The following is a 243517-nucleotide window of genomic DNA, read 5'->3' as shown; positions in this document are numbered from 1 at the left end:
GAGCAGCAGTGTAGAAACCAGAGCCGGGCTCTGTCTGCCGTCTAAGCCCGCCCCCCCCGGCCCCAACCTGGCTGTCCCTCTTGGTGGCTTCGGTCCCCCGGCCTTTGAGCCCCACCATCAGCCCTGTGGCTTCTCCTCTGACCCCGCCACTCTGCCCTCCCTGCTCTGTGGCCTCCCCTCACAACCCTCATAGTAATTAAGTCGGTTTCTTTCCTGAAACCCTCATCCCATCTTACAGGAATGCAGGGTACCCACAGCCTCTCCCGGCCTGGGACTTCTTACCTCATTTGGTTCTTTTGACCGAGTTGTGCATGAATCTCAGAAGAACATTCCTAAATATTTTTTGGCGGGAGCAAAGGTAGGCAAGAGGGGAGCAGGTACGGTTCAGAGTGAGAACTTAAAATGTTGGCATTTCCCTCCTTTAAATTAAGCAGATAAATGAATGTGGTTTAACCTTATTTTGAAAAGCTGTTTCGGTCTTTAGCAAGTGAATGTCACCATGATAGATTATTGTCATGCTGTCAATGGCCTTCAACTCCTGGGGACAAGGACGTGGCCTGCACAGACTCTGTGGCCACCTCAGAACCCAGGTAGCTCCCTGGCTTTCTAAGGCGGTAGCTACCTGTGGCCGTAACACTCAGTGGCCCCTCTTTGCTTCTGCCTTCCCTCCATCCCTGCCAGCCTAACCTTCTGGTTTGTTCTGTGGAAGCAGGTAGTAGATGAAGAATGCTTTGTCTTAGCCCAGCCAAGATGCAGCTGGGGACAACAGGTGGGAAGAGGAGAGCTTGTGGGCCTGACCTCCATCTCCCACCCAACTCCTTGCCAAGCACAGGGATGCTGGACAGCTGGCCTCCCTGGGACAGCCCAGAGGGCTCTTTTTAGGGTAATTATAATGCCTGCCATTTAGAAAGCATTTATGTGTGGGATGTCACCCACGGTGTCACTGCACGTAGCCCTAGGTAGGTGTCCCTACCCCTGGGGCTCTGATTTGTCACCTTTGGCTATTTTTTTACTGAAGACCAAGCAAATGACCTGCGGATTCCAATCAAGTTCCTAGGAGAAAACTAAAGTCATTCCATTTTGGCCTGAGGTGAGGTTACTCAGGCGACTGCACATGTGCCAGGCTTTGCTTGCAGATGGCTCTGAGCCTCAGGTGGGATGAAGGGCACAGTGGCCAAGTGTGACTGTCCAGCAGTCAGGGTAATAGCCAGTGGTCAGGGGGAGCTGGTTCGGGGGAGACATGGGTGTGTGCGGTGGCTGTGCGGAATGGGGGCCTGGGGAAGGACTAAGGGCTGGCCAGAGTGGGCCTATGGCTTCAGAATTCTACACCATTTACTGTGTCCACATTTTCTTTTCATTTCAGATGTTTTTAAGTCAGCAAACATTTACTGAGCACCTACTACATACAAGGTATGTTCTGGGTGCTCGGGAGAGCGGGTGTGAGGAAGACATGGGAATGAATCATACCACATTTGCTGCTTTATGGGAAGCTGACGTAACAGGGAGACAGACACGGGGCTGGTCAAGCGTTCCAAATGGCCATGTGACTTACCCAGTAAAGACAGCATGAAGGCCTCCTGACTCCCCTTGGGGCCCAGGGAAATCTTCCAAGACGAGGAGACACTTGCACTTGGCTCTGAAGGTTAAGTCACATTTTGCTGGGGTGGGAAGTGAGGAAGGTGATCCCGGGAGATGTGTGAGGGGGTGTACCATACCCTTTGGCTTAGTCAGATTCACCGGCCCACAGGCCTGGGCTTCTGGAAGGAGAGTTTGGCTGCTGGTGTGTTAGCCCCAGCTCCTGGCTATCCCTTCAGGAACTCTGAGTTGGCCTGTCCCCCCAAGTGTGGCGCTGCCCGTCCAAGCACAGGCCCAGAAGGTCCCGGGGATGGACTCTCCCTCCTGTAAAGGCAGGCCCACCCCCCCTGCCCTCTGTGTGACTCTGGCCACCAGGCTAGCTCTTAGACCAGAGGGAAGCTGTGTGGGGTGGGGGTGTGCTGCCATCTGGTGGTCTGACTGGCCGAGTCCTGGCCTTCCCTGTGCATCCTCAAGCGAGGCAAAGGGCATTAGTCCACCTTGCTGTTCAGTGTGTACCGGCCCAGAGGCATTTAGAGAAACAGTCATTTCAGCTGCTGGAAGGAGCCAAAGAGAAATAGTCCCCTTTCTCCTGGGTGCTCGCTCCTCCCCAGCCAGGAAGGTCAGGCAGGGGGAGATGGTTCGGGGTCTCCAGGCTTGGCCCCAGCTTGCCAGGGGGCAGGGGCCGGATCCCAGGTCTGAGCACTCCCACTTCCTGTTTCCCTGAACGAAAGCTAAGGGGGCCTCTCTGACACTTGCATTTGGGCCTCGGGGCAGAGGTGACTAATTCTAGCAGAATCAGCATGTGTTCTCATCGCCTGGCCCCAGCCTGATATTGTTACCAGATGAGAACATGTCTTACTGGGTTTAACTCTGATGGCTGTGGAGACAGAGCATTTTGAGTAACAGGCAGCCACACTGTGTCCTGAATAAACCCTGGACCCTCCTACTTTGTCCTGGCTGCAGAGCTTCCTCCGGGTCTTGGAGACCAGCACTCCGCTGCTCCCCGGCTTTGTCTTGCGAGAGCGCTGGGCTCCCTTGGGGAGTAGCAGAGGGATGGCTTCATGTCCTACCCTCTCTACCCCCCTCCTGAAAACTGGCTGCAGGCATGGGGCTCTGGGCTCCCGCCCCTGCCTGCTCAGCTAGTGACGCGCTCTCCTCTTGTCCCCCTGGAGATGAGCGTCTGCAACAAGCCCCCCAACAAGACCGCCCCCGAGAAGAGTGTGTGGACAGCGCCCGTGCAGGCCAGCGGGCCCTCCCCAGAGCTGCAGGGCCAGCGGTCCCGCCGGAACGGGTGGAGCTGGCCCCCTCACCCCCTCCAGATCGTGGCCTGGCTACTGTACCTCTTCTTTGCTGTGATCGGCTTTGGGGTCCTCGTTCCCCTCTTGCCTCATCACTGGGTGCCTGCTGGCTATGCTGTATCCTTGAGAAAGTGTGGGGCTGGTGTGTGGGAGGGTTGGGGCAACGGTTGGGGGACATGGCAGAGGCCTGAAGCTGGGCCCCAGAGCCCCAGAGCGCACAGGCGGGCGTGTCTTTGCCTTGAGGGACCGGTAGCCTCCTGTCTGGCCTGCAGCCCCTAGTCATCCCCTCGCCCGATGGGGTGCGTGGACAGACTTAAAGTGCCTTGGAGCATTTAAAGCCCACACAGACAGGATGGGAATCTCATCAACTGAGGTTCTGCAAGAGCGATTCTGTTAGAAGAGAGCCCGAACGGTCCCTTTAAGCTAATTGTGTCCAGAACTAGATGAGGGATAAATTAGAGAGTAATTACTCCATTTATGAAAGAATTTTTCACTTTTCGAAGAGAGTCATGGTAGAATTCTCTTACACAGTAATTTTCCTGGTACATTTAAAATGTGGTTTTATTTATGGATGGATGATTATGCTGTAACCAGGGCTGTTTAGGAGCTCATTTATTTTGTAAATCTGACTCTTTTGGGGTGAGCTTGAATTGACGAGAGATGGGATAAAGATGCCCTGGAGGCTTCTGGAAACAGGGACAGACACAAACTTGCCCGAGCCTCGTGGTGTGACTGCTCCAGCCCTGGCCACGACTCCCAGGAGCAGAGGATGTGACTGCAAGGCTGGGGCTTGGGGTGCAGCAGGCAGCTCTGTGCTCTGTTAGGGGCTGCCCATGAGTGTGCAGCCTAGTCTGTGTGTTTCATGGCGATGATTCCTTGGGCCTCCGGGGGCAGTAGGGACAGGAAGAGCTAAGGGAGGTCGGCAGGGATGAGCTGAAAGGCTGAGCCATAGAACCAGCAGCTGAGCTGGATCTGGCGCAGCCCTCTGAGGGCTGCACAAAGCTGAGCAACTTCTGCCAGTTCCCCGGGTCTCGGTCTCCTCTGCCTGCTTCCCAGGGTGGGGACAGGAGCACATAAGGAGGTGTGTGAGCACCAGAATGCATGAGCCCTAAGTGAGCATGGTGTCTTGGGAAACCACAGAGCCCCGAACTGGTGAGTGACCAGGCAGGTGTGTGGAAAAGCACCCGAGACGAGGTTGTCCTCAGGTGCCAGCAGTGCCACTGGGGGGCTTCCTGGTGCACTGGCGTCTAGTCATCAGCTCGTAAGTAGGAAACTAAACTTTACCTCAGGTGACCAACAGCCTTGCTATTAAGTAAAATGCTTCATGGAACATTCTTCCTATGATCTGGATTGGGCACACCCTTCACTCAGAGTCAGCACGACCTGACTTTCTGCCTTGAGGGTACCTGGGAAATTAAATTAAAACTACATGGTTTGGAGCAAGTAGAATCTGAGCAAATAACAGTCAATGAGAGTAACTAGCATTTGTGGAGTACTGGTGTGTGCCAGGCGCTGTGCCCACTACTGTGCCTGGATTATCTCAGTTGATCCTTATGTTGAGGCATTTTCGCCACTTCACTAATGAAGAAAGAGGGGGCTCAGGGCAATAAATGGCTTCCCGAGCCACACGGCGGGTACCCAGTAAGGCCAGAAGGACTGCTGAATATCTGAAACTGTGAAGCCGTAGGGTAGTTTGAGGATTTTTTCCTCTGCACACTCCTTGCCTTGGGAGATGTGGGGGCGCACAGAGCTGCCCAACTGGCAGCTGACAGATCCGGTTTTCAGACCTCTATGGTCTTTCTTTCTATCAAACTTCTCTTCTTTCTGAAGGCTGCCTCAGGGCCCTTGAGGAATGAGGTAGGGCCATGCCAAGTACCCACTGTGGGCCTGGAACTGACCTGGGCCCAGCGATTGCAAAGATGAGTTAAGACAGGGCCCAGGCTTGGGGTGCTAAGCCTCCAGTTGGAGGAAAGCCTTGGCGATCGGAAATTGTTTCATGTTATAGAGGGGGTAGGCGCTTCCACGGCAGACTGTGGACACAGGAGGACATTCTACACCAGTATCCCCAGGGCCCGAATGCACACTGCTGCTCCCAGCGCCCCTGCCGGCCCCTTTCCATCATCACCTGAACCCAGTGAGTCATCGGCTCCTGTTGATTTTACCTCCTAAATAGCTGCTGAATTCGCTCTCTTCCCGCCCCACTAGTCTGTCTGTCTTATCTGAATGCCATTTCGTTTCTAAACAGGTTCCAACACTCACACACACACGCACACACGCACGCACACGCGGTCTTTCCCCTCCCCGGCAGCTCGAGTGCTCTTTAAGAAAACCAAATCTGATAAAGTGGCTCCCCAGCTTAACACTCTCTAATGGCTTCTTCCTGCCTTGAGGAATGAGGTTCAGGTCCTTATATGGCCTCAAGGCTCTCCACCTTCTGGACTCTGCCCATCTGCCCAACCTCTTCTTGTATTATTTCCTTTGTTGTTCTCTGTTGCCACAACACTGGCCTCGCCTGGAAGCCCCCAGCCTCTCTCCACCCAGACACTCGGCTAAGTCAGAAGTTAAGAACTATCAGCCCAAGGGCCAGGGTGGCCAACCTTTTTTTTTTTTTTTAAATTGAACTCACAGAATGAGCAGATCTTAAGTGTTTTTTTCTGCAGGTACATTTAAAAAATTGTTTCCTTGGCAGCATTTAAAAAATGAGTGGCCTCCATGAAAATCCAGGTTTCTGGTTCCTTTTGGAAGGTCAGCATTTGGCCACATGGACCTCTGTTCTTGACGGCACCCCTCTGGTTGGAGCCCTGCCACAGTCCCGCCAGGCCCCCTTCCTCTTTGCCTTTATAGGGTCCACTGGCAGGGACTCCTGCCAGGCCCGTGCTGTCCATTCCTCTCCAAGTCTCAGCTGAGATGATGCTTCAGGGACGCTTTCCGAATCCCCTCACACTAGACAAAGCCACCCAGCTACACCTCACGCAGGCCCATGAGCTTACTTCTTTGTAGTCCACCCATGACTTGATTAACGTCTGCGTTTCCCACCAGGCTGTGGGCTCCTTGGGGCTAGGCACCAAGTCTGCCTTGCTCTTGCCCTAACCCTCAGTGCCTGGCTAGAGACGACTTCAGTAAACAGTGGAATGAAGGAGCAGTGTGGGAGTCAGTAGGAAATGAAACATTTGCTCATGTTCAGCATGTCTGGAGAGAGGCCTGGATGGTAAGGAGTAGAGGTTGGTGATGCCAGAGAGGCCTGAGAGGAGCCCCGGCCTTCACACTGAGCTGAAGAGTAACCCTTAGTGTGAGCCATTGGAGGCTTTTAAATCTGCGAGGCTTTAGGTCATTGACACTTTTCAAAGCTCCTTCTGGAACCACGTGAAGGGCCGCCTCCAGGGGACCCGGACAGGAAGGGCCACCTTGGGAGACTGAGGGCCTGACCTCCAGCAGGGACGAGAAGTTGCGATGGGTGCAGGGTCGTCTCCTAGCTGTGGCACAGCTTGTGAGGACGGAGCCCGGCTCACGCAGGGAAGCTTCACTGCTGGGAGGAGCAGGAAGGGAGGAAACTAGGTGGGGTAACTGGGCTCTAGGGGGGTGGCCGGAGGGATGATAGTGCTGGGTGGCAAAAGGATGAATAAGTAAAAGGGAATGACTGCCCAGGCAGAAGCTTTTGGTGAATTTTTACACATTCAGACATTGCAGTAAGTTAACGGCATTTGGCCCAATCACCGAGCAGATGGGTTCTAGAAGAGCTGACTCTCAGCTCCAGGAATTAGGCTTGCCCTCCCTGGACAGGCCCTGCATGCATCGGCCATCCCAGGTGCTCCACCCCAGGGTTCTAAGTACCTGGACTCCAGGCTGGGGGGAGGTGGTGCGCATATGAACCTCCCACAGGTACGAGTCTGTCTGGCTCTTGAGAGGGGATGGGTGCTTCCCTCCTGGAATCGTCTTCCTGTGAAAGCAAGATACATAAATTCAAACTTACACTTGGGGTCCTTCAACCTTGCAGGAGGATCTCTCTTAAACTCGCCTCACCGTTGAGGAACCAGGTCAGATCAGCAAGGGCCGGACCGAGGTCTAGAGCAGTGACACTGGGGCCCTGTGATTGGCCTCCGAGGCGGCAGCAGCCGGCAGTGCTGGCTGGTGAGCTCTGTTCCCGCACAGGCCCTCTCCTCTTCCCGCTGGGGCAGAGGTGTACTGAAGAGGTCTGATGCGGAGGCTCTCAGGAGACTGGAAGTAGGTGGTGGCATAGACAGAGCCATTGGAGGGCAGTTCTCTGGCCACAGGAAGCGGGGTGGGGGGGTATGGGGGGCTCCCAGCTGGCAAAGTGTGGAGTGAGTCTTTAACCTGCTGGGCCAGTGCATGGGCGCCATCTTTGCCGGTCACCTCGTGGTGCATCTGACCGCGGTCTCCATCGATCCAGCAGATGCCAACGTGCGGGACAAGAGCTATGCAGGGCCCCTGCCCATCTTCAATCGCAGCCAGCACGCACATGTCATTGAAGACCTGCACTGCAATTTGTGCGACGTGGATGTGTGAGTGAGATGGTTGCGGTGTGTGTGTCTGTGCCAGCAGGAGCTCCAGGCACACGGGAGCATGCCCAGGGCTCTACAGTCACCCCAATGCCTCAGAACCCTTGTGTTTACACAGTGAAGACTTTTGGGTAAAGGAGAAAGAGGGGCGGGATTAGAGACAGAAAATGAAGAACTAGCATCTCCAGCAGTTGCGGCAGGAAACACTTGGCCCCGGCACAAAGATTTCTAATGACCGGCTCTGTCAGTGTCTCTTGCAAACTTTCCCGTTGGGGGAGGGGGATTCACGCTGCGGTACTGCTGCCGGGCGGGGTCCTCGTGGTAGGGAGCATCTTTCTCATTGCACGAAGGGGAGCCCCGGCTCAGGAAGGCTGAGGGGCCTGCCTGAATTCAAACAGCAGAGCCAGACTCACAGCTGGCCCCAGAGCTGATGGTTGTTCTCACTTGTGGAGGAGGAATCCGAGGCCCAAGAAGCCAGGGGACTTGGCCCAGGCCGCAGTTCTAGTGGGTGAGAAGTCAGAGCCCCTCCCCGGGGCTGCCCCCACTGCCTGCGGAGGGCGCCTTCCCACCCTCCCGGGGCCTCCCAGCCTTTAGCCTCAGGAAGGGGCTCCAGGACGCGGTGTGGTCAAGGCGACCCTACATTTCTGAAGACCCGGGCAGCTTGTTGGAGAAGGAGTCCGGGACATTAAAGTGCTGGGAACTGGATGGCATCAGAGCGTGCAGTCAGCGCGCTGCTGCTCACAGGGTGCTCCTGCAGTTGCTGCCTATGCAGTGACCCCCTCCCGAGGCAGGGGAGGGTGTCGCACCCCACTCTCAAACACCCCCTCGGGGCTCCCCTGGTCCTCCCTGGGCTGTCTCCTGTGCGTTCCTGCTGTGGCCCCCCCTCCTCTCCTCATGCTGCGAACTGCCCCACCTGCTCCCTGGGAGTCAGCCTGCCCTTCTCCTGGGGCTCCCTTGGGTGAGCCCAGGGGTTTCCCGGACCAATGCCAGCAAAATGCCAGAGACTGCAGGGAAACAGGGGCTCAAAAACAGGCCAGGAAGATCAGGGCAAGCCCTGGTCCTCGCGGCCCTGCTCCGACCTGCCCCCCGGCCTCTGCGCGGGTCCGTTTCCTCGTCACGCCGCCCGCACCGCGTGCGCAGAACAGAGTGGGCCCCCCGCGCCCCCCCGCGCTCCCACCTCGCGGGACCCACGACGCCGCGGCAGCGCCGCCTCCGGCCGCCCCTCCCGGGAGAGCCGCCAGGGGGCGCGCGCGCTCCCTGTGCCCGCGCTCCGCGGCGGGGTGGCGGCCGGGGAGGGGGGGGGGGGCCTGAGCCCCGAGCTGGTCCTGCGGGTCTCCCCGGGCCCGCCGAGCAGGGGGAGTGGGCGGGTTGGGCGCGACGGGCGGGAGGAGGGGCTGACCGCGCTGCGCCCTCGCCCCCTGCAGGAGCGCTCGCTCCAAGCACTGCAGCGCCTGCAACAAGTGCGTGTGCGGCTTCGACCACCACTGCAAGTGGCTCAACAACTGCGTGGGCGAGAGGAACTACCGGTGAGCGCCGCGGCCGGCCCGCGCGTGCCCCGGGGGGGCGCCGGCCCCGCGAGCCTGCAGGGGGCGGGCCGGGGCGGCGCGGGGCGGGCTGCGGGTGGAGCGCGCAGGGGTGTGCGGCCGGCGGGAGCGGGGTGTGCCTGGCGCCCGCTGTCTCAGCATGACGGGGCAGGTGTGGGGTCCTTCTCCTGAGGGCCCAGGGAGCTTGTTGGGGGGCTGTCCAGCTTCACCTTGGCCGTGAGGCGAGGTTTTCTGAGGAGACGCAGAGGGACTGTGGGGTCAGAGGCCGCGCTCCCCATCCCAGCCACGGGCCCTGCTGAGCTCTGGGCCCTCATCCAGCTGGAGCACCTGGTGCTGACAGCTGCCCTCGGCTGGGCCCAGGCTCTTTCTACACAGCGTGGCGTCGGCCTTGTTGGGTGTCCTGCTCCTTGTGCTGGTGGCCACGTATGTCTTTGTGGAGTTCTTTGTCAACCCCATGCGACTGCGCACCAACCACCATTTTGAAGGTCAGTCTGGGCTCCAGGCCCGCGCCCGCCCCCTAACTCTGGACCTGTTCTGGTCACCGGTCACAGCCTGCCTGTGCCTTGCAGTCCTGAAGAATCACACAGATGTGTGGTTTGTGTTCCTGCCGGCCGCCCCCGTGGAGACCCAGGCTCCTGCCATCCTAGCCCTGGCAGCCCTCCTCATCCTTCTGGGCCTGCTCTCCACCGCCCTGCTCGGCCACCTGCTCTGCTTCCACATTTACCTCAGTAAGTCCCCTCTCCCCGTCCACCCCCCCACACACACACACATCTGCCTCGCAGGGGCCAAGGGCTGAGGCGGGAGGGAGGTGCCCAGCTGGGCTGTCGAGCTCTGTGGCCATGCCCCTCCTGGGGCCGGCTCTGTGGCCCGTGTCCTTCCCACCACGGCTTAGTGTATATGGGGGCAGCAGGGCCCTCCCCACGACAGTGCGCCCTCTCCTCGCTCCTCAGTGTGGCACAAGCTCACCACCTACGAGTACATCGTGCAGCATCGCCCACCACAGGAGGCAAAGGGGACCCACAGGGAGCTGGAGTCGTGTCCCCCCAAGATGCGGCCCATTCAGGTAGGGCTGAGAGGGCGTGGGAGGAGCGTGGGCTGTTCAGCGAGCAGCCGATGAGGAGACGGGCCGAAGGAAGCCGGCCCGGAACAGCAGCTCGGCGGGGGTGCTGGGGGCAGCTGGGGTGAGCCAGGTCCCCGGACTGAGCACACGCCTGCCGGCCCTAGTGTGGGCGTGGCAGAGGGAGCCCTCCGTGTCCCCGGCCTGAAGCACTGGCCGTCCTGGCCAAGCACGGGCAGCGCGGCGCGGAGCGTGGGCGCCTGGAAGCGGGCGGGTTGGGGCCGCAGGCGGGGCGAGGACCGGGCCTGCCACTGGGTCACAAGGATGAAGCTCTTTGTTCTTCGTGCCTAGAACCCTGAGCCCATACACCCACCACCCCGCGTAGCCCTTAAGGTAGCCCCCGGGCAGGTAGTGTTAGCGCTCGTGTTGGGGCCTGGAAGGGTCACGCAGCAGCCGGGCCCGGGCCGAGTTCAGGTCTTGTGCTCTTCAGCGGGAACCGTCTGGCCCAGGCCAGCTGCTGACCAGCCTGTCCATATTCCCACGCCCCGTGGCTTCCTGAGGTCAGCAGCTGGGGTGGGGGTGATTAGTCCCCCCCCTCCCCTAGGGACTGGGAAGGCAGGGGGCCCAGGCAGGCCTTGCTGGGAAGGCTGAGCCCTGGATCCCAAGTCCTCATGGCAACTGGACACAAACACAGGCTGGTGGGCGGGCTGGGGCGGGGCTGAGGACCCCGCCTCTCCTGCTCCCAGGGCCAGGGGTGCACCAGGCTGCCAGACCAGGGGGAGTTCTGGCTGCTGGTGGAAAGCCCCCCGCTCTACCACCGTACACCTGCCCTGGGCCTAGCACTGAACCCAGGCAAGTGTAGTGGCAGCCACGGGGGAGTGGGCCTCACCCTCCTCCCTGCCTCGTGGAGGAGGCTGGCTCCGGGAGTCGGCAGGGGACCTGGTCAGGTTTCACGGTGCTCACTGGGGCCACGCTGGCTCTGGGGTGCTCAGATAGGAGCATCTGCGCCCCTGCCCTGGGGTCGCTGCCTGCCTAGGCTCTGGGGCCAGATGTCCTGGCAGCAAGGACATTTAACATCCCTGCCCGCAGGGAGGATAGGTGTTTGCGCGCTGAGCAGAGGAGAGCGCGGAGGTGGAGAGGTGCCACGTGCCGGCCAGGAATGCACAGCTTTCAGGTCTCTGCGGGAGGGTCCTAGGGGTAGCTGTGACAAGGGGCGAGGGGTTTGAGAGGGGACACTCCGGTGACACCCTCAGATCTCCCCAGTTGGCTAGGAACTGACTCCGGTTCCTTCCTGACCCCTTAGGCCGCTAGGAATGTCCTTTATTGCTCCCCCCACACACCCCTTTTCTGGAGCTCAGGGGCGTCAGGATAGGCCTTGCCCTTGTCTGCTGGGGCCTTGGAGCTGAGTCCACGATAGGGAAGAGGAGAGATGTGGGGGAAGATTCCCTTGAGGTTCCAGTCCTTGTGACTGGCCTCTGACCCCTTCCTCTTTCCCAGAGCTCCTCTGCTCAGGCTGGCAGCCCCGCGCTCCTCCCCAAGGGTCAGCACAGGCAGAGAACGGGCCTGGGGCTTGCCAGGTGCTTCAGTCTCTGCACAGCCAGACCTTGGCAGGCTGGGCTCTGTCCCCCAGATCTCCCAGGGCCCCAGAGGCAGCCTCCCTACCCCCGTCCTATGCAGGAATGCGGGAGGGGCCCCACTCTGGAGCCGTTGCCCCCAAACATAGGCTTGTTTTAGAGACGGCGGCCCGGCCGGCAGCGTTGCTGTTACAGTGTCATCTGCATTAGTCAGGACGCCTGAGTCTCCATGGAAACGGCTGCCGAGCAGGCGACAGCTGTCCTAGTGCCCGCGGTGCACACACACACACCCCCCCCCCCCGCCTATTGGGCGGGGCCTCACCGTCCTGGCTCCACCCATGTGCCCTCCGCACCACGCCCTTCCCGGGCGGCTCTTTCCTGCCTTTTGTCTCCTCACCTGCAGTCCCGGCCCAACGAGGGCAGGGCCCTGGTGCTGGGAGGCAGGCCTAGGCCTTGCCTGCGACCTCCAGACCTCTGGCCTCTTGGCTGTCAGAGTTTGGGTCTCCCGTTTCCAGTTTGCTCTGAGCGTCAGTGACTACACAAGGCACTGAGTTCTGCCACAATCTTACATGCGGTTCAGGATGTAAGGGTGTACCCTGCCCCACCTGCCTGCCAACACAGATGCACAGCAGCGGAGATCGCAGCTGGTACTCACGGTGCATGAAGGGTGTGCCCAGGCCCCCGTTCCTAGGGAGCCATCAATCTGCACACAGTCTCGGGTGTACACCCTGACCTATGGCCTGTGAACAGCTGCTTTGTCTCCCAGGCGGGGGAAAAAAATGCTTCAGAGGCTGGAGCCCTGGGAGGGGTCAGGAACAGGAGAGAGCAGCTCTGAGTGCCTCTTCTCACTGTCCAGAACAGTCCAGAACAACCCTATATTGCGCACACTGGACCCATGGGGCGGTGGCTTCCTGGAGGAGGTGGAGTTTGACTTCATGAAGTGAGGGTGACTGTGGGGAGGGGGTGGGGTCCAGACATAGATGTTTTAAGTCTCACCTTGCATAGGGGTTCTCCCAGCAGAGCAGGGAACCCTGGAGGGGCAGATTTCTAGACCTCTCTTCCTAGTCCTCTCACAGTGTCCGGGATTGTGGGGCTGGTGGGGGGTGTGTGTCGCAGGACCCAGAGGCCCTGGGTCCACCCACACCTGACCTTCCAGCCTCTTTTCCCACCACCTTCCCCAGGAGATGGAGTTCTACATGCGGACCTTCAGCCATGTGCGCTCAGGGGCCTCTGGCCAGGTCAGGCCCGCCACAGCGAATGCCAAGTGAGTGCCACATGAGCATCTCCTGTTGTCGTGGCCACCTGAGATGGGAGAGGGGTAGGCCAAGGCCCAGCTCTGGTCCAGCCCAGCTGGACTTTGAAGCATGACCTTGACCAGATATGTTCAAGCATGACCTTGAACAGAGCAATGCCCCTTTCTGCCTCTCCGCCAGGACAGATGATTTGTCTGACATGGCGGCCGTGCGTGGGTGGTGTGGGGAAGGGATGAGGGAACAGTAATTCAGTTCTTCCCCTCCTGCTTCCCCCCAGTCCCTCTGGGTTCCTCGCCACCAGTGGCCACGTGGAGCCTCCACCACCGTCCTCCCCAGAGACTCTGGCTCTGCCCCCCAGGATGCGACCCCAGGTAGGGGGGACCAGTCCTGGGCCCCAAGCCCAGGGCGCAGGGGATGGAAAGGAACCTTTACTTGCCCCACTCCGCTGCTTTTGGCAATGCGGCGTCTGGGGACGGGCACTCAGGCTCCCCTTGTCTCTGCAGAAGAAGAGGAAGAGGCGCGTGTATAAGGCACAGACCTCCGGGGCCGCGGAGCCCGGGCCGCCGCCGCCCAGGCAGCCGGGTGAGCGGCCCTGAGCGTCCGGAGCCCGCGGGGAGCCCCGAGGGACGGAAAGGTGGGCTCGCGTCACACACAACCTGGCTCACGTCCCCTTCCCCCCGCGCAGGGCCCGGCGCCCGGGGGAGCCGCTCCAGCTCGTCCTCGGAGTCCGCGGGCGCCAGCCCGGTGCGCGCCGGCCCCGCGGGCTCCTGCCGCTCGGCCTCCGCCGAGTCCATGGACGAGATTCCCGTGGCGCAGACGCGCCTGGGCAGCGCCGCCCTCGCCGCCCCCGGGGGCAGGGCCCGGGAGCCCCGAGTGGCTCTGCCGCCGCGGGCGCCCGCCGTCTTCGTGAGCCCGAGCAGCGGCGAGCCCGGGGCGCGCGGCGGCGGCGAGGCCGGGCTCTCCCGGCCGGGCTGAGCGGCAGGAGGGCCGGGGAGCGGCGGCCGGCCCGACTCTATGCAACACCCTCACCCTCGCGGAACCGAGTGCACTTTAGGGGTCCCTGCGGCCGGCGGGATCGGCCCCCCACCCCCAACTCAGCAATACCCACCCTCCCCGTCGTGATGCGCCAATAAACCTTTTTTATGCTTTTGCGGACTTCACGCGCGCTTGCTTGGCGCCGGGGACCGCGGGCCCCCCTGGAGTCGGGCCGCGGCCGGGCAGCCCAGCCCCCGCCCGTGGGTGCCCGCCCCGTCGTCACAGGGCGGTACACGGGGACCCGAGACGCTCGAGCGCGCGGCTCCCGCCCAGGCGAGGTCCTGGAAGGCGGCCTGGAGGAGGCGTTCTTGAGGACGGGGTTTGCGCTCGGAGACAGAAGCAGAGTTTGGCCCCGGCGGCTGCGCGAGGGCAGAGCCGGGGATGCCAACCCCAGGCGGGCTGGGAGGGGAGCACGCGCGCCCGAGCGACCCAGGAGGCCGTCCCGGGGGCAGGAGCGCGTGGGCGCCCCAGGACCCCGAGCTGGGCCCGGGATTTGCTCCTCGCACCCTCCTGTCCCCCGCGCTCCGGGCTCCGCATCCTGCCCTGGAGGAAGGGGGGCCGTGACCGGGGAGAGTTCCCTGTTATCTTGTCCGCGCCACACGCCGGGCACCGAGCGCAAGGACCCTCGCGCTCCCCCGCACCCCAGCCCGCACCCCCCGCCCGCACCCCCCGCGCTCCCCACCTTCCCGCCCCCGCCCCCGCGCGCTCGGGCTGCAGCTCTGGGAAACTGATCTTCCAGACGGCGGCAACCCGCTTTGAACTTTGGGCGGAACCCAAGAGCGATGGGGGCCGCCCTCCCGTCACCCGGCCCCCCGCGGAAGCCCGGCGCGCGGAGGCCGGTCCCCCCGCGCGAGGCCGAGGCCGCGCCCCGCCCCCGGGAGCGCCGGCGCCGGGAGGGCGGTGTCCGGGGGCGGAGCCAGCGTGACCTTGGTCACTCGCGCCGAGACGGCCCCGGGGGTGGGGCTCCGTCTCCATGGAGACCGAGAAACAGGGGATAATACGGCGGAGCCGCCCGGGCTGCAGTCCCGCCCCGGAGCCGGCAGGGAGCAGAGCAGCGGAGCCGCCTGGTCCCCCGCGTCCGTCAGTCCACGCTCACGTCCTTCTGTCCGCCGAGCGCGCGCTGCAGCAGCAGTCACGAGACAGAAGCCGGTAGGACACCCGGGCGCCCGCCACCCTCGTCCGTGTCCTGCACGATGAGGAAGGGGCGCGGTGGGAGCGGCCTGGGAGGGGTCCCGCTCCGCATGGAACGGAGCTGGACGCCCGCGGAGGGCCCTGCTCCGGACCCCACGTTCCCCCACCCCCTCCCCCGCCCGGTGATTGATGACCGCAGCTGTCCCAGTGGGCGCGAGCGGACAGCCCCAGCTCATGGGTGTGGCCGCCATCCCCGGCCGGCAACCCCCTGGGACCCGGGCCTGCGCCCTGCGCCACCTGACCAGCCCGAGGATTACCAAGACTCCATCTTCCCACAGACAGGAGCACTGGATGCGGGATCCTGCCAGTTCCCCGGGACAAGCATCCTGGGGCACGCGAACTCCCCCAGACTTTACCCTTGGTGAATCAAGCTTCAGGTCTCTGGGTGCCCGGCGGGAGGCTGTAGGAGAGGGAACGGGGGTGCAGTGTGGACCAGGATTGTGGGCCCCCAGAGTCCCTGCAGCGGAGCAGCTGTGGGTGCTACCAGTTTCAGAAACTGCAACTTCGGGGTGAGCTAGTGTGGCCCCTGGGAGAGGGTTTTCAATGTTAAGGCCAGTGGCGGTAGAAGGGGGCTAGTCTGGCAGGGGTCCAGGCTGTGCTGGGTGGAAGCTCTCGCAGGAAAGGCCTTACCAGTAGAAGCTGGGCTCTGAGGACTCGCTGAGGGTGTGGTCAGGCAACTGCAATGGGGGTGGGGTGAAGTCAGGGAGCCTCAACACAGGGGGTTCTCACAATAGTACCTGAGACTGTGGAAATGGACGTCTGTGGGTGTGGACACTGCGGGGGGGGGGTGCGAGGCTGTGTCTCAGGGGCTTCAGGTATGTGGAGAAGGGGCAAGGGGCGAGGCTCTGGTTGGGATGTAAGGCTGTGGGGGTGCAGACAGGGGCCTCCGTCCCGGGGCCTCAGCGGCAATGCAGGCAAAGGGTGTGGTCAGGGAGGCCTCAGTCCTGGGCTGTGTGGGTTACACGGGGCACTTCCAGTACAGGGCTGCAGGTGTGGCCAGGCGACTGCCGCGGGGGCTGTGGAGGTGTGGGGAAACACTCCAGAGCAGGGCTGAGGATATGAGGGGGGCTCAGTACAGGGCTCTTAGTGTGTGGGGGGACAGATGCTGAGGGAATGGTCCAGGCTCCCATGCCAGGGCTGTGGGAGTGTGGATGGAGGCAGCTGCAGTGCAGGGCGGCAAGTGTGATCAGGGGTCCGCAGTGGGGCCTACCGGGGAGCACATCAGTGCGGGGCTGGGGGTATGGGCAGGGAGGTGTCCGCACTAGGTGAAGGGTGTGGTCAAGGGGAACAGGCCCAGGGTGGAGAGCCCGGGCTGAGCACACAAGGGCTGTGGCAGTGTGGACGGGCATGGCGGTGCTCAGGGTGTGGCCGGGAGGCCGCATGGAGGGCTGATGGTGTAGACATAGGGGAAGCGTGCTCTGGTCCAGGCCATAGGTGTGAGGATCACAGGGCCAAGGCCACAGTCGCACTCGCCATCATTGCTTCTGGGGGCTCATAACTCTGCAACCCCCACTAAAACTAGCCCCCCAATCTCCTGTTCCTCCTAAAACTCCACAGATTGGGAGTTTACAGCCCCAATGGGTGGCAAGGGGCCAGGAAGCCACGGTTGTGCCCCAGGCACTGGGAGTGCTGGGGCGCCCCACCCGTGGGCCCCTGCTCCCCAGCCCAGCCCAGCCCAGCAGCGCTGGGAGCTTCTCCCTGAGCCGCCCTGACACCATGCTGCCCTTAGCAACATTCTCCAAGCAGCACCACCCTCCCTTAGCAACTGTCTCCAGGCTTCACAAACTGTGGCCAGGCCAGCCCCAAGCTCCGGCTCCCCTCATGTTTTTGTTTAACAGCAAATAGTAACAAGGTCCCGGCTGGGCCAGCTGCACCCCTGCCTAGGGCATGCACCCCTGATTGTGTTCTGGCTTCCTTCTCAGCCTGGGCTGAGTCTTGCTGGGACCTCATGACCTGACAGAGACACTTTCCTCACTAAATACCTGCCCAACCAGCAGCCTGGCATGGCCTTCACCCAGCTTGGCATGGGACTCCCAGGGAGGGGGGCCTGCTCTGCCACCCTCACTTCCCCCCCAAGCAGGCTTTGTTCCAGGGCCAGACAAAGCCATGGCCCCAGCTGCTGCCCTCACAGTCTTTCTGGACAGTGCTACTCTGTTCCCAGCCTGGTGTGGGCATCATGATTTCATCTTCTGAACCCCACTCAGATGCCAAGGCTGGCGTTGAGCAACAGGACCTTTCCTCTTGGGGTTCTGGGGCCCAGGGAGACACTAAGTGCTGGCCCCTTTTCCCAGGCAACCCCAGCTCCAACTGGCAGGGTACTTGGCAGAAGTGCCCACAACTCACTTTGCAGCTTTTGAAGGGGCGGCCTTTACGTTCTGTGCCTTGGGGTGCGGCAGCTCGGCTGGGAGATGACTGAGGTGGGTCTCTGCAGGGTGGCATGGCAGCGAGCACAGATGTGGCCGGGCTGGAAGAGAGCTTCCGCAAGTTTGCCATCCATGGCGACCCCAAGGCCAGTGGGCAAGAGATGAATGGCAAGAACTGGGCCAAGCTGTGCAAGGACTGCAAGGTGGCTGATGGAAAGGCCGTGACAGGGACCGACGTTGACATTGTCTTCTCCAAAGTCAAGTGAGCCTCTGAGAGTCCCTGCTTCTGATGTCCCCAGAGGTTGGGAGTCGGGGGGCTGGAACTCGGGAGGGAAGGGCGGAAACTCACGGTGCCACATACATGACAGGGCAAAGTCTGCTCGGGTCATCAACTATGAGGAGTTCAAGAAGGCCCTGGAAGAGCTGGCGAGCAAGCGGTTCAAGGGGAAGAGCAAGGAGGAGGCCTTCGATGCCATATGCCAGCTGGTGGCAGGCAAGGAACCGGCCAATGTGGGCGTCACCGTAAGTGTCCTGCTGGGTTTGGGTGGGCACTGAGGGAGTTGTGGGGGCTCTCGACTGGAGTGGGAGGGCTGGGCTCCCTAATCAAGTGTCCCTGGGGGAACTCTGTCAACACAGAAAGCAAAAACAGGGGGTGCTGTGGAACGGCTGACTGACACCAGCAAGTACACGGGCTCCCACAAGGAGCGCTTCGATGAGAGTGGCAAGGGCAAGGGCATTGCTGGGCGGCAGGACATCCTGGACGACAGTGGCTACGTGAGTGCCTACAAGAACGCAGGCACCTATGATGCCAAGGTGAAGAAGTAAAGCCTCGGGAGGCCCCCAGCACAGCTGCCCCCACCAGAGGCTCAGGTCTGGGCCTAAGGGGCATGTGGAGCAAGAGAGCCCGGTCTCCCTGCTGGACCTGCCACCCAGCGCTTACTGCCCAGCCTCATGGAGCCAGCCCACCAGACCTCTGACCCAGACTGCTCTGCGCCTCCTTCCCTTTCCTCGTCCCTCCCTATCCTCTGTCCACCTGGGGAGAATCTGTGCCTATAGCCTCACCGCCCTAACCTAGCCCTGGGCATGGCTGACCCCTGCCTGCTTGCCTCATATTTAAGCTGCTGCTCTGGCCAAGTGCCTGAATCTTACCCAGACCTCAATAAAGACACCTTTTGTACCAATATGGACTGGTTGGGTATATGCTGACGAGGGTAACGACATTCATACCTACTGAACTCTCACGTCACATGTGTGTCACACCCTGCTGATGCTGCCACAAGCAGCCGTACCCAGAAAGACACACTAGGTCCTGTCCATGAGCACAGACACAGACTACCGAGGATGTGCCTTAGGGAAACCTACAGCCTTTACCTCAGCCCTGACCCAGAGTTCTAACATCACAGCTTGCTTTTTCCAGTTAGGACCTCAGTCTCAGCCTCTTCACTTTCGTAACAGGAAGAGGGATGAGACAGCCGACTTGGCTTGGGTCAAACATTGGCAGAAGCCCAGTGCCAGGCCTCAGGTCTAGACCCCCACCCAAGGGAGGCACCAAGGCAAGCCATTTTGGGGTCCAGCTCAGAATATCTGAAAATGCAGGGCCAGGAAGAATAAACAACTCCTCCCTACCTTATAGCTGAGGAAACAGGTCTAGAGCGTGGCAGGGCCTCTGCAGAATAAGGCTGGAACCAGGCTTCTTGCCTCCCAGGCCAGGCTCTTTCTCACTTAGCAAGCCCCACTGATTTCCAAAATGGCATCTAGATGTCCAGTGACAGAGCTTGGCACCCAACACCAGCCTTTGGCAGGGCACAGGGTACCGAACAGTGAAGGGACTTCCTCTGGTTGATTCCTTCTCATTTGTTCAGCGTCCCAGGTTGGGAGGAAGGTGGGAGCCTCTCTGGTCCTGAGGAATCCTTGGAGTCTCTGGATCAAACTTTTCTCCTCTCTGAGACTCTGGGTATTAGGTCAGAGCTATTCCAAAGCCTGAGGCTGTGGGGCCAACTCTCCTTCCCTTCCTGCAGTGACAAGCGGGCTGGATGGGACTTAGGGCCTGCCCAGGCGAGGCAGCTCCCGAGGGTGTTAGAAAAGGCTTAAAAGCACATGCTCGCAAATACCTCCTTTCCTGAGCCAGGTAACAAGGCAAAGCCGAGCAACTGTTTATTTCCTCATCCCACAGGCTGTTCTAGGGTGTTTCTGCCCCAGGTGAGCCCAACTTCACTTGGGAGTGGGGGTGTGGAGGAATACCATGGCTCCAGACGGGGACACCAGGAAGGTGAGGTGGGAATTAAAAGGCAGCAATCAGCACTGGCCCTGGCAGAGCCTTGCCTGAAACTGACAGCTGTGGGCTCCTCTTGACTCACTGCCCACATTGCCTTGAACTGTCTACAGAAGAGTTTCAGAGAACTCTAACTTTCCTACCGGCAAGTATTAGGAAGAACAATTCCTCTAGTCTTTGAATGTGAAAGCTTACTTAAATGAGCATTATAGAAGTGAAACCCAAATCCATCCAGCTCTCACTAAAGTATCCTCACAGTAAAGGGAATTTAACTGTATTTCAAACTGAACAAGACTCCCAGCCATTAACCTGAAGGCGAATGTAGCATCTAATATGTATGGGAGCAGGGATGTGCCCCTCCTGTGACTGGCAGTGTGACTTAAGGAACTCATAAGGAGAACCGACAGCCCCCTCAAATTTTACCTTCAAGGACAACAGCCTCCTCTTCTTCTTGTCAAGTCGTCAAGGAACCTGGAGGAAATGACTAGGTTCTTGGGCTGGTGATGCTCATGGGGAAGGAGGTAAGGGTTGGAATTGCAGAATTACTTTTCCCCAGATGTTCTGTCCAGTAGGTTGGTCTGTGCATTGGGCTGGGACCTTGAAATATGACAACTTAGAGTTGGAAGGTACTGACTGAAGCTGTCCTCACTCTACGGTAAGGTTTAACCTTGGAGGACAGACCCAGGAAAGTGGTAGGGTTGGGGGTCATTCTTACTAACATTTCCAGTGTACAAGCTCACTCTTTCCTCAGGCGCACGCAGTTCAAAGAATCGCATGACTCCTTGATACAGTCTCCTTATGTGAATCCATATAAAATCCAGAGGTGGGTGAATTTTATTTATAACTTAGAAATGTGTGATCTTGGTTATGATCTCAGGTCTCATTATTATGGCAATCCATACTTGTCCCCTGCACAGCACCCGGGTCAGGGGAGCAAATGAGTGTCTAATCTTTCCGCCTACTTTCTCTGACATGACCTTGAAGATGAAGAGCGGTGTAACATGGCATCAGGTCGACAGTCCTTTGCCTTCTATACACCCTCTGGCAACAATAGCTGTCTGGGTGACCACTGAAGCAGAACCATTCTTAGAAACACTTCCATTATCTTTCCCCATTGATTTTTAAAATGCCCAATTAGGATTAAAAGAAAGATTGTACCTTGTGTCTGAAATACAAGGTACTTGTGTGTAAAGAGCAAGCTGAGCCCAAAGCTAATGTTCAGAAGCCTCATCTCTGGGCTAGACTGTACCAGCTTTCTCTCTCATCCCTCGCTGCTCTCTTATCCCTCGCTCCTCTCTCTCATCCCTCGCTTGCTCCTTCCCCTCAACCCCACTCTACACACCAACAATCCGTTCTTACAGAGAAAGCTTCTCAAACTCGAGTCTGCCGCTCCTCTCTCTTCGACTTCTAAAATCCTCAAGGATCTGCGCAACCTCACTCCTGCTTATCTCCTCATCTCCTCTCAGTCCCTCGGTTCCCTGAATAGATCATGTTCCTTCCCATTCCGTGGCCTTTGCATAAGCTGTTTCTCTCTGCAGCTCTCCCACTGCCTGTGGCCCTGGCCCTATGCTTTGGCTAGTAACCTTCCATTCATTCTACTGGTCTCAGCTGAAAGATCGGTCCTTTACTGCACACTGTCCTGACACTGTACCTCACAGTCTAGGACAGTTCCCCTGTCCTCTCAAGGCCTCATGAGCCACAGCTTCCCTCGGGGGTGTCCAGAATCCAACTCTAGGTGGGAGGCTCTGCATCCCTGTCTACTCAACACGTCTCATTGACACCTTCTCCATTCCCCAGAGGAGGAGTAACTCACATCTCTCTCTTTCCAGGGCATCTTTAGGCTTTTGTTTAGACCTGTTTGGTACCAATGCCAAGCGCGGAATTCCATCACAGGATTTTTTGCTTTTCTTCCTGATTAAATGTTGGCTGCTTCAGGGCAGACACAAGACTGTATCATCTTTTCACTATAGTCAGAGGAAACTTAAAACATGTTTGATGAACCAATAAACATGGATTCTAAAATCCATATTTAAAATTTCTTCTAAAAAGAAACATATCTAACCAAGGATGTTACTTTTTAACCTGTGTAGCCTATTATACAGTTTCCAGTGACAGTGAAGAAAAAGGTCTGGTGTTTGTTTTTTTTTTTTCTTTTTGTCACTTTCAGCCAAATTATTTCTTTTTTTTTTTCAGCCAAATATTTCTATGTGACACAATGACTAGGACAAAGTGCCAACTATTTCTGTAGGCAGAAGGAAAAAATGACTCCATGGGAGGAGACAGAATGAGAAATAAAAAGAAGGACCAATACAATGTAATCAGAATAAGTTTTTTTTTCTTAAGCTTGTAGTAAAAACCACTGTCCTAGTGGCAATGGGACTTGGAGGCCCTGAAGCTAAGACGGAAGCTGCAGGAAAGGTGTTCAGTACTAGTTCCATAAACTTGGCTCTGGGACAGAGTCTGAGACATTCTGTATTAGATACTGACCCGTGTCATGTGCCACTGGTGAGGAGGAAGACAGAGAGCTTTTCCCAAAGGGTGACGATCTCCCCAAATGGTGGCTCTTCTCAGGTGGGAGGAGTGCTTTCCCGGAATAACCTTTTTGCTCTTTATTCAGCTGCTGCAGCAGGTACTCATTAGTTACCACCAGGGACCTGAGGCACAGGGGAAAGGCAGCATTGAAGTCATAAAAGCAAAGTAGATGCCATTCAGACCTGAAATATTTACTAAAGACAAATGTAAAATGAAGTAATATCTTTAAATAGAAAGAACTGCCGATTTATGAGTGGGTTATTTTAGAAGCAGGCTGACAGTTTCTTCATTACAGTTCTATTTGATTATGTTCCAGACTGACTACAGCAATAACATATTTCACATTTTATATTGTAATTGTTCTATTCTTTCCAAAGTACTTTCATGATGAGGTAAGTAGAAGCACTGGGAGGATGGGCTCCTGACCAGACCTCCAATTTCTACCCTCAAATCTGAACTTCTATGTCTTCTCATCTATCCGGCCTCTACAATTAACTAATGATGACTATTTTTTAAAAAATATTTATTTATTTATGCATACAAGAACTGGGGTATAGGCCAGAGGTGTGTGTGTGGCGGGGAGGTAAAATGATTCACCAGAGACAGAGTGGGGCACAGAACAGGTGGATCTACTGAAATACACTGCTGAGGGGAGCAGAGGGTGAGACAGGAGAGGTCTGCTGCGCCATGTGGGTCAGCTCCCTGGCTGGGGATGGAACTTGTGCTGCAGTGACTGCGGATAGTCTCATAGTGTTGAGACTTAACTTCTTGTGCTGGGATTTGTCTGAATTTATTGTATTTTGTAGATTTGACTTTGGGATCATGTAAATGTTGTATGTAATTACAAAAAAAACATTAAATCAAAATAATTTAAAAATTGTCTACAAAGGGAAAGTGAAACTAATTGAACCTATATGTTGAATTGATTGTTTAACAATACACAGAAGAAAACATAGCAATTTGACACTATATTATTAAAAAGATACACCCTAATATTCTCGAAGTGTGGCACCTAGACCAGTTGCAAGGGCACTAGCTACAAACTTATTAGAGATGCAAGTTCTCAGTTCCCAGACCAGACCTTCTGCATCAGAAACTTGGGGAGGAGGGTAGGCAAGATGCATTTCAAAGTTTTTCAGGTGATTCTGATGCATACCTCAGCTTGAGAAGCATTAACTTTATGCTACCTGTGTTTGAAATAATTATAACAAGAAAGATACATTTAAGTAATCCAGAATGGGTCTGAATACGAACATGCTATTCCAAGGAAAACTAGGAAGTAAAATCTGGGGCTAAAGGTCTGGGTTCTCATATTCAGACTTTATTGAAAGTTCTAGTAAAGGTGTCCAGCAAATCAAAATGTCAAGGGAGTCTCTAAATGTATCAACAGTGCTGAGGCCGCCCCTGTCGTTTTGTCTACCATGCATATTGAGGATCGTACTTTGAAAAGGCTGATGCTATTGAGCTCCTCTGACAAGAACACATACATTGGATCCTCTCCCTATCTCTCTGCATACTCTTGATAGTTCTTTTATAACCAATATGAGGCAGATATTTCCCAGAAGAGCCAGATGACTTATTTTAGGGATACATAATGTCCAAGAAAAGCTGACGGACACAAACAATTCTCTCCCTAGATCTAGTGAGAAACTATCATTGAGGTGTTATAACTCACCAATGGCAGCAAAGACATTTAGCACCTAATGTGTTTTGGAAAGCAGTACTTTGATCACTGAGCTAATTATCCTATATAGAGGAGCTTTAGACACACAATGTAGTTAATTTAAAAAGTATGTAGATATTAACTTGTCAAGTAAAACAAAGAGATAAAGGGCAATAGACATCTGTTTCCAGAGTCAGTTAACCCTTTCCTACCTCTGACTTTCATGGAGAAGGGCCACTGTCTCCTCCAGTTTTTTCAGCTGGGCAAGTTCCTGGTTCAGGCAAGCTACCTGCATGTTCAGCTGTTGGTTTTTCCGCAGAAGATCATCTACAAAAGGTATAGTAGCCAAGGGTGAGCAGGATTCCAAGCTGCAAGTCTTTGAGCAGAGCTTGAGTTGTGAAGTGGACATCCTGAAAAACTGGGAGCCCCTCTGCACCCATTCCTACATTCCATTCATGTTCTCAGAGATAGCAGACATGGTGGCGAGACCATGGGGTTTAGCAACAGACAGCTCTGAATTAAAATTCAACTGCTTGCTGTTTTACATGCTAGTTCATTTTTCTGAGTTTCACTGGAGATAATAGCCCTATCCCACAACACTGTTGTGAGGGTTAATGAGATACCAGCTTAGCATAGGCAATAAGTAATCAGGCCACCCTGTCTGTAGTCTCTATTTTAGTTCATAAATGTAAAAACATCTGGAACTGTGTGAGGCAATAAGTGCTCACAAAAACTGAATTTGTGATCAAGACATTCATACCTAACTAACTAAACATGTCACCACTGCCTGTAACAGTAAGGTTGGTAAAAGTACAAGAACTATGGTTATAAAAAAATCAGTGTTCTGGAACAGTACTTCAGACTTTAATGTGCTTACAAATCACCTGCGGATCTTGTTAAAATCAGACTCTGATTTCAGTTGGTCTAAGGTAAGAATCAATATTCTACATGTCTAACAAGTTTCAAGGTAATGCTTTCACTGCCGATTCACTACTCATACTTTGAGTAGCAAGGTCTACTGGAAAACAGGGCTGCAATAGCTTCATTTATCACCAACCAGTGAGCCAAATACTGTATGGGGCCTCATGGTTGATTGAAAATAGGTACCTGGTGAACAAACACCTACTTATTTTCAGAGTAGGTTAGTGAAGATGCCTTAATTATTCAGGTTTATGAGAATCAGACAGTGAGGGCTCAATTCTGGAAATTCAATGCTGACTTCACATTGTTTCTCATGGAAATCCAAAGGATTATAATGTTTACTATGGGTAATGAACTAACTAGAAGTATAACGTCAAGAGTAGACTTTATCTGAAATACTGGCCCAAGCCACGCTAACAATAAAGTAGCACAAATCAAGGCTTCAGTGGGATATTATTGTTCACTGACAAAGGCAATATATATTTTTTAAATACCCAGTGTTAGCAAGAATGGAGTGAGCAGGAAATTCAAATATACTCACTGCTCAAGTGAGTACAGACAAAAACAGTCTTTCTTGGGAGTGATTAGGCAATGTGTAACAAAAACATCAGAAGTGATTACATCTTTTGACCCATTAATTCTATCTAGGAATGTCTCCTAGGATAAGTTTTAAATGTACATGAAGATTTATATACACAGATATTAAGGGCCATCTTATTTATTATAGTATAAGGACTCTCAGTTCCATCAGAAGGGGAAAAAGACAATCTCCGAGAAGCATTTTTACTCTAGGGTCTTTCATTTCAGATCTTTTGACTGTTTGAAAAAATTTTTTTTTTAATTTAATGTTCTTTTTTTTTTTTTTTTAAAGATTTATTTATTTATTTATACAAGCACTGGGTACAGTCAGAAGCGCGGGAGGGTGAGAGAATTCACCAGAGCCAGAGCAGGGAGCAGAACAGGCAGATGGACGAAGTGCACTGCTGAGGGGAGCAGCGGGCGGCAGGAGAGGTCTGCGCGCCATGTGGAACCCTCACCCCGTGGCCAGGGATTGAACCGGCGCTGCAGAGGCTGCGGGCAGCTTCGCAACCCCGCGCTCAACTGCTGCGCCACTGGGGAGGCCCTGAAAATTCTTTAGAATTACTTTATAGTATAAATAATGGCAACTTTATAATAGCTAACATTAAAAACAACTATTTAGAGTACTAGATAAATATGGTATATTATGTGGTATTATAGGAAATGCCCATACTATTAAGTTAGTAACAACAGGATGCAGAAATCAGATTGGTAATTGCCTAGGGTGGAGAGTAGGGGAAACTGCACTATGGTCTGAGAGAACATTCTGGAGTAAAGAAGGATTCTGTATTTGGGGATGGATTTAATGAGTGTGTATGTGTTGTGTGTGTGTACATTATGTGTGTATATTTGTGTGTATGTGTGTGTGTGTATATATATATATTCGTCCAAACTCATCAAATTTAAAATGTGTGCATTTTGTTGTATATAATTATTTTTAAAACTAAAGACAATTTTTAATTTTGAATTATGCTGGGAGAAAATATAACAAAAACACTAAGGGTGGTTATGGCTGAATAGTGAGGTTATAGTTTCCCAACTTTTTCTATAAAGCATATGTTCTGCTAGAATCAGAAAAAAAAAAACCCAGGTGTCATACTCAAAATTAATGACAACAATAACAACATTTGTACTTGCTTTACACTGACAAAGAGCTTCATCTGGTAACTCCAGACACCTGCATTACAGGTGGGAGCCAAGTGAGCTCTTGATGAAGCAGCTTCTTAGATGGGTCATCAACAGACAAACAGCTGTTTTGGGACACACCACACTTTGCTTTCCTGAACTTACCATAAGTATGGGGTTGGGGCCCACTCACAACTGAGGTGGCAGCACCTTCTTCCAACTGCTGGATTTTTTCTGACAAAATCAGGTTTTCTTCCAGCACTCTGACCAGTTTTTGCTTCAAACTTTCCTTGAGATAAGAAAACAAAATCCAAATAGACTAAGAATCTGAAATTCTGAGGAGTGCTTTTTTGACAACTAAAACAATTTTCCCTCTGCTAGTGATAAACCAAATGGAGGACAGCCTCTCTATGACTTTCTCATTTAATTCACTGGTAAACAGCTCAAGAATTGCAATATTTCCTATGAGTTATCTACTACTCTGTGGAACAAGTGGTTGTATTGACATTGTATTGACATTCTGAGTCACTTATCTGAAGTTTCTAAAACCTGAACTTGGTGTCTGAAAGTTCTCTAATGTTGAGGGGTAAAATACTTAAGGATATGAGTCCCTTCTTCACATGAGTCCCAGAGGCAGCAAGCCTGATGCTCTAGAAATGGTCCCCTAGTTTAGGACTCTCAGTTCCATCCAAGGGGAGGAAAAGACAATCCCAGAGGTATCCAACTTCCCTCATCAGAATCAAGCCAAAACCTTCAAGAACATGATCCCGAACATTTTCATTCTAGGGTCTTTTGTTTTCCTTTTCCATTTCAAATGTTTGCTTAGAATTTTGGTATTAGGACTAAGATTCGGGAGTTATCCCTACAGTGATGTCCATGTTGTCCTTGTCATAGCAAGTTTTGTGTTCTAGATTTGTCCAGACTAACTTTTCCATATTTTGGTTCATGGTGATGATTTTTATGGCACAGAGCTGTTTTAGTCTTGCTGCTCTGCCCTCTTCTAATAAAGGAAGAGCAGGAGAGGAAGATGAGAGAGGTATACCGTATCATTAGGGACCAGATGCCCAGCCTCCTTCAGTTCCATTTCCCTCCTGCGGAATGTTTTTGATGTGTCTTCAGGATATGAGCGACACCACTGCTGAGAAGGAGCAGGGACTACCAAAGTCAGAAGCAAATCTCGGGCAGGACCTGCCAAAAATTCAGGTTGGGCACACGGGCCAATCTTAAAAGCTAAAGCACAGAATTTCTAGTCAATAACTACTAGCTCAGCAGGACAAACAGGGTAGTTTAATAGCTCCTTTTTAATAAGAATTTACTAAGTGGCTGTAAGAGGTGTTTAATGATAGACAAGAAATTATATCCCACATCCTCTATGGAGACACAACAGCAGACCCTCATGAGTGCATGTTCTGTGTTATTTCTGAGTCACTGAGGTGTGGCTCCAGGAGAAAATATCCTACAAAATTAGAGCAAAGGGTCAATGTGAGGAAGAAAGTAATGGCAGGGGTGGGGGTGGGGTGGATGGGGGACTAGGAGGACCAGAGGGGGAATGGGGAGGAGGAAGGGGAGGAGAACAAGGATTTTTCCTCCTGTATTACCCTTGGAAATTAAAAAAAAACAACAGTAACAACAAACTAATCCAGGGCCTCCCTGGTGGCACAAGGGGTTCAGCACCACACTATGAAGCAATTGCAGCCTCTGCAAGCATAAGTTTGATCCCCGACCAGCCAGGGAGCTACCCACATGGCATGGCAGACCTCTCCTGTCTCCCTGCTGCTCCCCTCAGCAGATATTTCGTCAGTCTGCCTGTTCTGTTCCCCACTCTGTCTCTGGTGAATCCTCTCACCCCCCATACCTCTTGCCTGCACCCCAGCTCTTGTATGCATAAATAAATCTAATATTTAAAAGAAAAAAAAAAAACAAACTAAGCCAAACAACTTAGAACTAAAATTTCTGGTTTTTAAATGTTCACACTTTTACACTCCCAAAAGTGCCCTAAATTATTCTTTCATTAAACAACCAATAAACACATGGGGCTAACTTTTTTTTTTTTTTTAAAGATTTTTTTTTTTTAGAGGCATGTTTATTTATTTATTATATTTGTTTGTTTGTTTTGTTTATACATGCACTGGGTACAGTCAGAAGCGCGGGAGGGTGAGAGAATTCACCAGAGCCAGAGCGGGGAGCAGAGCAGGCAGAAGGACCGAAGTACACTGCTGAGGGGAGCAGCGGGCGGCAGGAGAGGTCTGCGCACCATGTGGGACCCTCCTCCGGTGGCCGGGGAGCAGCCGGGGATCGAACCGGCGCAGCAGAGGCTGCGGGCAGCTTCGCAACCCAGCGCTCAACCGCTGTGCCACCGGGGAGGCATGGGGCTAACTTTTGCAAACCTCTTTCCCCCCAAATTCCAAAAAGTACCCCTAAAAAGAGTCCAGGTCATTTACTCATTTAAAATTTTCAAATCCTAAAATTTTAACAGGGCTCTCAAGCTCTGATGACCATAACCTATTTCTGGTGTATCTTTTTATTGGCACTTTGCCAATAAAAAAAAAATCTTTGTAATCATTAACATGACCATGCTCTATTTTACATGTCTCATCAGTATAAATTATCCAAAGATTACCAAAAAAAAAAAAAAAAGAAGTTACAGGAGGAACAAAATAATCAGTAGGTAAAGAAAGTGCTGATAACAAAACAAAAACAGGGAAGAAGGATGTAAAAAAAATTCTTCAGATTTACCTATTACTTGGTCACTGAGATGTTTTGGTAAATGATCACAAGAACAGTTTTCTCTGCAAGCTAAGGGGGCTGACTGGTATTATGGGGACACAGAGCAGAAGGTCTGAGCCTGTCTTCAGGAGCTGAGAATGCAGCTCACTTACCAAGGAACTTCTTGTTGAGGAGGAGGGAGCCAGAGCCGTTCCAGTGCTTATCCACAAGCTCCAGCAGCTGTCTGAGCACAGTGGCCACATGGGAGGTTCTGGCAGAGATCGGGGGACTGTGGTTTCCTGGCAAACCATACAAACTGCCCAGGTCACTAGAGAGAGGCTCAAGAAAAAAAAAAACAACCCAACCATTTGTCATCCTTACACAAGAAGGGAAATGAGAAGTCACACATTTGAAGTGTTAACATTAAAAAAAGGAAAAGAAAAAAAGTAGGAAAAATGTTTTCATTTCTCAATTTGAACTTGAGAAGAATATTATTTATGATCAAGGCAAGTACAATAACATATTCAAGAATAATTTCAAAGGCAATAGTATCGATAATTTTCTGTAGAAAGTAACTTTGGAGAACAAAAATATTTTGTTTGACATCTATGTATGCATCTATGATTTAATATATAATAATAAACTGCAGAACATTTTTTAAAAGCATGTATCACAAAATGGGAAGTAATTTGATAAACATAACTCATAACAGCTTATATTTAATATATTAATATACAATAAACATACATGTTCTAGAATAACACTTAAATTCTTGTTAGATCAGTACTGAAAGATAATTTTTATTCAGTAAGAATCATATAGATAAATAGATATGTATAAATAGATATGCACAGTAAAATTCACAATTGTTCATTCAGATATGAGATATATGTCTACATTCATTTATGCCTGAATGACTAACAAGCAATCATGAATTTTAATGTATAGTGTATATACCAATCTTTTCAGTAAGGTCTCAGGGACTTCAAGAAAGCTGGTATATATTAAAAACAGCCAAATTATTTCTCAATCTTTTGTTCCTTTGATTTAAAAAAATTGATGGTTGATTAGCTAATACTCTCATATCTGACAACTGTGAAACAGAGCCCCAATGACAGGGATATTTATGATTTGAGTCACACATGGGGCCTATGATTAACAGGGAAAGGCATTACAAATGGGATAAATATTTATTCCACAGATCTGTACTCAGCACTGATCATGTTCACAGAGAGATTTTAATAAGCACTGTGAATATATGAAGAGGTAAAAGATGAGGTCCTTTAAGAAGCTAACAACTTGATGTGGGGAGAAATGTCATAAGGTCTAGCTATACCACAAGGCCACTTTAGAGGTACCTATCAAAAATGAATATTTGATGTCATTGATTTTTCAAATATTGGTAATTTTGTGTTCCATAGAACAAGTAGAAAACATATGGGCCTTTAAGCATTTTCTTTCATTGATCACAATACAGTGAGAGTTGGGGATAATTTTTATGAAATTTAAAATAATTTTGTTATTGTTTTGAGTCATAATTTTCAGTAAATTGTGTCTCTTCAGTCAGTTGGTCAAAAATAAATTTTATAATCATAAGTTCATACACAGTTTAACTGTGTTTCATGGGATTTTTATTTATTTATTTATTTAAAGATTTGTTTATTTATTTATACAAGAATCATGGTACAGGCCAGATGTGCGGGAGGGTGAGAGGATTCACCAGAGACAGAGTGGGGAGCATAACAGGCAGACTGACAGAAATACACTGCTGAGGGGAGCAGTGGGGGAGACAGGAGAGGTCTGCCGTGCCATGTGGGACCCTCGCCGGCCGGCTGGGACTGAACCGGTGCTGCAGAGGCTGCGGACAGCTTCACAGCGCGGCGTTCAACCACCTGAGCCACCAGGGGAGGCCCTCATGGGATTTTAAAAAATAACTTTTTTAAATGTTCTTTTAAGAATTTTTTTAAAAGTTTTATTTATTTATGCATACAAGAACTGGAGTATAGGCCAATAGGGGGGTGAGAGGATTCACCACAGACAGAGTGGGGAACAGAACAGGCAGATCAACTGAAATGCACTGCTGAGGGGAGAAGTGGGCGAGTCAGGAGAGGTCTGATGCTCCATGTGGGTATCTCCCTGGCCGGGGATTGAACCCATGCTGCAGTGGCTGAGGATAGCTTCATAGGTTGCGTCTTAACCCCTTGTGCCACCAGGAAGGCCCTAGAACTTATTGATATCTTTCTAGAAACTAAACAGTATGTTTCTTTTGCATTTATATTCAAGCAGCTCTTCAATGTAGTTTTTCATACAAAGAAAAGTAGTATCTATCAGGAAAAGAGAAATGGAAATTTTAAAGATAGTCAGAAAAGTACACTGAGATTTTAATTGCTATTTAACAACAGAAAATGAAAGAGGTGGAAAAAAAATTCCTAGAACATATCTTAATAATACAGCATTCCAAATACCCTAAGTGTTGCTATACCTTTACCCTAAATATGTCAACACACAGTGTTCTGGCAAAAAATGGCAGGGGTGGGGGCGGGTAGAGACCAAAAAGTCAGGAAAGTATAAAACTGTTCCTTTGAAGCAAAAAAAAAAAAAAAAAAAAAAAAAAAAAATATATATATATATATATATATATATATATATATATATATATATGGTCACCTCCTAAGTTTTGAAAATTTAATCACTCTGTCTCTGGTGAATCCTCTCACCCTCCACACCATTGGCCTGTATCCCAGTTCTTGTATGCATAAATAAATAAATCTTAAAAAATTAGTAAGAATGAAGTTCTGTTATATAACACTAACTAGCATACTACGATTTTATTAATGATATTGTATATGTGAGACTGGTTCTTGATTTGTTGGTCATTCTCTGAACCATTCTCAGCTAAAATCCCTAGGACAATCTTATTCATCATCTGTTTGCTGCCACTATGGAAAAAATTTAGAATAATTTTAATTTCTAGACAGAAAGGCAATGTTTTTGGAAGAATGTTCTCAAGAAGTTAGTCATTTGTGACCCAAGAAAATGTGTAAACATGATAAGATTATGAATGTCCTGCAAAAGAGATCGCTTTTGACCAAACTACAGTCCCCTCTCCCCCCTTAACTCCATCAACATTTGCATTCCTTCCTGCTGGCAAACTCGGTTGGCCATTTCTTCTCATCAAAGTACTTCCCTGCCATGTTTATGCTCTGGAAGCAGATCAGGGACTCTTCCCTGTGACAGAGATGAAGAAATGCAGAAGAGGGGAAATGACTTTCCCAAGGGCAGAGGAATCACAGGCACTGGACTGACAGTGTTAAACACTAGCTTCCGAAATTTCCTCTCAGCATTTAGCACTCTTGGCCAGAACTGCTGCTTCCTACAACAGAACCCCATTCTGGCTGTGGACCTGATGTATTCCCTGTACGAGCACAAACAAGTCAACACTTGCCTCACTGACAGCAACGTCTCTGAAGCCATGCTTTGGATTCAAGGTGGCAAGGATATTGTCTTTCCTTTTGAATCCTCTTCTTGATGGGCTTAATGATCTTTGGGTTGAATTCTCTCTGCTTTCTGAAGCCCCAGAAGGTAACAGCAGTGTTCGTAAAGAGTCTTCTAGGACAGCGTTGTTTGGGAAAGAACCATGTGCTGACGTTAAGTCACTGAGGCTGGTGGATAACTGTTGTTCTACATTGACCAGCAGAGCAGGGTCACTGTTGAAATGGGTTGTGGCATACAGATCTGTGGAAGACACAGGTTGGGAGATGAATCTGCCCTTCAACTCCCTCAGGGCCCAAGTCTATCCTTATCCTGGAGTCAAAGGATCATAATCTTTACCTGGCATACACTCTAAACTCTAAATTCTCTCTCTCTCTCCAACTGATTGGGGGGGGGGGATATCCCAACTCTCTTTAAATCCAACTATCACCGGGGCCTCGCTGGTGGCGCAGCGGTTGAGCACTGGGTTGCGAAGCTGCCCGCAGCCTCTGCGGTGCCAGCTCGATCCCCTGCTGCTCCCCGGCCACTGGAGGAGGGTCCCACATGGCGCACAGACCTCTCCTGCCGCCCGCTGCTCCCCTCAGCAGTGTACTTCGGTCCTTCTGCCTGCTCTGCTCCCCGCTCTGGCTCTGGTGAATTCTCTCACCCTCCCGCGCTTCTGACTGTACCCAGTGCTTGTATAAACAAAACAAACAAACAAACAAATAAATTAATTTAAAAAAATGCCTTAAAAAATCATAAATCCAACTATCACCATACTCCAAGCCTACCCTAGAGTGGTATGAAGTGGCTGGAAGGCAACATGCATCTCTTCTGACCATCTTCACTTTAAACTCATAAGCAGCATCTTAATTGGGCCTTGTAGTACTCAGTTATCCTAATTTATTACTCTAGTCCATTTACTCTTCCATACTTTAAGATGACTATTTCACATCTCTTTCCTCAAACTTCCAATACCTGGGCCTCTCTAGTGGCGCAAGGAGTTAAGACTCAGCCTATGAGGCTTTCCTCAGCCACTGCAGCACATGTTCAATCCCCGGCCAGGGAGCTACCCACATGGTGTGGCAGACCAGGAGAGGTGGCAGACCTCTCCTGGTCTGCCACACTGGCTTGCCCACTACTCCCCTCAGCAGTGCATTTCAGCCTATCTGCCTGTTCTGTTCCCCACTATCTCTGTGGTGAATCCTCTTACCTACCACCCCTGGCCTGTACCCCAGTTCTTGTATGCATAAATAAATAATTTTTTTTTAAAAACCCACAAAACTTCCAACACCTGATCCTACCTCTTCACTTTTAGGTGATCTCCTTTATTACCTGAGAAAAACAGTGGTAATCAAAGTAAATGTGTACATGATCCCATCCCTAAATCTATCAGCTCACCCTTGTATCCATAAATTCTTTTTTTTTTTTTTTTTGAGGTATAACTGACACATAACATTGTGTTACTTTCAGTTTCTGCCTTCCTTCAGAAATGAACTGTCTAGGGCCTCCCCGGTGGCGCAGCGGTTGAGCGCTGGGTTGCGAAGCTGCCCGCGGCCTCTGCGGCGCCGGTTCGATCCCCGGCTGCTCCCCGGCCCCGGAGGAGGATCCCACATGGTGCGCAGACCTCTCCTGCCGCCCGCTGCTCCCCTCAGCAGTGTACTTCAGTCCTTCTGCCTGCTCTGCTCCCCACTCTGGCTCTGGTGAATTCTCTCACCCTCCCGCGCTTCTGACTGTACCCAGTGCATGTATAAACAAAACAAACAAACAACTATAATAAATAAATAAATAAAGCATGCCTCTATAAAAAAAAAAAAAAAAAAAAAAAAAGAAATGAACTGTCTATGCTTCTAAGATCAACCTCTCCAATGGTAGACTGGATTCTATTTCCTCTTGACTATTCAAGGGTTTTTTTTTTTCCTTGAAACTGTCCCTTTTTACTCCTGCATCCTCTCAACTTTCCCTCTGTTGAATCATTCCCATCAGGATTTCCTTGAATCCATCCTCCTTCTAGCTACAGTTCCATTTCTCTGCTCCCCTTCACTGCAGAATCCTTGAAGGGGTATTGAGTAGCTCTATTGCCTCTCCTCCACGTTTTTTTTTTTTTTTTAACCCAACTCAATAAGCCTTTTATTAACCACAAGTCTCCCAAAGCTACTCACTAATGCATTGCCAAATACGGTAAACACTTCTCAGTCCCAGGCTTACTCCTTCTATAGCAAAGACATCTGATACAATATCGATCACTCCCTCCTTGAAACACATTCCTCAGTTGGTTTCCAAAGTATCACTCCCTCTGACTTTTTTCTCCACCTTACTGGCTACTTCTTTTTTGTTCTTCATGCTGGCTTCTCATCATCTACCTGATTTCTGATTGTTGGAAGGCTCAGGATCAGTCCTCTAAGATCCTTTCCATTCATACTCACTCCTAAGGTGTGATCTCATCCAGTTTCAATTTTCATGCCATCGATCCAATTATAATTCCCAGTCACAGCTTTTCCCCTAAACTCCAGACCAATATGTCCAATTATGGAATTGTCACACCAGAGAATTTTTAATAGCCATCTGAAACTTAAGATGTTTAAACCCAAACTCTTGACATCTACCCTAAAACCTGACCTTCTATTCCTTTGCATCTTGGTAAATAACTCCATTCTTCCAGTCACTCATACTGGAACCCTGGGAGTCAATCTGATCCTCTTTCTTTCATACTTCATCTTTTTTTTTTTTTTTAAAGATTTATTTATTTATTTATTTATTTATACAAGCACTGGGTACAGTCAGAGACACGGGAGGGTGAGAGAATTCACCAGAGCCAGAGCGGAGAGCAGAACAGGCAGAGTGAGGAAGTACACTGCTGAGGGGAGCAGCGGGCTGCTGGAGAGGTCTGCGCGCCATGTGGGACCCTCACCCGGCGGCCGGGGATCGAACCAGTGCTGCAGAGGCTGCGGGCAGCTTTGCAACCCAGCGCTCAACCATTGCACCACCGGGGAGGCCCTTTCATACTTCATCTTTAAACCATCAATAAACCATGAGTTGTTCAGAACATATTCAGAATCTGCTTCTCACTACTTCCACTGCTATCTTTCTAGCCCATGCTACCATCATCTCTTATCTGGATTCTAACCAGATATTAGTTAGAATTTTAATGTTTAAAAACCTTAAATGATTTTAAAATTTCTATTCTTGCTTCCCATTGTTCATTTAAGTAGGATCCTATCAATCTCTGCTACAAACTCTCTCAACAACTTTTCATCTCATCCAAGATAAAAGTCTGCCACCTGAATTCATCTATACATTTCACCTTGTTCACTCTGCTGCAGCTGCACTGACCTCCTCACTGTTCCTTGAACATGCTAAGCATGATCTGGCCTCAGGAACACTGTACTTACTAGAAAGTTCTTCCCTCAGTTATCCACATGGCTTACATTCTCACTTCATTTAAATATATACCTTTGTGATATCTGATCAGAGATGCTTTTCTTGACCGTTTTATCAAAAACATCGCCTCCTCATTACTCCATATACCCTTATATTATTTTTTATCACAGTGCTTATCACAACCTGACAAATATTTGTCAATTTATCATCTGTCTTACCCCATTAAGAATGCAAGCTCTATGATATAGGGACTTATATTTTTTATTATGGTAAAATATACGTTAAAATTTATTTTTGTTTGCTATTTTTATCTGCAGAGCTAGAAGTGTCTAGCACATAGTAGGTATTTGAGAAATTCTGTTGAATAAATAACTCAAGTGGTTTCACAACAATCTAAAGCTAGCTTTTCTCTGCAAGTAATTCAGAATAGAAATGTCTGAGGCCAGGAGAGACTAACTACTACTAGAAATATGTCCCACAATGCTTTTTAACTAAATAAATATGGAGTTCATATTTCAAAAAATTTTCTCTAATATGTTTATCATGTTAAACTTATACCCTGCAAGTTTCTGGAGGTTCAATGGACCACCAGTTACCCTGAAATAAAAATGAATGCTAATTGCTAATACAATTAAGGAAATGTTAATTCCAAAATTTCTAGGTATACCTTCTATTTTAATGTCTACGAAAAAGACCTAGAAACTAATAGGAAGCTATTACCTGAACTAAGTTTCAAAAGCCTTCCAGTGCTGGAGTCAAAGTTTGACAGAGAAGTCTGTAAGTCTCCACAGGAATGGGATGAGGTGGCCTTCATGTCATTTGGAGGCTTTACGCTATATTCTCGGTAGTTCTTGCTTCTTTGAGGCCTTTTACCAAGACTTCCTTGCAGGGACAGAGGTTGAGAATAATGACTATCATAATTTTCCAGATGAACTTTTGAAGGTAACGGATAAGGATGAATCTGGCTAGAATCACCCACATCTAGGCGTTTACCCAATGAGACATCATGAGTAAGGTGATAGGTATCAGGTTTTGATATCATGTCCTTTTCCGGAGAGGAACCTGAAGACTTATTGTCCAAAAAAGATATTCGGTATCCTTCTCTAGTCATCTTTTCTGGGGATCGGACTGTGGATTGGTGAGGTGAGTACCGTCTGAATTCTAACCACCATTAGGGGGGAAAAAAACAAACAAACAATGAGAACTGTTCTTGGCCCAGTTGTGATACCTCTGTTCACTGGATATACTCTGCGTATAATAAAAAAATTCTCAGGAAGAAATGGCTTATAGTTCTGATAAAGGAAAGCATAAAGTGATTAAAGGAGTTCCACATTGAATAACAACAAAACACTGTAAACAATAAAGAATGTATAACATTTTGTAGATACATTTCAAATTAACCTAACCCCCTAGGAATCTCCTTCTAAAACTGTAGCATCTGAGTTTTTTAGATACTACTTTCATATCAAAAACTTTGGCCTACATGACAATAAATGTGATCTTATGTATTCAGTCTATGGAAAATAATAGATCTGTGATTTCATAGATTCCTCACAAGAAAGCTAAGCTCATTCTCAAATTCCACCGAGTTTCTAAATTCACCCATTAAAAAAAAAAGATTTATTTATTTATGCATATAAGAGGATTCACCAGAGACAGAGTGGGGAGCAGAACAGGTGGATTTACTGAAATACAATGCTGAGGGGGTGAGAAAGGAGAGGTCTGCTAGGCCATGTGGGTTAGCTCCCTGGCTGGAGATCGAACTCATGCCGCAGTGGCTGGTGATAGCTTGATAGTGCTGAGACTTTAACCCCTGTGCCACCAGGGAGGCCCCTAAGTTCACCCATTTTTAAAACCACTGTCCTTTTCCAAATTAAATGGCAGGAAAACAAACTCAATGAAAATCTCTGCTATAGGTACCAACCCAACTATAAAGCATTACTGTCAGATAGCTGTGACTGTCATTTCCAAGAAGGTCTCAGAATGGGGCAATAAAGCAGCAGACAAAAAGAGAAGTGTGTGCATTTGAGGGTTTTCAGAGCTTCATATACAGGAAGGGCTTCCTTAGAAACCAAAAATATTTTATCTGACTTGGTCATACTAACTTAAAAATGGTAAAAACAAGTACCTTCTAAGTCTACAGGCCCTATAATATTACCAGCATTCTACCCAAAATAGACAGTGGGAGAAAGCTTAGGTTGTTGAATAATATCTTTATGTAACAAAAAGAATCTAAGAAGAAGTGGCCTGTTTTGTTCTCCACTCTGTCTCTGGTGAATCCCCTCATCACCCGAACCTCAGAACCCCAGTTTTTGTATGAATAAATAAATCTTAAAAAAAAAAGAGAGGGCCTCTCTGGTGGCACAGTGGGTTGAGCGCAGCACTATGAAGCTGTGTGCAGCCTCTACAGTGCGTGTTTGATCCTGGCCAGCGAGAATCCCACATGGTGCAGCAGATCTCTCCTGTCGCGCTTGCGCGCTGCTCCCCTCAGCAGTGTATTTCGGTCAGTCTGCCTGTTCTGCTCGCTGCTCTGCCTCTGGTGAATCCTTTCACCCTCCCACACCTCTGGCCTGTACCCCAGCTCTTGTATAAAAATAAGTAAATCTTAAAAAAAAAAGAGAGAAAGGATGATGATAAAATACAAGCATTTTCAGACAAAAACTGAAAAAGTTCATCACTCACTCTAAAGGAAATTCTAAAACATGTGCCGGAGGGAAAGTATTTCAAAAGGGAAATCTGAGATGAGAAAAAGAAATGAAGAGCCAACAAAGTGGTAAATATATGGATAAATTTAAATTAACTTGGTCTAAAAATAGTGTTTGTGGGAGGTTTTCAGAAATTCAGAAAATTAAAATCTGTAACAATAATACATAAATCAAGAGAAATTAAATGGAGTAAAATACTTTAAGGTTTTTTTACTATCCATGAGAAGAATTAAGTTACTGATTAATTTTAAAATTGTATATGTTAAGGATATATAGAGTTTGGGGAATAATACTAAAAGTATAGAAACAACATATAACTTATAAACTGGTACGGGGAGAAAATGAGGCTTTTATAAAAGCATAATAAATCCCAAAGAAGGCAAGAAAGTTAAAAAAAAAAAAGGAAGAGAGAATAGTCAGCCAAGACACAAAGTGAAGGACAAAAGGAGCCAGGTTACCCATTCTTCAACCAGAAAGGCCTCACGAGTCAGTGAGCACTCAGGGCAGGCCTTCCCGAAGACAGGAAATAATTAGTCCATCACACAGAGGTCCAAGGTTGAGACATCTCCATCTTCTCCTCACATCTAGATTTCTTTGATTAGTGTGGAGAAAAATACTCAGTGAGCAAAATATTTACCATCTTCCTGGTGATTCTCATTTGGTATCTCCCTCCTTGTCACTTCCTGCATCTAAAAAAAGTTTGAAATTTTAGGGAAAGGGAGTAAATGGGTGTTCAGACGTAAACTTACTAGGCCAGGGGTTCAGAACACTTTCCTATTAGTTTTCATCCCTGCAAACTAGGGAAACAGATCTTCCAGCAAAGGTCAAGGTTTAAGTCTATTTTAAGGCAGCTGCAATACAAAGAAATTTTAGTGCTATTTTCTTTTTTCTTTTCTTCAAGATTTATTTATTTATTTATACAAGCACTGGGTACAGTCAGAAGCACAGGAGGGTGAGAGAATTCCCCAGAGCCAGAGTGGGGAGCAGAACAGGCAGACTGACGAAGTACACTGCTGAGGGGAGCAGCGGGCGCAGCAGGAGAGGTCTGCGCGCCATGTGGGACCCTCACCAGTGTTCGGGGATCGAACTGGCACTGCAGAGGCTGTGGGCAGCTTTACAGCCCAGCGCTCAACCACTTCGCCACCAGGGGAGGCCCTTTAGTGCTATTTTCAAGGTCTTGCAAGGAGACTCCTTGAAAATACAAAATAGCCTCAGATGGTAAAGGACAAATCAAGCAGTTAAATACTGTATTTTCTCTACTTTGAAGTGCTCTCTACAAAGAAGTTAGATGGTGCCAGCTTTTTTTTTTTCCCTTGAGTTAACACTGGCTTAAACTACTGTGCATAATTCAAAGATCTAGGCTCACACCTCTTCAGATGTATGTCACCACATCCACCCCATCAATATAGTGGAGAACCCATAGTCCTCCACTATATTCCACTGGACCCCTTCTACACTCTGCTCCCCACCTCTCCTTCTGGTAGTCTCAATTCTACAGTTAGGTTTCTAGGGTTTGTTTTGGGTTGGTTTTGTCTTGAGTTCCCCCCCCCTTTTTTTTTTTTTAAAGATTTATTCATTTATGCATACAAGAACTGGAGTGTAGACCAGAGGTGCAGGGGGTGAGAGGATCCACCAGAAACAGAGTAGGGAGCAGAACAGGAAGATTACTGATATACACTGCTGAGGGTAGGAGCAGGCAAGACAGGAGAGGTCTGGGACTCCATGTGGGTCATCTCCCAGGCCGGGGAGCAAACTCATGTGCAGTGGCTGGCTATAGCTTGATAGCACTGAGACTTAACCCCTGTACCAATAGGGAGACTCTGTTTTGTTTCTGTATGTTCCATATATGAATGAAACCATCCAGAATTTGTCTTTCATCTTCTGGCTAATTCGCTTAAGGTAAACATCTTTTCCAACTTGTTTTTTTTCCTGTTTAAAGAACCCTCATACTTAATTGACCTTTGGTAAAGCTCAACATAGGAGCAACTAGTATTAACAGACTGAAAATTAATCTGAGGCATAATCAAGCAAGGGTTGACACAAAACAGAATGGCACCTAGGGCTTTTTTAAAAAAAAACTTCAAGTATTCAGTATTTTTTCAGTAGTTATTTAGAAAAAGCTATCCCACTTCCTTATTTCTTAAACTAAGAAGATATAGAGCAAGCTATTCAATTTCCTTTTTTCTCTCACTTCAAGAAATCATTTTGAAGTAGGGCTTTTTTTTTAATCTAAAAAGTGCTATTTAACTAATTGTAGATTAGAGCATCCTTTGTCTCCATTTCCTTTAAATCAATATCAAGATTTTAAAAATGGTAACTGAGGTAGTTTCTAAGTCACCCAACTAGAATCACCCACAACAAAGAAACCAACTAAATGCTAATTTGTCTTTTTATAAAAGGAAGGTGTTGAATACTCAAACTGAAAAAGTCTTACTAACTTTTTACTAGTGCAGTGTTGATCCAAATTATGGAAAAATCAGAACCTCCGTGTCTTTTTTCTCATTCTGGTTATTTTCAGCAATTGCATTGCTCATAATTTACCAAAGAAAATGCAAACAAAAGGAGAAGTTAAATATAAAGTAGTCAATTCTGCTTTCTGCATAATATTCACACATATGTCTTATATAATGGTATCTCCCACCTATCATTTTTTTCACTAAAAACTTATTTTTATTGACTAGAGAGAGCTGGGTAAAAACAAAAAACAAAAAAAAAAAACTTATTTTTAATTCTTCCCATATTGCATGATCTCTACTTTCCCATTGCTCACTTCTCTGCTGTCTTTACACCTTAACTTTTCTTTTTTTAGTGTTCTAATGAAGAGACAGCATTGGAAAAGCTACCCCTGACAAGTAAGATTCAGTAATTAATAGGTAGGGATAGAAAATGTAAGAAGCAAGGTAATAGGAGAAGGAGGCCTTGGATAGAGAGGAGAAATTTTAAATTCAGCCCAGAACTATAAAGTTTGCAGCCCTGTTTTAAGGTCAACATTTAAAATTACATAAAACATGCTAAGATTAGGGCCTCCCCTGGTGGCGCAGGCAGTTGAGCACCACGCTATGAAGCTGTCCGCAGCCTCTGCAGCACCGGTTGGATCCCAGCCAGCCGGGGAGGGTCCCACATGGCGCAGCAGACCTCTTCTGTCCCACCCCCTGCTCCCCTCAGCAGTGTATTTCATCAGTCTGCCTGTTCTGTTCCCAGCTCTGTCTCTGGTGAATCCTCTCACCCTCCTGCGCATCTGGCCTGTACCCTGATTCTTGTATAAATAAATAAATCAATCTTTTAAAAAAGTGCTAAGATTATATATATAAATATACTACATTAGATAAAAGGGTAGTAAAGGAGAAGAAAAGGGGAGATTGAAATTAATATCCTGCCCTGCTCTTTCCCTTTAAGGGATCCAAAATACCTTCAACAAACAAGTCTTCTTAGACTTTCACAAATAATTGAGATTCCACTGAATAATGAGTATTAATCATTGACTAGTCAACAGATCAATAGGAAAGCAAATATATTACCTGTGTCCCCAGTGAGAAAGTGTCTAATTTCTGCTCTGGCATACCGTTGCCCTGGGTTGCAGAAATACTGGTTAGGGAATCCTTTATTTCTCGGCTGGGGAGGGGAATAAAAAGTCCTTTGTTTGAGTCTGTGTTAAAAGAAAAGGCACACAATGAAGCACTGACCAGACTTCAAAGGCAATATATCTTATGGAAATATACTGGAAGAGGAGTCACACAATTGAGAGCTAGTTCTAGTGCCACCGCTTGGAATCCATGTGAACTTGGACAAATTGCTTCACCTCTCTGAATCTCACACTTCATTTGTAAACACTGATAATAAAACCTAACCCTGCCTATTTCTTAGGATTGAGGTGAGGTTAAAACAAGACAATGGATATAAAATGACTTCATAAATTATGAAGCACTCAATAGAAATCAAGAGGAAGGCAAGTATTTTGCACATTTCCTAAATGAATAAATAATGACCTTTGACACCAATTCAATAATCTTCAGCTACAAGGGAAGATGGCTTGGAATAGACTCCTGACATCATATATCTCCAGGGCTGTAAACAGCAGTCAACAGTGACTCATCACTTCAAACCGGCCTCTTCTGCCTTGATTTCTTCATTTGTAAGAGAAAGACTAATCAGGATCTACTTCACAGAGAAGAACCTAAATCTTCAGTGGGTTTTTGTTTTATTTTTTGCCTCTGATTAGAAAAACTTTAAAAAGGAAAAACAAAAACTGATTCCTAGCCTAGCCCATCCTGGAAACTGTTATCACAAAGAGCCAGTTATGATTTCTTTTATAGGACCTCCCCGGTGGCGCAGCGGTTGAGCGCTGGGTTGAGCGCTGGGTTGCGAAGCTGCCCGCGGCCTCTGCGGCGCCGGTTCAATCCCCGGCTGCTCCCCGGCCACTGGAGGAGGGTCCCACATGGCGCGCAGACCTCTCCTGCCGCCCGCTGCTCCCCTCAGCAGTGTACTTCGGGCTTCTGCCTGCTCTGCTCCCCCCTCTGGCTCTGGTGAATTCTCTCACCCTCCCGTGCTTCTGACTGTACCCAGTGCATGTATAAACAAAACAAACAAACAAATAAATAAATAAATAAAACATGCCTCTATTAAAAAAAATTAAAAAAATGATTTATAACACTTGTACAAAAGTTGTGGCACATTTTTGATCAATACTCACTAATTGTGTATTACAATTAGTAATCTGGGATTTGGGGTCTCCTGGGGAAACCTGGGTGAAAATGAGATCGTTTTGGGAGGTTTTTTCCCAAAAGGATTGTGTAAAAATTAAGATAATTTCAAAACCTTAGGCCTGGCCTCCTGCCAGGTCTCATCTTTGGGTTCTGGCAACAGAAAGCTGCTATAAACCAGTGCAACTGAGAATATGGAGTACATAAAACTAGTGTTTTGAAAGCCTAGTCCATCAATCCATTTGGGAGTTCTAAAATTCTTCCTTTTTCTGACTTGCTTTTTGAGGCTGAAATACCCTACTTCTTTGATATAGGATGCTCTTCTACTTGGAAGAATCACTTCTTAAAGTGACATAAGCTCTCAAAGTTTATGTTCTCTGGTTCCCACCACAGCAGTTAAAGCAAAAAAACAAAGAAAAAAACAAAGTGAAGCAGAAATTTTGGGTTTAAGCCTCATTCTTAGTGGAAAGTGAGAATGGTTAGTAAGCTGTGCCATTGGGTTCAGGCCTCCTCTTACTCTTATCTTTTATTTTATTTTTTTTAAAGATTTATTTTATTTATATAAGAGCTAGGGTACAGGTCAGAGGTACAGGAAGGTGAGAGGATTCACCATAGAGCAGGGAGCAGAACAGGCAGATGAACTGAAAGCACTGCAGAGGGGAGCAGCAGGCAAGACAAGAGAGGTCTGCTGCACCATGTGTGTATCTCCCTGGCCGGCCGGGAATCGAACTCGCACTACAGAGGTTGTGGACAGATTCATAGTGCTGTGCTCAACCCACTATGCCACCGGGGAGGCCCTACCCTTATCTTCTAGAATAACACACTTTCCAGTTGTCCAAGACTCTGTTCCATCCTGATTTCCTCTTGGGGCTCCCACTGCACTTATGTTCCTTTCATATTCCCACGTTCTTTTTCTTTCAACCCTACATCTTAGTTCAAGCAATCTCCCCAGATCTGGATTCTCTGCTGAATGATATCAAACTTCTCTTTGGTTTCAGCTGTCACCTAAATCTGGACCAGCCTGAATCTAAATCTCTTAACTCTGATCTCTCTCTTGGTGTTCAGACATCTAAGTTTCTTGAACTGTCCCCTAAAAAGTATCCACAGACATCTCAAAAGTCAGTATGTTCTAAACTGAACTCATTATCTTTACTTCCAGGCCTACGTCTGCTGTGGCCCCATGTCCAGCTCCAACCAGCATCTTAATATTGACATTACTACTCACACAATCCCTCAAGAGATAAGCTTGTTTTTCAACTCTTATTCACCTCAAATCTCATCAGTTTCCTAGTTCTATAGAATCACTTTTTTTTTTTTTGAGGCGATGGATCTTTAATTTAGATGTAATTCACATGCAACTCACCCTTCTACAGTGTACAGCTTAATATCTTTTAGTATATTCACAAAGTTGTACAACCATTACCACCATCTATTTTATTACTCCCAAACAAACCAAATTAGCTGTCACTTGCAAGTCTCTCCTCCCCACTAGCCTCTGGCAACCATCAAAACACTTTTTGTCTCTGGGTTTGCCTATTCTGGACACATAAAAATGGAATAATATATTTGGCCTTTTGTGTCTGGTTTCTTTCATGTGGCATGGTGTTTTTTAGATATACATTGTAGTATCTATCAATTCTTCATTCCTTTTTATGGATGAATAGTATATCTTATGTGAATATACCATATTTTGTTGCTGCATTTATCAGTTGATTGGATTTGGGCTATTATAGACAATGCTACTTTCATTCCCATATAAATGTGTGTGTGGCCACAGGTTTTCATTTCTCTTGGGTGTATACCTATTCGTCAAATTGCTGGGTCAAATGGTAACTCCATATTTAACTTTTTGAGAAACTGCCAAACTGTTTCCCAAAGAAGCTATATCATTTTATTTTTCCCACCAGCATTGATGAGTGTTCCAATTTCTCTGTATCTTCGCTATCATTTTTTTATCTGTCTTTTTTATACTAGCCATCCTAGTGGGTATGAAGTAGTTCTGATTTGTATTTCCCTCATGATTAGTGATACTGAGCATCTTTTCATGAACTTATTGGTCAGTTGTATGTCCTTTGGAGAAATGTCTATTCAAATTCTTTGCCAATTTTGTCTTTTGTTACTGAGAATGTGTTCTTTATATAGACTGGATACTAGACCCTTGTCAGATATATGATTTATAAATATTTCTCCCATGTTGTGGGTTATCTTTTTACTTTCTTTATTCTTTGAATAGATGAAGTCAAATTCATCTATTTCCCCTTTGATTGGTATCCTTTTGGTATCATATCTAAGGTAAAGACTCATTACCTAAACAGAAAAACTGGAGCCTCCCTGGTGGTGCAGGGGTTAAAGACAGAGCGCTATCAAGCTATCACCAGCCACTGCAACATGAGTTTGAATCCCTCCATCCCCAGCCAGGGAGCTGACCCACATATGGCGCAGCAGACCATTCCTGTCATTCCCATTGCTTCCATCAGCAGTGTTTTTCAGTAGATCTGCCTGTTTTGCTCCCCACTTTTGTCTCTGGTGAATCCTCTAACCCCCCACACCGCTGGCCTATACCCCAGTTCTTGTATGCATAAATAAATAAATCTTTGAAAAAAAAAAGAAATCAGGAAAAACGGACACCTAGTTCTACTGCCATTATGGCTAAAGATATCATATTTCACAATCAGGAAATACCAGCAATTTGCATTCTGACAATTTATTCTTTCTTATACTTCAAACATAAAATAGATACAACACTTAATTCTAAAAGCAAATATAACTATGACATTGCTGCCCAGTTCTGGTTTTTACACCTATATAACCAAAGTGATAGGACAATTTAATGTCTCCTTACCACTGAAAATTGTTTGATATTTGAAATGACAGACTGGAAGTGGCCTTCTAATGCTGCTGCAGATGCAAAGAAGTTATAATTGGTTACTTCAACTACTAATAAACATAGCTTGATGAGGTCCTGCTTCACATATCTGGTCAAAAACCTTGTAATCTGCCTAGGGTTGAAACAGAGATGCACTGCCAGATCCCTTTCAAGGAAGGATCTGTTATCTGGCTTTGGGGAGGCATTCCCCCCCGCCCCATTTTTAGCAGTTTTACTCTTCATAGTAGTCTACCTGAGCTATAGAATACTACCTCCTGATGCTATGCCCTTCCAGTGGCAGTCTACAATTAGCACTGAGAAGGCCCAGGCATTTTAGCCTCAGATGGAGCATTCTGAAGGGCAACCCTCATTCTTGAGCTCTCTCTCTGCTCAACTCTCCTGCCTCCCCGTCCTCTTGGTGTTGATCTCCAACAAACATCTTTATACCTGTGATTCCACTGAGATAAATTTTTTTTTTATAAATTTTATTGTTATATTCCCCATACAATTGCAGCCCCCCCATTCTGACCCCAATCCCTCCCCTCCCACCCCCGCCCCCCTAAAAGTGTCTCTGGTTCATAGTTTTTTGTTGATTTTGATTTTCACTTTCTTATAGTTATTCATTTTCCTGGTCCCTTATTTAAGTTTTCTAGATTCCTGCTATGAGTGAGACCATCCGGTATTTTTCTTTTTCTTGAGATAAATTTTTAAGAGTAGAAATAACTATCTAGCACTACTCTCCAAAATAAATGAAGCCTTGCCTTTGATTGCTAATCCCCAATGAAATAATTTAGTCCCTGAATTTTGAGATATTCACATATGAAAACCACTGCAGATATGACAATTGTGAAAGAAAATTGGTGGGGTTTTTCCCCATCATGAAGGGACAGTCTATAACCTTAGTAATCTTGTATTTCCCCCATAAATATTCTGAGATGTCTTTTATTCAAAAATAAACTCTTCTGAAATTTGGACTCCCTAGCAAAACCTTGCAATAAAAATATTAAATATTTTATTTCCAAATATTCTTCTCGTACTCTCAAGGATTTAATCCATCTGTACCTCTTCATTTGCATACACACTGCTACTGTTGCCTGCTTCATGACAGGTTTTCACTACTTCCCACTTGGGAAGTAATTCCTGCCCATCTAACTAAATCTAGTTTAAATCTTTTATCTAGTTTAAGCTCGCTCTCTAAGCCTCACATTCAATCATGCCTCCTATCAAAAACATCTTTGTTACCCATTTTCAAAAGAATAAAATGAAAATTAGTAAACAGCTTCTTTGCAACTGGTCTCTAATTACCATAGCTCTAACCACAAACTAAGTCAATTTCCTAATCTGTCACACCTATATTTGCTGTTCCTACTTTCTCCACATCAAATCCTACCTTCAACTATGCCCACTGAACTCTATTTGAATGCCCAGGTTAAATTAAATGTCTCTTTTGTGAAGTCTTTTCCCAGGTCCCCGGTTTTAGCCTCTCCTCCATAGTTCTGCCACAGTGGAGCTTTCCTCTCACTCTGACCTGTGATCTAATTAGCTGTGACAAATCACTCTCTGAATTAGGAGTATCTGAAAATTTGACAACTGTTGTGTAATCTCCTTGTATTTCTAGCCTCTAACACACGACCTGTCTAGTAGATCTATTCATGTTTGCTGAACTGCTTTAATTTTCCTGAGGTAGAGATGGCTAGTTGTCCCCACCCCCAACTTCCCTAACAACAGCCCTAGACTGCCAACACTTGGATTTCTTATGAGAGAGAAATTAATTTCTTTTTTGCTTAGTCATTATTCTGGGAGGTCTCTGCTATTCCAATTGCGATTTTATCCAACCAAAACATCATCACTGCTAACCCAGGAGAATACCAGGATCAACAGGTTGAACTGGGATGGATTTCAATGAGTTATAAAGAAGATATTGACACAACTGCTAAACACAAGAATTAGCCAGTGAGGATGGTAAATTTTTCTTTGCTATTTTAAAATAAGGTAATTATCAGATACATATATTTTAGGTGTGATTCTATTTAAAGTCAAAACAAGTTGTCTAAACGGATGAACAGGCCCCCCTTCAACTTACAGCATCTATGTGTGCTATTATGCATATACATATAGGATAAATTTAACTTGTCATTAGTAAGGCATCCATTGCTCTCCAAGAATCTACCCAAACCAAGTCTACCAAACCACACCATCATTCAACTTTCACTATGACCTGTCATGCTCATTACCACTGCTGCTTATACCTGTCCCATCAACCATGTGCGCCTTCTCTCTTTAGGCCATCTTAGTGCTCTAGCTATAAACTGAGGATTGAAGACTGCGTTTCCACATCTGCCACATAATTTTTCTTCATTTGCTCTTAGTTTTGAGTTTCTATAACATGTGCTCATTCAAATAAGTATTTCTCCAGTTCGCTATCTATATAAACTCTGAGAATATTAATTCAGTGTGAAAAACTACAACTTAAGAAATTAAATTCAGTATATTAAAAGATGCTTTTAAAAGCAGATTAAATTGGAAGACATCTTGGCACACCATATACAAAAATTAATGCAGAATGAACCAAAAACCTAAATGTAAGACCTAAAACTATAAAACTCTTAGAAGAAAACATAGGGCAAATTCTTCATGACACTGGATTTGGCAATAATTTCTTATATATGACACCAAAGGCATAAACAACAAAAGAGACAAGATGGATTTCATAAATATTAAACATTTTTCTACAACTAAAAACAATATCCAGAGTAAAAAGACAACACACAGAATGAGAGAAAATATTTGTAAATCATGTATCGGATAAGGAACCAATATGCTGAACACAGAACTTCAAAAACTCAAAAAAACCAAACGACCTGATTAAAAAGTGGACAAAGGATTTGAAGAGACATTTCTTGAAAAGGAGGAATAAAAATGGATAATAAGCACATGAAAAGATGCTCAACATTACTGCAAAATCATACCCACTAGGGTAGCCAATACCAAAAAACAGAAAATGAGTGTTAACAAGGATGTACATGGAGAATTTGGAAGCCGAGTGTACTGTTGGAGGGAATGTAAAATGGTACAGCTATTATCACATAATCTAACAATTCCACTTCTGGGCATATGCCCTAAAGAAATGAAGGCAGGATCTCAAAGAGATACTTGCACACCCATGTTCATAACAGCATTATTCTTGACAGTTAAACCATGGGAGCAGCCACAGTGTTTACCAACAGATGAATGGATAAGCAAAATGTGGTATATACATGCAATGGGATATTATTAAAAAGGAAGGAAATTCTGACAGAAGCTACAACATAGATAAACCTTGAGGACATTATCTTAAGTGATATAAGCCAGTCATAAAAAGACAAATACTGTATGTGGTATTTAGTGAAAACTATAGACAAAAAAATAGAATGATGGTGGCCAGGTGTTGGAAGAAAGGAAAAATGGGGAGTAATCAGCTCAGTTTTACAAGTCAAAGAGTTCTAGAGGTGGATAATGGTGATGATTGCACATTATAAATGTATTTAATACCAATGAGCTGTATACTTAAAAATGGCTCAATGGTAATTTTTATGTTGAAGCCAAAGGCTATTACACATGGCGCCCCCTGGAGGGTGGTGCAGGTGAGGATGAACAGCCCCAGGCTAAATAACAAGATTATCAACAAAATGTCAATGGGGGTAGACTCAGATAGGAAATAGAAGGGGCTGCAGAAGTAGGCCCGAGGTTCAGCGTCTTCAGGGATTATTCAGCGTTTTTGGGAATTCAGCATTTTTCAGCATTTTCCAAGATCCTGCGATTGCAAGGTCAGCTATTCCTGCCCCTACCACACCAATCTAGATGCTAGTCTAGCAGCCAACCTCAGAGGAGAAAAGTTCAGTGGCTTTGCAGGTAACTGAGCAACTGAAACTGTTCCCAATTGTGCGGCTGTTACAACCTGGAAGGGAAGGTGAAGACCCAGAGCTGGGTGCCTCACTGAGCTGCTATGTTAGTGTGGGCCGTTTGTCGGGTTGGGTCATTTGGCTGCTGCAATTGTTGTTTCCAACGTCTCTTGTCTGGTACTGTGCTGGCACATCTTGGCAGCTCCTGTGAGCATCTCCTGTTATGTCTTCTACTGTCTTTGTGAGTTGGGTCCCGACCTATTGTCTGGCTGCTACATGCTCCAGGCCCTCAGTGGCAGAAAGATGCCATCTTAGACACCTTTTGTTTAGAACTTCAAAACACTGGACACTGTTTTGGGTCACAGCCATTTGTGGTCTCAGTGACTCTCTGTTTTCCTTTGTTAAATAAATCCCATTATTGTTATTCTCTGCACCTGAATCATCTTGCAATTGTACACGCAAGTGAAGAACTCAGACAGTGACAGGTAAACTATTTTGGGCACTGCCCTGGGACAGTTTGTTTTTTTTTTAAGATTTTTTTTATTTATTTACACAAGAGCTAGGGTACAGGCCAGAGGTGTGGGAGGGTGAAAGGATTCACCAGAGACAGAATGGGGTGCAGAACAGGCAGATGGACCAAATGCATTGGTGAGGGGAGCAGCGGGAGCAACAGGAGAGGTCTGCCACGCCTTGTGGGTTTCTTCCTAGCCAGCCGGGAATCAAACCCGCACTGCAGAGGCTGCGGACAGCTTCATAGTGCTGCACTCAACCCGCTGCACCACCAGGGAGGTGCCCTGAGCCAGTTTTAGTGCCACTTATTGCCCAGTATCAATTTGACATTTTCACATGCATTGCCTAAAACTATGGTACTTAGCTCTTTCATGTTTGTCTTATTCTCCTAAGGGTGCTGCAAGTGATTCAGGTTGTATTTTTTGTTTCCAGAGTACACGCACTACAAGATAAATGGGTTTTAAAAAAAGTGAAAAACTTTTTGGTTGAGGAATAAAAAAAGTTCCACTAAAAAACATGGACTTTGAGGGCCTCCCTTGGTGGCGCAGGTGGTTGAGCACCGTGCTGTGAAGCTGTCCGCAGCCTCTGCAGCACAGGTTTTATCCCAGCAGGCCAGCTGGCGAGTGTCCCACATGGTGCGGCAGACCTCTCCTATCTCTCCCACTGCTCCCCTCAGCAGTGTATTTCGTCAGTCTGCCTGTTCTGTTCCCTGCTCTGTCTCTGGTGAGTCCTATCACCCTCCCGTGAATCTGGCCTGTACCCCAGTTCTTGTATAAATAAATAAATAAATCTTAAAAAAAAAAAAAGCATGGACTTTGAGTTGGGTCATAAAAAGTATAGGATTTTAAATTAAAATACTGCAAGTAGAAAGGACAGCATTAGTTTAGGGACAGAGGAGGGAGAAAGAAAGGACTATCTGGGGAGGAGGAAGTAGTTTGGTTTGATTTAAACAATGGACATTGTAGCTGAAGAACAGAAGGTAAGGTTTTGGGTTAGACTGAAAGAGAACTTGTGGCCAGGATTATGTCGAATTAAGGAGTTGTAAATCAGGAGGTGAGTGGAAATCGTGGAAGTTTTTAGGGAAATCATGAAAGTTTTTAGGGAAGCAAGTTTAATTATCACCACTGAGTTTGAAGAAAATTAAACTGACAGGAAAGTACACAAAATGGAAACAGGAAGACTGGAAGGCAGCATGGTGTAATGTTTAAGAAGACGTTGATGACAGATGGAGCAGTTTGTATTCCAGCTCTGCCACTTACTGTATAACTAGAGCAAGTTATTTCACCTCTTTGGATCTCAGTTTCCCCACCTGTAAAACAAGGTCAATTAAAACCACCTTCAAGGCTGCTGTGAGATTAAATGAGATGATGCCCAGAGCCTGGTCGAGCTATTTAGTATGTCTGTTAAGATACAAGTAGGAAAGAGAATGGAAGGTTCATCAATTGTGTCTCATAACACACGGTATGAACATTTGTCTCGGCTCCCTAGTAGTAGCAGCATCAAACCCCACATGGTTCTGCACCTGAGTAATGGGAAAGCAGTGGCAATACTGATGAAACTCTAGGAGTTATTTAGGGCTAGAGGAAAGGATTTCATTTGTTTTTTGACAGGTTTAGCTTAAAAGGCTAGAAAGTTATACAGTGGTTATTCCAAGTGCATTATCACTAGTTGGTCAACAGAAAGGGGGGACTGGTGCAGAGACAAACTGGAACAGGTTGTCAAAGCTAAACCAATATATTTAAGAGTCATTTACAAGGAGGAATTAAAGCTGTAGAAATAGATGAAACTAATAAAGAATATAGAAGAGTCTGAAGACAAAGCCTCAGTATGCCCATTTTATGGATATGAGAAAAAAGAAAGGACACTTTGAAAGAGTCAAAGATTATGTGGTCAGGGGAACAGAATAGGGATCCAAGACAGTGGAGACTCCTTGTCCACTCTAAATGATTAGTGGGAAAACACTCTTTCCAACACTGAGATAGTGGGAACCATTCTCTAGCGTTTTCTCCTACTCTGAGGCATGACCATTAAAATGGCCTAACCGCTTTAGTCATATCAGATTACCAACAGTGCTTACAGGCAACACTCCTCAGGGATCTAGCACAAACACAATTTTCAGAGGAAAGTAGAGCTCTCTAATGTTTAAAAGTAGTAAAGGAAATTTTATATTAAAAAAAAAAGAAAAACAGGCAACAGCTGTAGCTTTCAAGGACTTTAGAAATGGGCCCAGAGTTTAGCAGAGCAGTTTGATTTCTGCAGAGATTGTATACTTCAAAACATTTTAATTCATGGAATGAAATTGTGTGTGGAAATGATGTAATATGACATAAATAAAATTTAAGTTGGCTTATACAAATAAAGGCAGTCAAATTATTCTTCAATGTATCTGTCTTTGTCTGGAAATAAATATATAAATGTTTGTACCTAAACAAATAAACAAACTGAAGGCTATATTTCAAAATACTAATTTGATTCTCCTTAAAGGAGAGGCTTATAAGTGATTAAAATGTTGTGCCTCATGCTTTTCATTATTTTCCAAGATTACATACTACAGTAGAATGTCACTAAATTTGAAATATAAAAAATGCATTAAAAATTAAACAAAGCAATCCATGTTCTCATGACTTACATGCACCGAGACTTCCAAAGAAAGAAAATAAAATCATACCTCACTGTGGCTTGTTGTACCATAAAATACTTTGAAAATGACTTGTCAATAATTGTCTACATGCATAAAAGTCAGGAAAATTTTATAAACTGAAAACCCTTAATGTCTAACCTTACAGTCAATTTTAAAGTTATTATTGGGATGCTAGGGATTGATTTTTAAAGTCTGTATGTAATTCAATAGATCTTTCAAAAAGAGAGGTTTTGAGACAGAAGAAAGTTTGCTCAAGTTAAAGTCATCTGGCTTATGTGATGTGAGAGTGCAGGGTGTTCCTCAGGGCACAATGCATGGAATCTCTCTGGTGGAAAGCTTTCTCTCAGTCTGTGACACAACCATTAATGTGTCCTGCCCACTTTATTGTCAACAATACTTATAGGAGACACTCTCCAGGAATACTGCACAAACACAAAAGCTTCTACAACTACAATGATTCCAGTGGAGAAACCCAGAAGGCCCAGGGTAGGAGCTGCATTGATGTAGCTGAGTCATGAATTGCTGGCTAAAGAATCAATTACCTTAGCAATGCTCAGAGGCCCATGGGGATGGGCAATGTAATTTTCAGAATGTACTAATGATATAAAGTGACAGAAATGAAATTTGTGCTTTGATGGATTCTGGCTTAGGCCTGCTCAATAAGCATGGCCCTTCTTGCAGTAAGAAAAAGAGGAAAATATAGTCAGTGAATTTTATGCTTGCTTTTTTCTTCACATCTATGAATTTCTTCACATCTATGTATTTCTCAATTATTTTGTCTTCATTGTGCTCAAGATTGGCCATGAAAGCTGAGACAAATAATGCTTTAAACATTTTGTGTTCACAAAGAGAAAACTTACCAGTTTCAATCCTGTTCTCAACATCTGCGTTGACTTTTGATGAAGAACTCTCATCTGTCACACAGTTTTTCACTGTCTTTTCCCTAGAGCTGCTACATAGAATAATTTACTTAAACTCAAAAGAAGACATCTAAGATCACTAATAAATGCTATTTTGAAAACATGATCAGATTTTTTTTCAGATGCTCTAGAACATATTATTTTCACAAATATTTCAGTTAAAGCCATTTTTAAGTCACTATTTTTTACTGAGAATAATGAGAAGATAGTATAATTCTGCCTTTAAGGTACAAAAGCCAGAAAATACAGAATTTAGATACTATTTTCTTTTTTTTTTTTTTAAAGATTTATTTATTTATACAAGCACTGGGTACAGTCAGAAGCGCGGGAGGGTGAGAGAATTCACCAGAGCCAGAGCAGGGAGCAGAGCAGGCAGAAGGACTGAAGTACACTGCTGAGGGGAGCAGCAAGCGGCAGGAGAGGTCTGCACACCATGCAGGACCCTCCTCGGGTGGCCGGGGCGCAGCCGGGGATTGAACCAGCGCCACAGAGGCTGCTGGCAGCTTCACAACCCAGCGCTCAACTGCTTTGCCACCAGAGAGGCTCTAGATACTATTTTCTTGACAAACACTTAGGTCTGAATGATTGAGGGAATAAGATACTTTCCTTTGTATTAAAAACTCATAGGCCACCAAAGGGAAAATTCTGCTACCAAATATTATAGCAGAGACAACTGTAATCACTAGCTAGAAAAACAGACAAAAAACCCCACAAGTATTAGCACTTAATTGATATAGGTATCTTAGGAAGTACAGTAAGTACAGACAGCCTAGACCACTTTATACCCACTGGATATTTAATTATCTGTTATCGCCATTATATGGGTTGGGGAAAATACGACTCAGAAACGGGCTTAAAAAAATAAAAACAAACTTCACCAAAGGTTGGAGAGCTCGTGAAATGTCAGTATAAAATTGGCACTTTAACCTTTTACCTCTGGTTCTGCAATCACTATATAATAACAGATAAATGATGGAGCTAATTAATTTCTGTACTAGAAATATTATTCAGTTATATATTAATTCTTCTCTGTAGTTCTATAGAACCTAGGGTACCAAAAAGCTTTTAAAACAGGAGTTAGGGGCCTCCCCGGTGGCGCAGCGGTTGAGTGCTGGGTTGCGAAGCTGCCAGCAGCCTCTGCAGCGCCGGTTCGATCCCTGGCTGCAACCCGGCCACCGGAGGAGGGTCCCACATGGCGCGCAGACCTCTCCTGCCGCCCGCTGCTCCCCTCAGCAGTGTCCTTCGGTCCTTCTGCCTGCTCTGCTCCCCGCTCTGGCTCTGGTGAATTCTCTCACCCTCCCGCACTTCTGACTGTACCCAGTGCTTGCATAAATAAATACATAAAAATAAATCTTAAAAAAAAAATAAAAAATAAAACAGGAGTTAGTTTTCAAAAATATATGCAAATAATTTTTTAAAAAAACATTTCATTTCTTTCTACAGCAGGGTGAGTTCTATACTATATAAATTAACCTTGATGAACCTGACTTTTAAAACAAGAGTCAAGGTCCTTATTTTCATGGAGATTATGTTTTATAGTGGAAGGGAAAGACAATAAACAAAAATCTCATTTTGGGGAAGAAAAATGGCATGAGGATACATTAAAAATTAGTATGTATAGGAAACAAATTACTATAAAGTATCATGCTTTTATTTTTAAATTATTGTATATGTATTATTTTACATATAAACATACACACCCCTAAGACTAATAGGATATTTACCATAATATTAGTGTTTATTTCTGGGTGGCAGAATTAGGAGTTATTTATTCTATTCCTTATGTTTTTTTTTCCCCATACTTTCCAAATTCTCAACAATACTTTTATCATCAGAAAAAAATATACTAATAGACTTAAATGTGTCTAAAGGATCACACAGATGTCTGGGAGGATCTACACCAAACTTCACTGCAGTTAACTCTTAGTATAAAGATACAGGTGATTTTGAATTTTTCATTGTATTTTTCTGTATTCTTTAAATTGTAATGGACTTCTATTTTTTCAAAAATAATACAACTACTTAAAAAAAAAAGTATGGGTCTTGGGGGAGTAGAATGGTATTTTAGTAATAAGAAGATAGGATTTTAGTAATAAGAAGTGGAAAATCTACCATTCAGATACTTTAGAGCTCTAAGATGTTTACTTTTGGTTTTTGAGAGAAATGCATTCCTCCTCATTTTTACCAAATGTATCTCTAATTACCCTGCCATGATAATGCAATTCTCCTAACTTAATAACAACATGTACTGATTTATAACTCTATCAAGAAAGGGTTGTTGAGAACTTATGGGGATGATAAATTATCTCAGTATCCCTATGAATAAATGTTGAATAGCAAATTTGGAGAATTTGCAAGTATATCTAGAGCAGACCCAACAGTTCAAAAAAGCAGAAATGTTCCCACTGAGGGCCAGATTCCCATCCCAGATAAATCTCATGTTGAATAAATACTTTCACCTGAGGATTCTTATATAACTTATGGACATTTCTGCTGGAAAATGAAGCAAGTTAAGCAAGAATTTACTACCCGTTATGTTCACTAATCATACGATAATTTCTGTTTGCAAAGAATCTTCTTACCTTTTTTCCACCTCTAAAAGAAAATTTTCACTGTTGCCCAACATACTAAAATGCATCTTGGCAGCTTTTCTCTCACTTTCACGTACAGTTCGATCATCTGGAGGCAAAAACCGTTGTTTGAGCATGTTTCTTTTTTGGCGTAAACAACAGAGGGTCAGAAAACCATATATACAGAGTGAAATCTAAAGACCATTCTCAGCTTCTCTTGTGAAACAGATCACAAAATAATGCTATTATGTTGTCACTGGAGCAAGCAGTAACTCACCGAGATCACAGGGATACCATAGCAACAACTGCCACACAGGTAGGGGTAACTACCCCTGCGGGATAGTAGAGCTTGGGTAACAAACAATGCAAACTTAACACTGAAATTTAAGACTAATGGTTATGCTGTTCTCTGAAAGACTTTACTTAGTTTCTCCACATTAACTTTCCCAAGGGCAATGCAATGCTGACTAGCTAAGAAATGTATACTCAACAATACAATTATAAAGAAGTACAGTGCAGTCATTTGAAGGACTTTGAAGTCCAGTCATTTGAAGTCATTTTTGTTCCTTGCAATCAAGCCCCCAGAGTTGTTCTATTAGTTTTCTATTGCTAATACAGTTGCAAAGTTGGGGCACCTGGAAAAACAAATCTCAACCTGGAAACTTTCTGTTGGGGAGGAAGTGGTGGTGAAACCATCAACTGAAGAAAACTAAAGCTGGAAGTAACTGATAAAATCATAGATAGTCACTCAATAAACAATAAAAGGAGTCGTCATACATCCTGCCAACACAAAAGAGTTACATAAATATTGACTAATAAACAAAACTATCCTGCCAGTGCACACTCTGGGCCAACATCCAAAGGTTAGGAGGCAGCTGGTTTAAAGCAAGATTCTGGGACAAGGAACAAAGGAGGAGGGTCTCACCCAGTTTCTCCAGGGTTTGTAGTGTGTACACAGCAAAGAGCCTATAGTCCGTATCTTTCCTGACAACAGGATTGAGTCTCAAATCTAGTTCTTTCAGGAAGGGTAAAGGCTGTAGGCGGGATACCTCCACTAATGAAGGAATGTTGTTATAATATAAATTCAGGTCTTGAAGTGAACATAAATACTGGATTCCCTGCAAGGAAAAGACCACATTATGAAACTGTATATTGGTAAGGACTAGGAATCTCACCAATTAAGGTGGAAATATATCTATTACTTTTCATCATTCAACATGTATGTTACCAGTCATCCATGAGAAAGGCAGCACTGAAACACCCATTTTAATTGCCTGAGAATACTGGCAATTAAACACTGTGGCCCATGGGCAATGGATGTTTTATTTATTACATAATTCGCAAATTTCCATACATTTCCTCCTTTACCAAAAATGACATCCAAAGTCTCTACTTCGGGCCTCCCCGGTGGCGCAGCGGTTGAGCGCTGGGTTGCGAAGCTGCCCGCGGCCTCTGCGGTGCTGGTTCGATCCCCGGCTGCTCCCCGGCCACCGGAGGAGGGTCCCACATGGCGCGCAGACCTCTCCTGCTGCCCGCTGCTCCCCTCAGCAGTGTACTTCGGTCCTTCTGCCTGCTCTGCTCCCCGCTCTGGCTCTGGTGAATTCTCTCACCCTCCCGCGCTTCTGACTGTACCCAGTGCATGTATAAATAAAACAAAAAACAAACAAATAAATAAATAAAACATGCCTCTAAAAAAAAAAAAAGTCTCTACTTCTGTTGTTCCCTAAACACTCTCCCAAACCAATGCTTCCTAGTGGTACCCACTTTTGCACTTCTCGTACCCTTGCTACAACCATTCTCCTGACCCCAATTTACAATGGGATGGGAGGTAGGCAAGAGAGATGGTTCTAGGAAAGAAGGCCATGGTAGGGGGAAAAAAAGTGTAGGTGTGTGTCTATATACATGAGGCCTCACTTTTGGGTCAACAAACTCCATGGGAAAATAGAACAATGCTATCTCAATGTCTCCCCTACTGGACCAAAGTCTAGAACTCCCTTGGTCCTTGTTTCCCTTTCCAGAGTTACTATCACCATACACTCTTCCTGCCCACCCCTCAGTTCTCCTGGGTTTAAATATCTTCCCTTCTTTAGTTCTCCTTCTAGATTTAGCAAACTCTACTCTCCCACTTAGCTGATAACAGTACAATCAGGAGTAGGAAACTCAAGAGGAAAAGCTGCATTTTTTGTCCTTTGCTGAAACCTAGTATTGGAAATAATAATTTAATTTTCAAGTATTTTGGCTAGCTAGCTGCTAGCCAAAATATTCAAAATATGAACATGTACAATCATATACTTTTAGTAGTAAAAAAAATAAATTCTTACCATAAAAGAAACTGTCATTAAGAATTATTTCAGAAAAGTAAAATTATTTTCCATCATGTATAGTGTTACTGTTCTTCTCTCATTTAAAATTACTATTTTCTCATTGTAGTAAATTTAGGAAAATCAAAGATATAGACAAAATATTTTAAAATAGAACCTTGTTTACATTTTGATGCCTTCTGGCTTTTTAGAATTTCATTAACTTCTACACTGTGAAAGGGTGAGTGGTGAGGAAGAATTATCAGCGCCTCTGGCTCCACTCTCAGGGCAATTCATTATTAGGATGGTCTTTAAATGTATCTAATGTCCCAGCTCAAGTAACAATTTCATGTCTCCCACTGTAAAAGTCAAGGAAGTGATTTTTATTCTCCTCTCCCTCTTCCCAGTTGGCATGAATTCATATATTCCCCAAAGCAACACTAGAAATAATCAGAAAACATTTTCCCCCTGGGAAAGATTAAGCAAAATGATTTTGTTAGAGATGAATATATGCAGATAAATCATAGCTGCAAAATAAAATGTAGAAAACTAACATTTACTAAGTGCCTCCTATATGGCATGCAATGTGCCAAGAGTCTTGTATATGTTATATTTGATTACACATGCTAATTTGATTAATCTTCACAGCAGTTTTTTTTACCCAATTTACACACGGGCCAAAAAAGGAAGTACAAAACCAGCAATGTTCACTCAGTTGGTTAGCCAAAAAAAAGAACAAGCAAAAACACACATGAAAAGAGGCTATCTAGGGCCTCCCCGGTGGCGCAGCGGTTGAGCGCTGAGTTGCGAAGCTGCCCGCAGCCTCTGCGGCGCCGGTTCGATCCCCGGCTGCTCCCCAGCCACCGGAGGAGGGTCCCACATGGCGCGCAGACCTCTCCTGCCGCCCGCTGCTCCCCTCAGCAGTGTACTTCGGTCCCTCTGCCTGCTCTGCTCCCCGCTCTGGCTCTGGTGAATTCTCTCACCCTCCCGCGCTTCTGACTGTACCCAGTGCATGTATAAACACAAACAAACAAATAAATAAATAAACAAACATGCCTCTATTAAAAAAAAAAAAAAAAAAAGAAAAGAAAAGAGGCTATCTAAGCAACTCTGTATTAACAATTTCTGAAATTAATGGGCCAAACACAAACAGCTGCTACCAAACAGTCTAATAGTGACCTTGCCAACTTAGAGATTCTGCCTTTAGAGTCCTTGTTGGAAATTTGGTCTTGCTTGTGTTTCCTCTTGTACAGTTCTTAGTTTTAGACGTTGAGACTGGGTCTGGCTTATGTTGTTGAATCAGAATTCCCTAAGAAGTGCAAAATTGGAGGAATAACCCAGGAGGTTTGGCAACCAACCTGCATGGCATCTGTGAATCTTGTTTGCTGAGACTCACACATCCTACCTAAGTCTGCTGTCATCCAGTTTCCTGCCTTGCCCTCTGCTCTATCATCTCCTATCCTGGAAATACTTCTTTGTTTTCAAGACTACCACTTCCTCTCCCTCCTAGAAAAAGCCAATAGTAACAACGCAAGGCAGTGTTCTTCCGTGTGTGTTCCATTCACCTACATCAGAACCCCTTGGATAGATCCTGAGCTCACTTGAAACCTGCTAATTTAGAATCTCTCTCAGAGCAGAGTCTAACAATCTGTATTTTTACAAGTGCTCTTCATAATTTTTTACACACATTAAAAATTATCCTATTGCCCTAGGCGGTTATAGTTTAATATAGTTTCCTCTAAGTATAAAAGGATTTCTGCCCAATATTTTAAAATAAAAAAATTTAAACATAAAGCAACATTAAAGAATTATACAGTGAATAGTAAAATTCACTTGGAAACATTCAAAAGAAAGACCCTATGTTCTCCATGGTGACATTATCTATTTCTTCCCATAAAAAAAATAATAACAATGAACTGGCAAGTCACAGAATATAGAACTTACCTTCAGGCTAGTGATCAAATTTCTTGATAAATCTAAGGATCGGAGGTTTTTAAAATTTATGAAGGCATCACCAATGGAATGAATTTTTCCAGCATAAGACCCCTGCAATGAAAGAGACTCCACCAGTTCTGAAAAGAGATCATCAGTAGATACATTATGATCTCCGCTTGGCTAAACAGCAGAGTCAGTGAAATAGGTCTTCTTTCCTCCCATACCCCATCTGTGAAAGCCCTACATCTGAAGCTCATGAGATCAGATCTTCCTTTTCAAAACAGCAACATGGTCTAAGACAGTGATACCAGAACTTACAGAATTCTTTGCTTCTCTAATTACACTAAAGGATGTAGAAAAAGTCTTTAAATGTTCTCAAAGTGATAATAATCCTCCAAGAGTTATCAAAACAAACAAACAAACAAAATTTAGCAATCCCACTGCTATGACTCAGCCCTGTAGATACAGTCATGTGTCACTTAATGATGGGATGCATGCTGAAAGGTGTTAACTGATTGCTTCGTCATGTGAATATCACAGTATAATTACACAAACTTAGATGGCAGACCCTCCTACACACCTAGGCTATATCATTATCTTATCAGGACCACTGTCATGTATGTGATTTATCACTGACTTAAACCTTGGTAAGTAACACAAAACTGTAATATAAAATTTTGCCAGGATAATATAACACATACACAGGGTGTCATCGGCAGTAAGATTTTAAGATAGTAAAAAAGAAAGAACTTTCAAAAAAAACGTCGAGGAGCCCATCAGTAGAAGTATGGAACTAGATGGCTTACTGTACATTGATATAGCAGACAATGTACTAGACCTGCGGCCTTGTACAAATCACTTTACCTCTCTGGGTATCGGTTTCCTCGTTTATAAAATGGAGACAATAACACTAACTCATAAGATGTTGTCAGCATTAAATATATATACAAAACTTATAATGTCTCATCTGTAGTAAACGCCACCCATGTATTAACTATTGTTATGCATATATTGAAAAGAATGAGGTAGATCCGTGGATGGCCACATAGAGAGATGGCTAAGACAGAAAAGAAGGGAAAAGTATGACTTTGTGTGAATGTGTGACTGCATCAAGAAAAAAATGAGTGGGAGGGGGAAAAAAGATAAAAGAAAATGAGTGGGTGTGTACAGAGAAAGTAATATGAGTTTATAGATGTGTATATATGTAAATATGTATATATGTCTATACTGATAGATATAGCGCTCTCTCTCTCTCTCGCTCTCTCTCAATAGAGATAGTCAATTTGACTTCTAACAGGATCGAAAAGAGGGACATCTCAAAATAATTGTCAATAGGACAATTGGCAAGTTGGTGGACAAACTGAGAATAGCAACCAAAACTTGAAAGACTCTGCAGGATCCAATTTGCTGGTGACTGCCAGGGAACAGGACTGAGAGAAGATTTTATTGTGCTGAAGCAGTCAGGGCCCCAGAAACTCTACAATGTAGTAACATTTAGGATCCCTTTCAAGACAACACCCATATTAGGGATAAACTGGTGGGAGTAGAATTCACAATGACTGTAACAGAGACAACAGGTTTAAAGGAAAGGAAAGGTCCAGATACAAGAGGAGAAAGGAAGCAGAGACCGTCCATCGCAGGAAGCATAAACCCTAAGTTTTAGCACTTTGTGAACATAACAGAAGAGGGAGCTCCAAAACCTTGAAACTGGAAAAGCTATTCAGGTTCACCCTTTCACCGAGAAGTAGAGGAAAATTTAATTCACTTTAGCAAGGAGACACAGACAAGTATTAAAGTCAAATTTTACGTGGAAAAAAAAAAAAAGAGCAGAACACCCCTAAAGAACCAAAACACTCCAGAAATATACACCCACAAAACAAATAAAATTATACCATAACATTTCAAAACAAGCATAGAGATAATGTAACAAAAAGTAGTAATTCACAAAGCTGGGTTCTGGGACCCCCAGGTTTTTGAGACATGTATAAGGGCCCAAAAAATCAAAACAAATTTTTAAAATTATTTTCATAATAATATTAAAACTTTGGGGCCTCCCCAGTGGCGCAGCGGTTGAGTGCTGGGTTGCGAAGCTGCCCACGGCCTCTGTGGCGCCAGTTCGATCCCCAGCTGCTCTCCGGCCACCAGAGGAGGGTCCCACATGGCGCGCAGACCTCTCCTGCTGCCCACTGCTCCCCTCAGCAGTGTACTTCGGTCCTTCTGCCTGCTCTGCTCCCCGCTCTGGCTCTGGTGAATTCTCTCACCCTCCCGCGCTTCTGACTGTACCCAGTGCATGTATAAACAAACAAATCAAACAAACAAATAAATAAAAACATGCCTCTATAAAAAAATTTTAAAAAAATTAAAATTAAATTAATAATATTAAAACTTTGTATAGATTTTCCACTGTGTTGTCATTTGCACTTATGGTACAAAGAAAAAACTCCTGGGACCTCCAGGTGAATCAAGACAATGGTACCAAATTCTACTGGTATTGTAGTCGTCATAATGTACACTTCCAGTTTTTTAAAAGACAGTTTCAATTTGCATGAATAAATAAATCTTTAAAAATATATATATATAGGGCCTCCCCGGTGGCGCAGCGGTTGAGCACTGGGTTGGGAAGCTGCCCGCAGCCTCTGAGGCGCTGGTTCGATCCCCAGCTGCTCCCCGGCCACCCCGAGGAGGGTCCTGCATGGCGCGCAGACCTCTCCTGCCGCCCACTGCTCCTCTCAGCAGTGTACCTCGGTCCTTCTGTCTGCTCTGCTCCCCGCTCTGGTGAATTCTCTCACCCTCCCGCCCTTCTGACTGTACCCAGTGCTTGTATAAAAAAATAAATAAATCTTTAAAAAAAAAAAAAGAATTCAGCCTGTCTCTTGTTTAAAATATATATATCTAAAAAAATGCCCTAGAAAAAGCAGTTACAATGTAACAAAGGTTAATTTTATTAACCCTTCATTTTACTGACCCTGAGGTACATGTCATTTTTTATATGGTGTGACTAAATGGGAAGTATGACTGAAGCTTTTCTGCTGCAAACTTAGGTGTTGTGTGATTTTTTGAGACGTGAGCTGAACTAGCCACTTTTCTATGGAATACCATTTTTGCCTGAAAAAAAACTTGACATCCTATGGTTATTTGGACTTGAAAATATGCTAGACATTTTCTTAAAAGTAAACAGTCAGTCTGTCACTTCAAGAAAATGGCTGATAGTGCTTGTCAATTTTAATACTTGAGCTTCCAAGCAAAAACTAGAATTTTTGAAAATCAAATCATGATTGTGTTACAGATCCACTTAAATGAAATATACAGCAATGGATTTTTGACCCAGTTGTTATGTCATATCTAAGAACAATATCCACAATTCTTTGAAAAAGTTATTAAAATATATCCTTTCCAAATACATGTCTGTGTGAGACCAGATTTTTTAAAAATATATTTCAAACAAAATGACATTAACAGATTAAATATAGAAGTGTCAATAGATATGATCATCTGGCTGTCTTTAGTTAAGACATTTAAGAGATTTCTAAGAATAGAAAACAATACCATTCTTCTCACTATTGTTTTATAACAGAAAATATATTTTTGAAAAATAGTATTTATGTAACATGCAATAGGTGTGTTAGTTATCTTTTAATGAACAAATATTTCAAAATTTACCATTTCAATTTCTAATATGGCAAATACTAGTAGATATAGTTCATTTAACAAGAGCTCTTTGATAACCTCAATAATTTTTAAGAGTGTAAAGGAATCTGGAAATCACAAAGGTTGTGAATTGCTGATGAAAAAGAAGATTTGAAAATAGAAAAGACAGAACTCTTTAAATAATAAAAAATAGTATTATAAGGTAATTTCAGAAATGAAGACCAGAGCAAAATTAAACAAACACACAAAAACCCAACAAAACAATTCCACTTTTAGGTATATATATGCAACGAATTTAAAGGAAGGACTCTAACAGATATTTATTTGTACATCATGTTCACTGTAGTATTATTCACAACAGCCAAAATGTAGAAACAACTCAAATGTCTATCCACCAAAGGATGCATGAATGAACAGCATGTGGTATATATACCCATAAAATACTACTCAGCCATAAAACGGAGCACCAGCATGTTATTTTGTAGAAATCAACAAACTGATTCTAAAGTTTATGTGGGAAGGAAAAAATCCTAGAATAGCCAACACAACCTTAAAGAAGAAAAACAACAAAGAGAACTGATACTACATAACTTTGAACATGAATTATAGTAATCATGTCAGGGTGGTGTTGAAAAAAAGATACAGATCAAAAATAGACTACAAAAATAGATCTACCAAGATATAGTCCAAATATAGATCAAAAATAGAGTATAAAAATAGACCTACCCAGATACAGTCCAAATATAGATCTTTGACAAAGGAACAAAGGCAATTCAATAGAAAAGGTTACTCTTTTGACAAATGGTGTTAGAACAACTGGACAAAAAAAGAAAGAAAGAAAGAAAGAAAAAGAACAATAATCTAGACACAGACCATACAATTTTTCACAAAAATTCAAAATGGTTCTTAGCATAAAACACAAAACTCTGAAGCTTCTAAAAGATAATTAAGGAGAAAATTTAGTGATCTTGGGTTTGGCGGTAAGTTTTTAATGTAACACCAAAAGCATGAACTATAAAAGAAAAACTTGAAAAGTGGGATGTTATGAAAATCTAAGCCTCTGCTCTGTAAAAGATGCTGTAAAGAGAAGGGAAAGTCAAGATGCAGAGTAAGAGAAGATATATGCAAACAAAACACATATCTGAAAAAGGACTGATAGCCAAAATACATAAAGAATTTTTAAAACCAACAATAAGACAACAAAAAAGCTAATGAAAAAATAGACAACAGAAACCTAACCAAAAAGATACATAAATGGCAAAGATATGAAAAGATGCTCAACATCATTAAGTCATTAGGAAATTGCAAACTGAAACAATGAACTGCTACTACACACTTATTAGGACAGCCCAAATCCAAAACACTGACGCCACTAAATGTTGGGAGGGATGTGGGGTATCTTAGTCTGTGGGGTATCTTAGTATGTTAGTCTAACAACGTACTAAAGAATGGGTGGTCTATAATCAAAAATATTTATTTCTCACAGTTCTGGAAGCTGGAAATCAAGAACAGGGTGCCCACATGATAGAGTTCTCTGGAAAACTCTTCCAGGTTCCCAACATCCCCATCTCTTAATATCATCACATTGCACACTATAATATCAACATATGAATTGAAATGAATGAAACATTTAAACCATAGCATGGGAAACTCTCATGTGTTGCTGCTGGAAATGCAAAGATTTGCATTTCTGGAAGACAATTTGACATTTTCTTACAAAGCTAACCACAGTTACTGTATGAGCTAGCAATCATGCTCCCTGGTATTTACCCAAGTTGAAACTTTATGTCCACATAGAAACCTGCATGTGAAAGTTTATAGCAGCTTTATTCATTAGTGCCAAAACTTGGAAGTGTCCAAGAGGGTCTACTTACTTATAAGTAAACGTAGAAATAAACTATGTTCCATCTACACAGTGGAACAGTATTCACTAATAAAAAAAAATGAGCTATTACATCATGAAATGACAAGGAGGAACCTAAGATATGTATTGTGAAAGTGAAAGAAGTCAGTCTGAAAAGATTACACAGTGTAATTCCAACCATTTGATATTCTGAAAAAGGCAACAGCCAAAAAAGATCAGCGGTTCCAGGAGTTCCATGAGCAAAGAGGAGGAAGAACAAGTGGAGACTGGGAATTTTCAGGTCAATGAAACTTTCTGTTTGATACTGTAATGGTGGACACAATACTTCATATTTGTCAAATCTGGTAGAAATGTACAAAAGAAAAAGTCAACCCTAATGTAAACTACAGATTTTAGTTAATAATAATGTATTAATATTGGCTAATGTGATCACACTAAAGCAAGGTAATAATAGGGGAAATTAAGAGGGGACGTTATGAGGGAGATGTGAGAGGAGAAAAGTATATGAGAACTATATTTTCTGCTCAATTTTTCTGTAAATCTAAGTCTATTAATTAAAAAAAATTATCTTTACATGCTAAAATATGGATACACCTTAAAAACATTATACCAAGTAAAAGCAGTCAGACACAAAAGGCCATATATCATATATGAGTCCGTATATCTGAAATATCCAGAACAGGGACAGCTACAGAGGCAGCAAGCACATTCGTGGTTTCCAGGGGTTAGGAGGGCTAGAAATGAAGAATGACCACCTAACTGTACAGGGTTTCCTTTTGGATTGATGAAAATGTTCTAGAACTAGATAGTAGCAATATTTGCACAATGCACTAGGTGACAATGAATTATATACTTTACATTTTATATAGAATATAAATTACATGTTGGGAAAAAAAAAGCAAAACCAAAATTTTTTTCCTGGCTTCTTGGGACAGCTTCTTGGCAGTTTTATTGGGGAGGGGAAGGAGAGGTTCTGGGTCAATTTTGATTTTATCAGTACCGAACAGCTCCTCTCATGCCTTTCACTGCATTCTATTCTGAAAAGCAGATATTTTAACATTTTAAAGGGAACCCAAATTATCATTCAAATGATAAACTGCCACAGGGCCATTCTTTTATGATCCATATGAAGTGCAGGTCTTTTAAGAGATTATGCATTTGCTTCCAACATTTATATAGAACAAAAACAAGGAATATAGAACAAATCAAACATTGCACATCATAGATGTCAAGAAAAACAGAACAATCTTCCAAGTTTAATATATGGGCTACATAATCCCAATAGGCAAAAACATGAAAATAACATATCAAGTAATCTATAGCAAGAAGCCATTTATAGTTCACCTGGGAGTTGAATTTGTAATCTTTAATAAGCTTGTTTATAATGATGATGAAAAAGTTTCAAGTAACTGAAACGCAAAACAAAAAAGACACCAGGAATCAACTTGAAAGATCTCCCACTAGTTGAAGTTGGGACAAGTTCAACATTAATTATGATAATAACTGCAATGGGTTGTAACACACCAAAACCATTTAAATCCATGAATTTATAATGATACAAAGAAAACAACCTCCATTGCTCACCTTTGGAGGATGCTAAGAAAACAACTCATTCTTCCAAAAGATAGTAAATAAGGAGAAAAAAATGGAGCATTTATCCTGCCTTTCCAATATAAATTGTAAGTAAGGATAACCAAATAGTTGATGTCAGGAAACTTCTCTTTATAGAAGTATTACAGTTAATAAAAATGAAAGATAAGAATTAGAAAATTATCATTTTGTAATCACTAATGAATTAAAGGACTCTAGTTAGGTGAGGTCATCCACTCTCCAGGTTTTCAATACCACCAATTTGCTAATGTCTCCAAATTTTGTATCTTTAACCTGACCACTCCTTGAGATAGCCTCCGATATCCAAATACTTAGGAAATACCTCACATTTGAGTGTTTCATAGGTATTTTAAACTTAACATGCTCTTGATTCCCCTGCCCCAAACCTGTTTTGCTCACAATCCTTGCTCTCTCCCTCTCAATAAATAGTACCACCATCCATCACACAACAGCTTAAACCAAGACTGTTATATTTGAATCTTTTATTCATTTTCTACGTTAAATCCTTTCATAAGTCCTATGCCATCTACAAAATATAACTGAATTTTGTTGTCTTCTTTTAATCTCCATTGTCATCCTCCTAGTCCCAGCTATTCATTCTCTTCTCTAGACTACTATACAGGTTTCTAGGGAGTGAGAGTCATATTTTAAAGATTAGTATTAGATCAGGTCACATTCCTGCTTAAAATACTTTAATGGAAATTGATGATCTGATTGTACAATTCTTAAGAGAGAATAAAGGGCCAAGAATAGCCCACACAATTTTGAAGGAGGAAAAAAGAAGGTAAAGCGAGAAAGGGCACAGACTTTACTTGGTATTAAAACTGACTGTTAAGCCATGGTAATTACAAAAGTGTGATATTGGTGGAATAGCCAAACAAAATACAACAGAACACAGTCTAGAGATAGACCCCTGTTCACAAAGGAACTTAAATAGCAGACATACCACTACAAATTGGTTGCTGGGTATTTGGTGTAAAAAAATACAATTATAACATATCACACATCATATATAAAAATAAACTGCATCTAGATTAGACTTAATGTAAAAATCAAGGTAGCAGAATTTTTAGGGGAAAAAATACAGGAACCTATTACATCAATGTAGGGAAAATTCTCATAAATAAGACACAAAGAGCACAAATCATACTAGAAAAATAAACTTGACTACTATAAGGTGAAATTTTTCTGGATGATAAGGATGACAAGGAACAATGTAAAGATATATTAGAATTTTTTAGTATAGAGAAATATGAAAAAGAAAACAAATAAAAAGATCTATAATTGCACCAAGATTCTCCATTTGTTCACCTAAAAGTCAGAAATACTTATTACATAGCCAGAATATTCCAACAGTACAGGAAAGTGCAGAATAAAAATAAAGTTCTCTCCAAAGGTGACCACTGTGGTTTCTACAGAATTTTATAAAGCACATACCAGCAAATTCATTTAATTGAAAACTATCTACCTTACATTGGTAGTAACATGTATTTTCCTTGAAAGCCAAACTACACATATGCTGTATTTCTTAAAAAAAAAAAAAAAGATACATAAGTGCATATTTGTAAAAGCAATAAGAAAGGTATGGAAAGAGGGAATAGGAATAATATTCTTTATTTTAACCCTTTTGTACTGTTTGAATTGTCATAGTGTGCACAATTTTGCTATTAAAAAGCCTTAATGAAAACAAGCAAACAAAACTAAGTGAAAAAAAATCTGCCACTTATTATTCTATCTGGAAAATGAAAGGTCTGTGAGCCTCCTCCAAAACCAAATTGACTGGGCCTCCCTGGTGGTGCAAGGGGTTAAGACGCAACCTATGAAGCTTTTTGCAACCACTGCAACACGAGTTCGATCCCCAGCCAGCCAGGGAGCTACCCACGTGGCGCAGCAGACCTCTCCTGAAACACTCACTGTTCCCCTCAGCAGTTTATTTCAGTGGATCTGCCTGTTCTGTTCCCCACTCTGTCTCTGGTGAATCCTCTCAACCCACCCCCCCACCCACACCTCTGGCCTGTACCTCAGCTCTTGTATGCATAAATAAATAAATCTAAAAAAAATCAAATTGACTAAAGTTTTTATTTTAAAAAAATGCAAGAAAAAGTGCAAAAGTGTGCCAGGCCAATACAGCCTTTTCTGCCCTTCCTTCCTTCCATCCCTCCTTCCTTTCCTTCCTTCCTTCCTCTCTTTCTCTCTTTCTTTTTTTTTAATTCAAAATCACTGAATTTTATTCTAGTTTAAATCTTCATTCTATTTGTGATCATGCCCCCTTTATTCATCCCAAATATTATTTTTTTCTAGATTGCCTATTGCAAGGCTTTATTTTTTAATACAGCCTTTCTTAACCAACCTTTAAAATAGTGTTTTTGAATGCTTTTGAAAGTGTTTGGAAAAGAAAAATTAAACTTGAAATACCTACATCAATTTGTACTCACACCAAACCATTATTTTTGGTGATCTGAAGGGGGTGAAGGAAGGATTTCCAGAAGCAGGCAAACTGTGTACCCTCTTTATTCTCACATGTAATATCTGTTACTAGAACGCACTAATTTCAATAAAAATAATTTAAAATAAAACTACTAATATGAGCCAAGTTATTTCATATTCCACAAATAAAAAAAACGCTAGAAGAAGAAAAGAAGAAAACTTTTTGTTATGTTTAAAGCACAGGCTCTGGAATCCGAATCCTGAGTTAATAAACCCTGGCTGCATCACTTCGGGCTGTGCAAGCCTCCACATACAACTTTACTCATCTAAACATGGAAGCAATAGCAGCATCTGCTCCAGAGGCTTATTAGGGGATGAAATAGTGCCAGGCCCTGTCATCAATGGTGTCGTGAATTTGGGGAGAGTAAAAGTTGAAATAAGAGTGCTGATAACTTCTCCAAAATGTGTACTTCTCCGAAACTCAGAGAGCAAGTGGTGCGAGCAGAAGCCCAGGTCACTCAGGTTTCCCCTCAGGAGTCGGGCTGGGGCGCAGACCTCACACCTCAAGCGCCCAGCGGCTACACCAGCCACCGCGTCTCCCAAAAGGGAGCTCCACGTCCAGGAGGTTCATAACTATGACGTCGTTTTCTTGAGGTGCAGGCTGGACAGGGCAGGTCAAGCCCCCCAGGCGGGAAGCTTCAGGAACTGCCCCATTAAGGCTCCTGGTGCCGCCTCAACAGCATCCCCACCTCAAGCGCCCTGCTCCCCGCAATGGCCCTTTCGGGGCTCAGGGTCCTTGCACTAGTTCACACGGTCCGGGTCCCTGTGACCCCGCTGCAGCGTCCTGATCCCTTTTCTTAATCTTGCTTCCTTTTCTCCACCTCAGACTCGTTCCTCAGTTCCCCGCCCCAGACGTCCCTGGGACTCCAGCTCCTCCATACCCACCTCAGGATCAATTTTCTGCCTCAACTACCACTTGGAGCCTCAAAGACCCTCCTCCACCTCGGGGGCGTCCGCTGCGGCCATGGTTCCCCGCCTCTCCCTCAGGTCCCCCCCACCTCTTCCTCAGGTCCCCCAGCCTCTCCCCCAGGCTCCCGGTCTCTCCCTCAGGGGGTACACCACCCCCCCCCCCCGCCTCTCCCTCAGGCACCCCCCCACCCGCCTCTCCCTCAGGACCTCCCACCTCTCCCCAGGCTCCCGGCCTCTCCCTCAGGGGGTTCCCCCCCCCTCTCCCAGGCTCCCCGCCTCTCCCTCAGGTCCCCCCGCCTCTCCCTCAGGTCCCCCCGCCTCTCCCTCAGGTCCCCCCGCCTCTCCCTCAGGCTCCCCGCCTCTCCCTCAGGCCCCCCCGCCTCTCCCTCAGGTCCCCCCGCCTCTCCCTCAGGTCCCCCCGCCTCTCCCTCAGGCTCCCCGCCTCTCCCTCAGGCCCCCCCGCCTCTCCCTCAGGTCCCCCCGCCTCTCCCTCAGGCTCCCCGCCTCTCCCTCAGGCTCCCCGCCTCTCCCTCAGGTCCCCCCGCCTCTCCCTCAGGCTCCCCGCCTCTCCCTCAGGCTCCCCGCCTCTCCCTCAGGTTCCCCGCCTCTCCCTCAGGTTCCCCGCCTCTCCCTCAGGCTCCCCGCCTCTCCCTCAGGTCCCCCCGCCTCTCCCTCAGGTCCCCTCGCCTCTCCCTCAGGTTCCCCGCCTCTCCCTCAGGCTCCCCGCCTCTCCCTCAGGTTCCCCCGCCTCTCCCTCAGGTCCCCCCGCCTCTCCCTCAGGTTCCCCCGCCTCCAACTCAATTTTCTCCCCTCAGCCTCAAACCCCGCGCTCCCGACCCGGCCCTACCGGGTTGCTCCAGGGTCAGTGACCCCAAGCGGCGGATGCCCTCCTCATCCAGCTCCCACTGCTCCGCCATCCCCGCCCGTCAGCCGCGCCGCTCACCTGCCGCCTCCCGCGAGACCGCTCCGCGCGCGACAGGCCCCGCCCCTGGAAGGCCCCGCCCCAGATAGGCCCCGCCCCGGACAGGCCCCGCCCCCAGGCAGGCCCCGCCCCCAGGCAGGCCCCGCCCCTCCGCGCGCGCTCGGGAGCTCCCAGGGACCGTTATTGTCGGGGTCACGCGCCTGCCCCCGCGCCACTGGAGCCTGACCATGGTAGGAATCCGGCCCTGGGGGCCCAGGGGCACCCCAAAACCAAAACGGCGAGTGGGGGTCGTTGCGGTCAAGGGTCAGGGCTGTGGGTGGGGCTGAGGAGCGCGCTGGGGGCGTGGGCCTGCCTGGGAAGGTGAAGGCCGCGCCTGCTTTGAGGGGTGAAGTGCTCTGGCTTTAAGGCTTCGGGGGCCTCCAGGTCTGAGGGGTTGGGATGCGCAGCTTGCCCCTTGAAGGTCTTGCATCTATCTCCTTGCTCGGGGATGCTGGCTCTGCGGCGCGGGGGTGGGCACATGGGGCGGGGGATCCAGAGCTGGGGCTGGCGTGAGGCGGGAGGGGTGTTGCGGGCGGGGCCGGGCCGTGGGCAGCTCTCTGAGGTTTGATGGGAGACCCCCCATCTGAGACGTTGGGGCACTTGGCCCTGAGGTCGTGTCTTTAGAGCATGAGATAGTTCTAGCGTGGTTCTAAATCTAAATCCAGATGGTTCTGAATTGCCTTGGAAGGAGCTCTTTTGGAGGAGAGGGATCTGTGTGGGAAAGGGTGATGCTCTTTGGGGATGACTATAGTAGGGACACCCCATTTCCTGAAATCGGTGTAGCAAGAAGCCTTCCTTCAAGCACTATAGGCTGGCAAAATGGCGGTGACTGAGCGCTCTCCCCAGGCTGGGATGACTCTGGACTAACGAGCATCTAAAAACTCTTTGGGAAGAAAACTCGGCATGCAAAGAGCTGTCACATCCTCAGCCCCTTCCCCCAGTGCAGCAGGCACCTCTTGAGAGCCCATCTGTAGATGGGACATGTGAGAATAAGAAGGAAGCAAGGTCTTCAGCCCAGACCCTCTTGTCATACCCTATCCTTAGTAAGAAAAGAGGAACTGAGACCAGAACTGTAGCTCCCATTCAAGGAGTGAATTTTCTCTGGCATACAAAATCTGCACATGCAGAGCACTTTTACTGAATTCTCAGCTAATTGCCTTTAAGGAGAATAGAAGGCAAAATCAAACAAAAAATGCGTATTTTTGCTTTCTGGTCTAGAGGAGGCTCTTAGTTACTCTCAGCTTGTCATGAGTAGAAGCCTTAGCCATGAGTAGAAGGACCAGGAATCAAAAACCTACGTTAGCTCAAGAGATAATCATTTCCAGCTCTGCTTCTGTGAGTCATGACATCATTTTGCCATCTGTAATTTTTCTAGCCTCACATGTGGCATGTATTTGCTCCTCTCTATATCTGAATATTTGGAACAGGCTTACTCTAAGAACTCCGGCGCCTCCTTTATCTCATACATTTATTTTCCTTCCTCAGCTGTCAAAATAGGTTTTGTTGGAGAAAAGAGTGTTTCCTCTCTTGAGCAATCATTTCTTACTTTAACACTCCTCACCCATGTACATACCCCATTTTAATGCAAATGTTGAAATGCTCAGAAAGGTTGAAAGAATCACACACATAGCAACGCATGCACTTGAATACACAGCAACCACCTAGATCCTACAATTAACATTTTACTGTATGTTTCATCACATGCCCTTCTATCCTTTCTTCTATCTACTCATCAGTATATCCTCTTTTTTTTATTGCATGTGGATGTCTAGTTGTCCCGGCACCATTTTTGAAAAGGCTATTCTTTACCCATTGAATTGTCTTCAGTCCATTGTCAAAATTCAATGGACCATAAGAGTAAGGGTTTATTTTGGGGCTCTCAATTCTGTTCCACATATCTGTATGTCTACTTTTATGCCAATAGCACACTGTCTTGATTACTGTAGCTTTGTAGTAAGTTTTGAAAGTGAAAATTGTGAATCATCAAATTTTGTTTTCCTTTTCAAAAATTGTTTGGATGACTTGGAGCCCCTGGTGAATTCTAACGTCAGCTTGTCCATTTTTGCAGGAAAATAAAACAGCTGGGACTTTTATAGGGATTGTGTTGAATCTGCAGGTTAATTTGGAGGATGTTGCCATCTTAATAACTTCAAGTCTTCTGATCTTGAACATGGAATGTTTTCCCATTTATTTAGGTCTTTTAAAATTTTTTTGAACAATGCTTTGCAGCTTCCAGAGTACAAATATGACACTTTGTTTAATTTAATCCTAATTATTTTATTCTTTTTGATACTATTATTTTATTAATTTCATTTATGGATTGTTCATTTATAGTGTATCAATATAAGTTATTTTTATATCAGTCTGCACTCTTCAATCCTACTGAATTCATTTTCATTTATAATAATTTCTTAGTGAATTCCTTAGGATTTTCCTTTTTTTTTTTAAAGATTTATTTTACTTATTTATGCATACAAGAACTGGAGTGTGCAACAGAGGTTCAGGGAGTGAAAAGATTCACCAGAGACAGAGTGGGGAGCAGAACAGGCAGATCTACTGAAATACATTGCTGAGGGGAGCAGGGGGCAAGACAGGAAAGGTCTGCTGCACCGTGTGGATTAGCTTGGCCCTGCTGTGCCCATGTGGGTTAGCTCCTTGGCTCCTGGCTGGGGATCAAACTCATGCCTCATAGGCGGGTGATAGCTTGATAGCTCTGAGACTTTAACCCCTGAGTCACCAGGGAGGCCCCAAATTCCTTAGGATTTTCTATAGGCAAGATCACATCATATACAAATAGATAGTTTTCAATATATTTGATGTTTAATTCCTTTTCTTTACACTGCTCTCTTTTCATTCACCCTTTAGGAGGAGTCTGGCATGCCTCATGAATCAGCAGAGGATTTGTTTCATTTCAATGTTGGGGGCTGGCATTTCTCAGTTCCTAGAAGCAAACTCACTCAGTTCCCAGACTCCCTGCTGTGGAAAGAGGCTTCAGCCTTGACCTCTTCAGAAACCCAGAGATTATTCATCGACAGAGATGGTTCCACATTTAGGCATGTGCACTATTATCTCTATACCTCCAAGCTCTCCTTCTCCAGTTGTGCAGAACTGAACTTGCTCTATGAACAAGCACTGGGTTTGCAGCTCATGCCTTTGCTACAGGTAAGAGTCTCTTCTTTTGCAGGAGTGGTGATAAGTAACATACATCTTACATCACTAAATATTTTGTCCTTTTATAGATTGGTTGCTGAGATGACCCTCTTAATAGGCAACTGTGATAAGAGTTAAAGTAATAAACAATACACTTTATTGCATGTTCTGAATAAAGGATTTCTTCCTCATTGTCTTATCTATACCAGCAGCCACCAGGGATCCAGGATGGGACTTACCACCCGGTGAGAGGGTGCCCTTGACTCTTGTAAATTCCGATTGAAGCTTCTTCTTGCTTTTTTATTATTATTATTAATCCATCTATTTATTTATCTTAGTATATTTTACATCATTGTTCATTTTTGTACAATGCATACTTGTATGCTTTCTCCTTTCAGGTATATTCCCTGAAAAATTCCCACCACCAGTTCACCTGTGAACCATCACCATAGTCCTGGGTGCTCTTCTCTCCCCTGTTTTGATTCCTCCACCTCCCCCTCCTTTGCAAAATGTCTCTGATTTATAGTTGCCTGCTAATTTTCTTTTTATTGTTATTTTTTTTCCTGATCCCTCATTTGGTTCCCCCATATTTCTCCTTAAGTGAAACCATCCAATATTTTTCTTTTTCCTTCTGGCTTATTTCACTAAGCATAATCCTTTCTAGCTCTATCCATGTTGCTGCATATGGCTGCTTTTGTAATTAAATTTGGAAAGGAGAAAATTTTTGAAATTGTAGAATTTTATATGCCCATCGAGTCTGAGATTTAAAATCTAAAAGATCTATCAGAATGTTAATTTCTCGTTGTGCCTGTTAGGTAGATTAGGTAGATATTTATGGTAAAGCAAAGCATCATCCAAACTACAGAATCTTTCCATTGTCTTCACACCTCTGTTTTCTACTTGTAAGAGCTTTAAATATCTTTTCTCACAGGCCATTTAAGTATCATCAAGGAATATTGCCTTCTTTTCTAATTTTTCTTCAAACTAAAGAAATCAAAACTTCTGTGTCTTAGGTAGTTTATTTTTAGTTTTTGAACAATGACTTTTTTTTTTTAAACAAGAAAGAGCTCAAATATTATTACTGGGAAGGACGATTGACCGTATTTCATATTAATCCCACTGTCTGAACAAGGGATTGTTTACTCCCTCTCCATCAGCACTGTCCCAACAAATTAGAATACAGCTCAGAAGACTAACAATTCTGCCTTCTCAATATTGCTTAGAAGAAAATTGAGATAAATTGTGCATATCTGGGTTATATAGGAATGAGAACATTTCATAAAACATGTTTTTATGGATACTCCTCATTAAATAATTCAGTGTTTTCTCTTTAAAGTTAGATATTTGGAAATCAAAACCCATAACATATTCCAGTTCAAGTTGTTATTGTAGTCTTTCCTTTATTTTCAAAGCAACCTACCTCAAAATCTTTTCAACTGCCCCAGGAATGGAGTAACAGAATTGTTTACAGGAGACTTCAAAGTCACTTTATTTATTTTTTTAAAGATTATTTATTTATTCATACAAGAGCTGGGGTACAGGCCAGAGGTGCAGAGGATGAAAGGACTTACCAGAGACAGAGTGGGGAACAGAATAGGTAGATTGAATGAAATACACAGCTGAGGGGAGCAGTTGGCACAACAGGAGAAGTCTGCTGCACCATGTGGGTAGCTCCCTGGCCAGCTGGGGATCGAACTCGTGCTGCAGAGGCTGCGGATTGCTTCATAGTGTTGTGCTTAACCCCTTGCACCACGAGAGAGGCCCTTAAAGTCACTTTAATGCCTGGCATGTCAGGATTACTGATAACTCTATGCCAAGATGCCATATTGTGGGCAGAAGGAGGGAGTAACTTATTCATTGCAGAAAATCAGAGATCAAGGCAATATTTGAAGAATCATTTTAAAGAACACAAGCCAAATATATATATATATATATATATATATATATATATATATACAGTTTATCAAACCCTCTAACTCCTTTGCTATTCTCATTTCCTAAATTGAAACAAAATAGATCTTTAGCAACTTGTAAGTGGAAGGTAACAACTAAGTGGCCAAGGAGTTGGTTCAGTTCCAAAGTTCCAGTTGTATGAACAGTAGAAGTATTTGAATAATAGTGTGAATCTGCCTCCCTAAAACAGACTGTGAAACAAGTGCTTGTGCTTTGCAAGTTGTGTTTTCAAATAAACATTTGGGCAGGCCCAGCTGAAGTGTTTATTCATTGGAAGAGTGTAAATACAGCTGGAGAATCCATTGCCACCTAGACTCACACAATTCTATCATGTTCCCCATTGCTAAGGTCTGTCCAGATACTTGGGTTCTTGCCTAAATGTGCAAACACTTTGCTTGGAAAAAAATCAGTTTGCCAATTCTTAGTCTAATGACTCTTTTCAGGCTTCCCAACTTAGTGCCAGTATTTATTGAGAGCATTCTGAACACCAGGCATTATTTTAATGAAATTTCCCTAGCTTTAGGGAAAACCTAGGATGATCCAGTAAAAATATAATGTGAGCCACATATATGAGCCTAATGTGTAATTTTAAATTTCTAGTAGCCATATTTATTTTTAAAGATTTATTTATTTATGCATATAAGAGCTGGGGTACAGTCCAGAGATGTGGGGGGGTGAGAGGATTCACCAGAGACAGAGTGGGGAACAGAACAGGCAGACTGACTGAAATACAGTGCTGAGGGGAGCAGCGGGCGAGACAGGAGAGGTCTGCCAAGCCATGTGGGCTGCTCCCTGGCTAGCCGGGGATTGAACTCGTTCTGCAGAGGCCTTGGATTGCTTCACAGTGTGGCCCCTTGTGCCACTGGGGAGGCCCATCTACTAGAGGCCCATCTAGTAGCCATATTTTTAAAAAAGTCCTAGGCTCTCTGTTCCTCCCAGTTCGACTGCTGCCTCTTCTTGTCCCAGCCACATCCCTGAGACACAATGGTGAATGAATTTGACCAGATAGGGTGACTGGTCATCAGGGCTACTTTTAACTATAGCAAAATGGATATTGTTTCCATCAGTGACCCTTTCATTGACCTAACTACATGGTCTGCATGATCCAGTATGATGCTACCCATGGCAAATTCAATGAGTGGCACAGTCAAGGCTGAGGATGGGAAGCTTGTCATCTATGGAAAACTCATCTCCAAGATCCTTCATCCCCTTCATCTCCAAGATCCTGCCAACATTAAATGGGGAGAGTCAGCAGACCTCTCCGTACTCGCCCGCTGCTCCCCTCCGCAGTGTATTTCATTCAACATTTAATGCTGACTCTACTTCTACCTGAATGCTGAATCTACTTCTCTAGGTTGAAGAGACCAGAGCCACCGGCAGTGGAGGGTCAGCTTTGAAATACCAAGAGCTCTGTCTTATTTGGCTGCTTTGCCTGAAACAGCTGTTTTGCTTATCCTTTTGTTCTACTAGCCTTGCTTCCCTTGAGTTTCACAATGGTGCTGGCTCTCCTTGTCTTTACAAGGCAATAGGAGACTTGCAAGCCCCCCAAGCTTGTTTACTATCACATTCCTTCCAGCATCCCATATCAGAGCATAAGGCATTTCAGACCTGCTGTTTTGGAAAAGCTCCATCAAGTCTCAGAGCTCTGCTAGCAGAGTGCATTTGCAAGCTATCTTTTGGCAGTCACATACATACACACTCACCCCCATGCCATCAGTCTTATATTGCTTCTGATTGACATATTTTTTCACTACTATCTAGTTCAAAAACATTAATTATCCTTATGCTTAATTAGCCATCTGAATTCAGACCTGTATTCCCCTAAAGAAATCCTGCTCATGTAATTTTCTGGGTTATAACATATGAAGAGTAAACATCCTGGAAGTAATATTCATGTGGATAGAAGTGGATGAAATCAAGCCATAGGAGACCAGCACACACACTCTGTGGTGATTCCAGTCAGCAAAGCCAAAGGACACCTGGAAGCTTAGACTCTCTGGAGTGTTATTTGTTCATTCATTCATTCCACAAAACATACTGAGATCCATAGGCGTTGCTGGGGTTGCAAATACAGCAGAGAACAAAACAAGTAGGGTCATCAAAGACCCTCTTCATCTTAGGCAAGACTGACTGACTGTAAATAAATACATAGATGTTACTGAGAATAATAAGGCAGCGTGAGGGAGTTGGGGAGTGCTTTTCTGTACTGAAATGATCTCCCGTGAGTAGAACATCTTGTATTTTTAGAGGTCAGAGCAAAGACAGGCTGAGAGAATTTAGAAAACAACCGAGTTGAAACTCCTGGGCTAAGTATGTAGAATGACTTGAATGGCAGGACTTGCCATCTTTGTGGATTTACTTATTTGGTTTTTCTTCCTTTTAAAGATTTGTCAAAAATACCTTTCTTAAGAAAAATGGTACTGCTCACACTTTATGTTAGTGGAAATAGCAGAAATGGAGATTTCATTTTTACAAAGTAGATTATTCTCCCCGCAACTAGCACATCTCTCAAGCTCGTTGGACAATGCCAGAGACTACTTTGTGGGTGGGAGGACAAGGAGGATTCAGTTTAAAAGTATCTGGTCAGGGGCCTCCCTGGTGGCTTAGGAGTTGAGTCTCAGTGCTACCACTGTGAACGCGTGGGTTCGATCCCTGGGTAGGGAGCTAGCCCACATGGTACAACAGACCTCTCTTGTTTCTTCTGCTGCTCCCCTTAGCACTATATTTCTGTGGATCCGCCTGTTCTGCTCCCCACTCTGTCTCTGGTGAATCCTCTAACACACACACACACCCATACCTCTGGCCTGTACCCCAGTTCTTCTATGCAAAAATAAATATAATCTTTAAAAAAAAAGTATCTAGGCAATAAATGTTAGCTTTTAAGCGACAGAGTCAGGATCAAGCCCTGCTATCTGAGTTTAGGTCCTTGTGATTTTTTTTTTTTGTGCATACTCGCTGCCTCCATTGAGTGGGAAGAATTTAGACATGATTGCATAGGTAATGGGGAGCACTGTTGTTTAAGGGGGTAGGGTGGTTTGGACTCATTAGCTTGTTTGGAAGATGATCACATGGAGAGGATCTGGGAACAAGGTCATCTGGAACAAGGGAGGGAGAGAAGGAGTAAGGGGCGATGGAGTAAGTGTTGGCTGGCTGATTGGGTGGAGATGGTGTGAATATCAGTCAAGTCACAATTCCTGGGCCTCCCTGGTGGTGCAGGGGTTAAGACACAACCTATGAAGCTGTCCGCAGCCACTGCAGCATGAGTTCGATCCCCGGCCGGTTAGGGAGCTACCCACATGGTGCAGCAGTCCTCTCCTGACTCGCCCGCTGCTCCCCTCAACAGTGTATTTCAGTCAGTCTGCCTGTTCTGTTCCCCGCTCTGTCTCTGGTGAATATTCTCATCTCCCACACCTCTGGTCTGTACCCCAATTCTTGTATGCATAAATAAAAAGTCACAATTTCTGTTTTAAATCCTTCAATGGCTTCTCCTGACCAGCATATAAAACAAACTCCTCTTCCCAATTTAGAGTCCTTCACTCTTCACTCTTGTTTACTGCCCTAGATTCACCTTCCTCTCTTTCAGTCTGCCTGCACCTGAAATAGACCACATGTGAGGCACAGAGGCAGTGATTCAGTGTAAATCTCTGCCTACTGTACCCCACCCTGTCCAGTCACTCCTGTGAACAGTCATCATTTTCCTTTCTTTTTCTCACTTCTCAGCACAAATACTGCCAGGTTGTTATCCCTTATCTTAACTCAGTAAGCCTGCCCGCTCCCTGATGCAAACCTGTCTGGCCTCTCAGTCACCTTCCTGGCACTTCATTTTTTTTTTAAAGATTTATTTATTTATTTATACGAGAACCGGGGTACAGGCCAGATGCACGGGAGGGTGAGAGGACTCACCAGAGCTGAGCGGGGAACAGAACAGGCAGACTGACTAAATACACTGGTGAGGAGAGCAGCAGGCGTGACAGGAGAGGTCTGCAGCACCATGTGGAACCCTCGCCTGCCAGCCGGGATTGAACCGGAGCTGCAGAGGCTGCAGACAGCTTCACAGCGCGGTGCTCAACTGCCTTCGCCACCAGGGGCGCCCCCCCCCCTGCCCCGGCACTTCATTTTTATTCCTCTTCACCCAATGCCAACTACTTCCTCACACAGAAACTTCTCTCTCACTCATTTCCTCCCACAGGATGACTGATCATTTAACCTAGAAGCTAAAGTTGTGTACAGCCCCAGCAAAAGGGGAAAAAAAAGCCTTGGATCTTCTAAAGCTGTGTAAAGAAATCCCAGGGTTCCTGGAGTTTTCTGAAATGCCATAACTTTGGGTGATGCTGGCTCTTATCTTGGTATATGTAAATTGTTGGCTTTCATGTCTTTTTTTGGATTTTCCCCAAGCTGAGAGCTTCTTGAGTCCAAGCATGGGGTCTGACTCTGGCCGTGGCCACACACAGTATTTCTTGAATAAATGAAAGACTCTGTGCATTTCATGTACCACCGTGATCCCCTACTGTGCAGTGTCGGGAAAGCACTCCCTATATATCCTGCCATTGTCCAGTCCTCCCACAAGTCCAGCCAGCCTCCTAGAGTGGGGGAAGTTTCTCTCACTGTGGTTCCTGTACTTTATAAGAGGATAAGCAGCTCTTGGGGTGCAGTTTACAGCTATAGCCACCAGAGGGTTCTTCTCAAAGTTGGGTATTCCTATGAGCAGCTTCTCAAGAGCTTCACCTGTGTAGCTGGGAGCAGCCTCTTTTATTAGTTTCATATTCAATCAGTATGTGTTCTGTCCATTATGAGGCGCTCAAGAAAGATGTTGGTCATATTGTATCATTACAGAACTACTTTTCCCCCATCCCTAACAATTTATTAGGAAAATATTTTTTGTAAGGTTGGGACAGGAAAAACGGACTTGATGTTAAGATCATCTGCCTGCTACACAGGACCTTTGAGGGAGACTAGGTCCCTCAGTGAGTGTGGCATGAAGACAGCCAGCCCACCCTCTTCCCTGGGTGTCAGCCCTGCCTGCTCGTGGTGTTCTACTCCAGCCTCAACCCACCTGCACACCTGCTTCTTTAAGCAGAGAACTCTGGACTTGGAAGGTTACTTGGGCAAGTCACAAATCTGCTTCATCAGAAAAAAAGAATGCAGACAAATCTGTCTCAGAGCCCTGTGTTAGGGTAAATGAGCAAATGTATGTAAAAGTACTGTGAAAAATGTGGAACCCTTTGCCACCTCCATTTCCTACCTACACTGTTTTCCAGGATTAGGAAAAGCACAAAAAATAAGCATAAAACAATTTTAACAGGTCAAAAAGTTTTTTCAACATTGAAGAGAAATGGTAGCAGACCATCTCAAGTTTTTAATGATTAAATATAAATTACTCTTTATGTATGTAAGATAAACTTCTATTACCATCATAAAATTATAACCCCCCAAAATGGCTTCAAAAATCATAAGAGGAAGCCTCTCTGGTGGCACTAGGGGTTGGGACGTAACCTATGAAGCTATCTGCAGCCACTGCAGCACGAGTTTGATCCCTGGCCAGGGAGCCACCCACATGGCGCAGCAGACGTCTCCTGGCTCCCCCGCTGCTCCCCTCAGCAGTGTACTTCGGCCGATCCACCTGTTCTGTTCCCCACTCTGTCTCTGGTGAATCCTCTTACCCCCACACTCTGGCCTGTACCCCAGTTCTTGTATGTATAAATAAATAAATCTTTTTAAAAATCAGAAGAGAAATAATCATTAAGATTTGAATATCAGCATTTCTTCTTCTAGACCTAAATTTTTACTTTCTTCTGTGATTGATTCAATTTATTTCAAAACACTTTACCATAGTAATTGACATTATTATTTTGTCCTGGTATGGTGCCCTAGTATTGGTAGATAATTACTTGGTTTAAAATTTTCAAGGTAGTAATCGCCTCCATCTGACAGACTTTAGATAATCTGAAGGAAGGGAAACACCATCTACGTGTGCGACCTGCTGACATACCTGTTGCAGAGAGAGCATCTTTGAATTACTGGAGAACATGGAAGTGTATCAGTAAACCCTCGGAATTTCCTATCAAAAGCCCAGCCTTCACAGGTATAGCCACAGACTGACCCTTCCTGAAGTCCACACCAATGGTCCCTCTCATCCTAACAGAAGTGACTTCCATCCAGAGAGGATCCTGACTTCTGAAACAGTTTACATGTTTTCTCTATTGCTGTCATCTCCAGCTCTCCCCACAGCCGCTTACCCACTAGAATGAAACATCCTCCCCTGTGTTCATTTCTCTGCATGCTGGTTTCACGTGGAAGGCTGGTCTGCATACCACCCCCTCCTGGTAGTCGGGCAATTCCACCATTTTTAATTACCTTTAACCACCACAAAAAGAATGTCCCCATTGATCACTGTCTGATGGTGCTTTGTGGCAAGGTTGACCTATGTGGGACACCAGAATAGCTAGTCCTGATCATGGATGGGTTGTGAGCTTCCAAGAGTGTCAAATGATCTATTTTGTCTATAGGTCACAGTGGCTGGTTTGATCCATTAGAAAGCGCCAATTCGGTAAACAATATGCATTTAATGACTTCGGGTGTTTAAGTGAAAGTGTGACATCATGTCTCAGTGCCTTTCACTGCAGAAGAAATAGATTTCCATGTTCTGTTTCTCCATATTCCTGTCAAACCATAGGGTTACATCTGAAAAGAGAGAGAGAAAAGAAAAAGATGGCAAGGGCCACCTCTGGGGTGATCTCTCCAGCTTCCTCTGGGGCCCTGGGCTAGTGAGTGCCCCGCTGGTCTCTGAGAGCCCTAGCCTCTGGGAGCTGGTGACACCCTCTCCGTGTTGTCTTCCAGGCCTACATGATAAGGCACCTTTGGGGCTCATGGACACGCCCTTGTTAGATACAGAAGAGGAAGTGCACTACTGTTTCCTGCCCCTAGACCTAGTGGCCAAGTACCCAAGCCTGGTGACAGAAGACAACCTGCTGTGGCTGGCTGAGACTGTGGCCCTGGTCGAGTGCGAGTGCAGCGAGTTCCGCTTCATTGGTGATTGCTCCATCCTGGGGTGGTATGGGGGGATGAGAGTGTGTGGGGAATCCATTGGAGGGGGGCAAGAGGGTCCATCTGTCCCTCTCCACCCCACATCCCATGGGGGGGAGGTCTAGCTTGCTGCTTAGGCCTCAGGAGCTTGACTGGGAAGTGATAGAGGCATAACAGAGCCTTCCAGAAGGGCCTTAGATTCCCAGTATTAGACTCCAACTGGCCTCAGGGCTATTTTATTCCCTGCTCATTTGGGGATGGCCTGGTTGTGTAAAGGAGCCACTGGAAGCTTCCTGGCGGTGTCAGGACCACAGGCTTTGGTGTGAAGGGCTAAGCCCTGACCAAACTCCAAAGTCAGCATCAATTTTTTTGCTCTGCCCATATGTAACTGAGCCCCAGGCTTACTTTCTCACCATAAAATGAGGAAATAGGGTTGTTTCAAAGGATGGTTCCTACCTGTTCTTACTTCCACTAGCTCATAATAAAAGGGAAGGCAGGTGGACAGTGAAAGTTTCCCTAAAATCACTGTGGAATTGTCTATTTAAGCCAGTGGCCTAAGGAGGATGAGATTTTCAAGACTAGACGGGAGAGCCTCTCCCATCACTGTCCCAGGTCTAACTGGTGGGGATGTGAACTGAATGACCTCTTTGATTCCAAGATGCTGCTGCCTAAAGGATGGGGCAGGATTCACCCAGTTTGCACTAGGGGTCCAAATGCCTGGAACCCCAGCATTCATATGCATAGTTATCTGGAAAGTTGTCTGTGATATGCTTCTGAATCTCCAAGTTAATTCACACAGGACATTAGCGTTGGCTCCATCTCTGCCTCCCACTGCAATCCAGGCAGGGAAAAACTACAAGTGCCACCTGCCAGCCCAGGCTCGGCCAGGCCCTTCCTCTCTAAGCGGCCAGACAACTCCCTCTTTTGGAATGACCTGCTCTTGGGTCAAGACTCAGGTAAGTCTCAGGGCTAGTGTGCTCACCAGGAGGGCCTTGCTTGAGAGCCCCAAGCCAGGCCACGGGAGGCCACACCCCTGGACTCAGGAAAAAAGTGATGTGGGATCTTTCACCTTGAAAACCAGAGGCTCAAGGTTAATCTAACCAGGTATGTTTAGAAATTATTTCAGAACACAGAGAGCCTAGGATAAGTTGCAGCACCAAAGACCTGTCAAAACCTGGATCTACAGTTAAGTCAGATATACCTGTCAACTCATTTTATTTCCTTTTGTTTTTCAAGTGAATTTTCTCCGCTCACAGAAGATTTTACTACCAGACAACTTCTCCAACATCGACGTGTTAGAAGCAGAAGTTGAAATTCTGGAAATCCCTGAGCTCACAGAAGCTGTACGATTGTATCGGATGAACATGGGTGTGTTGCCATGGGGACCATACCCTTCCCTTGACATTCTGGGGCAGGGGGACTTGAGAGTAAAAAGTCAATAACAAACATCTCCCTTCCCACAGTCACTCTGGGCTTTGGGAAGTGGTGGGAGAAGTGGGTGTTTGGGCACACTTACAATCTGAGAAGAGGAATTTCAGCCTGAAACCCTGTGCCCTCTGTCTGCCCAGCCTCCCCACTGAGCTGGGAGGCTCAGCAGCCTGTGTGGGCACCCAGCCCGGAATATCCTGGGGAGGGAGGTCGGGCCCAAGTGCGGATTTCTCAGGCAGGGGCCGGTCTGCCCTCTTGTGGAAGTGGCCAGCGGGGAACAAGGCAGCACCCTCCCACCACAACATCCTTCCTCTTCGAGGCACAGCTGGAAGGTGTGGAAAATGCTCGGGCAAAATCCCCACTAGTGCTTCAGTCATCCTGCCCACTCCCAGCTCCCCTTGCACCTACTGGAAACCCCTGGCTGCTTTGCCTGTTCATGAGACTTCCTGGCCCTGGTTCAGGCCAGGCCTCCATGGTCTTGGCCCTACCTCATTCCACATTGTTTGCCTGTCTCCCCACCCATCAAGTCCTGCACCTCTGTGGCAGCTGCTATGCTCAGTGAAGGGAGCTGGCTGCCTGGGCGTGGGCTCCGCTGGCACTCTGAAAATGCCCGAAACTCTCTCACACGTGAAGTTTGCACGTCAGACATGTATCCCATAGGGAAAGACCTTTCCCCGTCTCCAGGGCCAGCTCTCCCGACCTCCTCTCCCACCCTCTTTGAGCATTGCAACCTGAGGCCTGCAGTAGGTTGCAGGAGCCTGTCCCGGGGCCTCACAATCCAGTTAAGTGGGTTTGAGTTAAACTCTCCGCAGGAATTTCTGTTCCTCCGAGATCTTGGGTGACCGAGAGACAGAGGGGGGTGCCAGCTTCACACGAGCTGGGTGAAGATGGAAGGGAGTGTGTTACAGACAGGCTCTGTGAGCCAGATAGCAGCCCCTAGATATGAAGCATGGTTTGCCTTTTATAAAGACCATAACTAAGGGAAGCAGCTCCAGTAGCCTTGGAAGTGGACAGACTGCTCTGCTATCATAGCTCTGTCCTTGCCTCGTTTTGTAATTTGGGTCAAGGTACTTAACTGCCCACTCAGGACAGCTTCCTCATCTGTGATTCCAGAATAGCTCTACCCAGAAATGACCCATGAAAATTGCCCAGCAGCTTGCCCACCAACCCACCGTTGCTGCTGGGACGGGTCCTGTACACTAGGCACTGTGCCCACGGCAAGAGAACCAGATTCCACCCATGGCCCAGCCACTCAAACGCCCAATCTGAGAGTAACCCCACTGTGTGTCTCTAGGAAAACTATGCCTAGGTACAACAGGGGCTGTCAATCCCAGAAGCCTGTAGCTCTGGTTCTGTGCTTGGTTAGTCCTCAAATAGAACAGAGCTTGCAACTAGGGGAGATCCCTGCAGAGGCCGGGAGATGACAACTACACTGAGATTCAAATGTCAGTGATGCAGCAAGTTACCTGCCCCACCTCCCAGCAAGTTTAGTTTTGACTTCTAAACCTGAATATACAAAAAAATAACTACACTCATTTTGAGATGATCCTGATTTGGGTTGAACAAAGAAATAACCTCCTTCTAAGTCTCTTTCATACTAACTCAAGGCAGCAGTAGGAGTGAGTCCCAAAGCTTCTGATACTTATGACCACGAGTCACCCCTTTCTCTCTGACACAGGTGGCTGTTCCCGGACCTCTTGTCCTCCCCCGAGTCCTGGGAAGGGAGGCCGCCCCGCAGGCCCGGAGGCCGCGAAGCCGCTGTACATGATGGCCCTGGGTCTGCTCGTCAAGTACCCGGACTCCGCGCTGGGGCAGCTCCGCATCGAGAGCACGCTGGACGGAAGCAGACTGTACATCACCGGGAATGGAGTTCTCTTCCAGCATGTCAAGTGAGGCCCTCATAGAGAACGGCTTAGCCCCATGCAGGCTGGGCTTTCCTGTTCCCTAAGGACCAGTCTGGAGACTTGCCCAGGAGCCAGGGGGAAGTAGTCTCCTGGGGGCAAATCCATCATTGTAGCCACTCCCAGCACCACAGTCTAACTGGGCTAGGGCCTCAGAGAAAGCTGGTGCCAAGAAGTAAGGGTTACCAAGGTTCAAAGTCTTCTGACTGCTTTATATTTTTGTGCTCAGTGAGCTGTTGCTCCAATTCTAGCCCTATGTTGGGGTTCAGGGTAACCAGGCAACAGTCACAACCCCAAAGAGCTGGGTATTCCCCTACCCCAGCCAGACGGATCCTCCTACAAGGGTTCACCCCCTATCCTTGGAATGCCCACTGATGTACAGAAAGGCTGGAGGTAGGGCTAAGCCCCGCAGAAGCAAGCCAAGCAGCGTTCCCAGAGGAGGTGATACCAGGCCTCCTGTCTTGCAGGACAAGCTCAGAATGTTCCCATTAGTGCAGGGTGGGGGTTCCAATTCTGTTTTATAGAAGAGTAGATTGAGGTCAGAGTGGAGCTACTCTGTGAGGGTCACAAAATACATTGGTACCAAAACTAAAGGTAGAGTGGGTTTTCCTGAGCCCCTGGCATGAGGGTCAACCAACCCCAAATGCACTTACTCCAATACTGTCACTCCGGGTCTTTTTTGGGCCACACCATAATCCATGTGCCCCAAAGACATCCCGCTCCTGATGTCACAGAGGGCAAAGTACCTCTAAAGTTGGGGGCTTGATGCTCAGATCCCCAGACTTTCTCCTGGGCACCAAGGTACTAATAATCTTTCGAGACCATGGCTGGCTGCCACAGAGTGACTGCCAAGTCTTGGGCAAATACCTATGGGGCCAAGATGGAAATGGCTGGCTCCTGGCTTGGCTTCTGAAAGCTGACACATGGCCTAGAGGCTTGCAGTTAGTTGACTTAGAGGACTTTGCTGAAGTAGGTGAAGCTCAGCTCCAAAAGAGTGAGCCTTTGTGTTCAATCCTATCCTACCAGATAGCACCGGATGTCTGGTTAGGAGATGGTGTTAGTGACCATGAGTTTGAGCAGGTGTTGAGACAAGGGGGCAGTAGTATCCTTGGGGCAAATCCAGCTGACCAGCAGATTAGCTGTGGAGTGGAGTGCTGAGGTTTTCACTGACAGATCTCTCCCCTGGTCAGGAACTGGCTCGGGACTTGCCGGCTGCCCCTGACTGAGACCATTTCTGAGGTGTACGAGCTCTGTGCCTTCTTGGACAAGAGGGACATCACCTATGAGCCAATGAAAGTGGCGCTAAAGACTCATCTGGAGCCAAGGACACTGGCACCCATGGATGTGCTTAGTAAGCGAGGAAGTGTCTTGGTTTGAATTCAGACTTAAAGGAGGGTCTGGGGATTTGGAGAGGAAAGAAGAGGCTCACCAGGGCCAGGTACCATAGATGGAAGAAAGGAAAATGAGCCCAACGTTTGTGGGGCTTGCCTAAAAGGAAATTTTCACATTAAGTGACCCCTCCTCACCCCAAACCCATGGTAGCCTTGGGTATAACCTACTCCATAGACTGAGTAGTACAGACTGGCCCAGTGTGGGTGCACAGGCCCCCAAGGCCATGCCTGTTCCGACCCTGCAAGCTGACACTGCTCATTTGGTCCTGCTCATGTGGCATTTGCTAGATCACAAGCACTGTCACACGGAAGGACTCACAGCTCCAGACTGAGTGGCTCTGTGAAAAGTTACACCCTCAGGACATACCCAACCAGAAACCAGAGGCAGCTGGCAATATAGGTAGCTAGAACATCAGCCCAGCTTCCTTGAGGTGGGTAAGGGGAAGAGAAGCAATGTCGTTGGGGTTGAGATTCCAGCGCACTTACCCCTACTCCACCCCACCCCACCCCCAGAGTCACCAGCTAACCCTCAAAGCTGCCATTCCAGGCCTACTTTACCACGGAGGAAACCATAAAGTGAGCCACAGGAAAGGCCCAAGTGGCAGAAAGGTTAGCGTCAGGGATTTCTGCTCACAGTAGGTGACACAGAAAGACGGTGAAGCTAGTCTTAACACGCAGTACTTTATTCACCCAAATGCTCTTATCTTACTTGCTTTCTGGCCATGTGATATGTTCCCTCTCATTGGTCTCCTTAGATGAGGAGTGGACTGCAGAGATCACCGTCTATTCCCCTCAACAGATCATCAAAGTTTATGTTGGGAGCCACTGGTACGCAACCACGCTGCAGACCCTGCTGAAGGTATTGCTGCCCCTGGCTGCCCTCCTCACCCTCTGGCTGCTGCTTTGAAACCTGTCACCTCACACTCACACAGCCTCCAGCACCTGCTTCAATCAAGGACTTTCCCCTTTATCCTTGGACCAAATTGCTCTTACCACGTAAACAGTTTCCCGGGAAGGTCCTTAGGTGTTTGGATGATCTGAGGAGCCTGGATCAAACAGGCAGTCAGGTGTCTCACGAGGGTGGTCTAAGGGCGGGCAAGACTTGTGGAGATGAAGGCATTTCTCTCTGCATGCTCTGTTCCCCACTCTGGCTGCCTGTGACTGACAGACAGGGAGGTAAGAACCCCCAAACCTCTGTTCTGCAATGGTCAGGAAAATAAAGTGAGAGAAGACTGACCTGCCTTTTACTAGTGACCTAGTCCTTTAACTAACACACTGATAGTGTCCATCCCCTTGCAGTATCCGGAACTGTTGTCCAACCCGCAGAGAGTATACTGGATCACATATGGACAGACCCTGCTGATCCATGGTGATGGCCAGATGTTCCGACACATCCTCAATTTCCTGAGACTTGGGAAACTGTTTTTGCCATCTGAATTTAAGTAAGTGATGAAAGGAAATCGAATGACGGTACCCATCATGCCTCTGCAACAAAGGAAGCTTGAGTTTGCAGCCTCAGGGACGAGGTTGTATTATTTCCAACATGTGAATGGCCATCCCAGGCAGCCACTTTGGAGGCTTATGCTTCCCGGGTGCCCAGTCCCAGATGTCTTTGTCATTTGCAGGGAATGGCCCCTCTTCTGCCAGGAGGTAGAAGAATACCACATCCCATCCCTCTCAGAAGCCCTGGCCCAATGTGAGGCATACAAGTAAGGAAACGGCTCTAGACACCATGTTTTAGAGTTTGGGCTTAAACATTCCTCTTGGGAATCCTCTCCTAAGTCCCACCTCCTTGGGGTTAAGAGGGTGGAGCAGGCCCAGGATTGGATTTGACCTAAGCAAAACCAGTTAAGAACCCCACTACCAAAGAGCAGACCTGACCAACTGGTTGGTGAGCTAGTGGAAGCTTCTGCTCACCCACCAACCCCTCTTGGAGTCTGCAGGTCATGGACCCAGGAGAAAGAATCTGAAAATGAAGAAGCTTTTCCCATCAGGAGGCTACACGTGGTGACAGAAGGGCCAGGGTCGCTAGTGGAGTTCACTAGACATGCTAAAGAAGTAAGCAGCAGCCTTCTTTGGTTGGGTAGTGTCCTCGGGACATCACCACAGGGTTCAGAGGGCAGGCCTCCCTCCTCAGAGGCGTGACAAAATGGGCCTCCATGGGTTCCTAGCACAGCAACTAGTTTCTGAACCTTGAAGGAGACAAGGAAAGGTTGGCCATTTGTGCCAGGGATGCTGCTAATATGTCCCTTTAGCATATAAGAGGCCCCTGGACTGATACCAGCCCCACTCAGACTGAGCAAAGCTCAAATGGTTGAGCCACATGGGAGATGGGATTGTTGTGGATAAACAAATGAAGTCTTGGAAGCCCAGCTTATTAGATCTTGGGGAGACTTCTATGTGGAAGCACAACATGCCCAGAGCTGCTGTGTGCTTCTTCCCTAGGCCACAGCCTGTGTGCCTATGGACTTCCCAGACTGCAACGACAGGACTCCATGGAATAAGGCCCAGGGGACTCTGGCCGGGTCTGGCCAGGTGGAGGAGGCCGAGCAGTACTCCCAGACCTTCCAGGTGTCCCTGTGCCGAGGTGCCAAGAGGGTGGGCAATCCAAGCACATACTCCCACTGTCCTGGCCTCTGTGCCAACCCCAGACACTGGGGGGCCCACCCAGAGAGTCCCCCTAAAAAGAAGTGCACCGCAGTCAACCTCACACAGAAATCTGAAATCAAAGACCCTCCTGTCACCCCCATGCAAAAACTCATCTCCCTGGTGAGGGAATGGGACATGGTCAATTGCAAACAGTGGGAATTCCAGCCACTGTCAGTGCCCCGGAGCAGTAACTTAGAGGAGGGTGCCCCGCAGCTCCCCTTGGGAAATGAGGCTGCTTCCCAGCCCAGCACCTCAGCTTCCTGGAAAGGCCATTCCACAGTCTCAGAAAAGGACTCAGGTCTGCAGACAGGAACTGGAGCCAAAGAGAAGGGACCAGAACCAACCTTTAAGCCATATTTTCCCACAAAAAGAGCTGTCACGCTGAAGGACTGGGGCAAACAGAGACCAAAGGAGAGAGGTGAGTACTGTGCCATCCTTGACCGAAGTTTCATTTATCAGAAGGCAAATCTTGCCCAAGAGCACAGAGTTAGTGACAAATTAAAACTAGAACCCTTGACTCATTGGTGCCAGCTCTACCAGGCAACAGACACAGAAATGACCAGCACACTGGTATGACTGGCGAGGCCACGAGACCACATAAAGCGTATTGGAAGAGGGTGTCTGTGAAGTAGTAGGAGCACGAGACTGGGGACTCAACAAGGAGAGGAAGGAGAAGCAAGCTGTGGCCTAGCTGGAGACCAGACTTCACATGGAAGTGGTGGGAGATAAGGCTGAAGACATACATAAGCAGGACAGGTCTTGTGTACCAACTTCAGGGCCTAGCACTTTGTTCTGATCCTAAGGGGAATGGGCAGCCACTGAAGCATTTTATTTTTTTAAAGATTTATTTATTGATGCATACAAGAACTGGGGTATAGGCCAGAGGTGTGGGGGGTGAGAGGATTCACCAGAGACAGAGTGGGGAACAGAACAGGCAGACTGACTGAAATACACTGCTGAGGGGAGCAGCAGGGAGACAGGAGAGGTCTGCTGCGCCATGTGGGTAACTCCCTGGCCAGGGATCGAACTCGTGCTGCAGAGGCTGCAGACAGCTTCCCAGTGCTGTACTTAACCCCTTGTGCCACAGGTGGGGCCCACACTGAAGCATTTGAAACAAGGGAACAAGCAATCAGGTGTGCACTCAGAAAGCTTGCTTCGGGAACAGAGGAAATGCGGCAGGAGGGGGAGTGTTAGAAACCCCAACATCATTCTAGATAAAATGGGGTAGGCAGTTGAGGGAGGAAGCAGGCAAGGACTGAGTCAAGGAGGAACCAAATGTCCATCTTGGGTGACTGCAAGGGGGCTGGGCCATGACTGGGATGAATACGAGGAGGTCTTGGAGAGGACACATTGCATTGAGGTTGCTGAGGAACAGCCAGAGGGAGGTGACCGGGAGATAGGGCCTGAGAGGAGGGGGCTGAAGAGGGGTGTGGAGACAGTCCCGTGGGATGTAATAACTGCCACAATGGGCTTTTTCCTCTGCTCCCTCAAAGTCCTTCCTATAGCATTGTCACCTTCCGTTAAAGTGGCTCACACCCTGCTTGGAGGGGCCTTGATGGTCTGTAAAATGGTCTGTAAAGAGTACCTTTCAGAGTGGACATGCATAAAAGGCTTGCCCAAAAAGGCCCTCTCATTTTACAGTTTTGCAAAGATTTCCAGTCCTCAGCAGGGTTACTAGTCCTGTTTGATACCGCTCTTAGTTCAACAGAGGAATTAAGAGAGTTCCTTGGAGTTCTGAAAATTAGGATTTGTCTTTCAAGGATTCCAGAACAGTGAAAACAAGAGAGCCAGGGCAGGTCCAGGGTACTACTTCCAAGAAACTGGAGGTAGCAGCTGCTGGAGGGTGGGTGGTCACTATACTGGTCTGTTAACAGAGGTCCCTTTCCTTACTTGGGTTCTGAGGTAGTGAAGTTAGTGTCACTCCCTGTGTTTACTTTTTTCACAGAAAGCCCCAGCCCTGAGCAGCCTCTGCCTGAGGCCAGCGAAGTGGACAATGCAGGGGTCATCCTAAAGGTGACCCATCCCCCTGTAGTGGGAAGTGATGGCTCCTGCATGTTCTTTGAAGACAGCATCATCTACACTACACAGATGGACAACCTCAGGCACACATCGCCCACAGCCAGCCCCCAGCCCCAAGGTGAAGCTCTGGCACCACATCCAGCCCTGCACTTCCTCATAGAGATGCCTGAACCCCTACCCAGGGTCCTTTGGGGAAGATAAGTCTCTCTCAGGCCTCTCCCCTTACTCAGGCTGGCTCTAAGGCTCTGGCTTCAGCCAGCTGCAGCACGTCTACTCTTTCTCCTCCACAGAGGTGACTTTCCTTAGTTTCTCTCTGTCCTGGGAAGAGATGTTTTACGCACAGAAATGTCACCGCTTCCTGACCGACATCATCCTGGACTCCATCAGGCAAAAGGACCCCAAAGCCATCACAGCCAAGGTGGTCTCCTTGGCCAACCGGCTGTGGGTAGGTGTGATAGCTTCAGGCCTTAGTCCTTCTCTGTCTGTCCCCTTGCACCAACAGTAAGTGTTGCAAGGCAAGAGGAAGTAAGCCACATTTGAGGTAGGAGGGTAACAGAAACAGGTCCGGGGCAGAAGGATGGCAACAAGCACAGGGACAGGAAGACAGGGCAGCAACATCTGGACCAAGCTTTGGCCAAGAGACAGTTTGGAGTGATAAGTGTCCCCTGACCCCTGTGGCCCAGGACAGACCCTGTTCTACATCCTGCTCTGCAGGTCTGAGCAAATGTGTCAGGTAGCTGCCCCCAGCCCCTCTTGACCATAGGCTCTCATGGCAGACCCTGCACATCAGCCCCAAGCAGTTTGTGGTGGATTTGCTGGCCATAACTGGCTTCAAGGATGACCGGCACACCCAGGAACGCCTGTACAGCTGGGTGGAGGTGAGATCTAACTGCATCCCTTGGCAGGTGGAGACCCTGTGGATACCTCACATGGACACTGTATCTGGTGCACAAGTGCGAGAGCCGCACTGTCCAGAAGGCAAGCCAGGCAGCCAGACCTCTGTCCCCGGCCCCAGGGGATGAGAACAATGGCTGACATAACCAGTCCAGAGTGGTCAAAAAGCAGTATTTGGGCCACTGGTTTTCTTAGGGTTCCAATGATGCCAGTTTTGCTTTCATCACTAACAAACTTCCCAGAAAGCCTAGCATGTGAACCTGAGCATGAGGGGTGTTGAAATCAGAGAAACAACTGGAGGTCAGACTTTCAACACATGGTACCAACTCTGTCACCTATTTAGCCATGATTTTCTTTCATATTTAAGAGGCTTTAAAGCAGTTCTTATTAAGGGCAAATAAATGACCCAGATATTTTGTTTTGCTTTTTTGACTCCTTAAAATAATTACAGGGTTCATGTTATTTTAATGCTACAGGTGAAAAAAAATTAGCTGATTATTAATGTGGTATTTTTGTAATCAAGTGTACTTGGACATTTCACCATGAACACCCTAGTAGCAAATTATCATCAAGACTTGGAAAGATGCAGTCATGCCTATAAAGTAGAAAACCAGTGGCAGGAAATGTGCATTTTGACTCTTTGGACATTCTGCTCAGTGCACTGGGATCCACAATCCCATAAGATGCCTTTGGGCAGAACTTAGGCCAAAAGCATCAGAAGTCACCATCTAGCCTTGATCCCACCCTGCCTAGATGGGAGGACCCCCCCCCCGCCCCCAGCCACCCCCATCCCACAACTAGAGTAGGAAACTGGCCAAGAAATGAGGGATAAGACCAGCCTTTCCTTCTAGCTCACACTGCCTTTCGCCAGGAAATATGGCCGCTGCGTGGACCTGCTCATCCAGAGGGGCCTCTCTAGGTCTGTCTCTTACTCGATCCTGGGCAAGTACTTACAAGAGGGCTAGAGTGCCCCGAGAACACTGTGCCCACCTGCCAAGGCTCATTTTAACCGAGGATGTCCCCAGAATGCAAGTGCCCATGCAAGGGTGTGTAGCAGTCTATTTTTATTATGAACAATAAAGAGTAAATCACAAGTCAAGGGTCTGGAATACTTCTCTGGGATGCTAAAGACACAACAGTAAAATAATCTTAGACAACTCTAACTGAAAGCTGAGTCAATAAAGCCAACTGACCCATGAAAAAAGGGGCTGTGTTGGGGGAGCCAGGGGAGGTGAGAGTAAGGATTACGTAGAACTGGGCTTACCCCTAAAGTTGGGGAACTTGGCTGAGACCAGGGCCTGAGAAGCAGCTGCTGGAAACACAACTATGTCCCTCCTGAGGGGTGGGGCAGCCCAGTCCCTGCCAGAGCCACTTGGTGTCCCCTCCAGCCTATAGCATGGAAACACCTACCTTCTGCTCTAGCCTAATCCTAACCCCTAGCAGAGGAGGAGCTGAAAGAAGGACACACGGGCCAGGGTGTTCATTCAGGCTCTGCTGCCAGACTCCTCTGGAGAGGCCCCCACCAGTGTGTCCAGTGAGCACAGACATCAAAAAGGGTGTGGGCTGGAGGTGTCTCAGGTGCCAGTCATGCCCTGGTCACCGCAGATCCAGAGAGAGGTGGTGTTCCCTGAAGTTAGAGGCTGCTGGATCCACCCCCTGCCTTCGAGCCCAGGCTCAGACCTGTGGTACCAAGTTAGCATGAATCCCTAATTCCCAGCTCAGGAGTCAGGCAGGGTCTCCGGGAAGCAAAAACAATCTCTCATTCTCTCTCTCATTCTCATTCTCTCTCTCTCTCTCTCTCTCTCTCTCTCTCTCTCTCTCTCTCTCTCTCTCATACACACACACTTTTCACCTCAGAAAAGGCAGCCATAGGCCCTGGGCTGGACTGGGGAGAGGACTGGTACAGAGAGGACAAACGGTACTCACATAGGATAAGTCCTCCAGGCCTCTGGCCAGGGCCTGCCCTGACATACAGCTGCTGTCAGAGCCACTGGAGCCACTGGCGGACGGACACTGGGAGGAGACCTCTGAATCCTCAGGAGCTAGGGAGGAAGACAGGGTGAGCTGTCAGCAGGGTGGCGAGACTGTAAGCCGAGCCCTCCTGCCTCTGGATAAGCCCAAACCTACTCAAAGACGGCTGGCTACCCAGCTCTGCTTCTGCCTCCAGTGCTGAGTCCTCGGAGAAGCTGGTGGAATACAGGGGCCAGCGGAGGCCAAGAAGAGCAGGGTCCCTGTACAGGTGCAGGTTGAGGGAGCCCAGTACAGAGCAAGAAGCAGGGTCTCCAGGAAGCGAGCTCGAGGCCCCCAGGTAGGGACTGTCATAGTCTAACGGAGCCACAGCAATGGAGGCCCGAGAGCGAACTTCTGCATAAGAGAGAGGGTCAGGTTGGGACAGGCCCAAGCACACCTGGGCCAAAGTCCAAGAGGCGCACAACCAGGGCTGACAGGTCCCCTTGCCTCCCACACAGCTTTCCTCACCCTGGCCCTGCAACCTCCCTGCTACCTTGGCACTTTAGGACGTAGTTGATGGTGCGGTCATTGATAGCTTCCTCGCTGGGGGCGATGTCCCAGAAAGCCTTGCGCCCCACACCCATGGACACCAGCTCAGCCATGCGCAACTCTGGGTGGAGAATAAGCATAGCTAGGACCTCTCTGGATATCAGCCTTGCCTGTGGGCTTCTAACCACCCCTTCCCCTTAAATAAGTCTCTCCTGTACACCCATACCCGACAGAATCGCCTCCTGTGAACTGAGCCTTTCTGTTGCCAGGCTCCCTCCTCCCAACAACCCCATGGGCAGGTGTCACAATTCGCTTTCAAAGACAAGACCTCTGACACTCAAGGCCTTGATAGACAAGGCCTCTGCTGGGTCCGCAGTCACTGACAGCAGCCGGGACTGCCTGATTTTGAAATTCTTTCCTCCATATTGGCCACTGCTGCTGGACCTCCTCCCAAGGTCTCCTGCAAACTCTCCGGGGAGAACGGAGCATGGGATGAATAAAGGGATAGGAACCTACCCTTGTTGTGGACAGCCTGCCTCCAGAGCAGGCGGGAGATGTCAGCTGTCCAAGCCTGCTTGGTGGCCAAGCTGGTGGCCTGCAGCACAAAGGTGTCCTTGGCCTTGCGACGACGGAACCAGATCTCGAAACGCAGGTTGTTTTCCCCACAGCACTCAGTGAGGCCAAGGTCTGCCATCTGTGTGGCCCGGAGAGATGCTAGGTGAGGCGGAGTGTGGGTCTGGGACAGCAGAGGGCAGAGGGTGGAGCCAGGCAGGCCTACCTTGAAAGAGCGCTTGTATGCAAATGTGTCAACGCCTGTGGGTCCTCGACGAGGCTTGCTGAAGAGCAACAGATCCTCAAAGAGGAAAATGCGGCGTAGGGACTTGTGGCGCCCACAGCGCACCATGAATTCATCCTGCCTTACCAGCTGCCCCTGTTCCTTGAGGTTAACCTGTCAAGTTAGGGCCCAGTGGGTACCCAGTCTCTTCCACCCCTTCCCTTCATGTCTCTCCCACCACAGGCTGAAGACTCACATCGCAGCCCTGGATGGCATCCATGGCCAGGAGGTCATTGCCGTGGCGCAGCTGGAAGTGCACGAGGCTCTGGGCAGCCTGCAGGGCACTGAGCTCCTGCACGGGCCCACCACAGGCCCGTGCCAGCTCCTGCAGCAGCAGGGCATACTTGCTCATGCGCTGGATGGGCTTCAGCAGGTAGGAGGCCAAGTCCAGGCGGTCCCCCAGCGCTTGCTGCTTGTCCTGCCAGGTGGCCAGGAGATCATCAGGCAGCTTCAGGGTACTCCCTCCTGCCTCCCTCCCCCTGGTCTCAGGCTCACTTACCTTGAAGAAGCTGTGCCCATAGCTGGTCATCAGGGCATCAGAGTGAGGTTTATTCTTGCTGTAGAGTGCGTACATCCCAAACTGCACCCTCTGTGAGGACACAGAGCTCAGGCGGGGGGCAATGAGGCCACATCACCCTCAGCTTGAGAGGACTATGCCAAAAGATGGCTCCCAGGGACACCTTCCCCTGCAGATTCTATCTGCCCTGCACTACATGAGGGGTGATCTGACAAGACAAGGTATGTGCAGAGGGGGGACCTGCCCACAGGCCCTCTGAGGAATGTGGCCTGTGTCCCGCTCTGCTCTTTCTGTAGCTCTGAGAATATTGCTTGAGCCTCACCTCACCTCAACCCTCCTTTCCTTACCAAGCCCAGCCCCTTGAGCACTGGGCCTCTCCTTCCTGCCCATGGCTTTGTACTTAACCTTCCCCTTGGATGCCGCGCTCTGACTCCAGCCCCTCCACCTGGCCTCTGCTCAAAGGTAGCGCCTCAAGAGTCTCTCTAACTACTCTGTCTGAAGGGGGTATCCTCCTTAGTTAACTCACAAGCACCTGTCTAGTCTGCTTTTTCCCTCTCCCAGCTGCAGTTATAATCTGGAATAACCTTTTTCACTTTTATGTCTCTTCTACTAAACTATGAGATCCCTGAGGGGTAGGGGCCTTGCTGGTCTCACTGAAAGCTGTACACCTGTACACCTGTCACCAAGCATGTGCTCAATGGCTCTCTGTGGAATGTGGCACAATCACTTGGAGGCCTGTGGCCCATGGTGCTTACATGTCTCAGGAAGGCATAGGCCACTCGGGGCGGGTGCCGGGTGCAAGCCTCCAGCTCACGCAGGAAGAAATGACGGTGGAAGTCCCGCAGCTTCTCCAGGTTGCCGAAGAGGTGGGCGCGCTGACCACGGAGGCCCTGGGGCACATCAGGGCGATCCAGCTCAGGGAAGTAGTTCTCCATGGTGTAATCCAGGGCACGGACGTACTCCCGCTCTGTAGCCACCATCTCTGCCAGCACCAGCTGGAGCCTACAAGGCAGGTGGAATCAAGACCCAAACATCTGCCCTGCCACTGCCCTCCCTGCCCTGCCCACTGTCTGCACCTGCTTGAGCTCCTAGGGTCAGGGCTGCCTGGTGGCTGCATGGTACAATATGACCCTGGCTGGGCACCGCCTCCAGGCTCTGGTCCATGGCCAGCAGTCACAGTGGCTGCCGCATGATGGCAGGAGCAGGCAGACTTGCTGAGACTCCACCGCAGGTTTCGATCAAGGCTATAAGCCTTCCTCGGAGGAGGGGTGGCAGGCCCACCTGGGACCTGGCTGACACCTAGGCTGGCTGTGCTGCCTGCTGATGATCGTGGCTTTAGCGCAGCTTCTAGCTTCTGGTCCAGGGCCAGCCAGGTGTCCTGGCATCGTGCCCAGGCCCAGCGGCACTCTTGGCGGATACCCTCAGAACCCAGCCCCGTGGCCAGAGCCCACATCTTTCGGAAATGGGCAGGAGGCAAGTCAGGGTGCTTGGTCCAGTGCAGCTGCAGCTGTTGGAGCACGACCTCAGGGCACTCCTGTGCCAGCTCTGCCAATACCCGCTGCCCCTCCTCAGCCCATGTGGAAGCCTGCAACACAAAGGCAGTGAAGAAGGGTTCCACTGAGACCACAGTGCCTTCTCCGCGACCCTCCCCAACCCTGCAGGATGTTGGCTGTCTCCAGTGGTTGAATTTTGGGGTTAGACTGAAAACAAGCACAAGCAGAATTATGAAAAACTGCAGTCTCTGGTAGAGCTGGACAGTCACTCCCCTCACTCCACTGACCACCTGGATTCAAGGACAGGACCCCTCACCCACCTGCTTGAAGAACCGTGACAGCCTTTCGGCATCTGTCAGTCGCTGCCGCCGCTGGGCCACAGCCCTAGAGAATTCAGTCAGTTGGGCTTTCAGAGCCAGAAAGTGGGCACCCCTGGGGCCCAGTTCAGCTGCCTCCCAGCCAGTCAGTGGCTGTAGAAACTTCTCTCCTCGCCTGACCTGTTCCTGGAGACAGAGACTGCACTCAACTGGCCAGGTCTGCTGTTCTAAGCTCAGAGCCCAGGTCTTTTCCATTGACATCTACACGCTGTGATAGGAAACCTTCCCTTTACGCCCCATTCTTTACACCGCCCACTCCCCCAGACCAATTCTCAGCTCAGTTCAAGTCACTATCAAGAAAATTTGGGGCCTCCCTGGTGGCATAAGAGGTTAAGATGCAATCTATGAATCTAACCACAGCCACTGCAGCACGAGTTCAATCCCCGGCCAGGAAGCAACCCACATACCACAGCAGACCTCTCCTGCCTCGCCTGCTGCTCCCTTCAGCAGTGTATTTCATTCAATCTGCCTATTTTGTTCCCTACTCTGTCTCTGGTGAATCCGCTCACCCCCACACCTCTGGCCTTTACCTCCATTCTGTTACGTATAAGTAAATCTTTTTTTTTTTTTTAAAGAAAACTTGTCCAACACCCTTTCTATCATGTCTTTCACATTAAGGTAGAATCACCTGCATTGCTTCTCTCCACAGCTCCTACCTCGGTTTGCAAACACACACATATGACTTGAACCTTTGATGGACTACAGATTCTGAGAGCAAAGAATAGGTTTGCTTTTATCCACCCCACATTCACAGTGCTTGGCAAGGGACCCTGGCACTTACAGAAGGTGTAAGTGCCCACACTCACCTGGGCTACCTGGTCCAGCTCCTGAAATGAGCCTTGGGCCTGGAGCAGCATGTCTAGTGAGGGCTCCCTTGGCTCCTCCAGTGCAGGCCAGCCCACCTGCTGCAGCCACATCTCAATCTGGAGGGACACAAACAGAGAACGAAGAGCTGCTGTGTGGTAGGCATGACGTCTGAGGTGGGGAACAAGACCCACCGAGGTGCACAGTTCCCACCTGGTGCAGCCCGCTCTCCTGGGCCTCCAGTGTCTGGATCAACTCGAGTGCCTGTATGCGCTGGTTACTCTGCAGGGTCAGCTGGTGCAGCAGTCCATCCACATGGCCATACAGCTTGTCCACCTCATCTACCGCTGGCCTAGTACAGGGTACCAGGTCTTAAGGTTCCTGCCAGCTGCCTTGCTCCACTACACCCTATCCTGGGACCACAATCCTGGCTGGTTCTGAGCAGTCAACTGAATCATTGATACGGGATATGTTGGGTTGGGGCAACTTCAGGGAGATGGGCTGACACCTACTTGTAGTCTGGGCTTAGGGTCACCTCTGGGACCTCCTGCTTCAGCAATGACAGCTCCAAACCCCCCTGGCATTGCAGCCATGCCAGCCGTGGCGAATCTAACACGTGTTGCATCAGGACCTGTGCCTGCCGTAGCAGCCGACTGACTTCCTGTGATTAACAGCAACAGGTAGTGGAGGTGGAGGTGACATGGGTGAAAAGGAGACGGAGCATTTGGACAGGCCTTGGGGGGGGATACTTACCCCAGACTCCACGGGCTGGGGCACAGCTTTCATGCTCTCGATGGCCCCCTGAAGCAGGGCACAAACCACCTGGCAGCTCTGCAACAGGGCTTCCAGACGCTGTGAGAAAGGGCAGGTTTGACCTGAGCAATGCACGGTGCTCATCCAGCCATCCTGGATTTCAAGCCTCCACGACCATCTCTGCACTGCTCACATCACCCCAGAAGAAGCTGCTCTGCAGGCCGAGTTGCCTATGTACCCACCCTGTGCCCCACCCCACACTGACCATCCGGAAGTCCAGCCAGGCTTGGTGGCAGTAAGGTAAGCCTCCTCCCAGTGAAGCAGGCAACCCCAAGGCAGAGATGTGTGTCAGCAAGCTCTCAGACGAGGGCAGCTGCTCTAGCTGCAAGGAAAGAAGGTGCAGTGATCCAGGCCTAATGGGGAACACCCTACTTTCATCCCTGGTGAATATGGCTCAGTACCTGCAGTGCTGAAGGTATCTCCTCTGGCATTTTTCCCAAAAGCAGTACCTGGTGCACTGACCCTGGGGCTGCTTCCTGCAAGGAATCTGAGCTCAGCCCACCCTAACCCTACACAAAAGGAATGGGGTGTGTGAATATGAGGAGGCATGAGAAGGGGTTATAATACTGTACTCACTTGCAGCTGGCTAAGCCCCCAGAAGAGGGAAGAACTCGGGGAACAAATTCGGGCATCCACTAGCACCGTCAGTCCCAAGGCTTGCACTTTGGGCCTAAAGGGGCAAGCTTTGGTTCAGTTCCTAACTGCCAGAGCTGGCCACCTCCTGTCTCAGGCTCTGTCCCCCAACCTCCTCCCCCACCAACCTGGGGATGCTTCGCAGGTACAGCAAAAGGCGGATGACTTCATGGCTGCTGCACTTGGGGTGAAGCCAGGCTGGGCTGTGGGCACACAGAAGCAGTACTGCCCGGCCGTTTACATCCCGAGTTCCTATGGAGAGAAGTCAGTGAACACCTGACCGATAGAGTCACCCCACCTCTACCACCTCTGGTGCCTCCTGGCTACCTGGCAAGGCAGCCATGCCACTGGACAGCAGCTCCCAGGTGAGGTCTTGGGCCAGGAGGTAGTCAGCCGGCTTAGGAAATTTGGATTTACTGTGGTCCTGGGATTTGCTGGGGTCTTGGGAAGGGAAATGGCTGGGGTCCGCATTGGGCCACCTACCCTTAGACCCCGCCTTGGACCCGGGCTTCAGCCTCACCAAGTCTTAGCACTCCCTCCAGGCAACCCCACTCCCAAGACTTCCCTGGCCCTGCCTCCCTTACCTGCCTCCAGCAGCTCTGACGAGGTCTCAGATAAGGAGTCTCCAAGATTCGCAGAGTTGTTATCCAACTCCCCACGGCCCAAGCTGACCGGCACTGGCCTGCCTGGAACTGGGTCCCCTGCCAAGCCTCCCCCAGGGCTGTCCCTCTCTCCCTGTGCCAGGCTAAGGTGCACGGACATTGGGCACAGGAGGCTTTCCACATCAGAAGTGGCTGGTTCTTCTGACTGGACTGAAGAACCTCCTAATATGCCCCTCTGGCCATCCCCTGACCCATCTGCAGCCATCTGCCCTGGGGGTGACTGCAGGTCCCCAGGCAGGCAGCTGCCATGTAGCCCTTCACCCTGAGCTGCCCCTGCTGGTGGTCTTGGAGGCCCAGGGCCCTTGACCTGTCCCTGGGGAGCAAGTTCCTCCTCATCCAAGGCATCCCTAAAACTGCATACAGCAAACCTCCAGTTGGCGGCGTGGCCTTGGGAGTCTGGGGACTCATCCCCACCCTCCAAGGGCCCTTCCATCACCCCCTCTTTAAGAGCAGGTCTGCTCAGCGCACGTGGGAGTCTGACTATGAACTGAGCCCCCACTCATCCAGGAGCCGGGGTGAAGACGACGGGCAGGGGTCGGTGGGCGATGCAGGAGGAAGCACCAGGCCGTGAGACATGCCAGTCTCGGTGCCGGGGTACGGGGGGGCACAGACGTGCCAGCAGCTCTGGCCTGAAGAGAAGAGAGGAGAGAACGGCCCGGGTCTCCCTTCTGCCCACACCCGCCATCCCCTAGGGGCGCTCACGTGGGCCCCCACCTTCCGCTCACGTGGGTCCCCACCTTCCGCGCCCCAACGCCAGTCTCTGCGGGCCTCAATCAGGCGGCCGCCCCGAGCGGGCGTTCACTGCCACCCCGCCCGGCCCGGGCCGCGCCTCCCCGCCCCCTGGAGCGCGCCACACGCGCAGCCCGCCCCGGGCCCGCCGTGGGAACCGCGACACCCCAGGACGACGCGCCGCCTCGACGGCGGGGACAGCGCGCGGCCGGCGTGCTCGGGCGCCGCCTCCCGGCCGCGGGGGAGGAAACGCAGGCGCCGGGGCCGCGGCGCCGCAGCGCCCCCTGGCGGCGGGAGGACGCAGCCGCAGCTTCCGCGCCTCGCCCGACGGCAGCAAAAGGCTGGGCTGCACCCCAGCTCCCAGCCCCGGGGTCCCGCGGGGCACGCGCCCACCCGTCGGCCTCGCCTCAGCCGCAGGGGCAGCGACCCAAGACCGCACCGGCCGTGCCCGCTGCCGAGCCTGGACAAGGGCGCTGGAAGCTCACCCTTGGGAGGCTGGGGAAGGGGCGACAGGGTGAGTGAGCGCCTGGGGCCGCCTGGGGCGGGGAAGGGCCTTGCGGGGCGCTTCTGCTCTGTGCAAGCCTGGGGTGCGCAGCCTGACCGGCTGCCTCTGCCCCACCAGACGCACTCATTCCTCACGGTCAAAGAGGAAAGAAAAGCCTGAGCCCTTAGTCACAAAGGCCCCTAGAAAGAGCAACTGCCAGAGCTCAGGTCAGATGCTTGGGGTGCTGGGAGCCCGTGGGCTTGTATTCACAGAGGGGCCTCATTGCAGCCGCCACTTTCCTTGCAGACCCCAAGCCCAAACACCAGGATACAACTTGTGTGATCCCTGGAGGGATGGGGGTGCTGTCTGGCCTGGACGAAGAGGGGACAATGAGGCTTCTAGGCTGGGAGGCCTGCCAGGTCCACCAGTCCACCAGGATTACTTCTGACACGTACATATCCCAATTCCCACCCCAGCCCACCCCACAAAGGACACACTAGGTCCACCCAAGGAGGCTGGGTTCTGGTCCTGAAACCAAAGAGACACTAACCCAGGCCTCCACTTACCTGCTGAGTGAGCTCCAGCAACCCTGTTCTCTTTGAGCCTCACCTATGAGGAAAAAAGGGGGAAAAGAAGTCATTCCTTTCTCCTGGGATTAACAGGAGGGCTGGGGGAGATCCCGTGTCAAACCTCGGCTCGCTGCCAGCTCTCTGGCTCTGTTCCGTCTGTGTTGGTGCCCTGCCTTTCTCTTTGCCCCCAGTCAGGGGATCCTGGTGAAAGTCATTTGGATTATTCACCTGTGAGATCCCTCCCAAATCTGAGGTGTGAGGCCCTTTTGGGGCATGTGAGTCTGGTCACACTACCCAGTTTGTGGGAAGTCTCCTGTGGCAGAAGGTACTGTGCCCACAGCATGCCCGGCTCCTAGGGCAGGAGGCAAGATGTGGGGGAGTGGGGAATGGGCGTCCTGGCTTCTCTGGCTCTAAGGAAAAGCCCCCTTTATGAGGCAACCTGGGCATCAGGAGGAGGTGCGGTAGGAACAGCAGTCTCCTCCCCTCCCTGCCCCATTCCAGCTACCACATCAGCCCCCAGACTCCAGACTCCCAGGCCAGCTACCCAGGAGCCTTCATGGGCTATTCAGCTGGGAGTTGTCTGGCTCCATTGCCACCTTCCCCTAGCTTCAATGAGCATCGGGCCCAACCTTGGCTCCCTCCCCAGCTGTCCCAGGGCCACCCCACTGAGTCACTGCTGCCTGCTCCCTCCCTCCCCTTCTGCTGCCCACTGTGTGCCCTCCGTCCCCACCAGTCAGGTTTCCCAGGAGCCCAAAGAGCTGGAGGGTGGGGGCAGGGGCAGGCGCACATACCCCTCCAATGCCAGGGGCAAATAAGAAGCTGCAAGCCACAGGCTAGAGCTGACCTCAGCACCCCTGGGAACAGGCAGACAGTCAGGGCCAGGCCCAGGCCCTGGTTCATTCACTCCATGTAGAATGTGCATTGTAAGCTCATGAAAACAGAGACTCTGTCTTGTCCACGCCTATGCTTCCAGAACCCAGCACAGGACCTAGCACAGGATAAGTGCTTATTCTGACCAAACTGAGACTGGCCACCCCACCCTGCCCTCCCAAGGCCCCCCACATGAGCCAGGTCACAAGTGGAGAAGCTCAGTCCAAAAGGGACACAGAAGAGGCAGGATGAATGACCTAAGATGGCAAAGATCCAGAGAGAAATGGGGGCAGACTGAGGCCCAGTGGGGAGCACTGGGGCCTAGAGCCAGCCTGGATGGCTGACCTCAGCAGGCTCTGTGGGCTGAGCTTGCAGGACTCAGCCGTGACTCATGGGGCTCATCTCTGTGGCTCCCCTGGCAGTAGAATCTACTCCACAGCAGCCTTTTCCACTGAGATCATAGAATGGGGCTGGACCTCCCTCCCCTGCCCCTCAACCCTCCCTCAGCCTCCCATTCCTTGCCAACACAGATCCATCAGAAATTAAATGGGAGCTCTGTGCCTTGTGGACCTAGTGACCGAGACCCACAGCCTCTCCACACCTTGCAAACCTTTCTTCCGTACAGCTTCAGACAGGGAGGGTGATATGCACCCCAGACCTTCCAAACCCCTTTCGCCTTTGGCCTACGTAAACTCCAGACTCGTTAGTGTGACATTCAAGGTCATCTGAGAGCACATCCACAGCTTTCTGTCCAGCTCCTGGCTCTGGAAAATTCATCTCATTGTGGGGCTTGTCTCCAACTGTCTCCTCTACCAGAAGTGCCCACACCCATCTCCCCCAGTCAAAATCCTTCCTCCTTCAAGACCTGGGTGCATCTCATGTGGCACAGAAGCCATTTCTGCCATCCTGCCCAGTCAGGCAAACCACCCTTGACTCACTTGCTTTCCTGTATCCCAGATACCTGTTTGTCTAAACCTGTCTGTTCATCTCTGACCAACTCTCTGCTGGAGTGCTGCAGCTCCTGGTTACCCAGCTCCAGGAGACCCTCTGCTGCCCCTCCCCTACACCACTCCCAGCCCCAGGGAGTTGTTTTGATTTGGTTTCTACAGCCTTACTAATCCAATAATTCTGGAAGGATGTGGTCTGTGGCCCACCTCCCTCCAGGATGCTGGTTAAGGTTACTGACTTCTGGGCCCCCACAAGCCTGCTGAGTCAGAACCTTTGGGGTAGGCTCAGGAATCTGCACGTTTGACATGCTCCCCAGTGATTCTGGAAATGACCGTTAAGTCTGGAAATGACCGCCTGCTCTCTCCAGCACCAGCCCTGGGCTGCTCGAGCAACAGGACTTTCACCTCTAGATGTTTGTCTACCAATCCATCTCCCGGCTGGGGTTTCACGTCTTCCGCCTGAGAGCGGCTACATCTGAGCCCCCCAAAGCACATCACAGCCTACACCACTGCCCACTTCACAACTCTCCCAGCTCTCTACCACCCCCAATACTCAGCAGGGTCTCCCCACCAGTCCCTGGCTGGTGTCTTCCAACCCCAAACCCCTCTGCTCCCTGCTTTCCACCATATGTGCTCCCGGCATCCTTTCTTCCTGTACTCCTTTCTGCCTGGAATGCACCCTCCCAACTCTGCCTGTGCTGTCTGTACCCCTCCATGCAGGCACAACTCCTCCCAGGACCTTCTCAGATCTCCTCAAGGACCCCTTCTCCCTGATCATTGTCATGCTGGGTAAGACCAATAAAGAGAAACAGTTACGATGCCTTACCACAGGCCAGACTCTGTACTAGATTCTTCTGACAGGACACCAGAGATGAGGACAGTGAGGCTCAGAGAGAGGAGGTGACATGCCTACAATGACATAGCTAGGGAGTGACAGTGGGGGCTGTGAATTCCTAGGCCCAATCACTGCTGAAGGCCTGAGGGCAACGCCTAAGCCATTCTCCCTCTTCCTCACGTGTAATACCCCTGGTGAAAAGCAAGGAATGTCTTTTGACCAAATATGTAGCTTTCACAGCAGGTCAAGAGTCATTCAGATCTACAGAGACAGAAAGTAGGTTAGTGAAAACCTAGGGCTGGGCAGGGCAGGGGGTGAGGAGAGCTAATGGGGACGGGGTGTCTTTTGGGGACAGTGAAAATGTTCTAAACTTAGAGTGTGATGAGAGTTGCACAGTTCTGAATATATTAAAACCACTGAGCTGTGCATTAGAAACAGGTGAGTTTTATGGTATGTGCATTATATCTTGATAAATGTGTTCTTTTAAAAGCCCTCCAGACACAGTGGGGACTGAATCTGAGACTGCTGTTACTCAGGGATTTCGAGCCATGTTTGTGGCCCCCACACTGCCCAATTTGGTAATCACTCAGGGTACCCAGCACCCTGAGATTGCCTCGCACCCACCATGCAGATCAGTTCTGTGCCTGTCCCGGGTTTTCCAGACCACTAATCTCGTCCCGGTGTGTGGGGGCCACATCTTTGGCCACCTTGGCACTTGACCACTAGGGTCTCTTTCCTTCCTGACCATTCCCATTTTGTAGCCTTCCAGTTGTGACCCCAAGCCCATACAGTGACAACCTCCCTGGACTGCCACCTGGGTGCTCAGCTCAGGGGACAGTATTGAGAAGGGGTGGGGGAGGGGGAGGGAGAGCCAGAGAGCTTAACTGTTCTCCCCAAGACCCCCTCCACTCTCTATTCTAGAAGCCCGGAGTCAGCCTCTGGAAGTTTCCACTTCCTCCAGTAGATACCCCTGTACCCCTCTGGGCCCCTAGAACACCCTCCTCCCTGAGCCTAGAACCCCTAGACACACGGACACAGATCACCCATCCATCTGAGAGATGTTTAATGTATCTCAGGTTCAAGTTACAAAACGCAGGGCAGGTGCTAACCTCTGCCAGCACCTGCCAGCAGTCAGCCTCCTTACCTCTGCGGCCAGCCAGCCCAGCCCTCGGAGCAGTGGGGCAGGGGCCCTGGGGCACCTGGTTCCTTTCCTGTTTGGGGAATGTGAAGGTGGTAATTGAGACCTCAGAGGCCACCGTCTTCTGTGCCTCAGAAAACCTAGACCCAGAAAGGTCCAGACGTGAATGCAGAGCAGCAGATCCCCAGAGTGACCCTGGCTTAGAAGCAGCCCTGGCTTGGAGCCTGGCCCAGCCCTGTGGCCTTGGTCCTGGAAAAAAAAAACTATCACCCCAATAACTGGCAGCAGAGGGAAGGAGATAAAGTGGAGACAGATTCCCACTGCCCAAAAAAAAACTAAACCAGTTATGGGGAGCTGACCCAACAGGGCAACGAAGGTCAAGATGGAGGCCTACTCCACCGCCCACCCCCATCCCTTTGAGGACCAGCCCCTCACCAAACCTTGTTGCCAGGGCACTGTCCTTGACCTGGTGCTGGACAGGGGATGGAGGGCAAGAAAGACCAGCGTCAGCTGAGGAATGATGCCCTTGCTTTGGGGGCAGGACAGCTGCCTAGGGTGACTCCATGAGGACCCGCTGGGGAAGGTTATCAGCTCTTCAAGTCTCGGCCCAGCCCCTAGAAGCTCTGCACCAGGTCTTGAGCAGTGTCAGGGCCTTTACTAAAAGGGAAGGTGGCAGGGTTAGGAGCAGGCAGGGTGGTGAAAAGGGTCCCTGTGAAGACCAGCCCAGGACATCCTTCTGACCCACCCAGGGAGGCCCAGTTGCTACTTCAGTCCAGGTCCCTCTGGCCCCACGTCAGGCTGGGTGGGCTCCACAGCGCCTTGCCCAGGGAACACTCCCCCCGCAGCTCCCGCCTCCAGCTCCTCCCCAGCTCCCTGGGCTACAGCCGGCCACTTCTGTTGAACTGGATGCACCAGTGGGAGTTGGCGGTGCCTGGGCTGAGATGGGTGTGGTCCTCTTGTCCCATGAGGGGTTGCAGTTCCTGCTGCCGGGGGATGTCAGCGCTGCTCTCACTGCGAGAGCGGCCCGCCTTGGCCAGGCTCGGTGGAAAGGCAAAGCTAGAGCGGGGATCGGAAGGCATGTCGAGAGGGGCCTGGGACTCTTCGGGGGCCAGTGGGCGGGGAGGCAGGCGGCTCAGAGTCGGGGCCTGGGTACAGGGCGGGGATGCCAGGCTCTCCAGGGACGAGATGCTCTGGTTCCAGCCTGTCTGCATGTCCACGGGCACAATCTTTGTGGTTTCTGAGGACACGTAGACCGCCAGCTCCCCCTGCCCACTCTTCCAGGGTAGCTCCTTCTCTGCACAGGTCGGGGACGGGGGGATGATGCGTGGGCTTGGGCACACCTCGAGGCTCCCTGGGGACAGAGAGTACACAGGAGCTCGTTACTGACACAGTAGAGCCCTTCCAAGTATAAGCACATTTTCATAAATTAATTCATCCCCCAGTTGCTATATAACATCTATTTATGCGATTCTTTGGTGAATTTGATGAAAGCTTTGCTGAGGGGAAACACAACTGGCTTTGCTCTCTGTGGAACTGCTAGCACCTAGCATGGGGCCGGGCACATAGTACTTGCTGAACAAGTGTCAATAACTAAACCAGGAGAAAGCAGGAGGCAGGCAGGAGAGAAGCCCCACGTGCATTCAGTCCCCACCCTCTTGCGGTACCGGCCTCAGAAACCACATCCCACCAAGCCCATCCCAGACAGCAGCGAGGATGCAATGGCAGGGAGGGCAAAGAAGCCAAAGGCTTTGCAGCTGGGCACCCTGCCTGAGCTCCCACCAAGCCCAAGAACATGAGCTCATGCAAACCTAATAGCAGGCCAAGGCCGGGCCACAACAGGGAAGACAGAACAGAAGAGATATGAGCTGAGGAGCCCAGAATCACTGGCAGCCAGGAGGGAAGGCTCAGCCACTCCATGACAGGAAGGCTGAGGTCCTCAGAGAGGAAACCTGGGAAAGTGAAACCCTCTGGCACTCACCCATCAGCCCCTGCTCTCCGAAGTCGAGCAGTGTCTTGCATTTAATAGGTGCTCAGTGTATGTCTGCTCATTGATAAATGCTACATAGTCCAGTACACTTGGGCGAGCATGTTATGAGAGGTATGGATGCCAAGATTGAAAGTAAAACTACTGCTCTCGAAAGATCCAAACTAGTCCGTTTTAACAATGACAAATGAAACTAGATCAAGAAAAAACTTCAGTGTTCGCCTTTGGAGGATGCTAGAGAACTAACTCATTGATCTAAAAATTGATAAATAAAAATGGAAAAAAAACAAGCATTTATTCATTCTTTCCTGTATGAAATGTATCTCAAAATATGAGTCATTACCATGCAGAATTTTATCTTCATAGGAGAATTCCTAATAAATGAAGATGAAAAAATAGATGTAGAATAACACCATTGTGCAACCCCTAATAAAATGTTGGCTCTAGCAACATGTTGGATCAGATCATCAATAAAAAAACATGTGATGAAAAGCTGATGGGGAACTTGACAATGGGTGGCTCAGGCTAATAGCCCAGAGAAACAGCCAGACGGCATGTGCTTCCTGATGTGATGTAATCAGTAGCCCACGGCCACCACCACCTACAGAGTATTCAGACCAAAAATTAGAACGGAAATCTGATCTAGATTTAATGACTGGTTTAAAGGAAATAAGAGGCAGGGAAACATGTTAAACACCACTTTGGGGATGCAAGCAGCAAAACCCAGATCGGGAGATTGGAAATGACTGTGGGACAGATAACCAGGTTCTTTCACTAAATACGCTGTTAAGGAAAAGGAAGTAGGTGGGAGAGACCGATAAGTCAAGCTTGACCCCACTGACATGCTGGAACAGGTACCTTCTTTGTTGTGAGAGGCCATCCCATGCACTGTAGGATGCTTAGCAGCATCCCCGGCCTCCACCCACTCAGCGCAAGCCCATACCTCCAGTTCTGACAACCAAAAATATCTCCAGACATCGCCCAGTGTCCCCTGGGGGGAAAAAAATCTCTCCACTGCCTCCTTGAGAACCACTTGAGGAGCAGTGCTAGAGATGGAAAAAGACTTGTCGCCCAAATGCCATGTGTGGGCCTTGCTGGATTTTTATTTGAACAAATTATAGAAAAAAAAAATAATCAGGGCACTCTGACCAGTTTTTGGCCATTTGAAGACACCCGTTTTAGATATGATACGGTATTAGGGTTATATTCTCTAAGAAAATCCTTATCTTTTTTTTTTTCTTTTTTTAAAATAAATTTAACTTCAGGAAGTTCAGTACAAAGAAAATCCTTATCTTTTGGAGATGATGCTGAAGTATTTACTGATACAATGATGGGATGTTTGAGATTTACTTCAAAAGAACCCAGGGAGGAGATAGGCTTAGGTGAGATGAAATAAGATCAGTTATAGGTGGGTCATCAATGAAGCTGGGTAATGGATCAATGAGAGTTTCCTTTACTGTGGTATCTTGTGCATTTTGAAATTTTCTAGAATAAAATATTTTTTAAAAACATGAGGGTGCTTGAGTCAAGTAGCAGTGAGGATGAGCATTATGAGTTAGGTGTCCCCATGTGTTTTTTGCCCCCATAACTCTATGTGGATGGATTTAGACTCCTCCCTCTAAATTCGTTTTGATGGATTTAGGATTTAGGCTGCCACCCTCGGGGCTCTCCCTGAGGGAAGGTTTGCTGAACTTGGGTGCAACAGAGTCAGGTTTGCTAGTCGCTTCCTATTCCTCAACAGACTGCCAGCGAGGCTGGGCAAAGGCTGTGGGCTCTGCAATCAGATGGGGCAGGTTCAAGCTCTGCGTCTGCTGTGGGACACTGGAAAAGTCCCAAGTCCCTTTAGTTCTATGAGCTCAGTTTCCCCATCTTGTTTGTTGGAAGGAGTGAATCCAATCATGTATGTCTGGGGTCTGATACAAGGAGACCTTCAGTCATTCCTGGGTGGTGAATAAGTCAGAGTAGAAGAAGCGGCCCAGAGAGAAGGCAGAGGAAGGCAGCTACGCAGCTGTAGCTTGCTCCAGAGGGAGCGGGCAGGGGAAGCCATTACCTGAGACTTTGCCCTCCTGGAGAACCTCACTGGTGGCCCGAGCCACAAAGATGATCCCCTCGTCATCTTCCTTCTCTGTCTCCGAACTGTCACTCTCCTCCTCGTCCTCTGACTCCACCGTTAAGATGACAGCAGCTGGACAGGGACAAGAGCTGAATGGGGGCAGCTGGCCCAGCAGCTACCACGCAAGCCCGAACCTGCTCTCTATCCCCCCAGGCAGAGCCCACGGTTGGCAGAGCCGTCTGCTTTCTCCTTGGGCCACTTTAGCACCAGCTTGGGGGCCGGCGGGCTTGAGAGGAAGGGAGTGAGATGCAGAGCCCAAGGAGACAATCAGGGATAGCAGAGTCTTCAGAGGAAGCCACCAGGGGTGCCACACTGTCCAGCTTCCCCAACTTCTCCCCTCAGCCCCAGACCCCACACCAACTAAAAACAGGAACATTTTGGGGTGCTGGCAGGACTGTCCATGTTCAGCTCATCCAAACTCCTGCTGGTTTTGCAGACAGGACACCGGACCCCAGCGCCTGCCTGCCCTTCAAGGCCCAGACCCAGCTCTCCTTCTCCATGACCCTGTCCAGTCCTCAGGGCCTACAGCGTGTAAGTAGCTAGTAGACACCTGTCACAGTTGTTTAATGCCTGCTTTGAGCACTTGCAACTTTGAAGTCAAGTGTGCCCCACTAGTCCCTGAGGGCTCCAGCTTGTGTGCTGGATGCAGCACAGAGAGGTCCCTCCACCATTCTGGCCCGCCCTCCCTCAGCCTACCCCTGCTCCTGGCTTGCCTGTGTCTTGAAGGCCCAGGTCTCGAGGTGGTTTCCCATTGGTAGCCTCCGTGCTAGCCACACCGTCCTTCTGAGGGCCAAGAAAAATACCCTAAGCCTCTGGCTCTAGTGCCAAACCCCAGCCCTGCCTACCCACAGGGTCAACAGAAGGACAGGCTGCCTGGAGAGCATCTGTGTCCATCCCAGTGGTTCCGGTATCCCTTTGCAACCCCACCCCAGGCAAGTGTGGAGTCAGAGTATCCGATGCCCCAGCAAGGGATCACCCTTCAGCAGCCTTAGGGGCTGACTTAGGGGCTCCTGCTTGTTTCACCTCTGAGAGGATGTTCTGCTGCCTCCTTTGGGAGACCATGGGTCCATGAGGCTGACCATGCTCTGAAGGCCTCACCTGACCCTCCTGGGGCTCCAGGAAGATGCAAAAGGGAACCCAAGCCACCACAGCCACCAAGTGCCTAAGGATTATCCTACTAGAGCCCCTCTGGCCTGGACTCCCACACATGGGGGCTCAGACTGCGTGCTGTCAGTCTCCAGCCCCCAACAGGAGCCCAGGGAAAACACGTGCCTTCTTGTGGCCGGCCTTGCGTGGTCGCGGCTTGTTCTTGGTGAAGCAGATGTTGTGCTTGGTGGACTTAAAGGACTCCAGCCGCCGCTTCATGTTCTGCTGGAAGACCTCCTTGTCCTGCCGCTCCTGGGCCTCCTCCGAGATGAAGTGGCGGCTGCAGCCGGCTTTGTACTGCCAACGACAGCCCCGCCCTGCGTGAGGCCGCTGCCATGGCCCCCACGGAACCCCGGGCCACGGCCTCGGCCCTGGCCAGCCCAGTTTTTCCAGTACCAACCGGGGATTAAAAAGCAAAACGAAAGAACACAGGTGGACACCGTATTCTCAGCTCACGGGGAAACTTTCTTTCACCCCAGAACCTCCTACCCCAGATGCCTCCAGGCCTTTCCTAAGTCTCCGCTTTGAAGGCACAAGAGTCAGAGGACAGGTCTCCTGTCCCTGGGGGCTACTATGAGCCCATGAGGGGCCATTTTCCTCTTTGCAGCTCCATGTAGGATCCGGCCCACTGGTCCCCTCTGGCTACACAGGATTCTCTCTCCTGCTGGAGCTGCCCAGCTGCCGTGGCGGTAGCCACCACCACCACCCCCACCCCTCAGGGTGCTGCTTCCGACTCCTTACACCAAGCCCACCCCACTCTCACCTAGACCACCTCCACGCTGCCCTCCCTGGCTTCACAGCCTTTTTATCACCTAGCAACCATCCCCCCAAGTCCTGCCAGTGGGCTCCAAATCAGCCTGTCTGGCCTCGCTTCCCAGTCTGGTCCTTCCCTACACTTCTTACTATTTTCTGCTCCCCTGAACCAGTTCTAAGAGCACCCTTCAAGTCTCCCATCTACCCTCTTCTACATACTCACCTGAGGTACCCCTCACTCCTGGCAGTAAAGGCGTCCAGCTCCTTCAGACAACTCATCCCTCTCCAACCCCAGCCTCACTTCGCTCAGCTCGGTCCTTCCTGCCTCCTCAGTTCCCTTCCCCCTCCTATTTCTGACTCCCCCAATCGCCTTCCCTCACCACTGGCCTCCACCCTTCTGCTTTTGAGTATGCTCCTGCCCTCACCTCCTCAATGAAAGCCACACTAGCACCTCCTCTTGCTCTCTGATTCTGCATTTCCCCTCCTGCCCATTATTTCCTGAGATACCAGAAACGCCACGGAGGCCCTGCAACTCCACAGCACTGCCTTCTGTCCTCTGGTGCCCGGGGCCTCAGGTTAGTCACAGGCCTGGCCTCTGTGCAGCATCCAGCCCTCCCGGCCCAGCCTCCAGGACACCATCTGCTACTGCTTCTCCAAAGGTTCCTTCTCCCCTCCTCTGCTGGATCCCCTTCCTTTTCTTTCATGTGCTCTTCCCCACAGTGCTGTCCTTGGCCTTCCTCTCTCCCCTCTAAAGAGTCTCCCCAGCAAATCGATCCATTCTCTCAGCTTCAGTAGCTCAGTGATGGAGATCTGCACTTCCCAAACACCAGCCCTTTCAGGCCAGCTGCATTTGAATCCTGAGGGGACAGTAAGAGGAGTTTCTTCTATCTCTTTCCATGTTACAGAATCGGAATCTCTAGGAGGTGAAGCCAGGAATATGTCTTCTAGCAAGCTCCCCAGGGAAAGCTGATGTAGCCAAGAGAGGAAACCTTGCTATAGATAGCTTCCAAATCTTTATCTCCAGAAATTCTCCCTCTCATAAACTATAATCTTCCATCTCTAGATACTTAGACTCTCTAGAGTGAAATGTTTATGAAGAATGTGGATTGTTTTGGGATATAACTAAGTGGATTCAGAACTGGTCAAGTAAGTGTACCCCAAAATGCTTGAGCCAGGTCAGTCTGGAGGAAAGTCTTTAGTACCGTGCCACAGGGTTCTGTCTCAGCTCTGTCCTGTTCAACAATTTTATGCTGCTTTGGATGGATGCAAAGTTAACAGGCTCAGCAAACCTTCATATGAGGTGAATCTGAGGAGGTATTTGGTGGCAGACGTGGGATCCAGTGATGGAATGATGGGCTGAATCGAACGAGATGACATTTAACAGGGGTAAGCAACGTCTTACTTTAGTTTTTGTTTTTCCTTAAATGACCACACTAGAACTAGTTGCACTGAACCCATTCACTAGTCTTACACACACACACATACACACACACGCACAGAGACCACCAATCATTTTGTATTTCCTGATGTGATAAGAAATACATCACATTACCTACTGAATGTTCCTGAATCTGACCAGGATGTAGATTTTGCTACCAGGAAATACAAGGGCTGAAGGAACATGGTAAAGCCCACTATTAGAATACAATCAGGGACAGGGCCTACCTGGTGGCGCAGGGGTTAAAGACAGCGCTATCAAGCTATTGCAAGTCACTGCAACATAAGTTCGATTCCCCAGTCAGCCAGGGCGCAACCCACATGGCGCAGCAAACCTCTCCTGTCTCACCTGCTGCTCCCCTCAGCAGTGGATTTCAGTCAGTCTGCCTGTTCTGTTCCCCACTCTGTCTCTGGTGAATCCTCTCACCCCCTGCACCTCTGGCCTGTGCCCCAGTTCTTATATGCATAAATATATAAATCTTTTTTTTTAAAAAGAATACAATCAGGGACATTTATAAAATGGGAAATTCTCTAAGACAAAGTATCCAGTTTCTTCAATAAATAAATAGCAAAGGGAAAGGGGAGAGAGAAGGAACTGGTATAGATTTTTTTTTTAATGAGTCATATTTATCAAATACAAAGTGTGGACTTCACTTGGATCCTGGTTTAAGCAAACCATCTGGGGAAAGACACTTACTGAATACTGACTGGCTGGTTGCTGTGACAAGTTAGATATTTATTGTATGTGATAATGGTACTATGGTGATATTTCTGTAAAAGTTTCTTGCCATGTAGAGAAATATGTCTGGAGTTTGGTTTAAGATAATAAAATATGGATGGGGCTTGGTGGGAGTAAAGATTAACTGTGTATTGATCGTTATTAGAGCTGAGTGATGGATAAATATTTTATTCTCTCTGGTTTTGTGAATGACCAAAATGTTCCATGAGGAAAAAAGTAAATAGACCCAAACAAAAAATCCACATGTTGGATGAGGCAGGATTTAACAGCCACTAACTGAGGAAGACATTGGGGGCAAAGGAGGTGTGCCTGACTATAAGATAGTATGGGGCCCCAGGGTGGTGAGCCAAAGCAGGAGGGACTCTGGGCAGTGGGAAGAAGATGGCAAGTTCTAGAACTAGAAGGGTAAGATGGCCCCTGTGCTCTGCCCTGGTCAGTCACAACTAGAGCAGCATCTTCCATTCTGAGCCTCATTTCTCATGATCAGAGAAATGCATGAGAGACAGAGATGCCGGCCTGAGGGCAGGCAGGCCTGTGTGCAGGGGAGCTGTCTCAAAACCTTTGAAAATTTATTCTGCAGAGCCGCAAAGGTCAAATCAGGACCAGCGGGAGCAAGTTAAAGGAAGCCAAATCTGATTCAACGGTAGAAACTGCCTCATTAAAAACCTCCAGGATTGGTAACAGCTGCCTTCCCTGTTCTGAAAGGTTCAAGGTAATGGCCTGCTGCCCCCTTGTGGGCTTGCAATAGATTCTCTCCTGGATCCAGTGCCACAGCTTCATGATCTGCGTTGGACTAACTCACATCACCTAAAACAGATGTCTGCCTTCCCCATGCCAAGCTGGTCCCATGGGCTTCTCAGCACTTCTGCTTCTGTCTGTCACCCCGTCAAGCCCTCTGTACTGTATCTCCCGCTCTCCCCTACCTTCAAGACCAATCACCCAGGCCTCTGTGTTCCTCTCCCCTCCATACTCAGTTCTCCCAGCCTCTCAATTCACCCCCTCCAATCTGAACTGCACTCAGCTAGCAGAGGAGGCATCCTTAAACAGTGCTTGTATCAGACCGAGCCCTTTCTCAGAAGAAAAAAAAAAAGCTGAAGGTTATTACGGATAAGGTGAAGCCCACACTCTTCAACTGGGCAACACTAGCTCTCCACCAGCCAGTGCCAACCGCCTCTTGAGCTCCCTGGCCCACCCACCACTCCCCTGCCGCACTCCCATGCCCTGCCTGCTCTCACCCTGCGGCGTGGCTTGTAGAGGCCTCCACAGAGCAGATGGTGCATCACAGCATCCTCACGGTCCCGGCCACTGCGTACTGTGTCAATCACCTGCAGATCCAGACACGCTCCGCTGCCACTCTCCCTCCTGCGGGAGGCAGGGAACATGTGTGCTGGGACGGGGCCAGGAGGCACAGGCCAGGGAGAGGCGAGATTCAGAGAGAAATAACCCAAGAGAGGGAAGCTAGAGGGTGGGGAAGGGAGCCCAAGGACTTACAGCAGGTTGGTGACAGAGGTCTCTGCCACGGAATTGCGGCTGGGCATAGAGGGCAAAGTGAGCCCGGTGGAGGACAAGACGTGGCCTCCCTGCAGGGGCCAAGACACAAGCCAGATAGCAGTGAGATGGAGGGGCATAGACAGTGGAGGATCATAAAAAGAATCACAATCATCAACACTTATTTTGTTCTTTGGATATGCAGGTACTGCACTAGGCGCTTAGTAAACTCTAACTCCCCCTTTCTTACAGTTGAGGAAGCTGAGGCTCACTGAGGGTAAGTGACATACCCAAGGTCATAAGCCGGTAAGTGGTAAGAACTGAACCACATCTGCTGGCTCCAGAGTCCAGCTGTTTCTTGCCTCTCTGTATTGCCTGCCAGACTCTTAAGTGTCAGCGTCAGGCCACGCTGGTTCCTCGTCTGCCACTGCACCAGACCACAGAGTCTACTGGGAATTCCCAACTTCCTGCTCAGGGCCTGCCTGCTTGTCGCCCCTTCCTGTCTTTCTCAATTGGGCCTTGCCACCTGCCCACCCACCACTGACTGCCAGCCCACCTGGTCCACGAAGCTGATGGCATCCCGGATGTTGAGCCTGTAGTACACATCCCAGATCTGGTCCCGGATGCGGTAGGCTGACCGCCGCATCAGCAGCTGACTCAGGTACTTCTTGTCAAACTGCTCCCACCTACAGAGGATGCCAGACCCGGCCCTGAGTACCATTCCCAAGGCCCGGCCGACTGGCCCTCCCTAAGACCGGTCAGGGGTACCCCCAGTGCTGGGATGGCTCTCTCAGTTAGGGCCTCAGGCAGGAAGAATCTTAGTCCCTGCCTTTGTGGAGTTTACAGTGTTAGGGGAAAGCCTGCCACTAATTGTATCACAAATAACTATAAAATTGCAACCATGACAAGAATCACCATGGATAATTACAGAGGATGAGAGGGATTTGCCCTAGTCAGGGAGGCCAGGGAAGGCCTCTTAAGGACTCAGTGCCTACAGTGACATCTGAAAGATGAACAGGCTATATCGGTGAGGAGTCAGGGAGTGTTCTGGTAGAGAGAACATGTGCAGAGGTCCCAGGGGCAGGGGAGCATGGTGGAATCTGAGGTTCTACCCCAGCGTTCATGTGATTAGCAGGCAGACAGTCAAAGACAGAGCAGAGCACGATGAGGCTGGAGTCAGGCAGGTGCCAGACCATGCAGGGCCAGGCAGGCCTCCCTGGGACCTTGTCTTATCCTGAGGGAACTGGGGTGCCACTGAAGGGCTTCAGGCAGAGGCCACCCCGCCTGAGCCTGGCTGTGTCCCTTCTCAGAAGAGTGGCACATGCCCCAGACTGCCCTGGCTGGTGGGGCGGCTGCTGAAGGAGCCTCGGGGTAGCTCCCTCACCTGTCCCTCCAGTAGTGGTAGCCATGGTGCCCCACAACGTCCTCCACTGCAGCCAGAATGTGGTCAAAAGTCTAGAAGGGGGGTGGGTAGGGGGACTGGATCAGGACTCTGCTCAAAATAGGAGAGGGGAAAGAGGGACAGGTGGAGGGATGGGGCTCTGGTACCCACGTGCTCATGCAGCTCCTGGTTCAGGGTGGGCTTGTGATGCTCACTCCTCTTCACCTTCAGCCACTTGACCAGTGGTTTGATGGTCAAGCCCTACAGACAGGCAGTAGGTGAGCTCCGCCCTAGCTGGCTCCCCACTGCCTCTCTCCTTTCTCTCCCCACCATCAGGACTCAGCTCCAGCACCCCACTTCACTGCACTCCAGCTCCGGCAGCTCGGGCCCCTGCATCCCCACAACCAGAAAAGGAGCCCTTGTCCCAGAGGCCCCAAGCCTCCCCCAAGGCCTGCCAGACCCTCTCCCGCCAGCCTCGGGGGCAGGAGGGGGGCTCTCCCACCTGCACAATGACTGTGAAGAAGACCACCACAATCGTGGTGGCCACAAAGTAGTCTTTGGCAGGGACCTTGGTCCTGTCCAGTAGGATGACGAGAGCGAAGGCCACGGCCCCCCGCAGGCCCCCATAGGACATCACCACCTGGTCAATCTTGTCCAGAGGGACCAGCCGGAACTGATTCAGCACCCACGTCTGCAGGACTACGCCTACAGCGGGAGGGAGGCCGGGGGCAGCAGGGCGTTGGGGGTGAGGGCACCGGAGTGAATAGTACCGAGTATCTGAGCTAAGGTTGGACAGGGGCTGGGGGGGCGGGGGGAGCAGCAAGGGGAGGTTTAGGAGTTGACAAGGAGGTGGACTCGGATTGGGCTGAGGTGTAGGGGGACGGGGCAGGAAGGAGAATAGGAAGGCAGAGAGCGCCGGCAATACCGAGAGCTCGGAAGAACAGGATGAAGAAGAGGGTGCCCAGCACCAGCCCTGAGTCCCAGGCCCACTTAGAAGAGTCCACGGCCGAGATGCCGAGCAGCATGAAGATGACGGTCTCTGCGCAGCTGGCTAGAGTCTTCATCGTGTATTTGACAGCTGTGCGTGACTTATGGGAGATGTTGGCCTCCACGTACTTCTTACAGCCCAGGCCACACATAGTCACCCTGGGAGGGGAATGGAGACAGAGGGCAGGTGAGGAGGGGCGAAGGAGGCACAGCCTCTGCAGTCGGTCGGCCCAACACAGGACTCTCAGGGAGGCGCGGAGACCCTCCCAGGATAGCCCATCTCCAGGCCTGCCACTCAGCGCCCCCTGGCGGGGAAGGTGGGAGGAACAGGCTCTGACTACCGCGCTCTGAGGCACACCTGGAGTGCCATGGCCACCAGTGCCAGTCTTGGAGTCCACTTGCAGCTCAGCCCGCACCCCGGAGAGCACTTCAGGTAGAGAAGCTTGGGTTCTGGGGTGCCCAAGACAGTTCTGGAGGCATATCCTAGAACATTACCTGAGCCTTATTGTCTCCCCAAGGAAGCCTGAGTTTCCCACTACCAGACTGACTCTGGGCAACCTACAGACTCCCTAGGGTCCTGCTGCTGTCCACGTGAGGGACAAGCATGCTCTGTGCCCGCCTCCCTGCTGCCTGCCTGCAGGGCCCCCGGGACTCACGCAAGAATGGCGGAGAGCGAGGCCATCTCAGCAGTGAGGTAGGCTGCGTAGGCGAGGAGGAAGACCAGCAGCGGCTCGATGATGCGGACCCGCTTGGTGAAGCGTGTGGTCAGAGCCAGGAGGAAGGCAAAGACTAAGCCCACGGCTGCCCCGCCCAGACTGACCACAAACAGGGAGGCTGGGGGAGGAGTGGGGTGTCAGCATGACCCCTGGCCCGGACCCCACCCTGGGGGGCTGATAAGACTGCTGCCCGGCAGGGAGTGGAAGATGATGCCCACTACACTCCCCGGGGTCAAGATCCCAGAGCCAGGATCCCAGGGAAGCCCCTCCTCAGGTCCTCAGGGCCCCACTTCTCCATAGAGGAGGGACAGGACTAAGGCAATCTGAACAGCCTCCCCCACCCTGATGGGGTGGGGGGTAGGGGGTGCTCAGCAACCCAGGGGTGGCAGATCTCCAGTGCTGGCCGAGAGGGGGGAAATACTGACCGACTCCCTTCAGGTAGTCAGTGGCCTGCACGTTGGCAGAGCCCATCTCCACGAAGGAGTTGCAGACCTTGTACAGCACCTGAGTGAGGAGAAAAGCGTCAGGAGCGAGGCATAGAGCAGTGGGAACTGCTGAAACAGGGTGGAAGCTGAGACCATATTTCTTCCCCAGGACACCCAGTGTGGGGAGGAGGCGGGGTTGGATCTGCTGGTCAGAGAGAGGCAGCCTGGGGTCAGGGAATGGCAGCTATGAGCATTCTCACCACGGTGACAGCATCATTGAGCAGGGACTCGCCAAAGACGATGATAAACAGAGTCTCATTGACATGCACCTCCTCAAAGACAGCCAGCACGGCCACGGGGTCCACTGCTGAGATAAGGCTTCCGAACAGCAGGAAGTCCAGCAGGCCAGCCTGCACCCGAGGGGCTTTCAAGAACACATGAGGGACAGTTATTGGTGAGGTATTGAGTCTCCCACAGTCTCCTGGCCCCAAGCCCAGACTCTGCCCTACTGCTAACACCAGGATGTCAGAAAATGACTTGGGATGGTGAAGAGAACTGTGGCCTGCAGGTCAGGAGACTCGAGCCGGAGGCCTGGCTTTGCCACTTACCAGCTCCGTGGTGTTGGCTCTGTCATTGTCACCTGACTTCTCTCAGCCATACCTCCTCCTCTGCCTACCTCACAAGACTGCTACAGAAATCAACCCGGGAGAGGGCTAAGACACTCCACGTAACCTGACATGCTAAGGTGGCACTGACAATAAAAACTGCAGCAACAGTAATAATAACCACCAGCAGGTGGAAACCGGCTGCTGACTGGCTTTATGAGGGAGAAGAACAAAAGAGAACACTTTTTTCCACACCTGTGGTTGTCAGTCTAAACGATGTGACACTCACGATTGTCAGGGGTGGGAGGGGCTATGAGGGCTGAATCGAGTAAGAAACGCACCACAGGTGGGGCTTGAATTTGTTATATAATCTCTGGGAGCCTCAGTTTCCTCATGCACGTACTGGGAATAACAGCACCTGCCTAAATTATTGAGCCCATGCCTGAGACATTGTGAGTGCCCAAAAACTAACCTACTATTGGGATTACTATAATGATGATGGCAATTTATACCCTCCCTCCCCTTCCTGCCCCAAAGAGTTCTAACCCGTCATGGAAATCAGGTTAGAGTCCCCAAATAGAAACTGCAAACCTCCCCTGGCAACTTGGAAGAAGTCTGAATTATCAACATTCAGGGTTGAATGGATTGGGGGGTGGGGGCAGGAGATGAGGAAGGAGATGCCAGGACTGGGCAGCCTGAAGGCAAAGTCCTCTCCTGCTAACCTTGGGCCTGATGTCAACTGAGTTGAAGGGTCTCTATTTCCCATTCCATGAAGTGAGACAACTTTTACCCCAACAGAATCAATGGGATAAGTAAAGAGGACACACCGCACAGGGCCTTGCATTCTGTGGATGTGTAATATGTATTTATTAAAAATAATAAAAATAGAAAACCACTCTGATGTGGCCTGGACAGAAGTAGGACAGCAGGCCGTGGCAGGAGAGGTGAGCTATATCTCAGGGGAGCAGGGCTGGTAAGTGGCAGAGTGGCAACAGAGGGCAAGAGGCAGCAAAGTGGTAACAGGCTTCCCAGCCTCGGCAGCCCACACACAGCTGGGAGCCAGGCCCTTGCTCAGCTGTCACGCTGCAGGAGCCCAAACTCGACTGGCAGAGACCTGAATGAAGGCTGCAGGCCCATCTGGAGTGTTGCCTTGCACTTCAGTGGGGAGGGACCCAAGATGAGCATTCAGGGACTGGTTCTCACCAACGTGGGCTCTCCAGGGCTGGGGAAGGGGGCTGAGAACAGGTGATGAGTCTGGCAAAGCCTCCCCCCACCAATCCAGGTCTTAGGGTGACTCACCCACAAATCCAGCCTGCTGCAGGCCCCAGAGGGCAGCGCCTGTTGTGAAGGCATTCCAGAGTGTGCCCACCACGGCATAGGTGAGGATGGCACCCAAGTTGTCAAAAAATAGTCGGCTAGGCATGAAATAGCCCGAGTCTAACACAATAGGAGGCAGCAGGAAGAGAAAGAAGGTGCCTGGTTCCAGCTGGTACTCAGCTTTCTTAGCCACAGCCAACACTATGCCTCCAAGCACCAGGCCCAGCAAAATCAGTAGACAACTCTCAGGAACCAGGGATGTCACCTTCCGGGACAAGTGAAACACTGCAATGCAAGAAGAGAAAAGGAGATAGCAGCTTATGGGACACGCACGCACGCATGCACGCACGCATGTACACACCTATAACCTCCCAGCCTTAGAAGGTCCCAATCTTGGAGCCAAAGAAGGAGAAAAGAAACGCAGGTCTCCTCGAATCTCCAGCCTCTAAGGCAAACCCTCCACTGCACCCAAGTGACTGCTTTGTCGTGCTCCTGTCATGGCAACCTAGGCCTGGGCTTGCTTTTTCTATTTCTGGAAATGCCCCCTCCTCTCTACGCTCATCCTCAGGGGATTCTTCTCTGATCTCCCTTATCCATAGATATTATCTGAACTTCAGCAAATGCTACCCGGTATATTTTTATGCATACTATAGCTGTAAAAAATCAGGGCCTCTGGAGTCAGACTGTCTGAGTGCAAAGCCTAGTTTTCTAATTTACCAGTTATGTGACCTTGGAACCAGTAGCTTCACCTCTCTGAATCTGTTTCCTATCAGCAAAATGGGAATAAAAATAGTGATGGTCTCAGAGGATTGTTGTGAGGTTTAAATAGAACCGTGTACTCAAGAGCACTCAGCATAGTGTTTCATTATAAGCACTCAATAAATATCTATTATTATATTATTTCATCATGCCTCCCTAACTGGACCATGACATATGTTACACCTCCTAGGAGTGTGGGAGACCTCCTAGCCCAGCATGCTTTTCATTACATGGCTCACTAAGGACTCAGTAGTTTGAAAAGCCTTGAGTCTAGTAGTCAGAAGCTCTCCAATTCTTCTTCTGACTCCATCACATTCCAACTATGTGATCTTGGGGAAATCGTTTAATTTACTTGAATTTTGATTTCTTCCCCTGTAATATGGGAAAAACACTCATCACAAAGGGTGAGAATAAAATGATAGAGTGCAAGTGTGTCTAGTGGAATGTCAGGCACATTGTATGTCCTCAACAAATGTTAATTAAATGTGACTGGGGGAAATGACAACAGATCTGTGCCAAAGAAAAGAGGAGGGGGTGCCTCCCTGGTGGCACAAGGGGTGAAGATGCAACCTATGAATCTAGCCACAGCCACTGCAGCATGAGTTCGATCCCCAGCCAGCCAGGGAGCAACCCACATGGCGCAGCAGACCTCTCCTGCCTTGCCCGCTGCTCCCCTCAGCAGTGTATTTCAGTCAGTCTGCCTGTTCTGCTCCCTGCTCTGTCTCTGGTGAATGCTCTCACCCCCACACCTCTGGCCTGCACCCAGCACTTGTATGCATAAATAAATAAATCTTTAAAAAAAAAAAAAAAAAGAAAAGAGGAGGGGTTATGAAATGGGTCTCTGACACTATTGCCACTCCTACATTTCTCCCCTAAAATAAACTGTTTCTACTCTCCCTCGGGGCCTGTGACCATGAATGAACGTCTACCCCTGTACAAACTTGGAGTGATGGGTAGTAGGCAAGGTCTCCATGTTAGCTTGTGTAACACCCAATGCAAGACCATGCCCTTTGGAAGCTGGCACATAGTGGACCTGGCACATAGTGGGTAAAGATAAATACTTGTTGAATAAAAAGGAAAAAAATCCCTTAGCAATGAAGCTGGGGGAAGGTATCCCTGAACATTCTATAAATCTTTCTCTTCCTTTCTTGAGGATATATATATTTTTTTAGCTGATGAGGAGGCTCTCTTCTCCTACCCCCATAACAGATGTCATTCAAAGTAGGAAAAGCACTATGATTTTTGGAGAAACTACACTCATTGCTATAAACCCTAAATAATAAGAACTCTCCTACAACTCACAGACTTCTCCACAAGCCCAATTCTTGGTTCTCAAATCTAAGGCTCCTCCCACCTTGCTCTCATTGCTACTAGGCTCTAAGGTAAGCCCAGCCACACTCATCCTTACCTTGGGCACCCCATCTTCTGCTACAGGGACCCTATTCCATCCTCACCTCGAAAGCCTGCATCAACCTAGCACTGCAGTCGAAAACCCATCACAAAAGCCTGTACTCTGGCACAACCAGGCTTCCCGAAGGCATTTCAAGCCCCATTTTCTGCTATTAATGGTCTGCCACCGAGGAGTGGAGACTTACGTTCATGCCAAGCCACCACTGCCCCCCAGCAGCGTCCCTGGGGGAGAGAGGGGGCAAATTCTAGGCTGTGTGATTCCCACATGAAGACTGTATTGGCGAGAATGGGAGTACAGGCTGTGCCAGCATAGATGGGAGTGAGTAGCAACGCTCAGCTATAATTAGTCACCCCCACAGCGGAGCCTGCACAACAGGGAGAAGGAGGGGGGTCTCAGTAGGAGGAGGGACCACTGACTGCTGAGCAGTGGGGAGGAAGGGGCAGAACAAGAAAAAGTAACTATTCAAGGAAAGGAATCTATTCAAGCTCTGCCTTCAGTGTTGTGCAGGCAGAAGGAGGTCGGAGGGATGAAAGCAGCTGGTGCAGGCAGCACGTAGACAACTGGAAGTTTCTTATACCTTGAAGTGAGAACGTAGGCCTGAAATGGGGTGTGGGGAGGCAAAGCTAGCACATGGGGGGGGGGGGGCTAGAGAGGGGGGCTGGAGGAAAACTGGCAAGTTCAAATCCGAAGAGAAAATACACTTGGACATGGTCTCCAGGAAAGGCTGCTCCCTGGAGACCAGGGACACCATCCACTCAACGTCCCCACAAGTCCTCCCCCCTGAGGAGGTTTCCAGGAGGCTGGGAAGTGGTGGAGGAGGAGAGGCCGGACAGAAGGGCACATTGCAAGGGGAACAGAGGAGGCAAAGAGGGTAAAGGAGTCTAGGGCTGGGCGAGCTGGGGCTGGGCGAGCTGGGGCAGCCCTTGGAGAAGGCACATCCTCAGCGCGCCCACGCGAAAAGGAGAGAGGCGAGACACCCACAAACGGCGGCACAGGAACTGGGTGACAGCCCGGATGTGTGGATTCGGAATCCAAGTCAGGGCACAGTGCAGGGGCCCGGCCAGGATCTGGGGGCCGGGGTGGGGGGCGGCTCCGCTGCCGGCTGCCGGCCTAGCGCGCGCACCCACGCACTCACCTATTTTAGCCAGGCTGGCCACCAGGATCCACAGGGCGACCAGGTAAGGTGCCTCCACTTCGTGCCACTGCCAGCGGAAGAGCGCCAGCCCCGGGGGGGGCTCGCCCGGCGACCCCGACTCCGGGGTGGGCCCCCCGGCCGCTCGCGCCCCCGCCAGGGCCAGTCCGAGCAGCGGCCCCGCGGCGCGCAGCATCCTGCCGGCCGCCTCGCCGCCCTCCCCGCCCGCGCGGCCGCCGGCCCCGCGTCGCCGCCGCCGCCTCCCGGCCGCCCCCGCGTCACAGGCACGTGGGGCGCGCTCCCCCCAATCCCGGCTCCGAGGCCCCCCAGCCGGGTCCCGACTGCGAGACCCCGCCCGGGGAGTCCGTGTCCGGACCCCAACTCCTGCCTCCGAACCAGCCTCTGGTCGGGAAATCCCCCGATGCGGCCCTCCCCCAAGTCCCGCAACCGACTCCTTCCCGGCGGCTCCCCCAAACCTTTCCCGAGCCTCCCCGCCCCGGATCCGGAGCTGGGAGAGGCCACGGCCCCCCGGGAGCACCGCCGAGCCCCGCGCTCGCGGCCCGCGGCCGCCCGCGGGAGGAGCGGGGTCTGGGGGGGCGGGGCCCAGGAGGGAGGGGCCCGGCTCCTCCACCGCGCGTGCAGCCGCGGGCGGGAGCGGCGGGGCGCGGGGTCCCCAGGCCGCGCGCCCCCGCGCTGCCCCGCGCAGACGGCAGGGGGCGGTGCAGCGCCGCCGTCCGCGCGCGCGGAGCCCGGGACCCCCGCTGGGCCCCCGCCCGGACCAGAGCTGCGCACGCGCAGTGGGCGCTCCCAGAGGGCCGTGAGGGACAAAGCTGTCACCAGTGTCCCCAGATACCCCAAAGCCCGGAGCAGGCCCAGCTCATTCCAGGCCGAGAAGGAGGCTGCTCCTCCTTATATCCCGAGCCGAGGAGCACCCGACTTCCCTTTCCCTTAAACTGCAGGGGACTCTTCTCGGAGCCTTTTCTATAAAACTGAAGGAAACTATCTTCTTTCCCTAAACTATGGAAAATCCAGGTCTCGGTTCTCTTACAACTAAGTGGGCTCCAGCAACCCAGCCCTGAAGGGCATTCGGCTTATCTCGCCTCAAACTGAGGACGACTGTCTCCTACTTTCATTCAGTCTGAGGGACATTCATCCCACTTCGGCCCCAAAGCTGAAGGGAACATGTCCTACCTGAGAACCGAAGGGGTATGTTGGGTCCTGTCTCCATGGTCGGACGCGCTGGAAGAAGTTCAAAGGCCCTGGAAGACTAGAACCAGAACCGGTCGGCCCTGGGAAGCTGTCGTGCAGAAAATTCCATATGCCTGTGAGGAAATGAAATCAAGCATGTCTTTTGCTTGAGCAAGAGGCAGCAAAAAAGCCAGCCCCGAGCCAGTCCCCATCAGCAGTGAGGATAAAATCTAACCACCCTGACATCTTGCCTCCTTGCTGAAGAGACCGGTCCCCGAGTCAGAACAAGGTTCTGACTGAGGTTTCAAAATTTATGAATGAAAACGAGACATCCTGTCAAACGTTAATGTTTGATCACTGTACCGTTTGGTGTAAGAAAATAACTACTCCTTTCTCTCCTAAGGCGTATCATCTCACCCAGCCTTGTGGCTGGTGAAGTAGTTTTTTAGAGTAAAATCATTCAGGCTGTTCCCAGTTTCACATCCTCTCTTTGATTATCCAATAATCTCTTTATCCAATTATCACTATTACTGGGATCCTTATTTCAGTCCACAAACTCCCCCAGCAAACTGAGTCATCCACCCTTTTCCTAAAACTGAGGGGTACCTGTCTCTTCTTCCCCCAACTGGAAGGGAAAAGATGCCACCTTTTTCTGGAAATGAAATCAGGTTTCACTTCTCTCTCCAAACTGAATGGGACTCATCTGCTTTCCCCCAATAAGAGAAACCCCTCCACGTGCACCCTCAAACTGACGGGATTAGGGCCATCTGGACCCTAAACCGAGCGAAACCTGGCAGGCCACGATCCGAAGAGGATCCCGCCCCACCTGCCCTAACGAACACAATCTCTGAAAGAAACCGCAGCCTCACCACTCGCGAGCGCACAGAAACCCTCCCGGCCTGGGAGGCGGGGCGCGGGCTGGGATTTTCCCGCCCGCGCAGCCGGTGAAGTAACGGGATCGCCCGCCCCCGGCACGGCTCGCCCCACCCTCCCCGGGCCCCGCCTCCGGCTTGCTCCGCCCTCCTACCCCGGCGTCGGGCCCGGCCCGGCCCAGACCGCACAGTCCGAGGAGTAGACGACGCGGCGCGGGGGCGCGCGGCGCCGGCCAGTGGCAAAGCCATGGCGGGCGGGGAAGACCTCGGGGAAGGGGAGCCGGTGTCTGTGGTCACCGTGAGGGTGCAGTACCTGGAGGACACCGACCCCTTCGCCTGTGCCAACTTCCCCGAGCCTCGCCGGGCCCCCACCTGCAGCCTGGACGGGGCGCTGCCTCTGGGCGCGCAGATACCGGCGCTGCACCGTCTGCTGGGGGCGCCGCTCAAGGTGAGGGGGCCTGGAGAAAGGCTGGGGGCGATCGAGGGTTCAGGGTTGGCGCCATGAAAGCCTTTGGGAGGTGCCCCTCGAGGAGAGAGGCTGGAGCAGTGTCGCTTCTCCGGGTACACGCTGCCTTGCCTGCAAGCGACGCCTCTTAAGTTAAGGGGAAGCTGAGGGAGGAACAGGGGCGCTTGTGGTCTGCGCCAGCCGAGCTGCCCCGTGCAGCGAGGCCCACCTGGGGATGAGCTTGGGGTCCACTGGCTGCCTGTCTGCCCGGGAGAGGGTGGCCGTAGGCGTCTGGGTAGTAGCGGATCCAGGGGCCGAGCTGGGGAGCCACCAGTTTCCACCTGCTCAGGTAAGCGGGGGGCGGGCCCAGGAGGAGGGGCGGGCCTGGGGCGGGCCCCTGGAGGTGGCGAGGGCTGGATTGGGCCTTGTGAGATAGCAGTGCCTCTGTAGGTGGGGCCCGGCCTGGGAGTGCCCGCCGAGGGGAGCTGTCTCCGGGAGAGGGGAGTCCCCGGGAAGCGGCCGGGCCCGGCACCCGCCGAGCACGAGTGGCTGCGCTGCTGGAAAAGCCCTTTGAGTCACCGCGCCACCATCCCGTCCCCCCGCGCTGCCGGGAGGGGAGGGCGGGCCCGGCTAATTTTAAACCGCGGGCCTGCCCTGGTTTGCCTGCGCCCCGCAGTCGACTAGCGCACAGCGCCGGGAGAGGCCCTTTTCCAGATGGCCGGCCCGACCTCCCTTCCCGCTCAGCCCCCCTCAGGCATCCCTTTCCGGCGCGCGGGGTTTCCGGGCCGGGACTCTGGGAGGCAGACAATCACCCCCCACCCCACCCCACCCCCTATTCTCCGCCAGGCGGTCTGCACCGAGTGGCGAGGAGGAAGAGAGAATTGATGGGGTGCCCTCCTCTTGCTCCCGGCCGTGGCTGGACGCCCAGTTGCGCAAACTTGCCCCTCAGGCCCGGGGTCTCCCCTGGAATGCGCCCCGGGCCCCCAGCCTGCATTCCTCGCGCTGAGAGCCCGCCCCGCCTCCCAGGGCTGGGAAGAGGGTGGTGAGGATCGTGGCCTGAGGAGTGGCGCGTGTCGGGGCAAAGCATGAAGGCAGCAGCCCTCTGCCCACTCCAGAGTTTTGAGGCAAACACACACCCTTCCCTTGCTCTGCCCTGTTCGCAGGGGGAAACTGAGGTGGGCCTGGAAGAAGCTCCCAGGGGCCACCTCCCATTCAGGATGGCGGGCTGGGGAGAGAGGAGTTCTTGCCTCAGGGCTCCTGGAAGTCCTGGCACGAAGAGCACTGGAGAGAGAGAAAAATGTATTCCTCCACCCCCCACCCCCGCTCTGGGACAGGACCTAGCCCTGACACCCCTCTTCCCAATTAGGGGTAGGCTTGGGAAGTCGACTGCAAGAAAGAGCATCAGAACCACCCCTAATTCTCTGCTCACCCCCTACCCCACCATTGCTCTCCCTCTGTCTCCAGCTGAGCACGCTGCTGAGCTCAGAGACTGTTAAATCCTCCACCCCCAACTCAGTCCTTCCTGGTCTCCCCACTTTTGGGATCTCCCGCCTCCTGTATCTGAGAACTGTCACATACCCACAGGCAGCATATGGGGGTGGGCATGCTGGGTGACAAGGTGATTGGAGCCAGGACTCCCCGGTGCTGGCAGTTCCGCCAGGAATGGTCAGATGCAGTGTTGTGCTCATCCCAAATATAAACTGTGACCACAGCCCCAGAATAGAAGGCTGGAGGAAGAAGGGCTGAGAATAGGGTAGGGGCAGGGATATCAGAGAGCTGAGGGAGGGGGAGCAGAGCTCCTCCTTGCAGGAAATGTCAACAGCTGGTTCCTCCCTAAGTCCAGTGAGTGGGTGCCCCAGGGGCACAGACATGACTCAGGCCTGCCTGATAGCCCTCTAGAGGGGAGAGGTGACCCAGAAACCCAAGTGTCTCCCTCTCAGGCAGAAATAAGAGGAGGGGGTTTCCTCTACTGACTGCTTGGCCCTGTGGACAGTTGTCCAGAAGAGGAATGAGACACAGCCCAGTGCCTTCTGCCCGCCCACTCTGGGTACTGCCTCCTATCACCCCTGCAGGCCCTGGCCTTCCCTGGGGATGTACAGAGGCCCAGCCCACTTTGGGGTTCCACCCCACACATCCCAGTGGTCTGGACTTAGCCTCTAGAATTCCCATAGGGGCTTCCTTTTTAAAGGATTCAGAGCTTACAGGCCTGAGAAGGCCTTGCTCATTTCCTCCCAGTCTAGGAGGAAGCTCCTGACCACAGTTTCTGACTCATCTCCTGACCCTGGGGGGGAGGGTCCTGGCAGTGCCCTGGCCCTGCCTGGTGTCCTCAAGGGAACTAGGAATATCTCCCTTCTGTGTGGGAGCCTCACCCAGTCCAGAGATCTGCGTCTGGCCACAGTGGGAGGAAACTACTCTCTGGCCTCGCCATCTGTGCTTCCTTACTCAGAGTGGCCCAGTCCTGCCCTCCAGGTTTCTTTGCCCTTATGGGCAGTGCCTCAGGAGCTGCTCCCTGCTACCCAAATGCCCTTCCACATCTGGAAAAGTACTAACTTTTGCCTGGGCCCCAGACAGAGGAACCCTGGATACTCTGCCCCTGATGCAAAAGGGCAGAGGGTCCCTCTACTGCTGGCGGCAGGGATAACCCTAGAAATCTGCTCATTACCAGTAACTGTTTCCCCAGCTGTGGCAAAAGATCAGGGTAGGGCAGGGATGACACTGTCCTAAATGACACTCGCCCTTCCCTCTCCAGCCTCAGTTTGCCCCTCAGAAGCATTTGTGGTTAGGGGGCTAAATTGCGAACCTGAATTACTAGGACAGAGACCAAGAGGGGCCCCAGAGTATTGTTAAGGGTAATAAAGGAAACTGGGGATGAACTGAGTCCTTTAGTACCCTGATATGGTGGTCTCTTGGGAGACTAGAGAAGACTGGGATGTGGGCATGAGTCATGGCCTTCTCCCAGCTTTCCTTGGAGCTGGCATGTCCAACTTGCTGGTCATCCTGGGCTAGGGATCCTGGGTTGCAGCCTAGTGAAGGATGCCAGGACCTAGGTTTGGGCAGAAGTTGGCACTATTACTCCAGCATGTATGATGTCTGTGTGTTCATTCATGTTCCCTTGCTGGAACTGGGAGAACCTGTTTGGGGTATTTGTAGAGTCCAGAAGGCTGAGGGGCCATCTCTAGCCTTTGGCAACCCTCCGGGCCCGAGCCTCATACCTTATCCCCTGGAGGATTTCCAGAGTCCACCTGCCCAAGATCCAGGTCAGTTTGCCCAGCTCCATTCCCAGTTGTGCAGCCTGGGGCAGATTCACTGACTTTCTGAGCCTTGGTTTCCTCACCTGTAATGGGTTTATCAGGAAAATCAAATGATGTATGCACAAAGGTGGCAAATGTGGGTTTCCCTCAAGGACCATTGCGTCATGTCATCCAGAAAGTCACAGTCTAGTTGGAGACCCAAGATAACAAGGTCTTCAGAGCACATGGTCTAGTGTTTATAGGAAAGGAGAAGAAAAAGGCAGTTGACAAGTTACTTCCTACAACAGGAATCTTTCAGCATATAATTCTACCCTCTTCTCCACCTTTCTTGTACCTGATGTTTCCTTTCATTAGTTGAGGGAAACTGAGGCTGGCGTTCGGTAACATACCCTGGCCTGGACCCGTTCATTCTCACCTGGTAATACTGTTATAAAAAATGTTGGGGAGTGGGGCCTCCCCAGTGGCGCAGCGGTTGAGCGCTGGGTTGCGAAGCTGCCCGCAGCCTCTGCAGCACCGGTTCAATCCCCGGCTGCTCCCCGGCCACCAAAGGAGGGTCCCACATGGCGCAGCAGACCTCTCCTGCCGCCCACTGCTCCCCTCAGCAGTGTACTTCGGTCCTTCTGCCTGCTCTGCTCCCCGCTCTGGCTCTGGTGAATGCTCTCACCCTCCAGCGCCTCTGGACTGCACCCCGGTTCTTATATAAATAAATCAATAAATCTTAAAAAAAAAATGTTGGGAGGCAGACACTACGGTCTCCTGAACTTGGCCCTGCATCTAAAACCATATGTAGCCAGTTGGTTTCAGCTGCTAGAAAAGCCTGAGTTCAGAGAACAAGAGAAAAGTGGGCTAGAGGCTGCAGTCGGGGGGTTCTGAAGGATGAGGAAGGACTTCGCCCTAAGACAGACAGCAGGGAAGTGTGGGAGACAAGAGCCAGGAGGGAGTCAAGCATGTGGGCCCTCACTGCGTGCTGACCCTCAGTGCTGTCTGTCTGCAGGGGCCCCGGTCTGGGCTAACTCCAGCCTGGCTCTGCCCCAGGGTGTGAGAAACAAGGCCCAGAGGTTTGGCTCTCACAATGGTGACCCCAAGGAAGGGGCCAGAGGTGTGAGGGATAAGCACCACCCAGCTGAAACTCTGCTCTTTGCTGCCTGCCTCACCCTACCCACTACTACCCCTGCCTCCCATCCAGGACAGGGATCTCGGAGTGGGGGCCCTGTCCTGAACCAATTCCCAGCAACGAGGCCCTGGCTGGATCGGGCAGGTGAAGTGGGAGGGGTTCACAGCTACCAGCATGGAGGGACCCTGCTCCTCCGAGGTGGCTAGGGGTGGTGGAGGACTCATCTTCAGAACCGAGTGGAAGCAGGTGTCCCCGGGGCCTGCATGGAGAGGGCCGTGCCCTACTTGGCAGGCATTAGAACTACAAATGTGCATGCAGGAAGGGAGAGCATGCTGGGCCTGAGCTTTCTGTAGGTGCGCTGCAGGGGCCAGTACAGGCATGTGTGTGTGTGCGCGTGCATGTGTGTGTGTGCGTACGGGTGTGTGCACATAAACATCTGTTTATCAGGTCATATACCCAGATGAGTAAGAAGTCACCAGGTATAATCTGATCACCCTCCAGCGTTCATCTTTACAGCACGCCGCCCCTCCCTTTTCTCAGCACCCTTGGCGGTGGGGACTGTACTCTTATTTGTGGACTTTTTCTGAGTTAAGTCTGTCTGCCTCCCCCACTGGGCTCGAAGGAAGGCAAGGCAGAAGCAGTGTCTTATTCCCTGTTCTGCCCTCAGCATCTAAAGCCAGCCTGATTTGTGAATGCTTGAATGAATGAGCTATTCTATGTGTTTGCTTTGGGGGCCATTGCGGGGCTGTATGGTTGTGGGGGAGATGTTTCTCTAGGGTCTGGGAATCCTCCAGGCCAAGGTAGATTCCTCGGTGCCGGGGGCAGGGGTGTGTGTGTGTGGGGTGCGGATGAGATTGCTGAGTCATGCATGGAATCAGAGGGATCAGAGGAATGTGGGTTGCCCTCAACTGAGCTGGTCCCGGAAGAAGTACCCTAGCCCTGGGGCCTGGCCACCTCCTCTCAAACCTGATCCCAGCAGGCCCTGGAGAAGATGACTCTGCTCCCTGGGAAGGGAGCGAGGCCCAGGCCCGCCCAAGGCGCCCAGGGGGAGGGCAGGCAGCCAGGCAGGAAGTGGGACAGAGAACAGGCTGGAGTGTTTGTCCTATGTCCCATGTCCCAGGCGGGGGTGGGGAGGTGTTGGGGGGAGGTGTCACCCAAGGGCCCACATGCCGAACTGCCAGGAAGGAACTGGGTCAGGTTCTCAGGATGAGCAGGGTTGCTAAGCAGAGACAGGGCTGGGGCAGGAGCGGACTCCCTCTCCTCACTCAGGCGACCGGGTGGTGGGGCGTTGCGGGGTGGTCACATAGGTGGAAACTCTTGGACAGGGTCCAGAACAGGGTGGGCTGGTGGACCAGCAGGAGAATTGCTGAGGTTGATTTTCCCAGTGAGATGGCGACCAGAAAACCCCTGCCTCTCTAGCGGGGGCTCTCCTTGGGCCCTGATAGCTCAAGGGGTGGGACCACTCATATCAAGGAGACTTTGCTGAGCCCTGTATACTAGCACTGTGCCCCGGGGGAGGTGTCCAGGAGAGGCACCATGCGGCTCTCAGACTCCAGTCACCTCCAGGCCTCTCTGCAGACACTCCTCAGAGGGCCAAGTGTCACACCCACGGTGGTGGAGGGGAGCCAGGCCGGCAGGGGAGGGAGACGCGGGCAGCAGACACATGGATGGAGCATGGACCTTTTTGTTACAAAGGCTGGTTTCAGGGTCCTTCTGTAGAGTGACTGAGTCAGACCCTGAAATTTGGTTTTCAATAGGCCCTCGGTGGCCTCTGGGGACCAGTTAGGACGGCTGTAATTGTAGCCCTTTTGGGTGCAGGGCAAAGACCCTGAGTCCTGGAGGAATGGGGAACCTATGAATTAGCCCCTACTCCTCACTGTTCTATTCACACACACACACACCCCCAGCTCCCAGCTGGATTGCACCTCCCGACATTCTTCACACTTTCCCCTTGGGCTTGAATGCTTTGTGGTCACAGCTTATCACCCCACAGGGCTGTGAACTTCCTCGAAGGCAGGAACTTCCTCCCATCTTCTCTCCATTCCCCTTCCTCATTCGTGTTCATTAGCTCAGCAGGCATTTAGTAAGCACTTACCATGTGCCAAGTGCCGTGCAGGCTCTGCATATCGAGCACGGAGCACCACAGACCCGGTGCCTGAGCCCAGTCAGCCTCTGTGCGGGGGGAAGGAGACTGGCGTCAAGGCTATGGTGACGCTGCTCAGAAAGCCGCAGAAGGGGTCCCACGCAGGGTGGAGTGGGCCGCACAGCACTGGCTAGAGGAGTCCAGAATGGCATTCCAAAAGATGTTATCAAGTGTGAACCCAGAGAATGGGTAGGTGTTAGCCAGGAGAAAACAGTCCGAACAAAGAGCAAGAAGGCCTGGCACCCGAGAATAGTGGACTTTTGCACACGTTCGGTACAGGAGTAATGGCTGTTGAAGGAACACGTGACCGCAGTGTGGCCCCCTGGCACTGTGCCTCTCTGCCATCACCCCAAGTGGGAGACAGGACATCATGGGGTATCCATTCATATCCTTGCCACCTCTTCCCCCGCCCTAATAGCTGTTCCCTTTGCCCCCAGCTGGAGGACTGCGCCCTGCAAGTGTCTCCTTCTGGATTTTACCTGGACCCTGAGCTGTCCCTTGAAGAACAGCGGGAGATGCTGGAGGGCTTCTATGAAGAGATCAGGTCAGAGCTGGTGGAGGGGAAGGCGGGCACCACCCTTGCCCTCACCAGGGGCTGGCTTGGGTGTCAGCAGCCCAGACACCTAATCTCTAGCCTGAGCCGTGGGTCACTTCCTACTGCCCTGGGGAACGATGCCAGGGGAATCTCAAGGCCTGGCCGGTGTAACCGGCTGCCTGGGGTGGGAGTGGGGGAGAGGAGCTCTCCTACATAACTGAGATACCTGTGTTTGCACAAACCCTCCTGTCGGGACAACCCTGGGGCCTGGGGAGGAAGGAGCTGAGCCAGGGCTGGCATGCAGGGAGGTCTCTGGCTGCCTTGGTGTGGGGGTTGGGGCCCTGAGGAATGGTCTTGGAGCTGCTGACTAAGCTGCTTGATTCCAGCAAAGGGCGGAAGCCTACACTGATTCTGCGGACCCAACTCTCTGTGAGGGTCAATGCCATCTTGGGTGAGTGTGTGAGGGCCTCCATGTCCAACAACCCCCACAGCCCAGCTGGCTCAGTTTCTTTCAGGTCAGTGCTGGACAGTGGACAGGGCGCATGAGAGGCAGGATACATGACCCCTCCTCATTCCTATCCTGACCTCTCTCTCCAGGGCCAGGGCAAATGCTGCAGCCTGACTGCGGTGGTTGGCCAGAGTCAGGGAGTGGAGGAGGAGGTGGGCGGTTCAGGGAAAGGCTATTTCTTGAAGGGGTGCTGTGGTTGTGTCGCAGGAGATCAGGGTATCTGTGTCTCCCTGAGGCTCCATGCCCACCCGTCCTTTGCAGAAAAGTTGTATGGCTGCAGTGGCCCAGAGCTCCGTCGCTCCCTCTTCTCACTAAAACAGATCTTCCAGGTGAGGCCCAGAGGTGGGCTGGGGTCGGGTGTGCAGCCCTGTTCCCCCTAAACTCCCCCCTGGTGCCTCCTCCGTGCCTCCAGGAGGACAAGGATCTAGTGCCTGAATTCGTACACTCAGAGGGGTTGAGTTGCCTCATCCGTGTGGGCGCTGCTGCCGATCACAACTACCAGACTTACATCCTGAGAGGTCAGCCCCACCCCTGCCCAGCCCCACCATCCCTGCCCTCAGTGGCCCCTAACTGACCTCCTCTTGTCCTTGTGTCCCCAGCACTAGGCCAGCTGATGCTTTTTGTGGACGGGATGCTGGGAGTGGTGGCCCACAGTGAGACTGTGCAATGGCTGTATACGCTGTGCGCCAGTCTGGTAAGTGGCCTCCACCCAGCCATGCACCCTTTACCTACTGCCTGTCACTGGACCGTCTTCGGCGAATAGGCTGGAATGGAGCGGGTCTGAGGCCCCTCTAAGCCTCGGGAGCACTTGGTGGCTGGGACTGGAGCCAGTCTTTCTGCCCAGACTCTCCTCTCTGGGCAACCCCAGCCACCCTTTCCCCCACACACACCAGGAGCTGGCACAAGTCTGGGCCAAGCCCCACTCGTGTGCTCACTCCTTTCCCTAGTCCCGCTTGGTGGTGAAGACAGCCCTGAAGCTGCTGCTGGTGTTTGTGGAATACTCGGAGAACAACGCACCGCTCTTCATCCGTGCAGTCAACTCTGTGGCCAGCACCACTGGTCAGTTGCTGCCCGTCCCTTCCCCGCCATTCCGAGCCCTGTCCCCTACCTGACCCTGTGTGACTGTGTCCCTTCCTGTGCGGCAGGTGCTCTTCCGTGGGCCAATCTGGTGTCCATCCTGGAGGAGAAGAACGGCGCTGACCCTGAGTTGCTGGTGTACACAGTCACCCTCATCAACAAGGTGTGTGGGCAGGGGTAGGGGAGCCAAGTACCAATCGTGGACCCCTCAGGCTCCTGACTGCTGAACCCCGCCAACCTCACCCTTGCCCTCCTATACCCGTCCACCAGACCCTGGCGGCTCTTCCGGACCAGGACTCCTTCTACGATGTGACAGATGCCCTGGAGCAGCAGGGCATGGAGACCCTGGTGCAGCGCCACTTGAGCGCCCTGGGCGTGGACATAGACCTGCGCGCGCAGCTCGTGCTCTATGAGGTGGGCTGGGCCCTTCGGGCTGCGCGGTGGGTAGGGACGGAGCGAGGTTCCCCACCGCGCCACCCCCACCGACCTGGGCCTCAGAGGCTCACATCTGGCCCGCCCCTGCCAGAGCGCCCTTCGGTTGGAGGATGGAGACATTGAAGAAGCTGCAGCAGGTGGGCGGCGGGAGCGCCGAAAGCCTTCTTCAGAGGAGGGCAAAAGGAGCCGCCGATCTCTAGAAGGGGGGGGCTGCCCCGTGCGTACCCCGGAGCCTAGGTGAGAATAACGAAGGCCGTAAGCAGATCCGGAGAGTGGATCCGCCAGCTGAGCCTTGTCCCCTGACAGGCCCTGTCTCCAGCCCCGCAGGACCTGCCTCCAGCCCCGCGGGACCTGCCTCACCGACGGGCCCCGCCTCTGCGAGCCCCACCTGGCCGGCAGCCCCCGCCTCCAGCCCCGCCTCCCCGATCAGCTCCACCCCCGGCAGGCCAGCCCTGCCCACGAGTCCCGCCTCCAGCCCTGTGAGCCCCACCTCTGGCCTCCACTCCACGCTGAGCGTCTTTCCGACCCTCTCAGTGGCGCCCTCGGCGGCAGACAGCTGCGAGAGGAGCGTCTACAAGTGAGTTGTGAGCTCGAGGCCTCCCCACAGCCTTCTTGCCAGCTGTCCCTCCACTCGGCCCCTTCACCGGCCCTTCTTTGCCCAACTCCTCTGCCCAAACGCGTGCTTTCTCTTTCTTTCTTTCCAGACTTCACCAAACTGCTCCTGTTTGGTAAGTGACTGCTGGAGGGCTGGCTCAGCTCTGAACGGACCTCATCCTCCTGAGACTTCACCTTTCTGTCCTGTCTTCGCCACTTGCCATTCGTCTCCCTCCTGCCATCTGTCTTCCTGTTTCTCGGTCACTGACTCGTTCTGCCCTGTCTTTGGCACTCACTTCACCCTGCCCTGCTTCATGTCAGTCTGTCCATCTCCAGTGTTCTTATATCATGACTCCCCGCCCCTTCCTCTTCCCACCGTGGCTGGGAAGGAATCCCTGGTATCACTGCCCAGATCTGTGTGAGTGTGGGCAGCTGGGCTTTGGCGTGCAACAACGCCACAATTATCATCTCTTCCTCTCGCCCCTCTCACCCAGGGCCCCTGAGAGCCCACCTGTCCCCCAGGCCCATACTGGGCAGGCCAGGCAGGAGTAAGTACAAAGGCCAGCCTGCCAGGCCCACCATGCGCTCAGGGCTTCAGCATTGCTTGCCCGGCAGGGGTCCCACAAACCTAATGCGGTGGTAACTGGAGCTGCTCAGGCACCACTGTCCCAGACTTGCGCCTCCTTGGTTACCCAGGGAGGTACTGCTACATTGGGAAGGTCACTGGGGTCACAGTGGTCCCGATGCTTCAAGAGTGACCCCTTAAATAGCTAAGCCCAAAGATGAGAACATGGATTCTCAAACCGAGCCCATTTTCCCACATCCTCAGTTCAGGAATGGGGCAGGGAGGAGGCCTAGGGCACTGTGTGGAGTGAGGGTAGAGGAACAATCTAGGGCTGAGGGAAGGACAGGGACTGAGGCTGGGGAGACCACAAAAGAGACTGGATCACATGACTTACTTCAGCATAAGCTGAGCGCCTGTTGTTTGCCAGGCCCTCTTCTGAGTACAGGCCATAGCTCCCAGAAGCTTCCAAACACGCTGAGGGAGCGACATTCTGGTGTGCCCGCTGGGTCAGCTGGCTTCTCCCCCTGCATAAGTGTCCTTGTCTGGAATCAGTACAGTGACCATGAGCAGCAGCAGGGTTGCAAGTTCGACGTTGAATAGAACTTCTCCCTGTGTTGATCTGGGAACATTTGGTTGGTAGTGACCCCGCCCAATGGGGAGACTCAACAGGAGCTGGCCTTGGGGGGCAGGACCTGGGTCTGCTCAGCGCATGGACTATTCCCTGTGTGTATGTGTGCCTGCAACTGGGGGCAGAGCCTGGGGGCCCAGCAAGGCATGTTCACCACCCTGGGCTGTACCATGTCAGAAAACATCACTGACAAGTGCTTCTCTCCAGAGCTCGGTTCCTGGAGAATGTGGCAGCAGCAGAAACAGAGAAGCAGGCTGCGCTGGCTCAGGGCCGAGCGGAGGCACTGGCTGGAGCCATACCTGATGAGACTGATGGGCACCCAGGTGAGTAGGTGGGCGAGCACAATCTACCCATGCTGCCCTGCTGCCTGCAGATGGCATGATGCTGACAATTGCTTTCCTTTTCCTAGATACCCGGGAATTATGGGGCTCCCCTGAGCTGGCCTCTGTACCCAGAACATCCCAGAGCCCTGTCTCCCGAGTCCTGCTCCGGGCCCAGCGGAGTCTTGAGCCGGAGCCCAAGGAGCCACTAGTCCCACCAAGCCCCAAGGAGCTCCCTACCCAGGAGCTCCCTACCCTTGTATCCAAGCTCTGCATTGGGGACCTGGACTTCTCAGATCTGGGGGAGGATGAAGACCAGGACATGCTGAACATAGAGGCTGTGGAAGCTGACACAGGAATCCCACCTCCACCACCCCCACTGCCCCTACTCTCTGGAGCCCCCCCACCTCCTCCACCCCTACCCCCTCCACCCCTACCCCCTCCACCCCTACCTCCTCCATCCATCAAAGGCCCATTCCCACCACCTCCACCCCCAGCTGTCCCCCCTCCCCCCTCAGCACCTGACAGCCTAGCCCTTCCCATCAAGAGGAAGACAGTAAAACTCTTCTGGCGAGAGCTAAAACTGGCTGGGGGCCATGGAAGCTCTGGGAGCCGCTTTGGGCCCTGCCCTACCCTGTGGGCCTCGCTGGAACCTGTCTCAGTGGACACAGCCCGTCTAGAACACCTGTTTGAGTCCCGCGCCAAGGATGTGCTGCCTTCCAAGGTAGGTAATCCCACCCTCATCTACAAGGTAATCCCAGTGGAGAGGGGGGAGTCAGCTCAAGGGTTTGAACCACAGTGGCCAGCCCCTCATTTCCCACATGCAAAAACATAGAAAGCAGTAAGAACTTGGCTAAGGTCTCTCAACAAGGGAATAATAGGGCCCTATTAATTTGAGTTCATCCCAAGGCATTGCATATGCCAAGTATCCGTTTATGGGGTGAGCCCCACAACTGCCTACTTCCAGTTAGGGCCCGGGAGTACCACCTTGGACTGTTGGCCCAGCTAGTCCCTTTCCCAGTCTTACACTGCCCTCCCCCCAACCTCAAAGAAAGCTGGCGAGGGCCGCCGGACCATGACTGTAGTGCTGGACCCCAAGCGCAGCAATGCCATCAACATTGGCCTAACCACACTGCCACCTGTACACGTCATCAAGGCTGCCCTGCTCAACTTTGATGAGTTTGCTGTCAGCAAGGATGGCATTGAGGTGGGGATAGCCTCCTAGCAATGTGGGAGGGAGGTGGGAGGCCTGACCTTTTCCTTTGGCCAGTGGGCATTTCCTGTCCCTTCTTGGTGGGCATGGGCTTGGCATTTCTGCAGAACACTCCCTAGACCCTGGGGCTCCCCCAGATGACATAGGGAGAAACCCAGACCCTTGCCTGAGGCCTAAGGCCAGCACTGAGCAGCCTATGGGGCGGTGGCTGCATCCTCAGAAGCTTTTGACCATGATGCCGACGGAGGAGGAGAGGCAGAAGATTGAAGAGGCCCAGCTGGCCAATCCTGACATCCCCCTGGGCCCAGCTGAGAATTTCCTGATGACCCTCGCCTCCATCGGGGGCCTGGCTGCCCGCCTGCAACTCTGGGCCTTCAAACTGGATTATGACGGCATGGAGCGGGTACCTGGGTCACAAGATGGGATAGACAGTGGGGGGCTGAGCATGAGACCACAAGGTCTGAGAGTCTCTGACCTCCCACATTAGGAAATCGCAGAGCCGCTGTTTGACCTGAAAGTGGGCATGGAACAGCTGGTGCAAAATGCCACCTTCCGCTGCATCCTGGCCACGCTGCTAGCTGTGGGCAATTTCCTCAATGGCTCCCAGGTGAGACAACACAAGGGCTGGAGGCCAGGACTCTGGAGCTGACCAGGCCCAGGCTCAAACAGGGTCCTTTCAGAGCAGCGGCTTTGAGCTGAGCTACCTGGAGAAGGTGTCAGAGGTAAAGGACACAGTGCGCCGGCAGTCACTGCTGCACCATCTCTGCTCCTTGGTGCTCCAGGCCCGGCCCGATTCCTCCGACCTCTACTCAGAAATCCCTGCTCTGACCCGCTGTGCTAAGGTGAGCATCAGCCAGAGGCTGGGCCGAGGCTGGCCAAGGAGTGAGGAGTACTGATTCTGGGCCTGGCTTCTCCCGCTTCGGGCTGCTGGGTTGCTGCGCCAGGGCTTGCTAGGGCTACAGGTGTTTGACCGGCTATGTCCTCTGCAAAAAAAAAAAAAAGCCAAAAACTCTTTCCTCTATTAGCTGGGCCCCACCTACACTCTTTGGGTCTGTTCAGTCACCGCTTCCCACAAGAAACCTAAGCTGTTGCCACTCCCCCAAGGGCACTTCTCTGTTTCACATCAGACTGAGTTTTTGGAGGGAGGGGGTGGGTCTCAGCCATCTGTGTCCCAGGGCCTAGGCCGGCCAGCCCTCACAACCTTAGGTGGGAGGCCATACACACCCTGCTTTTCCAGGTGGACTTCGAGGAGCTGAATGAGAACCTGGGGCAACTGGAACGCCGAAGCAGGGCAGCGGAGGAGAGTTTGCGGGGCCTGGCCAAGCATGAACTGGCCCCAGCCCTGCGTACTCGCCTTATCCACTTCCTGGGCCAGTGTGCCCGCCGGGTTGCCATGCTGAGGGTGGTACACCGCCGTGTCTGCAACAGGTGGGGGCATGGGCCACAGAGAGGCCAGAGCCCACTCCTGTTCCTCAAACCACTAGTAGGACTCACCACCTCTGACCCCCAGGTTCCACGCCTTCCTGCTCTACCTGGGTTACACGGCACAGGCAGCCCGCGAAGTGCGCGTCATGCAGTTCTGCCACACGCTGCGCGAGTTCGCACTGGAGTACCGCACTTGCCGGGAACGGGTGCTGCAGCAGCAAAAGAAGCGCGCCACGTACCGGGAGCGCAACAAGACCCGGGGACGCATGATCACCGAGGTGGGCCTGACTCCCATCCCCTCCCTTCCTGCCAGCTTCCCATACCCCCAGCTCACCTCTCTCCCCTTTCTAGACAGAGAAGTTCTCAAGTGTGGCTGGGGAAGCTCCCTGCAACCCATCTGTCCCAGTGGCAGTGGGCAGCGGGCCAGGCCGAGGTGATGCCGACAGTCACGCCAGCATGAAGAGCCTGCTGACTAGCAGGCCTGAGGACCCTACACACGCCCGCCGTAGCAGAGGTGGGACCTGTGTCTACTGGGGGCAAAGAGCTCAAGGCACCACCTTGGCCTGACCTTCCTATCTGGCCTCCCTTAGGCATGGTCCAGAGCAGTTCCCCAACCATGCCCACTGCGGTGGAGCCCTCCACTGCACCCCCAGAAGAACCCCCAGGCTCCAGTTCACCCAGTGACACTTCTGATGAGATCATGGATCTGCTGGTGCAGTCAGTGACCAAGAGCAATCCTCGTGCCTTAGCTGCTCGGGAACGGAAGCGTTCCCGTGGCAACCGCAAGTCTTGTAAGTACTCCCCACACTCCCAGTGCCCACTTTCACCCCATCGACTCCCTCCAACCCTGCTCTGTCCTTGCAGTGAGACGGACATTGAAGAGTGGACTCGGAGAGGATCTGGTGCAGGCACTAGGACTGAGTAAGGGTCCCGGCCTGGAGGTGTGAAGGTGCTCCCTCCGGGACACCAATATGGGCCCCGCCTGCAATGAAAAAGACTGTAGAGTGAGCAGAGACCAGAGCAGAATTCTGGGCCTCTTCTCAACTCCAGGGCCACTCAGTGGCCAGTACTTTGAGCAGTATTACTTGTATATGCCTATCTGTGTGTGTGTGTGTGTGTGTACGTGTGCCTATGCACATGTGTGTGCATGTGTCAGTGCATGGAATAAAGTATTTCCTGACAATCCAAGAGTCTTTTTCCTCTCTCAAGGTACCCAACACGTGGGGTCTGTAATAGGAGGAAAATACAAACGACCGGCTCTTGCCTCACCCCTTGTTATTGCCCACAAAACCATCAGCCACATTCTAAGTCATTTATTAAACAATCCTACCCTCGGACTGCTTTTACCCCCGGACTAGGCCCTCATTGCTCCTGGCATGAGGGCCGTGACACCTGATAGAGCCACCCAGGGCCCAGCAACCTGTGGCCATAAAGTCAGTGCCTATAACCTCTTCATCTGCCGCCGCTCCTGCCGGCGCTGCCGTTTCTCATTGTGCTCTGGTGCTGGAGCGCCACTGTCTGCTGTGAACCAGGGGCCCAGCACATTCACCCATAGGAGGTAAAGGGCCCGGCCTGGAGCCTAGGAAAGAAAAGATAACCTGAAGCCAGGTGCAGAAAATAAAAGAGGAGGAGGGTTAGATGCCCCAGCTCCTTCTTGGGAGCCCCACACCGCACACACCAGAAGCCATATGCACCAGGCGTAGAGGGAGAAGCAGCTGAGCACCTGCACGATGGCTGTCAGTAGGATCACATCCTTAAGATGCCTGTGGATAGAAGGGAGGCTGCAAGGGCCAAAGATAGTAGATGGGCCCCTTCCACCCTCTGAGTTGCAGGTAACTATCTGCGCTATCTGGGCCCTGGCACCCCAGCCCTGGGGCCGCTCACCTGGGCTGGCGGTGGGGGACACTCACTCTGCCATGCCCTGCTCCATGTTGAGGTCCATGCCACCATCCATCAAGGCCCCATCCTCTGAGAAGGTTGCCCGTGCCATCGAGTTCATAGAGTGGTAGCTGGCCCCATATATTGCCAGACTAAAGGCTAGGGCCATCTGCAGAGCAAGAATACAAGTATCAAAAGCCAGTCATTGACTCAATAGAGACACTGAATTCCCAGGCTAAGGACACTTACCCAGGCCCAAAATGAGGCAGATGAGTAGAAGAAGACCAAGGTCACAAGACAGTAAATGGCCTGTAAGTAGACACAGGATCAAAATGGGATCAAAAACTACACTTAAGGGCCTTCCCAGTGGTGCAGCGGTTGAGCGCTGGGTTGCGAAGCTGCCCGCGGCCTCTGCAGCACGGGTTCCATCCCTGGCTGCTCCCCGGCCACTGAAGGAGGGTCCCGCATGGCGCGCAGACCTCTCCTGCCGCCCGCTGCTCCCCTCAGCAGTGTACTTCGTCCTTCTGCCTGCTCTGCTCCCCACTCTGGCTCTGGTGATTTCTCTCACCCTCCCGCGCTTCTGACTGTACCCAGTGCTTGTATAAATAAATAAATAAAAATAAAAATCTTTAAAAAAAAAAAAAAAGGCAAAAAAATCTCATTTAAAAAAAAAAAAAAACACTACACTTAAACCTTGGGTCTCAACTTTGACCAACAGTGAGGTCAAGCTGTGAAAGGAAATAGGTTGTGTTTTATATGGCTAGCTAGGGGGAGAAAGGGCCTACTCACTTAGTCCTGAATGCCCAGATTCCTGTTGACATGTCAGCCCAGGAAAGAGGTCTGGGTGTATTCGGGATGGGAAGAATTCAAGTCCATCTAGTACTCTCACCTTCACTTCTGGTTTTGTTTTGTTTTTATCACTTGGCACTTATGCCAGGATCATTTCTTAACTGGAGATGATTTTCTTGAGACTTGATTGACACCATATCAAACTGCCTTCACCACCCCCACTCCCCAAACAGAGCTGAGGATTGTGGGACCTTGGGTGGGCACCGGAGCAAGGAGGCAAGCACTTACATTGGCCCCCAGTATGATCCGCAGGTAGAACTTCAGGGTCTCTCTGTTTTCTTCAAATATCTGCTTCTTCCCTCTTGTGCCCACTTTTCCCTTAGGCTGCAAAGGAATGGTTAGATGCTGTCAGAACCCTTCTCAGCCAGGGTCCTCCTCACTCCTCCCACCAGTATGGTTAGTTACAGAATTTCATCTACACCTAAGTCACGTCCTCATAGTGTTCAAAGCTATACAAACCTTAGGATGTTAATCCTTGCTCCAGTGTATCCTATTTAGGGCTAACCGTCCTTCCAGGACCACCAGCTACGATAGCCTTCTATTCGCCCGGGAACAAGCCCACAAACAGTAGTTTGATATCTCCTGCTCCACTGATAGGGTTCTGCTACCCTAGTAAGGTCCAGCTGACGACTTTTACAGGGGGGAATTCCTAAGTGGAGTTACAAGGTGCTCCTCTCCAGCCTCTGCTACAACAATGCATATCGGGTCTCACGCCTACGCCCTCAGGTCCCTCATTTTTAGCAACGTCTGGTACTGTCGGGTTGTGACAATCACCCCTCCAGCACCAGTTCTGGCATGGTCCTGCACCCTTTTACTCCCCACCTCGCTCTAATACGGTCCGGTTACTGCATGGCGCCCCCCTCTAGCCGATCCGCTTCTCTTGAAGTCCTTCCTATTTTCAGTCTCCCAGCTCCGGGGGCGGGAGCGCTTTGCCGATGCGGACCCTACCCTACCAGTCTCCTTACCGCCATGGTGCGACGCAAATACCCAGCCAGGAAAACAAGGGAGGGCGACCGAAACCGCAATCAGTAGGTACCACATCGGCAGCACTGGCACTTCCGGTGCAGACCTAAATCGTCAGCAACTGAGACGGAAGTGGGGGCACTTCCTTCACAAGCCCCGCCCCAAGAGTCGCTAGGACTACACTTCCCAGAAAGACTTGCGCGGGGGCTGAGGCGGCAGGGATGCGATGGCGGAGTCGCTGCCCCTGGAGGTGAGAGGAGGCTGCCCTCAGGCCTAACTCGGGACAGACCCCGCTCTCAGGGTCCCAGGCTGTGGGGAGGGACCATCAGACAGCTTGTCCGGCCCCGTCCACCAGGCGGAAACGACCCGCCCGGGAGATCCCAGGACCTGCGAGCTTGGGTAACGGTCCCGCCTTTGGGCCACTTCGTCCCGTTAGCTTGGGGTACCATCCTCTTCTACCCCATCGGCCCCAGGAGATGCCTACTCCGTCACGTCAGCGAGCACCGGCCTTCTGCCTACCCGCCTACTCTAGAGATGGCCGCCCCTCCCCCTCAGGTCTGCAAGGTGTCATCTCCATCATATCGCCCCGGAAGGGTAACTCATCTATCCCCACTGGCCCGTTGGGATTGTCGTTCCATTCTCTTCTCCCGGAGAAATAGCTGTCCCCTCCCCATCAATTCCGTCCGTGGTCGCTGAGCTCCTTCACCAAGAACAGACCTGCTCTCACTCCCTTGTCCGCTAGTGATGGCCGTCCCTACCTCCTTCGCCCCATGAGATGTTCCTTTTCCTTATCCTGGACAAGACCTCCCTGCCACCATTAGCTTGAGAGACATAACTGATTTTATCCTCTTGGGATGGCCTCCCCCATCCCTCTTGCACTCAGAGTTGACAGCCACTTCCCGCTGCCCACCGGAGACAGGCCACCCTTTCCCCTGTGGCCCTGGAATGGCACTGCTTCCCCTTAGCAAGATGTACGACTGCTTTCACCCTCTTAAGCTCCAGATGATGGCATTCCTTTTCTCCTTGACCCCAGAAGAGATCCACTTCATCCCCATAAATCTCAGGGATGATCAGTAATATCTGTAGTAGTCCCTTGGGATGGAGTTCATAGACTAGCCACACCATCATTATCACTGCCTCCCCTGGTCCTTCTAAAAAAAGCCACTCCCCTTTTCACCTCCCTCCTCTTCACCTCCCTCCTCTCAGGTTAAAGAATTATGCTCCCTCCCTTCAGTGAGAGCAGGTTTTTTCCCTTTGCCCTTTGCTCCTCAGGTTGACTGCAGAGCCTCAGAAGACAACATGGCCACTATCTTAGGCTTAGATAGGCTTCCCTAACTCCTCCTGGGAATGGGGAGTTCAGTCAGTTCTAGTCCCCATCCCTAGTCTCCCAGAATGCCATTCTCCCCATTCTCCTCTCAGTAATCATCTGCTTTACCCCCTCATCCCTTCCCTGAGCAAATCATTGGTGAAAATAGAGGTAGAGGACTGTCCAACTTTAATTTGGTCCAGTAAGTATTGGCTGAGCTCCTTTGTGCTAGGGATCAGGGAAAGAAAGAAAAGAGAATGATCTGGTGAGGTCAAGCTTAAGTAAGAGCTTTCCAGGGAAAAAAAGCCCACATAGGCAAAAAGAAAGGGACATGCTGTGTTTGTAGGATAGTGGGGAAACTGGATGGGGGAAACTCTAGGGTGAGGAGTCCAGTGAGCTATGGAGGCTTAGCAATACTGACCCAGGAGTAGAGACTGTCCTGAGGATTCCAGGGAACCCTGAACATCTTTTTATCAGGGATGTGCTGAGACACCCCCGATAGTTAATATCAGACCACTTGTAGCCACACAGTCCCATATAGGGCTCCCAGCCTCACCATCCACAACCTCAGAGCATAGGTGGAGTGAGGGCATAAGTCTCCCAGACTAATCTTTCTAGGTTTCTGTCTTCACAGCCAGCTCGGAAGTCAAGTTGGCAGTGGAGAAGATGGGAAAAGAGGAAGGTCTCCGAGCCTGACCTGTGAGGGCAGAAGGAAGGGGTGTTGCTTCCCAAAGAGATCAGAGCATGAGCACCTCGTGGCTGTGTTCTAGAGCCTATGCAACACACTTTACTATGTCTTTTAATTCTCACAATAACCCATTTAAACCTCACTGCTGTGGCCATTTTACAGATAAGGCAAACAGGCTCAGAGAGGTGATTTGAGAGAATAAGGATGTGAACTGGTCGATCTGGTCCTGACACTCAGGCCATTTTTTTCTACCAGACTGGAAATTTGATTTGTATCAGTCAGTACAAATTTGCATCTAGACAGGCCTCAGAAAAGATTTGTTCACAGTACAGCTCCCTGGAGATTGGAGAGGGGAAGCGAAGACTCTATGAAGCTTAGGGTCCCAGGTGAACTCGAAGCCAATGCTCCAGTCCCCTCGGACCTACTGTGCTATCTGCTGGAGAAGGTTCCAAAGCCCCCCCCACCCCCCTACTGCAACTCAGCCCCCAACGCCCTGTCTTTTTCCCTCAGATGCTCACATATATTCTGAGCTTCCTGCCTCTGTCAGATCAGAAAGAGGCCTCCCTCGTGAGTCGGGCTTGGTACTGTGCATTCCAGAATGCCCTTCGGGAGGTAAGGTGGCCACCTTCCCCAGGCCCATTCCAGCTGCCTCCCACTTCAGCTTGACCATACTTTGACCAGCCACCATTCATGCGTACACATTCATACACCATTACATTCATACATACTCAGCTCTGGGTGCAGTTGGGGCTCTAGATGAATAAGACACACTCCCCTCTCGCGAGGAGCTGACTCCAGTGAAGGAGGAACACAAGTATGTGAGTGATCATGATGTGTGCTCAGTGCTGTGACAGTGGAATGAAGGGGTGTGATGACAATTGGAGAAGGACATCCAGAGGAGACTGGAGCATCAGGAAAGGCTTCCTGAAGGAATAGGGTGAGGATGCAGGTTGTTCTTTCAGGACTGGTAACAGCCCGGGTGAAGGCCCCAAGGTATGAAATCATTCTGGAAATGGTCATGTCGTCATGTCGCTTCCATATGGAACTTAGATGCGTATGAGAGGGAGCAGCATTGGCAGATGTGCCAGTCGGCATTGCTGGGACTTGCTCCCGATTCCTGTCATGTAGCTTTTAGAAGAATATTAAGGCAGGGGAGTGACACGGTGTGATTTGTGTCTTAGAACTGCAGTGCAGCACGGACAGGAGAGGGTGAGCCGGAGGGTAGGGAGACAGCCCAGCTAGCAGGTAAATGCAGACATCTGTGCTCCTTTGAAAGGCAAGCAGTAATAGCTCTTTGTTTTAATTCTGACTTCTTTGATATTACTGAGGTTGAACAGTTTTTCTCATGAGTTCATTTACATTTCCCTCTTGTTTATTTGTGTTCTTTATCTATTTAACTATTGGGGTCTTAGTACTTTTCATATCCACATGTATGAACTTTTTATACATTAAAGAGAATAATTATTTACACGTTTGTTGAATATATGTCTAGTGTGTTTGCCTTTAATTTGATTTGTAGGTATGCATTTGTTTATGAGCTACAGAGGTTAAATTTCTGCTGTTGATTCTCAAAATCCTTTTCTTCCATCTTCTCATTGTTTTTTGAATGTAGAGGTCCCTTGCTTCCTCAGAGATTTGATAAATATATACTGAAATTTTTCTTTTTTTTAAATAGACTATGCTTTTTAAGAACATCTTTAGGTTCAAAATTGTTTCTTCTATTTAATGTTTTGATTTTTTGTATTTTTTTTATTTTTGTATTTTTTTTAAATTGGTGGACTTTCTTTTGATTTACGCTACAAGATAAGAAACGAAACTGATTAGTTTCAAATGGCAAAAATACCATTATGTGTAATCTCCCCCTTCCCTGCTGGGTTGGAATCCTCCTGTCACATATTATGTGTGTGTGTGTGTGCGCGTGTAAGTTGGCCCTTTGTTGCATTATCTATCTAGTGTCGTTGTCTAAAGGAACTTGGTTTGGACTTGTTGAAAATTTGAAGTGTAAGACATAGATGGTGAGAGCTGGATTTCTGGGCGAGGACTTCAAGAGAAGGGTCTGGATAATAAATATAGATTGGGTGTCATTAAAGAATGGGAGTAATTGAAGGCAGGAATCTAAGTAACGTCCCCCATGAGGAGCCTGAAGAGCCATAGACACAGCAGCTACAGAGCACACCCCGGGGAGGGCAGCCCCCAAGGGAGGGCATCATGGAGAGGAAGGAGGATGCATCTGCAGAGGGAGCCGAGCAGAGAAGGCCCAGAAGTCAAAGCCAGACAGCATTTAAAGTATTGAGTGGTTCAATACTTTAACCACATCTAGAAAATAGAAAATATAGCGTCCATGATGCTCGACTTCCCCAGTTTCCAGTGGCTTCGGCAACATTTGGCATCTGGGGAAAAAGCCAGGTGGGTTGAGGAGTGAATGAGAGCAGAAAGGAGATGTAGAGGGTGGCCTCATTTGCAAGAAATGTCCCCATGAGAGAAATTAATAGGTGGTTGAGGTGGACTTGACAAAAGGATTTTAATTGGGAGAAAACTCAAATGTGTCCGATACGCTGATGGGAGTCACCAGCGAAGGGGTGGGTATGGGAAGAAGAGATTCCAAGAATGGTGGCTGGGTGCCGCCTGAGGCGGTGGCAGAGACAGGCGTCAGCCTACACAGCTGGGTTACATAGGATGGAGGGGCTGCCACCTCCCCCAGGGAGTGGAGGGGTGGGGATAGCAGTGTGGAGGTTCCTCAAGGCTGATGGCCTCTTGGTGAATTTGGAACCAGTTTGTCTCAGGGGGGTGAGAAGAGATGCAGAGGCCAGGGCCTCATCCAAGGTTTGAAATACAGGGCGGAGGAAAATGGCCAGTACACCGGAGACGCAGAGAAAGGCCTCCTTCCGCTGGTGGTGCCTGAGGGGCCTTGAGGTGTGCTGAGCTGGGGGTGCAGGGCCGGGGGTTCCAGCACTCAGAGTTGGTCGTGAGAGGCAGCACAAGGCATGAGGAAGGCAGCACGTGCACTGAGTTCGGAGCCCAGTCTGGTAGGGCGATGGGGATGCGGAGAACAGCTTCAGAAGAGGCCGGGAGAAGGGTGCTCGTGCTGACTCTCGAGAGGAATAAACACTTGCTAACTAGACTAACAGGCGGAGGTGAAGGGTGAAACACCACCAGACGGTAAAGTGGCTGAGCAGGCGTGGCAGCATGAGACAAGGGCCAGAAGTCTGCGTTCCCACAGCAGGGAGGGGGTGTGGGGGTGGGCGAGCATGGGAAGGTGGGGGCAGAGACATAGTTGGGGGCTGCCATAGCCAGCTCAGCCTCTGCCCCTGTAGAACCATCTCAGAGCTGCATGGACAATGCAGGATAGACTGGAGCCAGGGGGGCTAGAGGCCAGGACTCCAATAAGGAGACTGCTGTGACGTATTTCTGAGACAATGAAGGGACCTGCTCCAAAGCAGGTGCGGAGAGGTGGCAGCAGGGACAGTTTAGAATATCATAGGGAGATGGACTAGAAGGGCCTTGGTTGATGAGGAGGTGGGGCTGCGGGAGGAGTCTAGGATTCCCAGATTTCTGACTGGTAGAGGGCCCTGAGACTCTAGGAGAAGGGGCAGAGTTGGGGGGGTAAGACAGTGAATTCAGGTCTGGTCAGCTTGCATCTGTGTCTGGAGGGAGGGCCAGCAGGTCACTGGCGTGGGGTCTACTGTTCTGGAAAAAACACGGTCCACAGATAGAGTTGGAACAGGATGAGGTGCGGTCTGCCAGGGAGGGGTGAGGGGCACAGGGGTGTGGAGGTGGCTGTGGGTGGTGGAGTGGGACAAACATGGAGGGTAACCCACTCATCTATGGACGGGGTCTCTTTGGCGATCCCGAAAGAGGCTAGAAGGTAGGAGGGTGGAGGCAGAACCCCCATGGGAGAAGGCACCAGGGGGAGACGGGCCGTCCATGGTAGAAACACTGCAGAGGGGACCCCTGTGGGAGGGTGGTGAGGAGAGGGGTTCTTTGGGCCCATGGTGGAGGGGTCCATGGGAAGCAAGGGGTGAACAGGGGGCCAGGCAGGTGGGCAGCGCACAAAGCAGGCCTGGAGAGGGAAGGGGAGCACGAGGAGAGGTGCGAGGGGGAGCAGGCTCAAGGGGGACCTTTTGTTGTTTAAGACTCAGGTGTTTGTGATCTGTGAGGAAGGGACAGTGGAGAGGCAGCGACTGCCAGGTTCAGGGAGAAGGTGGGGCACAGGCTCAGTAGGGCAGGAGGACGGGGTCACCTTGAACCAGAAAGCAGGAGCGGGGATGAGGTTAGGATGGGTCCTGCCAGGAGTCGGCTGGAAGGCGTGAGCAGGGAAAAGGGAGGGCCTGCGCTGCCCTGATCTTTTTTTTTTTTTTTTTAAGATTTACTTATTTTTGCATACAAGAGCTGGGGTGCAGGCCAGAGGTGAGGTGTGAGAGGATTCACCAGAGACAGAGTGGGGAGCAGAGCAGGCGGATCTACTGAAACACACTGCTAAGGGGAGCAGTGGGGAGACAGGAGAGGTCTGCTGCGCCATGTGGGTCACCTCCCTTGCTGAGGATGCTCCTCAGCCCGCCGCAGCCGCTGGAAGCCATCACCAAGTGTAACTCCCTTCTAGAGAGACAAGCCCCGGGTTCTAGGGCGTGCCTGTCCCCACTGCCTTCCGGAACAGAGGCGTGTCAGCTTTAGGTGCCTGCAGTAAAGACAGCAGGGCTGACATGTCCGATGGCTGCTCAAAGCCTACAGTCTCAGCGTAGGACCTGAGAGGGCACAATTTCCTGCCCGCTCGTAGGCACGGAACATGCGCCTTTGTGGCAGGTTTAGGACATTTTCCAAATGGTTTTGCTGTTCTCCTGAGATCCAGGGACACTAGAGTGCTAGTTGACCCCTCTGTGGATGGGGCAGGTGAAGTGGAGCAGATAGCCTTGCAGTGCTCCCTTGGGTTTCTAGAAACTTCTCCATACGCCTGGGAAAGAAAAAGTTTCCTACACTGGGGCCAGACACCAGTATCCAGGAGTCCTGCCTCTTCTGCCTGCTGCTCTGCCCCCCAGAGACGATAGATACTCCTAAAAGGCTAGTCCTCAGCTCCTGTTCTTGAGTCCAGAGTAGACCAGCTGGGTGATGGCTTAGAGGCTGCGCCCGCCCCACCAAGAAAAATGGTGGGGGAACAGGGAGACAGTCTCAAATCTCACCACCACCCACAGTTGGAAATCCCTTAGGCTGGGCTCTGCCCTTTGACTGGGTGACGTTTGCTGCCACCAGCCAGCCTTGGACGTGGCCCCTAAGCTGACGGCCAGGGCCCTCTCTCGGCTGTTGTCTGCTTTGTCCATTGCGAGGCAACGCAAGGGGAGGACATCCCCCCTGCCAAGGCTCAAGAAGGAAGGGAAAGAGGGGTGACTGCAGGCTGCTGGAGCTGGGGCCTCCCGGGGTGGCAAGTAGCCGGTGGGGGTGGGAGCTGCCTCACCACGCAGCACCTCTGGCCTCTGGCAGCAGGTCACTCTGCCCTTCTCAGGCTGGCTCATCGTCATGCAGGCGCGCGCTTTCCATTCCCCCCCATCTTACCACCCTCCCCACCCCCACACATGGGCTGTTCCCCAGCTCTCCTTACATCTGAGGTGTGCAGGCCCTCGGGTGCTCTCATGACCTCAGTGACCACGAGGGGAGCTGTGGAGGTGCCCCCTTTCATCCACAATGACCGTGTTCTAAGAACGGGGTCTAGAACAGAAGCTGCTTTGAGCCGATTCCTGTGGAAGCAGCGAGGAGCCATCCCTGTCTCTTACCATGCTCCTTCCTGTGCTGACAGCCGTAGGTGGCCTCTTGTCTCTGTGGCAGAAGCTGGGGATGTCCGCAGCTGGGGACAAGCTGCATGTGGCTTCCTGGGAGGCTCCTGGGGCTAGGTCTTGCTGCAGGGCATGTCATGTGTCATGTCTGCCTTTCTAATGGATTCCCTTTGCATGAAGTTCTGTGGGGCACAAGGGGGGGCATCAGTTCCGGTGATCACTGACAGGCCAGGTTTTCAGAGGGCGGCCATCCAGCGGCAGGATCGGGCTGATACCTTAAAACAAGAGCCTTCTTTGAGAACCGCTTGCCTGCCACTCGGGCATCCATCAGAGGTGGTATAATGGGGCAAGGAGTTTAGATACCAAGCCCTCTTCTTCCTCCCCTGCCGCAGACCTGCTCTACACACACCTGTGCCAACTCCCCTTTGGCACCCCTCTGGCGTCAAAATCAGAGGAGGTTCTAGGAAAACTAACCCCCTCCCCCCACCCCGAATTCCTACCCAAGCCAGGCTATTCCCACAACCCAGCCCTGAGCTGGCCTCATGGGCCCACCCCACTGGAGCTGTGTGCTGCCCACTCTCACAGCCCTGTCCCTCTACAGCGGGCAGCTCTCCTTCCTTGGCATCTCTGAGATTCCTTCTGTTTGCTTCTGCCAACATGAAGTGGGAAGGTTCTTCCTCTCTTCTCCGGACAGGTAGATGGACCCCCTAGAGATGAACCTCAGGGGTCACAAGAACATCATGTACTCTGGGGCCTCTGGAGCCTCTACTGGCATGTGCACGCGCGCGCACACACACACACACACACACCTGTGTTTTTTACTTACAACCCATTTTTGCAAACATTCATGTGGCTGAGACACCGAGGCCACCGGGCACCTAGCCTCACTGCCCGCCCCAGAACTCTGGCATCTGGGCCGCAGGGGCTTGTGGTGAGTGACGCCTGCCTCTCTCCTCCCCACTCCAGCCCCTGGGGAAGGTGGCAGCTTGGCTAACACCAAGCTCTGTGCCCTCGAGTCGGCGGAGCCCGTGGGTCTCAGGGCCTCCTGAAAGTCCCAAAGTTTGGGGTCCTGCATTCTGTGTCCTCCTAAGGGTTTCACTGGGCCTCCTCCTCCACCCTTCCAGTGCCCCGCATGCCAGCGCCCCTCTCTGTCCCCTCCGTGTAGGCATCCAGTCCTGTCCATCACCAACCTCCTTGCCCTCCCTCATAGTCCTCTCCTTAGACCCCAGCGGGACTTGTCCTCCCAGTGCCCACTTCTCGCGGGTGCCTCCTTCAGCCACACCTGACCCCACAAATCAGTGTAGTTTCCCATAGTAGCAGGGGCCTTTCCTGACCTGCTCTGCCCTCAGCCTCTGGCTAGCAACTTGCCGCCAGACGCAAAGCCCAGTGCCCGCTGAGGCCAGAGAGCTCACCCCAGACCTGCTGCTACCCCTTAGACAAATGTGCAGTACAACATCCCGGTGTCCTCTGCCTCCATTCCGGCCATCCAGCGCCTGGGCCTCAGGGGTGTCTCCTGCATCAGCCTGACCAACCTGGACAGCTCACCTACCTCGCACCAGGTGCTGCAATCTGTTGCCTCCCACCTGGGCCCGCACCTGCACAGTTTGTGCCTTGGTGGGGGCAGCCCCACAGAGGCCTCCTTCGTGACCCTGGTCCTGAGCTGCCCAGCCCTGCGTATCCTGGACCTCAGTGGCTGCAACAGCCTCTTCACATCAGGCACGCTGCTGGCTCAGCCTGAGACGGCCCAGCAGGTCCACCGGGCATTGAGCGGCCTCCGTGAGCTCAAATTGGCTGGCCTGCGGTACCTGGCTGACCTGAGCTTCAACCGACTCAGCAGCTGTGCCCCCAGCCTGGAGCGCCTCTCCTTGGCCTATTGCCACCTAGCCTTTGAGTCAGGCCCAACCAGGGGCTCCATTAGCCCCCAGGATTCCTTCCCCTCCCAGCTCTCCTTCCGCAATCTGCTACGATTTGTGAAGGAGCGGGCCAGGAGGCTGCAGTCTCTGGACCTGAGTGGCACTGGTTTGCCTCCAGAGGCTCTACAGGCCCTGGGCCAGGTGACCGGGCTGCAGCTTCAGGAGCTGAGCCTGCACAGCTGCCGGGAGCTTTCCACAGAGGCCGTGGCCTCCCTTTGCCGCCAGCAGCCAGGCCTTACCTCTCTGGACCTCAGCGGCTGCTCAGAACTATCTGACGGGGCCCTCTTGGCCGTGTGCCGGGGCCTGCAGCACCTGCAGCACCTGAACCTGAGGAAGCTGCAGCGGCTTACAGACATGGGATGCATTGCCCTGGGGGGCCTGCGGGAGCTGCAGAGCCTCGACATGGCTGAGTGCTGCCTGGTCAGCGGGCAGGAACTGGCCCAGGCACTGGGCTTGATTCCTGGAGCTCCGCCCCCACTGGTCTCCCTCAGCCTGGCCTACTGTTCCTCACTCAAGGTGAGCCCACCATCCGCCTCCTTCCTGCGCAGGGCGGGGAGCTGGGGGAACTGGACGTGTGGCACCGGGAGGAACTGCCCAGTGTTGTGTCCAAGGACTAGCCTTTAGAACTGACCGTGGGACAACCTGGAAGAGAAAGACAAACAGTGCTGCTGCCAGCGCTCCACCCTGCAGGAGTGCTCCCCACAGGTGCTCCTCCCCGCAGGAGTGCTCCCCACAGGCCACTGTAGAGGGAGGTCCACACATCTCACACATCTCACATGCTGAGTTTTCTGTGACCCCTAGAGGTTGGGGAGGGGTACTGAGGGCGAGTGTTCTGCAGGCAGGGAAGGCTGGTGAGTGACAGAACGCAGCCCTTTGGGGAAGGGGCATGAGGCACACAGAAGGTGCTGGGTCAGGACCCCAGGGAGGTCAGGCGACATGGGAGCAGCAAGGTCATCACTCTGCAGACGCGAGTCCCCTCTAATAGTCCCCACAGTGGCAATGCCAGTTGCCCTCTCTTTAATAGATTTTCCCGTCAACCTGACCAGGCCTTTTCCAAGCTGAAAATTGTCTCAACCTGTTGCCACAGGTCTTTCCCTGCTCAACTCCACCTTCACTACCACGTGTCTCAGCTGCTCTCAGGCCCCATGTGTGTCTGCATCTTTACAAACCAGCCTGCTCTGCACTGCCCTTAGCTGCTGCGCCCCACACCCGACTGCTCCTGCCAGGTGGCAGCCCCCACTGTGACCGCATGTTCTACCTCAGATTCTAGAGGGAGCATATCTGGTTGGCTCAGCTAGGGTCAGATGCGATGCCCACCCCTGGTCCAGTAACCTGTGGTCACCCCTGCAGTGGGCTCTGGGAGCAGAGGTGGGGCAGATACTTTAGAAATTTCCACCTGCGTCCTTCCTGCCCAGCCAGTCTAGGCCTTTGTCCTCCAATAAACTCTCCCACCCCTGCAGCACCCCCAGTCCACCCCACCCTTTCACCAGCACAGGGAGCATGTTGCGTCCCTCCACAGACCTCTAGTAACTTCCTCTTGCTTGCGGGGTTGGAACCTTGGGAAGGACCTTCCGAGTGACCCCTGTGAACCTGGTGGCACGCGCACAGCACCTCTCCATTGCTCCCTCCACTCCCCTCCTAGGATGTCTCAGTGCTCGCTCTGGTGCCAGCACTGGGCCCAAGCCTCAGGGTGCTAGACTTATCCTCCTGTGTGGCCCTCACCAACCGGACTGTGCAGGCCATCTGTACCTACCTCACCCACTTGTCAGTTCTGCGCCTGGCCTGGTGCAAGGAGCTCCGTGACTGGGGGCTTCTGGGGCTGGAGGAGCCAAGGAAGGAGTCTGCGCAAGGGCTTCAGGTGCGGGAGCCCCAAGGTCATGGTGGGTAGGGCTCAGTTCCTTCCCTCCTGAGTCTCTACCAGCATTTAAGGGCCAAACTCAGGGGGCACCTGAGGAACTGGCTTCTTCCCACAGCCACACCAAGAGCTGGAGCGTCACGCCTCTGGCACTGAGGACCCTTCTCCCCAGCCAAAGGGCCCCTCCCTGCTCATGCTGCGGGACCTGCAGGAGTTGGACCTCACAGCCTGCAGCAAGCTGACCGATGCCAGCTTGGCCAAGGTGTGGCACTGGGGGTTTGGGGAGGCTGAGGATCCTGAGGTTGGAGCCGGGGTCCAGGCCAAGCTGTTTTGCTTAGAAATAATTCCTTAGAGTTCCTTTCTCATTGGTTCTGATGCCTCTGGCTGGTCCTTTGGCTGGAGGTGGGGGACCTGGGAGGGCCGCTGGTTCTGGGCCCCAGTGCCAGACTATACCCTCACCCCTCCTTACAGGTGCTGCAGTTCACCCAGCTGAGGAAGCTCTCATTGAGCCTGCTGCCAGCTTTCACAGACAAGGGCTTGGTGGCTGTGGCCAGGGGCTGCTCCAGCCTGGAGCGCTTGGCACTGAGTCACTGCAACCTCCTCAGTGACGAGGGCTGGGCCCAGGCCGCCGGCTCCTGGCCAAGACTGCAGCACCTCAACCTGTCCAGCTGCAGTCAGCTCACGGAGCAGTGAGTGTGTGCAGTGATGCCCCATTACGGGTTGGGCTAGGGGCCCCCTGGGGTCTCCTGCTCAGCCAGTGGCCTCCCCACAGAACGCTGGATACCATTGGGCAGGCGTGCAAGCAGCTCCGGGAGCTAGATGTGGCCATGTGCCCTGGGATCAGTATTGCTGCAGTCAGACGCTTTCAGGCCCAGCTGCCCCAGGTGACCTGCGTCCAGTCCCGCTTCGTGGGAGGGGCTGACCTGACTCTTACACTCTGAGGCCAGGTCAGTCATGAGCCCTGTGGCCTCCTCCTAGTCCCAGCCTTGGCCCCTTACCCTGGAGTTTGACTCGATAACCCCTGCCTCCCTCTACTCCATACTCCAAGTTATCAACCCCTCTTCTAGGACTGGGGTTGGAAGCAACCTAGGGCAGCCCAGGGGGCTTCCTGCGGTCTGCCCACAGCCCAGGGGGAGCCTCGTTCCAGCTATCGATCGCTGCCATAAGCCCCTGGAAAAGCCAATTCCTGCTCTCTTGGTAAGGCCCTGGCCAAGAGGTGGGCTGCCCACTTCTCATACCAGCCTACACCCCACCTCATTCCCCAAGGAGTCTTAGCAGCAGATCCAGGCTTTGTTGTAAACCCAAACAAGATTAAAAGTCTAGATGTTATCTCCTTATCTGAAGTTCTCAGACTGAAGGGCCCCTCCCTTTCCCACCTAAGTCAAGCAATCTGGCTGAGCCCAGGCACAATGTGGTAGGAACACCAGAGCCACATAGGTAGCACCCCCACTGGCACCCCCAGCAGGTCTAAGCTGCTTCCCCATATGGTGGGAGGCTCCAGAGGCCTGGAGTCCTCTCTCAGCCCGCCCCAGCCTGGGGGTGCCCAGGGACTCTGGCCCATCTGCAGTCCTGCTCCCTCCATGCTCCTGCTTTGGATTTTAATCCAAATGCAGGCCTTTCTGCACTGAACCCCCTCTTGTCAAAATCAGTCCCATCCTCCATGCAGCAGAGAAGAGATCTTTTCGGAATCTTGAGTTTGAGCTTCAGCACAAAGCAGGCCAGCTCAGCAGGACTCCCTTCATGCCTCTCACCCAGAGAGCCTCCAGCCCTACAGATGCAGGGCCAAGCAGCTGAGCGCTGAAAATTGACTCCCTGGCAGTCAGAGGCCTCCTGGAAACATGACTGCCAGACTGGGCCCCTGTGAGTGTGCAGGCCGGTGTCTGTTGGGTAGTGCCTCCTGCCCTGACATTTCTTCCTCGCCTGACTGGCGGTCCCAGCCCCCTCTGGGCAGGTGCCACGAGACCACAGGCCATCCCCTCTGCAGCCCAGCACTGAGGGAGGCTGAGGGCTTATCTTGGTGAAGGACAACAGGGCCAGCCCATCTCAACCCTCCTTCAAAACACCAACCCCTCCACTGCCGTGCCAAGTGTGTGGCCCTAAACACGGCCACACCTGATGCCCCCTCTCACTCAGCAGCCAAGTTTGTGGCCACAGAGTGCAGAGCTGGCTGACACAGACCTGAGAGCCAAGCACACTTTATTTCTGCTGCAGCCTGTTGGTCAGTGTTGGCACTTCACCCTCTCCCCTTCATGGCCGCCACAGTGGCAACAGCTCTGGCCCCTGGCCCCCCTTACTGTCAAGGCTCAGTGACGCTGCAGTCATAGCAGAAGTTGAAGTTGGTGGGTGGGGGGGGAATGGGGGGTGGCTGCTCAGGGATGGGCACGTTCTCCAGCTCCAGGAGGCGCAGCTTGGTCTCCATGGTCAGGAGCTGCTCCAGGTCTAGCCGCGTCTGCTCACTGCCCATAGGACTGCCCAGCAGGGCGCTCAGCCCGTCTGTCCACAGGTGGAACTGGGGACGAAGCCGGCGCAATGAGGGCCAGCCCACCTCTCCCCTGCCCATCTGCCAGTTCCGCTCGGCCTGCCCCGACACTCACCTCCCGTTTGGAGGGGGCAATGAAGTTGAGGTACGCCTCCTCCTCGCCGTGGTCGTAGCTGACCGAGAAGGCTAACTCACAGAGGTCCTGGGGGAGGCAAGGGGTTGGCAACACTGAGCGGGGGCAGGGCAGGGCCGGCAGGAAGGAGCCTCTGTGCCCCCCTGTCCTCACCTTGTTCTGCTTCCCGGAGCCCTTCTCCCGGACGTGGGGGCAGTCCTTGCCTGTCAGCAGTGCCCTGAGGTCGGCCACGGGGACTGCAGGGGGAACGCAGGGCCAGTTACTGGGCCCGAGGCCATCCTGGGGCCCGGGGTAGTCTAGGGAGAGCAGGTGACTGCCCTGTGCCCCGCCTCTTACCCTGCTCGGGCAGACTCTCCGGGGCCGGTGGGCCGGTGCCCTCCTCCACATCTCCAAAATTCAGCACCTTGTGGTTGGGGGACAGGCAGCAGAACCACAGCTTGTCTGTGGGCAGAAAGGGGAAGTGGGAAGGCGAGATGAGAGGGGCCCGAATCCCCCGGCTGCCCTCACCCCCCACGCCCCCCCCACTCAATGACCCTGGCGCCGCCGGCTGCTGATCTTGCGGAAGAGCGTCCCCTCGCAGAGGCGAAGCAAACGCTGCTGGCGGATCAGGCCCATGAGCTCCGGTTTCAGCTTCTCCCGCAGCTCCCTGGGTAGAGCAAGGGGGCTCGCTGACCAGCACTGACCGCGGCAAGGCGCGGGGGGGGGGCTAGGACCTGGACCCGTCCCCAGGACTCACAGTATGGGAGGGGCCAGCGTGCCCTCCTGGTGCAGCCGCTCCGTCTGCCGCAGCCGCAGCACCTCCCCGTAGGTGAGCGCGTTCACCTTGGTGCGGAAGAGCTCCAGGGAGCTGGGCTTCAGGGCCAGTGTGCGTGCCAGCTGCTCCCGCACCACCTGCATGACCTAGGACCGGGGACCGAGCTCAGCCCGGGGCCTGCGTTCTGGACCCCTCCCTGCAGCGGCTGGTCCCGGCCCAGCTCTCCCAGCTCCCACCCGCCACCTTGTCGAAGTCCTCCTGCGTGGCCCGCATCTCCTTCCAGGTCTTGTTCAGCAGCTGGATGCTCACACAGAAGAGCTCATGGAAGCTGTGGTCTTGGCCGAAGAACATGGGCGAAAAGTCCTGGGCTGTTTCGGAGCCTGGAGCAGGGGGGCAGGAGGAGCTCAGGGAGGAAGTGTACGCAGCCCCTGGCCCTCTCTGCCCTTCCGCCCCCCGTTTCTAGACACGCCATGCCCAGCGCACTCACAGGGCTCCCCAACACGGAGCAGCTCACACAGCAGCACGGTCAGCTGTATGCTGCTCCGGGCGAAAGGACACTCATGCTTGTCCTCGCGGCTGCTGTTCTCCAACACGAACTGGCGTGGTGGGAGTAGAGAATGGGGGCAGGGAGTCACAGCTCAGTCCCTGGGACTCGGCCTGGGTGGGCCTCCTGCCGTAGCCCGCCCTGCCACTGACCCGGCTGTAGGCGCTGGGCGCATGCTTGGAGAAGTAGAGCATGTTGTCCAGAGCCAGCAGGCCGGGGGGCACGCGCTCTAGGTCCTGCCCAGGGTTGCTGTTCTGGGAGAAGGGGGACAGGCTGCTCAGGAAGAGCCCCGGCCCCCTGGGACAACAGCAGCCCTGGGGGGCTGGCAGGGCCGGGAAGCTGCGAAGGGGTCACTCACGGAGAAGCCCAGTTTTCGGAACTCGCGAGCACAAAGGGAACGGCGGCGGTCGGCTCCCAGCCCGGCACCCACGGGCTCCCCCTCCGACTCAAAGGCGGCCTGGCGGAGGGCCTGCAGCTGCTCCCGCTGCTCCTGCGGTCATGGGTGAGCAGCGTGTCAAGATCACAGACTCAAGGCCAAGTTCCAGTCATCCCCAGGCTTGCGCGCCCCAAAGGCACCCACCTGGCTGTAGGGGTCCAGGGGCGTCCGCATGCGCGGCTCCAGCAGCCCCAGCGTGAGGGCCTGCAGCACGTACAAGTGGTGCGCCATCTCGTCGCCCAGCGGGGATGCGCTGTGGATGATGTTCTGTGGGAGCCAGGCACCGTGAGCGTGGGCGCAGTGTGTGTGTGTGTGGGGGGGGGGCCCCACCTGGCCCAGTCCTTCCTACCTTATAGATGTACTGGCGCAGGTTCCTCTGCCACAGGTAGTCAAGCATATGCTGAGGCGGGTGGGAAAGGAGCGTGGGTGATTTCGCCGTACGTGAGTCCCTGCCCTGCAGCCTAGGGTGCCACGTAGCAACTGCCCTTCATCCCCACCGTGTGCACGCCCACCTTACGTTCAGCAGGGCTGGCCCCCTGCAGCATGGCCGTCAGCAGGGCCATGGCCTTGGTCTGCAGCTGCTGGTTCATCCTGGGGCAAGAACAGGGCTCGGCCAGCCATCCAGGGTCCGGGTCTGTCCCCCTCCCCCTCGAGTGTACCCCACACACAGTCACTTACACCTGGAGATGCACCAGCAGCCTATCCAGTGGCACCTCGCTCTTGACCAGCTGGCCCAGGGCAGGGCTGCTTAAAGTCACACTCTCCAGCAGCCTGAGAGACAAGGGCTGCACGGATGGGTCCATCAGGTTCATGTTCACGTAGCCTACTACCTGTACGAGGGGGAGGGTTTTCGCAACCTTGCCGCCATGGAAGGCCAGATCCTGACACTGCCCCCCACCTGCAGAAGAGCCCACCCACCTTTTTTTTTTCCCTCAAAGATCTGTTTTATTTACTTATGCATACAAGAGCTGGAGTGTAGGCCAGAGGTAGGGGGGGATGGGGGGGGCAGGGAGGGAGGATTCACCAGAGACAGAATGGGGAGCAGAGCAGGCAGATCTGCTGAAATCCACTGCTGAGGGGAGCAGCAGGGAGACAGGAGAGGTCTGCTGCGCCATGTGGGTAGCTCCCTGGCCGGGGATTGAACTCGTGCTGCAGTGACTGCGGACAGCTTCATAGTGCTGAGACTTAACACCCTGGGCCACCGGGGAGGCCGCGCCCACCCACCTTCTTAACAAAGGGGATGCTGAGTGTCTCCCAGGACACCACGCCGTGCTCCATGAGCTCCAAGAAGGCCCTCAGTGCGAGAGACAGCATCTCCCCTAGGCTGGGGGGAGAGCTGGGGCTGAGTCGGGCCGCACCAGGCCCCCCAGCCCCACGAGGTCCCCCACCCACCACAGCCCCACGCTCACTCGTCCCCGTCCTCGATGATCGTGCCTAGTCTCTGAAGCCCATCGCGGCTGATGACCTCCCGGGCGAAGGTGATGTCTGGGGCCAGCAGCGCGAGGTGCCGCAGGGCTTCCCGGCGCCTTTCCGCACTCGGCAGCCCACCCAACAACTGCTCAGCCTCCAGTTCCTGGCGGGGCGGGAGCACGGGCGCAGGTGTGGCTGGGCCGAGGAGCCAAGGACCGGGGCAGGGGTGTGGGACTCGGCCTTCCGCTAGGTGGGGCACTGGGGGCAGGGCCGCGGGCTGGGAAGGTGGGCAGGCGGCCCAGCGGGGCGGGAGGGAGGGTGGGGCGGGAGGGCATTACTGGGGCAGTGCTGAGGCACAGGATGCTGCCATTCTTGATCTCGTTGCGGTTCTGGAGGAGACGGCAGAGAGGACAGAAGTCAGGACGGGCGCTGGGGGCCGGCTAGTTGCCGTCGTCCGTTCGGGGCTGGGGAGATCCCGCTCCGGACCGGGGGTGACGAGTCTGAGGACTCGGGGCCCGGGGCGGTAGAAGGGGTCACGGAGGGGAACGCAGGGGCCGAGCGTCGGCGGGACTCACGTTCTCGGTGATGTATCTCCGGTGCCCATCGGCAAACTGCAGGGCATAGCGCTCAGGGTGAGCCAGGCTCCACCTGTGGGCCGCGGGGGCGGTGAGGCAGGCGGGGGGCGCCCCTCCCCGACGCCCCGCCCGCCCCGCGGCCGGCACTCACGCGTCGCACAGCTCCTTCAGCACGGCGCCCAGGGGCTTCGCCTGCAAGTGCAGCTCACTCAGGGGCCCCGGCGCGGGGACGCGGGAGGACCCGGGGAAGGGGCGGGTGGGCTCCGAGGGGCAGGGGGCGACCCGGAGGTGCGCGGTGGGGGGGGGGCGGGGGCCGGGCGGGCCGGGCGACCTGGTCCAGCTGGATGAGCTGCGGGAGGGCGTCACGCATCTGCACGGCGATCTTCACCACGTTCCGCGGGGGCGCCATGGCCCAGCCGAGGCGGGAGCGCCCGCGCGTCTCAGCCGGCGCAGCCTCCCCCCGAGGGCACACCTGGCCCGGGAGCCCTGGGGACGCGGGGCCCCCCTCCGCAGCCTGCGCAAGGTGGCCGGCACGCACGGCCCGGCCTCCTGCTCCCGGGGCGCCGCGGCCTTCCCAGGGGAAAGCGGCGAGTTCCGGGTTGGAGTCCCGGGGCGGGAGGGTAGGACGGCGCCGCCCCGCCCCACAGAGGCGCCGGGCCCGCCCCGCCCCAAGGTGCGGCAGGTGGGGGCGGGGAAGGCAGGCCACCCGCACGGCCTCCTTTCCGGGCGCAGCCAGGTGACCCACCCAGGCCCCCCACCAATCCCGCGTCCGCCCAGGGCAGGGCCGCCTGCCCCCGGCCCAAAGAACCAGATCAGACAGCCTTCGGCATGGTCTTTATTCACTTGGACGCTGTACAAATATTACAATTTTCTTTAGTTGCAAAAAGTATAAAAATAATCTTTATATAGGAATCCACATTACTGCAAATCTTTCTCTAAATCTCTGCAAATGGCTCTAAAGGAGAAATGAATAAACAAGGGAGGGTCGGGGCAGCAGGAGGTTGGGCCAGGCCGCAGAGACTCTCCCACCCGGGCTCCTCGCTAGAGGTCTCTCTCTCCTGTCAGCCACCCCTCCCCACCCCGCCCCAGGTTCTCGGGGCTCAGAAGTGGGGTGAGAGGTCCAGGAGAAGCTGTAGGGCGTGTGTGGGGAGAAGTGAAGAAGCTCCCCACCACTTCCCTCTGCAGGGAGAGGGGCTGGCAGGAAGGGCAGTGACGCTGGACAAGCTGCCCTATGGGGTGTGTGTGGGGGGTACTAGTTCCTCGCCACTGGGTGGCAGCTGAGCCTGGGCTCTGGGAGGGCTCACAAAGGATGCGAGGGGGGAAGGTCCAGCAAGGAGAGGCAAACGTTTGGCTCCACAGTGGAGGGGCTGAGCCCCTGGCCCCTGCTCTGGCAGCACACAGGTGCTGGCGCAGGAGTGGTGGCTGTGGCTTGAACTGTGTGGGGGAGGGGAGGGGGTGCTGGGGAAGCCATGAGTTGTGGTTCTCAAGTTGTGTAGGGGGGTTGTGGGGAGGCCCCCCGGCAGCCCCCAGGTCAGACAGTCTGTGTCCCAGTCACGCAGGGCATGTCCCTGTCAGAGGTTGAGGACAGGCACATCAAAGAGGTCACAGACACCTTCACTCTCATCCAGGTTGTAGATGTAATCGTGGTCTCCAGGGGGCGGAGAGAGGCGGAGGAGGGGGGCAAACACTGCAGAGAGCACCAGGCTGAGACCCTAGGCCAAGGTGCCACCCAACAGCCACCCAACCCCCTGCCCAAATGCATCCTCCACCTTCCTGGGCCACCCACCTTCTGAGGACATCAGCTCCTCCAGCAGCTCTGAACTCATGCACTCTGGGGAGGGAGAGAGCTCAGTTACATTCTGGCTCCCCTCTCCACCGAACAGAGCCCATGAAGGGGGCCACCCCACACACTGATCAGGTCCTCAGGAGAGCAAGAGGACGACCCAATGAGATCCCCTAGCCCCAGGGAGGAAGGCAGCCTCACCTCGTGTAGGATCGAAGATTTCTGACAGTTCTTTGGGGAGTTCCAGAACTGAAAGACAAGAATCCCGTGCTCAAGAGCAGAGGTCCAGCCTGGTCCCACTCTACCCTCACCCTCCGCAGATCCCGTTCCACCCCCCAGGAGCTCCCCACAGCTGAGAAGTAGGCTCTACCCCCCGTCAAGGTGGTACTGCTTGGCTCTGGAGGTCGGTCTCCCCTGCTAGACCCAAACAACTCAGCGCTGAACCCAGGGGCGCAAAGTCACTCTCAGGCGACCAGGGCAGATGTCCCGGCTCAGAGATGCTGCTGGCCCCACTCTGTCTGGGCGCAGCAGACGCGCCTGTTAGATGGAGAAGGGCCCAGCCATCCCTACCCTCAGTGCCAGGCTGAGACCCCAGGCAGGGTCACCTGGCAGAGGAGACAGCAGACACCAGAACAGAGGCCAGTGCTGCACAGGTGGTGCTCACCTGAAGGAGGGGTATGGGAAGCAGAGGAAAATGAGGCTGGAGAGGAAACTGGGGGCTGGGTCATGAGGGCTTTCAGATGGCATGTTTAGGGGCTCTGGTTTTAACCAGTGGGCATTAGGGAGGCTTCTTGGTACACAGAAAAGGCAGTCAAGCTTCCCCTTCACACAGATCCTGGCCAGCAAGGTAAAGAGGCGGACTTAGAACAGAGGTGGCCAGGAGTGATCTGCGTGTTGCAGATACCATCAACAGGCGCTCCCTGGGACAGAACTCTCTTAGAACTCACTTAGCTGCTGGGGGCGGTACGGAGGGGGAGGGAGATGGACCTGGAGTGACATCCAGGTGTCGGGCTGGGTGACTGGGGTCAATCACAGGGTATGCGTGGAGGGAAAGCAAGTTTCAAGAGGAAACAAGTTCAGTTGAGAACGCACAGGAATCAAGTGCCCACCAGACATGCAGAGGAAGGTACATGGACACAGGACATGGAGTTCAGGCAAAAACCTAGGCATGACAGAGAACAGGGAATCACCGTCCCAAAAATGGGGTGTTCCACATGCGTGGAATGGAACAGAGGCCTGCAAATGTCAGTGTTTAAGAGCGTTAGGAGGAGAAGCAAGTGAGAGGAGCCAAGTGCATCAATATGGAACATGAGAGTAACACAGCAAACCATCTAGAACCCGCTGGAGCTGGCAACCAGGGTGGGTAACTATCAAGATCAGCACTGGTGTAGTGTGTGCATGATGGAGAGAGAGGAGGTTATAGAAGTCCTGACTGCTGCAACCTGAACAGCAACTAGATCAAGACATAGAGTGGATATAACTTTCCCAAAAAGAACAGAGGACAGAGAAGACAGGAAGACACAGGATGTAGTGTCACTGAGTGAAAAGAAATTCAGCAGTACTTGTGGGCCAAGGAGAGTGGGCTGGCCAGCTCTGGTGAGGTGACAGGAATGCCAGATTCCAGCCCTAAATATATTTCTGATCTAGGACTGGGCTGAAGCTAGATCATCTCCCACAGAAAACCAGTACTCACCACCTGTGGGGTCCGCCTTGATGGGCTCAAAGGAGGTAGAAGGGTTGGGTCCAGATGAACTGCTATTGCTGCTGCTGCTGCTGCTGCTACTGTCCAGCAGGGCAGAGGACTGCAATGGCCGTGTGTCCAGTGCTGTTGGGCCTAGTGGGAGTGAGCTGAGCTCACCACTGTCCTTGCGATCGGTTCCAGGGCTGCCACTCACTGCAACCACAGGTAAGGTCACTCACCTGTGACCTCAACTGCTGGACAAGCCACCCCCAAACCAGTCAGTCAGGGGCAGGAAGTAGGATGCTGAAGTTGGCCGTGCTAGAAACCACGGCCAGGGTGACCACAGTCCTGGTTCCCAGGCCCAAGGAGTTAGGCATTGCCAGTCCCCCCTGAAGTGGTAATCTTGAAATAAGTCACTGAGGAAGACAGGCATGTGGCACATAAGAGGAAGATTCATAGACAACATGGCAGCTGTGACCACACCCCGAGAGGGCAAGCAAAACCCAGGTGGATCTGGGGAAAAAGTGCCACCCAGATGCCCCTTCACAGTCAGAGCTTCCCTGGTAAAAAGGGCGCATTCGCTCCCACAGCAAGGGGAGGCCAGCTGAAGGCCAGAAGGCCCACCCCACAAGTCCTTTCCAACTCTGAGAATGACATTCCACAACCCCAAAGTACTGCCTCTTGGGCCCCACAAATCACCCCATCACCAGCTACCCACTGTGCCTCACCTGTGACCTCAACTGCTGGACAGGCCACCCCCTGGGCTTCAGTGCTACCAGGGACAGGGGTAGAGGTGGTCGCCTGGGGACTGCTTGGGCGTGAGGCGTCCTGGGAGCGGGCCAGGGCAGGCTTGGGCAGAGGTGGAGGGGTGGACACAGCAGGCGGCCCCTGAAGCAGGTCTTCGGGTGGCGGCACAGGTACTGCCACAGGCGGCGAGCTCCATGCCTCCTTGTTCACCAGCAGAACCTCAATGGGGCCGCTCACACTCTTAAGATGAATCTGGTACTTCTTCTGCCCATTAAGGCCCTGAAGATGGGGGAAGAGGTGGGGGCAGGTAGAACTGGTAGCAGACTTGGCCCTGGGACATGGCCCGTGTCCTCTCCCACCCAGGCGGCCCGTTCTCTGAGATAACCCCAAACCCCAGGCCTCCCCCTACCTGCCCCACCCAGGACTTATCAGGCTCCACAGCCAGTACCCGCCCTCAATCAACCTCGCCTGCTTGGGTTGAGCACCCACCTCTGGGATGGGCACCTCTAGGCTGGTGCCCGACGGGGCACGGATGGCCAGGAGGGTGTCTCCTAAAAAGACAAGGATAGGTCAGGGCCCAGGGGCTCAATCTGAGCTGGGAATGGGGGGAGGAGGGTGCCTATCCCTGAAAAAAGTTAATCTCTGATAAACTGGACAGTAGGTCTCCCCCAACCCCCACAGTAGTTGGGGCAGAGAACTAAAGCTTTTCTCCTCCCAAGAGCCCGGGAGTATGTAACCTGAAAATCTGGGTTTAAACATGTATAGCAAAGGATTGTTGGCCATGGGCACCCCATGCCTTGATGGAGCTGCTCCCTAGGTACAGGTGCTCTGATCAAGACAGTCTAGGATGCAAGACAGAAAAGGAAGTTCCTGCATCCACAATGGAAACTCACTACAGGACATAAAAGGGCATTGTCTCTGCATGTAAGAGTGCATGAAAACACACACACACACTCCCCCCTTATGCCTGTCACACTTGATAATCCAAATCCAAGGTACAATGCAGATGGGAGCTGGCCCAGGAATCCACCCTAGGATTCTTAAAACCCCTCAATATGGTCTGCTTCCACAGGGTCCCAGTGACCCTCAAACCCAGGACTTACCCTGCCTGGAACGGGCCCCAGGGCCCCAGGAACCCCCTGCAGAGATGGAACTCTCCTTGGGCACTGAGCCCACTGCTTAAGGGCTGTGAATCAGCTCAGCCCGCCCCCCCAATTCCCGCCCCCTACCCAAGCTCTGCTCACCTGCAAAGCATCTGCAGATGTCCTCATGAGTCACATAGGCCAAGGTGTGGGGGTTAAGGAGAACTGCTGGTAGCCTGCATATGGTGACAGAGGGCAGACCACAGGCCCAGCTCTTTAGCAAAGGTCTGACATACATGCCCTCAGAGAAAGTCCTGGAGTCTGGGGGGAGAGGTGCAGGTCAAGACCAGTGGGGAAGGAGTTCTGGGGAGGGCACCAAGGCGGGGACCTGGCCAGGAGAAGCAGGACTATCCTCCCAAGAAGGACAGAGGCTGGGGCACCACAGAGTAAAGCCAGCTGGACCAGAGGGCCCCTCACCCACTCCCAGGAGCAGGGACCACCAGGAGGATATCAGCTGTTCTGCACGTCCTCTGTGACATTCCGGATGCTCTGCTGCACCCACACCTTGTGCTGGTCCAGTTCTCGCTCCCGCTGCTGCAGCTCCTCGATCTCTGCCTTGAGCTCAATCAGCTTGTCCGCAATCTCCCGGGTATTGCAACCAGGCCCCACGCCCCTGAGCCCAGGGAATGGGGCTGAAAAGGGCTACCCGGAACTCTGGTTCCCACAGCCCCTGCTCGCTCCTCCAGTCCCCACCCCACACCCCTGAAACTTCTGGATAGGAGATTGTCTGACCCTCCAGGCACCCCCCACTCACTTCCACTGGATGCTGTTCTTGGATTTCTTCTCGATCAGCCCAATACCTTCCAGCACGTTGGTAATGTCATATATCCGCCGCTTCTGACGCACAGCTAGAGTGTCAGCTGCCTGGCAGACAGAACAGGGCGGAGAATACTGAGGCTCCCTCTTGGAGTTACCCCAGCTACACTGAGAATAAGCCTGTAAAGGACGAGAGCCTGACTTCAACGTTCCTCCCAGGCAGCACAGCGGCTCAGGACTACGGAGCGGGCAGAGGCCTGTCGCAGCCCGAGGTGATGCTCTGACTCTCTCCTCCCCACACCAGCCGGGGAAGGCCACGAGGACCTGCACCTGCAGCCCTGAGCCTGGCCCAGGCTGACGACCAATGGCGTCGGCCGAATGAATGAAACAGTTCCTGGCCTCTGTCCTGTGCGGAAGTACACGGAGGGCGGTCTGCTCTCTGAGGGCTCGGCTGGGCCGCCCCGGGAGTTCCCGCTACCGGCCCAGGCCTGGTCCACCATCCCCCACTGTCGCCCCTTAGCCCGGGCCGCACCAGCTTGAGGTCAAGCACGCCGTCCTTGGCCTCTTGCAGAAGCGACACAAACTTGGTGGTGAGAAGCCCCAAGCTTTTCTCGTGCCGGCTTGGGGTGCCCGGGGGCGGCGGCGCCTGTGGCCCGGCCTCCGCCATCGCGCCCGCCCGCCGCCTCCCCTCAGCCAGGCCAGGCCAGGCCGGCGCCGCGGCCACTTCCGCTTCCGTTCCTGACCGCCCGGGAGCCGGCGCCAGCATCGCTACTTCCGCTTCCGCCCCTCCCCTCCCAGGGAACGTGGCGCAATTCCTCTCTGCGTGTACGGCCGCAAAACTTCCGGGGACGATTAGCAAATGTCCAACTGCCGAAGGCGACGAAAACAACCCGGGGCTTCCTGCGACGCAGCGCGGGGGAGACTGAGGAAGTCGCTGGGCGGCCCCGGCAGAGAGCAGGAGCCTCCAGAGCCTTCCCAGCTGGCCTGCCGGCCTCGACTCCTGCCCCCAACTCTGCCCCAGCCCAGCCCCCATCTCAGAGCAGAGACCGCTCTGCCTGATGGACGCAGTGTACTCCCCCAGCGCTGTCCTGGAGGCCGCCCCACTGCCTTGGCGTCACCCACCCTATTCACGTCCCTCGCTTCTCGCCAAAGCAAGCAATGACTACATCTGCTCTGTGCACTTGTCTGCCCTTCCCTGCTCCCAGCCTTGTCTCCACGCTGCTGTGGGCAGAGGCCATGAGGTGGTTATTTCACGGTCTCTGCCCACTGCAGGGTGGACACAAGGCTGGGAGCAGGGAAGGGGACCAGGGACCACCTCAGGGCCTCCCTGGTGGCGCAAGGGGTTAAGCACAACACTGTGAAGCTATCCGCAGCCTCTGCAGCAGGAGTTTGATCCCTAGCTGGCCAGGGAGTTGCCATGGCCAGGGAGCTGCCCACATGCTGCAGCAGACCTCTCCTGTCTCGCTGGCTGCTCCCCTCAGCAGTGTATTTCAGTAGATCTGCCTATTCTGTTCCCCACTCTGTCTCTGGTGAATCCTCTCCCCGCCCCCCCCCCAGCCCCGCATCTCTGGCCTATGCCCCAGTTCTTGTATGCATAAATAAAAAAATCTTTAAAATAAAATAACCACCTCAGCCTATATAATCATGTTTAATGAAATGTATACAAAAGGCTGAGAGCAATTCCTGGCATGTAGGAAGGATTATGTGTTTGGTATTATTTTATATTTAACATTGTCATTGTTTATTGCTTTTTTTTTTTTTTAGGTAAAGTTCTCAGAGAAACAGGCTTTGAGATGGCGATCAGTCTGCAGGAAGTTTATTGAGGATGCACACTTAAAAGGGAGTTGGGCCGGGGGCAGGGGGGTTGGTGGGTGGGTGTTAAACTGCCATGCAGTTACAACAGAAGCCCTGCCCATCCTACTAGGAGCTCTGAAACTGGGGTGACCCTTCCAAAGCATGCCACATACAGGCAAAGATACCAGCACTTTGTTCCCCAACACTGACAGAGAGACTCATCCTGCACTCCTGGCAGCTAGGGGAGCCAGTGCCTTCATCCTGAAGTGTGGGTTCAGATGTTGTATCCAAGTCTGTCACTTTATTACTACTCTGTAGTCCCTTCTGTGTGCTTCCCGCCCAGCTCTCCAGATAAATAAGTTTCAGAGCCCTTTGACACGTCTCCCAACATTACCATTCACAGACTTGTTCATGCAGCCCGTGGTCTCCCTTCCCTGCAGAGGGGCACACCCTCCTCTGAGGGGCCCTCAGCCCCATCTGCATACCTTGCTGTTATTGTCTGCATTCATGTCTGCACATCCCACTTTCCACCCTGGGTTGGGGCCATCCTGAGCGCCAAGAGGTCCTGGGTGGGCTGGTCAAGACTCAATGACCACAGGGAACACACCCCCTCCCCCTAAGGAAGTGGCGCTCAGCCCTCCCCCCACCCCATCCCACAGTGCAGAAGTCCTTTCCTGTTGGGAATAAAGCACCAGAGACTCAGCTTCCTTCCTTTCTGCCTGTGGCCTTAGGGAGGGAGAGGCACTGCAGAGAGGAAGGGGTCCTGGGCACAAGGTGGGATAGAGGCTTCCTTGGGAAGAGGAGGTGTAGGCCAGAGCTCTAGAGGGAGTACGAGCTCTGCCACCAGGAGGCTGGGGGAGAGGGCCAGCCTCAAGGCCAAGGCTGCGGAGGAGGGAGAACCGAAAGCCTGGTCAAGCCTGGTGAGTTCCATACCAAACTGTCCTTTGCAACTCAGAGCAGGAAGAGGACCCAGTGGAGGCTTGTGCCCACACTGCCTCACTTGGCATCTGCATGGGCAAAACTGAGAAATCAGAAGGTGAAAGCTTCCCAGGTGCCTCCCTCTCATTTCCTGAGGGACTGGGCCAAAATCTCCCTCCGCTTTTCAGAAGGGCCTAGACCAAGGCTGTGGCTCAAAGGAATATCCCCTCTGCCTGCTCCAACCCAGACCTACCTCAGCTCCGGCTCCTCCAGGGCTGGCCATGGACTCTGCGGCCAGGGACAACATGCAGCCTGAGCTTCCCCCTGGTATGAGCCCCTCTTGGTGGACCGGGGGAGGGATGGTGGCAAGAAAGATGGGAATGGTGGGGTTGGGTCCTGCTGCCAAGTCTAGCTGGAGCTCCACAGGGCCTGGAGAGGAGTTCACTGCCCTGGGGGACAGGCTGAGGAGCAGGGAGGGAAGCAGCTTCGGTGGCCGCTTCCTGCAGGCCCTGCCTGACTGTCTCCGCTGCCCAGGCTCTTCCTGCCCAGGATCTGAGTGGCCAGAGCAGGAGAGGGCAGAGCAGTTGGCCCGGGGTGCTGCACTCAAGTGGGCATCAGGCATCTTCTACCGGCCAGAGCAGCTGGCCAGGCTAGGCCAGTACCGAAGCCGTGAGGTGCAACGTACCTGCTCCCTGGAAGCACGGATCAAGGTGGGCATGGGCGGGGGCATGAGGGAGGGCTTCAGGGACTGATCTGGCCTCACTGGCTGACTCCTTCCCCCAGTCAGTGGTGCAGTCATACCTGGAGGGCGTGAAGACTGGTGTGTGGCAGCTGGCCTGGGCCCTGGAGGCAGTTCAGGGAGTCCGGGAGACCCTGGGCCAGGCCCGGGGGTTGCTTCAGGACATGGCTGAGGCTGCCCAGACCCTGGAGCCCCTGCGGGAGCAAGTTGCCCAACACAAGCAACTGCAGGCCCTGTCTCAGCTACTGCCCCGGCTGCGGGCAGGTGAGTGTGCAGGGGTACTGGGTCTCAGCCCGCCAACAGCAAATCCACTGCTCACCGGGCTGGGGTACTACAGCAAGATGACATGGGGGACACACCAGGGACCTCCCAGAGTCCAGTTGCATAGGAAGCAGGGTTCAAATCCACTCATTCTGGGGTTCCTGAGCATGGGATGTTGAGTCAGGACTGATAGTCAAGTGACTCTGCCCGCCCTGGCTGTTAATATATTGAAATATTTCCCTAACTGGGCCAGTGAATGGCCCCTAGCATGCCCCTCCCCCATTGCCTCCATGCCTTTCCTCTAGGATCCCTGGCTTCCTCAGCTTCCTCAGCTCAAGAGTTTTACACTTGGCCCACCAGGCCTCTAGAACCTTCCTTAGGTCCTTTCAGATTTATCAATGCGCTACTGTATTGGTTTTTAAGTATTTTACACATTACCCCAGCCCCAGGGCTTTGGCGTCCCTGCTGAACCCATAGCATGGTGGGATGATTGTGGCCCAGGGCTAGCTCCTCTCCTCCCTCCTAGTGCCAGCTGCAGTGGCCCACACACAGGCCTTGATTGATAGCCAGCGCCTCTTAGAGGCCTATGTGAGCCTGCGGGAGCTGGAGCAGCTTCAAGAGGAGACCTGGGCACCTCTGGGAGGTCTGGAGCTGCCAGTCTTCGAGGGATTGGGACCCTTGGCTGAGGCACTGGGCCAGGCAGTGGAGGCAGCTGCAGGGGCTGCAGGACAGCTGGCACGGCAGGACCCAGCCTTGCTGGTGGCTGCTGTGCGTGTGGCAGAGGTGGAGGCTGGGCGCACAGCCTCTCAGGGGCAAGCCCCCCGGGACTGGCGACTGCGCTGTCTGCGGGCACTACAGGAGGGCCTGGAGCGGGCCCACTTTGGGACACCCCTGCTGCCTGGGCCAGGAGCCCTAGCAGGGTGGCTGGAGACTCTTCAGGTGGCCATACCAGCTGAGCTGGCCACAGCCGAGGCACTCATAGCACCCTGCTGCCCACCACACTACAAAGTGGTCCGGCTGTGGACCCACACCCTGCACAGTGGCCTGCGCCGCCACCTGCAGCAACTCCTGGAAGGGCCCGCTGAGCTGGGAGCTGCCGACGCCTTCACCTTGCTGCAGTGGGCACTGAATGTGTACCTGGGGTCAGTGTCCATGGGGCGATGGGTAGTGGGCGGATCAGAGGCTGGGGGCTCAGTGTGACACTGGGCCACCCATCTCCAGCCCAGAAATGATGGGGAGCCTGGAACTGGGGCCTGAGGCTGATGTGTCTCAGCTGGAGCCCCTCCTGACCCTGGAGAACATTGAGCAGCTGGAGGCAACATATGTGGCGAAAGTCCAGGTGAGCAGTTGGGGTATGGATCCAGAATTCTGCCCACCAGCTGTGGGGCTTTGTAGAGCCCCAGGTCTATGTGTCTCTAGCAGGATGTGTCCTATTACACTCTCTTGCCCCCTCCCCCAGGCAAGTGTGGCCCAGTGGCTGCAGAAGGCTCTGGACGGGGAGGTAGCTGAGTGGGGCCGAGAGCAGGAGCCAGACACAGACCTGACTGGCTTCTACCATTCACCAATGCCCGCCATCGTGCTGCAGGTGTGTGTGGGCAGTGGTGAGGCACATGGCAGCGCCCATAGGGAGAGGGGGAGACGGCAGGGCTGGGACTTTGCTGATGGCTGCCCATCCCTGCTTGTAGATCCTGGAAGAGAACATTCGAGTGACCTGTCTGGTCAGTGAGTCACTGCAGCGGCGGGTGCACGGCATGGCGCTCTTCGAACTGGGCGCATTCCTGAGGAGGTGTGTCAAGGCGCTGACACACTCCTAGCCCCTGACCCTGCTCTGGGGACGGCCAGAATGAATGGGGCTTTGAGTGAATGGCATGCCAGCGGGAAAGGGCCTTTTCAAACAGGGCCTTGGGAAGCTTGGAGGTGGGGCAGGAGCACCAGGGAGTGGGGCGATGGGGCATCAGAGTAACAGCAGACACAAGAACTACCTTTGCCCTTTGCAGCTTCAGTGATGCTCTGATTAGATTCTCCCGAGGTCACCTCAGGGGGGAAGCAATGGCACCTCATTATGTGCCCTACCTACTGGCTGCTCTCAACCACCAATCAGCACTCAGGTACCAGGAGGGCCCCACAGAGCCCTACTTCCACTAACCCTGGACCGAACACCTCCTTGGTGTGGATCCAGCCCCCACTAGGTCATTGGGAACTTTCGATTGACACATACCTGGGGTTCCAATCCCAGTCCCACTAATTACTAGCCGCGTGACCTGTGGCAAGTTGCCTTACCTCTCTGAATCTTGCTTTTCTCATTACTATTCTATGGGCAACCATGGGGCATTCTGAGAATTCTTTCATTCAACCAGCATTTACCAATGTCCTGCTCTGGGCCAAGTAATGTCTAGGGCTACAGCTGCACAGAAATCAGAAAAAAAATTCCCTTCCTCTTGGGTCTTATGTTCTTTGGGGTTGGGGCAGAGAGGACACACTAATGGGTAATTTTCACTCCTTGCTGACGGTGATTCTCTCCTCTTACCGATGAGGAAACAGAAACAAAAGACTCGCTCAAGGTCACACCGCCAATTAGAGGCCGGTGCGCTGAGCCCCCCCCCCCCCCCGCCACCCTCCCCCAGGCTCCCCCACCACTCGCCTTCTGAGCGGTCGGGGAGCCGCCCCACCTGCCCCGGCCGCTACGCACGTGTGCCACTAGGTGGCGCAAGAGCGGCCGGACAAGCGCGGGCCCGGCGGGCCTTGGCCTTGGTCCTGAAGCCGTAATTTTTTTTTTTTTTTGGTGGGTCCAGCTCCTCCGTGTCCGCCCTGCAGCTCGACAGGCTGGCGTCAGGGGCCTTGGCTCCGGTGGAGGCGGCGCTGGACGAGTTGCAGAGGAGGATCTGCCGCCTGGTGTTGGAGGCGCTGCTGGGGGAGCTTCAGGTGGGGATGAGGGTGGAGGAGGCCCGGCTGAGGGTGCAGGGGGATCCCCCTGGGAATGTCGGATCCGACAGTCCCGCAAGCCCCTTCCCTGCCTGCCTGTTCCCCTCTGCAGCCTCTGTTCGTGGCTCTGCCTTCGCGCCGTTGGTTGTCGAGCTCGGAACTGCTGGACGATGTGTGCGCGCGGACGGCGCGCTTCTGCAGGGACTTTGCGCACGTACGGAGCCCGGCGGCCCAGGTGCGTTTGGGGAGAAAGGCTGGGGAAAGGGGCGTGCCGACGTGACCGGCCTCTGGGCCCACCTGCCGCTCTCCCCTAAGCTGCTGCTGGAGGAGGTGGAGCGCGCCGTGGTGCTGCAGTACCTGCGCGCGCTGATGCAGGGCCGCCTCGTGTGCCGCTGCGCCGACGAGCGCGCCCAGGCGGCGGAGCGCCTGCGGCAGGATGCAACTCAGCTTCAGGATCTTTTCCAGGGTTTGGTGAGAGCTCCCAGGGCGAGTGGACGGGCGGGACCTTCACTGGGGTGGGGTGGGGTGGGGATCTAGGGCTGCAGCGAGACCCCCCCGACGTGCCCAGGGCTTGGAGGCGAGCATTCAGTGCGTGCCGGTGCTGCTCGCCCTGCGGGAGCTGCTGAGCCTCCGCGACCCCACGCTGCTCGGCCTCGAGGTGGCCGGCCTGCGGCAACAGTTTCCCGACGTGAGGTGCGCAGGCGGGGCGCGGAAGGGGTGGGGGGGCACGGCAGCGGTGGGGCGGGATTGACGCGCCCCCGCGTCGCCCCCACAGCGAGGATCACGTCTCCGCCCTCTTGGACCTGCGCGGGGACGTTTCTCGAGAGCAGCGCCTGGCGGCACTCAGCTCCCTGCAGGCCGGCCCGCACCCCTCGCCCCCCGCGGGGCGCCGCGCGCTCTTCAGCCTGGTGCCGGCACCTACCCCCGCGCTGTCCTCCTGCCTGTCCTCGGGGCCCTGCGCCTGACGCGCGGCCGCCCCGCCGCGGAATAAAGCCCAAGGCCCGTGTCCCTGAAGCGTGTGTGCTGCGGAGGGGGAGCGATCGGAGCACCGGCGAGGGTGGGGGGAGGACCCCTGCACAACGCACGCCTCGTGTGGCCCGGCTCCTGCGCCGAGAGCCAGGCTGCACCCCCTTACCCGGGCTTCCGCCGCCGACGCGGGCTGCACCCCTCGTGGCCCTGCCCCGCGGAGCGCCCGCGTGGGTGGCTCCCGCGGCCCTAGAGCCCGCCCGGTGGAGGGGGCGGGGCAGGACGACTCCCCGCCCCCTGGGCGGACCCGCATCAGACCCCACCCCCTCTGCCTGCCTGGCCCCGCCCCCTCTGCCTGCCTGGCCCCGCCCCCAGCTTTGTGCTCGGGCACGCGCCGCCGCGGACTTTGACGCGGTCCGCCCGCCTCCGCGCGAGCGTGCGCGCGCCCGAGGGCTGCGTCCCCGCGTCGGCGCTCCCTGGCCGGGCCGCGGCGGCGGCTGTCGAGGAGCGGGAAGGGCGGCGCGAAGAGGAGCGGACAGGTGGGGGCGCGACTCGGGACGGAACTCCCCCCACCCCGGAGGCCGAGAATGCACGCTGCACCCAGGAACCCCACCTCCATTGTCCCCCGGCCCCGCCCTCCATTGGGCACACCCTTCGTCCCGTTCCGCGCCGCTGATTGGCTGCGGGCCACGCCCCTCCGTCGTCCCCCGGCCCCTATTGGCTCTTCCTCCACGTTATCCTTTCCCGAAGTTTCTTATTGGCGCAGGCCACACCCTCTCATTGGTCACCGGACTCCGCCCTTGGCCTGGGCTCCTCCCCCGGCCGCCTTTCATTCATTCTGCATCTAGTACTGGGTGCTCGGGACATGGGGTGAATCGGAGCCGCCCCTGCCCTTAGGGAGTTCAGGGGATGCTGAGGGGGGAGGGCGAAGCACCGACCTAGGCTCCAACTGTAACAGCCTCGGGCGGTCAAGAAGCTGCCTAAGCACTGGGAGCCTCCAGGATGGCAGGAAGGCTTCCCAGAGGAGGTGAGGCCTAGACCGAGCCCTGGAGAATGGTTAGGAGTGTGCTCCACGGAGACATTGGGAGGGCGTTCTTGGCAGGACCTGAAACGTGAATGAAACAGGCATATTCTGGTAACTGCAAAGAGGTAGGTCGAATGAAAGAAGGGGAGGTGAAGGGGAGTGGTCCGGGGAGAAGCCCAGAGACCAGTGGGTGAAGAGGACAGACAGGTGTACAGCTCGTTGAGGGGAGTGAAGCCTGAGGCCTGAAATCCTTCCAAGCAGCTCACTAGGCCCATGGAGGGCAGTGGAGGGGAGAGGGGATCGGATCTAGAGGGGGAGACGGTTCAGGGAAGGAATGATTTCAGAGCTCTTGGTCAGGTACTGTTTTGGCCTATGGGGTCACAGCTGGGAACACTCGAAAGGAGAAAATAGATAACAATGAAATATCCTGTGCTTCAGGAGGTGGTCAGTGAACAATAGTGTGGAGAGTCGAGCCTTACTATTTCGCAGAGTGTGTTAGGGAGGCTTTTCAAGTAACATATTTGTGTGGAAATCTGAGGAGGGAGAGTGCCCCTGCAGTTTCATAGGGTGGGGAGAAATCCAGACAGGAGACATGTTCAGCTTGAGATACCTCTTAGACGTTCCAGGAAAGATGTTGAATTGAGAACTGGCAATCCTGGTCTGAAAGTTATGGAAGAAGTCTGAGCTGAGGTCCTTAAAGCCACGCGAGAGGATGGGGTTACTAGGCACCTAGGCAGGGAGCATCCATGGATAAAATGAGAGCGGTTTCCATGGAAGTGTCCAAGTTGGGGGCATCACACCATTGAGCGGTAGGGAAGATAGGAATGACTGTCAGGGGAGACCAGAACACACGCCAGTGAGGTAGGAGAATTGTGTCCCTGCATTGGGAAATCCAGTGGAGAATGTGTTCCCAGGATGGAGTGATTCTGTGTCATGTGCTGCTGATCAGTATACGATCGTCGGTGACCTTGGGCAGATAAGTTTCAATGGGAAGTCTGACTGGAGTGAAATTTAAGAGAAAACAGGAAGGAAGGAATGGAGAGGAAGTAGAGATGACTTGTACTGTTGCGATGAAATGCCGCTGGAGGGAGATGCAGTGGGTTGGAGTAGTGTGGGGTCAAGTGAGGGTTTGCTTTGAGACAGAAAAATAACAGCATGTGTTTATGCTGTTGGAAAGAATCCAGTAGAGAGGAAGAGGCTGGCGATGTAAGAGATGTGGGAGACAAGAGAATCGGGTCCATGAGCAGGCCTGGTTGTTCAGGAGCCAGCACCTTCAGCCAGTCCCTGCAGAGACTGGTTTGCACTGAGCCATCATACAGAGTCGGGGGTGGGGGTGGAGCACCCTGATACCAACCTTGGATGACAACTGGGAAGGTGCCTCAGATAGGAGCAGACCAGGGACTGGCTTGGATTTTCCAAGTGTCCCTCTGCTCCCCAAAAGCTAGTTCTGGTTTGAATTTGAATAGAGGAAAAAGTGGAGGGATATAAGCAAGGGGCATGCGGGCATTCACACTGACTCAGGGCATATGGGCTGGAGGAGTTGGGTGGAGCCAGGTGGGAAGGGACTGAGCAAATGCCATAGGTAGAAGGTAATCGGGCGCCCTCACCCGTTGTCATCCAGCTCCCAGTTTGGCTGGGTTGATAACAAGGATTATAGTCATGAGTAGGGGCTCAGTCCTTGCTGTCAGAGCTCATGAGCTCAGGGGATTCCGCTCTCTAAGTGGGTGGGTAAGACTTCCTTCTGCTTTCTCCCAGTCCAGCCTGCTTGCTGGAGTGGCTGCAGCATGGGGGTGAGGGAGCAACTACCCAGACTTGTGGCAGGCCCTGGGCCCAGCAAAAGCCCAGCCAGCGCAGTGTAGGGCACAGGAACTGCTGGTGTTAAGGCTGCACCCATTCATGTTCTCCACATGCCCTTCTGTGTCCCCAGAAATCTACAGAGTGGGGAGTTGGAGTTATCAGGCTGGATGCGACCCTCAGGACAGAATGGTGTTGGACTCAGGGACTCAGGTGTATGAACAGACACCCCCCAGCCCACCAGCCAGTCCCTCGTCCTTGGGCCATAGGCTGAAGCCCCCAGATCGAGATGGGACAGTGGTGTACCCCTGGCCTCAGTCTTTGGCTCTGCCTCTGGCTCTGTCAGTCCCCTCAGCTCTGCAGCCCCAGCCTAAGCCACAGCCCTTCTCAGAACTTCGCTTGGGGCACCGTGGCCACATGCGTCGCAGTGAGAGCACCAGCACTGTAAATAGTACCGGCCGGCGAGGGGGTGGCACCCAGGGCCGGGCCCTACCTGGACGGAGACAGGACCCAGGTGGAGGCACCCTGCGGCCTGCGGCCTCCCTGCCTCACATTGCGAAGACTCGAAAGGATGTGGGCCATGGTGCCAGCAAGAGCCCCTGCATGTTGGTGGCTCTGCGACCAACCAACATGGACCGCGAGCGGGACAAGTTCTTTCAGTCCCATTACACCTACAACCCGCAGTTCGAGTACCAGGAGCCCATGCCCAAGGCTGTGCTGGAAAAGTACTGTGAAGCCTCTGGACAGTTCATCCACCAGGTATGTCCAGCCTGCCTACCTCACCCTGGCCCCGACCATCCAGGAGGCCCGGCCTGACCGGCCGCTGCGGCCCTGTGTGCAGGCAGTTGGCATCATTGAGGCCGTCCTGGAGAAATTTGGCACCTATGAACACTTTGAGGCTGCGACTGGGGGCCAGCTGCTGACCAAGTGCCAGATCTGGTCCATTGTGCGCAAATATATGCAGAAGGAAGGCTGCGTCGGGGAGGTGAGCATGCCCCACTTCAAGGCCCTCTTCTGCATGCCCCAAGCCAGATTGACCTGGGTGGTGCTAGGCCCGGCTCCACAGCTGGCCAGCTAGTGAACCCAGGGAGTCCCTGTCCCTGCCCCTGCCTGGGTGAGGTGGGAGCTGGCTCTGAGCAGAGGTGGTGAGGGTTGGGTGTTCAGCCTGTGGCATCGGTGGATCCAGCTGCCCACTGGCCTCAGGCTGGTGGCTACGGCGCAGGGCACTACTACCTGCAGGTTGTGGTGCAGCTGAGTGAGGACCTGCTGTCCCAGGCAGTGATGATGGTGGAGAACAGTCGACCCACGCTGGCCATCAACCTGACCGGAGCCCGCCAGTACTGGCTGGAGGGCATGCTCCGCCACGAGATAGGTCAGCATGTGGGCAGGCGGGCGGGCAGGGATGAGAAGGGATTGGGACAGGGCAGTAAGGGACCCCGGTAACCCCACCCCCTCTCTTTCTTCCCTATCCCCTGGAGGACGATCCCTTGCCCTTCGTGAGCAGCCACCTCCTCCCTCTGGCTCACAGAGGTAGGCCAGCACGTGCTCGCCTGCTCTCTGGGTCACTCTCATCGCCTCCTTCGGGATATCTGTTTCTCCCTCACTTGTCTCTGATTTCCCTTGACAGTGGGGACAGGCTGCTGAGGCCTGCACAGGCCCGAGGGAGAACCCTGAGCGTCCCACTAGCCCTACCAACATCCAGGCCCTCCAGGGTGGGTGGAAGACCAGATCCTGAGAAGGGACTTGGCGGAGGCCAATACAGAGCTGGGGAGGGAAAGGCCAGGCTGGAAAGGGGAGCAGGGGACGCTAATTACGATTCTTTTCTGTTCTTCTTCATCAAGAATCCTGTTCCTCTAGGCAGAAGGTTTTTACTGGGGACATCAGCATGACTGTCAGAATGACAGGGGCATGCGGGGGGGGGGGGCAGGGAGGCAGAGTGTGCGAGGGGTGTGTGTATGTGTGTGACCCTGCACACGTGGGGGATTCTCGCGTGTGAGACTCCGCGTCCCTGGACACGACCAGGCTGCCCGGGGGATGGTGAGTGGCATTGGTCTGAGCCCTTGTATGAGAGCCCGAGGTCAGGCGCACCAAGACGCATGAGTGACCGGCAGAGGTCCAGCCGGCTGGAGCGGAGCCCTCTGGACTCCCGGCCCATGCCCGTCCCCCGCCCCCCCCCCCCCCGCCAGGCACCCACTACCTGCGAGGCGTGAACAACGCGCGGCAGCCGTGGCACAGCGCGGAGGGCCGGCTGCAGTACGGGCTTCGGCCCGCTAACCCCACCGAGGAGGGCCTGGCCAGCCTGCACAGCGTGCTGTTCCGCAAGCAGCCCTTCCTGTGGCGCGCCGCGCTGCTCTACTACACCATCCACCGCGCCGCGTGCATGTCCTTCCGCCAGCTCTTCCAGGACCTGGCGCGCTACGTGGAGGATGCCCACGTGCGCTGGGAGTACTGCGTGCGCGCCAAGCGCGGGCAGACGGACACTTCGCTGCCTGGTGGGTGCCCGTGCGGTGGGCGGGAAAGTCAGGGGGATAGGGAGGGAGAGTGTGGGGTGCAGCTTGGAGATAAGGGACTAACGACCCTTCGACCCTTCGGTGCCCACAGGCTGCTTCAGCAAAGACCAGGTGTACCTGGATGGCATCGTGCGCATTCTGCGGCACCGCCAGACCATCGATTTCCCGCTGCTGACCTCGCTGGGCAAGGTGAGGGGCCAGGGGTCCTCGCCAGCTCCCCCCCTCATGCAGTGTCCCCTGGCCCTGTGATTAATGCTCCAGTGAGGACTGGGTGCCAGGCCTTTGGGAGGGGGGAGCAGGGGTGAAGCTGAGCACAGCAGATGAGATGGTGGCCTGGCAGCCAAAAGTAGGTGCGTGACTCAGCCCACAGGTGTGTGTGCAGCTACTGCAACTCAAAGGAGGCTGAGCATTCCAGGCCAAGGGCGCAGTCAGGAGGAAGGGGAAGGAGGCAGATCCTTGGCACTGTGCATCTGTGCCAGGCTGAGAGATGCAGACTTCCTTTGAGGCAATGGGGAATTGGAGGCACTTTAAGGAAAGAAGTGGCACAGATGTTTGCTTCAGAAGGTTCTCTGGATGCCATTTTGGAAGGTGGATTGGAGAAGGGGTTACCCTTCTAGTCACTCCTGCAGAACTGATGGTGGCCCGGCCGAACTGAGCAGTGGTCATGCAGTTGGAGATTGAGGGGGAAACTTGGGAGAGCTCTTCGGAGCGTGGAACCCTCTTCACTCAGTAGCCACCCTGAGCAGGAGGGTGGCAGGAGTTCAGTATCGGATATGGGGAGTCTGGAGTACCCAAAGGCTTAGGAAGCAGCGGAATGCCCAGGCTTGGACATGAGGGAGAGAAGTGTGGCTGGAAAGCGGAGTGGGGTGATAGGACATAGATGAAGAAGGTGCTGAGAAAGAAAAAACACCTAGGACCGAGTCTTGGGAGTGGATCGGGAGGAGTTCCAGGAGCAAAGGGCAATGAGCCATTGGCAGGGAGCTGGGACCAGCTGCTTAAAAGCCTGGATTTCCAGACTTCTCCTGAGGCCCAGCTTCCTCTCTGCAGGTGTCCTATGAGGATATAGACCACCTGCGGCCCCTTGGGGTGCTGGACAATACTCGGGTCCCGCACTTCATGCAGGACTTGGAACGCTACCGGCAGCAGCTGGAGCACATCATGGCCACCAACCGGCTGGATGAGGCAGAGCTGGGTCGCCTGCTGCCTGACTGATGATGCTGGTTGAGAGCTGCAGGCAGAGGCCCCTGGCAGAGGACTCTACAGCAACCCCCAGAACATGAAGCTAACTGCTCTGCGCTTCCACAGCCTGGGTGTTTCTTCGGGGGACTGGGCAGGCAGGAGTATCCCAGAAGGGAGGAGCAGCAACATCAGAGGGTTGGAATCCTCCTTGGGGCCCCATAGCAGCTTGTCAGGCAAACTGAGTCTGCCCTCCTGCCTTGGGCTCTCTGTTGAGCAGAGGGGAAACCTTGGGGGCAGGAGAGAAGCTGGGAACAGACGGGAATGGGGGGTGGTTGGGGAGTAGAGACTTGTTTTTGCATGAGATGGCTTCGGGTGCCTGTGTATTCTGTTTTCTCCCTTCCCCCACCTGGCCCCTTGGTGCTCCTTCAGCTTTCATGCTGTCTACCTCTCACTGGGTCCTGGTGTGGGGGAGTCTCCCTTCTCCTGGGGTGATTGCCTGAGCCTGGGGTCCTGGCTTTCACAAATCTAAGGGGCAGGTGTGCTAATAGCAGAGACCCAGCTGGGCTGGGGTGCACTTTGCAGCATTTTGCCGCTCCCACTGGTCACGTATTTATTCCCTATTTATGTGCTCTGCTCCCTGAGGCTGGGAGGCAGCAACTTCTGCAGGTTGGTGGAAGGAAAAGGACTCCCCTGAAAGTCACTGATTGTTCGGACCCCCACTCTTATCCCCCGCCCCAACCCACAGAGTCCTTGGGCCTTGTGAGTTGAACTGACACACTCACCTGTCCCTAGCCCCACGCCTCCTGTCTTTCCCATCCCTCACAGCTGGTCTCTGGCAAAGGTTGGCATAGCCTGGCTGCAGCCAATCAAGCCTGAGGGGCAGGCCCCTACTTGTTCCCAGTCCTGAGCCCCTCCTGGACTAAGAGAGGTACAGAGGTGGTGGTGGTTTCCAGTTTCACCTCAGACTCAGCTGTGTATGGTCGACCCAACCCCATTCCCACCCTTGGCCTTAGCCATCTATAAAACCCAGAAATGGAAGTGCAGCTGAAAAGTTCTTGTTCATTTAGTCAATGAATGTGTATACACACCGGCCAGAACCCTCACTGAGCTCCCGGTCCAGAGAAACCAAAACCAGTCAATTAAAACAGTTACAATGACGTGTGAGGTCTGTGTCTACCCAAGATCCCTTCGCCTTCCTCTCTTCTAGTCTCACTTCCCGAGGCCGTGGGCTCTAGCCTTCCCTAAGTGGAGAGAAGTCCCCTTCTCTTGCTCTCTCATCAGGAGATGAGGTGCACTCCAGGAGCCTCCATGGAGTCAGGGCTGCTGACCACACTGGTCCTTAAACGGCTCGTGAGGGGAAACGGGTTATAAAGCAGGGGTCAGAGTCTTGTCCCACAAGGGGCCTAGCTGTGTGGGCTCCAGGGGTGCAGCTTGGGCTGCTGACGGGATGAGGCTGAGGATTGTGCGGCAGGACACCAGGCTGCCCAGCTCCTCGGGACTCAGAGGCACAGATCCAAAGCCTAGTTCTTGGGCAAAGAGACAATCTCAGAGGGAGCCCAAGCTGGCCCTCCCAAGTTTATTAATGTCCAGCAGTACTGGGGCAGAGGGAGCGCGGTGGTGGCATGTGAACCCACGTGGCAGGAACCCAGGTCTTACCCAGTTTGGACCAGAAGGGGCCTGTCAGCGTTCTGGCATCAGGAATCTAGAGATGATGGGAGGAAAGGGGTCAGTGAGGTGGTAAGAGCTGCCTGCCTTCCAGGCCACTACCCCACTCGCCAACTGGCACCATGTTTGGGCAGCCTCACACCTTCAGACTCCTCCCCAGCCTCGAAGTCAGGCTCCGGGTCCGGTTCTGGTTCGGGCTCCGGTTCAGCCTCTAGCTCTGGTTCTGGGTCCACTTGGGGTTCCAGCTCTGGCTCAGCCCCTTTAGAGGCCTCAGCTTCCGGCTCCGGCTCAGGCTCCTCAAGGGTCCCCGATTGGGTGGCCTCGGAGTCCTCAGGCTCCCCGCCCTTGTCGCAGTTTGTAGCTCTGGGCAGGCCGGGGTAGGCGGCCCCTGAGCCAGCTGCCTCAGGCGCCCAGTGGCCAGGGCAAGGAGGGTCGTAGCTGCGTTCTCGGTAGCCTGGAGTGGAGGAGGGAGGCCCACTTTACCCCTCGCCGCGCGCCCATCTCCTGAGAAGGCAGCTGCGCCCTCCCAGGCCCCTCCCCGCTCGCCCCACCCGGCCCTCGCGCGCTCACCGGTGCCCACGTGCTGCCAGTCCCAGGCCGGGTCGGGCGCGCGCACGGTCCTCTGGGCGCAGCGCAGCAGCTCCTGGCAGGCGGCCTCGCCCTTGCCCTGCACCACCACCAGCAGGCGGCGCACCCTGCGCTCCGCATCGGGCAGCGCGTCCAGCGCCTCGTACTCGGGCCCGGTGAGCACCCCGCGCGCCAGCAGCGCGTCCAGCAGCAGCCCGGAGTCGGCCTGCAGCGTCTCCACCAGGCGTTTCCGCTCGCGGTCGATGGTCTCGGACGGCCGCTCCTGCGCGTTGCCCATGGCGGGGGCTGCAAGAGCCAAGGGGAGAGGTGGGGGGGCCCGGAGCTGCTCCGCCCTCCGCTTCTCTCCCAGGGCCCCAGAGAACACCGCAGTGGAGACCTAAAGTCACCTCCCCCGCGCTGCCAGACAGCCCCGCAGCACCGGACTCGTCCTCCGGTGCCTCCGGACACTTCTTTTTGGTCTCCTCAGGCTTCTCCGTGGGTCCCTAAGTGTCAGCTCGCCTCTCAGGCCGTGGTCTACTGTGAGGTGGCTCTCCCCAGCCCAGACCTCCCTCTTGAGGCGGCACCGCCTGCGGATCCTCACCGGTTTAGGAAGCAGTTTAGCCAAACTGACTTCTTGGTCCCAAACTTTTTTCCCACTTCACCGGGCAGAAAGAAAGAACATGAACCCTGATGCCCCACCCCCAGCGAGCAGACAAGGCCTCTCCTGTCTCTCTGCCCACCCTGTCTGTGATCCTCACCACTTAGGGTCTAGCTTTTCACCTCCAGCCACGACCCAGCAAAGCCACAGCATTCCTCTGCACCCAGAACACAGAGAGCCAAGAGCCTTCCCTCTCAAGTGCTGGAGGAAATCCAAACCGTTTATTCTAACTCTGGGGTCCATTTTTCCAGGACAGGTACCCTGCCCCTACACCCCCTCACCAAAGCCACCACCCTGGCTCCCTAATACCTGAACACAGATACCTGAATTCTTGAGTGCTAGCTCTGACCAAGATTTGATATCACCTGAGATCCAGCTGTCTCCCCTCTGCCCTGGGGATGACTCACAACCACGTCTAGCTTTATCTTGAAGCACCCAGGACCCAAACTCCTAAAAGCTACTAATAAATCTTTACAGAACTTTGACTGTTTTGCTCCACAGAGCCTCCCATTTTGACTGTCTACCAAACAGTGGGTGTTTGGTAGAAATTAATCTGCTTTACCAACTGAGGACCATCCCCCTTTGGGTGGCCAGCCCTCTAGCAGTAAGGAGCACCAGGCCCTGGAACAGTCCCTCTGTCCCCGACCTTGGCTTTGTCCACACAGCACCCTCCTAGGGCCTCCCTGGGGGCGTCCCTCCTCTGCCTTCTCAGTTGGCTCTAGGTCTGGCAGAGCGGATTTGGTCCTGGCCTCCATCCTACCTCTCAGGTCTCCTTCTGCTACCTGGTGTCATGCCATGCCTTCCTGGTCACTTCAATCCTCCTGCCCAAATCGAAGCGTCAGCCCTTCCCTCTGGCCACTGAGCAGAGAGCAGGACTTCTCTCCCTTCTTGTTGCATCTGTGCCGAGCACTGCTCCTCTCTCAGTATCAGCTCACAGATGGACAGCACCACCCTCATCTCATGCCCTCTGCCAACCTCTCTGAGTACCTCCCCCCTCTCCAGCACAGTGACTTTGACAACTCTCTGGGGGTAAGATTTATTGTCCCCTTTTTACAGTTGAGGGGATAGACTCAGCGAGACCAAGTGGCAGAACTGGAATGTGACTTGTTCCAGCTTGGACTCTAAGGTCTCCTGGCCAGCAGAATGTCACCCCTGTCCCCTGCCCCCCAATGCCCATTAGGCTATCTAACCCGTTGCTCTAGGTACCTCCCACCCCTTTCCATGACCCCCAGGCATTCAGGCTTTCCCCCACATCCCTCCACCCCTCAGTGCTGGGAGAACTCCCCAAGTCCAGCCCTGGTGTTTCCTAACTTTTGTACATGCTGTTCCCTAAGCCTGTGATACTCTTCCCTCCATGCTGGGGACCTGGTCTCCAAGACTCAACCAATGTTGACTGGTTCCTGCTCCTGTTACCCCCAGTGAACAGCATGCACCCTCCCCACCGTGTCAGGCACCTGTGCAGCCTCTGCACTCCTCAGCCGAGGCTTCCAGAGTCTCCCCGCCCGCTCCCATTCACGGAGATGCCAGGAAGGGAGACAGAACATGCTCTGGACAGACCAGATTGACTCCTTCTGTCTCTCTGTCTCTCACTCCTCCCCAGTTATTTTCATGTTCGCCTCCTCTTCCCATTATTCCAAGTCCTGCCCTTTGCCCTGTCTGGGGGTGCAGCCACCCCGCTGATCTAGGGCCTCCCTCTGAGACTCTTAAAACTCAGAAGTGAACAGCGAGGGTAAGTCGCCGGGAGTCCTTCAACGGTCACAAGGCAGATCCTCCCGGGAGCACCCCGGCTCCAGGTGCTAGGTGGAGTAGGGGGTCTCAGTGGCTCCCCACCTCGCTGCGCGGGCTTTTTTGCAGGGGAGCGAGGGTTGCGGGGTGCGAGCTCAGGGCTGCTCTAAACTCCCCTCCAGCTCATCCCGCGTCCTGCGAGGGGGCGGGGCGCACAGACCTCTCCGGAGCTCGGCGGCCGCGGGTGGGACTCCGCTTCGGCCCAATCTCAGCTTCTCTCCCCTCCCCACGCAGCGCGGGGTGGGGCTCCGGGTCCGCGCGCTCCGGCCGCCCCACTCTCGGGCCGAGCCTCGGCGGTGCAGGAGATGACGAGGCAGAAAGGGCTGGGCGGGTGGGGGGGCAGCAGCTGCGGCGGGGCGGGGCGGGGCGGCCGGGGCTGCCGGGAACCGCGCGCGGGCGGGGGAGAGGGGCATTCTTTTCGGGGCTCGGGCAGCCGGCCACCGGGGCCGCGCACCGCCGGGTGTCGGGAGCGCAACCCGCTTTTCCTCCCTCCCCCCGCCCCCGGGCGCCGGATGAGTCAGGGAGGGGCAGTTCGGCTTGCGCCCCAAGTGCCCAGTGCCCTCTCCGGGCCTGGCAGTGCCCGGGGGCTGTGCCCCTATTCTGTGGTGGACCCCTCTTGCTGTCACAGATGAGGCTCGGAGGAGACCAGCTTACCCGGGTTCACAAAGTGGATGCACTGCTGAACTGTGACCCAGAAGCCCCCTCCTCCTGGAGGCTGCGTTGGCTGCGCGCCGGCCCTGGGTGCAGCCGGGAGCAGGAGAACTAGGCGCTACCCAAGCACCGCCACTCTCCAGCGGTGCCTCCGTTAAAGTTCCAGCATCTGGATGCTTGTACGAATGTAAAGTCACTCCCCCCGGCACCCGCGATCTCTCCCTGGGCGGTAGAGAAAAGACCAGAGACGCAGCGGGGAAATGCGTTTATGCGCGGGGCTTGGCCATGGAGAGGGACCTCCAGTAGCCGGGACTTCGCTCAGCCTCCTCCGGGGGGCGCCAGGGAGCCGAGAAGGGCGTGCTGCGGCGGGCCTCAGAGCCGAGGCCTTCCCAGGGGGAGGGACTGGCGAGGGGGGAAGCTCGGCTCTCAGGGGCGCTGTAAATGGCTAAAGCTCCAGGCAGGCCAAAGGCCTGGGCCTCCCAAAGCTGCTTGGAGATCCAGCACGGGTGGTGTCCCAGGTGTGGAGTCCTTCCCTAGGAAGAAGAAATGGTTCCCTCCCTTCTTCTGGGGAAGGAGAGCCTCACCAGCTGAGCCCTCCGGTGAGTTAGGATGCAATATCCTTTCTCAGCCTCCCCAGCTCTCACCCAGCGGTGATTTAAGCAAGTGTGTGCGGGGCAGCCTGCGCTCAGGGGCTTTCCCTCCAGGCACAAACACCGCAGCCTACCTGGTGAAGGTAGCTCAGGCCAGTCAGGGCCTCCCCCACTACCATTACCAGGAGAATTCAACCCCTTGACTGCCAACTCAGTCTCCTCATCCGTCTCTGGAACCAAGGGCTGCATCTGCATGAGAGAACCCCAGGAAGCAGCTGGAGAGGAGGGCTGGAGAGCCCAGGAGAACCAGGGTTCTGGCTGAGAGTGAACAGCCATGGACCAAAGGGCTTGGCTCAGCAACCCCTAACCTCCACCCCTCCCGACTCCCGTCTTACCAGGGGCAACTCCATGTCCAAGTCCATCAAGGTCCATTCTTGCCCTTGGAGGCTGGGGCCCAGCACCTGGGGAAGCTCCAGGTCAGTGGTACCCAGGCTCTACAGACAACTAAACCCCACCAGACCGCATGGCCCTGCCCACTGAGGGTGTACTCACATCTAGGGGCCTTGCAGGCGCCACACTTTCAGGGGAGCCTGAAGCAGTGTGGGAGGTAGCAGACTCTCTGGGCTCTGATCCCCCCTCTCCAGGCCCAGCGGCCCCCTATGCACAGAGAACTGCAGTTGGTCTGTGGTGTTCAAACTCCCCCCACCATTAGGTTTCCAAGCAACCTGGATACCCCAGGATCTAAATCTGATAACATGTAGACACCACTAGGGGACCCCTACAGAGAGGGGCACACAGAGAGCTCCTCCTGCCTCCTACCTTGGGCCTGAGGTTTGGGTAGTGGGGATGGGATCTTGGGATGGGGCCCCTCCCTATGCAACTGGTCACTACTAGTGGTTCTTAAACTATTGTGTGCTTTACAGTCACCTCAATGAACTCATTTAAAATGCAGATTTGGGCCTCCCAGGTGGCTGCAGGGATTAGTCTCAGTTATCATGCCACTGCAAGAGTTCTATTCCCCCCCCCAAGCTAACCCACATAGCACAGCTCTTGTCTCACCTGCTGCTCCCCTCAACAGTATATTTCAGTAGATCTGCCTGTTCTGCTTGCCACTCTGTCCCTGGTGAATCCTCTCACATCCCATACCTCTGGCCTACACTCCAGTTCTTTTATGCATAAATAAATAAAATAAATCTTTAAAAAAAATACAGATTCCTGAGCCCTACCACAGAGGTGGTACCACTTTGGGGGTGACTGTGAAGGTACGTACTCCTGAGAGTAACTGGAGAAATCAGATAAGATCAAGGGCCAGACAAGGCCGGGATGTTCCATGGGCTCCTTTATACTGGTCTTTCTGCAAGCGTGGCCCACGGGCTGACAGTCAAGAACAGGCTCTCTGCTCACCTCTCAGGGACCTCCCTGGGACTCCTTGGCTCAGGCTGCTGGGCATTCCTGGGTTCCTCAGGGCTGAAGCTCTTTCCCTTCCAAGATGGCCTGCACCACAGCCAAAGACAGCTGTGGGGGGGCTGTTGCGCAGAAGTCACACTCCTTTGGGGCTAGGGTCAGCCTGGCCTGGCCTTCACCCCCTTGGGCTCGCTGGCTTTTCCTCGAGCAGTGCCAGGCCCTTCTCCCTGCACCAAAGAAAAGCTTCAACCAAACTCTGGCACTGACCTCTGCCACCCTCTACAGCCACTTGGGCTGCCAGAACCTCCCCCAGAGGCTCCCAGGGGCAGCCCCTGTCCCTCTTACTCTCTTACCTCTTACCAGCACTGCAGGGAGAAAGCCTGGTCCCTTCAGGAGATGGAGAGTCTTGCAGGATGTCAGAGATGATGGGACTTCTTGCCCTGTGAGGACTGCTGAGGCCCAAGCTGGTCTCTGGGAGGGGCTCTAAGTAGAAGACTAAGATCAGACTTTCATCTTGACCAGACTTTCACCATGAGCCATAGGAAGGGTCAGACCCAAGCAGTTCCCATAGGGACAAGGTGTGAGGGGGAAGGTGTGAGGAGGGACTCAGTCAGGATCTGGCAGGGGTGAAGGACTGGCTTCTGTTTTCTTTTTCTGGAATAGGGAAAAGAAATAGGCTCTTCCATAAACCCAGGTGTGCCCTAGGGAAGGGAGCAGAAACCCAAACCTATCAACTGTATAAAGTAGGAGTCCCGCAGGAGGGCACCAGGAGGGGGGCAGGCGCTGAGTTTGGCGGGTGTTGGGCATGAACTCCCCTCATCCAGCATCAGGGACCTGTGCAGGGTGCAGGGCAGTCCATCCCCCACGCCCATCAGCCTGCCCCTCCCTCCCACAGGCCCTGGCAGCCAAGTCAGCAGATCTGAGGCCAGTTGCCAGGCATCAGTCACATGCTGGAGGCAGAAGGGGCTCCCCCAAAGAGATGGGGGCCCTTGGGGGTGGAAAAAGGGACATAGTTTGAGTCCCAGGCTCTGTGCTGCTGGAATGTTTTGAGGTGGGGGAAGGGGCTGCTGGGGTGGAAATTTGAGGGTAAGGCCCTGGACAAAGGGTTCTGGGAGTGAGGATACTTGGTGGCAGAGTTGGGGAAAGGGAGAAAGTTCTAGAAGGAGGTTGGGAAGGTGGCCTTGGGGTGAAGAAGACTACAGAGCAGGTGAAAGACTGAGGTCTCTGAGGTGTTCCTGCAGGGGTGCTCCTGCAGGGGTCTCCCGCAGAGATTCTGGGACTGGGGGTGGGGTGAGGAGTCTCCCTGACTTTCTCACTTGCAGCTTTCTCTTAACTCCTGTGCTGCTGGGCCCGGCCTGAAGTGGCCCCAAGAGCCACTGGATCAGCTGAAGAGAAAGCAGAGGGTTGACCATACTTTGGACTTGCTCCCACCCTGACAATGCACTTGGGGGGTGGGGGTTTGGAGGACTGGCGGGGAGAGGCGCGCTCAGGGTCGGAGGGATGACAGGGTGCAGGGAGAGGAATACCTTGCCCATGACCCAATGCTGTTGGCTGTGACGCTGCTGCAGGGTCCCCACCTCCCTCCATAAGATCTCATTCTGCCTGAGGGAAGGGATAGGGGGGTGGGGGTTGTGCTGAGGCATCTGCCAGTCGGCTCAGTCACGCCCTCACAGAATGGCAGGCTGCGACCCCCCTGAAGACTCTCTCTCCACAGGGAACAGAGCTCCAAGGCTCCAAGGCAACAAGGCTCAGGAGAGGAAGAGGCTGCCCGATCGGTAGGAGGCGGGGTTCCTCGGCCAGACCGCCCTGCCCTCTCCCCACCCTCCTGCGCTCTGCCTGAGCTCCCGCAGCGGGGCCTCGGCGCTCTCCTGCGCTCCCCTCAACGCTTGCACCTCGCCCCGCAGCCAGCCCAGGCCCTCGGGGCGCCAGCGTCCGTCGTCGCTGCGCAGCGCGGGCACCTGCAGACGGGGCGACGGGCCGTTGCGCTGGGGGCGTGTGGAATAGGACCCGCCGAGCCCCCAGCTCCCTCCGGGCTTGGGGTTCCCACAGGCGGCCCCCACCTGGCGCCGCACACGTTCCAGCAGCTGCTCTCGGCCACGCACAACACTCGGGTGCTGGAACTCCACGTGGTCGCGCTCCGGCCCCGGCAGGCCGCCCTGCGCGAGGCTCACCACCTTCCCCAAACCGTCGGGGGGTGGCGCGTGCGGGCGTGAGTTGCCCCAGCCGCGCCAAGGCCCTGAGACCCACGTCTCCTCGGCCTGGGGACTCGCACATGTTGAGCTGCCGCTCGAAGCTTGCCCTGTTGCTGCGCTTGAAGTACCGGGGCAGCACGTCCTTGGCGAAGCGGCTCTGGTCGCTGACGAGGAAACTGGCCCCGCTCTGCCCAGAACACCGCCGGCCCCCCGCCGTGCGGCGAGACCCCGCAAAGTGAGTGAGGGCGCCTGCCCTACCCGCCACCCCCGCTCGGGTTTGTCGTGCACACGCTCGCGCTCCGCTCGCTCTGGGGCCCGGCGGCTCACGGGGAGGTGCGACGAGGCCAGATATGGAGACGCAAACTCGGGGGCAGCCGTAGTGAACCCCTACTCCAACCCGAGCAGAGGCTCCCCTCTGGCCTGTCTTCCCGTCTGATAGGGTGGGGTGGGAACTAAAAGACCTCGAAGATTCCTCGGGCTCTAGGCGTCAAGGCCGCCTCGCCTTGCACACCCGCGCCAAGGGAAACTCCCTTTGGACGCCTGGATGGAGGGACCCACAGCCCCGTCCCAGGCGGGGTTTGGGTGGGCGCTCGCCGACAAAGAGGGATCCCAGGGACCCCTGAGGGAGTGGAGGGGCCCCAGCCCTCACCGGGCTCCAGCGGATCAGGTGGTCGGTGCGCGGGTCGCGCACCAGCGCCCGCAGCTTGCCGAGGAGGGCGGGCGCGCGGCTGGGACCCGACTCCGCGGGCGCGCGGCCGGTGCCTCCTGCATAGCGCGGTCTCGGCGCTGCTCAGGCTCGGCGCGGGCCCGCAGCCGCCGCTTCCCAAAGCCGGGGAAAGTGCAGCGTCGGCCGCCCGCCCCGTCCCACTCCGCCCCCCGAGGGTCAGGCGGCGGCCGCGAGCCCGAGGGCGGGACTCGGACCCGGCGCTGCAGCCCGCAGACCCCGCGGAGGCCGGGTGGGGAGGGAGACCTGCGAGCAGGTTCCGCCCGGGTTAGGCCCCGGGTTTCCTTCCTTGCTCTTCGGGAGGGCGCACCCATGCGCGACCTGGTGTGGTCGGGGGAGGTCTGCACGGTTGTGGGCGCAGTGACGCGCCAGGGCGCTCGGACAGGAGGCGGGAGGGGACACGCCCGCGCCCTTCCACCGAGCACCCCGGGAGTTGTCACCCCGAGGTTGCAGAGTGCCTTATCCTTGACCACCCGCACCAGCACCCACACTCAGTACCAGGGGCCTCGAGGTTCCAACCTCTCCGGTTCCTGCCCAGACGGCTGCTCCGGCCCTTGTGCGTTTCGCGCCCTTTGCTTTCGGAGCCAGCCAGGCCTTTTACAGGACGCAGAAATACTGCAGGATTTATTTGTTTCACACGTAACCCCTGAGACCGGGCTTGTGCCTGTGTCCTGCCTTCAACACCCCCTGCCCCCACGCAGGGGCTGAGGAGATCGCAGAGTGCGCGGCGGAGTGGGGTTTGGAGAAGGGTGACCCCAGTAGCGGGGGGGGGGGTCGAGATGCCCAGAGCACCAAGTGGACTCAGGACCCCGGGATGTTCCCGAGGCCTCCCCAGCGCCTCACTCCCTTAGGGACACGGAGCAACTGCACGCTGAAGAAGGAGCCAGCGGTTGGCCGCCCCACTCAGGACCTCAGAGGCCACACGTCTGCGGTGATGGGGGCGCGTTTTCCCCATCACTTCACAAAAGTGGGCCGCCAGGGATGAGGCTCCCGCGTGAGCTTGAGCGTGTAGCTGCGCAGGCGCGGGCAGTGCGCGTGGAAGGCCCGCGGCACCGAGGGGCGCACCACGCAGAAGCAGTGCACCTCGCGCAGGCCCGCGCAGCGCGCCGCCAGCGCCTCCAGGGCGGAGTCCAGCGGGGCCGAGGCGGCGGCGCGCACCTCGAGCACGCGCAAGGTGGCGGCATAGTGTTGCGCCGCGAAGCGCAAGGGGCCTACAGTGTCCCCAGAGAGGCAGAGGCGCAGCTCGGCCACCGGCACGGCGGGCTGCAGGACGCGCGCCACACTCTCGGCAGACAGGGCCGGCTCCAGCTCCAGCTCCACGGCCAGTCCAGGGTGGCGGCGGCGCAGGGCGGCCCAGGCGGCGTCGGGCAGCGGGGGCGCGCGCGCGTCCTCGGGGCACGCGCACCGCAGGGCCAGGCGCTCCAAAGGCGCGCGATCCGGCGCTGCCAGTGCCTCGAGGGCGGTCGGAGACAGGCTGGCCAGGGGCAGGCCGAGGGCGCGCAGGTGCGGGCAGGCCTCTAATAGCCTCAGCACAGAGCTGGGCCCCAAGCTGCCCACCAGAGTATTGTTGTCCAGGAAAAGGCTGCGGAGCTCGGGGCAGCCGCGTGCCACCTGCAGCACCAGTGCATCGTCCAGGGTGAAAGGCAAGCACCGCAGGTTGAGGTGGCGCAGATTACGGGCAGTCCGGCAGATGGCGTGCACGGCGTCCAGTACGTCGCGGCCGGCGTCGAAGAGTGGCTTCTCTCCTCGGCACTGCAGATGCAGGCCTTGCAGCCCCCGGGTACGAGCCGCCAGTGTGATCACCAACTCCGTGGCTGCCCTGCGGCTGGGTTCCCTCGAAGGGTCAAATTCCAGTCGTAGGTTGTGGATGTGGGCCAAGCCGGGGAGCAGAGACGGTGGCAGCATGCTTTCTCCCTCACTGTTGCAGCTGGGGGTTAGAGCAACAAAGAAAAGCCATCAGTCTCCTTCTTGCCACCAGGAAAGTAACCTCTGCCCTCCTTCAGCCTAGGTTCCAGCTACCAGGCCCATTTCCTGGCCCCCACACATCTCTCTGTGCCTCTCATGCCTAATTGCTCCACAGTAGCCACTGGTGCTAGGAAGGGGACCCCAACCTCTCCCTGTAGAAGAGTTCAGAGACCACAAGTCCATCAGCCACAAGCTGAAACCCTGGCAGGGAGAGCTAATGGTGTTGCAGGAATGGGCCTTTTCTAGCAGTGTCCAAGGAGACAAGGTGGGGCTTCTGGACCGCCAGGTTCACATTCCACCTTGGCCACTTCTTAGCTGAGTGACTTGCAGAAGCTGATGGACTCTCTCTGCCAAATTTTCTATCTGTGCATTGGAGATAATACGACTGCCTATCTCTAACATAAGGTTTTCTTGAGGGTTAAATAAGTTAATACATGTGAGGCACTTAGAAAAATGGTTGGTATGTATAGACAGTCAGTAAATGTTATAGTGTGTATGCTTTATTTATTTATTTTTTTGTGGGATCCTAGCCGGCGGGTGGGGAATGAACCGGCGCCGCAGAGGCTGCGGGCAGCCTCGCAGCCCAGCACTCAACCACTGCCCCACCAGGGGAGGCCCGTGTGTATTTTTTTAAAAAAAGATTTATTTATTTATGTATATAAGAACTGGGGTACAGGCCAGAGGTGTGTGGGGGTGAGAGGATTCACCAGAGACAGAGTGGGGAGCAGAACAGGCAGATTGACTGAAATACACTGCTGAGGGGAGCAGCGGACAAGACAGGAGAGGTCTGTTGCGCCATGGGGGTCAGCTCCCTGGAATCAGTGCTGCAGTGGCTGGCAATAGCTTGATAGTTGCTGTACCTCCCCCTGCAGTGACCTTCAGGGCTAATGGCTGTTGCCATGGTCCCTGAGGTACGGCGTGGGCAAGGAACCATGCGCGCAGGGGGAGAATAGCAAACTCCCTAAGATGCAGAGAAGCTGAATGCCTGCCAAGAGATAATGACCACCAGAAGCTGCCACAAAGATGATTAAAAGAAATGCTGACCACCTGGAACCTTATCTCGCTTTCTCAAGGCCCACAAACTTTATTCTGCTACAACTGTCTCTCTAAAATCTTTCCTTTTTCTGGTCATTGATTGCTAATTAAAAAACATGCATAATTTAATAAACAGGCTAATCCAAATGAAACATTACTAAACACTGTGTAATAATAGAATTGTTAGTTTAATAATCTTTCTATTATGTGCTTGACTTTAGTAACTATGATATTAACTGCATTATAAAATAAATTCACCCATGACAATTAATTATGAGTAAAAATGAGTAGGTAATAGTGATAGTTAGTGCAACTAGAAAATAATTATATAGAACAGTAGAAAGAATTTATAGCCTGTCCAATTAGGAATGAGGCTAGGTCCAGATGTAACTTCGGACATAAATCACTGCCCTGTCAATTAAGCTAAGCCTATGAGCAAACTGATCTCTTTGATGTTCACTGTTCCTATGCCTTTAGAAAAAACATATATATACTGACCACTAGCTTAATAAAGGCGCACTCAGATTTACACTCTCTCTTGAAGTGTGTCTGTTTGTCATTTCTTTAACCGAATCCCTGACCACCCTGCGCAGTCTCTCAACCCTGAGACGGCCTCATCGTCTACTGCTGTGCTGGTCCGCAGGCGCAGATAGTGCCATCTTTAACCCCTGTGCCACCAGGGAGGCCCCTAGGGTGTATGCTTTTTGACATGGGGAGAGTCACCGCATCCCTCTAGCCCCTGACTCCACAGAGCAGGAGAAGGAGAGAGAGCTGCAAGACTGGGGCAGGGTGGGGGGCAGTCAGGGTCCAGTCACCTGATGTTAGTGTGGTGCCACACAGTACTGCAGGTGGCAGCGGCAGCCCAGGCTCTGCAGACTCTGGCCACGGCAGCGCGGTCCCGCAAGGACAGGTAGCTGAAGATGACCGCTAGCACCTCTTCTGGCAGCTGCTCTCCAGGCTCGGCCATGGCCCGGCACCTGGTGGCTCCACTGCTCTAGGTGGCAACTCTATGCCTGGAGAGATATATGTCCTTAGGCTCAGAAAGACCAGGGTGTTGAGGGGAAACACCAGAGGCTGTGAATAGAAATGCCTGTGGCCCAGGAGCTGCTACATAATTTGCAGAACCCAGTGCAAAATGGAAATGCAGGCCTCTGTTCAAAACAAGATTAAGGTCAAGGCGATGACAGCAGAACATGAATAAACTCATTCATCAAATTAGTAAACCATGGATGATGCCCTGTTCAGACCCATGAAGTTGACCCTGGATGCTGAGGGTTTCTGATTCTCTTTAAGTTGCTTTCTCACTTGTCAAGCAAATCCATCTTGCGCTCTACTAGAAGGAACACAACCACCACCCATGGGCAAAGTTGATAAAGAAAAGTTGCCAGTTTCATTTTAAGGCCCTTGAAGACTGGAGGACACAGCGTTTCACACCACTCGCCCGAATTTTGGAGGATGTTATGATTCCCCCTGCTGGTTGGTAAACTCTTCCTGGGGAAAGCTGAAGGGCTCCTGCGCAGGCCCTGGCTGGAGGCAACCTCCAGCTCCCTGTCATCACCCCCAGCAGAGCTTCCCGGGCAGCCCAGACTAGATTCCCAGGAGTCCCTGAAATTGTTCCTTTCCGATTTAGACCCTGATCTGGAGCTTAGTCCCGCATCTGGAGCTTTTAAAATGGGGGCTTCTCAGATGACGCAGAGCAGCGGAATCCGCCCGACAGGTGTTCGCAGGACAGATTTCATGGCCCCACCTACCCAATCAGGCTTCTGGAAAGACAGCGCCCAGGAATCTGATTGCAAGAAGCGCCGGTGTCCCGCGCCGACAAAAACTCTTCTAGTCACTAGAAGCGAGGGTAGGGTTAATGGGGCGCGAGACAGAAGACAGAATTGGCAGGACCGTCACAGCCAACCAGGAGGCGCGGCTGCGGGCGGCGCCCGGCCGAACCCGCCCCGAGAGGGAGGCTCCTTCCTCCGACTTGCAGGGGCGACGTCCTGGGTGGTTCTAACGAACGGCCAGCCGGGTGGAGAAAAGCTTGGGGTTCTGGGGTTTGAGGAGCCCTGGGACCTCCTTCTGATCCTGACCCCCAGCAGCCCAAGCCTCCCGTGGGGTGGTCTAGGCGCAGCTGGAATGCGCAGACCCCCCGGAACGCAGCTCTCCCCGGAGCGCGGGGGCGTCCTTGGAAAGTGTGCCTCCTTTTCCAAGTTGCCAGTTTTATTTTAAGGCCCTGGAAGACTGGAGGACGCAGCCATCGCCCGCTTTCCATTCCCCCAGGTCCCAGGCCAACGACTCCTGCAGCCATGTGCCCCTCGGGTATCTTGGGGTTCGGCTACTCAAACGGCCAAACTCTGGGTCCCACCAGCACCGAGTGTGCGCGAGTAGCAGATGGTCGAGCTGGACCTTCCTCCAAAAGGTACCAGAAAATCCTGGCCCCCTTGTGCGTCCGCGCCCCCCGGAAGAAGCGGGGCGCTCTCGCCGGGTGTTCTCGGGCCCCCTAAGAACTGGCGTCCCCCGCGGGGGCTCCGGCGCGGGGGTCTTACCTGCCCAGCGGCCCGGGTGGGCGTCGCCCAGCGGCGGGTGACCCGGGCGCGGGACCTTGGGGCGGCGCGAGCCTCGGAGCGCGCGGGGCGGGGCGGGCCGGGGCGGGGCTCCCGAGGACGGGGCGGCCCGGGCTGGGGCGCCGCCCCCGAGCCCCGCGCACACCCGGAAGCCGAGCGGCCCCCGGAGCCGGGCGCGCGTGGGGATCCGGCCGGGCCGGGCGGCCAGGTCAGTGCGGAGCGGGCGGGCTGCGGGCGCCGGCGGGCCGGGCGCGGGCGCGGGGCGGCTGTCACCGGCTGTCGGGCCGGGCGGCGGCGGCCTTGGGGCTGTTTCCAAGGGGGGTAGGAGGGAGGACCCCTCCCCCCCTGCGGATGCCTTGCCCCCCGAAGGGCTTTGAGGGTGGCAGGGCCCTGCAGGGTTAGACGGCGGGGCGCCGCTCCGTGAGCAGAGACCCCTTGTCCGTCCCAAGTAGTCGCACGTGCGAAACCCCGGCATCGGGGTGGGATAGTGGGAGGCTGGGCAGCGCCCCTCGAAAGTTTGGAAGCGCCCAGGGGGCGCGTAGAATTGGACGCGGGGCTGGCTGGCCCTCAGCCCTGGAGGGGCCACGCCTGCCAGCCGTCCCCGCCCACCCGGCGGGAGGTGGGGCTGCCCGGGAGCGGGGAGCCTGTGCTAATGGGGCGCTGCGCCAGGCTAGCCCTAGGTGGGGGTTGTGCTTTCCTGAGTCGGTGCCCTTTGTCCCTGCCAGTCTCAACCCAGCTAAGGATTCCCTGAACACGCCGGGATAGGCGGACTCGGGGTGGGTGGGGCGCGGGGCTTCCCGAGGAGGGGCTTCGGCGGGAGGACACAAAGGAAGCAGTTTCCAGAGAATATGTGCAGTATGTGGGGGCCGAGCGCATATCCCCCCACCCCACCCCGCGCCTCCTATGTGACCCTCTAGGCCTCCAGCTGTGCCGAGATGTTTGACCTCTTCCTTTATTATTTTTTAAAGATTTATTTAGTTATGCATGCAAGACCGGGGTACCCGCCAGAGGTGGGGTGGGGGGGGATAAGAGGACTCACCAGAGACAGAGTGGGGAACAGAACAGGTCGATTGACTGAAATACACTGCTGAGGGGAACAGCAGGTGAGCCTGGAGAGGTCTGCTGCGCCATGTGGGTAGCTCCCTGGCTGGGGATCCAACTCAGGCTGCAGCCACCGCAGACAGCCTCATCTTAACCCCTCGCGCCACCAGGGAGACCCTGACCTCTTGCTTTGTCCAGTCCTAGTGAATGAGATGGAGCATACCCGTCCTCAAGATCAGTGCCTCCTGGAAGGTCTCCCGCCACCCCCACTTCTTCCCTTTGGGGAGGCGGAGAATCATATCCATGGGTCAGCACCCTGAGGTGGCTAAGAAGATATGATCAAAGTGGAGGTTCCCACATTCACCTAGTAGTGTCCCCAACACTTTGGTCCTGCTCCACCTAGAGTCTCACCCTGTTTTCTCTTGATTTTTAAGAAAAACAAATTAATTTTGACTTTTTAATACTACGTTACATAATACTATTTTACATAATAATACTATTTTACATAAGTAGAAACAATGAAAATTTTAAAATCCCCCCCTCTTCCCCACAGGATATGCTAGTGTTCCGGGTGAAGTATGCACAAGTACTGTCTTTCCTAGGAGAAGGTGCTGGGAGGGGGCTCAACGGGCATGTCCCCTGTGCTCAGATCCAGAGTAGGGCCTTCGCCAGGTGTCATTTCTCTTGCCAAATGTGGGAAGGCCTTTGCGTGGCTTGTCTTGGCGTTGGCACTCCTGTTAGGGCCTGGGGGCAGATCTGAAGTGCAGCCTCTACTTTGAGATCTTTCCAGCAATACCCACAGCCACCATCTTGGCTGCTCCTGACACCCCCTCCCTTGGGGTTCCCTGTCCCTCATGTAAGTAGATGCCAGCTGGGGCCACCTCATCTGTCCTGCCCAGAGCAATGACATTCAGGGTGCTCACAAGTGGGGGCTCAGCACCCCTACTAGACCACCATATATTAATAACAAAGGCTAGACTGTAAGGAAATTTGACTGATGGGGTCTTGAGCCCATGTTTCTAGGAAAAGGGTGGGGTGCTGCCTCACGTGTGGTGGAAGGAAGCAGGGCAGTCAGTTCCCCATCTGCTGCCTCATGACACAGTTAAGTACCCCGTACCTACCTTTCAGGTCTCCCTTCCCATCTCAGGGCAGAGACCACAGAAGGCTGAAGCCGATTGGGGGATCCGGCCTCAGTCCCAGTACTGAGCTGGGGGGGTGGGGGTCAGTGCCATGGTTCCCTGGTTTAGAAGTTCAGAATTTTGCCCCCACCCCCAGGCTTTCTGTGTCGGTTTCATTCTCCGTCAGGCTCCTTCCTGGTGGTGGCTGTGGAGATCTCCCTTCTAGCCCAGCCGAAGGAAAGGGAAACTAATGTCTCTTTCACATGGATCCAGCCAAGCTGATTGGCTCAGCCTGAGTCCTCCTCCCAGTTCTGAACTAATCAGATCAGAAGGAGCATGGAATATGCACATTACCCAGGCTGTTCCATTGGCCGGCCTGGAGCTAGAAGTGAGGTTAGCGCTCCCAAAAGGCACATGGATGGAGCAGAGGGAAGGCCCCACAGGTCTGTCAGGATTGTGGGGGGGATCTAGGGGCAGCAACCAGAGGTGCCCTGTGAAGTGAAGCAGGAGGTAGAGTAGGAATGAAGGTGAGAAAACCTAAGGGGGGTGCGCTGTGGTCCCACAAGGATCCTGCAGGCTCAAGTTCAAGCTGAGAGCACAGCAGGATGTGGGTGTTGTTGGCTATGGGGCATGAGCGCCATCTAGGATGAAGATGTTTTCTTTCAGCTTTAGTAAGAGGGACACCCTGGTCTGAGAAGAGGACAGAACTCCCCTGACTCCACTGCAGGACCTTACCTGTCTACTCTGGCCATGGTGACCCTGGACTCTTTCTCCCAGAAGACAGTGGAGGGTACAACCCTCACTGCAAGTCTATGCTGAGCTGGGCTGGGCTGGGCTGAGGGGGCTGTGCAGAGCCAGAAGCACCAGGGGCTTCCTGTGAGATGATGAACACCCCCCCCCACTACACACACACGTGTGCCAGTTAGTTGGGGAGGGCCAGCTGGGCACTGGCTGTGGAGGGGACATCTGGGCCACTTGGGGCTGGACAGTTGTCTCCAGGACTGGGTTGGAGGTGATCTGGACACCTGTCTGCGTCTCCAGGAGGCAAGATGGCAGCTGGGCCAAATGGGCACGAGGAGTTGGTGGGCAGCGCATACCTGTTTGTGGAGTCCTCGCTGGACAAGGTGGTCCTGTCGGATGCCTACGCTCACCCCCAGCAGAAGGTGGCTGTGTACAGGGCTCTGCGGGCTGCACTGGCAGGTGCGTGGGCGGGCAGGCACTTGGAGAGGAAGGGTGGTCTGGGACCTTCTGTGAGCAGGCGCCGGGGTTGAGGCCCCACTTCTTCAACTCTGCGGGGCTGTGCTTAACCACCCATTTTGGGAAGTTTTGAAGGGGAGGGGAGAGGGAGACATTTGCCTCTTCTGCTCATGCATGCGTGCCCTTGGGGGTAGACCTATGTTCCCGCGTTGGTGCCGTGCGCCCTGCCAGACCTGCATGCACTAACGTCCCCTGCTTGGAGTCTCCTGTTCCCCTCACCAGCCCACCCGCTGCTTTCTAGTAATAGCGTGTGTCCTGTTTTCCTCTCACTGCAGCACCTCTTGCCCAAGACCCTGCCCCGTACCTACCTTTCAGGTCTCCCTTCCCATCTCAGGGCAGAGACCACAGAAGGCTGAAGCCGATCGGGGATCTGGCCTCAGTCCCAGAGAGCAAGAACCCCTCTCCTTCCCGGGGCTGCAGGAGCCACACTTGGTGGAGGCCAAAGATCTGATACCTCCTGGCCTGCCCCTACGCTGCTGGCCCCCTACCTAGCGGGACGCCCAGTGCAGGCCCCTCTGTCGCAGTCTCTTCCCATCCCTTTAGCTCACCCTCACTTGGGGCTGCAGAAATGAGCCTAAAGTGGCACTCACTCCGTCTTGGATGGGGGGGCCTCTTGTGATAGCTCCAGGCCCTCATGGTTGCTCTTTGCATGGCAGTTTTCTTTCTTTCCCAACTGGGTGTTCTGGGGTAACACCGCGCCCCAGGTCTGGGGATGGGGGTGCTTCTGACCACGGGCTTCACTGTTCCTCCAACCACTTGGAGAAGGGCCCCATGCGGGCCCTGCCCGGGCCTGACTGCTCGCCTCCGCAGAGAGCGGCGGGAGCCCGGAGGTGCTGCAGATGCTCAAGATCCACCGCAGCGACGCGCAGCTGATCGTGCAGGTGCGGCTGTGCGGGCGCCAGCCCTGCGGCCGCTTCCTCCGCGCCTACCGCGAGGGGGCGCTGCGCGCCGCGCTGCAGCGGTGCCTGGCGGAGGCGCTGGCGCTGCCCTCGCTGCCCCTGCGGCTGGAGCTGCGCGCGGGCGCCGAGACGCTGGACGCCTTGCTGCTCGAGGAGGAGCGCTGCCTGAACTGCATCTTTGGCCAGAAGGTGCGGCGGGGCTGGGGCCGGGCCGGGCTGGGGTGGGGTGGGCTGGGGTGGGCTGGGGAGCCGCAGCTCAGACCCCCCCGCCCCAACACCGCGCTCCCCTTCCTAGCCGGATCGGCTCCGGGACGAGGAACTCCTTGAGCTGGAAGATGCCCTTCGCAAGCTGTCGTGCGTCTCAGGGGGTCAGGTCGCTCCCGCCCCCTCGAAGCCCCTGACCCCGTCCCCGTCGGAGAAGCGGCTGCCACCGCCCGCTGACCAGACTTTTCTGTTCCAGGGTCAGCCCATAGGTGAGGCAGACGCGAGGTCGCCCTTGGCTGGGGCTTGGGGAGGAGCTGGGTCTAGGGAGTCGCGGGGCTGGAACTGCGCTCTGGGCCCCTGAGCTCACCCCACCTTCCACCCCCACGCCCCTCCCCCCTCCCCCCGCAGTGAACCGGCCGCTGAGCCTGCAGGACCAGCAGAAGTTCGCAAGCTCAGTGGGCCTCAAATGGCGCAAGGTGGGGCGCTCCCTGCAGCGCAGCTGTCGCGCGCTGCGGGACCCGGCGCTGGACTCCCTGGCCTACGAGTACGAGCGCGACGGGCTGTACGAGCAGGCCTTCCAGCTGCTGCGGCGCTTCGTCCAGGCCGAGGGCCGCCGAGCGACGCTGCAGCGCCTGGTGGAGGCGCTTGAGGAGAACGAGCTCACCAGCCTGGCGGAGGACTTGTTGGGTCTGGCAGATCCGGACGGCAGCCCGGCCTAGGCTGTGTAAAGGAAGGGGTGGCCAGCCAGTTGCCCGGCGTTTGGAGCATCTGTACGATGGTGGAACATGGGTCCCTTCTGCTGCTACTGCTGACCTGTCCATCCACCAGACTCTGGGCCCACACTGACCCCCCACTTACCTGATCTGCTGGAGCTCCTGGGCAGTTGCTCGTGTTCCCCAGGAGTCGGACAGACACCCACCGGATCTGCTGGGGGCTCCACTGGGCCAGCCCCGGATACTTTAATAGAGACGGAGAACCCAGGTGACGTGTGGCTTATTGGCCTCACCCTCTCACCTGAGGGGAGGGGCTCCTGCCAGCCCTTACCTCGCATAATTGAAGATTTCTCATTAAGCACCTGCTGGGCGTAAGCATTTGCCCCCAGTTCACATGGTGTGGGACCTCAGACAGTAATAAAATATTATGGTTTTTGATGTGAAAAATATTAAGAAGTCGGAAGCAATGAGTAGGGGCCTCGCTCAGGCTCGGGGTCAGGCTTCCTGGGCAAGGTGGAAGTGTGACTGGGGAGTGGGTGAATTTTCTTTGCACGGCAAGCCTCAGGTGAGGTCTGGCAGAAAGTAGGAGGGAGAGGTGTTAGAAGAGAAAGAGGTGGGTGGATTTGCAGGGTTTGGTTGGTGGGCGGGAGAGGCAGATAGCACAGGGTCTGGTAAGGCATTTGTCAGACACTGGAATTCATGCAGGGAGTCTGGGAAGAATGGAGACCAGGGGCTCGGCAGGCTGGGGCAGTGGCATCAGAGGTGGTGAGAGGGCTGAACACAGCTCTCTAGGATGGAGGCCAATGGGCCTGGTGACACTGGATGAGGAGTGGGGTGAAGAACCCCCAGAGTTTCAGCCTTTGCCATTTAGGTGGGAATGGGGCTGGCTGCCGAATTGGGTCCTGGGGAGGTGAAGTTTTCATCTGGTACAGGAGGGAGCATCCTCCAGATGTTCCTGGAGGATTTCCAGGGGGAAAGTGGAGGCCAGCCGGACCTGTAGTTCTGAGACCAGGAGAAGGTCAAGCCTAAAGATCCACCAACAAACACGTGGGAGTGGGTGGTGGTTTCCTGAAGGCCATCAACTGGAAAAGGAGCAGGGCAACCTGGCAGTGTGGAAGCCAGGGAATCCCACCGCTGTGATGGAGGCCGCAGCTGGGTCAAGACTGAGCGTGCCCACTGGAATCAGGGAACAGGTTACTAGGTGGGGCTGTCTGTGGGACATGGCGGGGAATTGTAGCCTGAAGCCACAACGCAGAAAAGAGTGGGAGGCAGTGGGCAAAGCTAGAGTAGGGGCCTCCTGAGAAGTCTGAACAGGAGAGGGTAAGGCTCAGCGTAGAGTTTGCTTTTTAAGAACATTGGTGAGAAGTTGTCAGGAGCAGGCCTTCTAGCCTGCAGAGAGCATGTCCTGGGTAACAGTGCTGGTTCTTAGAGCCTGTTCTTGGACACCCGGGGGTGGGGGTGAGCAGGAGGGCTGTCTACCCCAGGCCTCATTGCCTGGGAGGTTGGAGTTCCAGGAAGAGAGCTCACTTTGGCTAGGCTGGAGGTTGAGCCCTCAATCTCCACAGCACCCCTCTACCTGCCTGAGTCTCAGATCAAACCCTTTGCTGGCGTGTCTACTTCCAGAGTCTCCCCAAAGTGAGCCAATCCCTGCCAGCCCAGTCCAACCTGCAGTCACCCAGCATGGTGATTTCCACCTGCAGGAGGCTCCAGGGGCTGGGAGACTCAGGACTGCCTCTGGGGAGACAACTGAAGTGTGTGACTTAAAGCAGACGGGGTTACCTCAGACGGGGTTACCTCTGCGCGTATCCCAGTGGGTGGATGGGCGGAAGGCAGAGAAGAAAGAGCCCTGGAGTAAGCCAGACGACCAGGGGCAGTGTCCCCATCTGGCCAGGGACTACTGCTAGGGTTGTGAGAACTGGCTGACTTGGTGGTCCATGTGTGCGCAGGCGCTGCAGGGGGAGGTGGGCGGGCTGGCAGCACCAGGAGCAGAGGCAGCCATGTGTCCAGGGGTGGTCTGGCCCTGCCTGCTGGCGCCAAGGCAGCTAGTGAGCTAGGACAGGCGCTGCTTGCATGCGCTGGGACAGCAGCCAGGCCCACGCTGAGGTTGCTGGGCCTCAGGGGTTGGGACCCGCCGGCCTCAGGCCCCCTGCAAGCTTAGACGCTGTTCCACACCAGGGAGCCAAAATGGGGAGACTAACCAGAGAGGGGAATGCTCCGGCTGTGTCCCCTCCCCCCAAAAAAAAGTGCGACTGGGGGAGTCGAAACTGCACTTAAGCCTAGAGCCCACCTCTTGCTCGGGCTGCAGCGAGAGCTGCCTGCGGGGATGCAGCTGAGACTCATCTCCGCCGGAGACATGGCCGCGGCGGCCTGGGCGGAGCTGGGCTCCAGATGTCCGGGCACGCACAGCTGGAGGGTCACGTGGCAGCAGCCCGTTCCCCTTTCCTGCCAACACTGCATTTGGCCCTGGCCGGGTCCGCGGCCGTCGCTGGGACCTTGCACGGAGCCTCGGAGGCCGTGACGCCCGCGGCGGCGCCGTCCCGAGGGCCGAGCGTGAGTGGCGGGACCCCGCGGGCCGAGGGGGTGGGAGGGGTGGCCCAGCCGGGGTTCGGTCTGCGTGCGGGGAAGGCGGGCAGGGGATGAGCCAAGGCTCGGAGGAGGGCGCCTGGGGCACGGAGCGGCGCCGGAGCCGAGGGGGTGGGAGCTGGCCGCGAGGAGGCATTTACTGTCCTTGCAGGGCGCCCACCCCGGCGGGGGGGTGCAGGGACCAGCGTCGGAGGCCACGGATGGGGACCGCCGGCCGGTAGCTGCTGGCACCGGCTGCGGCCTCCGGCCCCTTCCTCTCGAGGAGGGCGGGGCGGGAGGCCCTACGGCTGCTGCCTCCACGTCGCGAGCCCCTGGCCGAGTCTCTCCGGGGTGTCGGGCGCCCGCGCGGGGCCATGAGGCGGCGGCTGCGCCTCCGCGGGGACGCGCTGCTCACGCTGCTCCTCGGCGGCGCCCTGGGGCTCCTGCTCTACGCGCAGCGCGAGGGCTCGGCCCGCCCGACGGGCGCGCCCCGGGGGCCGGCTCCGGGCCCCAGCGCCGGGCTCCGCGAGTTCCAGGCCGCGGACGCGGGCGCAGCCCCGCCCGTCTACGAAGGGGACACGCCGGAGCCGCCCACGCCCGCGGGGCCCTTCGACTTCGGCCGCTACCTGCGCGCCAAGGACCAGCGGCGCTTCCCGCTCCTCATCGACCAGCCGGCCAAGTGCCGCGGCCGCGGCGCGCGCGGGGGCCGCCCCGAGCTGCTCATCGCCGTCAAGTCCGTGGCGGCCGACTTCGAGCGGCGCCAGGCCGTGCGCCAGACGTGGGGCGCCGAGGGGCGCGTGCAGACGGCGCTCGTGCGCCGCGTGTTCCTGCTGGGCTTGCCCCGGGCGGCGGGCGCGGACGCGGGGGGCGCGGGAGAAGGGGCCCCGCGGGCGCACTGGCTGTCCCTGCTGCGCGCCGAGAGCAGGGTCTACGCCGACATCCTGCTCTGGGCCTTCGACGACACTTTCTTCAACCTCACGCTCAAGGAGATCCACTTTCTGGCCTGGGCCTCGGCGCATTGCCCCAACGTGAGCTTCGTGTTCAAGGGGGACGCCGATGTGTTTGTGCACGTGGGAAACCTCCTGGAGTTCCTGGCGCCGAGGGACCCCGCGCAAGACCTGCTCGCAGGCGACGTGATCCTGCAGGCGCGGCCGATCCGCGCGCGGGCCAGCAAGTACTACATCCCCGAGGCCGTGTACGGCCTGCCCGCCTACCCGGCCTACGCGGGCGGGGGCGGCTTCGTGCTCTCGGGGACCACGTTGCGCCGGCTGGCGGACGCCTGCGCTCAGGTGGAGCTCTTCCCCATAGACGACGTCTTTTTGGGCATGTGCCTGCAGCGCCTGCGGCTCACGCCTGAGCCTCACCCCGCTTTTCGGACCTTTGGCATCCCCCAGCCTTCGGCCGCCCCGCACCTCCGCACCTTTGACCCCTGCTTTTACCGTGAGCTGGTTGTGGTGCACGGGCTCTCCGCCGCCGACATCTGGCTCATGTGGCACCTGTTGAACGGGAAGCGCAGGCCCACCTGTGCACACCCGAGGCCCGTGGCAGCTGGGCCCTTCCAGTGGGGGCCCTGATCACTGCTCATTCACATCCAGGATGTGGCTGCTGTTCGAAGGGGCAGATTTCCCAGGCAGATTTTTTTCACTGTTTCTACCCCGGAAAGGGGCAAGTTCAGGATCCAGTCAATTTGCCCACAGAATCCCAGGGAATGAGACTGAGCTGGCACACTCCTGGGAGCAGGTCTGGAACTACGCTAACGGCAATCCTTTGAGATAGGTGGTGCGGTGACAGGCTCCACCAAGCAGGCCTGAGGGGTCGGGGGGTTGTTCGCGCAGGGGCTGATGGAATCTGGCCATACTCCTGGAACCCTAGGATGGGGGCACTATGAAGGTGGTTCTCAAGGCTGAACCCCGTGGGAGAGGGGAGTGAGGGAGGGGGTCAGGCAGGCATTGCGCCAGAACTCAATCTGAAGCAGCATTTTGCTTCCCAGCTGCCCCTCCAAATCGGATCTTCAGCCCTGTCCACATTTTTAGGCCTGAAATCTGCTTTCTAGGAGCCAGGCCCTCCTGGGCTCTGGCCTAGCAGGAACACCAGGGATGGAGGTGCAAAGGGGCAAATGAGTGCATGGTCCTTCCCAAAGTCTTTCCACCTCCAACTCCCCACCACACACACACCTACACCAAACACAAGGATGCCAGTCCCCTGCTGGGAGGCTGTGAGAATCCCCCTTCAGAAGAACCACGGAATCTCTTCCCCTAAGATAACTCCAGTTGTAAAATCTCCCATATTCTTCAACCACCCTTCCTCAAAGAAAAAACAACACCTGACACTTTAGTACAAACATATCAGCAACGGAACATGGTGAGCCGCTGCTGAGGGCAAAGGTCTTTATTGGAGGGGCGTGGGCAGGGGATGAGGAAGGTTCCCCCATTCCAGGAGGATGGGAACAGTCCTGGCTGTCCCTGACAGTGGGCTGTGCGGGGGTCTCTGGCCAGGCCACAGTCTGAATGGGAAGACACCAGTTAGTCACAAAGTCACGGGGGCGCCACACAAGCCTAGCGGTAGGCCCAGTCACCACGCGGAGCCCAGGGCAGGTCCCCTGCACATTCATTGTTAAACTATACAGGATGAGGCTGTACATGAGTTAATTACAAAAGTCATATTTACAAAAATCTGTACACACATTTGAAAAACTCACAAAATTTTCATCTATGTATCACAAGTTGCTAGACCAAAATATTAAAAATGGGATAAAATTATACATTTCTCTTCTCAATTCTTTTCAAAAGGATTAATATTTTTAAAGCACATATGCTACTCTCCTTAGTAAGACCCATGAAGAGACTGAGCAGCCAGCTCTCCTTGATCCCCAAGGCCTTGAGCCATGAACGGGCCTGCCCAGGGGACACTGCCGGGGGGGAGGGGGCAGGGGGCAGGGGAGCCAGCCCACAGTGCAGAACACAATGGAGACACAACAGAAGGAGGAAGATGTCTTTGGCTAAAACTTTGGCATTAAATAAAAGAGGCAAACAGGATGGAAACATGCAGCCCTGCCGGGCAGAGTAGGGGCAGAGACCACCTTGAAGGCTGGCTCCAAGGTGGATGGGGGTGGGGGGTGGAAAGACCAGGTCTGGGCACGAACCTGGATGGTGGAAAGCCGTGTTTCAACCATCTGGGTGTACCTACTGGGCCTGGCAGGGAGCGCGTGCAAGAAACAGGGAAGGCAGGTGGGCCACTGTGGCCACAGCCAGCTCATCAAGTAACTAAAGTGGATGTAGTGCAAAGTTGCAACCGAGGACCATGGACATGCGACCTGCTTGCCTTAAGGGTCATGTGGCAATGCTGCGCCAAAGGCAGGGCCTTGTCCTCTTCCTGGGTGCCTGTGTCCTCAGCCAGAAAAGAGCCCCACATTTTCCCAATGTGTGTGGGACCAAGGAGACAGAACCCTGCCTCCTTACACGTTACTTGGAAGCTCTTGGGTCCGGGTATCAAGGCTCAGAGTTTGTGCTTCTCTTCGCATCTGTATTCTCTGTTGGCACCAGCAGGCTGAGGATGGACAGAGGAATATCTGGGTCTCTCACCTCACAGGCAGAGCACCCAGCCTGAGCCCCGCCTCAGAACATCACAGCAGCCCTTCAACACTGGCAAGGTGTCCAAGAAAACCCACAGGGTGGCACTTGGAGGCCCACTGAGCAGAACGCAACACAGTTCCAGGGGACAAGGGGCATGGGTGGTGATGTCCCTAGGGAAGCTCCGCTGTTCTCAGATGGGCACCGGGCCTGGGGGGGCCATACAGGGTTACCGAGGCAATGTGGTTATTCTGCATGACCTGGTGGGAGAAGAGGACAGTGAGTCATGGAGGAGCAGAAGTGACACAGGCAGGCAGAGCAGGCAGTGAGACCCATTAAAACCACCTCTGGGGTCAATACTGGACTCTGAAGGGACCTGAGGGGGGTTCTGTGCATGGGAGCTGGAGGTTGCGTGTGCAACACACTAGCATATGGGCCTGGGTGATGCCTCAACATTCCCCCACCCCTGCTAGAGGTCACTTCTGCCCCAGGGACAGTCTTCCTGTTCTTCTCGGGTTATGTAAAACTTCTCCATACCCATTTGTCCAGTTCTTCTGGAACTGCAAGGGACCTGCTGAAGGTGTAGCATCCAGATGAGAAATGAGGGGCACAGACTATGTTTACAAGTCGGGGGGGGGGCTTTATAGCCACTCACCCACAGAAGGATCATTTTCATGGCATTCCAAGGCCCCCAACACCCCTGGGTGCCCTGTGGTTCCCTTCTCAGTATCTGCATTTTCAGATGTAAATGTGGGATCTCCATTACTCCACTATTTTATAGAGAGGCTTTAGCCTCTGTAACCCCAAATTTCCCCAACCTAACTTCTGAAACCTCATTGTTGAATGTGGGCAGGCAAGGTTCTCCGCAGACAGGGCTGCTGGGAGTAATCCGCCCAGCAGGACTGTTCACCCTTCTCAGTCTCTTGAATCACTTGCCTATCGCTACCATGACTGACAGCTCAGCCCCAGGGTTTACCTCAAAGATCATCCTCTGAAGACCAAAGCAGAATGTGGAGCCAAACGGGTTGGTGTTATTTGGGGAGGAGGACCTGAGGCAGGGGAAACCAGCATTAGAGGCGCAGACATATGCCAGGCCAGGTAGGGCACCCAGCCCCGTCTAGAAGGGGAGCTACTGACTAGTGGTCCCTTGTGACTGTAGTCCATGTGTGCTTCCCACACAGGCCCGTGAGCGCCTATGCAGCCGCAGCCCTCCTCAGCTCTGAATCATGCACAGCCCAATGAGACACAGAATGTTACTGTTCAAGGGGACCAGAGTGGAGAGCGCCCCAGGAGGCATGGCAACTAGGTAACGGGATGTTGACTGGCAGGTAGAGCCTTTCAGGGGGATAAAAGAGCCCAGGACAGTTACCCAAATCCCCTCACTTCCTAATAATTAAGAGTGAGAGGGTCCCCACATCTAGCAGTGGGGGAGTTGTCCCCGGGAGGTGCAGAACAGCCGCCCCAGTCCTACTGCTCCGCTCCACCCCGGAGAAGGGGGAACGGACTGGGAAGTATATTTAGAAACGTCTATAATTTCTAAGCAATAACCACTGCTCGGCTTCCCTGGGCTTCTGGGATGTGAGGAGCAGGATGGGGTGGTCAGTGACAGCAACCTCCCAGTCACTCACCTGTGCAGGACAACAGGCTTCTCCACAGGGTGGCCCAGGAGCTCCTGGATATTGTCCCACTGCAAGAGGGATGGGGCAGCAGGGGGTTAGCAGGTACCTGACCACACTTATGACCAAAGACTGGCCCAGAGGACATGGGTCCCAGACTGCTGGCAGGTTCATGTCCACCTTATTTTCAGGTTGTGTCAGGTGGGAAAAGAGGCTCACCTTGCTGTAGGTTGTGCAAGTTTCTGTCTGACCCTCTGCATTTTCTGAAAAGAGAACACAGGGTGGTTGGAAGTTGCCTCAGTCTGGATTCAGCTCCACACCTGCTCAGGCAGATGACTCAGCCCACCTGTGACCCTAACCCTAGGAAGAATTCAGATTTGGCCACCCTTAGCGCTGGGCTTAGAGTAAAGAGGGTAGGCAGACGGGTTGCTCTGGAGTTCCTGGGAAAGTAGATGGAGGAAGGGAGGCCTGTCAGGTGTGAGCTGCACCAATCACAGCGGGCAGCAGTCAAAGCTGGGCTGGGAGCACCTGGATGATCTATAGATAGGATACTCTACTCGAGTGATCAGCAATTCCAGAGTCACAGAAAAAGACCTTGAGAGCCTCCTATAGGTCTACAGGAGACTTTAGACCAAGAATAATGCAGGCCCCAGAGTAAGAAGTTCAAGCCAGAGAAGCCGAGTTTTGGGCAGAAGCAGGTGGGTAAGGCTCCAAAGCCCTGACATTCACCACCTCTGCTTGGACCCCTGTCCCTTCTCACCATGAGACAGACTCCAAACCCATCCTTATCTTGAGGACATCCGCTACTCACCTTTCTTTATAGCTAGTGGGATCTTGAACTCACAGCGGTGGTAACTAGGGAGAGAAGGCAGATGGATAAAGGCTTCTCTGGAAGACCAGATCACCCCTACAGCTCAACCCTGCACCCCAGGAAAAACAGAATCACGCACATCTGCCCAAAGCCCTGAAGTAAAGCTCAGTAAGTGTTTAGATCCCTTGAATTAGCAAGAATTCAGGTATAGATAAATACCTGAACATCCAAAGTCATAAGTTCTCTTTCTTGGGAGATTTTTCAGCCCAAAGCTCACTTCTTAGAGAGGCAGGTAAAGGCATACTCACATATTAAAATTGTAATGCCCAGGGTAGTTGGTGTGTAGGACAAACTTCTTCACTTTGTGTGTATTTGCATCAAAGAGGATGTCCTGGGATAGACAAGAAGGATGACCAAGTAGCGCAAGTGACTGAGGCAGGGCAGGGGCCTTTTCAAGGACAAGTCCAACTCAGGGACACACCCCCTCTAAATGGGGATGCTGGCGGGAAACAGCTTTCTCTCAAACAACAGTCAAGGAGACAGCTGCGGGAAGCAGCCTTAACCAGACATTTTCAGTCAGGAGTTACCAACAACTTACAGGCATCCTCAAATCCAAACCTTGCACCAGTAGGCCTATCAGGCACAGGGTAGAACAGCTCCCACTGCTTGGGAACTTAAACATATCAGCGAACTCGTCCCTGACCAAGAAGGCTCAGGAACCACCTAGTGACTCGGAGTAGCTCAAGGCCCTTGGTATTCAGGATAGATGCTATGACCTGCCAGACCCTTCTGGCTTCCACTATGCGCTCTCTGTAGCAGCTAGCAATCAGGCCTGCGTCCCCAGTGTGATCCCTTATTCTATCCTTCTCCCACCAGCTTCACTATGTGCTATTGGGGCTGGTCCATTTGCCCCATCTTCCTAGACACCTATTATCACTGACCCTTGAGCCCAAAACAGGTCCAGCTTACAAAAGTACCAGCTCTCCTGCCACCACCTCTTTAAGTTTATGATTCCACTGCCACTACCCCACTACTCCTGGTTCCAGTTTGGTCTTTCCCACACAGGCAGATCTGGTCTTGCTTTTCTCCCTCTTTGGAACCTACTTTTTTTTTTGTTTTTTAAAGGTTTATTTTATTTATTTATGCATATAAGAACTTGGGTCTAGGCTAGAGGTATGGGGGGTGAGAGAATTCATCAGAGAGACAGAGTGGGGAGCAGAACAGGCAGATATACTGAAATACACTGCTGAGGGGAGCAGTGGGCAAGACAGGAGAGGTCTGCTGCACCATGTGGGTTAGCTCCCTGGCCGGGGATTGAACTTGTGCTGCAGAGGCTGGTGATTGCTTAATAGTGCTGAGACTTTAACCCCTGCGCCACCAGGGAGGCCCCTGGAACTTACACTTTCTTTGTTGCTGTTGAATCTCAAGCCCTAAAAGGTTCAAAGTTTAGAAGACCCAGGGCACTGGGCTATAGTTACGCCTCTGTCTGGGGTGATCCCCTAAAAATAAATAAGCACACTCCTGCTGTCTTTAAGCTTTTTAGTCTGTTTTGTTACTCCAAAAGACTCCCATGGTCGACAAAACAAAGTTCCCAAAACATCTTAAGCCGACTGAGTCCCATAGCCCCCACCTATTTCTCTCAAAAGAGAAGTCAAGACATGAGGGAGCTGGGGCTGGTTCCCCGATGCCAAGCACCGTCACAGCTGCATGTGTACACAGAGCACTGTCCACTGCAACTTCTCTGCGGAATCACAACTTACCACTCCGAGAGTGAAGTAGTTAAAAAAGTAGTCATTGCACTTGGATGGAACTTGCTTATGAGGGGAAGGAGAATGAATTTTCATCTGTTGGGAAAAAAATAACAAATTAAAATCTACCCCTCAACATAGCCCTTATATTAAAATTTTCAAAATTTGTTCCTCATATAACATTAAGCTATTTGGTAAGCAAGAGTGTCGGAGTCCCAGCTACCGCGGCTGACCAATCCAACCGGCTGTGTCAACTACAGACTGGGTTCTGGTGTCCAAGGAATGACAAGGCACTATGACCAACAGAGGTCAGAAAAGAGCTTTACATTTACTTCTCCATCTGCTTAAACAGAAAAAGGTCTATGGGAAAATAGCAGGTAGTATATCTTCATTTCTTTTTTTTTTTTTAAGATTTATTTTTATTTATTTTATTTATTTATACAAGCACTGGGTACAGTCAGAAGCGCGGGAGGGTGAGAGAATTCACCATAGCCAGAGCAGGGAGCAGAGCAGGCAGAAGGACCGAAGTACACTGCTGAAGGGGGCAGCGGGCGGCAGGAGAGGTCTGCGCGCCATGTGGGACCCTCCTCCGGTGGCCGGGGGAGCAGCCCTGGATCGAACCGGCGCTGCAGAGGCTGCGGGCAGCTTCGCAACCCAGTGCTCAACCACTGCGCCACCAGGGAGGCCCTATCTTTATTTCTTTAATGTTAATGTTGGTTACAAAAAATAAGAGCTAGCCTCCATCCACTTTATAAATACATCCCCCTACCTTGTCTTCTGACTTATAGAAGACCTTGTGTGGAGAGCCAAGCATACTAAGAACATCTTGGCAGGAATCACCAAAATACACTGAGCGTTCAAATACCCGCATCTTGGCATCTGCTAAAAGGCCAGGTCCACAACCTGCAGAGAACAAGGGAGAATGGTCCTGCGTCAGAGTGTGAGACCCTGCAGCCCTGGGGCACTAGAACGGCCACTGGCAGCCTACTGCATTATCAGGTCTGGCTGAAGGGCAAAAACATAAATACAAGGTCACCAGGGCTTGAGACACTACTCAAAGTAATGCCAGGTTCATACAATCCCACCAAAGTGGTATGCAGTTCTGAAAACTTCACTCACCCAAATATTTACTTACTATGAGGCGCTAGGACCTTTTGCCGTATGTTGAGGAAACAATGGTGAGCTAAACAGGTGCGGTCTCTGCCCACAATGGAGCTATGGCATGAAGATTCCAATCAGATTATCATATGACTGTGGTACAATAAACAGCACGGGGGTGCTATGGAAGTATATACAGGGTGCTGTTATCTCTTGCCACTTTCCAGGTCCTGACAAGATGCAAGGATTTATGTTCAAAGGTACCTCTCAGTGCCAGGCCCCAAGCAGAGCCTGGACTTAAAGGTTACTCTATATAAAGGGCCAAGACCGCAGCACCCATTAACTCACTCACTAATTTTACAAACACCCAACAGACCACTAATACTCAAAAGTGACAAACCAGGTTAAGTGGAAGGAAAAATAAACCATTCGATTTGCCAAACATTTTGTAACTGGGAATCATCTCTAAACCCTGAATTTGTCTAATATATTTTAGAAATGGTTCTGGTTATACATACACAGAGGTGGTTGCAGAAGTGTAATAAATAAGACACACAAACAGTAAAGTTTCCCCCATTTTGTGGATGGGAAGACACCTTGTTTTGCCCAAAATAAAAAAGGAAGCCGAGACTGCAATTCCTGGTACCACAACCACAGACACTCCTTAGTCTGCACAGCTGACAAAGCCCTTTTCATGTACAACAATCCATTTATTATATACAGATGACTTCAGTGATTGAAAATCTGAAATACCTCATCTATACACTGAGCAGCAAAGGCTGTGTTTAAATTAACTAAGGCTTGGAAAAAGCACAGTTCACATTAATCTCTGTCCATAAGTCCTGGGGCTTAGGGCAGCCCAGGTGACCTGCAGGACTTGTGAAAGCCCCATCAAGCTAGACTGTGTGCCAGTCTCCAGGTACCAGCCACCAGCATATGTCCAAATGTAGCTATAGGAAAGGGCCCTTCAATGGTGAGTCTTCTTGTCTCACTCTGCTTAAAGCCTACTCAAGTAAAATTACCCTTAGTTCTAGGAGACCATTTTAATTTCTGATTCCCTCGAGTGAGCCATCATATAAATCACTGTGGGAAACCAGAGAGTTGAACTGACTTTCTGTACTAAAAGCATCATTGCAATCATACTCCACAAGGAAACATATGGAAGAAATAGGTCAGGTAAGACAAGCTACCATTTGGCTTGCCATGGGAAACTCTCAATGAGCACTGAATTGGCCAGCAACCTGGGAGACACTGACTTAAAATGTTTTCCCCACTGACCACGTGAGCAGTTAGGAGTACACATTATAGGGTGGGAGTCAGAATTGGCTAAGAACCTCACCCCCAACAGACTTTCCTGACTCGTCTGAGATGAGTGTGCCATCTTTTTTTTTTTTAAAGATTTACTTATGCATACAAGAACAGGGGTGTAGGCCAGAGGGGGGAGGGTGAGAGGATTCACCAGAAATAGAGTAGGGAGCAGAACAGGTGGATCCACTGAAATACACTGCTGAGGGGAGCAGCGGGGAGACAGGAGAGGTCTGCTGTGCCATGTGGGTAGCTCCCTGGCCAAGGATCGAACTCGTGCTGCAATGGCTGCCAATAGCTTCACAGTGCTGAGACTTAACCCCTTGCACCACCAGGGAGGCCCCGGTGTACCATCTTTGACAACCCTGTATTTTCAAATAACTATGCTTCCTGAATGAGAAGACTCCAAATCACTTGATCTTTCAATTCTCTCAAAAACCAAATAAAGCTCAAGAGCATCTTTATGGTGGCAACTCCAATGGGAGGTTCCTGTTCTTCTAAGACCAAAAGTAGCTGAGATTGGCCAAGTACAAGAAAATCACAAAACGAGGCGCAGATCCTGGTGAGATCAGCTACTGAAGGCAGCAAAATTTTTTTTTTTGTTCAGTCATCAAAACTCTCAGCAGGGTGTGGTCAAACCACAATTCAAGAAGTCCTTCCAGCCAGCACACTGAGAACTGGGAATTAAGGGTGGAGAGGAGGGGAATGGAATACAGACTGCAGTCCACCAGATTTATCTCCAGGAAGAAGCCTGGAAATCACAGAAAGCCATAGAGGAACATGGAAGGCTAATGTACACACTGAGGGAAGCAGTGCTCCTGTCATTTATTAAGATTTGCTAATAATAAGACCATGTATCATCCCTTTACAAGATTAAACGAAAACTTTAAGCATTAACATTTATCTTCCACATTGTCTCTAAGCGTGTGGGATTTTAGAATGTCAAGGACAACAATGGGGATTCCAATTCCACCACCCCAAACTCAGGAACTGACCTGCTGCAAGTAGGCGAAGTCGTAAACCTGAAGGTCCAGTTCCATCTCGAAGAACATCTACACTCTCAGCATATACGTTGCCCAGGAAACAGCTCAGGGGCATCACGGGAGCCCTGGGGCAAGCACAGAATGAGTGGAGGCTTTGCCCTCCCTTCCAGGGAGCCCAGGGCCTAAGCATGGAGCTTAGCTCAAGTCCCCCTCCCACATACTTGGTATCCTGTAGGCTATTTCCGCTGTAGATGTACATTCGTTTCACAGTCGCTCCGTGGGGTATCTGGAGAGAAGCTAGACCATGGGCAAAATTGGGCTGCAAACACAGGTCAAAAGATTTGGTGGTTCAATCTCTGGCATTTCCCCAGCACTCCTGGTCTTTAAGAACTGGCCAAAGCACAGTCAAACCTGTACCTGGATCAATAAACTCACCCCCCATCCATGCAAATTCATCTTTAATTTTGTTTTTCTTTCCTTTATTAGTGAGAAAATGTAGGAATGCCTGCTTTAATAAAATGTAAGCCCTATGAAAAGCTATCATTCATAACCCTAAGGATGTTGTTGCCTAAAGATGAAGAGAACACTTTGCTAAAAGCAAAGATGAAACACTCTTAAATTCTAGGCCATTGAGAAAAACCACAATGATTAAGAGATTTAAAGCAAGGCACAGCAGGATTTATTACTAAAAATGACTAGGCCTCCTTCTGCAGTGGAAAGGCCAGTTTGAACTTTGTTTTTATCAAATCCCACCTATTCTGCTCCCCTTGGCCCTGAAGCTCTCAGAGATGAGGAAACCAAAGGAAGGGTGCCCATCCAACCTCCCCCAATGGCACTGTCCAACCTCCCCCAATGGCACTGTCTTATGGCCCTGGTGAAGGGAAAGTGAAGGACCAACCTCATACTTGGGAGCCTCAGTCCATGAGTCTAACTGAAAAGAGAAAGACAGTCCTCTGAAGTTGAGGTGGAAGAGCTGCTCAGCAGAGTTGTACACTGTGGAAGAGGGGAGGACACTGTTGAGTGGCACCAGAAGTTGTGAACACAAATCAGCCTGGTGAAAAGTAATGACCGGCAACACTTTCCTTGTGTCTCATTTCTAAACTGACCTATTAAGTTTAAAATAAGGAGGAACTTTGCTTTACAACCAAGTGCCAACCCCAAGTCCTACAGGAAACTGACTTTAGGGGGTTAGAGCTGGAATGACAACAGTTTTATCACTATGGGCTGCCCCTGAGGACCCAAGGCCATGGGTCAGTCTGGCTTACCTCCAGGATGGGTTGCACCGAAAGACTGGTCGATCTGCTCAATGGTGGGAGCTATGGCCTGAGAGTTAAAATGCACTCCACTGAAAAAGAAAGTTATTTATTAATACCAGGCTCTGCAGATCATGGGAGATGTGGCTGGAAGGGTTATTCTTAAACAGGCAGATAAGCCTACAATTACATAAAAATAAAAGCTTAATTCAAGAACTTTTTAAGTAAGAGAAATTATGGAGGTTGGAGCAAGTAATTCTTCTGAGGTGATACAGGCAGATCAGCCTATTGACGTGAATGATGGGGTGGCAGGAGAAAGATGGATCCCAAGCAAATGACAAAAAACTCAAGGAGTGGTCTTGGGAGTTCAGACAATGAGTATGGAAATAAAGCATGATGCGTAAAGATCAAGAACATATATATTTTTAATCAGTAGAATCACTGACGGAATCCCTGTGTCGTCTTCCTCACCCAGCAGCCACGTTATTTCATTTCTCTGATGAGAAAACATGCTCAAAGAGGTTAAGGACTTGCCCAAAGTCCCAGAGGTACAGTCCACATTCGCGTGTCCACCCCTCGACCAGCATGCTGCGTGTGCTCTAGGAACTGGGGCTTTCACATCCTCCCCAAAGGGAAAGGAAAGCCTGTGAAGGAAGCTTCCCAATGGAGTATTCTTTTTTAATTCTCAAAGGACAGGCTTATTAGGAAAAGGAAAAGGAAAGAAGAAAGACACCTGTGTAGATACAAATGGGCAGTTTGGGGAGGAGAGCTGCCCACGTGGCGTATTCTAGATGCTAAAAGCGCCTTGCCATACTGGGTGCTCAAATATTTACGTACCTACCATACAGGTCATTCCCATTTTCATTTTAAAAAGCATGTTTTGGCTAGCAAATAGTGATCTCTTTGGCATTCTCTTTAACATATGCTTTGGAGACGTATCTCGCTTGTTCCACCTCTGCTGTCCATGAAAACACAAAGAGGTACAAGGAAGGCTGTGCATGGTTGGGCAGCTGACCCAGGAGACAGTCAGATCACTTCTAAGCAGAGGCCCTGCTTGTCATGAGGATTAACTAAGTCAATACCTGGGAAGTCAGCATGTTCCTAGTGAGGGTTCCTTTCCTTCCCTCTCAGAAACTGAGGAGAGGCTGGAGGCTGCCGGAGGAAATCATGGCCCTAGACTGTAACCCTGGAACTGCTGAGGATGGGGAGCCTTTACTAACTCAATAAGGGTAGAAGATAAAGTCCAGTTACACCAAGTCTTGATATGTACCAACAGGGGAGAAAACTTACCAGTATTTTAACTTTACTTTAGTCAAGTCATATACTTCAATCACCTAAAAATTAAAAAATCAAATGTTGAAGCGCTGTAAATACGCTTTAGTTGAAGAAAAAATTATATAATTTTATAATTATAAAAAAAAGGGGGGGAAAATCTACTCAAAATACCTGTGAATGGGCCTCCCTGGTGGCTCCAGGGGTTAAGTCTCAGCACTATCAAGCTAGTGCCTGCCATTGAGGTTTGAGTTCGATCCCCGGCCAGGGAGCTACCCACATGGTTCAGCAGACCTCTCCTGTTTTCCCCCCTGCTCTCCTCAGTGTATTTCAGTGGATCTGCCTGTTCTACAACCCACTCTGTCTCTGGTGAATCCTCCCACACACACCCCCACCTCTGGCCTACACCCCAGTTCTTGTGTACATAAATAAAAATAAATCTTAAAAAAAAAAAAATACCCCCGATGCACTGCGAATTACATTCCCCTCCCCCCCCCCAAAGCATATGGAGGAAAAACATTACCCTCCCCACCTCCCACACACACCAAAACCTCCCCTTCTCCAATGGGCTGTTCAATAGATACCAGTGGATGCTCTGGATCAGGTTCCTGTTTCTAATCTACTGCAGGCTGTACAGAAGACTGCATGTATCATCCCTGCAAAATTCTCCACAGAAAACTTCATGCAGTTTTAAGGCTGTAATGTCGGATACTGAGTCCCGTTCCTTCTATTTCATATCTTGCCTCATTCTAAAATTCCAAACCAAACCACTGTCAAAAATAGCTTCAAAATGCTGGGGGTTGGGCCTCCCTGGTGGTGCAGCAGGTTGAGTGCCATGCTGTGAAGCTGTCTGCAGCCTCTGCAGCGCAGGTTCAATTCCCAGCCAGCCAGGGAGAAACCCACATGGTGCAGCAGACCTCTCCTGCCTCGCCTGCTGCTCCCCTCAGCAGTGTCTTTGGTCCGTCTGCTTGTTCTGCTCCCCACTCTGTCTCTGGTAAATTCTCTCACCCTCCTGCACCTCTGACTATACCCCAGTTCTTGTATAAATAAATCTTTAAAAAAAAAAAATACTGGGGGTTTATTAAACAAACAAACAGAGGGAGAGGTCTATCCTGCTAGAAAATATGTCATATAGCTTAGGACAATTGTGACATTTTTAGACATACCCTTGAGGGCATTTGGTTAAACCTGGAGAATCTTAGGATGCTTATGAAGTCACGAAGTTCATGAAATGCCAAAAATTCAGGAACGAGACAAAGGAAAAGGCATCAAACACTCAAGCTAATAGTGCTACCAAGCCCTTGATGCCAATGGCACCAAGGGCTTGGCAGCAAGCAGCGTGGCTGGCTCTCATTGCAGAGGCACACGCAGAATTGGCACAATGTCTGTTTGTCTTGACCATCTGGGCCTGAACCTGAAAGGGGCTGTGGGGCATTGGGTGCAGGGGCATCACAGCACTGCCATAAAAATTGGGACATAGTTCACTCCTGGACAGCACTGTTCCTAACTCTGTTCAGAGATCTCAATACTGAATAAGCTGGACATGTCTTGACTGTGTCACAACTATCCTGCCTGTTGCAAAGAATCGTTCTCTCTGCTGCACCACCACAGCACTTCAGCCAACCCCTTCCTATACTATCTGTGTATGAAGTGTGTTAGTGTCCCCACTAAGGAAAAACCCTGGGAGTATGGCTCATTAGGTTGCTCAGGGGATGTGCTCAACATGTATCAGGTGGGCCAGCCTGGCTGCAAACTAGCTATGGGGCAAATATGGAACTTGGAAGTACAAAAGACATGTGAAGAGAGGCCATACAAGGAAGGACAAAGGGATAAGTATGACCATGAGACATCCAGTGTCTCCTTCAGAAAGCCCGGGCAAGGCAACATACAATGCCAAACCAGCACGCCAGGGCTTTTACTGGCAGAGGGCCTCAAACTTCAGCCAGAGAGAAGCCCTGCTTGTGTAACGAAGATGGACTCTGCCACCCCGACTCCTAATCCTTCAGCTGGCCAATGACCAACCCCCAAGGGCTTCTCCTCACTCATCCTGTGGGGTTGGGTCTCCAGGGTGTTCTTCCTGTCAGTAAGGTCAGACAATCTTACACACCAGCAAGTTGTCAACTACTCACCTGCCAACAGCCCAGACCAACACTTACAGGTACCTCAACCTGCCTGCCCAATGGGACAGCAGTGGAGCAGAGTTAATCAAGGGTGTAGAGTGGCCATGGTGGATGGTGAGCTAGGGTGCTATGTTGGGAGTCCCTCACGTCACCAAGAGAATCAACAAACAGGTTCTAGCCCATGGAGTTTGTTGGGCCATGGGGACAAGTAGTCAGGGAAGTCTAAAGTCCAAGATTTTCCACCTCTGGGCTGGAAAAGGACTTGATTTCCTTAGAGGAGGAGACAGAGCAACAGCTAAGCTAGGAAAAGACAGGTGTTGGTACACTGTGACCTGTGAAGTCTTAATCCCAACGGGCTCTCTTACAGGCCAAAAGTGGGGAGAAACTTCAGGAGACACATCAGGGAGAAGAGGATTCTGAAGTTTTTGAATAGAGGGGAAGGTAGATGCATTAAGTCAGAGCTGGCGCCAAGCAAGGTAACCTGAAGAATTGCTCCCCTACAGTTTCCAGAGGCTCAGGAAGGGGCCCGATCTCTCTAAGATTTATTTATTTATACAAGCACTGGGTACAGTAAGAGGAGCGGGAGGGTGAGAGGATTCACCAGAGCCAGAGCGGGGAGCAGAACAAGTAGACTGACGAAATACACTGGTGAGGGGAGCAGCGGGCGGCAGGAGAGGTCTGCGCGCCATGTGGGATCCTCACCAGCAGCCGGGGATCGAACAGATGCTGCAGAGACTCGCAGCCCAGTGCTCAACTGCTGCGCCATCAGGGGAGGCCCTCTCTCTCTCTCTCTCTCTTTTTTTTCTTTTTTTAACATTTTAAAAGGACAGGTTTATTAGGAAATGGAGAAAGAAAAAGAGAGGTGCCTGTATAGTCACAGGCAGGGAAGAAATCTGTCCCCTCTCTCTTCTTAAGGAGTCCACAAATGACAGACATTCTTCTGGGGTTCTATTTTACCCCCTCCCATTGAAATTATACTTCCCATTCCCACACCGTGTACTCACACAAGGGTGTTTTTGCCACTTCTTCCTATATCAACCAACAGAGCCTAAACCATTTCCATCCCCAGTGGTCAGTCACCACAGACTGATAATACAGGGTTAACAGTTTAGTGACAGGCAGACCGCTTATCCTCTGTCCTTCCATTGTCTCACTGGCAAAAGCAGTATTCACAGGTTTGTTAAGATTAAATCAGAAAATGGGAAACACTCATCCATGGGGTTAACATGTCACATGTACTGAGTAGTCACTAAATATATATTGTCTTTACCATGCTGTGATTCTATGGGGTACCTAGCCATCCCCTTTTGTTTGCCATTTAGTTTACTTCCAACTTTCCATTACTATGAAAAATCCTGCTATAAGCATTTTTCAATATTACCCTCCCCTTAATTTTTTTGGGTTGTGTTTCCTGTTTCTTTCTTTAAAGATTTATTTTTATTTATTTATGTAAACAAAACTGGGGTGTAGGTCAGAGGTGCGGGGGGTGAGAGGATTCAGAGAGACAAAATGGGGAGCAGAACAGGTGGATCTACTGAAACACACTGCTGAGGGGAGCAGCAGGAGAGACAGGAGAGGTCTGCTGCGGTAGATGTGGGTTAGCTCCCTGGTCAGGGACCGAATTCATGCCATAGTGGCTGGTGATAGCTTGATAGTGCTGAGACTTTAACCCCTATGCCACCAGGGAGGCCCTGGTCGATTTAAGGCCAGGGAGGCCTTCAAGTGGATTTGCTAAGCCAAAGGCAAGTAACTCTTTGTAAAGGCATTTCCAGATTACTTTTTCCCTATGTTGTGATGAAGCCACACTGAAGACAGGATGACTGAGTCCATAAGGAGCGGCGAGTCAGAGGGCTAAGAATGCTCACATTCAATTCTTTTTTTTTTTTTTTTTAAAGACTCATTTCTTTATTAAAGGCTGGAGAACACTCTTTGTAATAAAGCCTTCCATCTACTATGTCTGAAAACAGTAAGCAATGTGGAGCTGGGAATCAGTGGATGCTGCTCAGACCTGGGCGAGGCAGGATGAAGAGGCATGAGGAGGCCCAAGCACGGCCTTGTAAGCTGCCAAGTCATCACAGTCAATCAAACTCTGCTTTTTTAAAAAACCACCACCAGTAAGGAATTCTTATTCCATGTACATATCCTTTTCTCATGTTCTGTCCTGACTCCCCAGCAGCTCATTCGAGAACTAGACAGTACGTGTTTTGGAAAGGCAACTTCAGAACCTAGCCATGCCACATTTAGCCTTGTGACTCTGAGCAATGAGTCTGGTGTCACATGACTAACCTGGGAAGCCCGGGCATTTGTAAATAGTATATTAAAAACATCCTGGACTTAAACAGGCGCCAATTAAGACAACCATACACACCAGCAAGTTGTTTATTTAAGTTTCCTAAAAGAGGTTAAAGAATCAGCTTGTTGCTGGTGGTGCTAAGGCCCAAGCCCCAGCATTTCACCTTCCAAGTCATATTGTTTGACCCCAGAATCAAGTAAAACAACAAGATACATAAACCTGGTCCCACTTTTAGTACCTTTTACAAGGTTCTCAGGATAATTTATGCTAAATACTTAGCTTCTATCTGTTTTTGTAGTTCATACAAAAGCCCCTTTCTCATCGCTTGTTTCCAAATTGTCAACACTCTCCCTTTCACCTCTAGGGCCTGGTACTCGAGTCTGTGCCAGTCTCTATTCAACCATCCACCCCACCCCGCAAAACTTCCCTCTTTGTAGGGGAACAGACATAGCTACAGTCCCCCACATCATAGTGGTATCTGAACCACAGAGGTTTACTCCAACTTAGGAGTTTCAGAAACATCGCACAAGCACATACTGACCAGCCCGGCATGAACTTTAGTTGTCATTTATATTTACCTTAAGTCTCTGATTGAAAGCATCAAACAGTAGTTTGATCCCGTCCTGAGTCAGGTTAAGGATGAGGTCATGGCTTAGAGGAGACTACAAAACAAAAATGAAACACATTCTGAACAACTAATTTACCACACCATTAACTACAGAGAGCCTTAAAACACAAATGCAATGCACAGCGGGTATTTCAGTGCAGGCAGCCCCTCTATCCCCCAACTAACAAAGTTTGGGAGCCAGAAACAAAGGGTTGCAAGCAGGCACCGTGTCCTCTACTTCCAGCCCACAATTGCTGCCTCACAGTATTAGCTGACAGCCTCTCTCTACCCGGCTTTAATACTGGGGGAAAGGGCCCAAGCTATTCTTGTCTCTAGAAGCTACTTCCTTTTGAGGGTCCAGGGCCCACATCTGTAGCAAGGCTCACTGCTGTCAAACCTACACCAGGATCCAAACTCAACAGGAAACACGGAACCCATGTCAAGCAACACATTTTATTCTTTGACTGTTTCAGGAGTACCGTGTGATCTGATCATGTATGATGGCACTTTTACTCCTTCCTTTACTCCCTCCACCACCCCATATCACACGTGCTTCTTTTTTGAAAAGCCAAAGCCTTAAGATTTAAGGAGTCATATTTCTACATCTGCCCCCAACTCCAGTCCCGATGGGGCACAGAGCACAGGGCACTGGACAGCACCAATGACTCTAAATGACTCTCAAAATGTCTGGATGCTAGTTTCTTCAAGAGAATACCATCATCATTTCCCTCCAGGATTGCTGTGAGGACAGAGAGAATAGGCCAGAAAGTACCACGTACAGTATACAGCACTCTTTCTTCCTGTCTGCTCCAACACAATTGATTCAAGAACCCAACCTCTGAAGACTCTATAGCCTGGAACCAGGTTGTTGAATGGCAGAAGCTAAATACCACTATCTAAAACCCTGTCCCTTCTTAAAACTGGCACAGCTCTCAAGAGGGTTTAAAGAAGTTCTTTTAGAGAATTTCTCAAGATAAACACAGTGAATGACAGATGTGTGGCAGTCAGGAGTAGAGAAAGGGGCTGCTAAGTGAGCTCACTGGGGAAATGTTCTCCAAAGAGCTTACTGGAATTAGCTCATACTGTTGCCTGTTCACCCCACTGATCTTTACAAGGTAACAGGCAGGTAGCACTATTGTGCTTAGCAAACCCTAGAAGAAAGAATGTTGTAATTTTCCAGTTGGTCTATATAGATGTCTAGACACCATTAGGACTCAAGGAAGAGAACAGAATAATGAAGCCAATACATGACACACAGTTCCGTTTCTGAGAGCCATCCATGGCAGTAAGCAAGATGAAGCAACATTTTATCATCTTTCAAGATCCTTGCTTGGGGGAGGAATGCTGGAAGGCTCTGGATTTTCTTACACTCTCCCAAGATCTAATCATTTTTTTTCCTGGCATTGGTACAATTCAGGACATAACTAAGCAATTTTCAAAAGCAAGCAAATCATCCTCACAGTCAATATTTTATTAGTACTTTAGATCTCTAGAACTAAAATATATATGTAGCATGTGGTACTGAAGCAAGCCCTTCAGTAACCCAGCACTATGACGCTCTCCATGTGAAACAATGCAGTAAAGCCGTCTGCTACTCGTTGCTGACATTTTCCCCTCTGAGATGGGACCTACTAGACATGCACATCTAATTTCCAAGGTGTGATTTGCTACAGATAATAATGCTTCTTTCTGAAGCATTGAATGGGGCCAAACCATTTTCTGTACTTGAGGGAAAACATGGAGACAGAGGGGGAGGAAGACAGAAGTGAACAGCACCCACCCACATTTAAGAGGTACCACATCAGAGCTCTGAAACCATTTTCTCTTGATCCTCATCAAAAGATTATGCTAAAGGAATAATCCATATTATAAAAGGAGAACCTGATGGGTTTTTAACTTGCGGTGAAGAAATGGGAAGAGCAGGGATCTGAACCAAGGCCTGGACTCAAAAACTATGTTTTCTAACTGATCCCAGCTGCTTAGAAGATATTAAAGGAAATGAGCTTTATGCTAAATAAAACAACTATTTGGACCCAAATAACAGAACAACAGACAACAAAGGTAGTAATATATATATAAAACAAAAAGTGAAAAAACTTGATGGGTTGAGAGTTTAAAGTCTATTCTTCTACTCTTGGGGTGCCCAAACCTGATGTAACTGAACGCTGAGCACACAGGCAAGCATGGAAGCATACCAGCTCAGCAAGCCCATTTCCCTGCTCAAAGTCAGCATCCTTCACTGGCACCTTGGCACAAGGAACCCCTGCTCACCACTCTCAGCCCCTTATTCTGTGGTAGGTACTACAAGAAAATCCAAGCACTTGCTTGGAGATGATGCATTCCTTGCCTCAGAAGGACACCCTCACGTGGGCCTCACTAGGCGCCTAATGGGATACAGTACTGCAGATGTAACCTCTGGGTATAGGTAACAGGCTTAACTCTGCCTCTGCCCTAAGTCAGAATGGGAGAAATCCCTCTTATTGCTAATCTACAACATTCTTCATGCCAAATACAAACTGTTATTGGCTATAGAACATAAAAGAAATAGAACTAAAAACATCCAGCAGGCACTTAAAAAGGGTCTCAGAAAGCTCCCGAGGACACCCTGTGGTCTGTGCAGGCTCTCCACTATTCTGAGGCTGGTGACACATACGGCACCACAAAGTCTGCTCCATATGGCAGCACATGGTGTGTGTCATAGAAGAATCACAGGTTTCAAGTGGAAGAGAGATGGCATTTTAGAAAAGAATCCTCTTTCTAAAGGTCTATAAAATAATCTCTAACTTTACTCAAAAGAACAAATATAAAAAAACTGTGCTATTAAAGTCTTTCTCTGGAGTTAATCTAACAAATACTCTTTTAGGAAATGAAAAAAGATCTTTCCAAGGTACATGCTACATTTACACTATAGGGGTTAATTCCTGGCGTAACTGACTAGTATTGAATAGAGATCACCATAAATCAAACAAACAAAAAGGCAAAATAAGTCCACTAATTGGGAAGAAATATTTTGCAGTTTCCAAGTATCAGATCAATCTCACTAGAGGGGTGAGATATGCCTGCTGCTTTTCAAGCCTGGTATGCTTTGTTAGCTAGAGATTTGCATTGTAACAAACCTGAACACAAAGCAAAACAGTCAACGAAGGAGGAAAGGCTGTTTTACATGCAAAAGTGGAAGGCCAGTGACTGAGGAGACCAGAGCGTCCCTGAGATGACCGCCCACTGAAAAATCCCTGGTTTAAAGTCAGTAAATGAATCAAACAGAAACAAAACAACCAAGTTCAGTTAAAAATTGTTCTTCCAAACCCGCCAGCGCTATTATCAAGACCAATTTCAGATTTTTTTTTTCTTTTTTTAAAAAGAGGACTTGGTAATCACCTAGTACTGCAGATGCTTCCATTTGCACATACTGACCTAGTAATCGCTGCCAGTCAGCTTCTGCTACAGCATCCATCTCTGGGAGGTGAGTCACTGAATAGGGATGTTGTGTTAGTAAACACATCAGCTACCACTTACCTGTTCACTGTAGAGAACCTGGACATTTTTGACAATGCGACAGTGTTTCTGAAGAATGGCTACTGCCTGAGCCAGTGGCATTCCTGAAATAAAGGAAGAACACCCCTGGTTACTTGGGCTAGGCAGTATTACTTCTTGGAGTAAGATCCTGGTGGGAGCAGGGGCCACTGAGGCTGTTTACAGACATATGAGTAAGTACAAGTTCAATAAGCAGCAAGAGCTAGAATACAATGAGCAGCTGGATGATGTCAGGGGAAGGAGGGAATATGCCAAAAGGCTTCCTGGAAATGGGCACCTCTGCCCTGATGGCAAGCACGCAGAGGGCTTGGAGAAGACAAAGTCAGCACAGATCAAAGAACAGAGTGAGGAAAGCACACATTGCATGGCTCTGGGATGCTGGTTCTCACTCTGCCATGGATTACATGTGACCTGGGCAGGTTCCCACCTCTCTCCTTCTCTGGCTGGCGTCCTCATCTAATTGAGTATGCAGGATGACGCAACTTTTAAAAAGTTAAAAATCACAAGTCTACCTGAACCAACTTATTTTTACTAGAGATTTCACTGGATCCTTACACATCAGCCCAGAAAATATGCTCTGAACTTTAATAGTTGGTGTTTTTTTTTTTTTAAGATTTATTTATTTGTGCATATAAGAACTGGGGTACAGGCCAGAGGTGTGGAAGGTGAGAGGACCTACCAGAGACAGAGTGGGGAACAGAACAGGCAGACTGACTGAAATACACTGCTGAGGGGAGCAGTGGGAGAGCCAGGAGAGGTCTGCTTCGCCATGTGGGCAGCAATGTGGCCGGGGATTGAACCTGTGCTGCAGAGGCTGTGGATAGCTTCATAGCTTTGTCTTAATCCCTTGCACCACCAAGGAGGTCCCAATAGTTGTTTTTTGAACTTGTGACTCATAAAATGGTATATGTCCCCATTTTAAGAAATCCAAATCCCAAGGACACCTCAAAGACTTCAGGGACACACATGGAATACCAGAAGGTATGCTTTCAGAGTCTGTTATATTTTCCACAAGAAGAAACATACAGACAATGTAAAACAAAGACACATAGTGTCCTGAGCACAAGGACAGTGTACCTGTGCTACTGACCACTCTCTGGAGTCCCAGCACCAAGCACAGGGCTGAGCACACTGTGACTGCTGAATAAGTATTTGTTCAGGGGGATTAGGGGGTAGGTAATAACAGCAAAGGAGGAAGAGGCCCTGGACTACCATAAGATCTCAGGGCAGCACAGTGGCTGACATTCAAGATCAGTTTACCTCCAATTCAAAGAGGTGATTTGCAAAAGAGAACTTACACATGAAGAATTAAAAGGTTAAATACTAGTGGCCCATCTACACTCAAACAACAGTTCAATTTTTGCCTTCACTGGATAGTCCATTCTATAGTTTGAAGAAAGTTGGAGGGAGCCAGAAGGTTGACTTCTGACATTAGACAGTATGCTTGTCAGCCTTGAGAGTACAGGGTCTCATACAGTCAAGGCTTAATACATATTTTTTTGAAAATATGAACAAAATATGAACAAAGCATCACTCAGCTTTGCCTTTCCTGAAATGGAGGAATATATATGCTGTCTCTCCTAGAGAAAATGGGCAAACACCCACAAGGAGAAAACAGATAAGCTCAGTTAGGTGCCAAGAAAGAGAAGGTCGGGCCTCCCCGGTGGCACAGCGGGTTGAGCGCAGCTCTGTGAAGTTGTCCGCAGCCTCTGCAGCACCGGTTTGATTCCTGGCCGCCAGGGAGATTCCCACATAGCAAGGCAGACCTCTCTTGTCTCGCCTGCTGCTCCCCTCAGCAGTGTATTTCGGTCCTACTGTCTGTTCTGCTCCCTGCTCTGTCTCTGGTGAATTCTCTCACCCTCCCGCGCCTGTGGCTTGTACCCCAGTGCTTGTACAAATAAATAAATCTTAAAAAAAAAAAAAAAAAAAGAAAGAAAGAGAAGGCCACATGGTTTCTCTGACCCACAAGGCACGAGTCAGTTTCTAAAGGGAGGGTTCTTTACCACCTAACCACATCAAATTCCTGGTCTTGGAATCTTTAGATCCTGAGTCATGCAGACAGAAACCCACCTGCAAGACACAAAGCAGTCCTCACACAGTTGCTGATAAAAGAAGGCTATAAAAGGCTTTCAAAGGGAACTAACCAAATGCATGACAAAGAAACAGGAGGAGCACTGTCCCTGTTCCAACAGTTCCCCAACTCCAAAGAATGTGGAGTGTATGGCCAGCCTTCTAAACTGTACAGATCTCATAGCTTACAGATCTCATCATATACCTATTTTATAACCCTCCAAAGGCTTCCCATTACAGGGGAATAAAGCCCAAACAACGTACTAACTCACATAAAGGTCCTGAATATTTTGGACCTTATCTACTTTCACCTTGCTACCATTCACTGTGTTTCCTCTTGTTACGAGCACACGTCAAACTCTTTGCTACTCTACGTCTTTGCACAACTTCTTGAATCTACTGGCATGTTCTTCACATAGCCAGTTCCTTCTCATTCTTCAGATCTGGCTCATTCATACTTCACTTTCCTGACTGTTTCATTCCATTCCATTTATTTATCTGCTAAGTGTATCTCCCATACCTCCTTGACAACAGAAACATTGTTTACCTTGCTCACTGCTTTATCCCCAACACCCAAAATATGCCTAGCACAACTGTAGGTGGTCCCTGACCACAGACCCTGCCTATCAACCCACCATCCTTGCACAAACTCATTTTATCTAAAACCAACACTCTTCCAGCTGTTCCTCTAACTTTCGCAGGTCTCCACGGTGGGCAGTATTCTGCCCAAACCAATTCACCGATTTAACCACCTACCCAGTTTTTGACGTACATTTCAACCTGTATCTATCTACAGGCTGATAAAAAGTTGACAGATGAAAGTGCACTTTTTATCTTCTCTTCAATCTGGGTCTTACTTAATACCTCCAATATCTACCCATTCATTCAAGCCAGAAATCCCTAGATACTTTCTCATTCCCCATCTTTCCAAATCCAGTCTCCAAACTTTCTTCCTAAACCCATGCCCACAACACACCTTACAAATCAATATCATCTTTGTCATTGAACCCCAACAGTCTATGATAGTGTCCTAGGCACCTACTAACAAAGAGAACTGGGACTCTGGGACCTATTTTCTTCTTTCCTTTGTGTATCATTCTTTAATTAGAATACCAATTTGCTTACAGTTCCCTATATACACCATCTATTCCTCCCCCTCACCCTCTTCCAACTTGCCTGGAAGACTTAAGTCTATGGAGTTAGTAGAGGTAAGAAATCAGGAGGCAGACTTATAGTGTCTACCTCTGGCTCCAGAGATTGCAGTGTCGGCTCCTGCAGGTTGACAGAAGTCCTCCCTAAACACCCAAGTCAGGTCAAGTCTCTTTCCCCCTTCCACAGCACCTTACATAACCTCTACACCTCATAATAAAATCTAATCCTTTCCTCCCTCTTCAGGCCGTGAGATCATGTGTTACGCAATTTTCAATATTTGTAAGCAGAGTCCACAGAAGTACATGCTGCCTTAACCAGAGCTACCAGTCTCTCTTAAGTAAACTCAGAGAAGGTTATCTCCTTTAAATCTACCTTCTTTGACATTTTTAAATATTCAAAAAAAAGCCGCCATTTCAACACATCTTCCAAGTCTCATTGAAAACCCTTCAAATCTGCACTGTCTTTACTCCACCACTGGTCAAGTCATTGGTGGCACTCAGGGATTCCTCCTGGCCTAGGTTTGTCTAGCTCTATGTTGTTGGCATTTCCTTAAACTCCCAATGTTACACAAAGGATAGGAAGGCAGCCAAGAAGCTGGATGGAGCTCACCATTGTGATACCAGGCAGAGGATGGCAAGGTCTAAATACATTTGTATTTGCACAGATTCCAAAAAGAAACCTGGACACAATGATGAGCCCATCCTCAGAAGGGCAGAGTAGTGGGAAGCAGGAAATCCCTGTCAGTTAATTTTTGTCAGCTCTATGTTTCTGAGCATGTTCCTCATCTGGCAAATGAAAATGACCTTATAGATCTATGGACTTGAATTAAGAACTGGCTCTCTAGCCTGGGGCTGTAATTCTAAAGCACAGATTCACTTCATAGACCCTTCCCTACATACAGGCCTCAACTGCAATTTAAATGTGTTGAGAACTGGGGAGAAGACGGATAGGGGAAAAATAACTATTTTTTTTTAAAGTCTGGAAAAATGACCACCATTTCTTAGACACTATTTTAAAATGCAGACTTTAAAGACTCACAAAAGAATCATCAAATCTCAGGTTCCCTCTAGGAGGTCTCAAGGTTTAATTTTATTCCCAATGCACAGAAATGCCTTTTTTCCCCTAAAGTTTTTGGTTGCTATTTAGACAATTTGAAAGGAGTACCCAAACCTTTGATTCCTGGAAATTGGCAAAGTTGGGTGTGGAACTTAAGGTATCAAAACAATAGTTGACAGAAGAAGCCTTGCTTTCCCACCCTGTTATTATTATTATTTTTGGGTTAAATCCTGGTCTTAACTGACACTGTAATCACTATTCTTGGTCAAGAGACTGTACCTCAGAAACCCACAACCTAGTTGCATCATCAAGCACAGTTTGAAGCTATGGTTGTGGTTCTCTGCCTGTGAAGTCTTGCTGTGAGCAAAGGCTCTCAAGGGATGGCGTAGGGGAGGTTGTGACCTAACTAGAGACCCAACAGCATCAGCATGATGAATGTGTCTGGAGGCAAAGATATCATTTGCCTCCCAATGAAGCTCATGGTGCAAGTTATAAGAATGGTTGGCTAAGACCTTGTCTTAATAAAACTGGCTGCTACAACTCAGAAATCTTGTAGTTAGTTCAGTTTATGGAGACACCCAGCACTAGTAGAGCCCTACCAACAATCTGTTCTGCCCTTTTCTCACCTACCCTGTCTTCATAGAGTCTTCCAGAGTCAAGGGTAAGCTATAGCCCAGTGGAGCAGCTGACTCAGTCCAGCAGCCCAAATTAGCGTGACAAAAGTTCAGGACTGCACAAACAGCATCAACACCTGCTCCCCACCCCCTTTCCCTAGTGCTAGAACATCAAAGTAAACACACACTGGGGTTGCTGAATGTTACTCGTGCATGTAAAGGTAGTGACATGGGGGATGAAGAACACTGGTCAACACCCCCAAAGCAACCAAACTGCATTTTCTACAAACGAAATGTTAATTTCCCTGAACTCATCCTACCTTTAAGGCCCTGCAGCGAGGTCTGGGTTTAGGATTACCCCACAAAGCGACCACAATCAAACGAGAAGGAAAACAAGTCAGAAGTTCCTTTAACACACTCACTCCTCACTCCCTAGACGAGGTGCTCGACACCCGATTCTGAGACAGCGACAGCCCTGCGATGATTAAGGGTGTCAGTCACCTCTCAGCTATTTAGCTCGCACACTGGAAATAATAACAACAGCCCTGGCCCTCCGACGCCAAGGCGGGCACACTGGAGAAAACTACGCACACGAGGGGAGGAACAGGCCTTGGAGAAGTGTTTGGGGTGTGTCGGCCATTGTTACTATTATTACTGTAGTACCAGTGCCCGGAAGGGGCCCGACCCGGGCCCGAGGCGAGGGCGTCCGGGCCCGGCAGAGCGACCGCCCGGCGGGTTGGGCCGGTCGGAGCGGGTATCTGGTGCCTGGAGCCCAAATCGGGGAGGCCCTGGAGCGAAGCACGGCCCGGGGGCCCGGACCCCGCACTCACCCAGCGTGAATTCCCATTGCTCGTTCCCCAGAGAGCGCTCGGGCACCACCTCCAGATCCAGCATTGGTTCGGCTCGCCGGGCCGAGGCGGCCTCCCTGCGGCAGCGAGACGCGACCCGAGCTGAGGAGACAAAGCAGCGACTGATCGTCCGTGCCCGCCGGCCCGCGGGGCCCTGCTCGCGCCTCCTCCCGGGCCGCCGGCGGCGCCGGCCCAACCCCGCACCTTAACTCACCTCACCTCACCTCCCCCCGGCCGCGGCGGCGACAGGAGCAGCGGCGGCGGCAGCAGCCAAAGCGTCTGCGGCAAAACTGGCGTGCGCGGCCGTAAAGCGCGGCGGGGGCGGGGCGGGGCGGGCTTACGTCGCGGGGGCGGGCCCGGAGGCGGGGCCGCGCACGCGCACTCCGGCCCGCGGCTGCGCCCCGCGGCGAGGCGGGAGGAGGCCACATGGCGGCCGGCGCGGGCGAGCCCTGCGGGGAGGCCTGCCCCGTGTTCCGTGAAGCCCCACGGCTGCACACCACTCTGCGCGTGCTTCCCCGCCTACACAAAGGTGTGTCCCCCACGCAGCACACACATTTCACGAGGCTACACAGCCCTCGTCAGCTGTCTACACCGCAGTCCCACTCATTGACCCGGACGCGAAGGCGAGTTCTGAGGGCGCGCGCCAGAGCCCCGGCCAGAAGCGGGGCCGCGAGTCCCCGGCCCGGCGGGCGCGCTCTCACCCCCGGCTGGGGCCGAGACTGACGCCGCTGCGAGCTGCAACCAGAGAGTTGCCAGAAATGACGCGTTTCCTACCCACTCACCTGTGGAGTCGGAGTTGAAGTGCATGAGCAATGCGCTCTGTGCGGCGCGGAGTGGGGAGGAGGGGGGAGAGGGTTGGGTGGAAGGCGGGCCGAGGCCTGGCGTCTGGTTGGAAATGTGGGCACGTGCGCGGCCCCGCACCCGCACCCCGCACCCCCACCCCGTGGACCACAGCTCATAGTCCAGCCAGCTTCGTGGTCAGAGCTGGTAGGTCTTGACCAAACCCCTGGTGGTTTTTGTGCCTCAGTTTCCTCACCTGAAAGTTGCAGGACTTGCTCCTTTAGCCTGTCCAGCTTCTTTGAGCCTCTTCTCCGCGACACTAAAATTAAAGGGCTCCTTTGCAGCCAGGCCTTCGGGAAGCAGCCTCTGGACTCTCAACCACCATGAGACATAAGATTTTTCCTCACTTCAGAGGAGGAAAAAAATGAGTCCAGAGAGGTTACAGGCCTAGGTGGTAGAACCCAGGTTCTCTCCATTACATTGTTTAGCAGGAGAGCAGCATTCTGTGTTCTCAGACCGGCTTGGTAAGAGTTTAACTTGTATTTGGAAGGCTTAAAACTCCAAGTCACTGCTATTGGCATTAAAACAAAGTAGAGAAGGATGTTCTTTGCAGCATGATAGCCCCCCAAAATGGGACTGAGTCATTGAGTCACTGTTCAGTTGTAGGGTAGTGGTTAACTAAACTGATGTGTGTAATAGGGTATGCCTTTAAATTTTTTTTTTTTTTTTTTTTTGCTTAAACCAGCAGTCATTTAATATATCTCATGGCTTGTGGGCTGATTGGTTCTGCTGAGTAGTTCTGTTTTTCTCACTTAGATTCTTTATGTGGTTGTGGACAGATGGTTGCTGGGACTGGAGTGATCTGGGGCTCCGGTGTAATATTGAAGTGGCTTCTTTCCTTTTCATGCCTTCTCTGAGACTCTCCTATGACTTCTTCCTTTGGTCTCTCTAATTGATCTTTCCAGGAGGGTAATTGGATTTCCTCATAGTGGCTCAGGAACTCAATATGTCTGCTCTCTTCTGAGTTGATGAGAGTCTTGCACTTCCTCACTGCCTTGAAGTACACAGTGATCTTAGTTTGCAGCAATCTCCTTGGGAAAGTCCTGGAACTCTGGACAGTGTCTGAATCTTCCTGTGACCAATTAGAGATTGCTGGGGAGGCACCTAAGTAATTCCTGGGATAGTAGGCAGATAGTTGGTGTGAACAATATCAGTCAACAATAAAATGTTATCTTTACTCATTGTGCTAGCCCCCAAAACCTTTGACTTAAGTGTAGTCCACCTAGTTTTTTGTCAGGAATGGGAAGAACACCTTGGGATACTGGTGGAGGCAGGAGCCTGGTATGATGAGTAGAAAGCAGGAGGTACATCAGGGGAGTAGGCCAACTCGGGAGAATGTCAGCTACTGTTATTCCCCCCAGCTAAGGCTGGGAATGTTGAGAAATATTGTACAGACTAGTAGTGGACCACTAAAAGTGTGTGTGTGTGGGGGGGGGGCGGGTACAGAGGTAATCTCTATGGCAGCCCAACCAAAGGGTGGGGACAGCCTCAGGCCAGAGCAGACTCAGGCCAGAGAGGCCTCAGGCCAGAGTGGTCTCAGGCCAGAGCGGTCTCAGGCCAGAGCTTAGCAGTTAAGTGCATGAACTGGGAATTTGAATCCCCAGCTTTGCTATTTAATAGTTTTGTGCCTAGGGCAAGTTACTTAACTTCCCCATGCCTTATTTTCCTTATCTGTAAAAAGATTGTATTTAACTTCTCAGATTTGTTAAGAAGATTTACAGGGGGCTCCCATGGTGGCATAAGGGGTTAAATCTCAGCACTCAGAGGCAATCTGCATTCACTGCAGCACAGGTGTGATCCCTGGCCAAGGAGCTTACCCACATAACGCAGCAGACCTCTCCTGACTGGTCTGCTGCTCCCCTCAGCAGAGGATTTCAGTAGATCTGCCTGTTCTGCTCCCCACTCTGCCTCTGGTGAATCTTCTCACTCCCCCCACCTACTTCTGGCCTACACCCCAGTTTTTTTTTTTTTTGAATACAAGAACCGGGGTATAGGCTAGATGCACGGGAGGGTCAGAGGATTCACCAGAGACGGAGCGGGGAACAGAGCAGGCAGACTGACGAAATACACTGCTGAGGGGAGCAGTGGGTGAGACAGGAGAGGTCTGCTGCGCCATGTGGGTATCTCCCTGGCCGGCCGGGATAGAACCCGCGCTGCAAAGGCTGTGGACAGCTTTACAGTGCGGTGCTCAACCGCCTTCGCCACCAGGGAGGCCCCACCCCAGTTCTTGTATGCATAAATAAATCAATCTTTAATAAAAAAGAATAAAAAGTTGGTAGAGGGTGGTATCACTCAGGTGTCAGGGCACCAAATAAATCATCTGTAATCCCTCTGGGTTCTTCTTGGGATGGATGAGTAATCAAACAGCATCAGACACAGATAGCTGAGGAAAAACAGTAACATATTGATGGAGAATGTAAATGCTTAAGAAAGGAGCAGGATGCAATATTTAGCCCACGTTACGCCCACGGTGGGGCCTCAAGGATAGAGACAAGTTCACTTGACAGACAAGGCAAGGGTGGGGGTTATGTCATCTGTATTCTGAGAGTAAAGATGAGATTTTTTTTTAAAGATTTTATTTATGCATATATGAACTATGCACAGGCCAGAGGTGTGGGGTGGGGGGGGTGAGAAAATTCACCAGAGACAGAGTGGGGAGCGGAACAGGCGGATCTACTGAAATACACTGCTGAAGGGAGCAGCAGGCGAGTCAGGAGAGGTCTGCTGTGCCATGAGGGTCAGCTCCCTGGCTGGGGATAGAACTTGTGCTGCAGTGACTGCAGATAGCTTCATAGTACTGTGTCTTAACCCCTTGTGCCACCAAGGAGGCCCCATGATGAGATTCTTAAAGAGTTCACTGATAAACCTACACGTGGAGAAGACCCTCCAATTTGGTTATTTCAGTAATGGTAATAATGGACTTCTCCAGGCACATAGGGCCTTGATTGACCTCCAGTTCCCACATGAAGGTGACAGGAGGTCTATTCTGAGTATATTGAGAAAAGTCTAACTGACCCTTTTGGGAAGACCAACCTCACACACGAAAGTGGTTTGGGGGTACTGACTTGAGACTGAAAGTTTGCCAATCCTTCTGTTCAAATTATCACATGCTAACTTGGAAGGCAGCAAATGTACCAAGTTTGTTTGTTTTTTAAAGATTTATTTTTTTATGCAATCAAGAGCTGGGGTACAGGCCAGATGCGCGGGAGGGTGAGAGGATTCACCAGAGACAGAGGGGGAACAGAACAGGCAGACTGACTGAAATACACTGCTGAGGGGAACAGTGGGCGAGACAGGAGAGGTCTGCTGCGCCGTGTGGGTAGCTCCCTGGCTGGCCGGGGATCAAACTCATGCTGCAGAGGCTGTGGATTGCTTAACAGTGTGGTGCGCTTAACCCCTTGAGCCACCAGGGAGGCCCCCAAATGTACCAAGTTTGAAAGCCAATTTGAAGACCTTGGAAAACAGAATTTTAGTACCATGGTTACTGTTGGTTAATTTGGCAAGGTACCAAAAAAAAGTTTGAAAGAAGAAATACAAGATAATTACATCCAGCAAATCAGGCATGGGGCCCAGGGTCATAGAAAACGGTGAATGGGGGAGTCCCTCCCAGTCAGCCTTATACTGAACACTGTCTCAAGGTAGAGGGCTCCCAAGTGGTCTCCCCAGTGATGTTTCATGAACGTTGCGGACATTGACTTTACTCTCCCCCTTGCTGAAGGGAAGTGTTTCCTACAGTTTTCCTGTCCCTAATTCACCACCATATGCTAGCTCTGTGGAAGGCAGATGACCACATATCATAGAATTTCAGCTTAGCAGCTAGCCAGCTGGAAGTTTTAGGTTGTCTCCCAAGGTAGATATATTTTCTTGAGGGAAGGAGAGGGTAGCCTGTGCTTGTCAATAGAGCCATCCACAAATATTCTGACTCTCCTGGGCCACAAAAGGCAGGATGGTATTAATAGTTCCCCTCCCTGTGAAGTTGCCCAAGGCCCTGTGACTTGCTAAATCTAATGAAATGAAACAGAAGCCACATGTGCCCCTTTCATTACACTATCTTCTTGGCTTCCTCACAATAGCTGGCAATGTTACAGTGACTGCTCAATCAGCCTAGGTCAACCACTGACGGGGTTTTTAGCAAATAAGTGAGAGATTAAATCTTTAAGCCAGTAAAGTTGGGGAAGGGGGGATTTGAGGGCAACACAACCAGTCTATTCTGATAAGAGAAACTGGGGAAGGTGCCAATTATGCCTCTATTTTTTTCTCAGGTTGCCATCTACTGATTCCTACTGCATCACCATATGATCAACAGGACTTTCTGCTTCCAGTCTTGTTCTCTCCAATCAGCCAAAATGAGGTATTCAAGCATTCAGCCCCTCAGTGCTTCCAAATGGTAGTCCTTTCAAGCAGTGTAAATGTTTAAACATGGCTTAAATTTGCAGCCCCCTCTAAATCTGTTCTAGTCATACTACACTGTTTATAGTTTCTCAAACTTGCCATGCTCTTGCCTGGCTACCATAACACTTGTCATTTCTTCTTCGCTAGCATAGCATCTGCCATCAGATCTGCAACAACCAGTACATCCAGTATACCTTAATGTTGTTCCTGCTGCTTTTTGGTCATTTTATTTTTCACAGGTAGATTCCGTGAGGGCAGGGACCTTGTCTGTTTTGGGCACTGGATATAAACTTTTCCCTAAGTGATCCTAGGAGTTAAAATAATCAAATTTTCCTTTAATCTTTATTAAAAAAAAATTATCTTCTCCAAAAATTTCCCTTCAATCTTTTAAAAAATGCTTTACAAATTGATGTCATTCTTGCAGAGGCCATGCTCATCTCTTACCATTCCAATTTTAGTATATGTGCTGCTGAAGCAAGCACTGTATCTTCTTTTATCTCCTCACATTTCTCCTGTTTTTGAAACCTGAATAAAGTCAATAATGATCCTCATTTCTAAGGTGCTATTCTTACCAGCTGAGAGTTGACTAATATGATGACTAATCTATTTTAGAGTATCCTTTATTTAAGTGAACCAAACTGTCATTTCCACTCATGAGCCCACCCTACAATAATTTTTTAGCTTTGCAACATTTTGGAGTGATCTTATAAGTTTATGTTGTAGTGGTGCAAAAAGAGGGGGACTCATGCCTTGAAATCTGTCTACAAAATACTTTTTTTTTTATTTTTAAAGATTTATTTATGCAAAAACTGGGGATAGGCCAGAGGTGTGGAGGGTGAGAGGATTCACCAGAGACAGAGTAGGAAGCAGAGTAGGCAGATCTACTGAAATACACTGCTGAGGGGAGCAGCCGGGAGACAGGAGAGGTCTGCTGTGCCATGTGGGTCAGCTCCCTGGCTGGGGATGGAAATCATGCTGCTGTGGCTGGTGATAGCTTGATAGCGCTGAGATCTCAATCCCTGCACCACCAGAGGCCCAGACTTAGATCTTACTTTCAAAAAGTATTTGCTGTATCAAAACATCAATATTGTCTTTTTTTTTTTTTTTTA

At 52.1% G+C, this 243517-nt stretch overlaps 19 protein-coding genes across 29 annotated transcripts; 9 read left to right on the top strand and 10 right to left on the bottom strand.

Annotated features, from left to right (window-relative positions):
- Nucleotides 1–2747: 2747 nt before the first annotated feature.
- Nucleotides 2748–13941, top strand: ZDHHC1 (zDHHC palmitoyltransferase 1; the record flags this gene model as incomplete). Its single annotated transcript, XM_084257239.1, has 10 exons — nucleotides 2748–2990; nucleotides 7218–7393; nucleotides 8815–8916; nucleotides 9295–9419; nucleotides 9504–9662; nucleotides 9885–9997; nucleotides 12747–12829; nucleotides 13096–13189; nucleotides 13322–13400; nucleotides 13504–13941. 10 exons carry the CDS (start codon nucleotides 2748–2750, stop codon nucleotides 13791–13793), a joined length of 1464 nt encoding a protein of 487 aa, XP_084113365.1. The 3' UTR covers nucleotides 13794–13941.
- Nucleotides 13942–14671: 730 nt separating this feature from the next.
- Nucleotides 14672–18550, top strand: TPPP3 (tubulin polymerization promoting protein family member 3). Its single transcript, XM_084257190.1, has 4 exons — nucleotides 14672–15002; nucleotides 17476–17669; nucleotides 17776–17929; nucleotides 18044–18550. The coding sequence occupies exons 2-4, from the start codon at nucleotides 17482–17484 to the stop codon at nucleotides 18230–18232; spliced, it is 531 nt and encodes a 176-aa protein (XP_084113316.1). The 5' UTR covers nucleotides 14672–15002; nucleotides 17476–17481; the 3' UTR covers nucleotides 18233–18550.
- A 3557-nt stretch (nucleotides 18551–22107) lies between these two features.
- On the bottom strand, nucleotides 22108–72521 carry LRRC36 (leucine rich repeat containing 36; the record flags this gene model as incomplete). The annotated part of the gene is made up of 14 exons (XM_084256548.1): nucleotides 22108–22333; nucleotides 24087–24201; nucleotides 26665–26788; nucleotides 27542–27687; nucleotides 29379–29544; nucleotides 32651–32940; nucleotides 36778–37218; nucleotides 39400–39451; nucleotides 42281–42408; nucleotides 54221–54309; nucleotides 56863–56959; nucleotides 57776–57968; nucleotides 61095–61222; nucleotides 72452–72521. 14 exons carry the CDS (start codon nucleotides 72519–72521, stop codon nucleotides 22108–22110), a joined length of 2265 nt encoding a protein of 754 aa, XP_084112674.1.
- Nucleotides 72522–73384: 863 nt separating this feature from the next.
- On the top strand, nucleotides 73385–95938 carry KCTD19 (potassium channel tetramerization domain containing 19; the record flags this gene model as incomplete). Its single annotated transcript, XM_084256547.1, has 16 exons — nucleotides 73385–73390; nucleotides 75431–75727; nucleotides 83600–83750; nucleotides 84506–84697; nucleotides 85928–86059; nucleotides 87798–88008; nucleotides 89211–89371; nucleotides 90167–90270; nucleotides 90711–90853; nucleotides 91037–91120; nucleotides 91355–91469; nucleotides 91857–92478; nucleotides 94006–94197; nucleotides 94370–94524; nucleotides 94856–94957; nucleotides 95825–95938. 16 exons carry the CDS (start codon nucleotides 73385–73387, stop codon nucleotides 95936–95938), a joined length of 2781 nt encoding a protein of 926 aa, XP_084112673.1.
- Nucleotides 95939–96409: 471 nt separating this feature from the next.
- On the bottom strand, nucleotides 96410–104060 carry PLEKHG4 (pleckstrin homology and RhoGEF domain containing G4; the record flags this gene model as incomplete). The annotated part of the gene is given in 22 exon segments (XM_084256546.1): nucleotides 96410–96424; nucleotides 96900–97015; nucleotides 97101–97337; nucleotides 97477–97593; nucleotides 97989–98166; nucleotides 98251–98421; nucleotides 98504–98725; nucleotides 98807–98896; nucleotides 99580–99826; nucleotides 99901–100409; nucleotides 100638–100820; nucleotides 101501–101617; nucleotides 101712–101850; nucleotides 102011–102159; nucleotides 102252–102350; nucleotides 102517–102633; nucleotides 102713–102787; nucleotides 102888–102981; nucleotides 103073–103196; nucleotides 103272–103362; nucleotides 103364–103368; nucleotides 103529–104060. Coding segments are annotated over 22 exon segments (3606 nt in total). The 5' UTR covers nucleotides 104040–104060.
- Nucleotides 104061–110056: 5996 nt separating this feature from the next.
- Nucleotides 110057–127767, bottom strand: SLC9A5 (solute carrier family 9 member A5; the record flags this gene model as incomplete). Of its 3 annotated transcripts, none has more annotated exons than XM_084256579.1 (16): nucleotides 110057–110529; nucleotides 113213–113347; nucleotides 113989–114058; nucleotides 114542–114718; nucleotides 118586–118712; nucleotides 118842–118930; nucleotides 119395–119524; nucleotides 120223–120293; nucleotides 120391–120480; nucleotides 120722–120924; nucleotides 121145–121365; nucleotides 121863–122040; nucleotides 122348–122426; nucleotides 122608–122771; nucleotides 124252–124554; nucleotides 127575–127767. In XM_084256579.1, 16 exons carry the CDS (start codon nucleotides 127765–127767, stop codon nucleotides 110057–110059), a joined length of 2703 nt encoding a protein of 900 aa, XP_084112705.1. The 3 variants fall into 3 exon arrangements, with proteins under 3 accessions (XP_084112705.1, XP_084112706.1, XP_084112707.1); XM_084256580.1 differs by having other exon boundaries at nucleotides 114548–114718; XM_084256581.1 differs by lacking the exon at nucleotides 124252–124554 and having other exon boundaries at nucleotides 114548–114718.
- A 2111-nt stretch (nucleotides 127768–129878) lies between these two features.
- FHOD1 (formin homology 2 domain containing 1) lies at nucleotides 129879–144831 on the top strand (the record flags this gene model as incomplete). 3 transcript variants are annotated; one of them, XM_084257642.1, is made up of 24 exons in its annotated part: nucleotides 129879–130079; nucleotides 137022–137128; nucleotides 137506–137570; nucleotides 137889–137956; nucleotides 138040–138145; nucleotides 138227–138321; nucleotides 138575–138686; nucleotides 138773–138867; nucleotides 138975–139118; nucleotides 139231–139376; nucleotides 139480–139716; nucleotides 139844–139867; nucleotides 140228–140281; nucleotides 141134–141249; nucleotides 141336–141970; nucleotides 142298–142453; nucleotides 142680–142862; nucleotides 142947–143066; nucleotides 143140–143301; nucleotides 143697–143887; nucleotides 143970–144162; nucleotides 144236–144398; nucleotides 144475–144675; nucleotides 144749–144831. In XM_084257642.1, the coding sequence occupies 24 exons, from the start codon at nucleotides 129879–129881 to the stop codon at nucleotides 144829–144831; spliced, it is 3657 nt and encodes a 1218-aa protein (XP_084113768.1). The 3 variants fall into 3 exon arrangements, with proteins under 3 accessions (XP_084113768.1, XP_084113770.1, XP_084113769.1); XM_084257644.1 differs by lacking the exons at nucleotides 139844–139867; nucleotides 140228–140281 and having other exon boundaries at nucleotides 139552–139716; XM_084257643.1 differs by lacking the exons at nucleotides 139844–139867; nucleotides 140228–140281 and having other exon boundaries at nucleotides 139459–139716.
- A 489-nt stretch (nucleotides 144832–145320) lies between these two features.
- TMEM208 (transmembrane protein 208) lies at nucleotides 145321–145883 on the bottom strand (the record flags this gene model as incomplete). The annotated part of the gene is made up of 3 exons (XM_084257645.1): nucleotides 145321–145463; nucleotides 145563–145647; nucleotides 145795–145883. The coding sequence occupies 3 exons, from the start codon at nucleotides 145881–145883 to the stop codon at nucleotides 145326–145328; spliced, it is 312 nt and encodes a 103-aa protein (XP_084113771.1). The 3' UTR covers nucleotides 145321–145325.
- A 1917-nt stretch (nucleotides 145884–147800) lies between these two features.
- LOC311186282 (uncharacterized protein) lies at nucleotides 147801–160039 on the top strand (the record flags this gene model as incomplete). 2 transcript variants are annotated; one of them, XM_084257188.1, is made up of 7 exons in its annotated part: nucleotides 147801–147824; nucleotides 150079–150180; nucleotides 156767–157759; nucleotides 158886–159101; nucleotides 159217–159360; nucleotides 159570–159787; nucleotides 159871–160039. In XM_084257188.1, the coding sequence occupies 7 exons, from the start codon at nucleotides 147801–147803 to the stop codon at nucleotides 160037–160039; spliced, it is 1866 nt and encodes a 621-aa protein (XP_084113314.1). The 2 variants fall into 2 exon arrangements, with proteins under 2 accessions (XP_084113314.1, XP_084113315.1); XM_084257189.1 differs by lacking the exons at nucleotides 158886–159101; nucleotides 159217–159360.
- A 1316-nt stretch (nucleotides 160040–161355) lies between these two features.
- On the bottom strand, nucleotides 161356–165853 carry ELMO3 (engulfment and cell motility 3). The gene is made up of 20 exons (XM_084256642.1): nucleotides 165761–165853; nucleotides 165581–165621; nucleotides 165430–165502; nucleotides 165193–165243; nucleotides 164854–165017; nucleotides 164669–164768; nucleotides 164123–164274; nucleotides 163957–164035; nucleotides 163794–163844; nucleotides 163589–163711; nucleotides 163367–163498; nucleotides 163161–163262; nucleotides 162952–163060; nucleotides 162708–162844; nucleotides 162447–162610; nucleotides 162244–162356; nucleotides 162047–162151; nucleotides 161864–161946; nucleotides 161693–161779; nucleotides 161356–161607 (listed from the first exon to the last, which is right to left on the bottom strand). Exons 1-20 carry the CDS (start codon nucleotides 165836–165838, stop codon nucleotides 161395–161397), a joined length of 2157 nt encoding a protein of 718 aa, XP_084112768.1. The 5' UTR covers nucleotides 165839–165853; the 3' UTR covers nucleotides 161356–161394.
- A 1147-nt stretch (nucleotides 165854–167000) lies between these two features.
- Nucleotides 167001–172220, bottom strand: E2F4 (E2F transcription factor 4; the record flags this gene model as incomplete). Its single annotated transcript, XM_084257894.1, has 10 exons — nucleotides 172071–172220; nucleotides 171537–171646; nucleotides 171234–171395; nucleotides 170885–170958; nucleotides 170130–170191; nucleotides 169622–169919; nucleotides 168906–169106; nucleotides 167414–167461; nucleotides 167216–167260; nucleotides 167001–167116 (listed from the first exon to the last, which is right to left on the bottom strand). Exons 1-10 carry the CDS (start codon nucleotides 172203–172205, stop codon nucleotides 167001–167003), a joined length of 1251 nt encoding a protein of 416 aa, XP_084114020.1. The 5' UTR covers nucleotides 172206–172220.
- A 2296-nt stretch (nucleotides 172221–174516) lies between these two features.
- Nucleotides 174517–179137, top strand: EXOC3L1 (exocyst complex component 3 like 1; the record flags this gene model as incomplete). 2 transcript variants are annotated; one of them, XM_084257693.1, is made up of 13 exons in its annotated part: nucleotides 174517–174577; nucleotides 174785–174960; nucleotides 175034–175253; nucleotides 175777–176392; nucleotides 176472–176589; nucleotides 176710–176835; nucleotides 176936–177036; nucleotides 177248–177358; nucleotides 178043–178172; nucleotides 178285–178407; nucleotides 178488–178643; nucleotides 178741–178865; nucleotides 178948–179137. In XM_084257693.1, 13 exons carry the CDS (start codon nucleotides 174532–174534, stop codon nucleotides 179135–179137), a joined length of 2238 nt encoding a protein of 745 aa, XP_084113819.1. The 2 variants fall into 2 exon arrangements, with proteins under 2 accessions (XP_084113819.1, XP_084113818.1); XM_084257692.1 differs by having other exon boundaries at nucleotides 174532–174577; nucleotides 174800–174960.
- A 3008-nt stretch (nucleotides 179138–182145) lies between these two features.
- On the top strand, nucleotides 182146–185678 carry MATCAP1 (microtubule associated tyrosine carboxypeptidase 1; the record flags this gene model as incomplete). 2 transcript variants are annotated; one of them, XM_084257504.1, is made up of 6 exons in its annotated part: nucleotides 182146–182715; nucleotides 182798–182941; nucleotides 183196–183328; nucleotides 184143–184448; nucleotides 184558–184655; nucleotides 185514–185678. In XM_084257504.1, 6 exons carry the CDS (start codon nucleotides 182146–182148, stop codon nucleotides 185676–185678), a joined length of 1416 nt encoding a protein of 471 aa, XP_084113630.1. The 2 variants fall into 2 exon arrangements, with proteins under 2 accessions (XP_084113630.1, XP_084113631.1); XM_084257505.1 differs by lacking the exon at nucleotides 185514–185678 and having other exon boundaries at nucleotides 184568–184641.
- Nucleotides 185679–187283: 1605 nt separating this feature from the next.
- NOL3 (nucleolar protein 3) lies at nucleotides 187284–190519 on the bottom strand. 2 transcript variants are annotated; one of them, XR_014617105.1, is made up of 3 exons: nucleotides 190481–190519; nucleotides 187453–188183; nucleotides 187284–187347 (listed from the first exon to the last, which is right to left on the bottom strand). XR_014617105.1 is itself a non-coding variant. In XM_084257445.1 (3 exons), the coding sequence occupies exons 1-3, from the start codon at nucleotides 188173–188175 to the stop codon at nucleotides 187340–187342; spliced, it is 615 nt and encodes a 204-aa protein (XP_084113571.1). In that variant the 5' UTR covers nucleotides 188176–188352; the 3' UTR covers nucleotides 187284–187339. The 2 variants fall into 2 exon arrangements, 1 of the variants encoding a protein (XP_084113571.1); XM_084257445.1 differs by lacking the exon at nucleotides 190481–190519 and having other exon boundaries at nucleotides 187453–187764; nucleotides 187881–188352.
- A 718-nt stretch (nucleotides 190520–191237) lies between these two features.
- Nucleotides 191238–195928, bottom strand: HSF4 (heat shock transcription factor 4; the record flags this gene model as incomplete). Its single annotated transcript, XM_084256545.1, is given in 18 exon segments — nucleotides 191238–191441; nucleotides 191443–191504; nucleotides 191738–191810; nucleotides 191957–192022; nucleotides 192114–192148; nucleotides 192151–192218; nucleotides 192966–193037; nucleotides 193039–193148; nucleotides 193150–193192; nucleotides 193319–193448; nucleotides 193693–193799; nucleotides 194274–194350; nucleotides 194492–194567; nucleotides 194787–194923; nucleotides 195026–195201; nucleotides 195236–195344; nucleotides 195807–195907; nucleotides 195910–195928. Coding segments are annotated over 18 exon segments (1665 nt in total).
- Nucleotides 195929–196835: 907 nt separating this feature from the next.
- Nucleotides 196836–199848, bottom strand: FBXL8 (F-box and leucine rich repeat protein 8; the record flags this gene model as incomplete). Its single annotated transcript, XM_084256544.1, has 2 exons — nucleotides 196836–197808; nucleotides 199697–199848. The coding sequence occupies 2 exons, from the start codon at nucleotides 199846–199848 to the stop codon at nucleotides 196836–196838; spliced, it is 1125 nt and encodes a 374-aa protein (XP_084112670.1).
- Nucleotides 199849–204638: 4790 nt separating this feature from the next.
- On the top strand, nucleotides 204639–206671 carry TRADD (TNFRSF1A associated via death domain; the record flags this gene model as incomplete). The annotated part of the gene is made up of 4 exons (XM_084256705.1): nucleotides 204639–204792; nucleotides 205660–205937; nucleotides 206044–206221; nucleotides 206361–206671. The coding sequence occupies exons 1-4, from the start codon at nucleotides 204642–204644 to the stop codon at nucleotides 206669–206671; spliced, it is 918 nt and encodes a 305-aa protein (XP_084112831.1). The 5' UTR covers nucleotides 204639–204641.
- A 2873-nt stretch (nucleotides 206672–209544) lies between these two features.
- Nucleotides 209545–210801, top strand: B3GNT9 (UDP-GlcNAc:betaGal beta-1,3-N-acetylglucosaminyltransferase 9; the record flags this gene model as incomplete). The annotated part of the gene is made up of 1 exon (XM_084257893.1): nucleotides 209545–210801. The coding sequence occupies exon 1, from the start codon at nucleotides 209602–209604 to the stop codon at nucleotides 210799–210801; it is 1200 nt and encodes a 399-aa protein (XP_084114019.1). The 5' UTR covers nucleotides 209545–209601.
- Nucleotides 210802–212969: 2168 nt separating this feature from the next.
- PHAF1 (phagophore assembly factor 1) lies at nucleotides 212970–237222 on the bottom strand (the record flags this gene model as incomplete). Of its 3 annotated transcripts, none has more annotated exons than XM_084256819.1 (16): nucleotides 212970–213056; nucleotides 213773–213845; nucleotides 214425–214483; nucleotides 214632–214708; nucleotides 215224–215267; nucleotides 215532–215614; nucleotides 216984–217067; nucleotides 217741–217874; nucleotides 220370–220482; nucleotides 220579–220676; nucleotides 221256–221350; nucleotides 221623–221702; nucleotides 222901–222944; nucleotides 227874–227957; nucleotides 231419–231501; nucleotides 237159–237222. In XM_084256819.1, 16 exons carry the CDS (start codon nucleotides 237220–237222, stop codon nucleotides 212970–212972), a joined length of 1302 nt encoding a protein of 433 aa, XP_084112945.1. The 3 variants fall into 3 exon arrangements, with proteins under 3 accessions (XP_084112945.1, XP_084112946.1, XP_084112947.1); XM_084256820.1 differs by having other exon boundaries at nucleotides 214632–214675; XM_084256821.1 differs by lacking the exon at nucleotides 227874–227957 and having other exon boundaries at nucleotides 214632–214675.
- Between the last annotated feature and the right edge of the window lie 6295 nt (nucleotides 237223–243517).

Source organism: Talpa europaea, assembly GCF_964194135.1.
Source record: "Talpa europaea genome assembly, chromosome: 16".
In the NCBI taxonomy this organism is placed as follows: domain Eukaryota; kingdom Metazoa; phylum Chordata; class Mammalia; order Eulipotyphla; family Talpidae; genus Talpa; species Talpa europaea.
The sequence above is the reverse complement of the archived record's forward strand: the minus strand, read 5'-3'. Positions and strand labels throughout refer to the sequence as shown.

Excerpts from the sequence above, each read along its gene's own strand:
- ELMO3 (XM_084256642.1), bottom strand. The coding sequence starts at position 165,838 with ATGGCGCCCCCGCGGAACGTGGTGAAGATCGCCGTGCAGATGCGTGAC. Across the intron at positions 165,018-165,192 it reads TGTGCCTCAGCACTGCCCCA|GAACTGGAGGCTGAGCAGTT; the intron begins GTAATGCCCTCC and ends CCGCCCCGCCAG. Across the intron at positions 161,780-161,863 it reads GCTCCGGGAAGCAGAACAAG|GACCTCTGTGAGTTAGCCTT; the intron begins GTGAGGACAGGG and ends TGCCTCCCCCAG.
- TPPP3 (XM_084257190.1), top strand. The coding sequence starts at position 17,482 with ATGGCAGCGAGCACAGATGTGGCCGGGCTGGAAGAGAGCTTCCGCAAG. Across the intron at positions 17,670-17,775 it reads ATTGTCTTCTCCAAAGTCAA|GGCAAAGTCTGCTCGGGTCA; the intron begins GTGAGCCTCTGA and ends CATACATGACAG. Across the intron at positions 17,930-18,043 it reads CGGCCAATGTGGGCGTCACC|AAAGCAAAAACAGGGGGTGC; the intron begins GTAAGTGTCCTG and ends CTGTCAACACAG.
- NOL3 (XM_084257445.1), bottom strand. The coding sequence starts at position 188,175 with ATGGGCAACGCGCAGGAGCGGCCGTCCGAGACCATCGACCGCGAGCGG. Across the intron at positions 187,765-187,880 it reads CTGGCAGCACGTGGGCACCG|GCTACCGAGAACGCAGCTAC; the intron begins GTGAGCGCGCGA and ends CCTCCACTCCAG.